Source organism: Dipodomys spectabilis, unplaced genomic scaffold (genome assembly GCF_019054845.1).
Source record: "Dipodomys spectabilis isolate Male_0828 unplaced genomic scaffold, ASM1905484v1 ptg000038l, whole genome shotgun sequence".
Lineage (NCBI taxonomy): Eukaryota > Metazoa > Chordata > Mammalia > Rodentia > Heteromyidae > Dipodomys > Dipodomys spectabilis.
Window position 1 is genome coordinate 1439452 of NW_024870715.1, and position 288358 is coordinate 1727809.

General features: G+C 36.2%; 2 protein-coding genes and 1 non-coding gene across 8 annotated transcripts; all 3 read right to left on the bottom strand.

The window, feature by feature from the left end:
• Window positions 1-7343: 7343 nt before the first annotated feature.
• Window positions 7344-105195, bottom strand: Scfd1 (sec1 family domain containing 1). Of its 4 annotated transcripts, none has more exons than XM_042677392.1 (25): window positions 105076-105195; window positions 99678-99748; window positions 95864-95952; window positions 88544-88634; window positions 87092-87214; window positions 85852-85939; window positions 81928-82017; window positions 77784-77839; window positions 76492-76577; window positions 73676-73775; window positions 62828-62967; window positions 60095-60185; window positions 59197-59270; window positions 58361-58442; window positions 48133-48229; window positions 40888-40958; window positions 39197-39276; window positions 33084-33146; window positions 31197-31272; window positions 23122-23175; window positions 20195-20247; window positions 17254-17287; window positions 16074-16139; window positions 12508-12576; window positions 7344-7550 (listed from the first exon to the last, which is right to left on the bottom strand). In XM_042677392.1, exons 1-25 carry the CDS (start codon window positions 105125-105127, stop codon window positions 7527-7529), a joined length of 1920 nt encoding a protein of 639 aa, XP_042533326.1. In that variant the 5' UTR covers window positions 105128-105195; the 3' UTR covers window positions 7344-7526. The 4 variants fall into 4 exon arrangements, 3 of the variants coding, with proteins under 3 accessions (XP_042533326.1, XP_042533325.1, XP_042533327.1); XM_042677391.1 differs by having other exon boundaries at window positions 95864-95973; window positions 105076-105171; XR_006147123.1 differs by lacking the exon at window positions 7344-7550 and adding an exon at window positions 15483-15547 and having other exon boundaries at window positions 95864-95973; window positions 105076-105171.
• LOC122106139 lies at window positions 53876-53978 on the bottom strand. Its single transcript, XR_006147125.1, has one exon. It is a non-coding gene; the product is annotated as a U6 spliceosomal RNA (small nuclear RNA).
• Window positions 105196-106686: 1491 nt separating the features above from the next.
• On the bottom strand, window positions 106687-150931 carry G2e3 (G2/M-phase specific E3 ubiquitin protein ligase). 3 transcript variants are annotated; one of them, XM_042677406.1, is made up of 16 exons: window positions 150804-150931; window positions 150404-150473; window positions 138573-138613; window positions 134961-135058; window positions 132525-132626; window positions 130592-130716; window positions 129488-129653; window positions 127719-127825; window positions 126935-127051; window positions 125290-125414; window positions 125062-125191; window positions 121204-121505; window positions 119198-119379; window positions 115711-115883; window positions 109973-110163; window positions 106687-109209 (listed from the first exon to the last, which is right to left on the bottom strand). In XM_042677406.1, exons 3-16 carry the CDS (start codon window positions 138607-138609, stop codon window positions 108953-108955), a joined length of 2112 nt encoding a protein of 703 aa, XP_042533340.1. In that variant the 5' UTR covers window positions 138610-138613; window positions 150404-150473; window positions 150804-150931; the 3' UTR covers window positions 106687-108952. The 3 variants fall into 3 exon arrangements, with proteins under 3 accessions (XP_042533340.1, XP_042533338.1, XP_042533339.1); XM_042677404.1 differs by having other exon boundaries at window positions 125062-125206; XM_042677405.1 differs by having other exon boundaries at window positions 125062-125206; window positions 150738-150931.
• Window positions 150932-288358: the final 137427 nt, after the last annotated feature.

Sequence of the window (288358 nt, forward strand, 5' to 3'; positions counted from 1 at the left end):
ATATGAGCTGTATTGACCTCTGGGTTGGCTGGGCCTATGTCTGCTTCTTTCCAGCGCCCATCCTTCTCTGATTTGCTGGTCCCCAAAGTACTTTCTGAATTAGTATGCTAATCAGTGTCTGATCCTGCTTTTTGGGAACCTGCCTGTGACAACGAGGTTGCAGATTTCTGTCATTGGTTTATTTTATTTTTTTCCTTTGGTTTAAAATTTGAGTAAGTTAAAAATTTGTTGAGATTTGAAGGTTTCAGAATGTGGTATGGTTTAGAGATGATTCTGAATGTACTGCAAAACAGTGGTCTATGCTGTGTTTGGTATGGCGTAAAGACATTGTCTTGGACATACAGGTAGGCCCAAGCAAGGCACTGGTGGCTCACGCCTGTAATCCTAGTTACTCAGGAGGCTGAGATCTGAGGATTGCGGTTCAGAGCTAGCCTGGACAATAAAAGTCTGAGACTCGTATCTCCAATTAACCACTAGAAAACTGAAAGTGGCTGGGGCTCATGTAAGAGAGTACTCACTTTGGGCTGAAGCACTCAGGGACAATGCCCAGGCCCAGAGTTCAAGCCCCACAGTACTCTTTCTCATACACACACACAGACACAGACACACACACACATAGAAACACACACACACAGACATACACACACAGAGGTAGGCCCAGAGTAACCACAAAAGCCCTTTAAATATGGAAGATAAAGGGAAAGACATGAGTGTCAGACTGATAGGATGTGAGGAACACTTGACTGGCCATCAGTGGTTTACCACATGGAAGGAACCATGAGCCCGTGGTTGTGGCAACTCATAGAAGCTGGAAAAGATGCCTCTAGTCTCTTGGAGACCCTCCAAGGAAATCCCACAGAAATGGGGTAATTTACAGCAACAGTAAGAAACTAGTAAACATTGCAGATTTTGTTGATTTGGGTCTGTGATCTTTCATGGCTCTACTTAGCAAATTTAATCTCTCCAAGCTTAAGCATAGGGAACAGGTTACAAGTATTTTCATGTCTTTTTCTGTTAACTATAGCATCTGCATTATTATTATTTTTTAAAACAGGTCAAAATCTTTGTATTTTTTCTTGATTTAGTTTTCTTGTAAATTTGAATTATATTACTGTTTAACGTTTTAGCAGGGTTTAATTTAGTGTTAAGGAGGGAAGAAAGGGAGGAAGAGAGGGGGAAGGAGAATGAGGGGGAAGGAGAGGAGGGAAGAGAGGAGAGAGAATCAGAAATATTTCCTGCTCTCATGCAGGAAATAAAAATTCTGGATTAGATTGCAAGTTTTATTGTGTTGGATTTTTGGTTTACATCTTACTATTGGGGGCCTTGAACTGTGTAGTCCTGGCTAGTCTCAAATTTAGGATTCTTCTGAGTCTGAGTGCTTAGATTATATAGATTACAGGTGTATGATACTAGATTCACCCCAATTCCTATATTCTTTTTTTTTTTGTTTTCAAATTCTTTATTGTGGTTAAGTGATTACATAATTTCACAGTATTGTGGGTTAGTGATGCTTAGTTAGTCACAAACACATTCTAACTTTCATGGGGCAAATTGTCTATCATGGTCTATAACATTTATAAGTTCTATGAGCTTTGACAATACAGTTATTTCTTCCACACAGGGTGATATATACATTTCTTTCCTTTTGCATAGCATCAGTTGTTCCCTCTTTCCCACTTGTTCCCTCCCTCCCATCGCTGCCATTGAGTTGCTTAGTTCATTTTGATCAGTGTCCAGTGCAGCTGATGGGTCCCGCTGTTGTATGTTTTTCCCTGATTTCCTCTTGTTCTGTCTCGTCCTCCTGGTTTCCCTCTGGTGTGCACATATATACCATAAATGTGATCAGCAGCATGGGGTTATTTAGTAGTGATTCGACCAGATGAGTGGAGGTCCTTTGTTTCTCAAGTCTTGTTAACTTTGTCATATCACCTTACATTTTTGGATTTAACATCCACTTATCAGGAAGACCATGTGCCATTTGTCTCTTTGCTCTTGGCTTAGCTCACTCAACATGATTTCTTCTAGTTCCATCCATTTCCCTGTGAATGCCATTATTTTGTCCTTTGTAATGGCTGCATAATATTCCATTGTGTATAGATACCGCAATTTTTGGATCCATTCATCTGTGGTGGGGCATCTGGGTTGTTTCCATATCCTAGCTATTGTGAACAGTGCTGCGATAAACATGGAGGTGCACGTGTCCTTGTTCCTGTTGTTCCTGTTGTTCAGGATAGATGCCTAGAAGTGGTATGGCTGGGTCATAGGGGAGGTCAATATTTAGCTTTGAGGACACTCTAGACTGCTTTCCAAAATGGTGGTATAAGTGTACATTCCCACCAGCAGTGTAATAGTGTTCCTCTTTCTCTGCATCCCCTCCAGCATTTGTCATTGGCTGACTTTAGGATGTGGGCCATTCTGACTGGAGTAAGGTGGTATCTCAGGGTTGTCTTTATTTGCATTTCCTTCACAACCAGCGATGGTGAACATTTCCTCATGTGTTTCTTTGCCATTTTTATCTCTTCTTCTGAGAAGTCTCTGTTTAGTTCCCTTGCCCATTTAGTAATTTGTTTGTTAGGTTTGGGAGGGATTAGTTTCTTGAGTTCCCTATATATACTGGATATTAATCCCTTGTCTGATATATTGCTGGTATTTTTTCCGTCAGTTGGTTGTCTTTCTAGCTTGGTTGCTATGACTTTAGCTGTGCAGAAACTTTTTATTTTATAGTAGTCCCATTTGTCCAGTCTCTCTCCAATTTGTTGTGACCCTGGGACTCTGTTCAGGAAGTTCCTGCCTGTGCCTACAAGTTCAAGTGTCTCTCCTACCCTATCCTGCAGTACTTTCCGAGATTTAGGTTTGATGTTAAGGTCTTTAATCCATTTTGAGTTCATGTTAGTGCATGGTGACAGGCTGGGGTCCACTTTTATTTTTCTGCATGTGGCCTCTCAGTTTTCCCAGCACCAGTAGTTGAAGAGGCTGGGTTTCTTCCATTGTACGTCTTTGGCTCTTTTGTCAAATATCAGCTGACTGTAGGCGTGTGATTTTATTTCTGGATCTTCTATTCCATTGGTCTTCGGGTCTGTTTCTGTGCCAGTACTAGGCTGCCTTTGTTATTATGGCTCTATAGTAGAGTTTGAAGTCTGGCATCGAGATCCCTCCCACGTTGTCTTTTATGCCTAGAATTGTTTTGGTTATTCTAGGTCTTTTGTTGTTCCATATGCATTTTTGGACTGTTTTCTGTATTTCAGAAATGTATATCATTGGGATTTTAATAGGAATTGCATTGACTTTGTATATTAATTTTGGCAGTATTGCCATTTCACTATATTGTCTGCCTATCCAAGAGCATGGAAGGTCTTTCCATTTCCTGGTTTGCTCTGTAATTTCTTTAAGTTTTTGTAGTTTTACTTAAATAGTTCTTTTACATCTTTGGTTAATTCCTAAATATTTTATTTTTTGGTGGGTTATTGTGAATGGGGTTGCTTCCTTTATTTCCCTTTCTGCTTGTATACTGTTGGTGTACAGGAAGGCGACTGATTTTTGTGGTTTGATTTTGTATCCTGCTACTTTGCCAAAGTGGTTTATAAGTTCTAAGAGTTTGGGGGTAGAGTTTTTGGGATCATGGAGGCACAGTATCATGTCATCTGCAAAAAGGGATAATTTAACTTCTTCCTTCCCTATGCAGATCCATTAATGTCTTTTTCTTAATGCTCTAAGGATTCCATTATTTTGGAGTGGAGGCAGTGGGCATCCTTGCCTTGTTCCTGATTTTAGGAGAACTGGTTGTAGTTTTTTCCCATTAAGTATAATATTGGTTATTGGTCTGTCATTTATGGCTTTTATCGTTTTGACCTTGGATCTGTTGATGTGTTGGATTACATTTATTGATTTATGTATGTTAAACCACTCTGGGATGAAGCCTACTTGGTCTTAGTGTTTGATTTTTTAAAATGTGTTTCTGGATTCTGTTAGCTAGAATGTTTCTTTGCCTGTTTGGGGATGAGTGTGATATTGGCATCTCTTTTTCTATTTCTCTGAAGAGCTTGAGGAGCATGGGTATTAGTTCTTCTGTAAGGGTCTTATAGAATTCCATTGTGAATCCATCTGGTCCTGAGCTTTTCCTTGTTGGAAGACTTCTGATTGCTTCCTGTATCTTGTTGTAAGATATTGGCTTATTTGACTTATTTCTTCTTTGTTCAGTTTGGGCAACTTGTATTTCTCTAAAAATGCATCCATTTGTGCTAGGTTTTCCATTCGGAAATTCTTCCTTTTCTTTCTTGTTTTTTCCCCACCTCCTGTTTTTCTCTGGGTGTTCGTCTTTTTGTTGTTGTTGGTCTCTTGGGGAAATTAAGCGTTGGAACTCAAACTCTTTGGTTGGAGAGAGCTGTGGTGTTTCCTTACTGTCCCGTCACATTTTGGTCCCCCCTCCAATTCTTATATTCTTGACCTCTTAACCCACATGGTTAAGTTGCCTGGAAACAATTTGGTTTTTTTTGGGCATTGCTAAAAGCCATGTTAGATGTTAAGCTATGTTAGATGAGTTTGGAGCCAGCCTGGGCTACATAGTGAAATCTTCTAAAACAAAAAAGTAGAATTTTTATACTCTAATTGGCCTGGGGTCCACATCCACATGACTTTTGTAGTCTATTCCTTGTTATTCTTCTAGATAGTTCTTTCCCCAGTCTTGAGTATCTTTCTTGTTTGCTGACAGGATAAGTCTTCCTCTGAGTGACAAAGAACACTCTGCTGAGCTCCAGGGTCTTGTTAACCTGAGTTCTGGTACTCAACCTGGAAGGGTGTGGCCATTTCTGTCCCCCTGGATTCCAGAACTGTTTCTTCAGCTAATGGAGGCTGATGGTCTTTCTCCATCTAGGTCCTCCTTTCTGGCACCATAGGCTAGGCCATCTTAGAAATCACCATGCTTATTGCTGGTCTGCAAGGCCTACAATCTTTGTTGTTGGTAATGGCATCTTAAGAACTAGGTTTCATATATTGTCCAGTTTTAGAATTTTTTTCTGATGGGAGGGTGAACCTGCTACCTAGACCCATCTTGGCTGAGTAGTAGTTTCTACTTACCTCTTTTACTGTATGCAGACATAGAGTAACATCCCTTGTTTATTCCTCGCATTGAGGTTTTCACTTTTCCCCCCTCCATCAGTTTTGGCAGAGCTTTGTTTTTTCACTTATCAGCTCAGGCTGATATAATAGACTTGATGCTTAAAGAATGGAGAGCTGCCCACATTTCTGATAAGCAGGGCTGACTTCTGGCTTTTCAGCTGTTCACCTTACTGGGTTCTTACATGGCCATTAAGTCCTGTAGGATTAGTACCTTACTCTAGGACCTCATTTAACCTTAATTATTTCCTCTAGTGGAGGTCGTTATGTTGTTCACTTGACTTGTGACAAGTTATAATTTATCCACTTGTCACTGATTCCGATTCAATTCTGGTCATTATTTCATTCTTATATTTTTATGTTGATTTTATAACTTCTCTAACTTCTTAATTATGGATGCTGTATCAGTTGCTCTATTAGTGTTTCTTAGTATGTTGAAATTCATGAGGCTAGGTACTTTAAAAATGAAAGGATTACTCAGCTCAGTTTTGGAGGAGGTTCAAGGGCATGGTGCTACTGTCAGCTTTGTTCTGATGAAGGAGTCCATCACATTGGCAGGGTGCGAGTGACCTGCAGTGATTCAGGGACTTGGCTCACTCCTTTCTAATAACCCTCTGGTGTAGACTAACCAGATTCCACAGAAAGTAATTCCTTCAAAGGAAGTGGCCCCAGTGACTTCCCAGTAGATGACACAACCTCCTAACACCACTGTGGAGAGCCAGCATCCCACACCTGAATCCTTTAGCACATAATTTCTGCCCCCCCCTTCTTTTGTATTGGTTATGGGGCTTGAACTCAGGGCCTGGGCTCTGACCCTGAGTTCTTTTTGCTTAAGGCTCATGCTCTACCACTTTAACCCATAGCTCCACTTCTTGTTTTTTTCTGGTGGTTAACTGGAGATCAGAGTCTCATGGACTTTCCTCTCCAGAGTGGCCTTGAACATGATCCTCAGGCTGGACTGATCTCAGCCTCCTAAGTGTGAGCCACCAGTACCCAACTTCAGCCTTTTTTTTAAACTGTGACTATGCCTTAAAATTCTTCTCTGGCTATAGCATTGGCTATTAGTATGCGGTATTTTATGGCTGTTTAAACTATTATTCATTTCAAAATAGTTCTCAAAATGATTTCACTTTTTCTAATGTTTTTGAATGGTGACAATTTTCCAATATAGGTTTTTGAATTGGAGGTCTTTTTATCAAAACCTTTTACATGGTGGTCTCAATATGCACAAAGTGATTTCAGTCTGACTTGCTGCTTCATGGCAAGATCAGATTTTAGGTATACTTCAGATTTTTGTATACTTCAATTGATTGTATATTTAGTAATTGTTGAGTGGTTATTGATATTATGACACTTCAGTGCTTCAACTACTTGTGTCTGACTTGAATTAATAATGAATGCTTGACTGATCAACATTCCTTTTGGTGATGTATGCCAGGAAGCTTGCAACCTAAATATGTTCAATGCCTATTTTCATTACTTAGAACTTTGCAGGAGTGAGGAACATCTGTGTCCCAGGCTGTATAAAGCCAAAAAAATCACTTAGTACAGGATAGGACAGATAAGACATAGATGCTTCTTGTTGGCTGCCTGTGCCTGTACTGAAAATTTTCCACGGCCTGTCAGGGGTAGTACATGATCCAAATGGCTCTTGGCAGAAAGTTTTCCCACCATGCTTTAGAGATGAATGCTGTAGATTTGTCCATTCCAAATCATGTTAGGGTTGCCCTATGAACATTATATACAGGGTGAATTTTATAACTAAAATGCAAATAAATATTTGTGTAAGAGGGAGAAGAGACAGAGATAATGAAGTGGTTTTTAAAGTCTACATCTAAAATTTGGAGGCCATGTGGCAAAACAAGGAACTGTGAGAAAGTAGCTTTACAATTAAAATGTATATATGGTAGGGGATTTGTAAACCAGTCAAGTAATATTTGAATATGAAGACAAACTTTTACCAGCTTCAATCATAACCTATTAATTATTAATACTTTAATTTGTTCACATAGGGCTTTCCAGAAGTACTTTCCCATTTGTCAAACATAAGTCAAGGCAAGGCATTGTAGTTAGTGCATGTCTGTAATTCCAGGTTGGGGGGAAGGGGAGATTAGTATAAAAAAAAAAGCATAAAACTTAGATAATAAAATAAATAAAACTAAAAAAGAGCCAGCCCTGGACTAAGGAAAAAAAAAGGTAGGGTGGTGGGGAGGGTGTAAAAATACCAAATGTTATTTCTGAAATGCTTTATTTTTAAAATCAGTATACATTATCTTAAGTATATAATTTCTTAAAAATGAACAAATAACTGAATTTCACTGTTAGATTGTTATGGACAAGGAAATATCTAGTTCTTTTGACTTTTTACATTGATCCATATTTCAAGATGATTATCACATTAAGGTTCTTCTGTGTTACTTTTGCCCAAGTTGGGATAGCTAAAACAAAACAAAACATAAAATTATTGCTTTCTTTTGTATATCATGAATGTAAACATTCAAATACATTTGTAAATACCCTAAGAACTTCAACAATTTAGATTTCCTGTTTATTCATTACATTTGTAGAATAATAATAAATTCTAATTTTACAACTGACACATTTTAAATGTTTACAAACACACACTACACATGTTTAATATCTGTAGCAATTTTACTGTGGACATAAATCCCCTAGTTTCTTTTTTCTAAAAGAAGGAAAAGCTTTCAATTTTGGAATGCTTGTTAAACTATTGGATCAATTTTCCCAGATATAATAATTGTAAACTTTAAACAAAAATGCAAAAAATCAACTATCCAAAGAGAGTGGTAATTGACAGCAGACTCTAGAGAAGGGGCAGCACTTGGCATTGGGATGGGCACTAGGTGGTTTGCTGGGTCTGTGGCTCTTAGTCTGAAGGCAGAGTGTAGTGGGTGTTACATTGGTCAGCTAGAACTCCAGTAGAAACCTTCCATCTTTCTTGTTTAGGGCAACTAAGGCTAGTAGAAAGTGAACATGGAAATCCTAGAAAGGAGCCAGAGAGTGAAGAAACTTTAAATTTAGACTTCTCCTAAATCTATGACAAAACCCCAGAATGAACAGGAGAGAGACTAGGAAATGTGAGCTGTGACCCAATAATCAGTAATACTGTTTGGGGAAATGGAATTCAGTCTCAAAAATAACATTCATAAAAGTGAGTGAATCTGAGAAGAAACAGGCAATGTGATTCATCCTCTGGAGGAAAGAACGTGGGTGGTAACTATAGGGGGAAGAGTTGTTAATGTTGTCAATAACAACTACCTTCAGTAAAGAATGCTCAGATAAGAAAATTCCAGAATTGGCAAATACAACATGTTTTACGTAGAAAAGAAATATGAGGAAAGACTTTATAAAAACTGAATATAGAGAAATATAAGATATATTCTAAGAAATGTACTGTTAGCTAAGCACACTTTGGTATTATGATTATGAAATTACCATAAGTGGTTTAGCCATTAAGGCTACAAACCTATACAACATGTAACTTTATTGAATACTGTAGGCAACTGGAGCATAATGGTTAAATATTTCTATGAATCTACACATTGTGAATGTGAAGGGTCAGAACACTGATGACTACACTGAATTTTAAAATGTATTATTAATGTTATTGCAAACAACTTTGTGCTTCATAAACTGGTAACCACAAATCTAAGGCAATGGGTTGCCTTAGAGACTTTTCAACTCTGATATAATCTGTTGTAAGCATCATGTGACAAATGACTATGTAAAAGGAGTCCTGAAAGAGGAAATAGACTAGCATAAAACATTCATAATGACTAAAAATCTGAAATTTGGTGAAAATATAAATACACAGGACTGGTGGTGTAGGTCAATGGTAGAGTGCTTTCCTACCACTGGCGAGGGCCTGACTTGATCCCAAGCACTGAAAACATAAACCACAAGCTTGAAAAACAGTACATTTAATGAATTGAAACGATTACTGACTCCCTCTCAAAAACACTGGTAGCCAGAAGACAAATATCTTTAAAGTATTGAGAAAAAAACCTGCCAATTCTTAAGAATAAAAGTGAAATACATTTTCATATAAAAGAAAATTTAAAAAACCTCATTATTACTTGTAAAAATGTTAAAATTTTTTTTTCAGGTAATCTTTGTGGGGAGACTATCACTGCTTCAATCTCACTGCTTGTTAGGGGTCTGTTTAAGTGGATTATGTCTTCTTGGTTCATATGCATCTATTGACTTTTTTTGTGTGTATGTGTGTACAGGTTCTATAGGGCCTGGGCACTGTTCCCTGAGCTATTGTGCTCAAGGCTAGCACTTGAGCCATAGTTCTACTTGTGTGTGTTTTTTTCAGTTAATTGGAGATAACCTCATGGACTTTCTTGCCCGGGCTGGCTTTGAACCATGATCTTCAGATCACATCCTTGAGTGGCCTGAGCCACCAGTGTCTGGCCTCAGTATAGGTTTTTAAGATAATTCTTTTGGGGTCTGGGAAGGTGGCCCAGTGGTAGGGTGCCTTGAATGCATGAGGCCCTGGATTGGATTCCTCAGCAACACATAGGCAGAAAAAGCCAGATGTGGTGCTGTGGCTCAAGTGGTAGAGCGCTAGCCTTGAGCTGAAGAGCTGAGGGACAGTGCCCAGGCCCAGAGTTCAGGCCCCACGACCGACAAAAACAAACAAACAAAAATAATACTTTTGTATAAAATCTTTTGGATTTCCTTGATAATTTTTGTAATGTTTCTTTTTTCATCACTGATTTCGTTTTGTATCTTTTCTCTTTTGGTCAAATTAGCTAGGAGTCTGGCAATTTTTTGAAAGAAGCAGCTTTTGGTTTCACTGATTTTTATTACCTTTCTGCATTTAGTGGTTTTGGGTTGTTAGTTTCTATTTTCTGTAAGTTTTAATTGTATTCTAAGGTTATTTACTTGAGTAGTTTCTGTTCTGTTTATGTAGGTGCTTAGAGTCTGAACTGTCCTTTCAACACTGCTTTGGCTAGACCCTGGAGGCTCTCTCATAGGATGTGCTTTCATTTTCTTTGGTTTGCAGGCACTTTTTTGATTTCTCCCTTTAAGTCTTTTTTTGTTGGTCATGGGGCTTGAACTCTGGGCCCAGGCGCTGTTCCTCAGCTCTTCAGCTTATGGCTTAGTGCTCTACCACTTGAGCCACAGCGCCACTTTGGTTTTCTGGTAGTTTATTGGAGATTAGATTCTCACGGACTTTGCTGCCTGGGCTGGCTTTGAACCGTGATCCTCAGATCTCAGTCTCCTGAGTAGCTAGGATTACAGGCGTGAGTCACTGGTGCCTGGCGTCCCTTTAGTTCTTGAGTGACCCAACTGCTGTTCAACAGTGTTTTGTGTTTGAGCATTTTTTGTAGTACCTTTGGAGTTCTAGTTTAATTCCATTGTAGTCAGAACACAGGGAGTTACTTCATTTAATTCTTAGGTGTCTTTTGGTGAGAATGGAGTGTTAACACTTTCTCCAAAATACATAATACTTTAGGCTATAAAGCAAGACAAAATACAAGAAAACTAAGAGTTTCTTGTATCTTATCAGATTACAATGGAATAAAATTAGATAGCAAGAGCAACTATAGAGACTACACAAGCATGGAGATTAAACAAAATTCACTTTTGCATTGCCAGTGTGTCACTGAAGAAATTCCTACAAGCAAATGAAAACAAAATGTAACCTGTAGGATACAGAAAAGGCATCAAGAGGGAAGTTTACAGCTATGAGGACCTGTATTAAAAGTTATAATGATAAGGGCAGAAAAATATACAAACTTATTCCAGTCTATTGGAATGAATCTAAAAGGAAACAGATTTAATACATATTTTAACAAAAGTGAACCAAGAGAAATATGAACAGGTATTATCGGTATTGAGCAATGAAGACTCTCTCAACAAAGAAGAGCCTCTGAATGGGTAAATTCATTGCCAAATTATATTCTATCGATAAAGAACTAACACCAAGGTACCTCAAACTATACCATAAAATAGAAAAGGAACACTTCCAATACTACTACTACTACTACTACTGGTTTCTAAGCCAGTAGTATTATTATTCTGATACTAAAACTAGATAAGGACACAACAACAACAAAAAAATGATTGACCAATTCCCTTGATAAATGATAAAAAAAATCCTCAATAAAATACATACAAGCTGAATTTAAGAACACATCAAAAGGATTATACATCCTGATCAAGTTTGTTTCATTTCAGGATGCAAGGATGGTTCATCATACTATGTAACTGAATAAATATAGTAAATAATTAGAAAAAAACAGTAATAAAAAAATCACATACAATCATTTCAACAGATTCAGAAAAAGCACTGGACAAAAATCAACATTCCTTCATTAAAAAAGTAAAATGCCCTGAAAAAATTAGGAAGAGAAGGGGCATGCATGATAGAGCTATATGTGACAAACCTATAGGTAACACTGAAGCCACTTTCTCTAAAATCAAGAGTGAGACAGAAGTGTCCTGTCTTCCATTCTTCAATACAGCACTTAAATTCCTAGCTGGAGCAATGAGACAAGAGAAAGAAAAGGGTACATATAGGAAAGGAAGAAATCACAGTATTCCTTTTTGTGGATGATAACCTATATTTAAAGGCTAAAAAAAAGACTACACCAGAAATTTCTTAGATCTGATAAGACTGTTAGCAAAGTAACAGGATATAAAATGTACACCCCCAAATCACTACCTTTTCTGTATACTAATAATGGATATAATGAGAAAATAATCAGGAACACTAACGCTAGGTATAAACAACTGAGGTGGTGAAGGAAAGACCTCTACCATAGAAACAGAAGATATTAGAAGATGCAAATACCACCTGCACTCATAGACTGGTAGACTTAGTAATCTGTAGATTCAATTTCATTTTCATCAAAATTCCAATGACATTTACAGAAGCAGAAAAATCAAACCTAAAATTCATATGGAAGCATAAAAGACTCTGAATAATCGAAGCAATTCAGCAAAAAGAACAATGTTACTATTGTTAATAGCTATTATCATTTATAACTCTGTTCTCACCTGAGCACATACTACTGACCAACAAAGTGAATTTTTCAGGGTCAATACATATATAGTTGGCAATGTCAGACAACTGAAATGCTGAATTCCAATTATGCCTAAATTAGTACCCTATTGTGATTTTAAATTTCGTGAATTTATCTTTTTATCAAAACTTGGCACACAAAAAAAGTTTCCTATCAGAATTTTCTTTATAGTTGCCCACCAAATTCTTCTATTTGGCTTTTGTTCAGATGAATAAATGTTTCTCTTTCTCTCTCAAAAGGTTAGTTATCAACCTTAGGGTATGTTAAGGGAAAGAAAAGCTATAAAAATAAATATATATATAAGATCTTATATATATTATGAAAAGGTGTACTTTACCTGTTTTATGAACTGTGTAGCATTGAAAAGTTCACTGCATCCATATAAGATGTGCTTGCCTTGCTTCCCCTATAAAACATCGGAGAGCAAATTGAGAAGCAAATGAGCAACAACAAATATTTTTAATGTATCCATGAAAAGGTATTAGCCTGCAAGGACCTTTTTTTGGTTATTCTTAAGGTCTTTGTGGGAGTGGATTTTAGTGTATACATGGTATCTTGAAATAAAAATAAAGAATGAGATGGGCATAAGAATACTTTTCTTACTGAACTAAAACAAAGAATCCTATGATTACCAGATCTCAAAGGACAATTACGTATACAATCTTAAAGCAACATACTTTCAATGTAGGATCTATGCTGAAGAAAATAATCTTTGTTTTGTTAGGCTGAAGGTAGGATGTAATCAGGAAGTATGGATTGTTATTTCAGTCTCACTTTGTGACACAGTATTTATATACTGATATGAATTTTATTTCTGCTTTTGTAAGAATACTGTAATACAAATAGTCATGACTTCTTCACTAGATAATTCAGGTTAAATCTTTGTTTTTGGAGACAAGGTCTTATTATGTAGCTAAGGTTCCAACTCTTGGTCTTCTTGCCTTGTTGGCTTTGAGTGCTGGGATTACAGGCATGTACCATGTACCACTATGCCTGGTCAGATAATTCTTTTTACGCTGAAATTCTTATGTGTAGTGTGAATTTCGAGGCAAATTAAGAATTCTTCTGTAAAATCCAAAATTGTATTCCATTAGGTAATTTGACAATTCATCAAGGCACATGGACAATTTCTCTGTGCTATATGAGGTTATGATAGAGAGAAAAGCAAGCATAAGGTAACGTTAGAGGAGTCCCACACTTTTGGACCTCAGTATCAGCAGTACAGGACACATTTTTAACGATAAACTGTTAAGATCACTTTAGACAAACTAAGTGGAGCTCCAGTTTGTTGATAGAGAGGTCTTTGACCCAATTATCTCTCTTGATCACTTGGTCAATCAGGCTACATGCCAGGTTCAACAGAAGAAACCAGTTGTGAAGGAACTCTTTCAATGTTTTATAGTTAATAAACAGTGCTGGCAAGGTAGTGCAGGTTGCCTCTGATCACTCAGACCCTAGCACAGATAAGATTTGTTTCATTCAAGTGTGACCAAATGTCAGCACCATGTTTCCTGATCTTCATCAGCACTCTTAGGTCATAGCATTTATACAACAGAAAAGAACATCAAAATACAAACCACTTAATGAGCATATGTATAATTTTAAACATTGTGTCTCATGAAATGCTCGTGTAAACTTGTTTCAGTCATATACTACTGTCCTGAGATCCTTTCTCCTCCTGACCCTGTTGAATTTGATGAAGTATACCAACACATTTATTAATGAAACAGTTTTTCTAAATCCATTCACTTGGTATAAGAAGATCTGTTGTGGTTTTAAGTCAAATTCTTTTTTTGTTTTTTGGGGTCCGGTCGTGGGGCCTGAACTCTGGGCCTGGGTGCTGTCCCTCAGTTCTTCAGCTCAAGGCTAGCATTACCACTTGAGCCACAGCGCCACTTCCGGCTTTTTTCTTTTTGCTTATGTGGTGCTGAGGAATCGAACCCAGGGCCTCATGCATGCAAGGCAAGCACTCTACCACTGAGCCACCTTCCCAGCCCTTAAGTCAAATTCTTAATACAACTGGTCATCAATATTAGCATTATTAAATGTCTGGATAAATCAGTTTGCAAGCTACTCTACTGTTGTAATACAGTTAAATTATGAATAATGGCAGGGGCACTGATGACTCTTATTCTAAACTGAAAAGGGAAAAAAATAAAGCCAATTAAAAATGGACAAAAATCTGGATAGATATTTCTCAAAACATGATTTACAAATGGACAATAACCCAATATGCTTGGGAAATGCAAAGGAAAACCACCAGTTAGATACCATTTCATATCTATCAGGATTGTAATAATCACAAACAGGTCTTGGCAAAGGAGAGAAAGTCAAACTGAGGAATGAAAAATCTGTGCAGGCTGCTTTTGAATAAGTTGTAATTTTTCAAATGGAGGATGCAGTTTTCTCCATATCAAGTGAAACATTTTGGCATACAAGCAAAAACTGATTTTGCTAGGAAATACTGCTACAAATCTAACAGACTTAAAAATGATCTTAACCTAAACTATAATGCAATTGTAGTTTGGTACAATAATGGCATTACTGGAAAGACGAATTTGAACAAATCCTACGACAATATGGTATGAGTAAGCAGTTATAAAGGATAAATTCAATTTCATATGTTTCATATGATATTAGTGACTGACCAGAGATAGAACTAAATTTATGTAAAAGCAGCCGTTACTATACTAAATCAACTTAATTTCTTTCACACAAGTCAACTTTCTGTTGTAAAGAGAGTTAAGAGCTGTCAAGCTTGGGCATGATAGAAACAGGTTTTCATAGAACTATCCAACAAACCAAAATGTTTTGTATTACACTTATATTCAGGCAATACATAGATAATATTCTTTTTAAAATAATTTTTAATTGAGATTAAGTGATTATATATAAATTTCACAGTATTGTGAGATAGTGATACTTAAAGTCACAAACACATTTTAACCTTCACAAGGCATATTGTCATTATCATGGTCTACAATGTTTGTGAATTCTATGAGCTTTAACAATATACCTATTTCTTCCACATTGGGTGATATGTACATTTCTTTCCTTTTGCTTAGTGTAAGCTGTTCCCTCTCCATAAGCTGTTCCTTTCCATAAATAATATTCTAATGTTTAACCTCATTTTTCTATTTTATAAGTATCAACCTTTCAGCATGTTTTACAGGTGGTTAATAACATTTAAAGCAGTAGGAGTAGGATTCACACTTAGAACCAGTCATGCTGCTAACCCTCAGACAAACCTGAATGAAAGTACTCTGTCAATATAATCCTGTACTAGAGTTGACCTAGCAGGAGGCAGTTTACCTTAGCTTGTCAGCACTGTTTATGGAGACGGTATGATCTTGGTTTCTGCAGCAGTCTAATTTTTACTATGGGACAGAAAAAATAGTAAAAAAACAAACAAACCAAAAACCCCCTATATTTCACAAGAATAGGGCCTTTTTGACATTGTGATACCTCACACATGTATGAGTAGATCACAATCCAAAGATGAAGCATAGTCTATGCAATTGAGAGTAATCCAGTGAGTTATACTTCCTACTTTTAGAATTCTGTGACTGTTGACCATGTTTATCTTTCCTCTACTTTTATTAAAGCCTTATATGACAAGGGAGTCAGCATTTAACTTTCTCTCTACATATAGGACTTTATAAGAGAAGGGGTCTTGCTATGTTGTTTAGCCATGTCCTGAATTACTGAGCTCAAGTGATCCTCCTACTTTAGCCTCCCAAGAAGCGAGGAATACAGGTGCATGCCTTCCTGCCTTCTTTATGTACAGGATTTTAAAACCACTTCTTAGAAAAGTAGCATTGTAAAGGTCAGGATAGTCACCAGAGAATGCTAGTGTTCTGGGGACAAAAGCCATCAAAGGATGAGAGTAAGGCAAAAGCATACCTTTATGTAGTCAACAAGATTCTGGTATTCTATGTAGTTGCCTCCTCCTACCACAAAAACAATTGCCTAAAAGGTAAGTTGAAAGAAATATTTAAAACACTGTTGTAACATTCAAGCAACATGGTTTTTAATGTGGAAACTATGCAGGAATTGAGGTAAAAAGTACTAGCTAGCCAAAGGTTACATTGATAAACTTTAATAGTAAAGGATAGATTTTTTTTTCAGGAACAAATTTGAAGAAAACAGTTTCATCCAGTTACACAACTTTCTTCAAAGGGTACTACACTATTAGGCAGGAAAATTTGGAAAACTTAGCACGTATTTCAAATGAAAACAGTCATAGTGTCCCAAATGTTTGGAACTCCCATGTTAGAGCTTGGCACATATAAAATTCTCATTGCAACCTGAGACTTCGGAGGTTTTCTTTCATATTTTTTCTTTTGGTGGCACTGAGGATTGAACTTTTGGCCTTGTGCTTGCTATGCAGGTACTCTACCACTTGAGCCACACCTCTAGTTCTTTTTGTGCTTTAGTTTGTTTTTTTTTACAAAAGGTTTTATATTTTTGCCTCCAGTCAAGCCTCAGATGGTTATCCTTATACCTTATAGCCTCTTAGAGGTAAGATTACCAATATGTACCACCTTATTTGTTGAGATCGGGTCTTCCTTTTTTTTTTTGGGATGGCTTTGAACTCCCCATATATGCTTCCCCAGTAGTTAAGATTATAGGCATGTGCCACTATGCCTAGTTTTTTTTTTTTTTTGGAGGGGTGGTGGTGACTTGAATTCAGGGCCTGGGTACTGTCCCTGAGCTTTTGTGCTCAATGCTAATGCTCTACCACTTGAGCAAAAGCTCCACTTAATTGGAGATAAAAGTCTGTTGGACTTTCTTGCTCAGACTGACTTCAAACTTCATCCATCTTCAGATCTCAGCCTCTTGAGTAGTTAGGATTATAGGTGTGAGCCACTGGTGCCTGGCTGTTAAGTCATTTTTAAACTTAAAAAGTACAAACAGCTGTATAAAGTGAAAAAAAAAAGTTTTTGAGGAAAAAAAAACAGGGTATACATAGGTTTATCAAAATTGTAAAAAAAAAAGCCATTGTTTATAACAAATATGTTCCTCAAGGCTATTTGATAACCTTATCTCTTCTAAGAGCAGAAAGTTTTTATAAGAAACTTACCTCTTGGAATGGATTTTTGTTCCTAGGAACCGAGCTGAAACAAAGAAAAATGGTACTGATTGATCATGGCTTTTAATATATGTAAAATAGATATAGGACACCTATATATTTCTGAGTACTGTTAAACATAGGTAGTTATAATTCTACCTCCTTCACGTACTTAGGAGGGCACTGGGTCTTTAATTTTTTAGAGGGAAGAGCCACAAGAGGTGAAATTCTCAATACTTAAAAGGGAATGTAACAACTTCTTAACTTTGAAATAAAGTTCTAGAAGATAGAGCTCCCATAAGGAGGGGTGAAAGTGTGGATGCAGATGAAGTAGGTTTTTATGGGGCTCCAGAGCCAAACTAGGCACCGTAGCTACTGTGTGGGAATTTGTTTGCCAAAAAACTAAATATACTTATGGTGAGAATAACTCAGGAAGAACAAACAGAAAATAGGAGGAAGGATCTGTATTTTGCTCTAACTTGTAATTTCTTTATTATAAGTTTATTTTGTGCCAATACTAGGGTTTCAAGGGGGTTGCTCTACCATTTGAGCCACAGCTCCAGGCTTTTTAGTTAACTGGTACCTGGAGATAGTAAAAGTCTCACGGACTTTTCTTTGTCGTAGCTTGCTTCAAGCTACGAAGTAGCTAAGATTACAGGCATGAGCTACTGGCCTAGGAGATTTTTTTTGTCAGTTATGGGCTTGAACTCAGGGCATGTGCATTGTCCCTAAGCTCTTTTTTGCCCAAGGCGGGTGCTCTATTACTTTGAGCCACAGCGTCACTTCTGTTGCTATGTTGCTAGTTAATTGGAGATAGAACCTCTTGGACTTTCCTGCCTGGGCTAGCTTTGAACCATGATCCTCAGATCTCAGCCTCCTGAATAGCTAGGAATGCAGGTGTGTGAGCCACTGGCTTCTAGGAGATCTTTAATAAAGACATTTTTCAGATTTATATTTGAGTGTTAAAATAGGCTGACTAGTGATTCTATAGTAAGTTTTGGAAATCTCAACTAAGAGGAAAAAGCTATTATAGCCTCTCTCAATTGTTCAGCAGCTGAACTCAGCTGTCATTGTTCCTCATCTCTAGCCTCTTCTCCAGAATATTTATCTGGGTCTCAGAAGTCTCTTTGAACTGCCTCCTAAGTGCTTAAGTTCCTCTCAGAGTGGAGATATGGATGAGGAGAGGTGAGACAGAAATGAGATGAGACAGTCTTACTAGCTATTAATAATGGATACTTGTGATGGGACAGCTCAGGAGAAGGTTCTGTTAAACATGAAAGTTAATTGTCTTACCAATGCTAATATTACTCCTTATTATTGAATGTTATATTCATGATTAAACATTTCTTGGTTTCTACCAAGCAAAACATAGCTACTTGTTAGCTAAATACAAGGAATATAAAAAAAATGTCAGCCAGAGAACTGTCAGTATGGAAGAGCTAAAGGTCCACTATTTTGAAATGTATAACTAGTGGATTTTAGTGTACTGACCGTGTTATGACCATCATTCTCTAATTTTAATGTTTTTATCATTCACAGAAGAAGTCCCTCTGCCCACTGGTCACTCAGCCTTTCTATAATCTACTCAAATCCTTTCTTGCCAAGGATGCTTCTTATACACTATTGTTCTAGTAAATTCAGAAGGGAGAGTAAACACTTTAAATTACTGAACAACTTAATAATCCAGTGACTATATTATGTATACTGACTCCCTTATGCAGATATGAAAGCTCTGGAGATGTCAAAGATAGAAAGTTCTAAAGATTTCAGATATCAGGCACAGGCATGAAACCAGCTAATAAGTTTCAGTGCCAGACATAATTATTCTCTTACTATATAGGCTATTTTCATATCATCATGAATTAAATCTTATAGTACCCATAATAAAGAATAATTTACCATCCCATGTCTAATCAGAAATTGGTAGTGTTTTAATAATAATGGTTCCCAATGACTTGAATTTTGTAGAGCAATTTTAAAACCTCCACAAAATTTCTCAAAAATCCACAATAAAGTTGCTTTCTTTTCATTTTGGTACCATAAACATATTTGTTAGAAAAATTAACTAATTTCCTTCTCACACACTTGGTTTATCATCACTTGATAAACAGACTATATTTGTGTGTATATATTTGGGAGGGAGAAATCAACAAAATACTATATATAATTAGTCATGATTATCTCTGCATAATGAGATTAGAATATATCTCATGGTCTGAACTTATAATAATAGCTTAGTTTTATGATATTAGGGATTAACCCAGGGCTTTGTGCATGGCAGGCAATTCTTCTACTTCTTAAGCCAAGCTGAAGACCAGGGTCTCCTTAACATTCAAGGCCAGTGCTGGCTTTGAACTCAATATCCTATTTTCATCTCTTGGGTAGCTGGAATTATAGGCATGTACCATCATGCCCAGTGCAGTGCTTCTCTATATAAAACAATATGAAGCTGGGAGCCTTTGGTTCATGTCTATACTTTTAGTGGCTCAGCAGGCTGAGATCTGAGGATGAAGTCACCCAAGCAGAGAAGTTCTTGAGACTTTTCTCCAATTAAATACCAAAATGGCATATTAAAAGTGTGGGCTTGGGGCTAGGAATATGGCTTAGGAGTAGAGTGCTGGTTTAGCATGCATGAAACCCTGGGTTTGATGCCTCAGTACAACATAAACAGAAAAAACTGGAAATGGTGCTGTAGCTTAAGTAGAGTACTAGCTTTTAGCAAAAGCAGCTCAGAGTCAGTGCCTAGGCCCTTAGTTCAAGCCCCAGGACAGGCAAAAAAAAAAAAAAAAAGTGTGGGCTTAAGTGGTAGAGGACCAGATGTGAGCAAAAAAGCTAGGCAAAAGTACAAGGCTTTAAGTTGAAGCCACTATCCCCTCCCTGCCAAACCAAACCAAACATTTCCAACTCTTGGAAGGAACCCAACAGTAAACCATATTAAGACAAAATTGCTTACCTGTCATTTCCCCGCAGCATTTTGGGATCAAAATATCTGTAGTCATCAGTTTCCTATTAAACAACAACAACAACTTTGGAATTTCTGTTCAGAAGATTACAGGCACAATACACTCTATTTTATGTGCTTTGTATGAAATTACTCATATAATTCCCACTCTGAGAGAAACTATTATTATCCCTGCTTTCAGATGGGCAAATTGAGATGAGAGGTTATGTAAATAAGGTTAACACACTTAGCTAGAACTCCAGGTTTTGAACTACCATCTTACACTTCTTCTCAAAAACGTATCTGTCTTATAAGCTTAAAATAGTTAATATATCAAAGTACGTTTGTCTTTAGAATTTTTTTTTTAAGTTTTGGTACCAGAAATGGGGTTTGAACTTCCAGGCTTCAAGGTCTTACTTGGCTTTTGTGCTCAAGGCTAGCACTTTGCTAGTTATTGGAGATAAGTGTCTTGGGTTTGTCTGTGGGTTGGCAATGAATCTAGATTCTCAGATCTCAGTTACCTAGTTGCTAATTATAAGTACCTGATTATAAGTCTGAGCCTCTATGCCTGGTTAGAATTTTATCTTTATGTGCCTGGGACTTTATTGAATATACAGCATATCTAACAAAGATTTAAATGTTCTGAAACTTTTGGAGGTAGATTTCAGAATTTAGAGTTCTAAAGATTTATGTAACACTACGTATCTACTATAAATGTGTTAGCACTTAGGATAAATAAAAACTAAAAAGTCTCAATCTGAGTCTAGATTTTACTAACTAATGAGTTAAATACAATCTATTTTCAAGCTTCAGAAATTGTGCATAATGGGCTAAATGGGCAACTTTGAAACAAAATGAGTTAGTAAGTACTTCTCCTACTGTATGACTGTATGAGGATACAATTACTTCCCAATGTCTGCTTTCCTCTCCTTCCATAACAAGATCAGCCAAAGAAACTCCCGGAGTATGGACAGACTCATCAAAAGTGATAAATGACACACATAACATACTACATGTGGAGGTAGTTTTCAGTCTGTACCCAGTGGTGTATGCTTTTTATCACTGCACTCTCAGTAAAACCAAATGTAGAGTTAGAATTCTTAAACACTTGGCTTAAAAAAACCAGCGGGGTGCAGTGGCTCACACCTGTAATCTTAGCTACTCAGGAGGCTGAGATCCAAGGAACAGGTTCAAAGCCAGACCGGGCAGGAAAAGTCCGTGAGACTCTCATCTCCAAGAAACCATTCAGAAAACCGGAAGTGGCATGGTGGCTCAAGCAGTAGAGCACTAGCCTTGAGCTGAAGAGCTGAGGGACAGTGCCCAGGCCCAGAGTTCATGCCCCAAGATAGACAATAAATAAATAAATAAATAAAAAAGCAGTACCAGGGAAATATTTTGAGTGAAGATGAAACTTATTTTTTGCCTTAATTTCAAATTGAACGTTTACTCCAATAATGTAATTTCAATTTACTCAGACAAATCAAACATTTAATAAATGTAAATGATAAGAATGTATCTAAAATTAGGTTATTGTATTTTGAAGCATTGAGATGATTCATTCAAGATTACCAGCCAGCTGGGCGCTGGTGGCTCACGATAGTAATCTTAGCTACTCTGGAGACTGAGAGCTGAGGATAGTGGTTCAAAGCCAGCCTGTGCAGGAATGTCTGTGAGACCCATATCTCCAACTAGCCACCAGAAAACAGGAAGTGACACTGTGGCTCAAGTAGTAGAGCACTCGCCTTGAGCTGAAGAGCTGAGGGACAGTGCCCAGGCCCAGAAAGTTCAAGCCCCATGACTGACAAAAAAAAAAAAAAAAAGATTACCAGCCAAGTCTATTTTGGTAACTCTAACAGTTTAGCATTCCAAAGTACTATATTCTCTAAGATCTTAGTACAAATAAATACTTCCTTAGAGCCTTTTCCTTCATGTATTTAAAGATGCAGTGACAAAATCTATTATTACTATATATTATATACCACCATATCTGTATTTATTTTTAAGTGAAAGAATCTAATCCTTGTTAGCTTATCATTATAGATAATTTCCTCATTCTTTTCAAAATAGCAATTGCAAGTTTTAGGGTTTTTTTTTTATTGCTGTATCTTGGTTTCCATGACTGAAATTTAAAATTTGTTTTTGTTAATTTTTCTTAAGTATTATTGGAATCATGTTAAAACAATTATCAGAAAAGTCTCATTAATCTGAAGATTCTGTTCTCATTGTCTTGCAAGTCTGGAATCCTAAGCTTCCCAGCCAAGTCTACAGAGGTTCTGTCAGCACAACTAGTGTTTTGATGAGGGTAGAATGATGCACGCTTTCATGATTCCAGACTCTTGTGATGCTAACCAGGTTTTGTACGCCAGTACCAGTGTAGTCCTTTTTTATGAACAGATTGTGATATTTACATAGCTTTCTTGAATTGCAAAAAGATAGTTTGAGAACCCATTCTTTACGTAAATGACAACAATATTTACCCATTTATTCAGCCAACAATTTCTCTCAAATTATTTCTTCAGTCCAAATTAAATAAGTGCCATCTGAACATATGCACTTTAAGCTGTACTATTCATTCCTCTCCTTCTCATTTAGTGTATTTAAATTGGTCAAGATCCTTGTATTATCACAGTGAATACTTACTAGTTCTTTTTCACTTACAGAAATGAGCTTATTAGATATATTTGACATTTAATGATACATATAGGATATATTCTAGTTTTAATCTGGATGAGAGCTGCTTAGAACAATTATAGCAGCTGAGAAAACTCAGTTCCCTCTCTGTGATAATAACTAAAAAATGTTCTTTGACAACATAAATTCTTTCTCTTATGTACTACTCTGTTAATGATTAGTATCAGCAGTCTGATTTTATTACTTTCATATTAATGAGATTGATATATTCAAGAAGTTATGTATAAGCTGTGTCAAACATTACTTACAGGGTTTGACTTCATCTCCATGAGATTGTCTAAAATCCGAGTAACAGGTAGATTCTGCAGCAGAGATAGGATTTTGTTAAACATTAGAATAACAAATCAAGAGTTTGTTTCTTACTAATAACAATATAATCATTCCACAATTACTTACTTTTTGATTAAACACATCCTAAGATGAGGTATTTGGTAAATGGTAAAGAGGTTAGATATGCAAATACTCTTAGCACTCAAGTTTCCATAGAAAAGTATACTCAATAAATAGTTTCTTATAAAGTATAAGTGTATTTAGGTTTTAGTAGAAATGCTTTGACTATTTACTGATGTTTACTTTCTAATGTCAGTAATTATAAGCTTTTGTTTTGATCAAATAAGAATCCATTGTATTTTTTTTCCATTTCCTTTCTGTTATTAGTTTTCTTACAGTCAGTTAACTTCATCGTTTGTGAAAAAGTGTAAGATTAAATTAATACAGGTTTCTCCATTTCTAATAAAGGCATATTTGTATATCTTGACAAATGGGACTATAGATACACAATTTTATTGTCTATTTGCATTTTGCCTAGGATAAATTCTGCATTTTCAATGTTGTACTGCATGTCCTATTATAGAACAAATTCCAATTTCATCATGCAATGAAACACTGGTGATGGCAAGAGGTGTTGCCTTCTTGATGTACTCATAGACCTTGTGATAAAAATACCACTTTTACATTTCAATCTGACAAGCATTGCCATTATTTTGAACGTAAGAACTCATGCAGCAGAAAAAATTTACTAAATGACTATTAGGGCTATTCAAAGCTCATTCCTAGTTGAAGAGTATTCTGCTCATTTTGAGCTGACACTACTTTGTGAATTGTACAGGATGTTCTGGAAAGAAGAGTTTGTATCTTGGAGACTACATCCAACAAAAGCAACATCAAATCTCATTACTCAAAACACTGTAGCTAACATATTACTATTTCACAAGGATTTTTATTTTCTTAGGTCATAAAGCATTTTATTGTTACTAAAATCAACTAGCACTAAGGAAAATACTGTTTTACCCAGACAGAAAATATGCATTTCCCTTCTCCTTCTTCTAGATTAGTAAATAAAAATCTTTAAAGATAGTCTAAAGCAAGCAAAATGAAAATTGAGGCATTTCATTATTCTCTGATATTTGTGTTGGCTAGGAACTTTTAAATAGAAACACAAACACTAAATATTCAAGCTAAATGTACTTCCTGAATACTATTTAGAATTAAAAATACGATGGTTCAAAATTAAATAAACTAAAATTTTACCAAGCTTTAAATTGGTATCTTAAGTTTTTTTGGTTGGGTGTGGGGCTTGAACTCTGGGCCTGGGCACTGTCCTTGTCTTCAGCTCAAGGTGAGCGTGCTACTGCTTGAGCCACAGGGCCAGTTCCGGTTTTCTAGTGGTTTATTGGAGATAAGAGTCTCACGGACTTTGCTGCCTGGGCCAGCTTTGAACCGAGATTCTCAGACCTTAGCCTCCTGAGTAGCTAGGATTACAGGTGTGAGCCACTGACGCCCAGCAGGTATCTTAAGTTTTGTGTCTAATAAGTTTGTTCATTTAAGAAGTTCAAACATTGAACTCCTCTAGGAAAGAATGGATTCAGATTAAAATCTCCAAGAATACCTTATCTAAAGGAAAAATTTATTCCACATATAAAAATAATAAATATGGATTAAGGGAACATTACAAATTTTTGTAAGATTGCACTAAATTTGACTATTTTAAATTCAGCCTTCTATACTTAATTCTGTTTAAGGGTCTGAAATTGCATTAGTTAGACCTATACCAAACAGAAAACTTCAAAAAAGAATTTACAAGAGGGCTGGGAAGGTGGCTCAGTGGTAGAGCGCTTGCCTTGCATGCTCGAGGCCCTGGGTTCGATTCCTTAGCACCACCTAAGCAAAAAGAAAAAAGCCGGAAGTGGCGCTGTGGCTCAAGTGGTAGAGCGCTAGCCTTGAGCTGAAGAGCTGAGGGACAGCGCCCAGGCCCAGAGTTCAGGCCCCACTACCGGACCCAAAAAAAAAAAAAAGAATTTACAAGAGTCCAAGTTGAGTCATACTTTTACTGTACTTGTGAAAATGAGATACAGTATTTTATAACATGTTTTCATTTATCATTAGGATTTCCCTAATGGCACAATTATGCCTTACAGTTCTTGCTACATTTGCCAATGATTATGCCAATGAATAACTTACTTGAGGTGTAGAGGCTAAAGGAAAAGTGTATCTTTAAAAGCATAAAACTATTTAACAAGACAACTGACACATTACTTAGCTGCTCTTTTCTAAATAAAGGTTTTAGTTTATAATTAAAATCTCAGTTTACATATCCAGAGTAGTTAACAAAGTTAATCAACATTTGCTGACTGACAAACCATTGTGGCACCACAGATTGCTGCAAATAAGAGAACATCCGAACAAAATTAATTCTTTTTGCTCATCAAAGTCTATTATTTTGTCTTCAAAAACAAACAAAGGAGGCAACAATGCTTGATAAGAAATGTACTCATTATCTTGCCCATGTTATTGTAACCCTTCTATACAGTATTTTCACAATAAAAAACACAAAAACAAAAACAAAAAACACAACAACAACAACAACCACATTCACAGGCTGGGAAGGTGGCTCAGTGGTAGAGTGCTTGCCTTGCATGCATGAGGCCCTGGGTTGGATTCCTCAGCACCACATAAACAGAAAAATCCTAAAGTGGCACTGTGGCTCAAGTGGTAGAGCGCTAGCCTTGAGCTGAAGAGCTGAGGGAAAGTGCCCAGGCCCAGAGTTTAGGCTCCAAGAACGACAAAAACAAAAAAACAAAAACAACAACAAAAACCACATTCACACACAAATTGTATACCTCAGTAAAAGAGATATAAATGAAATACAACCTAACAAAAAAATCTATTCATTGTTTTAAAATCTGCAAGCATGTCTTTGTCCAGAACTTGCTGTTTAAATGAGATGGAAAAATACCATTCTACTGGTAACTGAATCAATTGTGATCAGAAATCTATTTTAGATGTAGATTTGAGACTGAGTCCCACTCACACAAAAACTTTAAAGCAAGGATTGCTATTTTTAAAATTTTCAAATTTAAATAAGTGAACTAGAAATTGATGTGAAAATAAAAGTCTATTTCTGAAAACCCTAACTGGCTTTGACTTTAGTCATGTTTTAATTTTAGCCATTGGAAAAGTTTAAATATAAAAACAATATTAACTTTATCCCTGATTGCTTCAAAAACAAAATGCAAATAAAATATTCACAATAACTAAATAGATGATCTAATACATGGTCCTAGAACCAACCAAATAATTTTCCGCATTCTCTTAAGAGTTAGAAACCTGCTAACCTACATTGCCAACATATGTGGTAACTACTGCTAATTCTCCTTTGTGTCCTTGAGTTTCCATGATATTCTGACAATGATGCCAGAAGCTGTCCTGATGATCAGAACCTTGAAGACTGAAAAGCAGTAGATGGATCCCCTTGAGGGGAAGCTTGTATGGAAAGCTGTTTCTAGCCCGATAAAGAATCAGATGGGATATGTGGGACCTGGAAACATATTGATGACAAGGGATATCCATTGATGATAGACATGAAAGGGTGAACCACATACAGGTAGAGAGTAAGACAGATCCATCTCTCCAAAATTCTAAAATTATAACCAAAGGAAACTGACAGAGTGAAGCAAACACTCTTACACAACAGAGGAGAAAACCATAAAATATATAGTGAGTCTCCTCCCAACACTCAATCATACAGCACAGTAATGGCCAAAAACATAAATAAATCAAGAAAATAGGATTAAATAGATCCAATCAAACATATCCATCCCATTACCTGCCTGGATAATTAGCAACTCAAAGCAAATTTTATATCCTCTGCTTTCTGCTGCTTCCCATTATCACAGGGTATTTAAAAAAGTCTCAGTACAATATCATCATTAAACCATATAGGTACGGTATCCATAACACCCTGGTTTTCTTAAGGTTTCACAAATAAAAAATACATATATTTTGGGAATTCAATTTGATATTCTGATGTCTATTCTGTAAGCTAATTATGACATAACTCAAAAGCCAGTGTTAAAATTTACTATTGCATAAAATTCTTTTGTAATTTTCTTATCTAAATTATAATCTTAAAGGACATACATTGTGATTAGAGTTGGCTTTTTTATAATTTTTATTGAGATTAAATGATTACATAAATTTCACAGTATTGTGAGATAGTAATAGTTAAAAGTCATAAATATATTTTTAACCTTCATGAGGCAAATTGTCATTATTGTGGTCTATAAAGTTTGTGAATTCTATGAGCTTCGACAATACATAGCTTTTTCAAACTTTTAAAAATTTGTTGCCAATTCATTTTTAAAAGGAGTACATGAACACATGAGTAAAAGAAATTAAGACAAATTACGAAACTTTGCACTACAATATTCATCATCACATTTTTGTACAATTATCCCTACAGAAATGTATTTCCATTCTTTAAATATCTTTTAACTGGTTTTATGTCATAGTTGATACTTGTGATGTATAAAATTCATGCTGCCCAGAAAACACTGTATAAAAAGTTCTTTATAAGTGTCTTAGAGAACAGGAAATGGTTGTTTTTCTTTTTGTCTAACTTACTTACAGACTACAATCTAATAATAAGTAAAAGAAATTTTTTACAGATATAGGAGGTGTCCCCTCTTAGTTCTCAAACTATTCTAGGTGTCCCCACTGTAATGCCTCTAAGTTTTGGAGTATTAGGAAATTCAACCTTTAAATAATAGGAAATTCAACCTTTAAATAACTAGTTATAGAATAAGGACTCTTTATTGCAGAAAAATCTGATAATGATTATTAAGAATGACTAGACATATCCACACAATTTTATTCCATAATTCAGTGGTAGGAATTTATAATGTGGGTAGAAACTAAACGTAGATAAATACTTGCACAGAAAACCCAATATTTACAGCTTGAGTATAGGGCTGGGAAGGTGGCTCAGTGGAAGAGTGCTTGCCTTGCATGCATGAGGCTCTGGGTTCGATTCCTTGGCACCACATAAGCAGAAAAAGTTGGAAATGGCACTGTGGTTCAAGTGGTAGAGCGTTAGCCTTGAGCTGAAGAGCTGAGGGACAGCACCCAGGCCCAGAGTTCAGGCCCCATGACTGACCAAAACCAAAAAACCAAAAAAAAAACCCAACAAAACCCTGAAGTAAAGCTTGGGTGTACAACCTTCTATATTCTCTATTTTTAAACAACAAAAGAGATCATAGTGGATTTACTATTTTAAAATGTTTATTTTCGTGTTATAATTAAACCGAACCACTGTATGACGACATATATCTCCTCAAATTCTGAACCTTTATATTGTTTTAAAACACTAATGGTTCTCCTTTGATGGCAAAAATATTTTACAGGTAAGCTAGTAACAGATTATTTCAATCATTAACTTTTTGCTTAGGCTCACAAAGAAGCTCCTGATCTGTCTTCTGAGTAGCTGGGATTACAGGCATGAATCATTGCATCTAGACCCCAAATTTTGCTTTTAACCAGTGAGAAACTTCATATGTCAAAGCAGTACACTGTTTTTAATGTTAAGAAAACAAACATATTTAAGGTTATAATGGATTTGTTTTTATATTTTAGTAACATACAAATAAAAAATTGTTGTAGTATAATAAAATTAACAGACCAGTTTGGATGCCTCTTAAAAGTACCATTAGAGAATCAGAAAACTAATGTATATCAGTTAAAACAACAACAACAAAAAACAAAAAACAAGTCATCTAAGTATTCAACAGTAGCTCCTTATTGGGAAAAAGAGATAATGAAAATAAAATGTACCCCCAAGTACTTAGAAGAAATAATTCAGTCTGGAATTATCTGAAAGGAAGTTTTGGAAAATAATGTATCGTTTAATGAAAGCAAATGAGGATTTTTCATTGTTCTTTACTGACACGCCATGAAAAGTGTTATTACTTATTCAAAGAAAGAAACTGAATAAAAAATCCTACTTTGAAACTAGAAACCTACAGAAAAGCCAAGGATAGAGAAAACATTCCTTGTACTTAAATAGAAATGATGTTTATATAAAATTCCATAAAAAATGTATGATCAAAAAAGTGTGAAGAAGTTTAGAGAAATATTTTAATATTATTAAATACAGACTCAATATTCATACCTGGATACCTGACTCTTATCCCTCTCATTGTTACAAGTGGAGTATCTGTGTGAACTACTATAGTAGTAAAGACAAAATAAAAAAAACATGAGTAGGGAGGTTGGAGGGGAAAGATGCTAAGCATTGAAGGGTACTTTAATAGACCAATGTGTAGAGTATCATAAACCAATGTGTACAGTGAACTTGACTTATTCCCACACTATAGTTTTGACCAAGCATAGTCAAAAGAAATTTCCAAAAACAAAAATTTTTAAAGGTCCATGTGTGTATTACAATTGATAAAGCTGTTAACACAGTGTTATTGCCAGTGCTGTTTAAATCTTAGTGACCTACTAAGTTTCCCTATCCTTAATTTTGTGAACCTATAGTAAAGCAAGGTAAACATTAGGGCAATCCTCCCAAGAGCCAAGAAAAGTGTAAAGTGTAAAGTCTGTAGTGGACACTGGTGTTATGGGAAAAATGACTCAACCACTTGCAGTACATCTCCGAGCTCTATGCATCCTGAACATTCATGGATTTTTTTCGCTTTGAACCATGTATCCATGGACACCATGAGTCTACTGCATTTGAAAATTTTCATAATAAAAAACTTTTTTTTTTTTGGTGGTGCTAGGCTAAAGAATGAACCAATGGTCTTCCACATACTAGGCAAGCACTGTACCATTTGGATTACATATCAAGCCCTTTTGTTTTTGAGATAGGTTCTTGCTGTTATCTTTGCCTTCTAAGTAGCTGGGATTACACTCATGTACCTCTGGCAGCAAATCCATTCTGAAAAGAAAACAAATCAACTAACAATGAATAAAGCAATATATTTATACTTTAGAATTTTAAAAAACCCCCAGAGACAACAGAGATGATTCTATATGGGGGCTGGGAAGGTAGCTCAGTGGTAGAGTGCTTGTCTTCCATGCGTGAGGCCCAGGGTTCAATTCCTCAGCACCACATAAGCAGAAAAAACTGGAAGTGGTGTTGTAGTTCAAGTGGTACAGCGCTAGCAGAAAAAACTGGAAGTGGTGTTGTAGTTCAAGTGGTACAGCGCTAGCCTTGAGCTGAAGAGCTGAGGGACAGCGCCCAGGCCCAGAGTTCAGGCCCCATGACTGACAAACAAAAAAACAAAAAACAAAAAAACCCCAAAACAAAACAAAAAAAAATTCTATATGTAAAAGTAAAGATTTTTAAAACTTAAGAAAATGAGCTGGGCATGGTGGTGTACACCTCCAATCTCAGTCTTTTGGTGGCTAAGGCTAGAGGATTGAGTTCAAAGCTAATGGGTTACAAAGCCATGTGAGGTCAGTCTGGGTACACAGCAAAACTGTCAAAGAAGGAAATAATAAGAGGAGGAAAAAGAGGAGATATAGGAAGTGGAAGAACAGAGAAAGAGGAAGATGAAGGAGATGAAGAAGATGAGAAAGGAGAAGAGGGGAAAAAAAGTAGAGGAAGGAGAAAATCAAGCTTTTAAAAAATTAATCCCAAATAAACTACATAAAATACTTTTCCAATTTACTCAAGACCTAAGACTATATATTAAGTTTATTAGCTTACTATTTATTATCTTACTTGGTATATGTAAAATGATATTAATTATATGGCAGTTCATTATTCTAGACAAGTTAAGCTTTTTTCAGTTAGTGCTTTCACAAACCTAAAGTAAAAAAAAACAACCAACCAAAAAAACTCAAAACACCACTGATGTTCCAATGAATAAACAAGCTCTGAACTACACATGTAAAAATATTCTCATCTTCTCACATATTCCAATAAAGAACATCTTGATACTATTTTATTCCTAATATTTATTACTCAAATCAGTCTAGAAGTTGAACCTGTCAGTGTTTGTTTAAAAGCTATAGTGTATTTTCTAACAAGTGTACTTACTTGCTGCTTCAGTACCAGGTTCTTCACTCCTTCCATCACAAATTGTGATCCTGTATTCATGACTCGTGATAAGAGACTAGGGTAGGGTAAGAAAGGAGGACCACACTAAGTACAAATTACTTCTCCAGGTGATTACATAGAAAATATCTGCATGATTACATACCACATGTGATGCTCACTGCATCTGGCACCTGATTTTCACTAACGAGAAAGGGCCTTGCTAATTTCTGCCTCCATGAATATCATTACTGCCATTTTAGTCTATAATAAACTAGTTGTAAAACCCTAGTAGTTATTTAAAATATAATAACTCAGACCCTCAAAATAAACATGCATTTACTTTCATATTGATAGTTTTTAGTGATACTAGGGTTTGAACTCAGGGCCCACTGTTTGCATGGGAAGTGTTCTACCAGTTAAACCACAACACTCTAAACCTTCTTGTTTGTTTTCTAACAAGGTCTTGTTTTTTGCCTGAGGCTTGGATGAAGATCCTCTTACCTCCACTTCCCTTGTAGCTAGGACTATTGGTTGTGCTACCATACTCGGCCTTTTTTTTTTTTTTTTTTTTTGGTGCCAGTCCTGGGACTTGAACAGAGTGCCTATGAACATTCCTATTGAACGTTTTTTGCTCAAGGTTAGAGTTCTACTACTTGAGCCCAGCTCCATTCTGGATTTTTTTGGGTGGTAGTTAATTGGACTTAAGAGTCCCATAAATTATTTCTGCCTGAGCTGGCTTCAAACCACAATCCTTAGATCTCAGCCTCCTGGGTAGGTAAGATTATGGGCATGAACCGCTAGCAATCTGCTACCCAGCTTATTTTGGAGATAGCATCTCACTAACTTAAATCGGAGTTGGCATTAAACCCTGATCCTCCCATCTCCACCTTCTGAGTAGCTGGAATTATCATGCCAGGCCCTTAAACATTTTAATTCCTTAGCCTTAGGTATAGATTTTAAGTAAAATTAAAAATTCCTTGCATTTCCAATTGCTTTAATGGTGAAATAATAAAGAAAGCAATCAAGATATTGTACTTTAAAAACACACATAATGAAACTATGTATGTCTGCATATCAACTGTACTGTGTTCTTTATATGGTACCAGTTAGATCCAACCCTTTATTGTATACCATCCCCCCTAGTATATATAAAATCTATCACACAATATGTAACATAACAGTTAGTGGATTTTATATGATAAGAAAAATGAGTCAGAATTATTATCGTGTTCATTGTCTCTGTAGTAAGAAGCCATTTTTAGTCCTGAAAATTTCTTTGATTTCATTTGGGACCTACACCTGTCTAATAACTAGGCCTGAGTATTCAGCCTCAAGTCCACACAAGGTAAGGTTATCAACATTGATGTTAAAATACTGGTAATCTCCAAAAATTTTTGAAAATGAAAAATACAATGTCCTAAGGAAGAAGCAGCACATGAAACCAATGGTTAACCCCATGTTAAAGGTATTAGTTTATATTTTTAAAAGAGAATTTAGCTGGACAATGGTGGCTCACACCTGTATCCTTAGCTACTCAGGAGTCTAAGACCTGAGGACCCTGAGCCACCCTGGGCAGGAATGTCCATGAGACTCTTATCCCAATTAACTACTAGAAAACTGGAAGTGCAACTATGGCTCACAGTGGTAGAACACTAGCCTGGAGTGAAAAAGCTCAGGGACAGTGCCCATCCCCTGAGTTCAAGCTCCATGACTGACAGAAACAAACAAACAAAGAGTTTAAACCACACAAGGAAGCCAAAAGCATGTTGATATTTGTTATATATCATAATGAAAACATTCTGGCAAGTGTCAGGCATTGTATTTTAAGGCATGAAATACTAACGTTTGGAGTACAAAAATTCAATTAGTAGTAGTAGTAGTACTCACCCCATTGGTTTAGTTGTGGTGCTGCCATAGCTGGTGGGAGCTGAGGCCATCTTTGCAAAAGCCCTAAGAAATGAGACATATACTTAACAGTTGATAAAGTTACCAGTTAGTACTAACTTCTATTATGCAGACATTTTCTAAGAGAACTAGATTTCAATGAATACAACTATATTATAATTAGTACTGAAACACTGAGATTCTTTAAAAAACACAATGCAGAGCTGGGAATGTAACTCAGTGGTAAGAATGTTAGTCTAGGACCAACAGGCCCCCTGAGTTCCATCCTTAACACAGCAAAAACACATACAAATACAACACAAACTTCACACAATTTTTCTATTATCCAATTACTAACAAGAACTGAAACACTTGCTCACTTAATAATAATAATTAGGTTTACTTTGTAATTCTCCAGATTCCATACTCCCTTGTTCCTAGACATATAACTTTGCTTATGCCATCCTTCTTCAACAGAAATTGCACCTTTCTTTTTAAGACTTAGTTCCAATTTTTTTTTTTGTTGTTGTTGTTGTTGGTTATGGGACTTGAACTCTGGGCCTGGGCACAGTCCCTCAGCTCTTCAGCTCAAGGCTAGCGCTCTACCACCTGAGCCACAGTGCCACTTCCGGTTTTCTGGTGGTTTATTGGAAATAAAAGTTTCATGGACTTTCCTGCCTGGAGTGGCTTTGTACCATCATCCTCAGATCTCAGCCACCTGAGTAGCTAGGATGACAGGCGTGAGCCACCGGCGCCCAGCTCAAAAGTGAATTCTTAATCCTTACTTATAATTCTCTTACCCAATGATTTTCCCATTCATCTATATTCTAAACCACCTGCTTTTAAATTTATTTTTCTTTCCTTTAGCTTAGTGTCAGCTGTTCCCCCTTTCTCATCCCCATCACCAGCCTTGCGTTGCTTAGTTCACTTTCATCAATGTCCAGTGCAGCTGGTGGGCTCCTCTGCTATATTTTTTTCACCAACTTTCCACTGATTCTATGCTCTGCTCCACCTTCCCTCAGATGTGCACATGCATACACCATATATGAGGTAAAGAATATAGTCACCTAAAACCGGTAAGAAAAATTTACAAGATGTCCTTTATTCCTTGCCTTTGGGGTTCTTTTCAATCTGTATACTATTTTATGCACATATGAAGAGGTGCTTGGGTATTACAATTTGGTGTTATTCTTCCAAGACTGACTTCTTTTGGTTTCATTGTGTATGGCATCTTGAGTCCTGCTTACTTTGTCATATCTTGTTGTGTTTTGAATCTAACATCTGCATATCGGGGAGACCATGTGCCGTTTGTCTTTCTGATCTTGGCTTATCTTGCTCAACATGACTTGTTCCATCCATTTCCCTTCAAATGCCACTATTTTATCCTTTGGAATGGCTGTATAAAATTCCATTGTATATAGGTACCACAATTTTCGGATCTATTCATCTGTAGTGGGACCATCTGGGCTTTTAATTATGTAGTAATTTTCAATTCTTTGTAAATGTCTATACTCTCTCTAGCTGGTCTGTAAGATTTTTAAAGTTTGGGCAAAAAGCTCCTAGACATATCTTAAAAAGTATTTCTTCTCTATGAACAATCTTTTCACATTTTTTTACAGAATCTAGAAAACAGGAGTGCTCCCAGATTGTAATACTTTGAGGTAGCAAACTGTTAAGATGTCATATATTCTTCTAATCTTTGGATATATACATATGTAACAGCTATGATTTAAACATTAAAGTCAGCATAATTTTGTACATTTTTATAACATTTTATATCGATCACCATTACTTCATAATGATTCTTAGTTGTTTTCTAAATGAAACACACACACACACGCAAAAAAAGAAAAACAAAAACGAGGGTGAGGACCTAAAGAAAATGTTGAGAGTTGGAATAAAAGGAGTCACTACTATGTGGTGGTTCAAATGTTAAAATTGTTCAGTCAATCTTGAGAAAATCTATCAACAATAGGAAGACAATTCCCAAAGACAACACAAAAATTTCAATTTTGATCAGAGGAGGCAGCAAATCAACTCACTTGGTATTTCTGCCTTAACAAAAACTTTTTCACTACAACTCTATACAACAAAGAGGGGTAAGTTTTAAATAAGACATTTGTGTGGCTGACTTACACAAACAGCGAATGTTAACATTGGAGACTATAGATAGATTATGATAGGTACTTTGCAAATTAGAAAACTTTATAATATTGGTTTTCCAGATTAAAAAAAATGAACTATGAAAATGGAAAGATATATAGTAACATCTATCGATAGCCTCTGGATAGTGAGAATAGAAGTAAAAAAAAAATTTTCTTTGGTGACAAGATCTCCCAATGGAGCCCAGGCTGGCCTCAGATAAGTAATCCTCGTGTCTCAGTCTCCTGAATACTAAGATTATAGGTATGTGCCACTATTCCTGGCACAAGGTAATTTTTGCTTCTAACTTGGGGTTTTCTAAAATTTCTTCAATAAACTAGTAAGGCTCTTCTAACTGGAAATAAAGTTATAAGTAATATGTTATGTATCTTGTAGCAATGTAAAACAGTTCTCAGGATTTCCTTTTGCAGATGTTATATCCAGATACTAAGGATTTCTACATAAATCATAATATAAAACAAAGAACACTGCCATTAAGACAAATGTGTAATTTATATATTATAAAAATTGGAGGGGGGGCTGGGAAGTTGGTTTAGTGGTAGAGTGCTTGCCTCACATGCATGAGGCCTGGGGTTCGATTCCTCAGTACCACATAAGGAGAAAAAAACCGAAGTGGCGCTATGGCTCAAGTGGTAGAGCACTAGCCTTGAGCTGAAGAGCTGAGGGATGGCACCCAGGCCCAGAGTTCAGCCTCCACAACTGACAAAAATAAATAAAAAATAAAAATAAATGGGAGGATTTTCAATATTTCTGTCCTTTTTCTTTTTGACTAGGTCTTATTGTATAGCTTAAAATGGCCTAGAACTCATTATGTATTCCAGACTGGTCAAATTTCTAAGCCTCCTGCCTCAGCATGCACCAAAATGGGTGGCTTCCCTTTTAATTTTTATTATTTTTGGTGGTACTGGGGTTTGAACTGAGGGACTTGTGCTCACTAGCAGGTGTTCTGCTGAGCCACAACTGTGCAGCCCTTTTCTGCACTGACATGTTGAGATTCACTTTTGCCTACCTGGACCACAATCTTTCCTATTTTAGCTTCCTATAGATGGGAGGACAGGTTATGTACCACCTTCCTCCCGCCCCAATCCTGGGGCTTGAACTCTGGGCCTGGACGCAGTCCCTGGGCACCTTTTGTTCAAGGCTAGCTCTCTCTCTACCACTTAAGCCACAGTGCCACTTCCAGCTTTTTCTGTGATTAATTTGATAAGAGTCTCACAAACTTTGCTGCCTAGGCTGGCTTCGAACTATGACCCTCAGATCTCAAGCCTCCTGAATAGCTAGGATTGTAGGCATGAGCCACCGGGCTTAAATCAGCTTTTTGAAAGAGGCTTGAGAACTTCCTTTGCCTGAATTAGTGTAGAACCACAATCCTCCCAATCTCAATCTCTCACACAGCTAAAATGACAGACTTACAACACCTGGTTATGAAGGGGTTTGTGTTTATGCCCTAGCTGACCTTGACCTGCAATCTTCCCAGTCTTTGGGATTACAGGTATGAACCATTGGTCCCTGCCTTCAAGTTTTCTTTTTAAATAAAAGTTAGTTTGGTATACTAAATATAGATAATAATAAGCACTCACTAGAGAGTGTTTGGAGTATGCATAATATTTAAAAGCATAGTCAATTGAAATGTCTTAAAATCTGAGGTGAAAAATATTTCAAAATTAATGTTTGTTGTACAGAATTTGGAAAATAAAGAGACTCAAAAAAAAAAAAGATCTGCTATGTGGTGATCTACCACTATTAACATTCAAGTGTGTCATTTCAGTTATGAAATTAAATGTGTACATGTGTGTGCTCATATATACAGATGGATGCACAAGAAGGGATCAGACTATAGAAAATGACAGCTGACTTTTGGTTCAAATGTTATCTACCTAGATAGCATGGTTACTTAATCAAATTTAGGGATTGTTTCCAAATAAGTTAAGATCCTATCATTTAGTTTTTTTATCTTCTTTTTTTTTCTGCTGCTGAGTGGCTTTAATGTTTTTTAACACAACATCTAGGGAAGTTTAATATGGCTTAACATAATGTTGTCTTAGCATCATTTGATTTACTGTTAGTGCAGCACAAACAAATTCAGAGATATAAATTGAATGCCTATTTTATTATTAGAATTTGTAATTGTTGCTGGGAATTCATGGGAGACTGCTTCTAATACTCAATTTACAGATCTCAAAATCTACAGATATAAAATGTAGATTTGTATATAACCTAGCATATCCTCTCATTTACTTTAAATTATCTCTGAATTAGTTATAATAAATTCAAAGCTTTGTAAATAAGCTGTTAACTGTACTACTTAGGGAATAAAAAGAAAAAAATCTATATAGTGAGCAATTTTTTTCCTTAATATTTTCAATCTATGGATGCGGAACCCATGGATGCTGAAGGGTCAACAGTGTTTATCAAACTAATCAACAATTGTTGTAAATAATTATTTTTGTCCTACCAGAAGAATGTATCAATGTAATTAAGTCTTATATGATATAATTTTTAAGTCTTTTTTTTTTTGGGTCCAGTCGTGGGGCCTGAACTCTGGGCCTGGGCACTGTCCCTCAGCTCTTCAGCTCAAGGCTAGCGCTCTACCACTTGAGCCACAGCATCACTTCCAGCTTTTTTTCTTTTTGCTTATGTGGTGCTGAGGAATCGAACCCAGGGCCTCATGCATGCAAGGCAAGCGCTCTACCACTGAGCCACCTTCCCAGCTCCAATATACATAATTTCTGATAATACATATGCCACAATATATTTTTCTAAAGCAGAATTTTGCTATATAGCCCAATCTGACCTTGAATTTATGATCTTGCCTTAGTATACCAAGTGCTAGGATTATAGATGTGTGTAAGTACACATAGCTAAAATGACATATGATGGACTTTCAAGTTGTTTTCACAGCATTGATTTTTTTTTTTCCTTCAAGATTACTTTGGCTAGTCAAGGTCTTCCATATGAATTTTAGGACTAAATTTTCTATTTCTATAAAAAATACCAGTGAGATTTTACTAGGGGTTGACGTTTATACATAAGTTTGGATAAAATTTCATCACTATAATTATTTCTGAGTTTTATAAATCCAATTAAAGATATTTTTTATTAATTTTATTTTATTGTAAAGATGCTGTACACAGGGGATATAGTTTCATGAGTAAATTAATGAGTACATTTCTTGTCCAGAATTGTTACTTCCTCCTTTGTTGCTCTCCCACTATCCCTTCTCTCCCCCAAGGATAAATTCTTTAAATTCTTTTTTTTTTTTTGGGGTCCGGTCGTGGGGCCTGAACTCTGGGCCTGGGCGCTGTCCCTCAGCTCTTCAGCTCAAGGCTAGCACTCTATCACTTGAGCCACAGCGCCACTTCCGGCTTTTTTCTTTTTGCTTATGTGGTGCTGAAATCTAACCCAGGGCCTCAGGCATGCAAGGCAAGCGCTCTACCACTGAACCACCTTCCCAGCCCCAAGGATAAATTCTTAAGAGAGCTGAAATACTAAGTCAATGAGATTTAAATTTTCTTGTACAATCCAGAAAAATTGTGACTGTATTTGAAACAGTAGTTATGAACAAACTAACAAAACTAAATTTCCCATTTCCCTTGCACAATGTTTTCTAAATTTCTGTGTTATGCCAAACTGTTAATTTTTTTTTTACCGGTATTGGTGAAATTAACATTTCTTTTTAATGCTTTTGAACATCTGATTCAAAAGATTTCAGTTTGACTTTTTCATTTTATCAATGAAAAAATAAACATAAAGCCTATATAGAAAAAAAAGCCATCACTGTTTCATATGTAACTGTAAATTGTGCATACCGGAAATCATATAATCTGTAAACCTAGGTATCTAAATCTACCAGGTAAGTGTTCAATTTTATTAGTTCCCATGTTCTTGGGAACAAAACTTCAATTGTGTCTTTATTTTAAATGATAGGAATTAAAGAAGAAATTAAAACTTACTTCCACTGTTTGATATACTGCAAAGGATTAAGGTTGCATCCTGCATCTGTTAAAGCTTTTTTATATTGTTCCAAATCAGCCTGAAATAAGAAAAGAACTATATTGCAAAAAAAAATTCTTTCAAAAGACATATTTATTTGTAATCATGAGGTTAATCAGTTTTACTAAAAGCATGAGTTAAAGTTCTAGGCACTCAAGTAGGGTTGAATTTTATTGACAAGCTAAGGATCTGAGACAAAAATCATATATAAGAAAAATTACTTTTAAGAAATCACATAGAAAGCGAAATATTTCATCAACCTTCACTCTTAACCATTTTTTTTCTCTAATACTAAACAGTCTGCTTTTTGTTCAGCTTGATTACATGACAAACTCAGAGGACATATAGATTCAGGCTTCTATCTCATTTTTACTTTAAGTGCTCAGATTCATTAGCTGAATTGTTTTACACTTTTAAAACTTCTTCTCTTTTCCTTTTCTCTCCTGGAAAGTTTAACTGTGTTTCTCTAAGTCAAAGAACCTATCATCACAATAACTCCACTGTAAAAATAACCTTATTTTTTTTGGTGGTATTGGGATTTGAACTCAGGGTCTTGTGCTTAAACCATACTCCTTGACCTTTTTCCTTTTGGTTATTTCCTTAATAAGGTCTGATGTTTTTGCTTGGGGATAGCCTCAGACCATGTAGCCGGGATTATAATTATATACAACACACATGGCAATACCACCCCCATCCAGGAAAAGAAATTTAAGCTCATAGAGATTTTTATATTTTCTTTTTTAGGAATTATTAATCTAATAGCAGTCATAATTAGCTTCAAACATCTTAATGCCATTGAAGTTTAGAAATAATCCTTACCAAAAGTAAGTGAAAATAATATAACTAAAGAAATATTTAGTTTTAAAATCATGTTATTTTTTAGAAAACATTTTAATATTTTAAGTAGGTTATTAGAATCCTCTTTGATACAGGGAAACTCAAGACTGATTAGAGAGTATTTCTAGAAAGAAAAACCATACTTTCTTATTGAATTACAAGGAAAGAGTTGAGATGTATTCCTTTAGAAAAGAAGAGTAACCTAAAGCAAATACTGGGTTTAGTTTACTCTTCTAGCATGTCAAAGACGGTTGACCAACAGAGTCTAATAATTTATCAGATATTAAACCACAATAATTTCACCTCGGAGGTTTCTATACTTGTCGCTCATTTTAGGAAACTCCATTGAATTCATGTAAGAAAGAGTAATTCTTTCTAGCCCAGCAGGTCAGATACCGAAATCACCACTGTTCTTTACAGCAGAGCCATTATGAAATCTTTTCCATATGGAATGTTCATTTTAAAATAATCTTAAAATGTAGATCAACATTTAAAAAAGCCTAGCAAACCTGATTATCTTAGTTTAGAACACTTATGTTCCAGTAATAGGAATTTTGGCCACTTGAATTTAATTCATGTTCCAACAACTTACAAGGGGTCAGACATTTCCTTAGTGGATAGTTTCCCCTAGTGACAATAAATATTGCTATAAAACTCAGTAGTAAATAGAATCAGCCTTAGCAAATTGTTTTTCTTCTCAAGAAAGGAATGAAGTAGGTATGTAGTCATAGTGATTTTTTTAGTCTATTTTTGAAGTTCTGACTAGTATGTATAAAATAAGCAATCTCTTTTGTCACTAACACTATGGACATACCTCAGAAGGTACTTGCTGCGTGCTGATGTAATAGATGAGAAACAGCCTCATCTTATCTTCTGGAGTTCCTGCTACATAGGAGAAGACATAAAAAAAAAACTTTCATGATTATTGTTATTAGACATTATAGTCAACACAAGGCCCATTAAAATTCAAGACATATAAGCATGACAACAAAAATATGGTTCGTGCTGGGTGCTGGTGGCTCATGTCTGTAATCCTAGCTACTCAAGAGGCTGAGATCTAAGGACCATGGCTCAAAGCCAGCCCAGGCAGAAAAGTCCGTGATTCTTATCTCCAATAAACCACTAGAAAATGGGAAGTGGCACTGTGGCTCAAGTGGTAGAGTGCTTGCCTTGAACTGAAGAGCTGAGGGACAGCACCCAGGCCCAGAGTTTAAGTCCCACGACCGAAAGGTTTGTAATTCAACTGAGTTAAGGTAATAAATGCTATAATTACAACCATGTAAAACACAATCAGTGAAAAAGGTTAAATGTGCAATTGGAAGGGTGTGATTATAGACATCTTCATTCACTTTTCCAACTGTCTATAATGTTGAAATTTATCTCTAAGATAAACCTAAAAAATTATAAAGTTACAACAGGATACTTTTAAGGTGGTAACTATATAAGCCAACTGGTATAAAAATGGGACTGTCCTGGAAATCTAGTTGTATGGTTATCCTGGGTATGAGATAATATCTGCTATTTAAATAAACCAGCTAGCCAAACCTAATATCACATTTCCCCAATTCCTCTGAACATGCAATTCCTCTTTCTGAAAGATGTTAGTTTACTACAAGTCTTGGGAAACACACTTTTATCCTTGTATTACGGAGCAGAATATTTTTGACTCAAATTTTAAGACAAAACATCAGTCTCCAAAGAATTTTCTCACTGCAGTGGTGTATTAAACTATTCTCTCAAAGCCTAAATTGCCAGAGAAATTCTAACTCTTCTATTTCACATAGTAAACACCATAGGTTAAAAAGTGATTAGGCAGGGCTCAACAATACTATTCACTCTCCCTCTAAAGTATGTCTTTTAAAAAGTATGTATTTATGTTTAAATAATTTTTTTATTGTGAAAATACTGTATAGAGGGGTTACAATCACATGAGCAAGGTAATGAGTACATTTCTTATCAAGCAAGTGTGTCTTAACATTAATACAGTGAGACAAAAGGAGGATATTCTTAGGAGGATCACAAAGGTTCAATAGCTATGTGCATATGATTACATAAAATAATATTTACTGAGGGTTGGGAAGGTGGCTCAGTGTAGAGTGCTTGCCTTGCATGCATGAGGCCCTGGGTTTGATTCCTCAGCACCACATAAGCAGAAAAAGCCAGAAGTGGCACTGTGGCTCAAGCGGTAGAACAGCGCCCATGCCCAGAGTTCAGGCCCCATGACCGACCCCCCCCCCCAAAAAAAAAATATATATTGAAATGAACTCCAAGAAATGGAAACAAGAGGGATTTTTTTTTTTGTTGCTGTTTTTGTTTGCTGTACATTTTGTCTTGTTTGTTAAGTCTCTGGGAGGGTAAGGGACAACACAGAAAGAGGGAGGGGGGAAGGGCGAACTAATGTAGAGTGGTACTCACTAGACACTATGTTGAATATGAACTGTACAACTTGTGGGGGAGGGGACAGGAAGGAAAAACTCAGAGCATGGGAAGGGGTGACACTTCAAAAAGATAATCATTAGTTGACATGTTTACATAACTGTAACCCCTTTGTATATCACCTTTACAATAACAATAAAAATATATAAAACAGCAACAAAAAATGTGTCTTAATACTCTAGTTTCTCTTCAGATCGTATCTTTTACCTTTTACCAAAATGTGTCTTAAGATGTACAGACATAGAATCATTATATATATTTCATTATAGAATAATAACTTGGAATGGAGTGTTGTAGCACACAACTGTAATCCAAGCAACTAGGAGGCTAAGGCAGGAGGATTTTGAGTTTGAGCCTGAGCTACATAGTGTTTATCAGGCCAGCTCAAGACACATAGTGAGACCCGGTCTCAAAATACAGAAACAAAACAATACCCCCTACAAATATATTAATCACTGATTTTCATGCTTTGGAATCCAGATAGTCCATTTATTTTTATTCTGTGAATACAACAAAAAATTGATGACATAAGGGTCAGTGACAAGTTCTCCTAAGTTCTCAAGTTAATAAATGTTATATTCAGGACATTTTGAACATTAGGTTATGATACTCTAATAAGAATGCTGATATTTTTTTAGTAGGTAATTAGTCTTATTGGTACAAACTAATATTACTACCAGCTTTGTGTAGGTTGTGTTCCATCATCAATTCTATTTCTAAAACCTTTTGTGGCTGCTGCAGATAGATTTGTCACTCAGTGGTCAATTTGGGAACTGGTGGTCTAGCCCTTCACCTTTTTTTGAAATGCTGTGAGGATAATATTCATTAATGTGTTCTTCAGTGGTGAGCCTAGGATTTCATAAACAAGTTTATGGGATTGTTTTCTGAGCTCCATCCTTCTCTGTGATCTCCCTGGTACTTTGCCATTCCCTTGGCCTTCCCTAACGGGCACTCTGGCCAGAAAGCTTTGGCTTTTGTTATCCTGCTCCACTGCATACTTCCTGCAACTATGGCTCCAACTGTAAACAAGCAGCTAGAGGTCAAAGACAGTAAGGGAGAATGAGGTTGGCCCTACCATCAGGGAACCACAGCTCCTAAGATTTGACAGGAAGGTTCCTTTCAGAGTTCTTTGGGTCTCAGAGTCCCTAATGTTGCTTTTACTATTCTTTGCATCTAGCAAAACATTGTTTCATAGTAGACATTCATTTTCCTTTGAATACTTCTCACTCTTAATTGGAAACACATCCCCACAACTACAAGGAGGTTGTCTTTGGACATGTCTGTATATACTTCAAAATGTACGTTGACTAGACCCACCCAATTCATCACTCTCCCAAAAACCTAGGAATAGTAAGGGGTTGCTGGCACATGCCATCAATTCTTTTGCACTGAAAGTGATTTGTGGTCCTGAAGACTGTCCCCTCTGACAGTGTTTAGCAGTACCTAGTATACAGCAGGAAGTCTAAAAGATTCTGTACCCTCAGAGCAGTGATGGCTAGGACCTCCTGGTCAGCAGGCAGGACTAACAGTGCCCTTGCCCAGGGAGCAGAGAACTGTGTGGTTGTCTGCCAGGACCTTGTTAGTTTCTATCTCCACAGCAGATTCCACAGGAGGGAGAAAACACATTAAAACCAAGAGGATCCAGGGAAGTTAGAATGAACTTGTGACTTTGAAATTATGTAATCATTTAATCACAATCAAAAAAAAAAAAAAAAAAAAAAGAACCTCGGGGAAGGGAGGGAGGGAGGGGATGGTAGGGGGAAAACAATGGAGGGGGTAACAATGTTCAAGAGGAAGTGTACTCATAACCTCACTCATGTAACTGTAACCCTCTGTATAGTAGCTTTACAATAAAAAAATAAAAAAAAAAAAAAAAAAAAAAAAAAAAAAAAAAAAAAAAAAAACCAAGAGGAAACATTTTTATAATTGTTATAGATTTGTTTCTAATTGCCCTAGAATCTCTGTGTTATGGTTTAAGAGACATCAGTGCTGAAGAGGAACCAAATGTAATGATATAACCACAGGGAAGCCAAAGTAAAATTTTATAACTGTTTCTTTTATAACTGAAACTCTACAGGCTGTAACCTCTTAACTTTTTTTTTTCTTGAACACAACTCTAGTTTTTCTTTGTTTGATTTTTGGGGGGGTCCGGTTGTGGGCCTGAACTCTGGGCCTGCGTGCTGTCCCTTAGCTCTTCAGCTCAAGGCTAGCGCTCTACCACTTGAGCCACAGTGCCACTTCCGGCTTTTTTTCCCTGCTTATGTGGTGCTGAGGAATTGAATCCAGGGCCTCATGCATGCAAGGCAAGTGCTCTACCACTGAGCCACCTTCCCAGCCCCTAAACACTGGAGTTTTTAAAACATATTTAATTAGCAATTCACAAAATTTTCCCCATCCACTGAGAACTAGATGGTTTCACCAACAATATCATGAGGTGAAGACATGAATAAAGCTGTATGTCATAACATGTAGATAGCCCACATCAAAATAAAATACAAGGATGAGGCATTTGGAATGTAACATTTTTTTCCCATCATATTAATACCTTGATATGGCCAACTCAATATCTTGAGAAGATTCAAATTAAGTTGATGTTTGGCAAAATGATATTTGGAATTGTATTTAAGATAATATTGCTAATTTTTTTGTGCATTCAATATTTATTTGATGTCAAATATACACATTTAAGGCACTCTGTTTTATAAATATATTAAAAATTGTTTTGATATGAAAAATTTATACAGCTTTAGTAGCTTACACTTTTAATCTTATTTATGTAAGAACCTGAATATTGGGACTATTGTGGTTTGAGATCAGCCAGAACAGTAAAGTCTACATGACTCCATTTCAGTGGAGGAAGCGAAGTGTAGTGGTAGATGTCCCTCATCTCAATTATAACAGGAAGCCTTGAGATAGGCAGATCATGGTCAAAACACATGCCTAGGTAGAAGGGAGACCCTGTCTTAAAAGAAATCAGTGCCAAGAAAGGCTAGAGGCTCAGATAGTAGAGCACTTGCCTCGCAGGTTCAAGGCCCTGAGTTCTAACTCTATTACCACTAATAAAAAATTAATGAAAACTAGATATAGATACTAACATAATCCATAGATGGGGATTCCAAGCATATCATAACTGATAATTCTGGATCTTGAATATAGACCTAGCTTCTAAATCACAAATGTTTCTTCTACCTGACAGAATTAACTGAGAATGTTTCACATTATCTTGCTATCTCAATATATTCTCTAGTCCCACATTTTAGTAAGCTTCTTGTTTTTTACATTTATTATAAGTGTCATATATATAGTATATATGTATATATATAGTATATAAGTATATACTATAAGTATATAGTATATAAGTATATACTATATATATGCCATATATAGTTTTGAGACAAATATCTAGAAAAGAGTAATAAAAAGGAAAATAGAATACCTCATAATAACACTACTGTTTAAAAAAAAAAACCCCAAACCCTGTTAACAATCTTATGGATGAGATTGTTGGCACCTCACTTAGCAAACTGGAGACTTGTTAATAATCTATATTGCCTATGTATTGATAGGACTGCCTGTCTAAATGTCTCACTTTCTTTCCAACAAGAGAAAAAATTACCCATTAGGCCAATTGTTTATTTCTTCTACTAAGAATTTATGTTCACTGTTAAGACTGTACATTTCTGCCATATTGCCATTCAGACTTTTCTAGCTTTTTTGATTTGGCAAAATCAGTTGGAACCTCTTAAATTTAAAACTCTACTGTGATTGCTCTTTATTTTCAAGTCAGAGTAATCTGATATATTTTAGAGAAAAGTTTGAGTTATAGTTTGGAGGGCATTTTTTTCCCTGATAAACCTGAGAGTAAGTTGCTGGTCTGTCTTTCACACTCAAACATTAGACCCAAACCAGGATAATAGTGGTAATGTACTACAAGGTATATATATTATCATTTAACTGTCATATCCCACTTCAAGTTAATATCTTGTCTATAATTGAATCTAAAGTATCTTATGGCAAAATAATCAACTTCAGGGTTCATGTGTTGCATACAAATGTTATTCTTCTTTAATCTTCTAAACAAAATATTCCTCCATCTTTTCCTGACTTGTATGACTTGATTTTTTTTTTTTTTAAGATTAATGCTATTTCTTGTAGCATGGCCTTGTTATTTTAAAATATTGAGTCCATTTTATGGGGCTAGGGAAGGTGGCTCAGTGGTACAGTGTTTGGCTTGCATGCATGAGGCCCTGGGTTTGATTCCTCAGCACCACATAAGCAGAAAAAGCCGGAAGTGGCGCTGTGGCTCAAGTGGTAGAGTGCTAGTTTGAGCTGAAGAGCTGAGAGACAGCGTCCAGGCCCAGAGTTCAGGCCTGACCAAAAAAAAAAAAAAAAGGATCTATTTTATGTAGTATATTACACAATTAAGTTTCATCTGGTATTTCTTTGCTATTAGTGTCAGATTATACATTTTTTAGCAAAAAAAAACAAACACAAGTAATTGAAGCTACATTTTTTGCATGGAATTAAACTGGGTTATTTCACTATTTCAGTATATCTCTCTCATTACTCATGTTATTTGAGATTATCTTTTATTTATCAGGCTCTTCTAGTGTAAAGTTATTATTTTTCCCTTTGAGTGAACAAGTATTTTGTAGGAAAATGTTGGAATACAAAATGTCTCTCAAAGGCTTAGTTGCTGGGCTTTTGGAAAGTGATTGGATCCTGAGAGCTCTGATCTAAGGAACAGAATATTCCTTTGCTAGATTGAGAATATAATCGCACTAGTGGGAAGTGATTCAAAGTAGGAGATGGGATGTAGTTGGAGGAGGTAGGTAGGGTCATGTCCTGGAAAGATGCATCCTGTCCCCTGACCTTTCTCCTCTTTCTTCTTGCTTCCCACTGTGATGTTTAGCATTAAGACAAGCCCATTGCAATGGAACCACTCATCCATTCATGAACTAAAATTGAGTTAAAATCCTTTCTTCCTTTTTTTTTATGTACCATAAGAATGAAAAGTCTAGCATAGTGTTTTGCAACTTAAATATCCTGTAAAGTTTCAGATGCTTCAATTTTATTCACAACTCATAATAACAACTTAGAAATGATGGACTTACACACATATATCCTTTTTCATTTTGAGTTCTTATATCAAAATGCTTATACTTCTAAATTGTACCCTTTGGTACAATACACATTAAAAATCCCCCACAAAACAAAACAAAAAAACAATGATAAAGTAAAAAACAAGCTGTGTTGGGGAAGAGAGTACTAGTAGGAGTGTGGAGGCTAACCAAGAGGATGAACATGGTTGAAGTAGTTTGTAAGTATTAAAATAGCAAATGAAGGCTACTGAAATTGTTTTAAGTGGGGAAGAGGGAGAATAAGAGAATGATAAAGGGTGTATGCTTGAATGGGAAACATTATATGTACATGTGGATACCTTACCCTTGTATAATTAATGTATGCTAATAAAAATATAAAGAGAATAGTTCTTTTAATTGCTTTTGTTATGAGTATTTGATGATAGTAAAGAGTAATTCTGTTGAAATTTTGCTCAACTGAAAGTAATGAATAAAATGATCCTAAGTAAAACTTATATTACTCTCAAATTTATGGTACCTACCATCAGGGTCAGATATAATATCTAGAAGAGATTTATCCAGAGTAGTTTTGCTCATTATTTTCTCTTCATATTCAAAATATACATCCAGTTTTCTTGCCTGTTTCAAAATAAATATTAGATGAAGATACATTAATAAAAATATACTGAATCTCCTGCTTACAAGTTTCAACTTTTACAGTCAATTTTAAAAACAAATGTTCATTTCCTTGTGGAAGTTAAACATTTTTATTTTTGATCATACACTTAATGTAAAAGAAAAAAAGGAATGAACCAAGAGTCTATTTCATTTACCAGACCTGCACATGTAAAATTAACTTTGCATGTCCTACATATATTAGTAAAAATAATAGTCATATAACACTCAATTTTTGTATTGATGAGTAACTAGAACACATCTCATATACTCCATGCAAATTAAGAACAGGTGATCAAACTATGTTTGTTTTTTTTTTAGTGCATATCTAGATTTTTTACTTTCGTACAGAAATTAACGATGTTATTTTCAATGTTTAAAAAACAATTTTAATTTCTGAAATAAAACTGTTTTTCCTCTTATTTCTCCAATTCACTAAAGTTTTAGGTGACGGAAAAATTTTCTAAATGACATGATTTCTCATTGAAAGTTTTACTGATGAAAATGCTAAATAATTTATTAAGATGTTTCATTATCAAGTATTTACTAAATTATGCTTCAGATAATATTAAAGTGAAAATGTTTTTCTTTCTAATACAAAGATGTTAACTCAACTAGAAGTAGAAATCATTCCATAAATCTAGCAAATACCAACAAAGAACCAAAATAATAAACAGCTAGCATACATACATTATGCCAAAAATGACATAATAGTTAAGCAAGTTTGGAAGAGAAAGTAATGAATTTAAAGTTATGATTTGGGGACAGTAGTTTTTGTAGTTTCACAGATCACAGCATGACACTGTAGAACAGGGACATCTGGGTAGTAGAATAAGAAGTGGATAGAAATCACTGAAAGCCCTTTCATTGTCCTGCAGTGTAAGAGTAACTTAAGAGTTTAAAAGAGATGAAACGTTCAGTTGTTTAAAAACCAAACGTAATAGAAAAACTGAGATGTCCCATTTTCACTCATCTTTTCTCACCCAGTAGTATAGGTATTTTTTTGTTTTACTTTGATTACTTGTATAGCTTTTCAGTTTCTATGCAAATATAAACGAATAGATCCTTCCTCTCTTTCTGACACAAAGAGCAAAATACTCTTCTGCCCTTTCACTGACACCAGTGAACTCTTGATAAGAGTATAATAAGGAAAACATTTTTTTATTGTGAAAATACCATACAGAAGGGTTACAATTACATGGGCAAGGTAATGAGAACATTTCTTATCAAGCATTGTTGCCTCCTCCTTTGTTTCCCTTTCCCGTCCCTTCCCATCTCCCACCCCCTCCCCCCACCTAAGGAAAACATTTTCCTTATAAAATCTATGGCTTTTCAGTTTTTTGACTGCATGCTATAGGAATTACTTTTGGTACTTTATAAGCTTCTTTGAAAACTAAAATAGGTAACAGGTAAAATCCTAGGAATGACAATATTTAAAATGGACAAGTAAACCATAAGAGAGATTAGGTAGAAAAGCTCAAGGTAGTTGCTGCAGAAAAGGAAAGGAAAAGATGGATGTTTAGCAAGTAACAGCAGAAAGGATATGGGAAGCAAAGTGATGACAAGGCAAAGAAAACCCCCAGAAACTAAGATAGGCACAACATTCACGGAAATATTAGATTAGGAAAAGCCAATTTCTGGAAAGTGAAAGGAAGGAAAAAACAATGTAAAACTGGTATTGTCCTTCACAATCTGACTCATTAGCCTTTTCTCTTTTAGCATTATTTACTATGTTCCTTCCCTTATAGTCACATCAAATAAATTTTCACTGAGTATTGGACACGCTTTTTTCATTCAGACATAGGCTTATCTTATTCTCTTAGCCTTTTAAGAACATATCTCTTAGCTGGGCGCCTAATCCTAGGATTACTCAGGAGGCTGAGATCTGAGGATTGTGGTTCAAAGCCAGCCGTGGCAGGAAAGTCCCAGAGACTCTTATCTCCAATTAACTACCAGAAAACTGCAAGTGGTGCTTTGGCTCAAGTGGTAGAGTGCTTGCTTTGAGCTGAAGAGCTCAGGGGACAGTGCCCAGACGGTGTTCAAGCCCCACAACTGACAAAAAAAGAAAAAGATGAAAAAGAAAAAAAGAACATATTTCTCTTCTATTATCTGCCTAGGATTCTACTTATTCTTCAAGGTCCACTTTCTTTGCTGTTTCTCTGCTTTTACCTTTTTTGGATCTCATTCTTAGCTAGAACTCACTCCTCACTGTGTACCTTTTATACAGCTCTCCATAAAAATACAAAAAAATTATTGTCTTCTGTTTATATGTCATCTTCCTAAAATTGCAAGTTGCTTAAGGATATGTATTGCTTTTTAACCTCAGGGGTATAACATAGCACCTGGTTTCTAACAAGTACTTGTAATTTTGTTTTTTTTTTTCCCAGACCATTAATATTTTAAGGTGTCCTTAAACTTGGAATCCTACTGCCTAAGCTTCCTGAGTACTGGGACACTAAGCCATAAACCTTTTAAAGATTTAATATATAAAACTTAGTATGACACATGTCACAATAGGATTTAATGTCTATAACTACTTACATGAGTGAAAAATATGGTTCAATGATTTATGCACAGGCACACAGTTGATTCATTTCCTCCTCTTGATGTACATGTATACATGTGTTAACTTGTAAGGAGCAATGTACAGTACATAAAAGCAACTTAGTTTGGCTTGATTAGGATAGTACTTTTTTTTTTTTTTGAGGTGACTACAATATTCTAAGATTAGGTTGTAATTATGGTTGTCATTCTGAATATACTACAAACTACTGGAATTATTTACTTCATTGGAGTGTGTGTGTGTGTGTGTGTGTGTGTGTGTGTGTGTGTGTGTGTGTGTGTGTGTGTGTGTGTGTGTGTGTGTGTGTGTGTGTGTGTGTGTGTGTGTGTGTGTGTGTGTGTGTGTGTGTGTGTGTGTACAGGTATTTGAACAAAGAGCTTCCTAGGCAATAGCTTCACCATATCTCCAGTCTTTATTAGAGATTTTAAACAGGTGAACTATATGGTGCTGAACAAAGTTGTTAAAAGTGACTTAGCATTTTAGTTTGCTGATTATGAGGAAGCACTATCTGAAAAGGAAAATTAGTAGAGTTTCTAACCTGCATAGAGTGACTAGTGTCTGGTGTTTATGACATTTGGTGTAAGGCACTTAGTTATAGCTATGACTCCCAAATGCCATTAAACAGCAAATTCATGACCTCCTTTTTCAAACCAAATACTCTCTAGAAGCCTACAGAAAATATGTGCTAGCAACTAATGAAATATCTCTATATAACTTTAGAGTACTAGGGAACAGTGTTGAAAAACTACTTCCTAGCCAGGCACTGGTAGCTCATGCCTGCAATCCTAGCTATTCTGGTTCGAAGCCAGATCAAGCAGGAAAGTCTGCTTATCTCCAATTAACTACCAAAGAGCCAGAAATGGAGCCGTGTCTGAAGTAGTAGAGAGGTAGGTAACCTTGAGGAAAATAGTTCAGGGACAGTGCCCAGGCCCTAAGTTCAAGTCCTAGGACTGGCCCATGTGTGCTCTCTTTCTCTCTCTCTCTCTTTCTTTCACACACACACACAAACACACACAATCCAACAAAAAAAACACCCAATTTAATTTTTGTCATTTTCTCCAAATAAAACACAAGCTAATAATTACTAGTCTCCTTTTGAAGATGAAGAAACAAAGGAAAACACATTTATTAAGGTTACCAGAGGTGACCACAGCTAAGGTTCAAATCCAGGTTATACTCCAGTATACACCATATATAAAGAGTAGGGGAAATTATATTTCCCTCAAGAACAATTTATTACCTCCTTTGTCTATGCTTTATGAAAGTATATCTGTCAGTACATATTTTGCTTTTTGGTAATACATGTTTTCTTTTGTTTTTTTTTTGTATATGGCAAAAGAGATCTACAGGTCTTTCTCAAATTCTTGAGCTGAGGGAAAATGTTAAGGGAAGCAACTTTTATAATTCCAAAGACTGATTATTCTCATTGGGCTCAAGAGAACATAATTTGGATAAGAATTTCATTGAACACAGGCAACTTAAAAACCATAAAACAAAGTTAAGACAAGCAAGTATTTGGCAGCATCAATAAATGCTATAAAATTTAAAATATAATAAAAACATTACTGAAAAGCAAAGGCACTGTTCATGAAACGCAGGTTACATATACTGAACATAAACTTAGAGCCACTTTTTTTCAAGTATTCCTTTCTTTCTAAGGGATTTTCTGATAAAAAGAATTGTAGAATTTTTTCCCTAAGTTTCAGAGTCATCATTGGTTAGTGAAGCTGATTTTTCTCTTGTTTTCTAGCACACTGCATCAAGATTTATCTAAAATTAGTACTATGTATACCCTGAGAGTATGTTAGAAATAAAAATAAATTTAAAAAAGGTTATATAAGAGTGTCTGCTAAGGCCTTGAGTAAAAACCTAAGGACTAGGGAAAAAAAAGAGAAGTGGGTTGGAAAAAATCTAGTCAAATTATGCATGCCTTTCTGTATTTTTTCATGCATATTACATAAAACAATGGGAAAAGAATATCCAGTGATGATTTTGCATGTCTTTAATAATATAGTTAGCCTTAGTAACCTTACATTTACAATGAATACAAATTTTGTATCAAAAATACATTTGAGCCAGGCACTGGTGGCTCATACTTGTAACCCTAGCTACTGAGGAGGCTGAGATCTGAGGAGCATAGTTCCAAGACAACCTGGGTAAAAAAGCTTGTGAGACTCCAATTAACTATCGTAAATGGAGCTAAGATTTTTCCCTACTTCTATTTCTTTGTATTTTAAAATTAAATTCTTCTTCTTTTTTTTTTTTTTGCCAGTCCTGCGGCTTGAACTCAGGGTCTGATGCTGTCCCTGAGCACCTTTTACTCAAGGCTAGTGCTCTACCACTTGGGCCATAGCACCACTTTTGGCTTTCTGTGATTACTTGGAGATGAAAGTCTCACAGGTTTCCTGCCTGGGCTGGCACTGAACTGTGATCCTCAGATCTCAGCCTCTTCGAGTAGCTGGTATTATAAGCATGAGCCACTGGTGACCAGCTAATGAAAATTTCTAAGCCCTTAGTTATGTCAAAGGGATACTGGGGCTTGATCTTGGGGCTTCACACTCTTTGTTTTCTTTTTTTTTTCACACATGGCTAGTACTCTACTACTTGAGCCACATGTCCTGGTTCCATGAGTAACCATCCTTGTCCAATGAAAGAGCACTGGACTTAAAAACCCAAGTTCAAATTCAGATTGAGCAGATGGTCTTAAGCCAAGTATTCAGTGACTGAGATTCATTTCCCTTCTTGGATAGGGAAATATAAACTATATGACACAGAAATACACACAAAAGCATTTCTTCTCCTTTTACAAGAAGAATCACATTATGTACTCACATTTTTCAGCCAAGGGATTTTTTTTCTTCTTCTCTGAAGTACCCTTATACTACTACAGGTTGTTTGCGCTTTTTTTTTTTTTTTTTTTAAATTTGAAGACACTTCATGTAAGTTACAAAATACAAAACATTTCAAGGCCATGAAGGAAGTTTCAACAAATTTCAAAGGATGAAAAGCACACGGTACATTTTATGAGTAGAATGAACTTTTACACAAAAAACATGGAACACTTCATGAATCTGCGTATCATTCTTGCACAGGGGCCATGCTAATTTTCTATCATTCTAATTTTAGTATATGTACCACCAGAGTGAGCACAGTTGTTTGTTTTCTTACTGAGCTCTTTATTCCTTTCAACTTAATTGTTTTTGGATTATGAAAAATGATGCTTTACCTTCATACTAGTGATGGCAAAGAACTAGAGTCAGTTAGTTTCATTTTTTTTTTTTTTTAGTGATGTAAAAGTAGTCCATAAGTCAGGAAAAGAAGCTGAAGGATAGTCTATTCACTTAAGGGCTATGTTTTAAATCATAATTGAATAGAGAGAAACTCATAAATGATTAATCTTATGTAGGATGAGAAGCAGTAGAAGACAGTCATAGTTTGTTCAATGGGGACGTCTCGCTACAGATTATATTTTCCTTCTGTCATATGGAAATGTTATGAGACAGGTGCAAACAACCACCAAGTGGAAAAGCCTATGTGCATTAGAGAGGAAAGAGCTACTAAAGCAAAGGTTTAAAAATATAAATAGCTGAAAAAAATGAATATTCAACCATTTTCTCTTTAATTTATTTGATCAAAGTTAACCAGTTAAATCTTCAGAGTATCAATAAATTTAAGAATATTTGCCTAAGTTGTAGCAAATAGAAGTGTATTTTTTTTAACTTTCCACCAGAACATATATTGAAGGACTTTGAAACAAATTCTTTGTATCTTCCTTCAGAATATAATTTATAAAATGTAAGCAGCAATTATCTAAACATTCCCAAAGAAGAAATATGTACAACTGCAAAAAAGACAAATTTGAAGGGAAATGCTCAAAGAATATTCTATAATAAGACATGTTCCTGCTAATAAAAATTTACTTAGGGGCTGGGAAGGTGGCTCAGTGGTAGAGTGCTTGGTTTGCATGCCTGAGGCCCTGGGTTCGATTCCTCAGCACCACGTAAGAAAAAAGAAAAAAAGCCGGAAGTGGCGCTGTGGCTCAAGTGGTAGAGTGCTAGCCTTGAGCTGAATAGCTGAGGGACAGCGCCCAGGCCAGAGTTCAGGCCCCACGACCGGACCCAAAAAAAAAGTAAAAAAAAAATTACTTAGATTTATAAATGTTTATAAAGAAATATTAAAAAGATGAAACTAGCAAAGTATTATGGACAAGAACTACTTCATGTCAAAATTTATAGTCAGAGGTAGAGTATAATCATTATGCTACACATAGTGATAGTTCACATAATGATGGTAAGGGCAAGTATGGAACTCAGTGGTAGAGTACTTGCTTAGCTAGCAAGCACAAGGCTCTGGATTTGATTCCTAGCACAGCACAGCCTAGCAAAACAAAACTAAATGAACAATACCAAGAAAGACCTCACAAAACAAAACAAAGGTTCTTAAAGTAAATATGAAGTTGGAAATTTAATAATGAAAAGATTAAGAAAGAAATAAAAATAATGAAGTTTATGGGCTCAATCTAGCAAGAGAGGAGAAACTTAAAATATTAATTCTATCAGAATTTTTGTATCAAAGTAATTTCTGCATATATGGTTTACTAAGTATAACCACAATTTATATGTAAATATTTATACACTTTTTCTGTGATATAAAAAAAATTTTGGTATTGGGTCTCCTAGAACAGCCCAACTAGGAAAATTGTATTCTCCTATATGCATTATTTTCCTTCTGCAAAACAAATGTTCTTCATAGAAGTTTCTTTAAATCAGATCTTGTTAGGAATGTGTCTACTTTTAGTTATAGTAAATCACTGATTCATAAATGCCTAACATTTAGATAAAATTACTCACTATCTTGAATAATTTTTGGGTATAGGATGCACTACAGCCTAAGCTGAAACATTTTCATTAGACCAGGAGGTCTTCAAGCAGAATGCTTATTTCAAGCATGTGCATCTTGGGACATGATCTATCTTGGACAGATAGCTTAGCTTAATCTGAAACACTGACCTAAAATCACTGGTGTAAATGATAATGATAATTACCATAAAAACTTTAAAAAGAAATTGTACTTTATTAAGTACCATTTTAACCAACTGCTTTTTTTTTTTTTTTGCTGGTTCTGAGGTTTAAATTCAGGGGACTTTTTGCCTTTTCTGCTTAGGCTGGAGTACCACTTGAGCCACACCTCCATTCTGGCTTTTTGCTGGTTAATTGGAGGTAAGAGTCTCATAGATTGGTCTGCCTGAGTTGGCTTTAAATTGGAATCCTTAGCTACCAGCTTCCCAACTGCCTGCTTCTTGTGATTTAGGACTCAAGTCAAATATGACCACCTAGAGGCTGATGTGCTTCATCACTTAAGCACAAGCCTTTCAGCCACCTCTACAGCCTCAATTTACTTTTGTTATTCCTAGCACTTAAATGCTTGATATTCTGCCTTCTTTTACTGTCATTATTATATAAGCTCCAAGAGAACAGAGAATTTTGCAAACTATAACATCTTCAGGACAGGAGCACAATAGTCATTTTATAAACATGACTATTACTTTAAAGAAAATTTTCTCAAACCAAAGTTCTAGTTTCTAATTTATAAATAAAGATTACATTTATGGAAGGTAGGGTGTGTGTGTGTGTCTGTGTGTGAATTTTCTGCTCAAGGCCACTGGAACCACAGCTCCACTTCTGGCTTTATGGGTGTTAACTGGAGGTAAGAGTCTCAAGGATTCTACTGCTCTGGCTGGCTTTGAATGTAATCCTTACATCTGGCTTCAACATAATCTGTACGTGTCAGCCTCCTGACTAGCTATGATTACTGGTGTGAGACACTGGCGCTTGGCTAGAAGGAATGTTTTTTTTTTTTTAATAAAGTTATTTATAAAAGTAACACTGCATATTCCATACTTTCAATACTTAAATGTTTTGGGTCATCCCAACCAGTTTAGTATCAGGAGCTAAGCTTGGCATTTTTCTCATTTTATAGCTGTGAAAAGTCAGAATGTAAAATAAAAAAACAAAACTTTTAATGAAGAGAAAAGGGCAATCTGTCTCTCACATAAATCAAAGGAAATCCACAGAATAGACTTTTAAGCCTTCCTAAGACTATCTTTCTAGAATTAATTTGCAGTAAGTGCTAGGATTTGAACTTAGGTCATCTACTTGATTAGCTTGCTTTCTTGGCTGGCACACTCTAGCCTGTGAACCACACCTCCAGCTGGCTTGTTGGTGGTTAATTTAGAGACAGAGACTCATAGGCTTTTCTATTTAGGCTAGCTTTGAACTATTATTCTACTGATTTCAGCCTCCAGAGTAGTAATATTAAGATTTCAGACATTAGCCACTGGTGCCTAACTAGAAATTCACTTTTAGTTGTCTATTTGTACATAGTACCTAGGCAAAGAGCAAAACTCAAAAACTTCTGGGTTTGACCTCACAGAGTACTTATTGCATAATTTTATCTTAATATATGCCAGTAAGAGTCAAGATTTTTGGGGGCATGAATGTTTACTTTCTTATTGGATTCATGGTCTCAGTTAAACAGATGGGAAAAGCTTTTTGTCATTTGGTAAGAGTTATAACACAGGGAAGTGAACATATTAGCAGATACAGATTACAATTATAATTCTATTCTTATATGTACATGAGAAATATCAAGTATTAGCATCAATATGGGAAAAAAGACAAAAAATTATGTTGTCAGCTTGACAGAAATTATGCAGATTTAAATTTCATGCTGTTATCATTACCTATGTGTATTAGCTCCCATTTACTGCTCTATGGCTTTTTAAATACTTAAAATATAAAATATTTCTTCATATACCCAAGACATTGTTCACTTATTATTTTTATTGTGAAAATACTGTACAGAGGGGTTACAATTACATGGGCATGTTCACTTATTGAGACAAGCAGCAATTATACTTTTTTGGGGGGGGCCAGTCCTGGGGCTTGAATTTTGGGCCTGGGCTCTGTCCCTGAGCTTCTTTGACTCAAGGCTAACATTCTACCACTTGAGCCACAGTGCCACTTCCAGTTTTATTCTGAGTAATTTACTGGAGATAAGAGTCTCATGGACTTTTCTGCCTTGGCTAGCTTTGAACTGCGATCCTCAGATCTCAGCTTGAGCCACTCGTACCTGGCTTATACTCATCTTTTAAAAAGCAATTGTGAATGTATTATATCAATGGAAAGGATTTTTAAATCTAGAATACTGATAATGAAATACATGTCTATTTCTTAATAAAGTAAAATGTACAGGCAGTTTTTGACACAGTTCAACATAAAAGAAATATCATGGATCCAAGAGTATATATTAAAATAATTTTCTTGGTTAATCACTTATTTTTCCTGATACTTTTCTCATTTGTAAAGAAATGAACATGATACCTTTTCTTTCTATAATTATATTTTATGTCACAATGAAAGCTCAATGAGAACATGAAAGATGCGAGAACATGAAAGCATCTTAGAAAGTATAAAACCCTATATAAACACAAGTCACAAGTCAAAATGTGAGGGGGAAAAAGGTAAATTTACCTTTATATGCTCTAAAACAGCAGTGGCAACATTTGTGTGGAGATCAATAAGTCTTTTTTTTTCAAGGAGTTCTGGCAAAGAACTACAAATACCAAAAAATTGAAAATTAACCATAACATTTTCTAAGAAAATGATTATAATGACTTTAAATAAAACTCATGACTGTGTTTCCTCTGTGGGAACTCAGAAAACTGGAACAGTGATAAATTGACAAGTTATCAACTAAATTTACTTTCCAGGCTTGAGTACATATAGCTTATCTATCTATAGCTATTGAAAGTTAGCTCTACATCTCAAATCTAAACAGAAAACTGACCATGAAATTTAGATGACATTCATAATATTGAAAAACTGCTTTCTCTTCAATAAGACAAAAAAAAAACTTCTGGAAAATATTAAAATTAATAATTGCTTCCCTATTATTTTCCTAATTATCCCATCAGAAATTTGAAATGTTCTGCTGTATCTGCAAGGGGACTGAAATCACCTAGAAGATATTAGACAATTTAGTTCTTCAAGTTCAAACTGATTTTGTTATTACATTTATTTATTACTATTAAAAATACTAATTCCCTCACCCCCGCCTTCCCGCTTGGTGCAGTTCTGAGGCTTGGGCTGCTGTCCTGGAGCTTATCTGCTTAAGGCTAGTACTTTGGCTTTCTGGTGGTGAAGTGAAGATAAAGACACTCTAGGTTTTTTTTTCTCTGGGCTGACTGAACCACAATCCTCAGATCTCAGCCTTCTGAGTAGCTAGGATTACAGGTGTGAACTACCGGCACCTCCAAAATCTATCTTATCAACACTAAGACTTCAAGGAGAATATACTGTGTACTCACCTAACAGCTGATGTTAGCTTAGCAGTATTGTCTGAAAGCATACTTATGGCTCCTTCATCTTCCCCTTCTAGTCCCTAAAGGAAGAGAAAAAATAAGGCTTTAGCAACTACTCAAATTTTTAAAGCCCCCACACAAAAACAAAGGTAAGGTTAGTGATAAGATTACTGATAAGACAATTCATTAGAAAAACTATTCTCCTAAGGCAAAGAAGGTTCTGGACTGTAATCTCAGCTACTCAGCAGGCTGACATCTGAGGATCATTGTTCAAAGGCATACAGGGCAGGAATGTTTGTGAGACTCTTATCTTCAATTAACCACCAGAAAACTGGAAGTAGCACTGTGGCTCAAGTGGTAATATGCTTACTTTGAGCTGAAGAGCTCAGGGACAGTGCCCAGGTCCAAAGTTCAAGTACCATGACCCACCAAAAAAAAAAATCCACAAAAATTATTCTTCTCTAAGGGGAAAGCATACACACACACACCTGTGCATGCCCATGTGTGTGTGTGTATATGTGTGTGTGGGTGTGTGTGTGTTTGTATTTCTGTAGTCAGCTGGCATTAAAGATGAACTAGAGACTTGCAATGGACAGCTGAATTCTAAAGTTAAATCATAGTGGTAGAATGATCAGTACTGGAAAAAAGTATTTCTAAAATAAAGTCACCTGATTTTGTACAACATTAAATATATATTTGTATATTATATATTATATAAAATATATAAATATATATTTTAATCTTTTGACTAGGTTTTTGAAAAAGCCAACTTAAGTTGAGAAAAATTAGGTTAGTAAAACAATAATGAATGACCATGAACTTTTGAGATAAAAGAAAAGCAAACTTGTCCCTCAAGATGTCCTACTTCTTCCTTATAATACTTACAAAGCCAACAGAACCTTACCATAATACTTTTAAGTCGTTTGACCTCATCTTCTTGTGCTCTGTAAGATTCTAGTTCTTGCTGAACTGATTCTGCAACTTCTGGGAATGGACTAAAACAATATTTCACAAGAGGAACATAAATATAATATTAAAAGATTGATTTTTGTGTGTATATTGAAGTATATACATGGAATTTTTATTTTAAATGTGCTTATTTAGATTTGGATACATCTTATCAATAACATGAACAAAACCCATTCTGCATAAACACTGTAGCTTTAAAATAAATACTATAATTTTTATAAATCTGAGCAAACTAAAATTTTACTTTTCATTAAAGAGATCACATAGAATATGGTATATAACATGTGAACACTGTTATATATTACAGACTGTGGTAGACAATTTGCTCCAGGGAAGTTAGAATGAACTTGTGACTTTGAAATTATGTAATCATTTAATCACAATCAAAAAAAAAAAAAAAAAAAAAGAACCTCGGGGAAGGGAGGGAGGGAGGGGATGGTAGGGGGAAAACAATGGAGGGGGTAACAACGTTCAAGAGGAAGTGTACTCATAACCTCACTCATGTAACTGCAACCCTCTGTATAGTAGCTTTACAATAAAAAAAAATAAATAAATAAAAGTAATATGTATATGTGCATATAAAAAAAAAAAAAAAAGAGATCACATAGAACAAAAGAGATACACAGAACAAAAACTATTTAGTAAGTGAAAATTAAAGGAACAGAAGTCACGGTATAACAAATGTTAATTACTATCCAAAGTAACACATAGAGTAGAAAGGTCCATTCAATTACATTAACAATTTTTTTTTTGCTGGTCCTGGGCCTTGGACTCTGGGACTGGGGCCTGTTCCTGACTCCTTTTGCTAGCACTCTACCACTTAAGCCAGGGCACCACTTCCAACTCAGCACTTTTTAATATTCTCTCTGGCAAAAATAGCATTTTTGTGGGCTTAATGTCAAAATAATATCCTCTATTAGTAATGTCTTTCTTAAACCAGGTACCAATGGCTCACTCCTGTAATCCTAGGTATTCAGGAGGCTGAGTATTATGGTTTGAAGGCACCTGGGTAGAAAAATCTGTGGGCCTGATCTCTAACTACCAAAAAGCCAAAAGTGGAGCTGTGGCTCAAATGGTAGAGCACTAGCCTTGAGAAAGAAAGTCCTAAAGACAGTACCCAAGCCCTGGGTTCAAGTCACAGAACTGGCACACAGAAAAAGTCTATCTAATGAAGTATCATTTCTTCTACCTCCTCATTTTGGAGGGAAATGAAGGCTATAGAACTCTAAAGCAAAGGTATTACTTAAGATACACTGTAATTGTACTTAAAACTGCAATTGTCAGAAACAGAGACCAAGAAAGTGAAATTTTTCTCTGAAAAGGAAGTCAAATCTGTGTTACAGCAGTATGATTGTCTAGTTTTAAAAAAGGTTTTAAGTATAAAAATAGATATATAAAACACCCTAACATGGTGAACTGTCTATCCTTTTTAAATATAAATGTAAAATGAAATAAAAAGAATGAATATACCAAGAATACACTTCACTAACTTTATCAATAACATTCCTTAGTTGATGAAAAACACACACCTGTTTCTGGGAGAAATGAATTTTTGGTTTAGAATGACTTTAGCTATGATGGCCACTAAGTAAGTTTTATATGTAAATAAACCCATGAACTATCCTAAACTTTAAAGAGATATGGCTATACACAAGACATGGCGATACACACTTGCCTACAATAAACTACATTCCAAATTAAGGTTTTTACCCATTATTTATTTATTTTTTGGGTCGGTCGTGGGGCTTGAACTCTAGGCTTAGGCTCTATCCCTCAGCTCTTCAGCTCAAGGCTAGTGCTCTACTACTTGAGCCACAACACCACTTCCAGTTTTCTAGTGGTTTATTGGAGATAAGAATCTCAAGGACTTTCCTGCCCAGGCTGGCTTTGAACCACGATCCTCAGATCTCAGCCTCCTGAGTAGCTAGGATTACAGGTGTGAGCCACCGGTGCCCAGTGCCCGGTGCCCAGCTTCACCCATTATTTCTTATGTACTTTGAAAAGTTCTCTAGATCTCAGGCTTAGTTTCTCCATTCACAGGTATAACAGGATTTGTATGAAAGTAAACACAGAACAAAAAGCAGGATTTCCCTATCATAAAAGCTAAATGAAAGGCAGAGATAGTTTATAAAACCAGAGTCAGTGAAGGCAAAAAAAAAAAAAAAAAAAGAAAAACTATACCAGCCAGGCACCAGTGGTTCACGCCTATAATCCTAGCTATTTAGGAGGCTAAGATTTGAGGATTATGGCTTCTAGCCAGCCAGAGCAAGGAAAATCTGTGACTCTCTTATTTCCTATTAACCACAAAAGAGCCAGAAGTGGAGGTGTGGCTCAAGTGGTTTGGTGCTATCCTTGAGCAAAACGGAACAGGGACAGTGTCCAGGCCCTGAGTTCAAGCTCCAGGAGTGGCACATATACATACAATCTGTACAGTCTACAAAATTATGGGATGACCTTATTGAAGACAAGTATTCCTCTACAAATTAACAACAAATGAAACAGGAATTTGGAAGAAATGGAGCAATTAAGACACATACCGATGGACTAATTATTGGTACCATTGGTGAAAACTACCATGATCCTTTTTTATTCTTAAACTTAGTAGGTTAGACAACATTTGCATTTCCCTTTCAGGGGTAAATCTTTTACATACAGATATTTCTCTTACCTTCCTTTATGTTTCTGCCAAAATTTATCAACTGGAGTTAAGTCGTAAGACTTCTTATTTTTTCTCTTTGGTCTAGCGCCAGCTGGAGAGTTTTCTACTCCGGAAGATTCTTCTAAATTTACTCTGTTTAAATGGAAATCCTAGGAAAAATTTAATCCATTTAAAAAAACTGTTGCCTGAGTTAAGAGCTATACCAGTTTCTGCAACAAAGAAAAAAAATCTAGATTCTTGATGCCATTTCTAATATTTCCAAGGACAAAATGCAGATTTAAAGTTTAAAAGGCATCCTTCTAATAACTTGTTCTGTTCTTTTGTTTATGAATTTTAATAGGCACAGATATAATTAAAATGTCAGATTCTTATATAGTCTTTAGAAAAGTACTTATGATTTTATATATTTATATTTGCATATACATATCCTTTTGACTTCAAAATAAGATTACATACTTTGAACTTCCTTTTGTCATTCAATAATGAGAGCTCTTCTATATTTGCATATGTCCATTGTCCTCATGCTTATCATCCATGTTTTTCTAATTTATTTGACCAGAAAACTGTTGATGCCTGGTTGTTTCCAGTAAAACATATAATGTTAAAATATACTTTTTAAACTCTTGGAGAGTCTTAATATTCTGATGTGGTACTTGATTGATGGATTATGTTTTTTAAAAAAACTAAATTAGGGCTGGGAAGGTGGCTCAGTGGTAGAGCGCTTGCCTTGCATGCCTGAGGCCCTGGGTTCGATTCCTCAGCACCACATAAGCAAAACGAAAAAAGCCGGAAGTGGCACTGTGGCTCAAGTGGTAGAGTGCTAGCCTTGGGCTGAAGAGCTGAGGGACAGGGCCCAGGCCCAGAGTTCAGGCCCCACGACTGGACCAAAAACAAACAAACAAACAAAAAACTAAATTATAAGCTACAATAATATTCTCTTTCATATAAATCCTAAGAGCCAACCAGACTAGTATGTGCTAAACTTCTGTTATGATTATTTTAATCATGTTAACCTTGATCTTTCCCTTAACAAAAACCCCAAAACAATAGACAAAAATGAAAAGTATCTTTTCTATCCTCGATTTTTCTTTTTGCATTAGATCTGTGGCTTCCCTCAAGTAAAAGTAGCATTTTATGGGCCAGCTCTACTCAACAGTAGTAAGAAGATAAAACATGGCAATTGCAACACAAGTAAAAGAATGATAAGTAAGAAAGAAATTATATAGAGAAATTACCAAGCATAACTGCCAGAATCATTTTAGTTCTATTGTATTTATCTACACTTTAATGATTAGTCTATATCTTAGCAAGTATACTGAGTACAAGTTAATTTCCTGTAAATAAAGCAAAGTAATTAATACTGACTTTGCCATTTCTTTTTATGTGACATGCATTTTATTATTTATTTTCAATAAATGGACATTTTAAAGAAATTTTATTGTTAAGTAGTGTACAAAAAGGTTACAATTCCATAAGTCAGATTATGAGTACAATGCATCTTGACCAATGTCACCTTTTCCATTGGTCTTCTCCATTATTCCCCCTTCCCCTTCCATCCCTACCTTCAAGTTACCTATTTTAACTGTGAATACACTGTATAATAAAACTTGCCATTTCTAACACAAAAATCACAAAAGAAAATCCCTTGAAGCACAGATATAAACTGGCAGATTAAAGACTAGAAAGGGTTGCAAAAACAGAATGTGCTATATTTCAACCTGGTAATAATGATTGTCATTCCAAATGACTCCTCACTCTGTAACTGAAACCTTTTCAATTCCTCTCACTTTTCTCACCCTCACACTGAATCCCCATTTTGCATAACAAATCATCCATATAGAATAAAGGTAATAAAAATAGCACAATGGAAAAAGTACATTAAACAATATAAAAAGTACATCAGAGAAGACAACTAGCTTTCAAAAAACCATCTAAGAAATTAAAAAAATTACTGGAGTCAAATATCCTTTCACAGTTAAGCTTTATTAACTGGAATTCCTAGTGAAGTACTATTTCTATGGTGATGACACAGCTCATTTAAATAAAAGTAACTTGTTATCAAAATTGCTGCTTCAAAAATAGAAAAGCCTACTAATATTAAAGTGTTGATGGAACACTTAAAAGTACGTACAAAATGATAAAAGAATAAAGAAGAGTTCTGAGAAATAACAATAGCTGCAGGAACATTTTCATTGTTTGCCTAATAGCAAATAAGGAAAAGCAATTTCAGTCTTGAAAACTGGGAAATTAGAATATTCTGCAGTGTACTCAATCATATAAAAGCAATTGAATGTTTATGCACAAATAAAAATGTAATTAGTTTTAACATGGTAGAGTCTAATGTGTTTCCACCGATAGGTACCTTTTCTTGAATTAAAAGACTGGTCAGTGATGCCTCAAATCAACTAAATAAATCCCATTACTAGTGCTGAAAATATTGCGACTCCTTCAGCAGGACTTGTTCTTTCACAAGTTAAAGTAGATCAGAAGAGCCACAGACAACTATTAAAAAAAATCTTTTGGATAGCAAAAGACACATACTTATGTAAACCTAAAATTTTATATTCAGATGTGAAAAAAGTGAAGAAAAATTCATTTTGGCAAGAATTCACAACTCCTTTTACTCAAAATACTGTTACAGCACTCACTAAACAGCTACATGATTCAATAAACTCTGGAATGATGTCAACAACCAAAGTTTTCATACTGAAATGCCTATCTTACACCAAGAAAATCCTTTAACTTATACTACATTCATCACTAAGAGAGAAATACAGTAGAAGAGGGAAAAACATACAAAAGAAGGAACACATTTCTTTCATTTTCTTTGTCAATCATGGGACTTGCACACAGGGTCTGGGTGCTATGCTTGAGATTTCTTGCTCAAGACTAGCATTCTATCACTTATAGCCACAGCATCACTTCTGTTTTTTTGGTAGTTAATTGGAGATAAAGTCTCACATACTTTCTTGCCTGGGCTGGCATTGAACCACAATCCTCAGACCTCAGCCTCCTATGAAGCTAGGATTACAGGTGTGAGCCACCAGTGCCCAGCTCACATTTCTTAATAATGGAAGAACAAAAGGAAAGTACCCCCTGGCTTCACCACAAGTCTCTAGCTCCTCCTTTACCCTTTGGCAAAGAAATATGCCTTCAACCATTTGAAAGTAAGTGTCTCTGTATGTTCCCTTGCACATAACTTAAGAATGCTAATATTAAAAACAAACAAACAAGTGTGACCTTCCAGAGAAAACCTTTCTCTTAAGAGGTTAAGTAGTTTGGGAACTAGGATAGCATCCATGAAAAATGATAAAGCCAAAAAAAAAAAAGTATGATGTTTTATACTTTCTCTAGATTAGACAAATACATTTCCTGTGTTCAAAACTGTTTCCTTCAGATTTGAGATTTAAGAGTTTATCAATTTTTGCATTACTTTAATTGTACAAAATGGGTTTCACCATGATGAGCATACTCTTCTCTTTGTCTCTCTCTCTGTAATGCACATTGACCACATTTACCCCCTAAATGACTGTTAGGTTTTAGCATATTTTTCTGAGATCAACTGAAAGATAATGATCACTGTAGATAAATCAACATAGTAATTCCATAAGATTCCATTTCAATCTAATGGCAATACCTAAATAGTTTGTCTGATGTTTATAAAACTGAGCATTATCTGAATAATGAATTTTTCAAAGCTAACACTAATTTCTCTGAGACCTGGAAATTTTGGATACTAAGTTCCTAATTTAAAAAATGGTCTAAATTTGTTCCTACTGTTCTTGAATGCTTCAAAGCCAGCTTCAGGTCATCATCTGATTTAATGGGGATTATACACAAATAAAACAATTTTGAAGAAGTTCCTAGAAACTGAAATTGTATTTCTGTGAAATCAATTATAGGCAACTATTAAACAATCAGTTTCTATAACATAGATAACTATAGACCTCATTAAGAAAATTGTAGAAGCTTGGAAAGAACTACAAATTACTGTTTGTGCTACCTGTATTGTCAGTATAAACACCTACACATTAAGATGGTCTTCTAGCCAAAATTATATAAATGTGTATTTATAGTAATACTGCTCTCTCTTTTTTTTAACACTGTTCTCTTGAATGGCTAAAGAGACAGTAACATTCAGAATGATAGGGCTGTGTAGGTTTTAAGTTATTTTAAAATTTAAATTCAAATGATTTCTGCTATACATAGCCATGTTTCTTTGGCTTATTAAACCCATCCTGTCAAATAAGACTCAAGTATAATGGGATCAAAACATACTTGCTAGAATAAAGCAAGAGATACCAGTCCTAAACTGATGCTTTTAGATCGTGTTTAAAATTATTACCAATTTAACTTTACAATTTCATATGACCATGACTATAACAAAATAAAATCTTTTAACCTAGGAGGATGAAAAACACTATGGTATGCTACAGAGTATTCTAGTAGCAATAGTCCCTGAACTATGGACTTTAAGTACTATTTATCACTCTTAGGAACCACTGCTTTTGGAGAAATGGCTAAGACTAGGACTGGGAAAAAAGTGGACACAATGAACCAGGCGATTTTTAATTCCTGAAAGCAAGGAAGATATCAAGGATTAATGGGAATATGTAGGCCAGTATGACAGGCCAAAGATGATATAATTTGCATGTCAAAATAATTATAACTATTTGATAACATCTTTAATAAAATTCCATTAGTTTATTAAATAACTCAAAAAAATTAACTAATCTCACTGATTACCTTTGCAGATGGCTAGGGCATGAACTCATTCTGGAAGTTGTCAAATAAAGGAAGAGAATCAAGCATTTGTCCTAAGTAGTTGATAAGAGAATAAGCATGTTAGCTACAAAAGATGAAGGAATGGCAGTATTAGAAAGTCACCATTTGCCACCAGTTTTTTGTTTTTTTTTTGTCAGTCGTGGGGCTTGAACTCTGGGCCTGGGCGCTGTCCTTCAGCTCTTCAGCTCAAGGCGAGCACTCTACCACTTGAGCTACAGCGCCACTTCCTGCCACCAGTAATATAACTTAGAGGAAACACTAATACCACTAAAATCTTTAGAAAAAACTTGTGGGAAATTCTGAAATGATCATTCTTGATCAAATCCATCAATAACACTATAACAGAAATTATACACATTCTGATTTTATAAAAGAGAAACTACATAATGCTGCTGTTAAGTAGTTTTGACAAAGAATTGAATCAATTCTAAGGGAACTGAGAAGCATATTAAGTGGTACCAAAGGATATAATCTGTCAAATAAATCATAGAAAATTCTACAGAAAAATGATTTAATTTCTCTGAATAAAAAATTGCAATAAAGGGCAATGAAAGGAACATTGTAAAATGATAAGACTAAAGAGTTGTCAACCCATACAATGTACACAAATAAGCATTTGAGCAAACCAACTGTAAAGATGTGTCTCTGTAATAATTAAGATAGAAGAATATGGAACTGGTATTAGATATTGCCAAAGACTTATTATTTTTGCTGGGCATAAAAAGTAAAAACTCTTTTACAGACACATGAAATATTTATGTTGTAAGATAATATAATGCCAAGGAAGCTGGATGATGTGTATTGGGTTTTATTACAGAATTCCTTATGTGGTTTTCTGTGGTCCAGAGGATTGAGTCAAGGCCCTCCCATATTTAGGTAGGCCTTTTACCACTGAGCCATCCCCTAGGACCTTGATTTTACTTTTTTCTTTGAAATATTCCTACATAAGAAAAAAACCTTATAAAAACAGTAGAACCACAACTGTTTCCCCTTGCCACAGGGGATGTCCAATTATAGGATTTTATCATCCTGAATTGGAGTGATTTTTACAAGCAGAGCTCTCCCTTGACCATGCAAATTGGACAAGAATCTGAAAGGCTATGAAGAAATATTATTTTGTGCCACTAAGGTTTGAAGAGTTTAGATTGAACTGAACAATCCAACCTATTTTAGTTCAGAGTCTAAGGTACTTTATAAATGTCAGCATTTGAGAAGCTTGTTCATTGTTATTAAAGCAGAGATCCTTACAATCAGAGCTAGAAATCCATGCTATGCACACTCTGCTGGCAATATACAAACATTTTCTACCAGTCCTTGTGTGCCACTTTTAAGTCATAAGCAATTTATTCATTTTCTAAGCTAGTAAAGAATTGGGGCCAGTTTATTCCCAGTACTGGGGCTCGAACTTGGGGCCTTACACTCTCCCTGGGCTTTTTTGTTCATAGCTAGCACTCTACCTCTTGGGCCACATCTTTACGTCTAGATTTTTGTTTGTTAATAGGGGATAAGTCTCTTGGATTTGTCAGGTTGGCTCCAAACTTAGATCTCAGACTCCTGAGTAGCCAGATTATAGGTGTGAGACAGGACCAGCAAGAATTGGAGCCTTATAATTAAGAGCTGCATTGTTCAAAATTTGCTTAATTTGACAAGTAAGCACTTTGAATGTGTTTATCATGAATTGAGATGTGATATAATTATATAATATATATCAAATCGATAGGATTTATATATGAAAACAAAATTATAAAAATATATGATCTAAGCTGATTTAATGTTGAAATAGTAACATTTTAGATACATTTTAGGGGGTACACTAGTAAAATAATTTCTCCTTTTAACTCTTCACCTTTTTAGTGTGGTTACTAAAAAAAAAAAAATCTAAGATTCACAGAAATGGAAGAATAACGGGTGAACAAATGCAGCAGTAGTATTCACTAGACACTATGTTGAAAAAGAACTAATAACGTGTAAGTGGGGACAGGAAGTAGAAATTGGGAGAGCAAAAGGAAGGGGTGACATTGTCTAAAGAAATGTGCTCATTACCTCACGTAACCATAACCCTCCCCTTTGTACATCACCTTATAATAATAAAAAAAGAAAAAAAAATCTAAGATTACAATGACAACAGGCATTATATTTCTATTACAAATCATTGATATAGAATAATTGAACTTAGGCCAATGATGACAGAGAGAAGAGCAAATGAACATAAACAAAAATGATACAGTAGGAATGAGGATCTCAGTTGAGACCAGCCTGGGCTACACGGCAAATTCTAGTCCATCCTGGGATAATAGTGACACTGTCTCAAAACACCAAAAGACAATCAACAAAAGGATAGAATAACTTAAAACAGTTTAGGAAACATTTAATTGAAAAAGAAAATCTCTATAAAATGCTCTATTATCAATATAGAAACAAATGTTATAAAATTTTACTTTTTAAGTATCTAGGATATAGGGGAAAATGGTAGTACCAAAATTAGATAAATGAATTCATTTTCCTTTAAAAAAATTTGGCCCAAGATCAGCTAGAGCAACATATATGGGATATTCTGAATTCCATTAAAAATGAATGCAATCACACTTTTTGATTTTATTTAGTTTACATACCTCAATAGCAACTTTCCTATCTATAAGTATTGTTAAAATATTCATTAGTTTGGATGAAATAAGTTCATACTTTAATTAAATAAAAGTTTAATTAAATAAAAGTATATAATTAAAGTTTATTTAATTAAAGTTTATCCAAGAGGTTTTATATTGATAAGGATTAGAAGATCAAAAGAATATCAACCTTGGACTCAAGGTATCAACTTTGAATATGGCCTTTATTATATTGCAATCACATATCTTTAAGAAAATGGGTATGTAAAAATGCTGATAATATTTAAAACATTTTTTATTGGAAATAATTTCTTGTAGTATTCTAGAATGGTGAAGAAAGGGTACACTTTATTAAGATGCCTGTGTATATTAGTATAAATTTCAATTTAATATTTCATTAAGAGTCAGCAGCAAAATCTTAAAGAACTAAAAGATTTCTAGATTTGAAAGACAAAAAACAAACAAAAGGCAAGATTAACAGGAGAATTCTTTTCAGTTCAATCAAACTCATTCTGCCCACAACCAAGACATAATAAAAAGAAGTCATGACTTTGTTACTAATTTTGCTTCTCTTATTCCGACAAGGAAGGGACATTACAAAATGTATTTTTCTGTGTGTATGTGAGTGCATTTCTTGTCTTAAATGATAAGTAACCATCTTTTTGACGTACAGGGAAGGATAGTTGTTTCAAAGGTCTAATAAATAAGTAATCCAGATTTTCAGGCAAAGATGATTGACATTAAAAAAAAAAAAAAAAATCAAGCTACAATTTTAACATTTTCTACATAGAACTTTTACTCCATCTAGTGGATGCAAAGGGTAATACTAAGAATTTTAAAAGATTTGGAGATTCTTATAGGTAGCAAGTTTAAATTAGCAAGTGATGGTGTGGCTATAACTTTATGACAACTCAGTAATAGTATCTCACATCTAGAAACTTCATTAAAATGAACAGAATTATATATTGTAATTTGTGTGACTATAACCAGTTTCTCCAAAGACTGTCAACTCTTCATTATGTGAAGATTAAAACAAAAACAATCCTGTTAGTATTTAGTTTTACTATCTTTGATTTTATAAAGTTTAAACATCAAAGATTAGAAAATAAAAATTAGTGTCATAGTGTAAAAACTCATTCCTTATTATTCTCATTCATCCTCCAAGAGGACCAATACTACTTTTGATTGGTTTGGGGAGATCTCATATCCCAATTTTTCTTCTGACAATAAAGAACATATTTCTTTATACTAAACTTACCTGTACATTTATCTTATCTTCTAAACAAACAGGCCTCTTATTTTAATTTTCTCTATCCAAAGAAGTCAAGAAGGAATCTAGAACTCCAAGTTCAGGAGTTAGCAAAGATTTTAAGTCTCTGTTCTGAACAGTCTCCTCTACATTCATGCTAGTGGCAGTGAAGAGGTAATCCCTACATTGAATGCTTTTATAAGTCTCTTACAACATGGGCAAAATCTGCCCTACTTCTGTAGTTATTTGCTACAAATGAATGCCAAATGGCTACCCCTTGTATCCCTATGAGATGAATTTTTAAAAAATCTTTCACATATCTCATACTTTGGACTCTTATTTGACTTATTAGTCTACAAAAACTCTAGTTTTGACATGCATATCATCAAATGGATATGGCAAATTTCTATCTGGAATGTTCATTTCCAATATTCTACTTTTATCTCCATTAGATCTTTTTTCAAATGTGATTTTGTCTATCCTAAGAGTTCAATCATGTTTATTTTTTCCTACTTTATTCTCCTCAGTACTTTCTACCTTAACATTACATGTTTATTCATTTTCCTTCTCTCCTTCTAAAATGTTAAGTTTGTAAGTTTCAGGAAAACAAAGGTAGCATGGTTTGTTTGTTTCTTTGTACTTTCAATAATGGGGGTTGAACTCTGGGCACTATCACTTATGCCATGTCCCCAGTGCTCTTTGCTTCAGTTTACTGATAGGGTCTTGTCTTGTGCTTTTGTCCAGGCCAGTCTTACAACATGATCCTACTATCTCTGAGTAGTTGGATTATATGCATGAAGCACAATGCCAACCTTTCTTTTTCAGACAGGATCTTGTTTACTTTACCCACGTTAACCTCAAACTTCCATCTTATCTCTGCCTGCTGAGTAGCTGAGATTACAGGCACAAACTATCTTGTCTAGCCTGAAATGAGTCATTCTTAATCTCCTACTACATCTTTTAAAATCAGCTTCTGTGTTTTATTACTTAGGACTTAATTAGAGGTTCCTAATTCTTCTTGCCTTCTCTAGGACAGAAAAGTGTATAGAATTGCTAATTTCCATGAGTAATCCAGAATGTTTTATGTAAACATTTTAGATCTAATAACTTGTGTTCACAGGGATAAGTTCTTAACTGTTGCTTAAGTCTCGTATCCCTTTTATGAAATAGCAGGCAATCTTTGCAATAATGATGTTATTACATACTATAATCCATAGAGCCTCGGGCTAAGAGTTAGTAAATTAGAGGACTTGTTTTAAAGCCAATGACATGTCCTTAAACTTTTTACAAGTAAATGCAATATTTAGCTGACCATAAATGGATGAAAAAATACTTTTTTTTTTGTTTTAAACATAAAATTAGATATAGGGGATGGCTAAAGAAATCATATGATGTAATCACTAAACAAAATGAGGTACTGTTGGGAGAAAGAGTAGGGAGGGTGAAAAGGATTAATATGGTCCATGTTTGGCATGTATGAAAACAGTACAAAGACAGTTGTTGCTGGTGGATCACACTTATAGCTAGTAAGGAGGCTAAGATCTGAGTACCGTGATTTGAAGCTAACCCAGGCAAAGTTGAGAGAATCTTATTTCCAATTACCCAGCAAAAAGCTGGAACTTGCTGAATGGCTCAAGTGGTAGACTGCCAGCTATGAGAGAAAAAGCTGAAGATCTGAGTACAAGTCCTAGTACTAGCACAAGAAAAAGAAAGAAAATCAAATTGTTTTAATAAGGGAGAGTCACAGGAGAGTGAAGTTGATTGGAATACTCTGTAAGTGAGGAAATGTCATAACGAAACTGTTAGATACTATGCAACAACAAAAAAAAAGTAAAAAAAAACTTAAAAAGTGCTGTATCATTTTAAAAAATGAAGTTTGATTCTCAGATTAAAAAAATTATAGGTTCTCTTCTTAGGGAAAACACATTTTTAAAACTTAATATGAAAAAAAAATATACCTACTTGTTTTCTCTTGTTTCTTTTTTTCCCCCCATTATTGCCAACAATACCACTAACTTACTCTATAATTTAAAGGTCACAAATTTGGAATTTAAACTTCAGCATTTCACTAATCTCCAGCATTCACATCATTATTTTTTATTTATAGTTTTCAACCTCATCTTTCTCAACTTTATTTCAATAGCCATTTGTTTTAAACTAAGGAGACTACTAAATGTTACCATATTTCAGTAATAAATGCTGTAGTTAGCCTCTTACCAGTACATCATGCACCAATGCTTGATATGTCCAAGTATGGTGTAAAGGAGTTGCCAAATCTATGTTTCTGTCAACAAGGACTAATAATGGCCTTTGGAAGCTGTAAATACATTAAAAAATTATATGAATCTTTCTAGCAGGATATAAACCTCCTAAAACTTTCCAATATGTAATGCCATTTTGATATGAACAGTTTGATAGTGCTAAAACTGTTATACTTTGCCTTAAAATGGTTTAGAATATATTCAGTTAATCATAGTAATGATTTGGACTGCTTAAAACCTATGTATAAAGCTATGTTGTAATCTAATTTAGGGAATTTCTGTAAAGAGATCTACCCAGATTCTTTTACAAATAATTTTTGTAATTAAGTTGCTTCTCATATATCACATTTTGGGGGGAAAAGAAGGCAAAAGGAATAGTTATTCATATCCAGGGACAACAGAATACAATGGCAGTTTTATAAATTCCATATTATGACATTTTTCCTAAAGACACAAATCCAAAATGTCTACTTTAGAGAAGAATCTCAAAAATCCTACCCCATTATAATGTACAAAATAAACACATTATGTCATAGGGAACCTAGTTATATCACTATTCACTTAATAGACAAGGGAATATGACACTTGTGAACTGTTTAAGTCCATAGTACAATTTAGATGGGAAAGCAAACTGAGGGCACAAAAGTCATTAGAGGTTTCAAAGATTTTTCTGTAGAAATATTATTGTTATCAGGAGTATTTTTTGGCTTTCAAAAATCATTACTACTTGATTATACTAGCTATATATATTCTACTTTGCAAGATAACTAACCCTTTTAAATGAATTATACATTAATAGTAAAAGAGGGTTTCTTTGTGATAATTCCAAAGACCTGGACAATGTACTTTAAGCAAGTTCATATCATCCCTCCTGCACTTATGGGCACAGGTCTGTAAACTTTTCTAATTTTATTGACTTTCGGATAAGAAGCCAGGGAAATATCACTGCCTACTATCATTTAGTACTCAAGAGTATGTAGAAAGTATATCTCCAGAAAGGTTTTTATAAACCTTGGCATGACTAACATTAGAGGCTGGATAATTCCTTATTAGATGGGTTCCTCTGGTGTACTGCAGTAGGTTTAGCACTGCAGGATGTTCTTAAGTAGACTAGATTCGAGTAGCATACTCAGTTTTGACAGCCAAACAAGTCTTTAAACTTTACCAAATGTTCATGAACAAAAATTGTCCTTGTTGAGAATCAGTAGCCTATGGCTGGAATTAAGTAAATTTAACAAGAGTCCAATAAGTTGATTAAAATAATTTAAAAATGCATCCAAGAAATTGAGACAATTGTGATAAGTGTTTAAAATTATTCAAGTAAGTTTTTAACTTCTAAAGCCCATATTGTAACATTTTAATTAGGAAGTTATTAAGGCATGACAATGTTCGATTAATTTTAGAAAGTTAGGTGAGAATTTGATATGTTGCTCTGCTCTACTTACTGCTCTACATATTGCATACTTAACACCAACAAAGAAATCAGAGAACAGCTTACAATAATGTGAGAATTAAGGTGGCCAACCAATGTTAATGTGAATTACAAATTAATATGTAAGTATGTGATTCATCAAAACTGGCTTGAAATAATGTATATGGACAGTTAAAGAAATTTTTGGTAGAGGAAAGCTATTTCTCTGGATAACATTTTGCTCCCATAGCTTTATTAGTTCAACTAAGAAATTTCCAAAATTTTCTCTTCTTTAAACAATTCTTATATATTTGAGTTGGTTTTAATGTATTTCTTGTCAACATTCTTCATTATGATTAATAATAAAAATTATAAATAATAGCTGGGCACTGGTGGCTCACGCCTGTAATCCTAGCTATTCAGGAAGCTGAGATCTGAGGATCGTGGTTCAAAGCCAGCCCGGGCAGGAAAGTCCGTGAGACTCTTTATCTCCAATAAACCACCAGAAAACCAGAAGTAGCACTGTGGCTCAAGTGGTAGAGCGCTCGCCTTGAGCTGAAGAGCTGAGGGAGAGTACCCAGACCCCCATGACCGACCAAAAAAAGGAAAAGAAAAAATTATAAATATACTAATTATAAATTATAAATATAAATAAAAAATACTGTGGTGTTTTTAGCACTTCATTTAATAAAAATTGAGTAGTGAAAAACTCTGGAATTACCTAGTCATGTTAGAAATAATAGCAATCACCTCAATGATTTGCAAGTTTAATGATTTACTATTTCATTGTGAAAATGGATATTTAGAAATAAAGTCAGAGGGGCTGGGAAGGTGGCTCAGTGGTAGAGCGCTTGCTTTGCATGCATGAGGCCCTGGGTTCAATTCCTCAGCACCACATAAGCAAAAAGAAAAAAACCGGAAGTAGCACTGTGGCTCAAGTGGTAGAGCGCTAGCCTTGAGCTGAAGAGCTGAGGGACAGTGCCCAGGCCCAGAGTTCAGGCCCCATGACCAGACCCTCCCCACCCCCCAAAAAAAGAAATAAAGTCAGAACCAAATCCAAGTATGCAAATTTTTCCCGTTTTTGTGTTAAGAAGAGGTTTAATGATAACTGAAATGGCTTTTGACCTTCAAAGCTATATAAACAGAAAAATTTATCCTATAGATGCTAAGATCTTACAGAAATTTTTACCAAGATAAACCAAATAATCCTCCGTTTGTATTTCAGGGACAATTTGGATCAAAATTCTGATTAAGTTATGAAAAAGAAATTCTTAGAATAAGGATAGTCTAGCACCCAAGAAAAACAATGAAAACTCTACATTTTTATTTTCAAATGCTGTTTAAGTACATTAACAGAATACCTGAATTGGCCCGCTCCAAGTGTGTCACCTGTAAAAAGACTGTTTCTTGCATCTCTTAGATTTTCACGAAGTTTCTTATCTAGTTTCTGAAAAATCAAATTTTAGATGAACTCTTAACACTTTCGTATGTCACATAGTTAAATGCGTTGTGCTCTTAGTTTCATAATCTATAGACTAAAAATTTCTTAACAAGTCAGTGATTCTAAAAACAAAATATTTTAACTTTTTCACTATTTCAGTACTACAACTTGCACTTGAAAGAGATGACTGACTTTTTTTTTTTTTTGGGGGGGGGGGGGGTCGGTCGTGGTGCTTGAACTCTGGACCTGAACGCTGTTCCTCAGCTCTTCAGCTCAAGGCTAGCGCTCTACCACTTGAGCTACTGTGCCACTTCCAGTTTTCTGGTGGATTATTGAAGATAAGAGTTTCACGGACTTTCCTGCCTGGACTGGCTTTGAACTGCGATCCTCAGATCTCAGTCTCCTGAGTAGCTAGGATTACAGGCGTGAGCCACTGGCACCAGGCATCCACCGTCATTTTTTCTGTGCTTCAAGCCTGTTTTCACTCTTAAGGACTTTTTACTGAGGCTACCAAACCCAAAAGTGTCCGTGAATTTTTCGGTTTTCTATACCATTTACCTACTTTCTTTTTTAGTTATTCTCATGATTTTTTAATTTAGATATTTAAAAGAAATTTAATTTCATTACCAAATTTAGTTCCTTTTAGAATATTTACTGAGTATTTAACTATAACATATTGGATACTTTTAAAATGCAGTTATTTTAAAAGTAGTTATATGCTTGATAAAAACAATTTTGAGGGAACATAAATGTACAAACAAAATAGGGGTGAATTAGAGTTAAGTAATTTTACTCCAACTAACAGTGATCACTGTTTTTTTGTTTTGTCAATACCAGGGCTTGAACTTTGGGCTTTGTGCCTTGCTTGGCTTACTTATGGATGGTACTCTACCACTTGAGCCAAACCTCCAGTCTTCTTTTTTTTTTCTGTTTAATTGGAGATGGAGTCTCTCAGAATTTCTATCCAGACTAATTCTGAACTTGGATCCTTACATCTCAGCCTTTTGAGTAGCTAAGACTACAATCATGAGCCACTGGCACCCAACCAACAGTGATTACTTTTTAATCTTTAGTGAAATCCCAATGTAATAAAGTATTTGCCACTGGTACTCAAAATACATCTCATAGCAATTAGATAATATTATCTTGAGGTACATATGAGAAAACAACTCATACAGTTCTTATAGTCAAGTGATAATTGCATAAACTCACCACTGCCACCATTTCAGCAGCTGTTCCTCTTGAACATCGAATGATAGGAACAGCACCTGTTTTAAATGTTAGCAATTATCTTAGCTGTTAATTAAAATGAAAACTTAAGTTATAATAGATCTATACAATTTGGGCTACAAACATAAATAATTTAAAATCTGGAGTAAAAACAGGTTCTTGTATTTAATAAAGAAAGCAGAAATCAGAAGATATTTTACTTATATGATTTTATTTCTTTTTTTTTTTATTGTGAAAATACCGTACAGAGGGGTTACAATTACATGGGCAATGATTTTGTTTCTTTTTTTCCTTTTCTTTTTTTTTGGGGTCCTGTCGTGGGGCCTGAACTCTGGGCCTGGGTGCTGTCCCTCAGCTCTTCAGTTCAAGGCTAGCACTCTACCACTTGAGCCACAGCGCCACTTCCGGCTTTTTTCTTTTTGCTTATGTGGTGCTGAAATCGAACCCAGGGCCTCAGGCATGCAAGGCAAGCGCTCTACCACTGAACCACCTTCCCAGCCCCTGATTTTGTTTCTTGTGGCATCAGTTTAGGAGTTTTAATTTGTCCTAAAGTCACTGAAGAAAAATTATTAAACATGTATGTATGTTTAAAATATATTAAATGTTCCTTTTTTTTTCCCCAGGGCTGAGGACCGAACCCAGGGCCTTGCACACGCCGGGCGGGTGCCCTTCCGCTGGGCTAAACCCCCTGCCCCTAAATGCTCTTTCTTTACAACCCTCAATACACAAAACAAACTATTTTTTATATGTTTTATATGTTTTTATATGTGGAATTAAACAATATAAATTCAAATCCTGCAAATAAGGCTTAAAGCTATCATTCAACTCTTTAAAAAGTTTATATGACTATCCAGTCAAAACCAGTAAGATTGTATACTATCTTGGAATATCCTATCATGAAACAGGTACCAGAGTAAAACAGAAACCCAGAGTTCTTTCAAATTAGATGGTGTGCACGCGTGAGCGCACTACTCCTAGGATTTAAGACACAGGGTTTGAGCACTGTCTTAGCTTTTTCACTCAATACTGTCACTATACCACTTGAACCACAGCTCCATTCTGGATTTTTTTTGGGTGGTTAACTGGATCTCATGGATTTTTCTGCCCAGGGTAGCTTCAAATCAAGATGTTTAGACTTTAGTCTCTTGAGTAGCTAGGATTATAGGCATGAGACACCAGTGCCTAGCAAGAACTATTTTTATATGGAGCTAATTGATCAATGTGTCCAAGTTTTTAAAGCAGACTTCTTAAATCGGCATTTTGACTTTATTTGTAGGCAGTTTCAAATACTAAGTTTAGTATTTACCCTTAAGAATTCATTTTAATTTATCTTAAAACAAAGAGCTTAACAAATTTGGGGACTGGCATTTCTTATTTTACAAATCAGCAATAAAGGACTGTAATCTTATAGACAATAATAGGAAGTATTCTTGTAATTTGAAATGTTCCAATTCACTATCAAATCAACTCACTGTACATCGTAACTCCTTTCTTTTTTTTTTTTTTTTTTGGGTCCGGTTGTGGGGCCTGAACTCTGGGCTTGGGCGCTGTCCCTCAGCTCTTCAGCTCAAGGCTAACGCTCTACCCCTTGAGCCACAGTGCCACTTCCGGCTTTTTTTTATGTGGTGCTGAGGAATCGAACCCAGGGTCTCAGGCAAGTGCTCTCCCACTGAGCCACCTTCCCAGCCCAGTAACTCCTTTCTTTTATCACTGGAGTATATGTTACCAAAAGCTAAAATTCTAAAGTAATAGAGCCTAATTGCACTGAAAACCTCCTGACACAAACTGAGAAAATTGTAATTTTCAACTGCTGAAACGGTTGCAGTTCTATTCTACAGGAAAGCTTATTTTGATAAATAAAAAAGTAAAAATGTGAAATACTAGCAATTTTTTTTAAAAAAAACTATGCTTTCTTATGCCCTCCTACCTCAAAGAAATCCCTGTTAGGAATTAGGAAACAAATTCCTTCAGGTTTTCTATCTAATCCAGTAGTGTAAGAATAAGTGTATGGGTATATGTGTAAGTATGTTTGTATAAAGATGAAAAATAGGATATTACCTGTACTGTTTTGAAAACTGCTTATTTAGTAATGTACTGTGAACATCTGAAAATGGCAGTAATTGCCTTTTTTTTGAGGGGGTGCCGGGGGAGAGATCACTCTGAAAGTGTTTTTAACACTTCTATGGTCTCTTCATGTCTTTTCCAATCTACCCTTATTTGAAAGCAGTTATCAGCAAAAAACAATCATGTTCTCAATCACCCTAGGAACAGGCAAAATGTTGGAGATTATATAAAATGGCAAAATAGATAATTAATGACAACAGGACTAAAGATGTATCTCAGTGATAGAGCACTGCCTAATGTGTGAGGTGTTAGGTTCAAACCCCAGCAAGACAAATATTAGCAAGCAGAAAAACCAAACTCATTGGAAGCTACTGAGAGTACAGATGCAGAAACTGGATGGAGGTAAAACACTTGGAAGAAGGGAATTTTAAAAAATGAGATACATGTACGATAAGCTTCTCTCCTAAGGGTAATTTCCACTTTACAGGACACATAGGACAAGTAATACACAGAGAACAAGAGATATACTGAGGTAAAAACTCAAAGATCTGAATTCACAATTGGATAGTAAAGGGGGAAAAAAAATCCAGGAAAGGAAGGAACCCTAGAATTTACATACAAATTTTTAAATATTTGTCTAAGTACTATATGATGCATATCTGTTCTTCAATTTTCTCATTTGTAAAAGAGTTTATCAATCTACTGTAATGATTATTTAAACTCAGGGCCTCATGCTAACACTTGAGCCAAGCCTTTAGCCCAGGTTTTTAATATTTAGTTTTGGTGATGGAGTCTCACAAACTTTTCTTGCCCAAATTAGATTTGAACTTCAATTGTCCAGACCTCTGACTCCTTAAGTAGCTTGGAATATGGGCATGAACCACTAGTGCCCTGCTTAATCAAAGCTCTTAATAAATCTATTAGAATAGTTGCAATTTTGGTAATTTTAGATGATCTAAGAGAACATTTAAATTTTTAGGGTAGTTTAATATATTATGTAAGTTCAGTGTTTTGCTTGTCTTACAGTTATCAGGCACATCTCTATTTAAATTTTTTTTTTTTTTTTTTTGGTGCCAGTACTCTGGTTTGAACTCAGGGATCAGGTGTTATCCCTTAGTTTTTTTTGGTCAAGGCTGAAGCTCTACCACTTAAGCCACAGCTCTGTTTTCAGATTTTTGATGGTTAAGTGGAGATAAAGAATCTTTAGGGTTTTTCTGCCTATGCTGGCTATGAACAACAATCCTCAGATCTGTCTCATGAATTGCTAGTATTACAGGCATGAACCACTGGTGCCTGATTACTTGAGAAGTTTTATTATGAAATATTTAAAGAAAACTAGGATTCACATAAGATGAAGCTGTCATAAAATTATTGAAGCAATATATTAGAAACTTATAACTAGCCAGAACATTTAGTACTCAACAAAACCTTAACTCAAAACCCACTACTGGGAGTTCACAGTTCAAAGCCAGCCTAGAGGCAGCAAAGTCCAACAGAAAACTAGAAATGGAGCTGTGGCTTAAGTGGTTGTTTATTCGCCTTGAGCACAAAAGCTCAGGGACAACCTTCAGTACCTGAGTTCAGCCCCAAAACTGACAAAAAAATTCCTCCAAACAAAAAACCTACTGGGGCTGGGAAGGTGGCTTAGTGGTAGAGAGCTTGCCTTGCATGCATGAGGCCCTGGGTTCGATTCCTCAGCACCACATAAGCAGAAAAAAAAAAAAAGCCAGAAATGACACGGTGGCTCAAGTGGTAGAATGCTAGACTTGAGCTGAAGAGCTGAGGGACAGCGCCCAGGCCCTGAGTTCAGGCCCCATGACCGGACCCAAAAAAAAAACAACAAAAAACAAAAACCTACTGATTGCTTATTCAAGAGGAATAACCCATTAAGTTATTCGAACATTTATATTTTTATATAATCTAGAATGTATACTTTATTCCAACTGTGGAGAGCAGAGATTCCAATACATGAAAAGGATCACATTAAAGTCTGACAGATTAAAGAGAGTTACTAAGTGACTCATTTAGTTGAAAAAATAGCCAGAGAAATTTGAGAACTTACCCAATGTAACAAAAAAGCAGAAGAGGCTGTCAACAATAGTGTCCATAACTGTTTCCATTTCTGTGTCTGTAATATCTGGCCTATTTATGGCTAAAGTGACATAAGAAGAAATACAGTGACTAAAATTTATCTTTAAACTTATAATTTGTTAAACTAGTTTGTAACATAAAACCAGTTTGATAACACTTATAAATATTCCAGTGAACATTTTTGCTATAAACTTTTTCTTTGTGCAGATCTTGGGACTTGAACTCAGGGCCTAGGTGCTGTCCCTAAGCTTTTGTGCTCAAGGCTAGCGCTCTACCCTTAGTTGAACCACAGTTCCACTTATGGCATCTTTGGTGCTTAACTGGAGGTAAGAGTCTGCTTAACTGGTAGACTTTCTTGCCTGGCCTGGCTTTGAACCATGATCTCAGATCTCAGCCTCCTGAGCAGTTAGGCTTACAGGCATGAGCCACTGGCTTTTCTTACAACATTTAAAAAGTGAACAAGTATATATTTACTACCTTTTCACCATCAATATAAAAAAAGCCATGCATATATACAAAACACTACCTCAGTATCAAAATAGCAATAATAATAATAATAACTCTACCAAACAAATCAGGAACTTTCTGTCAAAGCAAATAGGAGAATAAATACTAAATTCTATAATTTTATTCATAAACACTAGATGGCCTCAAGAAACTATTGTATTCATAAACTTTGGATGGCCTCAGGAAACTATTATTCCCATTAACCAACTTCTGTCCAGAAAGACAATAAAACAAACATCACCTATCAATTCCTTTGTATTCTGTTATTTGAATACTTTTTCTGGCTTACATAGATCATAAACTTTTGTAGATAAAAGAATTACCTTGGGAACATGGTGGAACTAAAGTTTCTCTGAACGCTTTTAAGAGATAAAGGATTCTTAGCTTTTTACTATTGGTAACTAAGAAATATTCATTCTGTCAAGCACCTCTAGGGGGTTCAAGTACCACATTCCTTGGAGCTACATTAAAAGAAATACTGCTGTTAAGATTGTCCTTAACAGTCAAAGACCTTGTGATACTCATAAGACACTATGTTGGAAATGAACTTTACAACTTGGGGGTGGAGGGTGGGAAGGATCAGGGGAGGGAAAGCAGGAGAAAATGAAGGAGAGGGTAACAATGTTCAACAAGAATTGTACTCATTTCCTTACTCATGTAACTGTAACCCCTCTGTACATCACCTTTACAGTAAAAAAAAAAAAGACCTTGATTATTTACCTTTGTCTCTCAAGATATCTAGGCCCATATCTGATAAAGTAGACAACAATGAAACACTACAATATTTCATTTCCTAATACCTTGAATGTTGAAAACAAACAAAAATTTGATATAATTTGTGATTAGCTAAGAGGAAAGCAGAATCCAATTGGATAAGTCAAAGAATCTTAAAAGTGTGTAATTCACCCAGAGGATAACCAAGAATTTGATCAGGCAATACAGAATCCAGATGAAGAAAATATGCTAAGACTAAAGTGTTACAGACCAACATCTACCTAAATCAGATCAAACAAGTGGCATCTACGATTTCAGAGAATATGAATTCCATTATATTCTATCAATCAGTTAGCATAGGGAAAGCAGATAGTATATAGCCCTTCAGTCCTCCACCCCAAACCCCATGCCTATGATAACAGTGGCAAACTGTCCATCAGCAATGTCAATCAAATTTAGGAAAACACAAGGCTCTGAGATAATAGTCTCAGTTTCACTAAGATATCTGTTTCCTTTACTGGGTAAAAGAAGTTTAGAAAAAGATGAGATACAAACAAATCAATGGTGTTATATGTTTAGAAATATTTATTGAAGGTTTTGGTTAAGCACTTAAAATGCTTATGAGAATTTGCCATAAAATTACATAGTGGGAAAGAGCACAGTCTTTGGATAGAAACTACCTGCCTTCAGTAAACCTAAAGTGTCCCTGTCACATCCTGATTGAACAGTAAAGGTGCTTATTTAACAGCTCTGCCTTTTCCTCCTCTGGGAAATGGAAATTATATAATAATAGTAGCTATTTCATTAAGTTATTCTGAGGAGTAACAATTGTATATTGTAATGTATTTAAAACACTGAATGCAGAGTGAGTATTACTAGTCTCATGAAGACCTGGACAATTAGACATTTGATTGCACTTTAAAATTAAAAATTTCAGACTTGTGATCTTCCTAAAGTTGACAGATAAACTAAAATATAATTAAATTTGTAAGTATTTGAATGTTTGTTGAACTTTAGATTCATAAGTTATTTTTTAAAAAAATCATTAAAATATTGGGCAAGTTTTGATAGGTTTTTAAACTTGTCTATTTTGTGAAATATTTAAAAAACTTTAATACAGTGAACTTATAAATGTGATATAAAATGTTTACAGGAATTTTAACCAACTAAGTTTTAAAGAAAAATTGTTTTGTTTTTATTTTTAGCAGGTTTATAACTATAGCACTTAAAAGTTTACCCTAAAGCCTCAAGGAAAACTAGGTTTTATACATGTAACTTAAAGCTGCTAATGTAAAACTTGATTTAATTGTAAACCATTCTCTGTGAATACTACTACCATCCAAAATCTCTTAACAATATTTTAGGAAATATTTAAACTCTTTTAGGGATTTTAATTTCAACAAGAAAATATGCTATAGATTTTAATGAAACCAAAAGTGTTATGTTGTATTTTCTCAGAAAGCTTACGGTTTAAACAGGCCAGTGTTTAATAAGGATGGTAGAGTATCTTATTCTTGTCTCATGACAAAATACAACACAATCAACTTTATCCTGCATTAAAAGACAATAAACCTTTGGAATTAGTGGATATAGGGTTCTCAGGGGATCAAAACTGAGGAAGAACTATGGAAATATCACAAACGCTCAGGATATATATAGTATTTTAAAATGACTCAGATTTACCTAAATCATGTTTAGTAGGTCTGAGCATTAACTTGAAACTGCATGGAGTAAACCAGATTACTGTCATAAAAATTACTGTAGTACATATGAATATCGCTCAATAAAAATTACATTTTATTTCATTATCTTTTATCTTAAATACTGTGAATGCTTGATTAATTTTTCACCAAGTACCACCCAACATCCACTGAAGATATGCCACCTTTCAACAAATCTGAAGTTTTCATTTTCTTATGTATATTAAGTATATTATGTGCACATTTTGGCTTGGGAGATTTATCTTTATGCTTACCTGCTTTGTGGGAGAAAGACTTGAGCAGGAAAACACTCAATATATCATACAATGATTTGAACACAACTATCAATGATGTGAGAATGACTGAGAGGTTCTTTACCTCAAATGAGATATGGAGTTAGCATGCAAAAGTTTTGATTAAAAAAATTATTACTTTTCTGACTATGGTCTAAACCCATGTGAGAAAAATCTATGATGGTGGTTACCAGCAGCTCATGTAAGTAATCCTAGCTACTCAGGAGGCTGAGATCTGAGGAATGCAGTTCAAAGCCAGCCTAAGCAGGAAAGTCCATGAGACTCTTACCTTAATAAACTACTTAGAAAAAGTCAAAAGTGGTGCTTTGGCTCAAGTGGTAGAGTGCTAGCCGTGGGCAAAAAATAACTCAGAGACAACACTTAGGTCCTGAGTTCAAGCCCCGAGATGGGCACCAAAAACAAAACAAAACAAAAATCTATGAATGTTGCTATGTGGCTACATAAGAGATCAGAAAACTGACACAGAGTTAAGAAAACAAGTTTATGTATGACAGAATTTAGTCTTGGAATTATTTCCCTACATGCTGTAGAACTCTTTTAAGATCTACTGTTCCAAACAAATCTGGTTTTGCGTATACTAGACATACTCATTATATTTTACTTATAGTATACCATACATTTATGTTAACAATGAAATGCAGAATTTGTATTTTTACATACCACGATATGAAATGAGCTCCTTATTTTGATTACATAGTACAAACATGTCATCTTCCAAAGTAATAAAATTGAGATACTGATCAAAAACCTAGAAAGAATACAAATTTTCACAATAGTTAAAATTAAAAATTTACTAAAATTTTAGTTTGATATAATCTACTAATGGCCAAAATTGGAAAAATTACAAGTAGATTCAATAAGTAAAAGCTGTATTAATTAGTTTGTCTAACTGGGTAACTATGAAGAATTAAGAATATTAGAAAACAAACAAAACTAAAATATAAAAAATGAGCTTTTGAGTGGTAACTATTAAGTAGGAGAATAACATTTTCAGAAAACAAAATTCAAGTAAATATATATTCACTGTAATGTCTTTAAGAAAGTCATGGTATTGTTTTTATACAATAGTTCTTTTAATAAACTTAGTGGGGGAACGTTCTATCGATTCTTTTTTTTTTGGGTCCGGTCGTGGGGCCTGAACTCTGGGCCTAGGCTCTGTCCCTCAGCTCTTCAGCTCAAGGCTAGCACTCTACCACTTGAGCCACAGCGTCACTTCCGGCCTTTTTCTTTTTGCTTATGTGGTGCTGAGGAATCGAACCCAGGGCCTCAGGCATGCAAGGCAAGCACTCTACCACTTGAGCCAACTTCCCAACCCCCTGTTCTATCAATTCTTTGGAAGTGCAAATAAAGGGAAAGAGTTAAAATCTACTTGAAATAAATATAATTAAACAAAATGCAAATTTATTTTCATTTTATATGAAATATATGTAAACGGGAAAAATATGAAAGAAACTTCAAAAACCAGTCAGAAGTAGCAGTAGATTGTAAGAATAAAAACAACGTAAACAGATTCTGTCTTTCAGGTCTTCTGTAGTCCTCTAGAATTTTCATTTATGTATTCACAAAATTCAAAAAGCACAGAAAACTAAAGGCTACCAGGAGTAGGTTTTATAAACTGATATTTAGCTGAAATTCAAACCGATTAAAATGTTACTATGATACAGGATTGTTAGATCATTGTATAGTACACAGCAAAACCTCTTTGTACTCTCTAAGGAACAGAGTTGGAAATTATATGTAGCTTATAGTCATTACAGATAAAACCATGGTCAATACTTTAAGTACAATTTATAAGAATAAAATTATCAAACTATTTCTGAATTGAGCCACAAAGATTATATCACAGCCTAAAACAAAAACTGACTTTAACAAAATATCTTCCATCATCTACATGACTTACCTTGGCTACTTGTGTTACTGCACTAGCTGCTAATGCTGCATTTGCAATATCTTCCAGTTTACTTCTTGAAATAGCAGAAATAAAATTTAGATAATATGATTCGTAGAGCTGATTTCGAAGGTCCTAAAAGCACAATGAATACTTCATTCTTATAGGACAGTATAAAGAATGACTGTAAATAAAAATTATTTACTACTAATTGTAAGGCTTTGTATATATGTGAGATTCAAATTCAAAATGCAGACCAGGTGCTGGTGGCTCATGCCTGTAATCCTAGCTACTCAGGAGGCTGAGATCTGAGAATCACAGTTCAAAGCCAGCGTGGGCAGCGTGAGACTCTTTTCTAGTGGTTATAATAACCACTAGAAAACGGGAAGTGGCGCTGTGGCTCAAGTGGTAGAGTGCTCAACTTGAGCTGAAGAGCGCAGGGACAGCGCCCAAGCCCAGAATTCAAGACCCATGACCGACAAAAAAAAAAAAAAAAAAAGAAAAAAATCAAAAGGCAGGCTATATAACTGACAATTTAAAAAAAGTCTCCTAAGAAAATATACTTATGCACTAGCAATCTGGTTACTGAAATGTATCTTATTATGAACTTACATATTCAACAAAATGCTACTACTAGATACCACAGAGCACAAAACTGCTTTGAAGTAGCCTGTATGTGGTAGCACATGTCTAGTATGCCAAGACTGAGAAGGCTGAGGGAGAAGGACTGTGAGATTTGTGGGCATCTTGGGGTATAGTTGGACCCTACCTTAATGGAAAGAAAAATAAGAAAGAGCCAGAAGAATTACTAATAATCTAACATAATTAAGGGCTCATTAGTATAGGCAGACACTATTTCTAGTGCTTTAGTAATGATAATAAAAACAAATACCTCTTTACCGTACATAGATGTGTTATAATGAGTTACTAATTCTCAAAGTATTTCTTCTCACTCAAAAGTAGTGAAATTTAAATATTCAATTAAAAAAATAAAATTTTGTCATTTATTAAATGACAGGCCTCGATATCTAGAAAACTGTCCTCAAATCTGTCATCAACTATATATATGACTAAATATATATATATATATATATATGAATATATATATGTATATATATATATGACTAAATCCATAGTTATATATACTCCTATATGAGAAAGGCAGCTGAGCAGGGCTGTGATTCCACAAAGACAGGGAGATTGGTTATGTACAAGGACTGAAAAAACAAAAAGGGCTGGGAGCACATACTTCTCTAGAAAAAACAAAAACAAAACTTTTGATGTATTTAAAATTCAAAAATAGTCTGAAAAAGTGGGAAGCTGTGTAAAGGAATTTCAGATCCTCTACAATGGACATTTTTTTAACTTTGTCTCAGTATGCAAATAGATATTTTGACAAGTTTGTCTCAATATTAAAATAGTCAGATAATTTCAAGAGTCAGGTAAAGTAAGAATCTGTTTTACCTGACACATTCTATCAATGTTTTCTTCAGTTGGCATCACGAAGTACACTGCAGGAACATCTGGAATAGGATCTCGATCAGAGTGCAAAAGCCTAGGAAACATAAAGAACATAAAACTTACTTTTTCTTTAGTTAATTAATGATAGCTTAAAAAGTTTCTCTACAGTTAATTCATCAGCTCAAGGACAGTGACCACTGCTCTAACAGCTCTTGCTACTCTTTTTGTTTGTTTTGATAGTACTGGGGATTGAGCTTACAAAGCCATAACCTCAGTTCTTTTGCTTTTAATTTGTTTTCTATACAGGGTCTCTTGCTTATTGCTTTTAATCTATTAGTTAACCCAGTTTTTTTTTTTTTAAATACTGTTTAACTCTGTAGGTACAGAGTATTTATTGGTTAGATCCTAATTCCTCTTTATTTTTATTTGTTCTGTTTCAGTTACTTATTTTGATTAATTCCTAGGATAAATTCTCCTACCACTACTCTCTTCAATGAAAACTAAAGTACATAAAAAAAAAAATCCCTTTGCTGGGCAGTGGTGGTTCATGTCTGTAATTCTATCTACTCAGGAGGCTGAGATCTGAGGATTGCAGTTCAAAGCCAGCCTGGGAAGGAAAGTCCATGAGACTCATCTCCAATTAACCACCAGAAAACTGGAAGTGGTACTTTGGCTCAAGTGGTAGATTGCTAGCCTTTAGCTGAAGAGCTGAGGGACAGCGCCCAGGTCTATAGTTCAAGCCCCATGACCAACAGAGAAAAAAAAAATCCCTGTATTCCCCCCTCCTTTTAAAAAAAAAATATTGAGTGGAGAAGTGGAAGAATGTGAAGCTTTCCTAAAAGGGAAAAGGGTAAGCTGGAGGAGTCTTTTGAAGCGATAGAAAATTTAACCACATATGAAATGAAGCATTATTTTTCTTCTTTTTTTATGAGACGATGGTGATACTAGGATCTCAGGTCTCAACGTTTGCTAGGCAGTGACTCTATACTTGAGCCATACTCTCAGCCTAAGTATGTTTTCCAAACCAATTTCCTTAAAACTTAAAGACTTAACCCATTTTTTTGATGTTTGTTTTCTATATATGGTGCAGGGCTATGTGCATGCTAAGCATACTTTACACTGAACTTTCCATCCACAATCTAATTCTTATTTGTTGCTTCTTAAGAGATAGATACAATTCTCACACACCATATATGAGATAATACTAAATCATAGTATCTCTTTATTCTTTCTGGTAAGATTTTAATAAGTTTGTATCAGTAAATAAGATAAATATTCTATTTCTAGAACATCCTCTTTTCTAGTCTTTCTTTAATCAAGAAAAGAGGCACATACTGCTGGCAGATTTACATTTCATAATTTTCTTCTGTCTACTAACAATGAGAAGCATAATGATATGGCTGCTGTATTTGATCCTTTTTTGTGCTGGCTGTCCAAATGCCAAAAGGACTACAATTACCATTTCATATTCTGGAAACCTGTGGTTACTGTTCCCAATATATCTGCCTAAACTGACTACATGAAGCTGCAGAGCTTCTGCATGGCAAACGACATAGCTAGGAAGAGCAATAGAAAGATCTTCACCAGCCATACAACGAACAAAGGTCTCATATCTAAAATATACTTAGGACTCAAAAAATTAAATCCCCCAAAAATAAATCCTCAAAGAAATGACTGCCCCACTAATCAGTGGGTTACAGACTTCAAGAGAAACTTCTCTGAAGAGGAAATAAGAATGGCCAATAGACATATGAAGAAATGCTCAACCTCCCTAGCCATAAAAGAAATGCAAATCAAAACAACATTGAGATTCCACCTCACCCCAGTTAGAATGGCTATAATCAAGAACTCTAATAACAACAGATGCTGGAGGGGATGTGGACAGGAGGGAACCCTACTGCATTGTTGGTGGGAGTGTAAACTTGTTCAACCACTTTGGAAAGTAGTATGGAGGTTCCTCAAAAGACTCCACATAGAGCTCCCTATAACCCAGCAATCCCACTTTTGGGCATTTACCCAAATGATCACAAACAAGAACACACTAAGGCTACCAGCACAACTATGTTTATTGCAGCATTATTTACCATAGCTAAGAAATAATGTCCCTCAGTAGATGAGTGGATCAAGAAAATGTGGTATATATACACAATGGAATTCTATGCCTCCATCAGAAAGAATGACTGCTCCATTTGTTATGAAATGGAAAGACTTGGAAAAAATTATATTAAGTGAAGTAAGCCAGGCCCAAAGAAAATAATTAGTACATGTGTAGGACAAGCAGAAAAGGCCAAAAGCCATATACATATGATCATATAGGATGATGTTAAGCGAAATGAACCCCAAGTTAGGGACACAAATGTCTTTTTTTTTTCATTCTATTATTTCTAACATAATTATAATGTACCATGTGATTTTTTTGTTGCTTTGTATGTTCCTCCCCCATGGTATAACCCCTATTTTCACTGTATTTGATGTCAGTGCCCTGCATCTTGTACACACACTTCTCTAATTTGAGGAGGGGAAGGGAAAAAACAAAATTCTTAAATAAGGATACAGGTTGACCCATTGTAACAATGAGATGTACAAAACACTATGTTGAAAATGAACTTTAGTAATACTGCCAAAATTAATATACAAATTCAATGCAATGCCTATTAAAATCCCAATGACGTACATCACTGAAATACAGAAAACAGTCCAAAAATTCATATGGAACAACAAAAGACCTAGAATAGCCAAAACAATTCTAGGGAATAAAGACAACATGGGAGGGATATCCATGCCGAACTTCAAACTGTACTATAGAGCTATAATAACAAAGACAGCCTGGTACTGGCACAAAAACAGACCCAAAGACCAATGGAATAGAAGATCCAGAAATAAATCCACAGGCCTACAGCCAGCTGATATTTGACAAAGGAGCCAAAAACATACAATGGAAGAAACACAGCCTCTTCAACCACTGGTGCTGGGAAAACTGGGCAGCCACATGCAGAAAAATAAAAGTGGACCCCAGCCTATCACCATGCACCAACATCAACTCAAAATGGATTGAAGACCTTAACATTAAACCTGAATCTCTGAAACTACTGCAGGACAGAGTAGGAGAGACACTTGAACTAATAGGCACAGGAAGGAACTTCCTGAACAGAGTCCCAGGGTCACAACAAATTGGAGAGAGACTCGACAAATGAGACTACCTTAAAATAAAAAGCTTCTGCACAGCTAAAGTTATTGCAACCAAGCTAGAAAAACAGCCAACTAATTGGGAAAAAGTATTTACCAGCAATATATCAGACAAGGGGTTAACATCCTGTATATACAGGGAACTCAAGAAACTAATCCCTCCCAAACCTAACAAACCAATTACTAAATGGGCAAGGGAACTAAAAAGAGACTTCTCAGATGAAGAAATAAAAATGGCAAAGAAACACAGGAGGAAATGTTTACCATCCCTTGTTGTGAAGGAAATGCAAATAAAGACAACCCTGAAATACCACCTTACCCCAGTCAGAATGTCCCACATCCACAAGTCAGCCAACGACAAATGCTGGAGGGGATGCGGAGAAAGAGGAACCCTGTTACACTGCTGGTGGGAATGTACACTTATACAACCACTTTAGAAAGCAGTCTGGAGGGTCCTCAGAAAGCTAAATATTGGCCTCCCTTATGACCCAGTCATACCACTTCTAGCCATCTACCCTGAACAACAGGAACCAATATACAAGCACACATGCACCTTCATGTTTATTGCAGCACTGTTCACAATAGCCAGGATATGGAAAAAACCCAGATGCCCCAGTACAGATGAATGGATCCAAAAATTATGGTATCTATACACAATGGAATATTATGCAGCCATTAGAAATGACAAAATAATGGCATTTGCAGGACAATGGATGGAGCTAGAAGAAATCATGTTGAGCGAGGTAAGCCAAGAGCAAAGAGACAAACAGTACATGGTCTCCCTGATAAGTGAATATTAAATCCAAAATGTTAGGTGATACGACAAAATTAACAGGACTTAAGCAACAAAGAACTAAACTTCTCTGAAGAAGAAAGAAGGATGCCCAATAGACACTTGAAGAAATGCTCAACATCCCTAGCCATAAAAGAAATGCAAATCAAAACAACATTGAGATACCACCTCACTCCAGTTAGAATGGCAAAAATCAAGAACTCTAACAACAACAGATGATGGAGGGGATGTGGACAGAAGGGAACCTTACTTCATTGTTGGTGGGAATGTAAACTTGTTCAACCACTTTGGAAAGCAGTATGGAGGTTCCTCAAAAGACTTCACACAGAGCTCCCCTATGACCCAGCAATCCCACTTTTGGGCATTTACCCAAATGTTTACAAACCAGACCACACTAAAGCTACCAGCACAACTATGTTTATTGCAGCCTTATTTACCATAGCTAAGATATGGAACCAACCCAGATGCCCCTCAGCAGATGAATGGATCAAGAAAATGTGGTATATATACACAATGGAATTCTATGCCTCCATCAGAAAGAATGACATTGACCCATTTGTTAGGAAATGGAAAGACTTGGAAAAAATTATATTAAGTGAAGTAAGCCAGGCCCAAAGAAACATAGGTCGCATGGTTTCCCTTATTTGTAATATCTAGTATATGTATGAGTCAAGTGGAAAAGGTCAGATAATGTGATGTTAAGAAAATGAACCCTTAGATATATATTTTAATGTCTTTTTTCTTTCATGCATGTGTTTCTAACGCATTTATAAGATTACTTCTTTGTTGCTTTGTATGTCCCTCCCCCACAGTATAACCCCTGCTTTCACTATATTTGATGTCAGTATAACTTGTGGAGGGATGGGGAAAAACAAGTCAATTAAGGATACAGGTGGGCCTGTTGCAACAAGGAGAAGTACAAGTTGTCATGTCTAAAATGAGCTTTACAACGTCGGTGGGGGGGGGGGGGGGGGAAGGATTGGGATTGGGAGGAGGGAGGCTGGGAAGGGATGTGAAGGGTAAACAAAGGAGGAGGCTGCAATGCTTGGTAAGAAATGTATGCATTATCCTGCCCATGTAATTGTAACCCCTCTGTACAGTATGTTCACAAATAAAATAAAATTAAATTAAAAAAAAAAAAAAAAGAAACAAAGAACTTCCACTCATCTGGTCTAACCACTACTAAATAACCCCATGCTGCTGATCACATGTATGGTGTATATGTGTACATCATTATATGTTATAGACCGTGATAGACAATTTGCTCCAGGAAAGTTAGAATGAGTTTGTGACTTTAAATGAGCATCATTATCCCACAATACTGTGAAATTTGGAAATTATGTAATCACTTAATCACAATAAAAAAAAAAACAACACCAGAAAACTAGAAGTGGTGCTATAGCTCAAGTGGTAAGAGCATGAGCCTTGAGCTGAATTGCTCAGGGACAGCTCCCAGGCCTAGAGCTCAAGCCCCACGACTGACCAAAAAAAAAAAAAAAAAGAGAGATCTTTCATGCGATTGTTTCTAACATATTTATAAGATTATATCTTTGTTGCTTTGTATGTCTCTTCCCCATGGTATAACCCCTGCTTTCACTATATATGATGTTGGTATATGTGGAGCGGAAGGGAAAAAACAAATCGTTAAAACAGGGATACAGGAGGACCCATTGCAACAATGAGTTGTTATGTCGAAAAACGAACTTTACAACTTTGGTGAGGGGACGGGAGGGGGGGGGAGGATATGAAGGGATGGGAAGGGGAAACAAAGGAGGAGGCTACAATGCTTGATAAGAAATGTGCTCATTATCTTACCCATGTAATTGTAACCCATCTGTACAGTATTTTCACAATAAAAAAAATTATTAAAAAGAAAATGAACTTTAGAACTTCGGCGGAGGTGAGGGGGAGTGTTGGGGGGAAGCTGTGGAGGTGAGAGGGAAGAGATGGTAGGAGAAAAACAAAGGAGGAGGCAACAATGCTCAATAGGAAATGTACTCCTTACCTTGTTCAAGTAACTGTAACCTGTGTACAGCATTTTTACAATAAAAAACATACAAAAAACAAAACAAAATCTGCCTAATCTAGCCTGAAGAACCCAAAGCAACTGATGTACTATTTTCTACAAACAGGGAGAATATGCGCCCAGGCAAGGATCACAGGAATTCACAACTGTAGCTGTGCAACCTTTCTCTGCTCTGGTGACAACTTCCGTGTACTTCCAAAATGGCCATCTATACTGTTACTCTTAGGGAAGTACTGAATTTGGCTTCATTCCTATTAGTTACTGAGCCATTATGCCTCAGTAGAATAGCACAGTAATGGTCAAGCAGTCTGGCACATTTTAGGTATTATCTAGTTGTCTACTTGTGGGACAATCACTTAAACTTTCTAAACATCTGTCTGTACATTAGTAAAACAATTAAGTACTTAAAAGTGCCAAAGGTAAACCATGTACATTGATTATTAATTTCCAAAGACAGAATATTGAACTAAACTTCTGTTTAGTTTGTAAGAATTAACAGGTTACAAGCCAGATGCTGGTGGCTCACACTTATAATCTTAGCTACTCAGTGGGCTGAGATTTGAAGATTTTCCTGCCAGCCCTGGCAGGAAAGCCTGTGAAACTCTCAGCTCCAATTAGTTATCCAAAAAGCTGAAAGCAGAGCTATGGCTCAAGTGGTAGAGTGCAAGTCTTCAGCAGAAAAAGCTCAAGGACAATGCCCAGAAATAAAAAAAAAAAAGGAAAAACCTGTTAAACAGCATATTTCATCAAATCTAGGGTAGTTACCAATTTTAGGGTATATATTTTATGTATTATTAAGAAGAATGCTGTCCACTACAGCATGCAATCAAATATAATAGAGGTCCTAATCATAGAAGTACAAAAAAAGTGAAAAGTGTATTTAGAATTGATGCAGCTGGGGCTCAGGGAATAGCTAAGTGGTAAGGTGCTTACTTAGTGTGAGGCCCTGTGTTCAATCCTAAGCATCACAAAACAAATAAATAGTATTTATAAAAAAGTAGAACCTATTACAAACACTTTTAGAGAGGGAAGACAGCGTAAGAGTATCAGATCTTTAACCTTACATACAGGGTCAACTAAGTCTTTGTGAAAAAGATAATCTAAGACAGAGTCTCAGTGTAAGGACTAATTTTTAACCTCAGAAATCAGGACTGAATAAAAGAAGATATAGGGGAAAAATTGTTTACACCATATACTGTAAACCAAGACTAGATTTCCCTTCAAATGTTCCTTAGCAATTTGATTCAGGGTAGTAAAAATAATTCTTTCAAAATGTTTTTGAAAATAAATGTTATTAATAGAAATTCTTTAAACTCACAGATGCAGAGTGATTCCCATGTCTCTCAGTTCTTTCACAGATAGCAGAGGAGAAATTATATCTTGGCCAAATCTGTCATAAATGAGTACCTTAGGGGGAAAAAAAGTTTTTTGAACATCATTAGTGTAGAACTGATCAAATCCATATTAAAAATGTTGAAGTATATTTATCCTTGATTCAATTCAATATTTTCCATTAGTATTCACCAAAATATCCATCCATGTAGTAATATATTGTTTTTTTGGTAATACTGGGGCTCAAATACAAGGTCTAGCACTTGCTGGGCAAGGTCTAATAGTTAAGCCATGCACTCATCCTTGTACTTTACTTTTCAGATGGGGTCTTGCAATTTTGCCTGGGACAGCTAGGATTATAGGCATGTATCAACACACCTGGCTTACTTTGTTCAGATGGGGATCTCACTAACTTTTTGCTTGGGCTAGCCTTGAACTGTGATTTTCCTGATCTCTGCCTTCTAAGTAACTGGGGAGACAGATTTATGTCACCACTGTACCTGGTTATTTCAGTAATATATTTGTAAAATCGTAACTTGTCAGACTAAAACAAGTCAATAACAACATAAATTTGTATTTTTTACTTTGAATTACTGAGGTTAGAACTGAAGTTCTCATGCTTAACAGGCAGATGCTCTACCACTGGACCTGTATCTGCAGCCCTTCTTACTTTGGCTATTATTTTTGAGAAAGAATGTGACAGATTTTGCTTGGGCCTGACCTGATATTCTCCTATTTATGCTTTCTGAGTTGCTGGCATGACAAATACATGCCACCATACTCAGTTTCTTGGCTGAGATGGGGTTTCATTAACTTTTTTTTTTTGCCTAGGCTGGCTTCAAACTCTGATACTTCCTGTCTTTTTACCTCTTGAGTAGTTGGGATTACAGGAGCCAGCATGGCCACCACATATATGAACTTCTTATAAAACAAGTTTTCTAAATAAAAAAAAAAAGACTATGAAATCTTTATCTTAAGGTTTTTTGTTTGTTAGTCATGGGGCTTGAACTCAGGGCTTAGGCACTGTCCCTGAGCTTTTGTGCTCAAGGCAACCACTTTGAGCCACAGCTCTACTTCTGGTTTGGGGGTTGTTAATTTGAGATACGCCTCATGGATTTTCCTGCCCAGGCTGTGTCTGAACCAGGATTCTCAGATCTCAGAGTCCTGAGTTGAACATACAGGAAACTCCTACCTCCCCTATTGTTCTTTTTGTTCTAGTTCACATATATCCTTTTTAAAAACAGAAACAATATAAAAATTGGTAGCCTTAGACTGGGCTACCAGTGGCTCATACTTTACTCAGGAAGCTGAGATCTGAGGCTCTTGGGATGAAGCCAGCTCAGGCAGGAAAGTCTGTGAGAATCTAATATCCACCTACTGAAAAAGCCTAAAGTGGAGCTGTGGCTCAACTGGTAGAGACAGGAATAATAACTTTAACTGGGCTTTGAACTCAAAATTCATTTGAATTAAGCAAATAAAAGATCTTCAACTGCTAATTTTTCACAACTACTCTAATAATGCTTTATGGAGAAAGAAATTTCATGAGGATGAAATCTATTACAAAAATACATTTTCCTTAATGCCACAATTTCCTCTAGAGAAGCTAAAAATCTTCCTTGTAGCTATAAGAATTAGATGTTGTATCTCTCTCAAAATGCTTCTCTCTGTGTATATATAGTAGTCTTCACCCTATACCTCCAGATTCACTTTCATTTTTAATTTTAATTTTTTACTGTTATTGTAAAGATGATATATAGAGCAGTTTTATAAGTCAGGAAATGAGTATTCTTTTTTGGACAATGTTACCTCTCCTCTTGCTCTCTCCCAGTTCAGTTTCATTTACCCATGGTTAAAAAATATTAAAAAAATATAAAAATATGTTATATATAAAAATATATAACATATATATAAAAATATTAGAAAACAATCCTTAAGTTTGAGGCTATGTATTGCTCTAAGTAGCATGATGAAATCTCACATACTCAATTTCATCTTCTCAAAAACCTTCTCACAGTTCTGGCCCATACTACCCAGAACATGAACTGTCTGGTTGTCTATTATATCCATTCTGTATATACAACTGTCTGCCTTGGTTATCAGATCTGTTGTCACAGTGTCATGGTGAGTGTTTTTGAGTAACCCTAATTTTACTTAATAATGCCTCCCAAATGCAAAAATAATGATGCTGGCAGTTTAATTATATCATATTGATAAAACTATTCTATTCATTAGTAATATTCATCTCTTTCTATGCCTAATTTACAAATTAAACTACATCTTAGGCATACATATATGTGAAAAAAACAGTAACTTTGAGTGACTAGTTCTAGGACACTCTACAGATTTCAAACTCCTTGAATATGCAAATTACTTGAATAAAACTGCATAGTATTTCCACATGACCTATACCACCCTCCTATATACTTTAACTGCTATACAAATAGTTGTACTATTTTGTTTAGGGAATCATGAAATCAATGCCTGTAAATGTTCTGTACAGAAACAATTATGGTTGATGAATCTATACATGGGAATTCACAGATATGGAGGGCTGATTGTACAGGGTTTGGTACTACGTGCAGTGTCAGATATTCACTAGAGTGGGGTTTTATCATCCCCAACAGATAACAGGTATGGACACTGTAGCTCTATCATTCATCTTGTAAAACTGTAAAAGTGACAGGTAGGGAAAATATTGGGCACAAATGGGCACCCAAGAAATTCTCAAGCTATTTAACTCAAAAGCTCAATTTAGGCCTTAGAAATACAATGAATAAGTACAGTTTTGCAAGTTACCCATCCCACCCCCCAAACACACACAAAGGCAGGAAGACCTAGGGGATACTGTAGTTTAAACTATGAATTCAATAAAGATCACTTTAACTACCTTGAGAATTGATCCAAAGCAGTTGTAAGAATTCATAAAAGCTTCAACACAGCCTGAATTCTCACCAAGATGGCTTGTTTATAATTCTTCTCAAAAGATAATAGAAAGATTGTAAACTAATCTACAATATTATTGTCTCTTTGAAGAAAAAGATACTATTTCAACAAAAAGTTTAACATAAAGAAGCATATACTTCAGGTATTTTATATGCTATTCATCATTTCTTCAAGGAGAAAGATTGCTTTCTGATCCAACAAGCAGTTTTACTGATCATTTATTGTCTCAAAAATTGGTTAACAATAATTATGGTTTACTGATTATTTTCCAGTTTGTGGATCAAGATGGATCAGTTCCTCTCAATTTGTGTAAGTATGAGAAAACTTGTAGGATCCAAAATCTGGACTTGCAAAGCTAGGAAATGAAACATCAAGTTGGGTTAAGACTTACTTAAGAGACTAGAAAAGTCTCTTAATTTAAGATAAGCTGGAGCTCACTATCACTATTTTCTATGGTATTTCCTAAAAATGTTTATCAAAATAACTCAAAATAAGATGTTACTTTAAATAAAAATATTTGAATAATATGAATTAAGGGGGCTGGGAAGGTGGCTCTGTGGTAGAGTGCTTGCCTTGCATGCATGAGGCCCTGGGTTCGATTCTTCAGCACCAAATAAGCAGAAAAAAAAAAGCTGGAAGTGGTGCTATGGATCAAGTGGTAGAGCGCTAGCCTTGAGCTGAAGAGCTGAGGGACAGCGCCCAGGCCCAGAGTTCAGGCCCATGACTGGACCCCAAAAATAAATAAATAAATAAATAATGAATTAAATATTTATAAGGGGTTATTCAGTATTAATAAGAAATTCCCTGTACAGAAGCTAGAAAAAGGAAATTATTTCCCATGAAAATAAAGCTCTTACCTTCCAAACTGGTTCTCCTGTGCTGTTCTTAACATGAGGCACATTAAAATTCAACATACGCTTCAAAGCCACTGAAAATGACAAAGTTTTGTAAAATATTACTACTGTTTTTCAAGATTTCTTTTTTGTCCTATATTTATCATTTATTGTCTAAAAACAAAATGCACCAATCAATCTAGCAAAACTAACTGAATGTCTGAATGTGGAGTACAGAAATGGAGAGACAAGTGGTGAACAAATGAAGCAGTGGTACTCACTAGATATTATGTTGAAAATGAAAATGGGCAGGACAGGAGGGAAAACCTGGGAGAGAGGGAAGGAAAGGGTGATATTGTCCATAAAGAAATGTACTCATGGGCTGGGAAGGTAGCTCAGTGGTAGAGGGCTTGCCTTGCACGCATGAGGCCCTGGGTTCGATTCCTTTGCACCATATAAGCAGAAAAAAAAAAGCCGGAAGTGGTGCTATGGCTCAAGCAGTAGAGCGCTACCCTTGAGCTGAAGAGCTGAGGGACAGTGCCCAGGCCCAGAGTTCAGGCCCCATGACCAGACCCCCCCTCAAAAAAAGAAATGTACTCATTACCTGATTTATGAAAGTGTAACTCATCTGTATACAACATTTATCATAACAATAAAAATAAAAAATGACAGGGTGTATAAAACTAGGGATCTGACTTTACAAGATGATCTCATCATAAGATGACATTTTTCATAAATAGAATAGCAATGTGTCCTCACTGTGAAAAATGTTCAGAAATATGCTGGATGTTTTTTTGTTATTTATTCCCTGACAAGACCATACTATAATTTATGTAGACAGAAATTTATTCAGTCATGATCATACTATAGTCTAATAAATGATGCTGTTGTCTTTTTATTACTTGGCTGACAGCATAGATCAAGATTAGTTTTCCTAAAATCAAAATAATGTGAGGTATACCCAACTGGTACAAACATAAGACCTCCATATAGGTCTGTTTTACAGTTCCACAAGTGAACATTTTACAATTGATTTATTCCATCAGATTCACTGAAAAACGATGCTATTTAAAATGTTGTGCTCCTATGGAAAATATGAAAAATTTCCATAGAGGCAGTATATAACTCATAACTCCAGCTAAGGAAATATATAGTTTCAAAAATCATAGCACATTTCCATTTTAGTGTTTTATTATTGCTCAATTTTTCATTCATCATACTAGGCTCAAAATTTTCTAAGAAAATGAGAACTTCATACTACATTTCTATGTGAAACCGAGATGACTAAACATTCAAGAATATGTTTGAGTTACATGATTTAGTGTTTTTGTTTTTGCCAGTCCTGGGGCTTGAGCTCAGGGGCTGGGGTACTATCCTTGAGCTTCTTTTGCTCAAGGCTCACACTCTACCACTTGAGTCACAGCGCCAACTCTGGCTTTTTCTGTTTATGTGGTACTGAGGAATTGAACCCAGGGCTTCATGCATGTTAGGCAAGCATTCTACCACTAAGCCACATTCCTAGTTCATGATTTACTTTTTTAAAGACTGGCAACCTAAAAGCCTACTGGGTAGGTTTATGAAACCATTTGGATCTTAAGACAGAATCATGCACATTTCAAGTATATAATTCTAAAATAATACAAATATCAACTTATAATGTATCCACTCATTAGAAAAGCCTATTAAATACTTGTATTTTGAAGCAGCTACCTGATCCTATAATACTGCTATCACTGAAGATATAGAATGTCAGAAATATATGGTTATCCCTTGGTATCTCCAGAATGGCTTCAGAACCCCAATCCCCCGTGGATACCAAAATCCTTAGATGCCCATCCCTCCTACAAAATGGTGCAGAAATATAGCCTACACAAATCCTCTCATGACTAGATTACTTTTTATAGCAAAAACAATGTAAATGTCATGTAATGTTATTGTTGTTATACTGTATTGGTTACAAAAAAAAAAACCTGGAAAAGTCTTTAGTAGACACATTTTCTATTTTGCAGGTACTAGTGTTGAACTCAAGAGCCTCATGTTGAGTGATCTTGCTTGCTCATGGCTGATGCTTTATCACTTGAACCAAACCTCCAGGCCATCTTTTTGCTACCTTTTTTGGTGCCAGTGCTGGGGCTTGAACTCAGGGCCTGGATGCTGTCCCTGAGTTTTTTGCTCTACCACTTGCACCACTGTGTTGCTTCCAACTTTTTGGTAGTTAGTTAGAGATAAGTCTTATGGACTTTCCTGCTGTAGGTGACTTTGAACCATGATCCTCACACCTTAGCCTTCTGAGTAGCTAGGATTACAGGCATGAACCACCAGCACATGGAGATGAAGTACCTCAGACTTTTCTGCCTGTGCTGGCTTCAAACTGTGATCTTCTAAGTCTCAGTGTCCAGGGTAGGTAGGATTATAGGCATGAGTCCCCATTACTTGGCTCTTACAATATTTTTGATTTATGGCTGGTTGGAGCCATGAGTACACAACCCATAAACAGAGGCTAACTGCATTTGTATATCTATGTGTATATATTAACTTAATTTGTAAAATGTTAGCATCTAATGTCCATCCAACATAATATATTAACAAGAGCATATGACTACCTCAAAGACTCAGATAGTATATTATATAAAATATAAACAAAAGGAAAATTTAGTACTTAAAACTGAAATACAAGAGGCACACAGGTGGTTCCAGGATTCATACTTAGTGTGCTTTTAGTAAAACTCTTCCTGCCAAACCCAGGCAATAATATCACTACTCTGGCATTTGTGCCCCCGAAGAGAGAAAATCTGTCTCATGGGAGACCACTCGATTCTCAGGTGTTTAGTATTCTTCATGGTTAGGCCTTAGTTAATTAAAAGAAGCCAATCCCAGCAGATAAATTCACATTTGTATTCTCAGCCCAATACAGGAGACGTGGTCCAACTGAGCCATCACTAGCTAACTTGTTCGGATCTTTTGATACTACTATAGGTGTGCTATTGAAGAATATGGCCTATGTTCAAAGTATATAAGAATGTAATTCTACTATCATGAACCCTTCAAGGTCAAGTCACTGCTTTTAACTGAAATTATAGTTTTCTTTTATTGGTTCTAAACATACTATCCATAGTCAAAGCTTGGGTAAGGTAATTTCACAGTTAACTCAGAATATTTTCTTCCCTTCGTAAATGTTGTCATTGATTTTTATTATCCACTCATTCACTCAATCAATGCTTGGTGAATGCTTACCAAGTGTCTGGCACTGTTGTAGGAATTAGGGATCTAGCACTGAAAAAAACAAAAGGAATGAAATATCACCTTGCTTCAATGAATTTTCGTTCTAACTAAGGCAGTTAACAAAATAAAAACACGTGGTATATGAAAACATGACAACTGAAATGAAGAAAAATGTGACTAGGAGGAAGAAAAGGTGATGATGCATAATTTTAAATGGAAATCAGAGAAATCTCCTAAAGAACATTTGAATAAAAGCTGAAAGAAATGACTGATGTGAGGGAGTAAGCCTTGCAGTTACCTTTGAAAGAGGATTCCAGAAAGAAGAGAAAAATAGATTCTGAGGTTGGAGAATCCCTGGCATATCCAAATAAAGTGAGAATAACAGGGACTACAAAGATGTAAGGTGAGATTATCTAATAATAATGTGAAATCTTGACATATTAAGATCTATTTCTATAGGGGGAAAACCTCTAATGTTAGGTTTTAATGTTCTACAAAGTTTCTGCATCTTTTACTCTAATACAAATTTAACCCTGAAAAGCTCCTTTTACACTGATACACCAGCATTCAGTAAGTAAAAATGAGCTAATTCATTTTGCTTTATTAAGCTATTGTAAGTGTACTGCTATCACAAGAGGGGTCTATATTTGTTTACAAATAAAAGGAATGTCAAGCAGTCTCCCCAAATCTTATGTAGGTTTTCCTCTTATTTATTTTCCCTTGGCTTTATGTGACAGTGTTTTACTAAATTATCTATTAACAAATGCAGAACATGGGGTGTCCATGGCTCATGCTTGTAATCCTAGCTACTCAGGAGGCTGAGACCTGAGGTTCCCAGTTCAAAAGCAGCCTGGGTAGGGAGGACAGTCTTATCTCCAATTGACCAATGAAAAGCCAGAAACAACTGTAGCTCAAGTGGTAGAAATCCAGCCTTGAGTGAAAAAACAAGCTAAGGCAGGTTCTGCCTTCAAGCCTCAGTACAGGTGTGAGAGAAAGGAAGAGAAAGAGAGAGGGGGGGAGGGAGGGAGGGAGGAAGAGAGGAAGAAAGGAAGAGAGGAAGAGAGAAAGAGAGAAAGAGAGAAAAAGAGAAAGAAAGAAAGAAAGAAAGAAAGAAAGAAAGAAAGAAAGAAAGAAAGAAAGAAAGAAAGAAAGAAAGAAAGAAAGAAAGAAAGAAAGAAAGAAAAGAAAAAGAATTCATTGTTTTGGATATCATTCCTAGATTGATGTCTTACCTTTTTTCTTTTTGAAATAAAGGAATTGATATAAGCCAAATTCTTTGTAGGTCACACTAACTACTTTTTTTATGCAAAAGAGGATAATTTCAGGAGACAAAATTTCAAAGTATAAACATTTTTTTTGGATGTCTTGTGTCTATTATCTCCTGAGAATAACCTCGCAATCTTCAAGACCAGCATAGTTACCAGGTATAACCTATTAGTTTGTAGTTGATATGTATACAATTAATTGTCGTCACTTGTTCACAAATAAGGTAACATTTTAAAAAGATGAGAAAAAAAGTACAACTGTGTCTTTGCTACATTTCTCTCACAAATGCAAGCTAAATAAGAGTGTTCAACCGAAGATAAAACTTTTACACTACTGTAAAAACAAATCTGTCACATGAAACGGGTAAGCTATTACGTGTTGCTATTCTCCAATCCGTTCCGGCAGGCTAAAGAATAAATTTTTTGCTAGGCATTTTCCTTCAAGTTTCCCCCCCAAATTATAGTCTAAGGGAGAGAGGCAGCACAACATAAGCCGCTTTGTGAAAAAGTTAATGAAAAACAAAACAAATTCGGGAGAGGTAAACCATGCACACAATCTGCGACTACAGAGCAAAGAAAATACCAGCTGCCAGCCCTGGCCTTGAAGGCTTCCCGAGGCCCTGTGTGGCTCGGTAGCAAGCAGTGCGCCGAAGCCCAGTAATGAGGGGTAACGGTAGCAAGCAGTGTGGGTCGGAAGCAAGCGGCCCAGCAGTTAGTAGTGGTTGGGAAGCAAGCGGTGTAACCAAGGACACTTCCACTTCAAGCGAGAGGCCGTGTCCCTACAAACTCAGAGAGGGGTTCTTGATGTTCTAGGGGACCAGATTAAACTCCGAAAAGTCAGTCTCCTAACAGCACAGCACCACGATAGAAAGCATCAAGCCGAGGGAAGAGAAGTCGCAGCTCGGGCACTGAACTGCTAAGAAATAAACCAGTACCTGTCTGCCTCTCTCGAATGCTGGCTGCGGCCGCCATCTTGCCCCTCACCATGCAGCGCCAGGCTGGCGACGGGAGCCCGAAGATGACGTGGCCGACCTTCCCGCCCCGGAAGCAGAGCCCGAAGGGGCGGGGTCACGAGCCCAGCGGCTGGCCCGGCCCCGCCCCGCCCCGTTTCCCCCGCTGGGCGGGCGCTCCATTTACCGGGTTTTCCCACGCTAAACTGAGGCTTGGGACCAAGCATGATGTAGCAGTGAGAAACTGGGGCGAGACTCCTCCGTTAGCGGGGTCAGTTATAGCGCTCCTAAGTGGTTCAGTCCTAAGGATGTCAGCTTCCTCGTGTTTCCCCGGGCGGCATGAGTTTTTATTTACGTGTACAAATGAAAATGTCAGAATTAAACCCTTTAATGTAGGTTAATAAAAGGGGTAAGGCAGATACAAACGTGTGCACACACACCTATTAAAAAAGATCATCTTTTTCGTTATTGTCCATATGTTCATTTTCCTTCATGCGTCTCAGAAATATAAGGAGCTGTGCCACTCCTGGTGAGAATGTACATTAGTGCATACATGATGGAAAATGCAGACATTACAAAAAATTTAAATGGAAGTACCAAAAATATTAATCATGCGAAATCCTAATTCTAAGATTATTACAAGTAATTCACAGTATTTTGTATAAAAATTCACGAAGTCTTCATGCTTTTTAATTGAATCTTTTGAAAGATGGAAAAACTGGACTGGCATATAAATTGTCACCTAGCATATCGCTTGGTATACATACATTGGGGAAGTTACAGGAATATGTTTGAAAATTGAGAAAGGGTCCAAATCAGAATTTCAAAGTTGGGCCTCTTTGCAAGGAATCCAAATTTTCCCAAACTACAGGTATAATATACTGTCAAGAAGTGTTATCATTTTAAGTAGTCTATGCTTTATTGTAGCATAAACACAAAGACTTAAAAGTAAAAAGTAAAACACTATACATAGAATCACTATATAACCATGTTCTGGTCAGTTTCTCAGAAGTGAAAGCTAAAGGCAGTATTACTGAGAAAACAACTACAATACTTCCCTTAGCATTTTAGCATTGTGTGCAGAAGTCCCAGTAGCTTCTGTTTAATTGCAAGGAAAATTTATAAATACATAGAAGTCAAAGTGTATTCTTATGCTAGTGATCAATACTTTTTACTTGTGTTTTTTACTTATCCCCAATAAATGTGTTCCTTCACAATATAGAAATAAAATTACAAAGTATAAAATCATAAGCTACTTCACAATAAAATAATTTCAAGTTAAATACTAAAACAATGTGATTTGGTACAAGAATAGTACTCTATAAAAGACTATAAGGGAATTGGGAATGTGGCTTAGTGGTAGAGTGCTTGCCTAGCATGCATGAAGCCTTGGGTTCAGTTCCTCAGTACCACATAAACAAAAAAAGCCACAAGTGGTGCTGGCTCAAGTGGCTTGAGAAAAATCAGCTCAGGGACAGTGTCCAGGCCCTGAGTTCAAACCCCAGGACTAGCAAATAAATAAATAAATTCCATTTAAAAAGGCCTTAAGTTTTCATATTGAGAACAGTTAAAAACTGAAAACAATGCATACATAGCTAAAAATCTTAACAGTAGATATTTATTCAATTATTTTCCTCAATACTGAGAACAAGAATACAAGTGTAAGATGCATAGCATTCAGACAACTGAAATCTTAAGAAATACATATAAAATTTATTAAAATTTATAGCATAATTATTTTAAAAATTCATTGAGTTGTACTATAAAATGGATAAAGAAAATCTAAAATACAGGCAACTTGACACAGAAACACTGCAGAAAATAAGCAATGGATTTCTCCAATATGCCCTTGCTATAAAGATCAAATTAAAGATGATACTAATAGAACTTTAAAACAGAAAAGTTTGAAATATGAGTATTTGATTCACTTTAGGAGCCAGACATTATAAATTAATACTTATACTTTCTTTACCACTAGGTTGCTGAAATAGTTTTTGTGGTTAACCAAGCATATTGCTTCCCACATCCACTGCAAACCCAATAAAGTATGCAAGCACTGTATTACCTTTAATTACTAGTATAGGATAAATTTAAACTATAACCAAGAAACAACTTTAATTAGGTTTTTAGGATTGTTTTGATTTAATGTGTTAAAATTTTAGAAAAATTAGGTAGGTCATGAAATTAAATGTCCAATTTTCCAATACATTTTTGACAATGCAACAATTTTGCAAGACAAATACATGCCTTAATATTGCTCAATGCTTCAAGTTAAAGTAAAAATTTGACAGGCCTAATATAACTTAAAAAGTAACAGAAAATTACACTAATATTTGTATTTCAGTTTTCCTTTGGTGTTAAATTATCTACATCAAATCAAGCTCCTTATTGTTCATTAAATACATCGATAAGAATGTTTCTTGGAGAGGATGTGTATGAGCAATTACTAACTCCTGCTTTATTTATCGAGAAAAATATGGTTAAAACATACTAACTCCCTTAAAGGTTTATATATCATAATGGTTACTTTAGTAGAAAACTGAGGGTTTTTACCGCATTTATATCTAGTAACAGGTCAAGGACATTAGATACTCTTAATGTTTTATTCTGTCAGAGTGCAAATATGGGATCAATGACTGTTACTGTTTATCTTCACATTATTTTATTACATGATTTCTTGTTACTATCAGTAGCACTAATATATTTAAAAACAAAACATTGCCAGGCAATGGTGGTGTACACTTATAATACCAGTATTAGGGAGGTGGAGACAGGAGGATTTTGAGTTTGAGGCTGTCCAGGGCTACATAGTCAGAAACAAACAAGCCAAGCCAAACAAACACCTTAAAGAAAATGTAAGAGTTTATAGAATAATACATAGAAACACTTATCTGTGTAATGAAATTAAAGGGGTTTTCCCATTCTATTAGTATTTATTTTACATACTGTTGACACAAAAAGAGCTACCTTCCAAGACCAAAGAAGGTAACTCTATAATGCTATGGAATCAACTTATCTGTCATATATCGGTCTTGATAATAATAAATATCAGATAGCAAAGTCTTTCACAACAATCCAGAGACTTCATTCAGATACTTAAAATGATCATGGATTAGACATATTACATAACACATATAGGATGTGGGGGGAAATCCTGATTAAAACTGAGGCTTTAATGAAAATACACTTTTAAAAGGTATTTTTCAATCACACTGTAAGCACTTCAGAAGTTTTCTAGCCTATAGAATTTCCATAGATTCCAGAACTACTTGTGCAATTCTGCTTTTTATATAATACTTTGCATTAGGCATAGTGTAATTGCAGTATTAGTCATTTTAATATAAATTAGAATTCTAAAAATATGTTTGCAATTAATCTAGTGCATCCTAGAAAAGTATACACATAATGCATACCCTGGAATATATGCCTCTGATCTATATGACAAAATTTAGCCAACTACAATTTCTATTTAATGCTTTAAAATAAGGAATAATTTGAAACCTGCATAAAATAAGAAAAATCTTGGCCTCAATTATGTAATCCTAATTTTAAAAAATAGTGAGTATATACCATGCAACTATACCTGAATAAAGTCTGTACAACCATTTTAAAAGTATTTATATTGATACCTATGAAGCATGTGGATTAATAGAAAAATACCACAAATTCTGAGAATGACTTAACTAGACAAAAGAATGACTTAATTAAACTATTGGTTTGATTGGCCAAAACAATTTTTAATGTTAATATCATAAATTTTATTGGGCCAGAGGCGCTGATGAATTTGTTCAATAGGATGATTAATAGAAACAAAAAACAATAGCAGCTTATAAAGAAGCCTCCCTTTGTTCCAAGAAACATTCTAATGTTCAACGTAGTGAGAATATTCTTCCTTTTCTAGTTTTATAGTGTTTCTTATGGTGAAGTCCATACTTTCTTCAAACTCTTTATATGTTTTGGTGATTGGAAGAACTAAACAGTTATTACACTTGTTTCCAACAGGAAAATCTGTATGTAGATACTCAATTGAAGGAGTGGGTTTGAATCCAGAAGGTGGAACAGAATTGCAACCAGTTGCAAAAATAAGAATGTCTTCCATTGTTGTTGCAGATTTACCTTCTGAAAAGTTTACAGGTGAAAGAAAAAAAGAAAAATAAATCTATGTTACATATTGCTATTATCACAGGCTTCAACATTCATCTCAGGTAAAACTAAAACACTAAGTACACTAAGTAACAATAACAGGCCAACAGTTCATTTAATAAATGAAGCTGGGCTGTAGTTAGGACTCAAGTGGTAGAATATCTGCTTAGTAAGCACAAAGCGCTGTGAGTTCAAACCCCATTTCTCCTTTACTCCCCAAAAGAATTTAAGTAGAAGGAATTAAAATCATTTAGTCCAACCGTTCACTATACATTTGACCTCCTCAATAGCATTACTAGTTACTAGTTTAACAAATGCAAAGACAAAATTAAAATAAAACTTCAACTAAAAGTTAAAAACTTTCTCTTGACTACAAATGCAATAACTTACATTGTTAATGCTGGGTAAATAAATATCATTGGCATAACCCTAGTCAATGATAAAGAAAAAATAAAGAGCAATATAGATTAGTTTTAACACTGATATATGCTCTAGCATCCATATATTTAAAATGTTAAAAAATGCCTTTCATTTCAGATTGTCTAGAAAAATCAAAGTGCAAAATATAATTTACTCAGTAATTTTTTCTCCTCACTTCAAATTCAGCCCTTAAATGTGTTTTTGAATAAATTTCCTCTGTAGATAGCAAATTTAAAACCTATTAATAGCAGGAGGCAAAACAAATATATATACTAAAACAAATATTCTGAGATAGTTAAATGAAACTATATCTACATACCCTCAATATTCTGTAAATAATTCTTCCAATACCCCGAAGTTTGTACATCAGGCAATGTGTGCATTTCAAAAAGATCACTAAGGACTTTTGCAGAAAGAGTCTCAGGTTTATGACAAAGGATGTCATAAAATGCTTCTGGGTAAGTCTGAATTTTTTCCAAAACACCAAGAGTTTTCAGACCCTGCTTAAAACTTGAGGAAAAAAAACCCAAAAAACAAAACAAAACAAACAATGAGCCAACATTCAAACCTGTGTATTTGGTATTAACATTATTAGAGAATTGACATTTGCAGCTAACATACTTAGAATTGTGTAAAACATTTGGCAAAAAAATTAAAAAATTCTCATTCAGATGAGAAAAAACCATGGATATGCTATGTATGAATGCTTTCAAGTTCAGAGCAAGTATTCATATAAAATGAGTAATTTATGTGGCTATGTTTGGAATTATGGTTGTGAAATTTTTTTTTTTTTTTTTTTTTTTGCCAGTCATGGGCCTTGAACTCTGGGCCTGGGTGCTGTCCCTCAGCTCTTCAGCTCAAGGCTAGCACTCTACCACTTGAGCCACAGCACCACTTCTGGCTTTTTTCTGCTTATGTGGTGCTGAGGAATCGAACCCAGGGCCTCATGCATGCAAGGCAAGCAGTCTACCACTGAGCCACCTTCCCAGCCCCCGTGAAATTTTTTTTTGTGTCAGTTGTGGGGCTTGAACTCTGGGCCTGGGCACTGTCGCTCAGCTCTTCAGCTCTCAAGGCTAGTGCTCTATCATAGCAACACTTGCGGCTTTTTCTGTTTATATGGTGCTGAGGAATCAAACTCAGGGCCTCATACATGTGAGGCAAGCACTGTACCACTGAGCCACCTTCCCAGCCCTGTTAACTATTTTATTAAGAGAAAAAAGTAACTATCTTAAGCATCTTGTACTTCAAAGCTATTAATTTTGAAAGAACTTACACAGAAATTCAAAAGCAAAGGGATGATATAAATCTTAATCACATAGCAATTTGAGATTCAGGGCTGGATACATACATCAAGTGATAGGTACCTGCCTAGCATGCACATGAATTCAAACCCTACTACCACCAAAAAAATTTTTTTGTACTTAGGTATTGCTTTAAAAAATTAGCAAAGAAAAAAAAGGAGGAAAATTTAAATAAATGAACTATCTTCTTTTTCTTTTTTTGTGTGCAAGTATTGGGGCTTAAAGTCAGGGATTTGCACTCTTGCTAGGCTTTTTTTTTGTTGAAGGTTTAAGCTCCAGACCTTGAACCACAACTCTACTTCCAGCTTTTTCCTGGTTGATTGGAGATAAGACTCTCAGACTTCTCTGACCTGGCAGACACATTACTTAAATCTCAAGTCTCCTGAATAACTGGAATTATAGGTATGAGTAGACAGCACCTGGTTTAACTCCTTATGCATGCAAAAATTTTACTTTCTTTTATAACATTATTGGTATTTTGCACATGGGCCTTGAGCTTAAGAGTAAACACAACACTTGAGTGAGGCTATTTTGCTTTTATTATTTTATGAATAGGTTCTTGCCTTTATGCTTGGCTTGGATTGTCATCCTCTTATTTACCATACCATATGCATTATCTCCCCCTCTAGTCTTTTTTTATTGGTTTGAGATATGGGTCTCACAAACTTTTGCCTGGACTAGCCTCAAATTGCAATGCTTCCATCTCTGCCTTCCAAATGTGTAGGATTACAGGTATGCATCACTATATGTGGCTTTTAGAATTATTAGCATAAACTGTACAAGGGGGCTTCAGTATGGTATTTAGAACTTCCATATAATCTGGTCAAATTCACCTCATTTATATTACTCCTATGGTTTTCCTAAAAGATCCAATAATACATTAGGAAAGCTTAAGCAGCAGCCAGACACTGATGTCTCACACTTGTAATCCTAGCAGCTCTAGAGGCTGAGATCTAAGGATCAAGTTTTAAAGCTAGCCTGGGCAGGAAAGTCCACAAGACTCTTTTCTCTAATTAACAACTAAAAAGCTGTGGCTCAAATGGTAGAGTGCTAGCCTTGAGCATAAAAGTTCAGGAACAGTGCCCAGGCCCTGAGTTCAAGCCCAAAATCAGCATTAAAAAAAAACCCAAAACATGTTTAACAAAAGAAATACAGTATTTTAAAATGTACACTCATTAATAGTCAAGGAATAGGATGTATCATTTTTTCGGATCAGATTGACTTTCTATAGAGTCCCTAGTCTCCTAAAATAATCTGCTGTATCAATTTATTTCCTCTTTTTATTGACTCCTGCCCAATATAATCCAAAGAGGTGGGTATGATTTAAATGTTTTTGAGCAACCTCAAAATTATGTTGAAACCCAAATCCAAGTACGATAGTATTGAGAAGTGTGTTCTTTTAAGAAATTCTACAGATACACACTATACTACCAAATATTGAGACAAGGGTAACAAAAATGGCTTATAACTAAATCTGAAAATCATCATTAAATTGTCCTTCTTGCTCCTTAGCAAATCTTGTATATTTTCATTTCCAGAAATCTATCTGCTCATGTACATTTGTTCCTTTGCTACAATCCCTGGAAACTATGGTTTCCATGCTGTAGCCACAGAGATGTGCCAGAAATAAAACCTGATACTGCTATTCATCCAAATGGAGACCCTCGATAACTGATTCTTTAGAAATTGTAAACCAAAATTTGTTATTTGATTACAATTAAGGGTAAAAGATCTTGAGATGAAGTAAGATTACAGGAGCTGGTCCAAACTGCAATACAAAGAGACAAGGCAATGTTGATACAAAAGCCAGAGACCAGAAGAATGAATCCATAAGGTAGTTGGCCTCATACCAGAAGAGACTAAGAGTGAACTCCCTCCTTAATTATGAAGAACAAGTACTCTAACACCTTGATTTTGAACTTCTAATGTCCAAAACTGAAAGAGAATAAATTTTTATTGTTTTAAGCCATTCAGTTTGTGATAGGTTTTTTTATGGCAGCCAGGAAACAAATTCCAAAGAACAGACCCTGTTTATGAAACAAAGTCCAAGCTTCTTAACATGGTTTCCAACACTTGCACTTCTCACTATACTTTTACCTTTCACATTCTGCTTACTTGTTAAGTAAATTTCTGTCAAAATTGTCTGCCTATTAAAAACTTAAGATCTATAATCCTAGCTACTCAGGAGACTGAAATCTGAGAACTGTAGTTCCAAGCCAGGCCAGGCAAGAAAGTCTATAAGACAGCTCCAATTAGGAGATTGTGGCTCAAGTAGTACAGCACTACCCTTGAGCAAATAAGCTCAAGAATAGCACACAAGCCTTGAGCTCAAGCCCTATGACTAGCGCTTACACACTGACACACTCATACCCCTCAAAATAGCAATGAGTGAATTCCATCTTACCATTTACCTAACAAAATACAAATACACATTATCTGCACATGCACGCATGCACACACACACACGCGCGCACGCGTGCGCGCGCACACACACACACACACACAAAGTAGAAAAGACTGCCATTCTTACTATTCATGTAACAAAACACAAGTATATACACACATACTTATCTGCTGCCTTAGCAGCAGGAGAAACCATTCAAAATGCCCAACATTACTTTATAAAGGGATAGAAGGTGGGTGTGATAGGGATGAAAACTATCATCAAGCTAAGTACTTTCAATGTTTTTCCTTTGGAACTATGTAATACTTTGTATAATTTTAAAACAAGTTTTAATAAAGTTTTTGCTTTCAATATGTTTTGACTTTGGAACCACGTAATACTTAGTATAATTTTAAAACAAGTTTTAATAAAAAAATCACTAAACTAAAAAAAGTATGTACTGAATTTATAGTACAACTACTCATGGGCTGGGAAGGTGGCTCAGTGGTAGAGTGCTTGCCTTGCATGCCTGAGGCCCTGGGTTCGATTCCTCAGGACCATATAAGCAAAAAGAAAAAAGCCGGAAGTGGCGCTGTGGCTCAAGCGGTAGAGCGCTAGCCTTGAGCTGAAGAGCTGAGGGACAGCCCACAGGCCCAGAGTTCAGGCCCCATGACCAGACCCCCCCAAAAAAAATTAATACTCAGATAATTACTATTCCAATTTGACTTAATAGCACAATATAATACAAATATAGACAAAAAAGAAATACAATTTAAGTTTCAGTAATGGTGGTTGTGGTCTCAAGTGCTCCTCAGTTAAAACTTCAGTACCACCACTATCACCACACAAAAAAAAAGAAGAAAAAAAAGTGGGCTGAATCAAACAAGTAATTATTACTTATACTCTAATTCCCCACTGTCCTTGAGAACTAGGATTCTCAATAATATATGATAAAAGAAAAAAAGTAAAAATCAGACAGTATTGAATGTGAATGACAGGTATTTGTGTAAGTTCCTGTTTCATCTTAAAAAGTATAACAAAAGCAAACAGCAACAAAAACCTGTGGTATCTAGTTTTAATCTACAAGAAAGACTGGCAAAAATAAGCATCTATAGAATCAGGGCTATGGTTTTTAATACAATTTTCCATTAAAAGTTCCTCAAGCTAGAATTATAAAATAAGTATAAAACATTTTGTGTTACATCATATAGCAAAAAAGCTATCAAAGATATTAAAAGAACTCAAAGGAATCATAGAGGAGGCTTACACTAGAGTCAAAATTAAGGGAACAGAAATTTAAACCAGGATAATAATAGTAATAGTTTAAATACCTATTGAATAGATCTAAATCTATGGGGTAATACTGATTTTTTTCTTTTTCCTTTTCTTCCTTCCTTCCTCTGCGCCTCCTTTCCCCATCCTTCTTTTCTTTATTAATTTCTCAATTCGTTTCTTTCGTCCTTGTTCTAGGGCTTTGCCACTGTCCCTGAGTTCCTTTTGCTTAGGGCTACTGCTCTACAACTTGAAGCACAGAACCACTTCCAACTTTTTGGTTGGTTTTATTGGAGATAAGAGTCTCATAAACTTTACTACTACCTGGGCTGGCTTCCAACTACAAATCCTCACCCAGTCTCCTGAGTAGCTATGAGCTAATGAGTGCCATGTTTGATACCTAACTGTTTTGAGATGATATCTTATCTGGTTTTGAAATAAAACTGGAGTCTACAAGGAAAGTACAGGTGAATAAGATGAAAAAGCTCAGCCACATATGGGTATTAGATCTAAGTCTTAGGCTATGGTTTGCTATTTTCCATTATTAATGGAAAAAAAAAAAAGGAAAAGCTAGGGGCATGTGGTTCAAGTGATACAGCAATTGACTAGCAAACCTAAGTCCCCGAGTTCAAACACCTCAGTACAAAAAAGGGGCATTTAAAAGAGACTATGTAAGTTGTAAACTTCTTTTACAAGTATTCCAACAAAAAATTGGAGACTAGTATTATAAAACTAAAGAAGAGTGAAAATCAGAACTATCTTGTTTATCAAAGAATGGATCTATGTTACCCAGCAGATAATGTATACAATAAATAGGTACTAAATAAATGGAAATGGAACAGTTAGCTCATTTGTAAGAGTTCTTAAAATCATTTTTACGTAGAAAAATATAAAATGAAACTATTTCATCTATCTAAGGATTCTGTTTCTGTAGCTCTGTACAGAATGACCAAAATAATAATCATCCTTGAGAGGTTCACGTTAAAGTAATTTAAAATAGCATTTCAACTTTTTCTAACAACATTTACATTTATTACCAAGTAAATCCCCTACATCATAAGATAATTAAACACTTTAAGTATGTAAAAGTAAACAGCTTACCTTTCAAAGGGTATTTGGACTCTCTTAATTACTTGGTAGACAAGTACATCTTTTGCCAACATATATTTATCATTTAATGTTGTTACATGTCTTAGACATCCAATAACATCTAGGTAGTTATAGCATTCATTTATTACTGAGTTTAAGTCAGTTATATCTGCTGCAGTATTTATCTATAACAGAAAATATACATACTTTTTTACTCGTGAATGATCTTTAAATATCAAAGGACGTATTATCTTATATTTACTTTTGGAAAGTATCAGGGTAGGGTCAAAGTCTACCAGGAAATATTTTCTAGAATAAATCTAGTTCAACAAATATTCTGTAATATTCAGTCAAAGATGTTACTTGTACATTATGTCAAACTAACGGTCTGACATTGTTGAATAGATATTGCCTTATACCCTTAAATTGCCTTATACACTTAAAACACAACAAACATTTCCAGTAACTAAATTTAGCCTTATCACTAAAATCTGTCCAAAACAATGAGTTAAAACAGGGTCAGTCTTTCCTGATCTCTACTTTCTTATGTAAAAGCAAAGTTGAAAACAAAATTCTGAGTGATTACACAATTTGTTTTATGATTTGTATCTTTAAAAAATGGGTTATTTAAGTAGAGGAATAGAATATCTTAGGCTGTCAATCACTTGGCATATGTTGTAATAAACTGTGCCACTTAAGTGTGAAAACAGAGACTAAACAAATGTAGTTGTGTTGAAATGAAATTATTTACAAAAACAGCAAGTGAACTCAGATAGCCTACAGGCCAAAACTTGCCAATCTTTACTACAAATAACCTATTTTAGAGGGGAAAAAAAAATCACGCATTTTGTTGCTGGTGGTGGTGGTTGTGGGGGCTAAACTCTAGGCATGGGTGCTGTTCCTCAGCTCTTCAGCTCAAGGCTAGCGTCGTCCTACCACTTGAGCCACAGTGCCACTTCCAGCTTTTTTCTCCTTATGTGGTGCAAGCACTCTACTACTGAGCCACTTTCCCAGCCCAACATCTGACATTTTTGAGCCACTACCTATGGTTATTTGTGAAACAGCCTAAACTCTATAAACCCAACTATCATTTAAATCTATTCTTTAATTCTTGTGTAGCTAGCTTACATTTACTAGCGTGTACATTCCAAGAAGACAGTGGTAGAGTGCTAGCTTTGACAGAAAACAAAACAACACAAAAACCCTCCTTCTTAGACCCTGAGTTCAAGCCCAAGGGCTGGCACGAAATACAAAAAACAAAAAAAAAAATCAAAGCAAAAAAGAACTAGGGACATTGGTCAAGTTAAAATACATTTTTTTCTTTTGTTAAAAGGAAAAACTCTAAGGGTCAATTTAAGTCATGATTTTAGCCTGGGTATGGTGGCACATACTTGTAATCCCAGCAAAGGGAGGATGAATGAGTTTTATATTGGCCAAGATTATACAGTGAAACTTTATATAATGTCAGTCTACGAAGAAATTATAATTTTAAAATGAACAATCTTAGTCCAAATGAAAACCACAATCTCACTTCTAAACCTATGCTTTTAGCCATGAAACTATATTGCTTATTGTTGAGACAATGGAAAGAATATACTTAAGTATGAAGGAAGTTAAGAAATGTTAAATAGCTTCCATTGCCTCAGACAGCTTCTAAATAATGACGGCAATATCATCTCTTAAGGTGACATGACAAATGCATTTGAGTATTGCATAGAGCCAACTGTAAATGCTCAATCAACAGTAACTACTTTTATGCAAGAACATTGACATTCATCTCCCCACTTGTTTCCAAACTGTCTTTATCTCTCCCTTATATTCTAACTCGTGAGCCCAGTATTTATTATTCTTCAGACACACTACCTAGAAGAAAGTACAAGTCATCATTTTTCTAGCATGCAATGAGGAATGTTTCATATTGTCTCTGGCAATGTATCAAATAATCTAGTCTTGGCCTTTTTCGCCACAAATGTTAAGTGTCAAGTCACATTATGTATTAGCTTTAGCAACATTAAATGTGGCATGCTGATCTATCCAGCTGATAATTACTTTTTTTTAAAGACTGGTTTTGGGACTGAAGAGGGCAGACTGATCAAGAGGGTGAGTATAACTGCAATATAGTGTAAACGTGTGGGAATTCAACAGTGAAATGCCCATTGTAAAACTAATCTAAACTTATAAAAGCTTAATAAAGGAATGTGAAAATGTAGCAAGTAAATGCCCTCTAAAAGGAGAATGATATGCCAAGACACCAGTGGCTAAAGCCTGTAATCCTAAGCTGCTCAGGAGGCTGAGATCTGAGAACTGCAGTTCAAAGCCAGCCTGGGCAGGAAATGTGAGACTCTTATCTGCAATTAACCACCAGAAAAACCAGAAGTGAAGCTCAAGTAGTAGAGCACTAGCCTTGAGCACAAAGAGGCTCAGGGACCATGGCCCAGGCCCTGAGGTCAAGCCAAGGATGAGCACATACACACAAAAAAAGAGAGAATGGTGTATTAATCAGTATGAATTGAAGGGATTAAAAAAATGGTCTGGCTATGAGTATCAAGTCCCATGTCAACAAAACCAGTTAATCTGTTTATTTTGCTTATCTGATGTTTTATTTTTTCAATTTTTTTTTTTGGTTAGTCATGGGGCTTGAAGTCTGGGCTTGGGACCTGTCCCTGCACTCTTCAGCTCAAGGCGAGCGCTCTACTGCTTGAGCCAAAGTGCCACTTCTGGTTTTTTAGTGTTTTTTTTTGGAGGTAAGAGTCTCACAGACTTTCCTGCCCCGGCTGGCTTTGAACAGTGATTCTCAGATCTCAGCCTCCTGAGTTTCTAGGATTACAGGCTTGAGTCACCAGTGCCTGGCAATGTGGTTTTCTTGTTTTTTTGTATGGTCGTGGGGGCTGAACTCTGGGCCTGGGCGCTGTCCCTCAACTCTTCAGCTCAAGACTAGCAGCGCCCTATCACTTGAGCCACAGCGCCACTTCTGGCTTTTCTTCTGCTTATGTGATGCTGAGGAATCGAACCCAGGGCTTCATGCAAATGAGGCAAGTACTCTACCACCAAGCCAACTTCCTAGGCCTGTTTTTGTTTTGTGTGTTTGTGTTTTGTATGTGCTGGTCCTGTGCCTGAGCACTGTCCCCGAGCTTTTTTAATTTTGCTCAAGGCTAGCACTCCACCATTTAAACCACAGCTCCACTTCTGATTTTTTTTGGTTGTTAACTGGAGATGAGTGTTACAGACTTTCCTGCACAGGGTGGTTTCAAACCTCTATCTTCAGATCTCAGCCCCCAAATAGGTAGGATTACAGGCAATAGCTACCAGCATGTGGCACCAATGTGTTTTTAATCATGTTTCGAATACAGCTTGTAAACATAAATACGTTTAAACATAAAAGGTAAAATTATGTTGACAACACCTATTTCAGAGTGGTACTGTTTATTGCTGAAAGTCAGTCATATAAATGATACATTTAAATGTAGTCAACATTTTAATGAATAGCTATGTTTCTTACCCTGATTATAATTTGTGCCACATCGAAGTCTGAAACATCTTCCAAAACTGGTTCGGTATTTTCTGGTCCATAAACAAGGCAATTAAATAAGGTCTTAGAAAAGAAACCCGGTGAAGGACCACCATGAACCAAAGAAATGGCAAGGATTTTGCCAGCTTCATAGTAAAGATTCTCTTCCAAAGCTGCAAATATAGATGAAAATACATTTATGAAACTTCAATTATTTAAAATGAAAAATTTCTAATAGTAATGCAATAACAGTAATGTATTATGGAGAAAATGTAATACAGAAAATCTTTGGGATAAATTAAGCATCTATAATCTTAGTATAATAACCTTAAAGTTTTTAATGTGTTTGTTTGTATATAAAAATATAGTTTTATCTCTGCCATTTTTCACATATACTTCAATTTTTTACAGTGCTCAAAATTACTCAAATCTTCAGTTAGTGAATACTTAAAGACTAATTTAGAAATGTATTTTAATGCAAATCACTTCCCAATTACTAGCTAACTTAGTTAAATGGCATTTTCAACTGTAGTAGATATGTTACTATATCTGTCATGTCACAGAGCAGTATCTATTTATGTACTTTTGTTTATATATTTGTTTTGATGATGATAGTTTCCTAGATATGGTATTAGTAGGTCAAAGGATACAAACATTTCTAAAATTCTAGACTTATACCATTCAATTACCTTCTAAATAAGGCAGTTTTACTCCCAATAGCATGTTATAATTACCCTCACAACTTTAATATTCTTAAACTATATTTAAAATGTTTTGTCAACTTTTATGGATGAAAAAAGACAGTTCATTAACTGTTCAAAACCACTTATTAATTACACAATGTTTTAACTTATTAAAATTTTCTTTAAAAATAACCATTACATTTTGCACAACCAGAAATCTTGACTATCTAAATAAATATATAAATATATAATATATATTGAAGCAGATGTTTATAAATTTGAATTCAGATTTTATGTCTAAATTTATGCAGTCTCTACTGTGTCAAAGGTGACTTAACATTACCAATCATTTGAAAGTTTTTCTTAAAAGGCAATTTAGAACTAAAGTTGTGCCTATAAATATTGTAAAAATGATACTGGATGGATGCTGATGGCTCATGCCTATAATCCTAGCTACTCAAGAAACTGAGATCTGAGAATTCCAGTTCAAACCCAGCCCAGGAGATAAGTCTGAGACTCTTATCGCCAATTAGCCAGCCAAAAGTGAGAATGCTGAGCTGTAGCTCAAGTGTTGGGTGTACTGGCCTTTACTGAAACAGCCAAATGAGAGCATGAGACCCTGTGTTCAAGCCCCAGTATGGGCACCAAAAAAAAAAAAAAAGGTACTGGTGAACATGTTCTAGAGAAAAAACAAAAACAAAAAAAAAGGAATTTGAATTGATTAAACAAGCTTGTTTTTTTTTTAACTTTTTCAAATTTTCTGTTATAGAAATGGTGATCTGAGAATCTCCTACAAATTCTAGAAGTAGCAACTCTGTGTTGAAGTGCTTATTTTAATCAAAGTAAATACTTACCAATAGTTACATCAGAAAAGTATGGACATAATTGTTACAGAGCATGTTAGGGAATACATTAAAATGTTACATGTGGCACAGACACCCGTTTTAATCTAAAACCATTGTAAATACACGAAGTACAAATCCAAATACATGAACAAAAAGAGTACAAATCATCATCCATTCCATATAGCTTGCTCTGTTCAAATGAAATTTAAGTGAATATAATTTAAGCAAATGTTTACTTAACTGTGAAATTATTTCAAGCATATTGACATAAGTTATTTAATGTTTTATCATAAAACATTTTGGAAAATATCATTTCTTATCCCTCTTTCCTTTGATTGTCAGTTATTTATTAACAGCGTAAATTATATATTTAGCACAGTTAATATTAATCCTAACAAGCTATTTTTGTTTCTATACATGCCATGTATGCTATACATGCTTCAGTATGTACAATTAAAAAAATAATTACCTTGAGAATTTAGAGACAAGTTCTTTGACAAAGACCCTTCAAACAATGATGAGTTTGCCAGGTGGTGCATTAAGAGACTCAGAAATTCTTGCTTTGATCCAAGGCATTCTTTTCCAAAACCATCATTTTCATTAACATAGGATACTTCAATTGTGTATGAAGGATTAAAGTTTTTGAATTCATCTATGGCACTATTCCAGATATTGGCTTTGTTGATATATAATTTTTCAGTTTTTTTTTTAATTTGAAATCCTAACTCTATCAATATTGTTGAAATATCCCTTCTAAACTTGCTTCCTTGCCTATAAAACATGAATTTAAATATAGAGTGCATTATTTTAAAGTACTTAATGAGAAACAGCAATTATTACAGACAAGAGAAAAATAATCAAAAAGAAATTCCTTCCCAACTCTTACCTAAAAAGAATGGCTGTTACTGGGACAAAAACAGATTCATTTAATTATCTATGTCTTTATCTTCTTGGTGGTACTGAGGTTGAAAATCAGGGCCTATACTCAAGTCATATGTCCATTCCTTTTGACTCTGGTTCTTTCTGAAATAGGTTTGCCTGGGCTGGCAAATTTATACTTTCTGTTGTAGCTGAGATGACAAGTACATACCACCACAGCCAGGGTTGTCCAACTTTTTGATTAAGCTAGACTTGAAAGCTGCACTTCCTGATTTCATAGCCTCCTAATCAGCAAACACTGCAGTTGTGAACAACTATGCACTTCAAATAATTTTTTTTTTTGGTTGGTCGTGGGGCTTGAACCCTCACCTCTTCAGCTTTTAAGGTAAGCGCTCTACCACTTGAGCCACAGCATCTCTTCTGGTTTTATGGTGCTTAACTGGAGATAAGAGTCTCATGGATTTCTGCCCAGGCTGGCTTTGAACCATGATCCTCAGATCTCAGCCTCCTGAGAAAAGGATTACAGGTGTGAGGCACCATCACCTAGCCCAGCTAATTCTTTTAAGGGTTAGGAACAAGAGCTGAAGTTGAAGTTAAACTTGCTAATATTTTTTGTGGGGCAATTATCTGCCTTTTTTTTTTAAGTGCACATTAGTTATATAGGGAGGGATTTCATTATTACATCTTACATTTCCATACATTTTATAGTGTATTCCAGTCACTCTCAACTCCTCCATCACTTTCTCTTCCCCCATTTCCCTTATTTTGAATTCCTCACAACTGTCTATATAATAGAATAATTGACAAGAATACTGGTGGATGATTATCTCAAACTTGATCAACTTAGTAGATTCAAATTTAAATCATAAACTCCAGTTCTCACTTTTTGACCAGTAGTTAGCTGCATTAATAACGTATTTTTAATCAAACTTATGACTAAAAGTATGCTAATCCTTTATGTAATACCTTCCAGTCTCGACTAGTAATTTTCAAAGTGTGATTCAAGACCACCAGCAGCAGCATCTCCTTGGAACTGGTTAGAAATGGAAATTGCTAAGCCTTACTTACAGCACATCTACACAATTAGAATGTTTGTCTTAACAATCCAGGTGGTTTGTATGGACTAGCACAATCACTTTCTACATTCAAGTTCTTCATGTTGGAATAAATGTAGCCAGCGTAAACAAATGTTTCTCATTCTAAAACATTACAATGCCCTATTGTGGTCTGGACTATGATTTTTCTGACTAGCTCATTAGACTGAGTTGAAGAAAAATCAAAGTTCCATGTTATTATAACAGGTTATTTATTTTTGTGCCAGTATTGGGGCTTGTACTCTTAACTCTGGGTATCATGTTTTTGCTTGGCATTTTTATTCATAGCTGGAGTTCTACTACCTGAATTGTGACTCGAGTTCCAGCTTTTAGCTGGTTAACTGACATGTATCTTTGCATTTGTCTGCTTATAGCCTGGTTTCAAACTGTGATTCTCAGATATCACACTTTTTTTGTTATTAAAAGGAATTTAATAACCTAAATTAAAAATCCTTAGCAGCAATTCCATCACTGGCCTTGGTGACTGGAGCAACTCTATGAGATGGAGTCCCTTTGGGATGTGATCAAACCCAGTCTGGGACACAAACGACCACATGGCAAGGAGCTACCTGGAAGTTATTTCAATACAAAGATATCACACTTCTAAGAAGCTAGAATAACAGGTATGAGCTGCCAGATTCGGTGCTTTTCTAGAGAAGAATATGACTGTAAGTTAAACCAGGAACAAAGAGTCAAGCTTCCCTGATACATCATCTTCATATTTAGAAAAATATGAATGCTTTTATTATTTATTTATTGTGATAGTTTGAATTCAGGACCTCATGCCTGCTAAAAAGGTGTTTTACAGTTTTAGTTTTCTAACAAATAATAACATTAGGAGCTTTCAAGGTACATTAAAAAATGTGACATGTTGAAACAGCAGTTCTTCAGTTTTTGACAAGTACTTAATATTCTACCTGTCTACAAAGTGAATTATCAAATATTTTCACAAATTTTTTTTTTACATTTTCTAAGTTTTTAAACTTGAAACTACTTTTCACAGGCAAGTACTTCATCATACTTAATTACTATTATTTCCCTTTGTTCCTAGTAGGTAATGTGCTATTCATAATTCTTTTGAAAGTGACATAAACCTCATATCATTATCTACAACTGAACAGTTTACAGAATGATTTTAAAAATTATTTTGCTATATATGGAAACAGGAATTGGTGTAATAATATAAAGTAATACCAGCCTGAGGAAAGTTTTGAGAACCTTAGCTCCATCAACTACCAAAAAGAAAGAAGTAGCTATAGCTCAAGTGGTAGAGCATCAGTCTTGACTAAAAAAGCTAAGGAAGAGTACCCAGGCCCTAGCACAAAAAAAAAAGGGGGGGCAGAGAAGAGCTTGACAATTAGACTTCTGACACTGACAGAGATTTTTAACCAAATGGATTATACTTCAAAAAAATAAACCATCTTTATGTTAAATAGAACTCCTTTCTTCTCATAAAAGGAAATGGTATTCTTGATATTTTAATCTTCTTAGTCTATAATCAAATAATACTGTACAAACTTTTCCAGAATACTACTAATTATCTGGAAAGTGATTTATAGTCTGGTGCTGGTGGCTCACACCTAAAACCTTAACTAGTGATGTCTAAGAATGGGGCAAACAAATCTGACTCATCTAGAATTAACCAGCAAAAAGCTGGAAGTGTACTGGCGGCTCATGCCTGTAATCATAGCTACTCAGAAGGCTAAAATCTGAGGATTGTGGTTCTAAAGCCATCCGAGGCAGTAAATTCCATGAATTTCCCATTGTCAATCACCAAAAAAAAAAAAAAAGTGTGGTTTATATAATATGTATTAGAAGTGGAGTAGTGGGTTTTGTGGTAGAGCACTACTAGCCTTGAGCTTTTTAAAAAACTCAGGGACAATTTCTAGGCCCTGAGTTCAAGCCCTTTTATTCGAAAAAATAAACAAGTTGGAAATAGAGATGTGGCTCAATGATAGAGCACTAGCCTTGAGTAAAAAAGCTAAAGGAAAACTTGAGGGCCTAAATTCAAGCCACCAACTCAGTGCTGCCACAAGGAGGGAAAAAAAAAAGGAAAAAAGTGATCTATAATACATAAAATACTTTATTTTACATTACAATTTAGTCTATATAAGGAAAACTGATTTTACATCCTCTTCATACATGCAATCTGATCTGATACTTTTGCAATTTCTAGTATCTCACTTATTATTTGTCTCTTTAGGCTAGATATATTGACTTCGTGATCAAATGATGGATCCTATGGTTTGAGAAACACTCAGCTATTATATTATTAACTAATAGCCTATGTATGGCTTTTCCTGTCACTTTATTCAAATGGACTTTATATTTTTTCTTAAATTCAGGATACACACCTCAATAGATCTTCATGCTGAGGTCCAGATGACAGCTTTTGTAACTTAGGTGATGACTCTTCTAACAAACAGTCAGTAATTGCCACTTTATTAGATTTGGGTGCTGCATGTTTTTTTGCCTTTTGGAAACCTACAGATTTAAATCCTAATATTAGCTAATTAGAAGTGCAAGTAAAAGCATTAACAAATTTGAATGAAATGATTTTATTTAAAATTACAAACTATTACCTGAATTGTAGATAATACTTCTACATTCCAAACATTCCCAGTTTTGTTCCCATGATCGTAGTGAGGAACAGGCTAAATGTGTTCCACTAGAACCACAACACTGACAGCGTTTTATTTCCCATTTGCTGAGGATATAAAGAAAAGTATACGCTGATGTTTTGATTTTAATGTAATCTACTTCTATCCACAATCACTGCCAAAGATCCTACCCTCTGCCACATATCTTTTTACTAAAAGAGGGAAAACATATTAGATATGACACTGTATTATGTTCTCTAGTTTACTACCGCTCTTAAATATCTCTTTTTAAAATGTATACTCATATCAACATACACATGTATACATACACAAAGGATATAACACATTTGAAAGGCTTAAAATTAAGGAGAAAAATAATTTTTTTCATTTGGAGATAACTATATTCACAGAGAGACTACTGTGTCTGTGTCCACTATCAACAAAACATTCAGTTAATTTCAGATAAGGAGTAAGGAGTATTTCTGGCAGAGAGCTTGCTCTGCCACATCAGGTACTATGTAGCACGACAACGAATCTTCATATTTGGCCCACATTCATATTATCCCTACTCTATGTTTCCCCAGTGTGACTCGTGATATGTGGGAGGGTCATAATCTTATTTGCCAGAAGGCAATCATTTACAAGCCAAAAAAAGGTCTCTGACTTGAAAAAATTGTATTAAGTGAAGTAAGCCAAGCCCAAAGAAACATAGGTCCTATGGTTTGTTTCCCTTACTTGCAATAGCTAGTATATATCTGGGACAAGTAGAAAGATAAGATGATGTTAAGTGAAATGAACCTCAAGATAGGGACACAAGTGGTTTTTTCTTGCTTGCTATTGTTTCTAACATATTTATAAGGTACCATGTGATTTTTTTTTTGTTGCTTTGTATGTTCTACCCCCACGGTATAACCCGTTTTCACTGAATTTGATGTTGGTATAATTTGGGGAGGGGAAGGGAAAAAACAAAATGTTTAAATAGGGAAACAGGTTGATCCATTGTACAATGAGATGTACAAGACACTGTTGAACAACGAACTTTACAATTTGGTCAGGGGAGGGGAGGGAATGTAGTTGCAAAAGTGGGAGGGATGGTAGGAGAAAAACAAAGGAGGCAACAATGCTTGATAAGAAATGTACTGATTACCTTGCTCATGTAACTGTAACCCCTCTGTGTTCAGTATTTTCACAATAAAAAACTTATTTAAAAAAATAACTAATAAACACCCTGGTATCAGACTGATAGCTTCCAAAATTGTGAGAAAATAAATTTTCTGTTGTTTAATCACCTAGTATGTCTGTATTTTATTATGCAACCCTAATGAGTTAATTTTTGGTTTGTAATCACATATACAGGTCCTTTTCAATTTAGAATAGCCATATTTAGACTCAATAGCCACATCTAGCTAGTAGCTACCATATAGACCACTTGTAGCTCCGAGAAATAAGTAACTATATTGAGTGCAAAATTCTCTTTAAATAAGCATAAGTATTTAACAAATATACAACTGAAATTAAAACTTTAAACATCCTAATAGAAAGACTGTTTCATTAACTACAAAATCTATTTTGTCAGCTAAAAGTTTAAATAAGAAACCACTAAATATGATTCAACTTTCTAAAATACCTATCAGGTTCATTATATTCTCGTCCTTCTTTGCAACGACATCTTCGAACATCACAACGCTCATGATGCTGAAGAAGATCTTGATAAGCATTTTCCTCTAATTCCCAGGAAGCATCTCTATAAATTAAAACAATATACAAAATCAAAATATACTTTGAGATGTTCCATGAAAAGGATTGGTAATTTACGAAGGACAAAATTTGTCATTTTAAAGCTATTTTCTTCAATGTGTAAATCTATGGCATCATTTTAATCTCCAGTTAATTAGCCTTACAGTTAATTTTCAAATTCAAAGGTCAAGCAGAATTTTTCTAAACTTACAATTGTTCTATTATTTCACTTCCCCTCCCCCCACCCCCCACCCCCCAAAACAAGGTGTCACTATGTAGTCTGGGCTGATCTTGAACTTGAGATCCTGTTACCTTACTCTGCTGGGAATACAGTTTTACACTACTATGCCTGGGCCCAATTTTTAATTTCAGCTCTACTATTACTACTTCTGAATTCCTCATCTTAAACATCAGATCATTTAGAAAATTTATAAATACCATTTTAAAGACTATGTTGAAATCAACCCAAGTTGAACAAAGATGGTACTAGGAAAGAATAAATCAACTAATAAAACATTTACATTTATGCTCTCTAAAAAACCTGACTCTCTGGGAAGAATCTTCCTATTTCCCCATTTGAAACAGCTACCTTCCCACAATTACTTATAATCAGACATTAAATCCAACATTAGAAATACCTTGCTGCTTTTGTCAAAAAGCTAAATGATACTCACTTTTCAGGAATATGAATTCCCATTTTCAACATCTCTTTCTGAAAAATCTCACTATTATTACATATTGTACACCTAAAGAAAAATATTCCAGCATTTATTGCTTGAACCTACAGAGGAAAAATGAAGAAGTCTTTTATCAGGTTATGAATTATGTAACAGGACATGTACTATTTTTACTTAAGATGAAGATATCTTATATGCCAGTGATTCTTATTCCCACTACTAAAACCTAAAGGGCTTCTTCTTTTTTTTTTTTGGGTCCGGTCGTGGGGCCTAAACTCTGGGCCTGGGCGCTGTCCCTCAGCTCTTCAGCTCAAGGCTAGCACTCTACCACTTGAGCCACAGCACCACTTCCGGCTTTTTCTCCTTATGTGGTGCTGAGGAATCAAACCAAAGGCCTCATGCATGCGAGGCAAGCACTCTACCACTAAACCAACTTCCCAGCCCCCGATCCAATTTTTATAATATATAAATTACACATTTGTCTTAATGGCAGTGTTCTTTGTTTTATATTATGATTTATGTAGAAATCCTGGATATAACATCTGCAAAAGGAAATCCTGAACTGTTTTACATTGCTACAAGATACATAACATATTATTTATAACATTAGTTTTTATTTCCAGTTAGAAGAGACTTACTAGTTTATTGAAGAAATTTTAGAAAACCCCAAGTTAGAAGCAAAAATTACCTTGTGCCAGGAATAGTGGCACATACCTATACCACTTGGAGCTCCACTTCTTTTTCAGTGGTTAATTGGAGATAAGAGTCTCATGGGGACTTTTCTGATTGGACTGGCTTTGAACCATGATACTCAGATCTCAGTCTCCTGAGTAGTTAGGAATACAGGTGTGAGCCACAGGCCTCAGGCTATCTTTGACATTATTAATATTGTGACAATTATAAAGTATCAGGATTTTTCATATCCAAGGACTAATGGTGTTTAATGCTTGTTGATTTGCATTGTAGGCATAGAACCCAGCACTTCACAAACACTAGAGAAACCTCATCTAGCTAATATTCCTAGCCTCAATTTTGTGTTTCATAATATTTTATTTATTTGAAAACTAGTCATTTAAGCTTGACATTAAAAGTTACTTTAAAAGAAGAAATAGCTTTAAGTCAGTAACAGAACCACATCCCTGTAAAGGAGTTATTGTGTAGCCACAGCCTAGGCTGGCCTTAAACTTGTGAACCTCCGGCATCTGCTTCCCTAGTACTAGGATTATAGACATATACTAACATGCTCTCCTTGGTAGTCTAAAAATAAAATAAATCAACAATGGCCTCTTAATGGTTAGTTTGCTACCAATTTTATCATTTCCTGGGTTCCTAGCTTAAATGTAAGTGGAATTTAGGATTTTTTTAAGTCACTGTGGAATACAAAATCCTTAGAATAAAAGCAAATTTGTATAAATTTACATATATATATTAAAATTTTTATCTTAGAAGTGGAGATGTGGCTCAAATGGTAGAGTACCAGCCATGAGTGGAAAAAACTGATTGATAATACAAGGCCTGGAGATCAAGCCCCGGTATGTTAAAAAAAAAAAAAAAAAAGACAACAGCACACAAAAAAAAGTTGCCTTTCAACTATTTATTAAAATGTTAATTATACAACTGAATGGGTTAAGTGTTTTATTTGAAATAAGGTACAAATTGACATAAAAGTTAAAAATAGAACTAGAATACACACACCAATTCTGATTTAAAACTCAAATCAGCAAGCAACACATTTTGTAAGTAAAAGCTTATAAAACATATCTTACCTGTAAACAGTCTCTATGAAACCATGCATTTTTACAACAAGGACTTTGTAATACACTGTAAGTAGGTATAGGCTCAATGTATTCCAAACAAATGGTGCATGGTAAGGAGTCTCTATAATTATTAGATGTAGTTATCTGAATAGGTCGATGACTCCAACAAAATGACCTAAGAATACAAGTTATTTAAGAATAATATGTAATGGAGTACAAAACATTATTAGGCTACATATTACAACTCACAATAGTAAGGAGAAAAGTCATTAATCTAAAGTAAGACTAGAGACTTGGCACTACAAATAATGTTTACAATCTGTAAGAAAGAAAAGCTAGACCCCCAAAATATAAACTTTAGTAGTTCAGACTTACCTCATACAGAATTTTGTTAACATTGGTAATATTGTTAGCAATATGTACTCTTGTATTCAACATCCGAGTACATACTACTCTACTTGTACATACTACTCTACTTGACATTATGTAAAATTGAGGCTGAAATTTACACAAAGGTTTTAATCACATAATGAAATACAAATTAAAAACCTATTAAAAACCTAACCCACTTTGTTCCCATTTGTTTTTTCCAAATTGTTTTTTTGTTCTTAAATGTAAGTCTAATGATAGGTCTAAATATGAAGAAGTCTAATGACAGGTCTAAATATGAAGACTTGAAATAAAACACTCATAATACCAAAATGGCAAAATTTCTAAAATCTTGAAGTTGTACTCTGAAAGCAAATATTTCCAGGGGAATTCCAGGGTATAATATTTATTCTTTTTGGACTAAATCAAATAGTGTGGGGGAAGGAGGGAGAATGAGTTAATTCTAAACAGTGACTTAATCTAGAATTTAAAAGCTCAACACCATATCCTAGAGATGAAAGGTGAAGGTAAGTATTATTAGTCCCATCTAGACACTGAAATTCTCAATATTTAGCATGCAGAGGAAAATATATTAAACAATATAATTTACTATGGAGAGTCTTTACGTAAGTAAAAATGTATAAGTTCGGTATAGATTAAAAAGAGTAACTTCGAAATATGTTTGAGATATCTATTTTCCACTATTTTTTAACATTCATGTTTTATATTTAATAAGTAACTCACGCAAAATTGCCAGTAAATTGGAAAATACATTCTCGCTCAAGTCCACATGGTAAATGGTAACTTCGTTTACACCGCGGTGCCACACATCCAATTGAAGCGCCACTTTTCCTGCAGACACTGCATTTCTAGAAGATACATGGAAAGAGCCACAATATAAAATTTTTATTATATAATCAAGGTTATTAATAAATATTCCTTTTGGGCAGGCTAAAAATTATTCTCATCACTAACAGGTGTGATAGTAAAGAAATGTACTGAAAATGTAAAATGCAACAAGGAAGCTTTTCCTTCTCACCTGCTAAAATACTTTAAAATGAAGGGTTTATAAACATAACAGCTATACATGACAGTTGTACTGAAATCTCAACAGAAAGCATGAATCACAGGAAAACAATAATAAAACTTATTGGGTAAAAAAAAAAATTAACAATTTAGCTCAGATTACCTAGTTAACCTAACCAAAATGAAAAAGTCTTAAGACAGCTGTAGTACGTTTACTGCTGGTCTCCAAAAGAATGCATCAAGTTCTAACTTCTCGCATCTGTCAATTCAACTTATATGGAAATAGTTTATCTGCAAATAAAATTAAGGATTCTCAAGAGATGAGCCTGTAATAAAGGTGTCCTAATTCTATGACTGATGTGTTTCATAAAATCTCAGAAAATATGTCAGACGTAAGCAGAGATTGAAGTTATGTTGCTACAAACAAGCAATTAGCAGAAGGAATGCAAGAGGGAGAACAAATTCTCCCTCAGAATCTCTAGAAGGGATCAACCTTTTGTAATGTTGCATTATAACTCTGGTCTTCAAAAATTAAGAATATATTTCTTTAATTTTGTTAGGGAAATCTTAGGAAACAAATGCTGGATCATTGCCACAACTTATAGCAGTGGTTATAAAGAAAGACTATTGATAATTAGAATACACAGATGTATCTGAAATGTCTTGGTATACTTAAGTTGGCCTTAATGGGTATTAATTTAGGAACTACAATCTTATTTTTTAACTCCTCAAAACATAGGAAATCCTTTTGCTAATCTAAGATCTGCCCAGTGAACTGACACAAGGAATTCTATTTTAATAAAAGGGGTGGGGAGGAGGAGTGGCAGGCAAGATTCCTTTTCAGAAGTTTCACAACATACTTAAGTCAGGATTCAAATACTTTAAGAAATTGGGTAATTTTAAACTGTAAGGGAGGTCCAAAGATCACCCTTAATCACAAGGTTATCATTAAAGATTGAGTTTTTATTTTATCTTTGAGAAGTTGCACAAAGGAGTTGTCATTTAACAAAGCAGTTTATGAATAGAATGTGTTTTGATCAATGTCACCTTTTTCAACATTCTCACTCATTCCTCCCAATTCCTCCCCCCATCTCACTATTCTTAATTTTGAAGGATAAACATTGAATTCCTGACTGTATTCTTCTCTTCATTCCTCTACCCTTCTCCCTCCCCTCAAATACCTGTTTGGTGGGGCTTATTTTGTTAAACTTTGCCTTTTTAAGGAATTACACTATTTGAATTCTCCCTTGATCTACCATATTTCAGTTAATACATTGTATGTGCTTACATACTACCCAATGAATTTACTTATATGTTTCTAAGTTAATTCTGGTTTCCACATATGAGGAAAACAATGCAATCTTTGTTTCTTCAAGATTAAAGGTTTGTAGATCAGCAGAGTAGAACTATGGGTCACAATTCTGATGTAAGAGTGAATAACATGATGGAAATTGAAGAAGATAAGGAGGTGCAGTTAAACTCTCACTTTCAAAACCACAAGGTTTTACTGCAACTTACCATTAATATCTGATACAAATATGCACTGCAACATAAAACTGAAGTCACAATTTCCAGTAGAGAAACTGATGAGTTTTCTCAAGTATTGACAATATTTGTAGTATTTAATATAGTGAACAAAAAAATTACTTGCCAGTTTAGAAGCTCTATGCACTTCCTTTTTGATATCTTCTATTAGAAAACCATAAAGTCCTTCTTCTTCTTTACCTCTCTGCCAAATTCCACTTGACATTAACTGTGAATACATTCTCAATTAGAAAATTAACCCAAACTAGCATGGAGAGGGAGAAGGAGAAGGAGAAGGAGAGGGAGAGAGGTAGACAAAGAGAGCGAGGGAGGTGGACAGGGAAAGAATGAGAGAGAATATGTGGAATATATATATATATGTACTCAATAATTTCAATAAAAATAGACATCAAATGACTCAAATTTCAAACATCTATTATAAAAAAAATTTTTGTAAAGAAGCTATCACACTTTGAAAGACATTTTATGTTTAAATTAACAATCTGTATGTCCCAACTGATTCCAAAAGTATTCCAGGAAGAAAGAGCAGAAAAAGAAAAAAAAGAAGGGAGGGAGGGAAGGAAGAAAGGGAATGGAGTGAGGGAGGGAAGAAAGAAAAACAGTCATTTTTAACTTCATAGTTTACATAAACGATGGAAGCGTAAATCAAGAAAAGTGTAGAATATGAATAAAAAATCTTGGCTTGCAAACTAAGACTGTATATTTAACCTTCTAGAATCTTATGCAGGATGATTTAAACACTAAAGCTTTAACAGATTGTCTCTATTTACAGACTTTATGAAGACCTATATAGTCTTTCTTTGCATATTTCATAGTAGTGATCATGTAGATAATGGACAAGTAATAAAGTGAGTAGGAGAATGACCCTATTATCTACTATTTCATCTCTAGCATCCTAGAGTTCATGAGAACACAGATTCAGTTCATCAGATTCTATTTGTCTATTTGAATCTTAAACATGTCAAATCTGTGATCAATATATTTTCTGAAGTATTATACTAATTTATTAGTAAGACAGAATATAGAGGAATTTTGGCATGTTCAACGAATAGTTCATTTTTTTTTAATTCAATAGCTGGGTGCTTGTAGATCAGATGATGCCTGCAAACCTAGCTATTCAAAAGGCTGAGATCTGAGGATTAGTTAGAAGCCCATGCAAGAAGTGGAAAGCGTGGCTCAAGGAGTAGAACACTAGCCTTGAATGAAAAAAACTAAGGAACAAGAAGCCAGGTCCTGAGTTCAAATCCCAGTTCCAGCACAAAACAAAAACAAAAATATCCACTTCAATTGACTGAGTTGTAATTAGAGAAATTTTCATTAATGTCCTGAAATACAGTTGATACATATTACTTATGAATTAAATGAAAAATATCCTAATAGTTCTAGCTCCACTGCATAAAAAGCAAATGCTCTCAAAGAAAGTAAATTTATTTCATTTTCTACTGTACAATATAAAAGATTCCAGAGCTTACAAACATATTAAAATGCAGGTTCATGTTCCTTTAAGGCATGACACAAAATGATTAGGTTCTGTCTTTAACTCATAGATTATCTGAGACACAACACAGCATCTTTAGTGAACCACCAAGAAATATATTTAGTGAATACTGAAGAATCTTAAAATGAATAATAGCAGGTTTAAAAATATGTTCTACAAATTTACTGATAGTCTGATTCCATCTGGTGTGTACCTCTTTCCTCAACTGTTTTTGGGAAAGCCAGATGACATATTGTGAGTAGTTTTCTTGAGAAGCCTAGGAGGCAAGGGCCTGAGATTTCTTGCCAACACACAGGAGGAACTGTAGCCAAAAGCACATGAGTAGTAGTAGATCCTACAGCTGGGATACCTTCAGATAAGATCTAGCTGATATCCTGAACTATGATCCTCTTGATTTACACTACTTGGGTATCTGTGATTACAGGTGTAATCCACCACTCTGACATCCCCTGGCTGACATCTTGATTATAAGCTCATGAATAAGTAGATCTATTTAGCTAATAACAAATTCTTCAGCCTAGGAATGATTATAATGGCGCATTAATTCATTCATTTCTGAGTTAATAAAATGTAAAGTTGGTACAGGGAAGAGAAAACAAATGAGAGATTAATTCTCATTCTTTTGCTTTCTTTTCAGTGATCTATACTACTTCCTTTTCAAGTAATATTAATTACCTTTAGCCAGAACTTTTCCTTCCAAGTACTCTGTAAAATGAAAATACAATTCTTCTATTTCCTGAACCTTTAAACAAGTATTTTCTGTAATTTAGCAATATAAACAGAAGAAATAAGAAAGTGGTAAAAACAACATATCTTATATAGACCTAACAAATCCTTTATTCCACTAAGACATATTGGTACTGATGACAAGTCATTTACACGTACATGTACAAGTCTTTTGCATATACAGGTAATTTCAGAAGCTTAAAATTTGATATACAAAAAAAATCACAGTTTTATAGGTATGTTAAATTATTCTCAAAAAGTTGTCTGACTAATTTCTCTTAAGCATACCAACTTTTTAGAATTGTAAGTTATACTCACCAAACAATGGTAATGTACAGTGAGATTCCATTTCTCATTTGTTTTCTTCTCTCCATATTTATAAGGACAGTCATCAGTTTTTCGACAGAAAACACAAGCTAATAGTGAAAAAGTAAACATAAATACTTAAATAAAATACTTAAAAATTTTAAATGAGCAACTGAAGCTTCTTTGACTTGATATGTTAAATGCTTTGAAAGCAAATCACATTTCACTGTCATTGGCAATACCTACTTCTAAAACATAATAAATATAACGACATTTCTCATGGATTCCAGCACGTAATTAAAAGGGCAATCTAAGGATAACATCACTGAACATGATATATTAGGGAATTGCAAAGCTCCATTCTTCCACTGCTGATGAAATTGCAAAAAGAAAAACCATCAGGATCCACTTTTAGATGCTCTGGAGTACAATAAACTTTCAAAATTAGAATAATAAGCTGCTCAAAATCTTGATGAAGGCATTTTAATTTACTCTCTTACTATAAACATTTCTAGCTTGGGCCTAGGTCCTTGAGTGATCCATGTAAATTTTATAGGCTTGCTGGACCAAGACGGAATAATACAGACCTTTGTCCCAAGGAAAAGCAATTATTTTGAGCTATGTGGCAGTGTTCTGAGTGATGGGGCCTTAGCCCTATGATCAAGAGGATCATAGTTCAGGATATCAGCTAGATCTTATCTGAAGGTATCCCAGCTGTAGGATCTACTACTACTCATGTGCTTTTGGCTACAGTTCCTCCTGTGTGTTGGCAAGAAACCTCAGGCCCTTGCCTCCTAGGCTTCTCAGGAAGACTACTCACAATATGTCATCTGGCTTTCCCAAAAACAGTTGAGGAAAGAGGTACACACCAGATGGAATCAGTATATGCTTGCTATTCTTTTGCCAGCCTTAGAACTTTCTCAGGGCTAACAAACTAGTAGCAAAAGCCTAGGACAAATGATGTCAGACAGCTGCAAGCAGCAGAGACCAAAAAGAAAAGGATGGGAAAAGCTGAGACCTAGGGGAATAAAAGTTCTGAAAAGTAGCAGTATATACAAAGAGAGCCTAGAGTGCTGAATGCTCAAAAAGACCAGAAGCTTTAAACTTTTTTTTTTTTTAAATTTTATTTGAGAACATACTGTACAGAGGGGTTACAATTACATGGGCAGGATAATGCATACATTTCTTACCAAGCATTGCAGCCTCCTTCTTTGTTTACCCTTCGCCTCCCTTCCCACCCTCCCCCCTCCCCCCCACCCAATCAAACCCCCCCTCTCCCCCCCCCCCACTCCGACATTGTAAAGCTGGTTTTGACATGACATTTTGTACAGAAGCTTTAAACTTTTACCTCTGCTAGTTTTTAGGCTCATACAACCTATATTGAAAAAGAAAGATCTCAAAATAATATGGGACTCTAGATAAGGAATCCACTAGATTTTTTCTATTTTTTTTTCTTTTTGTCGGTCGTGGGGCCTGAACTCTGGGTTTGGGCGCTGTCCCTGTGCTCTTCAGCTCAACGCGAGTGCTCTACCACTTGAGCCACAGCACCACTTCTGGTTTTCTAGTGGTTTATTGGAGATAAGAGTTTCACAGATGTTCCAGCCCAGGCTGGCTTTGAACCACAATCCTCAGATCTCAGCCTCCTGAATAGCTAGGATTACAGGCGTGAGCCACCTGCGCCCAGCTAGGAATCTACTAGTTTTGAAGCATGGAGCTTTAAAAATAAGCAGACAACTTCTGTATTTTTATTTGGCTATCTTTTAAAATTGTATTTTTATCTTTAAGTAGTTGTACAAAGGGATTACCATTCAATGTATCAGTTTATAGGTATATTGCATCATGATCACCGTATTTAAAATTTTTTTGTCTTTAAAACTCAATGAAAGAAAATGGGTACTGGTAATCCTTGTAATCCTAGCTATTCAAGAGGCTGAGCTATAAGGATCATGGTTTAAAGACAGCTCAGGCAGGAAAGTCTGTGAGACTTATTTCCAATTAACCACCAAAAAGCCAGAAATGGAGCTGTGGCTTACATGGTAGCATGCTAGCCTTGAGCACAAAAAGTCAGGGACAGAGCTCAGGTCCAGAGTTCAAGATTCAGAACTGGCACAAACAAAATCAAAACCAAAATTAAAAAAAAAACACCCCAGTAACGGAAGTTGAAGTGTAGAGTTTTCAAGCTAGCCCTGAAGTGGCTCAAAAGCTAAGAAGAGCATAAGATCCTGAGTTCAAGACCAAGTACTGGCACAAAAATTTAAAATAACAAAACACAGAAAAAAATTCAGTAAAGTTGTTCTGAAGTCATTATTTTTACCTCCTACTTTACCAAATGATATTGGTTTTATTATGATAATGAACTTTTTTTCTATTTTTTTCATTTATTTATTGTTATTATAAAGGTGATGATGTACAGAGGGACTATGGCTAATAATGAAACATTCTTAAGCATATTCATGTAAGTAAAAGATGAAATTACTTGGATAAATTTGTAGGGTTGAATTTGTATTTCTCAAATATATGTAACATATATATATATGTATATATATAAAATTTTGAAAGCATTAGAATAGCTGATACAAAATAAGTAATCCTAGAGGAGATTTTAGGAGCAAAGTTCATCATCCAAAGTAAGACAGTCAACAGACATGGTCTAAAAGCAACAGTGTATGTAAAATTTAAAGTATATTATTATTTTATTTTTTGTTGGTCATGGGGCTTCAACTCAGGGCCCAGGAATTGTCTTTGAGTAATTTTTGCTCAAGGCTAGCATACTACCACTTTAAGGCACAGTGTCGCTTCCAGTTTTCTGACGGTCACTTGGAGAAAAAGAGTCTCACAGACTTTCCTACCCTGGCTGGCTTTGAACTTTGTTCCTCAAGTCTCAGTCTCCTAAATAGCTAGGATTACAGGTGTGAGCCACCAGCACCCAGCTTAAGTATATTATTTATAGAGAAGATCAACAAAAACTGAAAAATTGAACAATTTAGATGACTCATCTTTCATGATAACAAGTCAGTAGTAGCTTTTTAAAGCAAATGAAGAAAACATTAAAAACAAAGGCCAAAAGAAACGTATCTTTGGAGAGACTTGTGTTCCTAGAAGTTTTCCTTTCCTTTTTAACTTGGTTAAATTATTGTTAAACTTATTGTATAACCATTTAATTTTGTTACACTGTTTTAAAAATAGATTTCTTAAGATTACAGACATGAGATCTGAGGACTGCCATCCCAGGCAGGAAAGTCTGTGATTCTCTTATTTCCAATAAACCATCAGAAACCGAAGTGGTGCTGTGGCTCAAATGGTAGAATGCTTGCCTTGAGCTGAAGAGCCGAGGGACAGCACCCAGGCTGAGTTAAAGCCCCAGAACTGACAAAAAATAAATAAAAAAATTAAATACATAGACCTGCTTTATTCAGATACAAACCATATCTGTTATACATACAGAATACAAACAAAATTGGGCAGAGCCCTCTCATAAAGAGTTGTTTATGGAAATGAATACACACAATAGCATATTTCAGTACATGTATATGTGAACTGTGCATGTGTAAGAAAATTCATTCTTATTAGCTGGCAACATTCTAAAAAGATTATCATGAAAATAGTTTAAATATAGTTACTTACCTAGGTTCTGTGAGTCTCCAGGTTTATTTTCATTCATTTTACTAGGAAAAATAAGAAGCAGGCAGTGCATGATTAATAATGTTAACAATTTCATAGTTAGTACAGTACTTCATTTCTTACCTCAGCTTTCACATGTTAAGACCAGTAGTTCTCAACAAGAGTTTGAGGACATTTTTTAGAACTGGAGGGAATGTTTAAATATTAAAACATTTAAAATGACTATTGAAAGAGCTAGATTTGCAGGATACTTTGCTATGTGCAGTAAATCCTATACAACAAAAAACTGTCTAGATTTTCAAATTTCCAGCTAGACATTCAAGTAGTGCTTAAAATAAAAACAAAAGGGACTTATAGTTATCCTAACATAGAATCTAAGCTTATGTTACATATAATCAAGTCTTTTTTCCCCTTGATTTGTTAAGACAAAATTTGTATCCCAGAACTACAACTCCTATGTCAAAGAACTCTATTTACTTTCTGCTCAAAATTTTACCAACATGTAACATTTCCTAACTAAGACACATCAGTAGTAATGTCATTTATATTTCTATACAACAATTCTTTTATTAATCTATACAAGTTAAATCATTACTGTTATATTTCTCCTAAAAGATCAAAAACAGGAAGATACAATACTAACACCAAAGTTTCACTTTACCAAAGGTTGAGTCAAAGTCTACTCAAACTCATAGAAATCAAGTGGAATGCTACTAGTTTAATGTAACAATTTTTTTACAGCTGCAAAACAATCTAAGAACAAGTGGGTGGGATGATGCATGGTGAATTCAGAGTGTTTGGGACACTGAGAGAGTTTTCAAGCCAGCAAATCCAGGTCAGCATGAGTTATATAAACTCTGCGCAAAATAAAAAATAACCTATCCCAGTTCACAGAGCTTCTATGTGAGAATGAACTAGCCCATAAGTGATAACTTCACATAGAAATAGAAGTGCACAAACATAAACAAACAAACCCAACAGTATACTGTATTAAAAGCTAAACTGAAGATTGCCAGGAAACCTTAAGATACTGAACCTAACACATTATTTTATGAATACTGATTAACCCAATTAAACTCACATTTTCTTATACGAATATGCTTTTCCTACTGACTTTAAGTAGTTTGTTCTAAATATGTATTCTTCTCACATTTTTGTGCTTTCATAAAAAGTTATATTCTAGGGGCTGGGAATGTGGCTTAGTTGTAGAGTGCTAGCCTAGCATGCATGAAGCCCTGGGTTCGATTCCTCAGTACCACACAGACAGAAAAAGACAAGTGGCACTGTGGCTCAAGTGGGTAGAGTGCTAGCCTGAAGCACAGAGAGGGCCAAGGATAGAGCCCAGGTCCTGAGTTCAAGTCCCAGGAACAGCAAAAAAAAAAAGAAAAGATGATTTTCATTTCAAACTAATCTCAAACAGCAGCAGTAAACAGTGAAAAAAAGGACCATTTGCACATATGTTTAGATGGATTTTATAGTTTAAGGTGTTTTCCTTCAAGTATGGTTTTTCTTTTGGTGGGGGCTGTAACTAGGGCTTGAACTCAGGCCCTAGCACTTCTTTTGCTCAATTCTAGCATAGCACTCTACCACTTGAGCCACAGTACCACTTCTGGCTTTTTCTAAGTAGTTTGTATTGGAGTTAAAGTTTCCTGCCTGAGCTGGCTTTGAACCATGATCCTCAGATCTCAGCCTCCTGAGTAGCTAGGATTACAGACATGAGCCATTGGTTCCCAGGTCAAATATGATTTTTTAAGATTTCTTTGGGAGAATAAAGAAAACACTGGTTTTTAGGTATGTATTTCAGTAACAGTCTTAAAAATAAGGTCAAACTAATTGTTCTCTTCCTCAAGGGAAGGAAATCACTGTCAAGAGATAGTCTGATTCTACCTCATTATTTAACTCTAGTTGATCAGTTAGTATGCTCAGAGTTTGATGTTCCTTTTAGAAGAGGGAGCCTGATGGCCCACTTCCATAATTGTGAATGTGGTGAGGGACTAGGATTTGGTTTCACCAAAAAAAAGTCTATGGCAGAAGTGACAGTACATGACTAGTTCATAAAAGACTTTGTGACATCCTTCTTTACTATGTCACAAGCTACCCTCTGGAGAAAATAACACATTGCCATATTACAAAGACCTTTAAGATGCTTCATGTGGAGCCCACTTGGTAAAAAAAGAGATCTTTTACCCTCAGCCATAACAATGAGATACTTTAGAAACAGATCCTTGAGGTCTAATCAACTATTCATTTGACTAAACCTGGACTGCAGAGTTGTAGGAAACACAGTTAAGCTGCTTCCAAAATCCTGACCCACAAGTTAAGTTTATTTAAACCAGAAGAATTTGTTAAACAGAGATAGATAACAAAAACAAGAAAGAAATTTTCTCTCGTTTCTCCAGACATCTACCATTTGAATAAACTCCAGGTCTTACTCACTGGTCACTTATGAAAGCTCCTAATCCTACTGATAATAGCAAAATTGAAATGGGATTATAAATACACAGAAGACCAGCTGGAATCTCCTTTTTTTTTCTTGTCCTGAGGCTTAAAGTAAGGGCCTGAAGGTCCTTGAACTTGGAGGGGGGGGGCAGCTTTAGTGTTAAGAAGAGTCTTTCCTGCCTGGGCTGACTTTAAACTGTGATCCTCAGATCTCAGCCTCCTGAGTAGCCAGGATTATAGGCATGAGCCATTGGTACTGGGCTTGAAAAGCACATATATCTTAAAAAGGGAAATTACTTGATTTTTTTTAATCTACAATTTAAAAAATATTTTCAAGGGGGGCTGGGAAGGTGGCTCAGTGGTAGAGCGCTTGCCTTGCATGCCTGAGGCCCTGGGTTTGATTCCTCAGCACCACATAAGAAAAAAGCTGGAAGTGGCGCTGTGGCTCAAGTGGTAGAGTGCTAGCCTTGAGCTGAAGAGCTGAGGGACAGCGCCCAGGCCCAGAGTTCAGGCCCCACGACCGGACCAAAAAAAAAAAAAATATATATATATATATATATATATTTTCAAGGGATTATCTAAATCACCAATTAGAAAAGCCAAATCCATTCTGTGCAAAGCACATTGATGTACTCTAAAAATTCCTTTTCTTGTTTTTAAATTAAGTTTTTTATTGTCAAAATATAAAGGGATTACAGTTACATGAGCAAGGTAATGAGTACATTTTTTTATCCAGCATTGTTGCTTCCTCCTCCTTTGCTTTTCCCCTACTATCCCTTCCCTCCCACCTCCTCAGCTACCCCTCCACCTCCCCACCCCCCACCTAAATTGTAAAGTTCATTTTTCAACAAAGCATCTAGTACATCTCATTGTTGCAATGGGTCAATCTGTATCCCTATTTAAACAATTTGTTTTTCCCCTTCCCCTCCCCAAATTATACCAACATCAAATACAGTGAAAACAGGGCTTATACCATGGGTGAGTAAATTTCTTTTCTTTATAACTCAGATGTTATTTGAAAGTCCAGTATAAATTATTCTGAATGTTACTTTTATATGTCCGATACATATGAAAGAGTAAATATATATATATATATATATATATATATATATATATATATATTTTTTTTTTTTTTGGTCGGTCATGGGGCTTGAACTCTGGGCCTGGGCGCTGTCCCTCAGCTCTTCAGCTCAAGGCGAGTGCTCTACCACTTGAGCTACAGCGCCACTTCCGGTTTTTCTGGTGGTTTATTGGAGATAGGAGTCTCACGGTCTTTCCTGCCCAGGCTGGCTTTGAACCACGATCCTCAGATGTCAGCCTCCTGAGTAGCTAGGATTACAGGCGTGAGCCACCAGCGCCCGGCTTGAAAGCGTAAATATATTTTTATGACTTAGCATTGCACAATAAAGCCATGGTGAGTTATAGTAGTTATTAAAAGTACTTGCTTTCTCTCTCTAGTAGAAATTGACAAGCTGATTCTAAAATATACATTAAAATGTAAGGGCCCAATAATAGCAAAAATGGTTCTTAAAAGGACAAAGTTGGACATCTTAGACTGTGATTTCATGACTTTCTACAGAACTAAATCAATCAAGACAACAAGATATGTGAACAAGAACAGACTATAATATAAAGGTCAGACACAAGCTCAAATACTTGCTTTTAAACAAAGGTACCATGGTTAATTCAACTGTGAAAATGATAAGTCAATTCAGCAAATCATATCAAGATATAGGGATATTAGTTTGAGGAAAACACTAGTAAATATAAAATGGGCACAAATTTGCAACAACAACATAGTAAGACGTAGTATACTTTTTATTTATTACTAATGCTAAATGGCCTGGAATCAAACTAGATTGTTAGAAGTTTGAAATAGTAAATATAATTCCTAACTACTAAGAACGTAAGTAAAAAAACATATAAAATGCCTGGAGGTGTGACTTATGAATATAGTCCTTACTCTTACTCTTGGTAGGATCACAGTTTGAGACTAGCCTAGAAAAAAATTTCTAAGACCTCCCCACCCACTCCTTTCTCAACCAATAATTTGGTACACTGATATGCACATGTTATCTTACCTATAAGGGAAACAGAGATGAAGGTGTAAAGTTCTATGCCAGTCTGAACTAAAAAGTTCACAACCGGAGTTGGGAATATGGCTTAATGGTAGAGTGCTTCCCTAACATGCATGAAGCCCTGGGCTCGATTCTCAGTAACACATAAACAGAAAAAGACAGAAGTGGCACTATGGCTCAAATGGTAGAGTGCTAGCCTTGAACAAAAGAAGCTCAGGGACAGTGCCCAGGCCCTGAGGTCAAACCCCAAGTCTGGCCATAAATAAATAAATAAATAAATAAATTCTCAAGACTCAATCTTAATGGAAGGAACTGAGTGTGATGCTGGACACTTGTCATTCTAGTTATAGTGGGAAGTATAAAATAGGAAGATATTGGCTCAAGTGTACCTCCCCCAGGCAAAAAGTGATACTACATCTAAAATTAAAATGGTACAAAAAGGGCTAGAGTTGAAAGTGTGGCTCAGCAATATAAGCAAGTACAAATAATACACTATGAAAGTACCAACTAAATAAAGCAAAAGAGGGTATAAAATAAGACATAGAAGAAATCAAGATTAAGCGAACAATAATCTTTCCTTATCAGTAACTACTTACTACAGGATATAACATGAACTTAAAATACAAGTCATTCCATGTTTTTGTATTAGCGCCAGAGACACAAGTACGTTAAAAGAAAAAGGATGGAATAAAGTGTTACATACTGTAACCAAAAGCGAACTTAGGTGACTAAATTAGTTTGAGCTAAAGTAGACAATAACTCAAAGATTGTTATAAGACCCAAAGAAAGGTATTAAAAATTGATTAAAGATCAATTCATCAAGAAGTTATGGCTATAGACACATATTCCTATCTAACTAGAACTCTAAAATATTTAGCAAAAAATTGCTGAAATAGTTTTAGATCTAATGGATATAAAGAGTACTCAATCTATCCAGTATCCAATAGTAGCAGATTATAACATACTCCTTTCAAATACACGTGGAACATTCTCTATGGATAGACCATACTAAAACCTGAATTCAAGTCTCAATGAGATTGGAATCAGTTATCTTCTTCAACCATAATGGAATGATAATAGAAATCACTAAATAAAGAAGAACTAGAATATATGGAGATTAAACAATATTATCTTAGAAAAAAGGAATAAAAAACATCATAAGGGGAATTAGCCTATATTAAAATAGAAGGCTTTAAAACTTAACTTTATAATGAACCAGAAAAAAGAACAAAGCCCAAAACTAATACAGGAAAATAACACAGATTAGAGATACAAAGCATCAATGAAATTGTTATATACTCAACAAAGACAAAAGACAAGCAAATATTTTCTAACTCATTTTATAATGCCAGCAATATCCTGGTAACATTACCAGAAAAAAACATAACAGAAAACTACATACTAATTATTCCTCATAGATAACAGATGCAAAATTGTAAACCATTATTAATTACAAATTTAATTACTACCATGACAGAATAAGATTTGTCTCAAGTATGCAAAGGTAGTTCAACATCTCAAGATTTTAAACAAAGTAATATACCCTATTACCAGAATAAAGAAAAAAGGTCACATACTTATCTCAATTTTCTGGTGATGTAGGAAGGCAGCTGACAAAAATCTTACTTGCTTTCATGATTAAAGAAAAATTTCAACAACTTAGCTAAGAATAGATCCTGTTTATTCTCAGCAAGATAAAGCGTGAAAAAAGCTAACATCATACTCAAAGTTAAATGTTTCTACCTAAAGAACTGAAACAAAATAATGGTATCAATTCTTACCACTATTTATTCAACATACTGAAAATTTTAGAATTAGGCAAGAAAATAAAATGCACACAAATTGAGTGGTAATTATTCAAAGTAATTATTCACAGAAGCATTGATCTTATGTGTAGAAAAATCCTGAAGAATTTATAAAATACAAAACTGAAAAACTGTTAGTAGCTAATAAGTGAATATTGCAAAATTATAGGATATAAGATAAACACAAAAAACTGTGTTATATTTCTACCTGACATCAACTCACAATCTACCGTTTACAATAGTACAGTAATGAAGTTAACCAAAGAAGTGCAAAATTTGAGTAGTGAAAACTACAAAACAGTACTGAAAGAAAATCCTAATGGGCTAATGTTTAAAGTTAATATGGCATTATGAAGAACCATACTTGTCAGAACTATCTCTAAGACAATGTCAAAGTTCACAAATTTACACTAATCAAACTGGTGTGGTACTGGCCTAACGATAGATATATAAAGGAATAGGTGAGTCTAGAAATAGACCTACACATTTGTGGTCCACTGATTTTTAATAAGGAATACAAGACCAAAGGGGAAATGTACAACCTCCAACAAATGGGATGATAAAATGGGCACATAAAAAAATTAAGCCGGACACAGGTAGTTCACACCTGTATTCCTACCAACTCAAGATACAGAGATCAAGAGTAAAGTTTGAAGTCAGCCTGGGAAGGAGAGTCAGTGAGACTTTTATCTCAAATTAACCATGAAAAAACCAAAATGAGCTGTGGCTCCAGTGGTAGAACAATAGCTGTGAGCACAGGGATTAAAAAAAAGCTCAGGGATAGCACCCAGTCCTTGAGTTCATGCTCCAAGTGAGTACAATAGCAACAAAAAAGAAATGAAGTTCGCCGGGCACTGGTGGCTCACGCTTGTAATCCTAGCTACTCAGGAGGCTGAGATTTGATGATCGCTGGTCAAAGCCAGTCGGGCAGGGAAGTCCATGAAACTCATCTCCAATAAACCACCGGATAACCGGAAGTGGCGCTGTAGCTCAATGGTAGAGTGCTAGCTAGCCTTGAGCTGATAAGCTGAGGGACAGCGCTCAGGCCCAGAGTTCAAGCCCCACAACCGACCAAAAAAAAAAAAAAAAGAAATGAAGTTAGGGACCCTAATGTCATATAAAAAAATTAACTCAAAGTAGATGAAAGGTAAAAAGTCCAATATAAAACTGATAGATATGACAACAAAAGCTTAAGCAGAGCTAAACTCCAGGAGTCTGATATCTAAAGATCCTCTTTCAAAGCCAGCTTGGGCAGTTAAATCCAAGATTCTCTCCAATTAACCAACAAGTAAAAAGCCAAAAGTGGAGAAAGTGAGTAAACATTTCTCCAAAGAAAAATTCAAATGGCAAACAAGAACATGAAAACATCACCGGAACATACAAACCAAAACCATAACAATATACCAATTTATGTCCATTAGGGTAAGCTACAATATTAACAATGAAAACAATGGGCAAGTATTCAATCCTCATTACTGGAAAAAAAAAAACTGTATTGGGGATATGGAAAAACTGGAGTACACATACATTGCGATACAAATGGCTAAGTGATTGTGGAATAAAGTATGGCAGTTTCTCGATGTTTTAAACATTTCAGAACTACCATATTAAGCTGGGTGCTGGTGGTTCATGCCTGTAATCCTAGCTACTCAGGAGGCTGAGATCTGAGGATCATGGTTCAAAGCAAAGCCAGCCCAGACAGGAAAGTGCATGAGACTCTTATCTCCAATAAACCACCAGAAAACCGGAAGTGGCACTGTAGCTCTGTATTTTTCTTGGTAGTATTAGGTTTGCCCTCAGGACCTTATACTTGCAAGGCAGATACTCTCCTACTTGAGTGATGTCTCTTGCCATATTTGGACTTTTGCCCCCACCATTTCTTTGTATTTGTAGCAATAAAGCTGAGTTACACAAATTTACATTGAAGCTTGAATTTCAAAGTTAAGTATTCCAACTTCAAAAATCAAGAGGAAGCAGGCGCTGGTGGCTCACGCCTGTAATCCTAGCTACTCAGGAGGCTGAGATCTGAGGATTGTTGTTCAAAGCCAGCCTGGGCTGGAGAGACGGTGAGACTCTTATCTCCAATAAACCACCAGAAAACTGGAAGTGGCACTGTAGCTCAAGTGGTAGAGCGCTCGCCTTGAGCTGAAGAGCTGAGGGACAGCGCCCAGGCCCAGAGTTCAAGCCCCACGACCGACAAAAAAAAAAAAAAAAAAATCAAGAGGAAATCATGTTAACAGTCTAGATTCCAATATCTATCTCATCTCTCTATTTAGATACAGATGTATCTATTTATATATACATATATCTGAACCTAATACTTTCATTTTTTCTGAAATAGTTACCAATAGAAACACACTAATACTATATACTTTACAGACTAACCCACTGGTCTTTACAATGATGACACTACATTATTGGGCAGGTTTTTTTGTAAAAAAGAATGGAGATTTAATAGTTGAAAGTTAAAAGACAGATTTTTTTAATTCTCTAACACTGTTTAAGTAGACAACATATATCACTCATTTTTAAAAAATAAAACAGCTTCATAAGGAAATCAAATATAAACATTCTTGGCTGTACACGAATTTGAAGTAAGGGTTTCTCACTTGCTAAGTAGAACTTCTAATCACTTTAACCACATCTCCAGTTACAAAATGTTTTCAAGTTACTAAATTTACTAAAGTTACTCCATTTTCTCATCTTATCATGGTATAATAAAAATGGTTATAAGAATTAAGAAAATATATATAAAGCATTTGGAATTTCATGAATATAAACAAATACTGCTCATGATTTCTTTCTCACTTGAAATATCTTCTGAGCTTATGATTTCATACTTACTTTTCCATACTCATAAAACTTAAAAGCCACATATTGCTTGGAAACAGAATCAAGAAACAATACTATGAAGAAGTTGGTAAAGAAAGAAAAAGTTGAGATTTGAATTACATATTATAGACAGTAGGAAGCTATTCAGAGATTTTTTTGGAGCAACACTTAGAAGGAGACTGCAGAGAGTCAAGAAGTACTGTAGTACATTTCAAAAAGGTAGGAAATGCAAATCAGAACAACACTGAGAACCATCCCCTATATCAGAATGGCAATAATTAAGAAAGCAAATGCTGGCCAGGATCCAGGGTAACAAGAACTCTATACACTGTTGTTAGAAATGTAAATTAATGTAGCCACTATGAAAATCAGAACTACCATATGATCTTGCTATAACTCTTGGGATATAATCAAGGAATTTGTCATCATACAATAGATATCTGATCACTCATGTTTATGTATAGCATCTCTATTCAAAGAAACCCAACATATTTGCCTAAGTACTCAAAAACTGATGAGCAATGAAAATATGGTGTGTATATACATATATATATATATATATATGTATATACACACACACACAAACAGCCATCAAGAATAATGAAATTATGCTGTCTGAAGGAAAATAGGTAAAAAGGGAGTTCATCATGTTAAGAAAAATAAGCCAGACTATGAAAGACAAGTGCAGCATCTAGACCTTAACAAAACAATAACAACAAAAAGACATAAAGGTAAAATGGGAGTTGTTTGGGAGTAGTTAACAGCTAGATGAAAGAGGGTAAACGGAAAGGATAAAGAGAGGGTCAATCATGATTTAGATACTTTATATGAATTTATGGAAATAGAATAAAACCTATCAAAGTTGTTTTAAAAGAGGAGAAAGGGGCAAGAAAATGTGAAAGAGTGAATTTGATCAAAATATATTATGGGCCTGTATTAGAAATATAATGAAATCCCTTTGTATAACTAATAGACACTAAAAATAATAAATGGCACATTTTTTAGTTAAATCTATTAATCAAACACTTTATTGATATTGAAACTTTCTTGTCCTATTTTTATCTGAAAATTTTATCTACAGCAGACAATTTATGATCTGTACAGTTTAGCAACTCTGTAATATATCATTTACTATGTACTATATATTACTCTAAGGTTTGAAAATATATTAGCTCATTTAATTCTCACAATAATCCTACAAGAAGGCATCATCTCCATTATACAGTTGAGATAACTGGCGTACAATGAGAGGTCAAATAGCTTTCTCAAAGTCTCATCACTGACTGTCAGATAATGGAACTGGGATTCAAACCATGGCAATCTGTTTTCAACTCTATCATTTAAACAACTATATTAGAACATTCTTATAGGGAAGACTAAGGCAGTGTTTTAAAAACTCTGAAACTCTTGCCTTTCTGTTAAATACGCAAATTATTCAACACAAGCCTCTACCCTACTGATTCAGAACCTCTAAGTTCAGAAATCAGAATTTACCAACCTTTAAAGTAGTATACATACACAATCAAATATGAAACTCATTGATATGACTAGACAAAGGAAATAAAATCCATAATGACAGTCCAGGCAGGGAAAAGCAAATTCGGGTGTAGAAGTCAATCAAAAAAACAATTATTTGCAGGTGGTATATTTGAAATGAACATAATGCTTGTTTGCAATCCTTGGGAAGGGACAGCCAGTGTCTCAGTTGCAGTCTTATGAAAAGTATTTCAATGATCCTAAATATTTCCTCTTTAAATCTTTTCTTCCTGAAAAGTTTATTAGCAGGAATTGAGGGAAGGAAGAACTGCCAGTACTACATGAAGGAATGTTTTTATTCTGAATATCAAGTGCTACTTAAAAAAGGATGTCCATATAATTACACTGTACTCTTAAATGTTAAAACCTTAAAATAAAGCAATACCAAACTAGTCTCACAAGTTTTCCATTAAGAGACAAAACTACTAAACTTGTACTAAACATGGTTTAACATTTACTCTTCAAAAAGAAATGACTTTTTATTTTGTGGTCGGGGGGGGGGGGGGAATGTAGTTCATCACGAAAAACGATGTGGAAAAAAAAAAAAAGAAGGGAAGGAGGGGGAAGGAAAAAGAAAAGGAAAAGAGAAGAGAAATCGAGAAAAATTTCAAGCTGGAAATCCACCCAGAGACCGAGAAAACAGAAAAAAAAAAGAAACGAGGATGGGACGAACAAGAAGAAAATCCAAACAGCACCCTCGGGCCTTAGAATTCTTCCAAAGGACTCTCTCAACAACCTATGAGCTGGCGATGAATAGAGGGAGGAAAAGGGGCAGGGACAACGCTGGAACCCAACCTTCTCCCTATTGTTAGCAGCTGCGACCCCGTGGAACACGGCTGTTACTGTAGCCAGTGCAAATGAGTAAGTCTCCCTTTTATTTTTCAGTAGAGGGGAGGTTTTTTGTTTTGTTTTGTTTTAAAAAGAGGGAAAAAAAAAGATCAGCCGTGAAAGGAATATATCCGGTTTTTCACATACAAAGGGGGCTCGGGTTTCAGTTTAAATGCCCTGGCCAGGCATTTCCAAAGGCTGTCATGTAGGGAGAATGAATCGGCCCGGGCACCCCTCTTTCGGCGGGATGGAGGGGAGGAGGGGGGGCCCTTGCATTCGCCGGCTGACACCGTCCCTCCCTCCGCGACGTCCATACCTGCGACGACGATTGCTCGAGAGTCAACGGGGCTGTAGACATCAGCATCCGAGCCGAGGGAACGGAAGCACTACAGGGTGAGAACGACACAGGCACGAGTCAATCTCGGGGTGGGGTGGGGTGGGGTGGGGTGGGGTGGGGGGTGGGCCGCCAGGCCTCCGACTTCTCACCACTCAGGCTCAACCGCCACACCGGGGGGGGGGGGGGCGGGCTACCCCAGCGCTCCAGCCCACTTCCCGGCCTCAGCCCCCCGCGCCCCTCGTCTCCACACCGGACACCCCCCTCCCCCTTCCCGTCCCTAGCTAGGCGCTCCGGAGCCCCTGGCCCCCGCTACCCATTCCGTCCGGCCGTCCAGCCCGCTACGCCTCCTCTATCCGTTGGGCCCGTTCCTCTCTCTGACCTGCGCCGTTGCCTCGCGCGCGCGCGCGCCGAGCCTCAGGTTGCGAAGCGGCCGCGTCACACGCGTCACGCGCGGCTGGCGCTGTCCGGTCGCAGGACCACCGGCAGCAGCCTGCTCCACCAACGGCCCGGACAATTCAAATCTCTCGCTTCCGCTCGCTACTCGGAAGTGGCGGGCGGGCCCCGCCCCGACTGGGGTGGCGAGGGGGGCGGGGCCCGACGGGGTAGGGGAGGGAGGGAGGGAGGGACGCGGGGCGGGGCCGCCCGCATGCGCCTCCCCGTCTTGCTCGGGGAGAGGTGCGGCGCGCTGTCCTGCGTCTTTGGCTGCGATTTCCTTTTCTTCCGTGTGTATCTATTTCAGATCCAGCGGACTCCTCCATTTGCTTTCACCCTCGGATGTTACTTTCTGAATAGATAGGTCTTTTGCCACGCAGGGCTGGTGTCCCTCGGGTTATCTCCGTGGATGGCCCCGTCCCTCCCCGGGTGGGCTTGCGGCGCGCTCCGCGGGCAGCTCGCCGCTTCGCCCCCGCGAGGTCCGTGGAGAGTCCGGCTCCTTTCCGAAGTAGATCGGAGGGCCGATCTCCCCACCTCCCACCCCCGGCGAGCAGGGAGGAGGCCCGGAAGGGATTCCTCTTAACTTTCAGCTCTGAGTAAACAACCTGGCGCCTTGGCTGAGAAAAACAACCCACCTGGAATGTTACACTGTTTTTGCCAGGCCTTCCTTGGTCCTGCCTGGGAATTCACACTTTTAACCCCTTTTCCCTCTGTGTGAGGGGGAGATAAAAGCCTGAGTGCACCCAACAGTCACCCCGCTCCCAGGTGACCACTCCGAGCCCCAGGTAACACGCTTGAGAATAAATGTTGGAGACAGCCCTCCCTCCCCAACGGAAGATCTTTTGGCCAGATTTCTTTTTAATCAAAGAGCACGATATATTTTTGGTCCAAGCCTCTGAAGGGAATGCACCTGGGAGATTTAAGAAACTAAAGAAACTAAACCTAAAAGAAAGATTGACCCTGCTTTGATTTTTTTAGGGAGGAAGGAGACAGAAGAGGTAGAAACTTAACTCTTAATTTTTACTTCTGGAATTGACAGTGACACAGATAATACCTCTAATGGCATTCATTTATCCAAACGGATCTGTTAATAGCTCTCTGTTAGCCTCTGTCAAAAACAGAACTGGAAAGACTTGCTAGATTTCTAGGAATATCTGATACAATGAAGATAAAAAAGTATTAATGTACTTTGTTTTTCCACAGTAGAAAACAGATAATCTGTGTTCACCCATAAGGAAATGGTTAAGTTATCGTATTTGGGGATCTAATATGCTAACATTGCTGGCCCCAAAGAAATGAAAATCAAGTTGACATGACACTCCGATTTTCTCACGTTTACAAAAATCCTTTTAAAGTAAGTGTGTACATACAGCATACAAAGTTTCAGAATCTGTGGTTGGCAAATAGCCATGGTAACATAGAACTTTTATGTCATAACCATTTGATATAAAATACTTTAGTTTTGAATTTTGTTTTTAAGGGAAGATGGTTAGAAATTGAATGCATTCTGGATACAGAATCGGGTTTCAGAAATGCATAAATGTAGCATTTGGTAGGCTATGTCCATTTACCAGTCCAATGAATTTCTTTCTTCACAAGTATTCTTCACAGGTATTCTTAAGTTGGTTAAAAGAAAAAAATCCGAAGTTGAAGTGGGGTGCTGGTAGCTCACAATAGTGGCTCAGCTACTCAGTAGACTGAGATCCGGAGGTCATGGTTCAAAGCCAGTCCAGGCAAAAAAAATTTGTGAGACTCATCCAATTAGCCATCAGAAAACTAGAACTGTGGCTCAAAGTGGTAGAACACTAGCCTTGAGTGAAAAAGCTAAGGGATAGTGCCCAGACCCTGAGTTCAAGCCTCATAATTAAAATTCTAAGTTGACATGAAACCACAAGTTGAATATTCTCAAATTTCATTTGCAAAGACCCCCCAAAGATAAAAAATCATATATGGTTAAAAAAGGATATATATGATACCGTATGAAATTACATAAATAAAATTGCCTAAAATCATATATTTGTATATAAATATACAACATAATAGGTAATTTGAAAAAATATATTCTGAGTTCCCTTAGCCCTTTCTTAGGAATCTTGACTTCACCCAATGCCGGCCAAGTCTTCAGTCAGATCAATGAGTTCATTTCTCATCATTCTCATCTACAGTGGAGATCATTATAAGATCATGCCAGATTGTATAAATTGTATAAATTGCCTAGAGCTGGTGTTTATTAAGTAGCATGCCCAGTAAATCACCATATAAGACTATTCCTTTTTCTAATAGACTACATGTAGGTGCTTTGGAATACAATCCATAAACAATAGTACAGCATTTCATGGACAAAAAAAGATCCAATAAACATTAACTGACAAAACGAAGAAGAGTGAGAAAACACAGACTTACAAACTTCTTAAAATATTCATCCCCAGAATATTTAATGCATGCTTTGCACTGGCATTCCAATAGCTGATATTTTTCAAGTGAAACACAATTATGTTAGTATTTCATTTAATAAAAGCTACAAAATCTGAATTAAAAAAAAAGCAAAAGAGTTTATTACAGTTCCAATAACCCCTCAGTAATCTAAGAAATAAGTCCGCAGAAAATCTGAATTACTACTAATGGAATTTTTTTCTTCCTTGTTTTCTTGTTCCTATTTACTTCATTTGTAGCCAAAAATAAGACTAAAATTCTCTTGGGACCAGAGTCTACAAAAAAATAACTAATATGACTGCTTTGGAACAAGACTTCCTTCAATCTACTTTTCTCACCACTAAACAAAAACTGATAAAAATAATAAAATATTGTTACTGAGCCAGGTACTGGTGGCACATGCTTATAATCCTAGCTATTCAGGAGGCTGAGTAGTGGTTCAAAGTAGTTTAAAGCCAGCAAGGGCAGATAAATGCTTGAGACTCTTATCTCTAATAAACTTACTCAGAAAAAGCTGGAAGTGTTGCTGTGGCTCAAGTGTTAGGATGTTAGTCTTGAGAAAAAGAATCCAAGGAACAGTGCCTAGACCCTGAGTTCAAGCCCCAGGACAGGCACAAAAAAGTAAGTAAAAATTAAGCAAAGAATAAAGTGCCTAAAAACAAATATTAAACTAAGATAAGAGGTCTTAATATTTTTAAAAATTTAATTGGAGGACTGAGAAGGTGGCTCAGTGGTAGAGGGCTTGCCTTGAGCTGAAGAGCTGAGGGACAGCGCCCAGGCCCAGAGTTCATGCCCCACGACCAATCCTCCCCAAAAAAATTTAATTGGAGATTATACTACTATTCTAGTGTGCATATAAAAGAATAATATGTGAGAATTATTAGGACATTTTAGAAAAATAAAAGGATTAGCACAGTCTGGGTAAATTTGTCTTACTCAAATAGTAAAATTTACTAGAAAGTTTTACTAGGAAGTTATTAAACAGACTAATCGTTATTTGTATGGAAAAAACAAAGTTTGGCATGCATCTTACATCATATATCAAAATTCTTTTTAAAGTATTATTAAGAAGTTGTTCGAAGACATTACAATTCTGCTGGGTGCCTGTGGCTCACACCTGTAATCCTTGCTACTCAGGTGACTGAGATCTGACAATCACAGTTCAAAGCCAGCCGGGGCAAGAAAGTCCATGGGACTCATTTCTCTAGTTATCCACCAAAAACCTGGAAGTGGAGCTGTGGCTCAAGTGTTAGAGCATTAGCAAAAAAAAAAAAAAAAATCCTTGGGGACAGTGCTCAGGTCTTGAGTTCAAGCCTCAGAACCAGCACACATACATACAAAGAGGTTACGATTCCATAATCAAGATTTGCCTCCCAGATTTTTTTGACTCTCATTATTTTCACATGAAGCAAAAATTTGGCCTATATTATGGTGGCTCCTGGTAATTCTCTTTTCCCCCAATTAATAATTTTTTAAAGACAGGGTAACTTTGAACTGGCCATTCTCCTGCCTCAGTCTCTTGAGTGCTGGCATTCCAAGTGTACACCACCACAAACCTATTTTCCCTACTTGATAAATTTTTATCATCCCTTACTCTTGATCTTGTCTTTGCTGGCATTTTTATATTGTTTGTGTTAATATCTCCTCCTCTTTTTCTTTCTCACCTTCTCTATGTTTATTCTTCTTCTCTGTTGTGACCAAGGTCTTCTATAATATTCAGAAATATTATGATATTTGGGAGCACACATAATATCCCTATTTATGGCATAAATGATACAGAGCTTTCACCCTATGATTTCAAAATAAATTAGTTCATATTACTAATTACCTTTTGTAAGTGATAACATATAAAATAAATAGAAGGACCTTGTGAATGTGTGACCTTCAGATTAAAATGTGTTTGTCAAGCATCTACTCTGATGCCAGCAGTACTAATAAATTTCAAAATGGAGTTGTAGTAATGTGTTCAGTAAAATGTTTCCAGAACTTCAATCAAACTACATTTTAGGAAACATTTGTTGTCTGTTACCAAACATAATTCTCTTGCTTATTGTTTCAGTCACTAGAATGTTTTGATTTGAAATCGCAAAGTAACTGTGGTTAGGTGTCTCTTAAGTAAAACACACCACCTCCTGGCAGCAGGAAGTAGCAACTAAAACACAGAAATTCAGATCTCTTGTTTTGGTGTTCTTTGGATAATAAGTAGGTATATTAACAGCAGTGATTTGGAATGACACTGTTCCTGCTGAGTAACTCTACAGTTTTAACAAGAAGGGCTCAAGGTTTGCAGTAAGCCTGTATGAGACATGGTATTCTAATGCAGGTCATACCTGTGTTTGTTTATGTTAACATTATCCTGGTTCAGGTTGGTGTTTCAAACAAATTGTTGTCAGAGTTGCTTCTTTTAATATATATCTTTGGTCCTGAAGCACTCACACTGAAATCAGAGCCTCTTTACAGTTAAGTGTAACTGCAGATGCTGAAACAACATTGCTGATGCCACCTTGGGTGGGGGGGCGGGTAGGAGGATGGGATGGGAAGGGTACACAAAGGAGGAGGCTACAATGCTTGATAAGAAATGTACTCATTATCTTGCCCATGTAATTGTAACCCCTCTGTACAGTATTTTCACAATTAAAAAAATAACAAAGGAGGAGGCAACAATGCTTGATAAGAAATGTACTCATTACCTTGCTTATGTAACTGTAACCCCTCTGTACAGTATTTTCACAATAAAAACTTATTTAAAAAAAAGAAAAAAAATGTATATACAAGACGCAGGACACCAGAATCAGATACAGTGAAAACAGATTATACCGTGGGGGAAGAACATACAAAAGAAACAAAAGAATCACATAGTGCATTATAAGTATGTTAAAAACAATAGCAAGCAAGAAAAAACCACTTGTGTCCCTGTCTTGGGGTTCATTTCCCTTAACATCATCTTATAGGGTCATACGTATATAGCTTTTGACCTTTTTTGCTTGTCCTAGACATGTACTAGTTATTGCAGATAAGGGAAACCATGGGACCTATGTTTTGTTGGGCCTGGCTTAATTCACTTAATACAATTTTTTCCAAGTCTTTCTTTCCTAACAAATGGGGAGATATCATTCTTTTTGATGGAGGCATAGAATTCCATTGCATATATATACCACATTTTCTTGATCCATTCATCTACTCAGGGGCATCTGAGTAGGTTCCATATCTTAGTTACGGTGAATAATGCTGTGATAAACATTGTTGTGCTAGTAGCTTTGGTATGACCTTGTTTGTGATCATTTGGGTAAATGCCCAAATTTGAGATTCCTGGGTCATAGGGGAGCTCTATGTGGAGTCTTTTGAGGAACCTCCATACTACTTTCCAAAGTGGTTGAACAAGTTTACACTCCCACCAACAATGCAGTAGGGTTCCCTTTTGACCACATCTCCTCCAGCATCTGTTGTTATTAGAGTTCTTGATTATAGCCATTCTAAATGGGGTGAGGTGGAATCTCAATGTTATTTTGATTTGCATTTCTTTTATGGCTAGAGAAGATGAGCAATTCTTCATGTGTCTAATGGCCATTCTTATTTCCTCTTCAGAGAAGTCTCTCTTGAAGTCTTTAGCCCGCTTATTAATCAAGCAGTTGTTTCTTTGAGGATTAGTTGTTGGGGGGTTTAATTTTTTGAGTTCTAAGAATATTTTTGATATGAGACCCTTGTCCGTTTTGTGGCTAGTGAAGATCTTCTCCCAGTCCGTGGCTGGCAATCAAATTCTTTTCAGTTTACTTTACTTGGGTATTTTTATTTTTTTACTCCCTTCCCCTCACCCCCTGCCATTAATTGCTAAATGACTCAATTATCCTAAGCCCAATTCACCTGTATATGTTCATGGGGGGTAGAAAAAACATCAAATTCTTATAAGAGTCCAGGCCACAAAATTATCTAACCTTGGGGCTGGGAAGGTGGCTCAGTGGTAGAGCGCTTGCCTTGCATGCATGAGGCCCTGGGTTCGATTCCCCAGCACCACATAAGCAAAAAGAAAAAAAAAGCCAGAAGTGGCGCTGTGGCTCAAGTGGTAGAGCGCTAGCCTTGAGCTGAAGAGCTGAGGGACAGAGCCTAGGCCCAGAGTTCAGGCCCCACAACCGGACCCAAAAAAACAAAAAACAAAATTATCTAACCTTTAGGACTCCTTCCCCTTTCCTCCTTTTTACTCAGACTGAGGATTGAACTCAAGGATTTCTGTTTGCTTGAGCCCCTCCATCAACTCTTTTAGTATTGGTTATTATACAGACAGGGTCTTGCTTTATGCCCTGATTGATTTAGACTGCTATCCTTCAGTCGATGCATCTTGGCATCACTGTGGATATATGTGCATACCACCATGTCCAGTTATTGGTTGAAATGCAGTGCTGCAAATTTTTTGCCCCAGGTGGTCTCAAACATTAATCTCAAGTAGCTAGGATCCCTCTTCCTTCCAAGCAGCTCAGCTTACAGGCTTAGGCCATCACTCTTAGACTTTAGGTTATTCTTTAGGAAAAAAATTCTTCAATGAGACTCAATACAATATTCTGAGCTTGGACTGTAAAGCTAAAAACATTTAATCACTAGCTCTTATTACTTTCAAGCAAAATATGAACCATCTGAACTTCAGTACTCATTTGTAACCTGCAAAAAATAATAACTTTCACTGGATGCTGGTAGTTTATACTTGTAATCCTAGCTATTTGTAAGTCTGAGATCTGAGGATTGCCGTATGAAGCCAATCTGAGCAGGAAAGTCTGTGAGACTCATATCTAGTTAACCACCAATTTGTGGAACACCAACCTGAGTGAAAAGCTAAGGGATACTAGGCCCTGATCAAGACATATGCATACACAAAACAAAAATAATTACTACATTATAGGCTTCATGTGGACATTACATGAGAGAGAATTTGCATGTTAATTACAATTAGAGAATATGGAAAAATATATGGACTAGACTACTAACATGTGGGTACCTGTCAGTTCATATAACTTTCATTCCCTTTGAGGTATCCTGAGAATGAGTCAAATTTCTGAGTGTCTTTTCTAAAAACTTTCCATAAATGTCAAGGTTTTATAATGTGTTTCAGCTGTTAAGAATGTTTGGGTTGGGGCTGGGAAGTTGGCTCAGTGGTAGAGCGCTTGCCTTGCATGCCTGAGGCCCTGGGTTCGATTCCTGAGCACCACATAAGAAAAAAGCTGGAAGTGGCGCTGTGGCTCAAGTAGTAGAGCACTAGCCTTGAGCGAAAGAACTGAGGGACAGCGCTCAGGCCCAGAGTTCAGGCCCCACAACTGGACCCCCCCCCCAAAAAAAAAAGAATGCTTGGGTTTTGTGTGTTATACTAAGATTATTTGTTTAATCATTTCATGGCTATGCAGGCAGCATTACACAACCAAGTATCTGAATGTTACCTCACCAAAAAATGCTGATAGAAGGATTGTGCTCAGAATTTGAGGTTCACTTTTCATCAGGAATCAAGAATACCAAAATTAAGCCAACAACAGACCAAATATAATTTCCAATTATAAGCTACCACTTCTCTGTTTTCTTTCTCCACAGTTTTAGGATTATTAAAGATTTCAGAGATGTCTGCAGACATATAAGCACGAAATTCTTTCCTTAAAACAACATATGTTACTATTTGAAAGGCCAATATTACATCTACGTGTTTCTATCTGAAACACTGCCAGTCCAATTTTATGAACATCCTGGGCAAGGAGTTCAATAGCCCAGATGGCATTGTCTAACACTTCTGATATTCTTTGAAACATAACATGGAAAATCCTCCAATATTTCTGGTCCTTCTGTAAAGCATATATTGAAGAGAATGTATGAGAACCAAAAGCAGCCCAAAATACTCTGTGCATAGACAGGGCTTGGATCTCAAATAGAGCTCCAATTTCAAGTTAAGTTATCTAAAGATTTCCTTGCAAGAGGTAGAACTTATTTTCCAAAACACACCCTAGGTAATGTCTAGCACCGTATTGACCAAGGTGACAAATCCCTACCCAGCTTTTAAATAGTATCCAGTAGGCTTTTATACCACAAATTCAATCCTAGTCATTGAATAGCAGCACCTAATGATCTGTTTTCTGATAAAATACTCCTCAGGAGTTGTCAAACAGTGTAATAACGTTTTGGTCTCATTCATGATCCAACACCAAGCAATGTAATTTGTAGATCCAAAGAAAGAGAAATAATTTTTCTGTCTTGTAAGATCTATAGCAGTGAGACAGCCTCAAAACACTGCAAATATCTGGTTATAAAACTACCTTTTATGAGCTAGGCACTAGTGACTTGTGCCTGCAATCCTAGGTACTTAAGGCTGAGATAATACGATCATGGTTTCAAGCCAGCTTGGGTAGAAAAGTCTGTGAGACTCTTTTCAATTAAACAACAAAAGTGAAGCAAGTAGTATGGCTCAAGTGGTAGATGCGGGCTATGAGCAAGCAAGTTGTAAGCAAGAGCAAGAGGCTCTGAGTGAAAACCCTGGTTTGCAAAAGAAAGCAACAACATGCCTAAACCAAAACAACAACACCCCCAAACAAACAAACAAAAAGTGATCCCTTGTATTAGGACTTGGGTATTATTTAAGTAAAGATAGACAATTCCATTTCTGTCATAGGGGTGATATGATAGGGTGTTTTAGGGTGTTTTTAGCAAATCATATTGCTTTCGATGTAATGGCAAATGGCAGTTGGTAAATGGTAATGATTCATTGAATGATTGAGCCCAGTTTTCTAAGAAACGAACTAATACATCTCAAGAAACTGGTGACTAGAAAGATTTGTGTGTCTCTCAAAATAAAATGTATACAAACTCGAGAACAGGATGGATGCTTCAGCAATTTATGAGATTGCAGTCAGGTATTGGCTTCATACCAATACATGATTTGAAGTGTAAAATTCAAATTAAAGGCAAAGGCTTTGAATAAAAATGTGAAATATTTCAGTAGGAGAGGTTGAGCTGAGGAGTGGTTTGAATGACAGAGCACTAGCAGAACATGCAAAGCAAGAGCAAAGTCCTGAGTTCAAACCCTGGTACTGGCAAAAAATAAAAAAGTTTTAAAAATTAAAAAAAAATTGAGGAAGAAGTAAAAATGTATTTTTAAATAGTATGATTGCCAATGTCCAGATTCTGAATCTACAAACAAGAAACTAGAGCTGACAGGTAAGTTTAACAAGGTTTCTAGATAGATTAATAAAGTAATTTCAATTTCTAGATAGTATATATTTATGTTTCTATATACTAGAATAGATACTAGATATACAACTTGAAATTTCAGTTTGTAAAATATAATAGAAACAAAACTATGGAATGTGACAGTCATTTGCAAAAATTATACACTGAAAATTATAAAACGTTACTGAGAAATAAACGTTGAAAGAGGTGACATTGATCAAGATATGTCGGATTTGTAAATTGCTTTTTTAAATTGCAACTCTTTTGTACAACTATTAAACATAATAATTTTTTCAAAAGCTAAATAAATGGAGGTATATACCATGTTCATAGATGGAAGACTTAATGCTAATTTTGCTCAACAGTTTCAATGAGATCTCAAAGCCTCAAGAATATTTTTATAGTCAAGATTATTCTAAAATGTATATGGAAAATGGACAAGAAGAGATATAAAGGATGTACAAAACAAATGATAGAAGCAAGTTCTACCATATTAATGATTGCTTTAGATATAAGTGGCTTAAACTCCAGTCAGAAAATGGAGATTGACAGAATAGAATAAAAAAATAACAACAAAGAAATAAGTCTGGGGTATGTCTGAATTGGTAAATGGCTTGCTTAATTAACATGTGTGAGGCAGGGGCTGGGAATGTGACTTAGTGGTAGAATGCTTGCCTAGCATGCATTGAGTTCGCTTGGTTTTGATTCCTCAGTACCACATAAACATAAAAAGCTGGACGTGGTGCTATGGCTCAAGTGGTAGAGCACTAGCCTTGAGCAAAAGAAGCTCAAGGACAGTGCCCTGGCCCTGAATTCAAGCCCCAGTACTAGAAAAAACAAAGTAAACAAAATAAGAATAGGAACAAAAAGAATGAGGAAAATTCACAAGACGTTTTAAGTGACATAGGGAAGAATCTGTCCAAAGTCCAAAGGATGTGAAGAGTCTGTGAAGAGACCTAAACTTTTCAATCCTGAGGACCAGCTTGTGAAACACATTTTGCGGTGGTGGTGGTGGTGGTGGTGGCGTCTACATCTGTTGTTTCCTCTAGGAACTTGCTCACTAATATAATATTATAATAATCTTGACAAGGACAAACATGACATAGAGCATAGTTCACCCCACCATGGGTAAAAGTTATACAAATTTTACCAGATAAGAAAGGATTTCTAGAACTAGTTTGTAACTACCAAGAAACAACATACTTTTGACATTTGAGAGCTCCTCCTAAAATATTCAGAGCATGACCAATGCAATGTTTTACCTCACTGTTATGATGATGAGAGCTACCCTTTCTATACCAACTAGAGGCTTCAATAGAGGCTGTTGTCTCTAGTCTTGGGACAGGCTAATGAGGAAGCTTTTATTAGTTTTAGACATGGGCCTGAAAGATCATCTTATGCTATTTTGCTTTAAAAAATCACCAAAACACAATCGTTTATCCTTACTGTAGTAAGAGAGAATTTTACCTTGACAGATTACAGATTTTTGAAATATCTGAAAGTAAAGTGGACAAAGAAAAAGTATTTATGAAGTGTTGGGGAATGGTTTAAGGTAATTCTTACAATAAGGAGTTTTGAGTAGAATTGGATAAAGATTATAACACTTTATTATAATACCTTGCTGATGAGTGCAGAAAAGTAAGGATTTTGAAGCAAATTTCCCAAGTCCTTAAGAGTAAGCAAGCATACAATAGTATTTATTGAAATGGTTAAAAGAAATTGACATTTAGATGAGTTTTTCAGGGAATTCCTGAGATAAACAAAAATTTTTGGTAGTATGAATATCAGCATATACATCAATGGAGTAAAATTTAGAGTCCAAAATACAGTTAGATTTATAACCATCTAATTTAAAACGTCTTCATTTCTTTCACAGAGCATGAAAATTAGCCACTTGATATGATTCAGGGGTGTTTAGTGCATTTATCTGTACAATCATTACCTCTGTCTAGATCTAAGGTATTTTCACCTCAAAAGAAAACTTCATACCCACCAAGCATTTCCTTCAATTCATGCATTTTTTTAATCCTCTGGAAACCACAAGGAAACCTTTTGTCAGTTTTCCTATTGTAATACTTTATATAAATACTTTATATACATACCACATGTGACCTTTACTATTTGCCTTCCTGCACTTAGCATCTTTTTGAAGTTCATCCTCATTGTATCACATGTAAGCACTTCCCCTCTCTTTAAATCACAAATACTGTTCTATTACATGGAAAAGATTGTATTTTGTTCATTGTTTGGTGATGGACAGTTGGAACTGTTCTTACCTTTTGGGTGTTATGAATGGTATTGCCATGAACAATATACATGTACAAATTCCTGTTTGAATACTTGTGTTAGTCAGCTTTCTATTACTGTGATAAACTACCCAAGAGAATACACTTAAAAGGAGGAAAGTTTTATTTTGACTCATGCTTCCAGAGGTTTTGTTTCATGGTCATTTGACCCTATTGCTGCGGGCCTGAGATATCAATGTGTGACACACAGATCATCTATTGATTTTATAGCAGGAAGGAAAGGTAGAAACAGGAAGGGGCTGGTGTCCTGGTACACTGCTCCAGGGGCTAATCTCATGACCTAACTTCCTTCTACTAGTATATTGTATATATATATATATATATATATATATATATATATATATATATATATATATATATACATATGAGTAGAATTGTTTTATTATATGGCAATCACGTTTAGCATATTGAGAAACTGCCAGGCTGCCATGGTGGTTGCCACATTTGCTTTCTTAGGAGTAACACATGTCAGTTCTTCCTTACAGTCATTTCTGTTTTCTTTCCCTATTTCTTTTTGATTTTCAAGTGATAGCTATCCCATCGATAAGAAATGATATTTCATTGTGGTTTGGATTTGCATTTCCCTAATGACTGATCATATCTAGCATCTCTTCAGGTCTATGCTATCACAGCTACCTTGATCAAAAAAGTATCTTACAAACTTTTTGGTCAGGTCAGATCCAAACCACAATCATTCTACACCCATCCTCCCAAGTAGGTAGAATTGAAGATACGAGCCTCTGCACTCAGCTTTATTTTGTAAGTATTTTTCCCATTCATTATTATTTCCCATTTCTTTTTCAAGCTGGGTTTTGAATCCACAGCCTTGCATACTACTCCAGTACTTTAACACTGAGATATATTCATTGCTACGTACTTCATGGCATAAAACTTTCAAATTTTGACACCTGATTACAAGTGAACCACTGTACTCATCCTTTAAATAAATTTTAGTATCACTATTCTATTTTCATATGTGCATATAAAGTAGTTTAATCACATGCGTCCCCTCCCCCCTCCCCTCCGTCTCCCTTTTCCTACTAGCTTCTATTCCTCAACAATGGTCCCTTTCTACAATTGTGTCATTCTTTTTCTCTATTTTCTTTAGGTCTAGATTCTGAATATAGAAGAGATCATGTAATATTTGACTTTCTCAGTGTGGCTTATTGTGATATGATGATTTCTAGTCCATCTATTTTCTTACAAATGTTACAATTTCATTCTTTTTTATGGCTGAGTATGTGTATAAAATCACATTTTCTTTTATCTTTCATTAATTGATGGATATACCCAGAATGATCTAGGCTGATTTCATGGTTTGGCTATTGTTAATATTGCTGCCATAAACATTGGTGTCTGGGTGTCTCTACTGCATGCTGACTTACAATCCTTTGGATATGTGCCCAGGAATGATTCAGCAGGATGATATAGTAATCCTATTTTCAGTTCTTTCTGTGATGAATCTTCTATCTGATTTCCATAGTAGCCAGACTAATTTATATTGACATCAACAGTATATAAGGATTCCTTTGTTTAGAAATTTTTTTTTATGCTGAAGATGTTGAACCATTCATCATGTATGTATTGGCCATTTTTATTTGTTCTTGTGAGAATGTTCCAATTCATTTGGTGTTTATTAATTCGATTGCCATTTCTTTTTCTTTAATCTTTGTGTATTCTGAATATTACTCCTTTATCTAATGAACAGATAGCACAAATTTCTTCTTCTATATGTTTTCTTCTGAAGGCATAATCATTTTGATAATTTGTGCCAGCACCATTGGATATCCTTTGTTAAAACAATTAATTTGAACTCTTGCCATGCACTACACTAAAAAGCAAATTCAAACTGCATTATATGTATATCTAATCATGGAGTGAACCCTTTAATACTCTTAGAAGAAAGCATAGGAATAATTTATAGTGACCCTAGGTTAGGTAATATTTTTTTTTACATTCAGCAACAAAAGAATGATAAAAGAAAAATTAGATAAGGTTGACTTAATTAATATTGCAAGCATCTGTCCTTCAAAGGACACAACTAAAAACAAATCTACAGACAGGAAGAGAATAATTTTAAATTATATAATTTGTTAAAGGGCTTATATCTGTAATATACTATGTAAAAACTTCTCTCCACAGAGAAGGAAAACGTTTTTCATTCTACCTTCCTAGATTCTGTAGCTAGGAATCCTTTTTTTTTTTTTTTTTGTTCGTCATTTTGTGGGGCCTGGGTGCTGTCGCTCAACTCTTCAGCTCAAGGCTAGCATTCTACCACTTGAGCCACAGCTCCACTTCCGGCTTTTGCTGCTTATGTGGTGCTGAGGAATCGAACCCAGGGCCTCATGCATGCAAGGCATGCACTCTACCACTGAGCCACTTTCCCAGCCTGCTAGAAATCCTTTAATGTGAAGACGACAGATTAACAAGAGAAAAACGAAAGTTTATGAACATATACATTGCATATATATATATGGACAATGGACATCAGGTGAATTTTTTAAAGGAATGATTAAAACTGAACTGATATAGCATGTTTTAACAACCAACATTTCAGGGATATTTGACAGGTTGTAAGAGGGTATGCATATAGGGAAACTAATGCTAGTTTTAGCGGGTTTGACATGTAGATTCTATTAGAGCCATCTCATGGCTGTTAAGTGTCTAGAACTCCTTCATTTTAGGACTGTCTTTTCTGGTAGAGAAAGAAGGAGGCCATGTCCTGCTTTTAGTCAAATAGGAATAGAAAGATAGAGAGCAGTTCTTATATATGTTTCTTGTCCCTTCAACCCAGAATAATCTTTGTGCCAAAGTGCTGTACATTGGGTTGGCACATTTTGTTACCCTTCATAAATCAATGATAAAAATGTCTTTTCATAACTCAGTTAGGTTTGCTAGCGCACTAGACTGAGGTGGGAGGATTACTTGAGTTTAGAGCTACCCTATTGCTCCCCCAAAAGAAAATAACTCCACTAAAAAGTAGACAAAGAATTTGAATGAATATTTCTTAAAAAAAGATACATAAATGGTTACCAGACATAAGACAGAATTATGTAGTATCATTGGCAGTAGGGAAATGTGAATCACAATCACAAAAGATACTATAAGAAAGATACTGTAAGAAAGATATATATATATATATATATATATATATATATATGATATATATGTATATAAACAAAGATCCTAATACTACATGAGCTGGTCTGGAACGTAGTCTCCTACATAACTTAGGATGACATACTCATGCCACTCTATCAAGTTATGAGTTGAGATTGTATCATACTAACTTTTCTGCTTGGTCTGGATTCAGATTGTAACCTTCTTGTACTCAACCTCCCAAATAGCTAGGGTCACATGCATGAGCCACTGGTGTCTGGCTCATGCCCAGTGTTCAGTTTTGTTTGTTTTTTTTTTTACCTTGTTTTACATTCTGTATAGTAATCTTCTGGCTGATGAATAGGTGACAAACTTTTCCAATTCTGTAATTAGTCTCTTCATTCCAGTAATTGTTTTCTTTGATGTACAGAAGCTTGTTACTTTAATTCCCTCCCCACTTTTGTCCCCAGCACTGTTTAACACTCAGACCTAGTGTTTGCTAGGGAAGTGCTCAACTGGTTCAGCTGCATCCTTAGCCCTCTTTGCTTTAGCCATTTTCTGAGTGGAATCTTGTGTTTATGCTGGTCTGGTCTTGACTATGATCCTCCTATTTATATTCTTCACATTCTGTAATGACATGTGCTCAGCATTATATCCAGCTTTACTGTGTGAGATGGGGAATCTCATGAACTTTTGTATAAATTGGCTTTGAACGGTGATTCTTCCAATCTCTAACTCCCTAGAAGCTAAGATTATAGATGTGAACCATGCCCAGTTTCATTTGTCTTCCTTCCTTCCTTCCTTCCTTACTTCCATCTGTCCCTAATTTGCTTTTCTGTTTGTGTGTGTGTGTGTGTGTGTGTGTGTGTGTGTATGTGTGTGGGATTTTTCAATTGTCCTGTTTCTTTTTTTCTTGATTCCTAATGATTTTCTTCTTTTTTTCCTCCTTTTCATTTTGGTAGCATTGGTACTTGAACTTGGAGTCTTTTAATTGTTAGGTAGGTACTCTACAATGTAAGCCACACCCATAGACCTTCTTTTGATCTTTTTTTTTTTGTGTGATTTTTGCTATCTTCTTGAACTTTGTAACTTTTTCTCTGATTGACACTATTCTTTTTATTATACTTGGGAAAATTAAAACTATCATATCAGGATCCAATGCAAGTTCTATTACTTTCAGATTTCAGGCAGTTCTCTTAAGAATCACATAATAGGATCAGTTTTCTTAAGAATCACATACTAGGATCCTGAAAGAATAGAAACCCATTATTGAAATAAAGACAAATAGACAAAAAGAGACTAAACTTGATGTAGATAAACTGAATCTCTTTCAAGGATCTTTCTCCTCAGGACATTTACTCTTACTTGATCTATTATTGAGTATCCAATTTAATGCATTGCCTAGACACCTTCTTTCTTCCTCTTCCTTACCCCCCCCCCCCCCCACGCTGTCTCTCAGCTCTTCAGCTCAAGGCTAGCATACTACCACTTGAGTCACGGGGCCACTTCCGGTTTTCTGAGTGGTTTATTGGAGATAGGAGTCTCACAGACTTTCCTGCCCTGCCTGGCTTTGAACTGCCATCCTCAGATCTCAGCCTCCTGAGTAGCTAGGATTACAGGCATGAGCCACCAGTGCCTGGCGACACCTCTTCATAAACAGAATACCATTAAATCTTTCCATATTGAAGAATAAGATAGTCCAATAAGGAAGATCCTACTCTAAGGTGATACAGAAAGAAAAGCCCTGGTGGTTTCAGAGGGAGTCAGAATAGTATGTCAGTCTCTCCTGATTATAATTTGTTTAGCAAATATTTATACCAAGCATTCCAGACTCTAACTGTTATGACTTTATGACAGTGAAATTTTAGATAAACAATACATTGTAGAAAACGATAATTTGGTAGCTTTTGCAGTAAATATTCATGGAAATTTTTGTTTATAATCTTGAATTAAAGTTTTGCTGTGCTTATTCAAGTAAATTAATGTCAATAGCCCTTGTCAGTGTTTTTTTACACCAAAATATAGCTCTCTAAAAACTATTACATATTCTCCTGAATAAATTCCATACTCATTCATTTGTCTTTTGTAAACAGTTAAGTCAGCAGGAAGGGAGTCTTTGCCAGCATTTATTCAGGTTCCCTCCTGCTCTCCTTCTTGTGTCTTCAATCAACCCTTGGTAACATTGTGTTCCTAGAGAGATGTAAATAAAAATTTTCTTTTTGAAAGAAATTACAGACTTATTTCAATGAAAATCCTCATTGGAAGCCATGTGTAGTAACAAATTTCCTCACATTCCAAATTTTAAAAAATTTAGGCAGTTTATTGTAGATAGCTAATATATTGGCTCTTCTTGAACAATTTATAATCAAATATATGCCATTTTTTTCTATTTTTACTATATCATGCTAACATTTATTTTAAGCATAAATTTATTCAACAGCAAAATTAGCTAAATATTAGAATACAAGGGTACATAAAATGCCAGCTTAGTATAGAGAACATGACAGATTTTTCTTCTACTTTCTTCCTGATTTCTTCAAGACGTCCTTTTCTTTTTCTTTTCTTTTACAAGAAGTCTTTTTCTTGAAGTTTAGTTTCTTACCGATTTTTTTCTCTCTCTTCACCATGAGGCAGATGAAATAAGAACTATACAGAAAATGTGCCTCAGGATTACCTATTGAAGAGACAAAGAAGGGAATATTTCATTCTCAAATTCTTGTTCTCCCCTTTCTCAGGAATTCTACCTTGATCACTGGAAAAAAGTGCATCTATGTTATACCTTCTTACAACATGTTCGAGCAAGAGCTCTGAAATAAAACCGTAGGTTAGTGAGATGAGCTTCAAAGGATGCCCAACATAATCTGTTTCTAGACTAGGTTGAGAACCACACTCACATCTCACTAGAGAGTGTGGAGAAAATGCCTCATATAACTAAGAATATGTGTTTAAAATTATCCATTTAGCATATAACTCTGGCAAAATCTAGAAAGAAGGAGTAGCCATGGCATAATGAGAGTAGAATATTTGTGATTCTGGACTTTCACTGTCTCTCAATCTACCTAACAGAAAAGACTACATTAAACCATCCCATGAACTCAAACATTTCCAACATTTTAAAGGTTGGAAATAAAGGAAAACTTTAAAAATGAAAATATAATTATTAATACATAGGATAGTGTGATAAATACTGTAACACATCTCAGAAATAAATCAATTGAAGGTTTATTTTGCCTCACAGTTTTTTTGGAGGTTTCAGTCTGGCCCCCAACACAGCATGGCAGGGATAATTTGTCAGAGCAAAAAGCAAAAAGGAGGGAGGGGCTCAAGGGCTTGCCCTCAGTGACTAGAAGACCTTCTATGAGGCTCCACCTCCTATATTCTACTATTTCCCTATAGCTTCACAGACTTCACATCCTTCAACACATGGGGCTTTGGACAACACTTACCCAAACCATTGTAATGCTCATGACCGAGTTTCTGTCAATGTAGCAAAGAAAAAATACTCTATACAAATAATAAATTATACATATTCTTAAATTAAAAGTAAAATAATGCCAAGTGTTAATGGCTATCTGTAATTCAGACTGCTTGAAAGAGGTGGAGATTGAGAGGATCATGGTTCAAGACCAGGCCAGTAAGAAATTTAGGAAATCTCAGTTCAATCAAGAGCTGGGCTTGAGAGTGCATACTTGCTATCTAAACCATAGAGGGAAGTGTAAACACAATCGTGTTCCAGGCTAGTCCCAGAAAAAAGTGAAATGCAGCTACTTAAGGATAATAAAATAAATAAAGTAAAAAATACAATAAGGAGCGGGAAGGTGGCTCAGAGGCAAAGTGCTTGCCTTGCATGTATGAGGCCCCGGGTTTGATTCTTCAGCACCTCATAAACAGAAAAAACGGGAAGTGGTTCTGTGGCTCAAGTGGTAGAGTGCTAGCCTCGAGCTGCAGAGCTGAGAGACAGCGCCCAGGCCCAGAGTTCAGGCCCCTTGATTGACAAAGAATAAAATAAAATAAAGTAAGCAAAATACTATCTAAAAAATGGCCACAGCAAAAAGGACTGGAATTATGGGTCAACAGATAGAATGCCTGTCTATAAAGTGCAAAGCCCAGAGTTTAAATTCTACTTACACACACACACACACCTCCCCCACTTATATTAATATAAGCATTTATGTTTATATATTTACCTCATAAATGTATTTTCATATCTCCATTTTAGCTGTATCATCTTCAATTGTTTAACAATCCTTTAACTTTTTCTAAGTCTAATTTCTTACAAATGGGGAAATGACATTGTTTCTGATGGAAGCATTGTGTATATATACCACATTTTCTTGATCTTTTCGTCCACTGAGGGAATCTGGGTTGATTTCATATCTTAGCTATGGTAAACAATGCTGCAATGAACATGGTTGTGCTTGTGGCTTTAGTGGGGCCTGGTTTGTGGTTATTTGGATAAATGCCCAGGAGTGGGATTGCTGGGTCATAGGGAAGCTCTCTGTTTAGTCTTTTGAGGAATCTCCATACTGCTTTCCAGAACAAGTTTATATTCCCACTGACAGCATAGTAGAATTCCATTTTGGTCACATCCCCATCAGCATCAGTTATTGTCAGTTTTCTCTATAATGGCTATCTAACTGGAATGAGGTGGAATAATAAGCGAAGTAAGCCAGACCCAAAGGAACATAAGCTTCATGGTTTCCCTCATTTGTAATAATTAGAATGTGCCTATAAATCTACAAGTAAACTCAAAGGATAGTAAAAGATAAATAATATACTTAGACATGATTAATTAAGCAACATTCTAAATTCACACAGTGAGAACAAAGGAGGATATTCTTAGGAGAGGATCACTAGGGGTCAGTAGCTATGTGCATATGATCCTATAAAATGCTGCTTATTGAAACAAACTTCAAGCAATGGAAAGAAGAGGTGTTTTATTAAAATTGTACTGTTTGCAGTCTTTTTTCTTCTTTCTTTGCTTTTTTCTTAGTTTATTCTCTTTTGCAGCTGTTCTATACCCTTTGTCTTATATATAAGCTTATCTGATTTGAGGAGAGGAAAGGTAAGCACAGAATTGGTGGGACAAAGGGTGAACCAATTCAGCAGTGATACTCACTAGACACTATGTGGGAAATGAACTACAAAACTTGGCAGGGAGGGAAGCCAGGAGGAGGAAAAACGGAGGAGGTGATACTGTTCCAAAGGAAAGGCACTTAGTACGAGACATGTAACTGTAACCCCTCTTCACATCATCTTTACAATAGAACTTAAAAAATTAAAAATCCTTTAATTGAATCTAGTTCTTTAATATCTAAGCCATTATCTTTCTTAAATACATTTTGCTAATAGATTTATGAGGTATAATTGATCTGCAATTGAACTTCGCATATTAGGCATACATCTGTGAACCCATCATTACAATCACAACATGAACATAAATATCATTCCAAATCCTTCAGTAATCCATTTCTTCTATTTCTATGTTTAATTATCCGCAGTCCTCAAGTCCACAACTGACTTGCTTCTGGTTAGTATATATTTATTTACTTTTTCTGGAACTTTATGAGTGAAATCATAAGGTATGTACTCTGTTTTTTTTAATTAGGGATAATTATTTGGAGAGACATCAACATTGCTTGTGTCTTCTGTTTTACTGAATTTTTTAAATAGTCTTTAGCGACTATTTGTCTAATCTTTCACTTTTATCTTTTACTGGTGCCTTTGGCTTTCTAATTTGTCCATGTTTCCTTAAAGTCACATACCTGAAAGTTCTTTTCTTTCTTTGTTCTGTTTTGTATATTTTTTATTGTAAAAATACTGTACAGAGGGGTTACAGTTTCATGAGTAAGGTAATGAGTACATTTCCTATGGAGCATTGTTATCTCTCCTTTGTTTTTCCCCTTTCCTCCTCACCTCCTCAACTCCTTCCTCCTCACCCCAAAGTTGTAAAGTTCATTTTCAACATAGTGTCTTGTACATCTTATTGTTATAATGGGTCAACCTGTATCCTTGTTTCAGGATTTTGTTATTTCCCTTTCCCTCCCCAAATTATAAAAATGTATATACAAGATGCAAGGCACCAACATCAAGTACAGTGAAAACAGGGGTTATACTGTGGGGGAAGAACATACAAAAGAAACAAAAAATCACATAATACATTATAAAACATTATAAAAACAATAGCAAGAAAGAAAAATTCACTTGTGTCCCTGTATTGGTGTTCATTTCACATAATATCATCTTATGTGGTCATATGTACATAGCTTTTTGAACTTTTTTGCTTGTCCTAGACATGTACTAGTTATTGCAGATAAGGGAAACCATGGGACCTATGTTTTGTTGGGCGTGGCTTACTTCACTTAATATAATTCTTTCCATTTCCTAACAAATGGGATGATGTCATTCTTTCTGATGGAGGCATATAATTTCATTGTGTGTGTATATATACATATTATGTGATATATATATATATATATATATATATGTAGTATATATATATATATTTTTTTCTTGATCCATTCATCTACTGAGGGGCATCTGAGTTGGTTCCATATTTTAGCTATGGTAAATAATGCTACAATAAACATAGTTTTACTGATAGCTTTCGTATGGCCTTGTTTGTGATCACTTGGGTAAATGCCCAAAAGTGGGATTGCTGGGTCATAAGGAGCTCTATGTGGAGTCTTTTGAGGAACCTCCACACTACTTTAAAGTGGTTGAACAAGTTTACACTCCCACCAACAATGCAGTAGGATTCCCTTCTGTCCACATTCCCTCCAGCATCTGTTGTTACTAAATTTCTTATTATAGCCATTCTAAGTGGGGTGAGGTAGAATCTCAATGTTGTTTTGATTTGCATTTCTTTTGTGGCTAGAGAAGTTGAACATTTCTTCATGTGTCTATTGACCGTTCTTACTTCTTCTGCAGAGAAGTTTCTCTTTAGGTCTTCAGCCTACTTATTTATTGGGCAGTTGTTTGAGTATTTGTTGTTGGGGGATTTAATTTTTGAGTTCTAAGCATGTTTTAGATATGAGATCCTTGTCCGTTGTATGGCTAGTGAAGATCTTCTCTCAATCAGTGGGTTCTCTATTGATCTTGCTAGTTAAGTCCTTTGCCATGCAGAACCTCTGCAGTTTCATGAAATCCCACTTGTCCAACTTTTCTTTGATTTGTTGCGTTTCTGGGTCTTTACTAAGAATATTTCAGCCTGTGCCAAAGAGCCCTAGTGTTTCTCCTATTCCTTCCTGTAATGTTTTCAGGATATCTGCTTTGACTTGGAGGTCTTCGATTCATTTGGAGTTGATTCTGGTGCAGGGTGATATATATGGATCTAGCTAGTTTTCTACAGGTGATTAACCAATTTTGCCAGCACCATTTACTAAAGAGGCTGTCTTTCTTTCATTCTATTTTTTTTAGCTCCCTTATTGAAGATTAGGTGGCTATAGCTCTGTGGGTTCATTTCTGGGTCTTCAGTTCTATTCCATTGGTCCTGAGGTCTATTCTTGTGCCAGTACCAAGCTGTTTTGATTACTATGGCTTTGTAGTAGAGTTTGAAATTTGGTAATGATATTCCTCCAGCACTGTTCTTTCTGCTAAGGATTCTTGTTGTTATTCGGGGTCTTTTATTGTTCCATATGAATTTTTGGATTGCCTCTTCTATTTCCTTGAAGAATGAGGTTGGAATATTGATAGGTATCGCTTTCAATTTGTAGATATCCTTTGGAAGTATTGCCATTTTCACGATGTTAATCCAATTCAGGAACATGGGAGGGTTTTCCACTTCCTAAGCTCTGCTTTAATTTCCTTTTCCAGGTTTTAAAAGTTTTCATTGTATATATCCTTCACTTCTTTAGTTAACTCCTAGGTATTTTATTTTTTGTGCGACTATTATAAAAGGAGTTGCTTTCCTGGGGCTGGGAAGGTGGCTCAGTGGTAGAGGGCTTGCCTTGCATGCCTGAGGCCCTGGGTTTGATTCCTCAGCACCACATAAGCAAAAAGAAAAAAGCTGGAAGTGGTGCTGTGGCTCAAGTTGTAGAGTGCTAGCCTTGAGCTGAAGAGCTGAGGGACAGGGCCCAGGCCCAGAGTTCAGGCCCCACAACTGGACCCCCCAAAAAAAAGAAAAAAAGAAAAAAAAGGGAGTTGCTTTCCTAATTTCAGCCGCGGTCTTCTCATTGTTGCCATACAGAAAAGCCATTAAAATTTGAAGGTTAATTGTATACCTTGCTACTTTTCCAAAGTTTCGAATCAGCTCAAGTAATTTGGGAGTGGAGTCCATGGGATTCTTTAAATACAAGATCATGTCATCTGCTAAGATGACGAGTTTTACTTCATCTTTCCCTATTTGGATCCCCTTTATGTTTGCATCTTTTCTTATTGCTGTAGCTAGGCATTCCACTACTAAATTGAAAAGAACTGGAGAAAGTGGACATCCTTGTCTCGTTCCTGAGTTTAGAGGAAATGGCTTAAGCTTTGCACCATTAAGTATAATGCTGGCTGTAGGTTTGTCATAGACAGCCTTTATTATATTGGGGAATGTTTCATGGATTCCTAGTTTTTCCAGAGCCTTCATCATAAAGGGATGTTGGGGGGCTGGGAAGGTGGCTCAGTGGTAGAGCGCTTGCCTTGCATGCCTGAGGCCCTGGGTTCAATTCCTCAGCACCACATAAGCAGAAAAGAAAAGCCGGAAGTGGGGCTGTGGCTCAAGTGGTAGAGCGCTAGCCTTGAGCTGAAGAGCTGAGGGACAGAGCTCAGGCCCAGAGTTCAGGCCCCACGACCGGACCCAAAAAAAAAAAAAAAAAGGGATGTTGGATCTTGTCAAATGCTTTTTCTGCATCTATTGAGAGAACCATGTAGTTCTTATCCTTGCTCTTGTTGATGTGATGAATTATATTAGATTTGCATATATTGTACCAGCTTTGCATCCCTGAAATGAATCCTGTTTGATCATGGTGTATGATTTTTTTTTATGAGTTGTTGAAGTCGATTGGCCAAAATTTTGATGAGAAGTTTTGCATCGATGTTCATCAAAGAAATGGGTCTATAGTTCTCTTTCTTTGATGAGTTCCTGTCTGGTTTTGGGATGAGGGTTATGATGGCTTCATAGAAAGAGTTTGGTAGTGAACTTTCACTTTTAATTTCATTGAAAAGTTGAAGGAGTATTGGTGTGAGTTCTGCTTTGAAGGCCTTGAAGAATTCAGCTGTGAATCCATCCGGTCTTGTACTTTTCTTGGGTTGGAAGTCTCTTATTGCTGTTTCTATTTCAATGCTTGATATGGGTTAAGTTGGTTTAAATCATCTTGGTTTAGTTTCAGCATGTTGATATTTGCTAGGAAATTGTCCATTTCTCCCAGATTCTCAAATTTATTAGCATAAAATTTTGAGAAGTATTCCCTTATAATGTTCTGAATCTTGTTTCTGTGGTGATGTTTTCATTCTCATGTCTGAGTTTATTTTGGTGTGTTCTGTTCTCTTTCTGATAAGAACTGCTAAGGGTCTGTCAATTTTGTTAATTTTTTCAAAGAACCAAATCTTTTTTTGTTGATACTTTCTACTTTTTTTTGATTCTAATTCATTTAATTCTGATTTAATTTTAACTATTTGTTTCCATCTATTGGATTGGGGTTTAACTTGTTGCTCTTTATTTTCTTTTGATTAAATTTATTTATTTATTTATTTATTTTATTGTGTGAATACTGTACAGAGGAGTTACAATTACATGGGAAAGATAACCAGTACATTTCTTTTTTTTTTTTTATTTGTGAACATACTGTACAGAGGGGTTACAATTACATGGGCAGGATAATGCATACATTTCTTACCAAGCATTGCAGCCTCCTCCTTTGTTTACCCTTCACATCCCTTCCCAGCCTACCCCGGCCCCCCCCCCCCCCCCTCGCACCGACATTGTAAAGCTCGTTTTTCGACATGACAACTTGTACTTCTCATTGTTGCAACAGGTCCGCCTGTATCCTTAAACGATGACTTGTTTTTCCCCATCTTCTCCACAAGTTATACTGACATCAAATATAGTGAAAGCAGGGGTTATACTGTGGGGGAAGGACATACAAAGCAACAAAGAAATAATCTTGTAAATGCGTTAGAAACACATGCATGAAAGAAAAAAACATTAAAATACATATCTAAGGGTTCATTTTCCTAACATCACATTATCTGACCTTTTCTGCTTGACGCATACATATACTAGATATTGCAAATAAGGGAAACCATGGGACCTATGTTTCTTTGGGCCTGGCTTACTTCACTTAATATAATTTTTTCTAAGTCTTTCCATTTCCTAACAAATGGGCAATGTCATTCTTTCTGATGGAGGCATAGAATTCCATTGTGTATATATACCACATTTTCTTGATCCATTCATCTACTGAGGGGCATCTGGGTTGGTTCCATATCTTAGCTATGGTAAATAATGCTGCAATAAACATAGTTGTGCTGGTAGCTTTAGTGTGGTCTTGTTTGTAAACATTTGGGTAAATGCCCAAAAGTGGGATTGCTGAGTCATAGGGGAGTTCTATGTGGAGTCTTTTGAGGAACCTCCATATTGCTTTCCAAAGTGGTTGAACAAGTTTACATTCCCACCAACAATGAAGTAAGGTTCCCTTCTGTCCACATCCCCTCCAGCATCTGTTGTTGTTAGAGTTCTTGATTTTTGCCATTCTAACTGGAGTGAGGTGGTATCTCAATGTTGTTTTGATTTGCATTTCTTTTATGGCTAGGGATGTTGAGCATTTCTTCATGTGTCTATTGGCCATCCTTCTTTCTTCTTCAGAGAAGTTTCTCTTTAAGTCTTTCACCCACTTGTTTATTGGGCAGTTGTTTCTTTGAGGATTTGTTGTTGGGGGATTTAATTTTTTGAGTTCCAAGTATATTTTAGATATGAAACCCTTGTCCGTTGTATGGCTAGTAAAGATCTTCTCCCAATCCGTGGGCTTTCTATTGATCTTGCTAGCTATGTCCTTTGCCTTGCAGAAGCTCTGCAACTTTATGCAATCCCATTTGTCCAACCTTTCTTTGATTTGTTGTGTTTCCGGGTCTCTATTCAGAAAATTTCGGCCTGAGCCAAGGAGACCTAGGGTTTCTCCTATTCCATCTTGTAATGTTTTCAGAGTGTCTGCTTTGACTTCGAGGTCTTTGATCCATTTGGAGTTGATTCTGGTGCAGGGTGATATATAAGGATTTAGTTTTAGTTTTCTACAAGTAGTTAACCAATTTTGCCAGCACCATTTACTGAAGAGGCTGTCTTTGTTCCATTCTATTGTTTTAGCTCCCTTATCGAAGATTAGATGGCTATAGGAACAGTACATTTCTTATCAAGCATTGTTGCCTCCTCTTTGTTTCCCCTTCCCATCCCTTCCCATACTCCCCCCCCCCCCCCACTTCCCCCAACCGGATCCTCCTTGTTGCTCTTTTTTTTTTTTATTGTGAAAATACTGTACAGAGGGGTTACAATTACATGGGCAAGATAATGAGTACATTTCTTATCGAGCATTGTAGCCTCCTCCTTTGTTTCCCCTTCCCATCCATTCCTATCCTCCTCCCCCCCCCCCCCCCCCCCCCCCCCCGCATCCCCCACCTAATCCTCCCCGTTGTTGCTCTTTTTCAAGGAACTTCAGGTGTCTCATTAAGTTGTTGGTTTCAGATCTCTCCAATTTGTTGATGTAGGAACTCAGAGCTATAAACTTGCCTCTGAGTACTGCCTTTGCTGTGTCCCAGAAGAGCTGGTAATTTGTGTGCTCATTTTTGTTGAATATCATGAACATTTGCATTTCCTTTCTAATTTCTTCTATGACCCATTGGTGAACAGTGTTGTTCAGCCTCCATGTGTTACAGGACTTTCTTTGGTGGCTTTGTGTTGAGTTCTAATTTTATTCTCTTGTGGTCTGAGAGAATGCAGGGCATAATTTCAATGTTTCTGAATTTGTAAAAATTTGTTTTGTGACCTAAAATGTGGTCTATTATGGAGAATATTCCCTGTGCTGCTGAGAAGAATGTGTATTCTGATGCTGCTGGGTGAAATATTCGGTAGATGTCTGTTAAGTCTAGTTGATCTATGCAGTTGTTTAGGTCTGAGATTTCTCTGTTGAGTTTTTGCCAGGTTGATCTATCCAAAGGGTATAGTGCTATGTTAAAAGTCCCCAACAATTAATGTCTTTGGATCTATGTGAGATTTGAGGGAAAGTGGTGATTCTTGGATAAATTTGGGTGCTCTGTTGTTTGGTGAATAGATATTTAGAATTGTACTATCCTCCTGAAGGAGAGATCTCTTAATTCATATGTAGGGACCTCCTTTATCTCTTCTCACTAATATTAATTTGAAGTCTATTTTATCTGACATTTGGATTGCAACTCCTGCCTGTTTATGGGGGCCGTTTGCTTGGTAGCTTTTATTCCAGCCTTTCAGAATATGTTTGTTTTTGTGGGCAAGGTGTGCTTTGTTTTGTTTTGAGACTCCATCTCTCTCTAGTCAGAGTGCTATTATGAAGAAAATAAACAATAAAAATACAATGATGATGTATGGAAAAAGAAGCCTTTATACACTTATTCCCATTCACTAGGGAAACCAGTATGAAGGTTCCTTGAAAAAATAAAGTCAAAACTACAATATGATCAGCTATGCCACTCTTGGGCACATACCCAGAGGAGTGCAAATTGTCATACAGTAGGATACCAGCATACATATGTTTACAGCAGCTTTATCCCCGTAGCTGAGCTGTGTAATTAGCCTAGGTGAACATTAAACAATGAACTGATAAAAAATGTGGTATATGTACATGCAATGGAGTATGATTCAACCATAAAGAGGAATGAAATGATAGTATTTGCAGGAAAATGGATGGAACATTTATGTGAAACAAAATACCCCAAACTGAGAAACTCAAATATAACATGTTTCCTTTCATATGTGAAAACTAGTCTTTAAAATATGAAAAACAGGAATGTAAAATAGGTTCTGTTCGTGGGTAACAGTTGGAAGAGAAAAGGCGAAAAGAGAGGTTATGTTAGATCAACCTAGTAAAAGTATTCTATTCACATGTATGAAAATAGAGCAACAGAACCAGCTGACTTTGTTTTGAGAAGTATGGATGGGTTTGATGGAGTACCTTGTGTGTGTATGGAAATATCACAATGAAAACTCTTTACAATTAATATATTCTAATAAAAATGGTGTGTGGGAGAAACAGATGAAAATGAGGGAGGGGATAACGCTGTTAAGAAAGAAATGTACTGGTCTGGGTATGTGGCTTAGTGGTAGAGTGCTTGCCTAGCATGCATGAAGTTCTGGGTTCCATTCCTCAGTACCACATAAACAGAAAAAAACAAAGAAGTGATGCTTTGGCTCAAGTGGTAGAGTGCTAGCCTTGAGTAAAAGAAGCTTAGGGATAGTACCCAGGCCCCGAGTTCAAGCCCCAGGATTGGCAAAAAAAAAAGAAAAAACAGAAATGTACTCATAACTTTATCTGTATAACTATTCCCTCTCTGTACATCACCTTTACAATAAATTAAAAAATAAAATAAAAAATGGTAAAAGTTTGTACTTTTTTAATAAGATGGTGTATATCTTTCCATATGTATATATTCCTTGGTGATATATGTGTTTACACTTTCACCCACTTTTATTCAGTTATTTTATGATTGAATTTTGAGTTTTTCACTTATTCTAGAGTGAAGATCTTTAGTAGATTTATGATGTTTACTTTGCCAAACACCCTAATACTCCGATGTTTTAATTAGGTTTTGGTACCAGGGTAATGTTAGCTTCTTGAAAATGAGAGAAGACTATTCTAATATTCTGTTTACAAGTACTTGGCACTTAATTTTCTATCAATGTTTGTTGGAATTCACCAGTGATATTGAGTATAATTTTAATATTGATTTAATTTGTAAAATAAATCCGGGCTATTTAGGTTTTCTAAGTTGTAGTAGTTTGTATTTTTCAAAGCATTGTTCATTTTATCTAATTTGCCAATTTTCTTTCTTTCTTTTTTTGGGGGGTCTTGTCTTGGGCCTGAACTCTTGGCCTCAGCTCTTCAGCTCAAGGCTAGCGCTCTACCACTTGAGCCACAGCACCACTTCCAGCTTTTTTTCTTTTTGCTTATGTGGTGCTGAGGAATTGAACCCAGGCCTCATGCATGCAAGGCAAGTGCTCTACCACTGAGCTACCTTCCCAGCCCAGTTACTTATATTTCTATTCATAACTGTGGAATCTTTAGTGATCTCATCCAGATATATTTTTGATATTAGTAATATGTGAATTCTTTTTTATTTGTTGATCTTCCCAGATGTTTATCCATTTTATTAATTTCCTCACAGAACCATTTTAATTACATTGATTTTCTCTTGCTTTTGTTCCTAATTAATTTCGCTCTTTATTATTTCTTTGCTTACTTTATATTTCTTTAATCAAGATTTTAAGTTTCTTAGGATAGAAACTGAGGCCACTAGAGAATATTACTCTTATCTACTTCAATTGTGTGGTTTTCTCTGTATATACCATTTTGTAACTTTCTAAAATTGTTATGTGTATTTTTATTTCTATTCAACTGAATTTCCTAATTACTTTTTTGATTTATCTTTGACAATGGGTTACTAAGAACTATGCTATTTAATTTTCACATACTTGGGGATTTTCTAGAAATATTTTTCAGATTTTCTAATGTAAATATATCATGGTCACAGAATATATTTTTAAATCATGCTTTAAATCATTGAAAATATATTGAGAGTTGTTTCATGGCCTAAAATTTGGATTGTCTTGGTAAATGTTTAATGTGCACTTGTGAAAAAACTTTATTCTACTGTTTTCTTGTTGATTAATTAGATTAGGTCAAATTAGTTGTTCAAGCTGATCACAGCTTTACAATTTTTTTGTCTACACATCAAGTATTGACAGGAAATCTCTGACTGCAACTATGGTTCTGTTCTTCTTTGCTCTTCTAATAGGTTTTTCAAAATCCATTTTGTTATTTTGAACACAGATGTGAGTAAGTTGAAGGCCATCCTGAGACAGAAATGTGTTTGGCAAGCTGTAGGAACAGGAAGGATATCAACTGGTTGAATGTAGAACAAATGTGGGAGACTTAAAGGAAGTAAAGTGTAGTGGGGAGGATAGATTATATAGGTCTTTTGGCCATGGAAATGATTGGAATTTAGTTTTGTGTAAAATGTAAAGCCATTGAAGGACTTCAGGCAAGAAGAGAACATTTTCTGACTCATGTTTTAAACATGGCACTTTGGCTGCTGTATAGAGAATAAAGTACGTGGGGGTCAATAAAAAATCAGAGACTCATAAAAAGATAAATAAGGAAAAAAAGCTTTTGACCAACTCTACACATTATGTGCCTACTAATATAACACAAGTGTAAGTTTAAGGAGCAACTTAATGTATGCTATTTTAGAGGTTTGTGGTTCTTCAAAATGGCTTTTGTATCTATTTAATAATGCATCTGAGGAGGTGCTGTTGGCATTTGTTTTCTGATTTATTTTAGTGTTGTTTCTGTCATTTATTGCTATACAATAAGTATCCCCAAACTTTAGTGGCTTAAAATAATGGCAACATTTGTTTTGCTCACAAATCTGTCGTTTTGGCAGAGTTGCCACTTCAACTCTTCTGGCTGCACTTGGCATGTACTGAGGGGGCTTCAACACTCTGAAGACTGGGTTACTCACATCTGGCAGGTGTTACTGGCTGTCATCTGGGTCCTCAGCTGAGTCTGTGGCCAGCGCACAGAGGCACATATGACCTTTCTGTATAGCTCCCTGGCTTCCTCATTGCATGATGGCTAGTTTCTAAAAGCCCAGCATTCCAATGGTGGCTGGGTTCCAAGAACAAGTGGAGTGGGAGCAATATCAGCTTTTCTAACCCAGGTTGGAAGACAATGCAGCATCCTTTCTGCTTCCTTGTACTTACTAAGGGTTGCTACATATTCAAACTCATGTTTGTAGCCTAAGCAAGAAAAGATATAGCTGAAAATTCTGAAGTCTTCAATAGAAAGACCCATAGTGCATCCATATTTCTCTGATGACTAGTATGATTCTGGTAACATTGTAGACATTGAGTAAATGTTGGGTAAATTGAGAATTCTACTGAGAGATGTCATATTTTGTTACACATAAAGAATTAAGGAAACAGAGGAGAGAGAAGCCTATGATAAAAGGGCCATGATAGGCTTCAAAGATGTGATACTTACAATTGGTCTTGATATATGTCTGTATGAAAATATAAGAATGAAACCTGGGAAGGGTGGGATGAGAATGAGGAATAGAAGTAAATTTGATTGAAGTATATTATATGCAAGTATGGACACACTATGTTAAATCCATCTTATACAATTAATAAACACCAATAGAAACAGGTCTTGTATGTTTGCAAGTTCAAAGTCAGGGGCATCAGAAATATCATATGCCATGGCCAGAGAAGAGAGAAAATGGTTGATTAAAATAGCAAGTTCAATGACTGTGGGTAAAATGTGTCCTTGACTGAGTAGTACTCAATAAATACTGCTGATTAAATTAATGAATGAAGTTGGGTAATCAGACTAGAAAGGTGAAATTTATATTCCACTATATTAGAATATACCTACCCACAGGGTTGAAGCATGTGACATTTTTGTCCCAGAAAATGCTGTAATTAGAGGTGAATTTAAGAGAAGTAAACCTCTTGCTAAAATGATAAAAGTGAATTGAGAGAGAGAAAGGTTGAAATTTATGAGGCCCTACCAATTTGGAAGCCATTGTAAGAGCTTTCCAAAGAAAAACTGTGGAAATAGAGAAAGATAACAGAAGCCGGGCACCAGTGGCTCACGCCTGTAATCCTAGATACTCAGGAGGCTGAAATCTGAGGATCACAATTCAAAGCCAGCCCAGGCAGGATAGACCATAAAACTCCTATCTCCAGTAAACCATCAGAAATCTGGAAGTGGCGCTGTAGCTCAAGTGGTAGAGTGCTCGCCTTGAGCTGAAGAGCTGAGAGACAGTGCCCAGGTCCACCCCACGACTGACCAAAAAAAAAAAAAAAGATATCAGACACAAACAATAGTTTTGATGATAAAATCGACAGATTTGAATTTCAAATTATTGAGGGTAAAAGTGAAGGAGAGGAAGTATACTTCTTAGTTTTCTAGCTGGCTGACAAGATAAATGTAGAAGAAAGGATATATTTCTGTATAAATTTTGTGTGTATGTGTGACACAATTATGTTCAGTTTTGTGTGTTGTCTTTATGTGAGATATCAAAGGGGAAATGACTGGTTGCCAATTGGAAAGATGTAGAGTCCTAGTTTTTCTAAGACCCACAGACTGGGTCATATAATATTAAAATAGGATTGGACTTCATCCAAAGAGCTTCATTTTCTTTCTCTTAGTTCAATGATATTTCTGCACTGTTTCATGTGTTTTAAAAATGGTAGTGATGCCGGGCGCTGGTGGCTCACGCCTGTAATCCTAGCTACTCAGGAGGCTGAGATCTGAGGATCGCGGTTCAAAGCCAGCCCGGGCAGGAGAGACCGTGAGACTCTTATCTCCAATAAACCACCAGAAAACCGGAAGTGGCGCTGTAGCTCAAGTGGTAGAGTGCTCGCCTTGAGCTGAAGAGCTGAGGGACAGCGCCCAGGCCCAGAGTTCAAGCCCCACGGCCCACCAAAAAAAAAAAAAAAAAAAAAAAATGGTAGTGATCACATATCTATCTCTATTTTCTATTTCCCTATAACATGAACTGGTCCTCTGGATGGCAATTACTCTTGAACCAGCTCTTGCTTCTGTTTTACCTCTTGACTTTTTAACACCTTCTTGTGGGTCTCCAGTTCCTGTGAGAACACTGGTATGACAACTTCAAACTGTCTGAAAGTGGTATGGCTTTTCTTTTACCCTGATCCAGGAGGCACTGCCATGATGAAATAAGAAAAATTTCTGCTTAGCCCCTGGGTGGTATCCATGAAGATGTGTCTTTCAGATATGTCTTCAGGAGAAGACTTAGTTGATTGACAGCCTCTAGTGCTGCATCTTTAGACCCACAATGGCATTTATATTAAGGCCATGCCTCCAAAAATCTTCTTGTAGTGAATGACTGATCATGGTATGGGCTCTAGAACTTGGCCTTTTCTTCCCACCATGAGGTTAATGGCACTGTTTACTCAGTAACACTCATTTGACTTGACCAAGGCTTTCTCAAGGCTCTATCCATTTACTTCTGCTATTTCTCCTTTTATTATTCAGTTTTTTCTAATTTCTTACATGTCTAATCCTGTTTGCATATTTGATTTTCTTAATGCTTCAAATCACAGAAGTTGTACTGAGAATGGAATTGTGGGACTGGTTTACTTGCCATTGAATGTCAAAAGAGCCCTTTCTAAGTGGAATATTGGGCATGGGTAGCTCTTAATTCAAGGTGGTAACCTGATTACTGAAGATTTTGCTGAAAGGGCAAAGACCTTGCATCTAAGATGACCATACCAGAGGAATAACTGGTTGTTTTCAAGGAGACATCTAAGAAGAAATAGAAAAAGAAATTAGAGAATTGAATGGGAACAGAAGGTACAAAATTTATCATAGAAACTATAGGGAAGAGTAAATTCCAAGGAATGGATTGATTAAAAACCGTGTTTCATAGCTGTTAAATAACAGAAGCAGTGAAAATCAGTCAGCAGTAGTTTAGACATATATTTTCTATCACTTATCAGACATTCATTATGTACCAGGTAACTTGGAAACACTATACAATTACTGACTGGGTCCTCACAAGAATTATATGATGCACACATGCATTATTATGTTTCTCATCTTACAGATGAAGAGATTTAAGAGAACAGAGGTTAGGAATAAGACATTACATGTATGATCTGGCTGCTGCAAGTTTCCAAGACCAAATGCAGTCAGAAGAGCAGGATAGAAGCTAAATTGCAATGACTTAAATTGACAAACAAAATGACCAGTTTAGTCTACTCTTTCAATAAATTGACAATGAAGAGATGTGAAGACTGAAAGAAATCTCAAAATTTGGGATGCTTTTCTGGGCTTTTTATTTTGTGCCCCTCCCCTCCTCCTGCCATTGACATCTGATAAATCCATACTTCACTTCAGAAGAAGCATGTTTGTTATGGAAAAAATGTATATTTAGCATTGTTAAAATTTAAACAGTAGCCACATCCAAGTGTTTGTATGTAGTAGTAGTTGGATATATGAGTCTAGTGCTCATATCGGGAGCTTTTTAAAGAAAAACTTGGAATTCAAACAAGACCAAAGAAGAAATCTTATGGGACATGTACATATAAAGGTTTGGAAGCCAGGCACTATGGCTCATGTCTATAACTCTAACTACTCAGGAGGCTGAGATCTGAGGATCATAGTTCAAAGCCAGTCCACGCAGGAAAGCCTGTGAGACTCTATGACCAGCAGCAGCAACAACAATGAAAACTTTGGAAACTGGATGATTCTGCGACAGCAATAAGAAAAAGAGTGGAAGCAGCCAATCTGTGAGGATAGTGTTACATATTCCAGTTGAGGATTTAATGTATAGAAGTTCAAGAAGATGAGAAAGGACCCATGGTGATTGCTAGTGGGTTTTTTGTTTGTTTGTTTGTTTTGGCTGCTGTTATTTGTTTTAGTATGCCATTCTTTTCCAACTAGATACATAGAAACTTGGATTTGTCAGCTCCTTAGAAGGCTTACCTTCAAGGATATGTACCTTACTTTGGCTATTGTGAGAGGATGTGATATATAGCAGTTCTGGTGGAAGCCTTGCAGAGTTGAGATTTTCCGTATCTGTACTCCTGCTATTTCACATAGTGAGGCTCCATCAACCTAAGTCCTTTAGTAAATATGAAATCTAGCTAATCTCACTCTCTAATCTATTAATGCATACCCTGAAAAGGAAAAAATACTTTATTCAGAGACACTAAAATTACTAGTATTATTTTATTTTATTGTAAAGATGATGTCCAGAGAGGTTGCAGTTAATGAGTAAGGCAATCAGTACATTACTTGTCGATCATTGTTACCCCTTCCCTTCCTTGTTGTCCCATTATCCTTTCCCTCCCCCACTTCCCCTACTCCACCCCACTCCACATTGGTTCCATAAAGTTCATTTCCAATATACTGTACTTGATTTTGGTACCCTGCATCTTATATATGCATATGTCTAATCTGGAGAGAGGAAAGGGGAATAACAAAACACTGAAACAAGGACACAGGATGACCCATTGCAGCAAGGATACCCACAGGACAGTATTTTTTTGTTAACTGAAGAATTAAGAAGCCAATTTTAGAAGTATGAATAGTGTGGTAGTAGAATCTTGTTTATTAAACAATTGATAAGATACCCTTCCCCACATATAACCCCTGCTTTCACTGTATTTGATGTCGGTATAATTTGTGGAGGGGAAGGGGGAAAAACAAATCGTTTAAATAGGGATACAGGTGGACCCATTGCAACAATGAGATGTACAAGTCGTTATGTTGAAAACGAACTTTACAACTTTGGTGGGGGGGGGGAGGATTGGGGGGGGCGGAGGGGAGGATGGGAAGGGATTGGAAGGGGAAACAAAGGAGGAGGCTACAATGCTTGATAAGAAATGTTCTCATTATCTTGCCCATGTAATTGTAACCCCTCTGTACAGTATTTTAAAAAAAACAAACAAACAAACCAATTGATAAGATAGGTGTTAGTGGCTCACGCCTATGATCCTAGCTACTCTGGAGGCTAAAATCCAGAGTTTGAGGAAGCCTGGAGAAAAGTCTTTCAAGCTCCATTTTCAAAAGAAGGTGTAGCTCAAGAGGTAGAGTGCCAACTGTGAGTGAAAAAGCTGAGCAAGAGCGTAAGCTCTGAGTTTAAGCCCCAGTACCAGCATACACATACACTGAGTTAACAAAAAATAAGCTTGGTATTAAAGGAAAGTAATAATAATAACAAAGAAACTTTATATAATTTGAAGTGAAGTTATGATCACAGGATTAATAAAAATATTGAGGTAATGTAAGAGCTACTGGAGATCTGAAAATGCGGCTACCCCTTGGTTAAAGCTAGTTTCTTTTTGTTTTTGTTTTTTTTTTGACGGTTGTGGGGGCTGAACTCTGGGTCTGGGCGCTGTCCCTCAGCTCTTCAGCTCAAGGTTAGCACTCTACCACTAGAGCCACAGCGCCACTTCCGGCTTTTTCTGTTTATGTGGTGCTGAGGAATCAAACCCAGGGCCTCATGCATGTGAGGCAAGAACTACCACTGAGCCAACTTCGCAGCCCCTCTTTTTTTTTTTTTTTTAAAGATATGTCATTGTCTTTGTTTGGCAATATGGTACATGAGATTTATTTATAATAAAGAACACAAAATAATATGAAATGAAATATATATTATACTTCTTTTTTATATCATACTTCTTTAAGTGTACAGATACATGTATGAATGGCAATGAAGGCATCCATTCCAGGCTGAAAAACAGCAAGACTATATAAATTAAAAACAAACCAAAAACCTCTTGTTATGAATATCAGACATTTGCCAATCCTTAATGGCCTAGTGGATTTTTTTTTTTTTATTGAGCATTATGTGTGGAGAACAGGAAGAAAAGCAACCGCTTAAGCAAGGTATGATGTTGGATAGGAACTTGTAAAAGCTGGATCAGGTAGACATGATATCTTCAAGAAATAATGATTAGGTAACACTCTTTGAAGCAGAATGAGAACGTAAGAAGACTCACTGGTGTCAGTAATGGTTTTAAGTACAAGGAAAATACTAGTCTCAGCTGAGTATTACTAGCCTTAAAGCAATCCTTAGATTGAGAGCAAGAATAGCTACTATCTGTGTGGTCCTCTCAAAAAATCCAGATTGGTAGTTTGCATAGATGCTTTTTAAAGAAAATTCAACTCGTTCTCAAAAACTCACCTTAAATTCAGTCCTCAAACACTCAATCTCAGATACAAAGTTCCAATAAGCATATGAAAATTGCATAAAAAATTTATAGCATAACAAGATATATTTCAAGAATGAAAGTCACACTTTGAAATAGGAACAAAGGGAGGCCATGCATTCATATACAAAGTTTCAACACAATAGTTTGACATTATATATAAATGACATAACAAGAAAAGCGGGAATTAGAGATGATTTTATAATAACGTAAGCTAAGTTTTCTTGAATTGATATGTTAAGATATTTACACTCTGATTTTCATGAAAAGAAATAGCATAGATGGTAATGATAAGCACAAGTTAGGAAATTCCTCACTGTTCAAAAATGTTAGGAAAATATACCCTCTAGGAGTAGTTCTGCTCTCTGCGGTGAGGGAGTTACAAAATCATTTAATAACATTTCCTTTCTTTTGAAAGTGAGTTACAGTTTTATATTTGCAGAAGTTTTGACATGGAAAGCTTTTTTTTTTTTTTGGGTCCGGTCATGGGGCCTGAACTCTGGGCCTGGGCACTGTCCCTCAGCTCTTCAGCTCAAGGCTAGCGCTCTACCACTTGAGCCACAGCATCACTTCTGGCTTTTTTCTTTTTGCTTATGTGGGCCTGAGGAATCGAACCCAGGGCCTTAGGCATGCAAGGCAAGTGCTCTACCACTGAGCCACCTTCCCAGCCCCGACATGGAAAGCTTTAAAAAGAATACCCTTGAGACTGGCATAACTAATTAATAAAATGCTCTTTGCAAACAAAACAAATTCAGAAGAATTCATTTCACAATTATAGTACTGAGATAAACATTTGCATCAAAGCAATTTGATTTAAGATGTTGCATCAAATAACAAGCTGAACACTTCACACTGTATTTATAGACCTTCCAAAAGACTAAATTATGCATAATTTACTGTAAGTTTGAGCTTGCCACTCATTATGTAGTGTTAACAGCAAATACTTTCTGTGGGACACATACAAATATCAAAATAAAATTGTAGATTTGGGTGACTATGTCTTTTCAGGGTAAGAATCTCATCCATTATTTTCCTGTTTTCTACAAGATAAGAATTAAAGCACTCTTGATCATGTTATTAAATTATGACAAATTAAAATATTTTTACCATAATTCCTTTTAGTATTTCTTCCCACAAAGACTTTTTTTTATACTAATTTGACAAATACTCTAGTAATCTTACAAGCATAAGGCTTTTCTTATTTTTCTTTCTTTAATGGGTCTATTTTTTCAGGTGTCTTCTGGGGTTTCTGTTGAGAAGAACCACGCATGTTCAGATTTTGTTTTATTTTTATTTATTTATTTTTCTATTTTTGCCAGTCCTGGAGCTTGAATTCAGGGGCACTATCCCTGAGCCTCTCTGTGCTCTACCACTTAAGCCGTAGCATCACTTCTGGCTTTTTCTGTTTATATGGTACTGAAGAATGGAACCCAGGGCTTCATGCATGCTAGGCAAGCACTCTGCCACTGAGCCATATTCCCAGCCCTCAGATTTTATTATGAACTTATGGATGTATTAGATCTTTACAGCCCATCACTCTAGCAGTACAATTGAGAAAACTGATGAGCTATATTTTTTAAACTTTTGGGACAAATGTGGGAGTGAGGGGCTTTCTCTACTAGGTCAAACAAGTTTGGGAAATGCTCTCTTGAGTAGATTTATCTACCTTTCACTTCTCGGGTGGTGTGTGTGTGTGTGTGTGTGTGTGTGTGTGTGTGTACTGCAGCTTGTACCCAGGGCCTTATATACTTGTTTTGCTTTTACACTCAAGACTGGTACTCTACCAGTTGAGCCATATCTCTACTGGTTTTCTGCTGGCTAATTGGAGATAACAGTCTCACAGACTCTTCTTGGACTGACTTCAAACCGCAATGTTCAGGTCCTCAGATCTCAGATCTCTCCTGAGTAGTTAAGATTATAAATGTGAGCTACCAGTCTTACTAATTTCTCAGTTTTTCATCTGTGAATATTTATTTTTAAGTACCAAGAGGAAACTATATAATGAAGTGTTCCTACGACGTTTTTGTTCAGAGAATAAGTCGGTATGGGCTATTAGTGGGGATCATAGCATGCTACCCATAAAGATGACACATTAGCATTTGAGAAAACAACAGAATTGATCCCTTTCACCTTCTGTATCTCTTCTCCCATGAAGCAGATCAAACATGTTTACTGCAGAGGTGCCTTCCCTCTATCAAAAGGAAGAGAAAGAAAGAAAGGAAGAAAGAAAACAAGAAAAAAGAAAGAGAGAAAGAAAGAAAGAAAGAACATTAGTCTCTCAGACATATAAACACCAAGAAGAATCTGAACAAACAGGTCTTGTTATATTTCCTTTAGACTATTACCTTTGGATCAGCCTGCTTTGTTTAATCTTACTTGTATGGAACTGTCTAGTCTTCATCAAACCTAAGCATAAAAATTCATGAGTTTTTTCTGGTTTTTAAGTGTCCTGGTATCACATGAGATTTGCATTCATGTACTTTTCTTTTGTTAATCTTTTTTCATGTTGTTGTTATCTTCAGCTAGGATAAGATTACTTCTCTCCTCTAATACCAATTAACATCTCCCAATAATTTCGTAGGGATATAGTTTGGGAAGAACCAGGCTGTGAAAAGAGACTTGATTGGTTCCTATTAGTTCACACATTGGAGCTTTGGAGGAATGCCTCATAGCAATAAGCAAGGCTGAGGGCTCAGTGCTTACATCCCTTAAGTATTTTGGAAGGATAGAGACTAGGGCAGGTATGGATATGATGGAAATAGGGAAAAAAAGGGAGAAGGAAGGTAAGGCTATACAACAAAATACAGACTTTCAAAAATCTTGCATTGTGACCAAATATTTTTCAGCTTTGATTCATCAGAGTTCTTGATTAAAATCAAAGCCATATTACCTATCAACATGGTGACTATATTTGTTTCCTAATACGTTTAAAATTTTTAAACCTAAAATGTTAGGACCATAACACATTTGATTTTTATAAGAATGACTAATCATCTACCCCACACAAAATATGCACAGAATTGTTCAGAAAAAAGAATCTACACAGTTTTGAGCCTAGCATACCATCCTCAACAAATGGCAACTTCTATCATTACTATTCTCATTATGAAGTCTGAATCTCAAATATAAACAGAAACAAAAGCGGCATCAATGTTGAGGAAAAAATAATCATTGAATCTCAAATTAGGGATGCTTATGAAGAATATTTGCAGGAATCATGTATGTGGACCCTTAACTTATTATGGAGTTAATTTTATACTTAAAACATTTTAGGTGAAAGTATTAAGTGCTCATAAAGGGAAGGAGCAGGGTAAATATAATTATAGCAGCAGATATCTCTGCATAAACATATGTTGGAGAAATTTATAGGCCCAAATATGAATAAGAAGTTCTCTGCTTATACAAAACTATTCTATATATCAACACCAGACCAATATGTCAGTCTGATCCTCAACATCTTTTGTATTTTTTTGTTAACATAGTATGCCATTTACAGATATTGCCTTAACTATGGAAAAGATTTACCCATTATTTCTCTCTCTCTCTTTCTACCCCCCTCCTCTTTCCCTTTCTTCCCCCGCTCCGAGGGCCTGGGCACTGTTGCTGAGCTTCTTTTGCTCAAGTCTAGCACTCTACCACTTGAACCACAGCGCACTTCCGGCTTTTTCTGTTTATGTGGTGCTGAGGAATTGAAGCCAGTGCTTCATGCATGCTAAGCAAGCAGTCTACCACTAAGCCCATTCTCAGCCTCTTTCCATCTCTTTAGAGACCATTTCAGCATCATATATTCTCTGAAGCATTTTTCCATGAATGCTGACCATCAAAAGGCATACTTCTCTTGGAATTGTCTTGTAATACCTGTTGTAAGGGAAGGCATGTAGTATTTTTTTCCTTACCCATCGTAAAAGTCATGGCTGACATTTCTATAACAACAAACAAGTGTACAAGAGAAAGACATGATGCATTTATTTAATGATAAATGTTCCATCTCATAGAACCTTTCAGCTATAAAGACCCAAAGAAATGAGAAAACTTCATTTTTGTGCTTGATTTAATGTAAGTGGACAATTGACAGTTGTGCAGAAGTATGATTGGGCAAGAGATATGATCTGATTATAATAAATGGGAGGAATTTAGAAAAGCCTATTTGTTCAGTTTTTTCTTTGTTCTTTTTGAAGGTACTGGTATTCGAATCCAGGGCTTCATGCTTTGTAGGTAGATTCTTTACCACTTGAACCACTTTACCAGCCTTCTTTTCCTTTATTTATTTTTCAGATTGGGTCTTGAGTTTTTGTCTGGCTGGCCTTGGATCACAATCTTGCCCAGAGGGATGATGCATGTACATCATTTCATTTGTTGACACGGCACCTCATTAATAATTTGCCCTGGCTGGCCTCAGACCAAGATTTTCCCAGTCATTATGCCTGGCCTGTTCAAATTATTCTTGGTTACACATTATTATGTTATTTCCCTCTGGTTAGGGTTTAGAGCAAAATGTCTGTCATATGAAGGTCTGCAAGAGAGGACGGAGAGGTTTCTCTTTGTGGCTTTCTCTATTTCCTTCAGATTAAAAGCCTCAGGATGCCAATGTACTATAGTTTTAGGCATTTTGTTCAGAGCCTTGGCATGACCTTTGTCACTCATTTGGTAATTAATATGCATTTTTTAAATCTCTTATACATATATGTTAAGTCTCTATCTGGACTGTAAACTTTAAAATGACAGGAATAATTTTTTATATTTTGGCTTAGAGGTGAACTGTTGTGGGTCATAATGACATATTTCTTCATGTTATAATGAGGTCTTTCAGAACTCTAACAAAACTTAACTTAGCTGAATTTCTCACATAAGTGCTACTTCCTACTGAGCATGGATTTAAAAACAAACTTTAAAAAATTTAATTAGTATTACAGAATTTAGGAGACTCACAACCACTAGATGGAGGTAGTGATTTTAGTCTGAGAGACTTCAACGTTTTTCATTTGAAGGATCACAAATGCTTGATTAGGCCTCAGAAGGTTTGGTTAGCAATTGAACAAATTATCAATATCTTCATCATTTTATAAAAGGTGTTATTTATCTTCCTTTCCAAATTCCTATCCATAAAAAGGCAAAGCAAGACGAAAACAGACTAGCAAATGATTTCACTATACCTTTAGAATCAGAAAAAAACTTTCGTGTGATATCATTGCACATTAGCATAATTGGTATCTTTTTATAATGAAACAAGATCCATGTGGTGATATTTTACAGACTCTTCCAGATTGTCTTTTGCACTGAGTGAATTTATTGCTGGTATCTATTGCTCTTGTTCCATAATTTCAATGTGACTGCATTTCAGACAGAAGTCAGACACTCGGGCTTTTGTTGACTTTTATTTTGAGAAACCCTGTTTTGTGTTCCTTCAAAAGGGTAAATCTGAAACTGAGAAAAATGAAAATTACGTAGCTATGAATATCATCCTTTTTCTAAATGAAAGGCAGAAATTCATTGCAACTGGCTAGAAAGAGAAACCTTTCACCTTTCTTTCTGTTCTTCCTTATTCTTGGGTAAATGTTGTTACTTTTCTATAATGAAAGCAGAAATGTTAGAATTATCATAAATGAGCTTTGCACATGCTGTTATTTCATCTTCTGTAAGAAATTTCAATCATATTCTTAATGTTTCTGTTTCCAAGCCAACTGTTTAATGCTCAAGGCTTTATTTCAGACTGCAGCTCAAACTATTCATTTATGCTAACAGTAGAGCTTGAACAATACTGTAAATTAAAGAAAATGTAATTTGGGGATTTGTCTTATAATTTACCATTTTCAAAAAGCACTCTCTAGAGAAATTAATAGCTTAAATATTACTGGAATAATGAGGATCAAGTTGGAAGAAAATATAGCTTGAAAGTCTATTACTAAAAATGATGGAAATAGGCATTTTTGTACTGCTATCTGAGCAAACATAATACCATACCATTTATCTCTAATTATCCCTAAGAAAAAAGAACAAGAAGCACTGAAAAAAACAAAGAGTAACGATTTAAATGGATGTTATTCTCCTGCTTTCCCCCTTACCTACTATTTCTGTTATTATAAATATTAACAAAAATCAGCAAATAGAACGAGAGAGTAAAAACAGAAGGCTGATAAATTCTTTGGGTCAACAAAGAACTTCTATGCAGTACATCAGAAAATCTTGGGCTTATTATTCTGGGAAAATATCCTCACAGATAATCCAAATGTTCATTTTCAAATCCATTCATGTTCAGTGAAGTGTGTGATTTTTCTATTCAACTTAAAAGAAAGCCAGATTGAGAATTTATCTAAATTCAGCTAATTATATTTGGTCAAGCATTGTCCTTGGCACAAATATTCTCCAGATCCAAAATTTTAGTAATTTTAATAAACTATGGCTCTAGGGGTTATTGGCTGTAAAAAGTAGAGTTTTTAATTAGCCCATGATGCAGTACTGTGACTAGACCTTTATATTTTGTGTCATGTCTTTCTGTCCAAATAAGTAGTTAGGTTTATTCAACAAATGGATCCTACAGAGGTAAAACAGGGACAAACAATATGGACCACTTCAGTGAGATTAATTTGTCTCAGAATTAGTTCAGCTTTTGAAAGTTTAGAGCTTCGTTTCTGAATGGTGGGTTGCTTCTGACAGCCGTTTGCATTGTATGACTTATGGCACAGTCATCATTTGGGCTGGATAGCTTCACCATCACCTAATTAATTGTGAAATTATGCCACAAGGAATCGACACATTGTCCTGATGTGTTCATACCTGTGATCTTGCAGCTAGGATGCCTCCCTTACCACTGCCTTCCCCAACGTGTGAGAAAAATTTCTCTCCTTCAGAAATGCAGGGATATGAGGCAGAAAAGACACAGTCAGAATTTTGACACCTCCTCTTGTCAGACTGGATGATTCACTAAGCTTGGGAGGCTGTATGCCCTGTATCAATACAATTACATAATCATTACCTGTAAGTTAAATCACTTCACACACCCACTGGCAAAAATGGAACAATAAGGCTATTTTTATGATTTTCCCTTTCAAAGTAATTATATATAGTTGAGAAATTAAACTACATTCAAACTAATGTAACTTCAAACATTGCCTTTTCCCTTCTGAAACTTTCTTGTTCTTACCTTGTGCTATCTTGAAATTTAAAAAAAAAGTGAAGAGAAACAAAAATTAATTATAGCAGAAGGATAAATTGGAAGTTTCAATTATTCAGAAGACATTTTTAGAAAAAAAGCAAGTTGTAGCAATTGTATACTGCCTAACAGATATATTAGGTCCTTAAGAAACACTCACTAAAAAAGTCAATATGAAAATTTCTCTCAAAATTACTTGAAAAAGACCCTTACTTCCAAGAATATAAAGTGTATTTGAAGGATCACTTTTCTACAATAAATATGAGCATCTGTAAAATGCCCATGTATCAAGAAAAATGGGGATTACTTTTAAAATTTCGAATTAGTTATCTTTGAAAATTTGTGTGCCCAACTTCTGGGCATTGAAAGGATTTAGTGATAGAAAAGGAAGCCATGTAACCTTAAAGGGCATGGGTTTGAATCCAACACAGGTTGCCACAGAAAGTTGATACCGTTTGACAACTGCTTTGTGAAATGAGCTGGTCTCAGTCCAGTGGACAGATGTCCAGATCACAAAATGCTCTAATTGGCAATCTTAGCAGAGTAGCCAAGAATTGAATAGGCTTGGAATCTGAACCCTCTTCTCACTTCCTAGAGGGACAGCAGAGAGGTGCACTCTGAAAGAAAGGTTAGAATTGCTGGTGGCAATTGTATATGCATTTGATGGATAAACAGACGACATTGTGTTTCAAAGCTGTCAGTCTAATTTTTCAATATATTTAAGTACTTTTAATAAAACTTTTCAAGTGGGTGCAAATGGTTATTACTTTTGCCGTAAATGTATCGGCACAAAGTGTCATAATGCTAAAGAAAAACCAGAGCAGAGTGGTAAACACAGATTTTTATTCCAGAATTATTGAAGAGAGAGGGTGGGGGGAAAAGATGTCAGAATAGAAGTGGGCTCAATTTGGAGAGGGCTTCTAGCCAAGAAACAAAGTTGGAGGTTAGCAGCTGGAAAAATTTTTGGGAGGCAACACTGGGAAAAGAAGAAAGAGGAGAAGGTGAAGGCAAGGACCTCAAGGAAGAAAGAACAATTTGTTCAGATAACCAGAGGGGGTGAGATATCTAAAGTGAGGAATTTTCAGTAAACTGACTTAGTAAGATATTTTTCCCTATGACTGGGCCATACAAAGACTGACATGAAAGTCCAAGTGTTGAGGCCTAACTTGGAAGAGCTTTCAGAGAAGGCTGACTGAAGTTTAGTCAAAGAGAAAGACCTGGGGCTGGGAAGGTGGCTCAGTGGTAGAGTGCTTGCCTTGCATGCCTGAGGCCCTGGGTTCGATTCTTCAGCCCCACATAAGCAAAAAGAAAAAAGCCCGAAGTGGCGCTGTGGCTCAAGTGGTAGAGTGCTAGCCTTGAGCTGAAGAGCTGAGGGACAGCACCCAGGCCCAGAGTTCAGGCCCCACTACCGGACCCCCCCCAAAAAAAAAACAAAAGAGAAAGACCTTGTGAAAGACATGAGTATATTTCTTATAAAATATGAACTGTTGCCAGTAGCTTGTTTCTCACACTTACAATCCCAGGTACTTAGGAAGATGAGATCTGAGGATTGTGGTTCAAAGCCGTCCTGGGCAGAAATATATATGAATCATGGTCTTTTTTTCCTGTCGGTCATGGGGCTTGAACTCTGGGCCTGGGCGCTGTCCCTCAGCTCTTCAGCTCAAGGTGAACGCTCTACCACTTGAGCCACCGCACCACTTCCCAGAAATATATATGAGACTCAGTTAATTTCCAAATAACTAACAAAAGGCTAGAAATAGAGGTGTGGCTTAAGTGGTAGAGTACCAGGCTTGAGTAGAAGCAAGAGGCTCTTGAGTTCAAGCTCCAGAACTAACACTCCATCCTCCCCCTGTCCCCACAAAAAGAATTTAAAAAGAACTATTGTTGGACTTAAAAACTATGACTAGTCATTTGGAAATATCATGCATATGATGAAAACTGGCAAGTAAAATTCAGTAAATACTTAAAATATTTTGCCTATGGTTCTAAATGAGCCCAATCTGCTTTGTCTTTTCTGTGTGATACAGAGATTCTACTCCCCAAACCTGAGAACTCAGATGGACTGAACCATTAGGTATGCCCTTCTAGAACTAGTGCCATCGCAGGCTTGATAAGTATCTTTATGTAGAAAACAGCAATTGAGTCTTATCTCATATGATTTAAGCAGTTTTGAAAAAAAAAAGCTACTGTTCCTTTGTACCTAAAATTCTAGGTCTGAAGCATTATCCTTTAGCTTTGGTTTTGACTTTTTTTTTGGGTTGTTTGCAAACCATGGTCCATAGAAAACTACTAGTTCTGTAAGTGGTCTGCCAAAAACTAATAGCAAACAAACAAGTGGACAAAGGAAAATCATTCCTCTAACCCCTGTAAAACCAGTAAAAAAAAAAACACACATATTAGAAATGTGAGTGTGTGTGTGTGTGTGTGTGTGTGTGTGTGTGTGTGTATGTAGGGTAAGAGATTTCATGGTCATACAAATTTGAGAAATGTTAAATGATGTTAAATTGATTGATTTATGCAAAAGTTACAGAGCTTTTTGCACACAAATGTGTCTTTTGATTATGTGTTTTAAGAAATTAGTGATCCAAGGGAAACAGGTTAATAAATGTTCTTCTTAGCTGGGCAGGCATTGGTAGCTCGTGCTTTTAAACACAGCTACTCATGAGGCTGACATCTGAGGATTGTGGTTTGAAGCCAGCCCAAGGAGGAAAGTCTGTGACACTCTTAGCTCCAATTAAGCACCAAAAAAGCCAGAAGTGGAGCTATGACTCAGTTGGTATAACATTAGCCTAGTGTGAAAATATTAAGGGACAGTACCTAAGCCCTGAGTTTTGGCACACACACACACACACACACACACACACACACACACACACACACACGTGGGCATGCAAACACAAGATTTTCAGAGGAAAGGAGGAATGCAAGCAGAATTTGTTACTTGAAAATACCTTCGTTATTGGCTGTGATTATAATCATACTATCATTTGAACAAAATTATATTGTGAAAAGCTGAATTAATTGAAAGACTCATTTTCGATTAGACACATAAAATGAGTGCTTTTTCACCACCAACAGTGACTAGGTTTACAGAGTAAAGTGAGCCTACAGAACACTATTAGAACATCATATAGGAGACATTGTTTTCTCATAATTTTGCTGAAATCAAAACATTTTTTAAAAATAGTAACCTTCCTCAGAATGGAAAATGGTTCTTGAGAAGTTGAGTAGATTTCTTTGTAGTATGTGAAACTATTCTCAGTAAATCTTGGGGATTGTACAATACCTGCTATCAGTTCTTTCAAATATTACTTAGATGAGTAAGTGGGGTTCAAGTTTATCCATGTCCTTTCTTGTTCAGTATGCAATGTTCCTCTTTTGAGATTGTCCTAACAGGCCAGGCAGTAAACAAATTCTGGAGCTAAACAGATGTAGACTATCAAATGTCACTTCCAACATGAAAGCTACATGAGACAATTAAAGTCAAACCAGGTACTGGCTCTATTGACAGGATTGATATGACTTACTAGATACGCAAAGCTAAGGCCAGGGCTTCTCAACAATGGTTATATATTAGAATCTTACAGTACTGGGGTTTACACTTAGAACTTGGGCTTACTAGGGAGGTTCTCCACTAATTAAGCCTTGTCACCAATCATTTTTTGTTCTTGTTAGTGTTTTGAATAAATTCTTGCTCCTTTGTCTGGATCCATCTGGACTATGATTCTTTTACCTACATCTCTGGTGTAACTTGGATTATAGCTGTATGCTACCATGTCTAGTCCCCAATTCTTCGATTGTTACTGGTGGTCACATGATCTCTCCAGTCACTTAAAATATAAAACTTCAGATTTCTCCAAGAAGATTCAAACACTTTTCTTATGAATTTTTTCTCTTATTTTGAACACCATTTATGCTCATTTAAATTTGTTGTCATTTTTCAGCTCTGCCTTTCCTTATAGATTGCAAACCTTTGGGGAAATTTGGATGAGATTTTATTTATTCTAGTACCCCTGTCTGTGCCTTGAACATAATAAACACAAATGTAACATTTGCTGAATAAATGAAAACACTTTAATGGAATCCTCCTTGAACAAACCCTTTCAGGATCTGTGGAAAAGTAAACTTTGCCATAAAGAATATAAAGCACTGCAGATTTTTTATGACAAAATATACTGAAACTATAACAGCAAAATAGAGAATATAATATAACCTTTTCCTATAGATACATATAATGGAAGGACAAAAATGAGGGTATGTATGTGTGTATGTGTGTGTGTGTGTGTGTGTGTGTGTGCATGCATGTGTGCCAGTACTGGGGCTTGAACTCAGGATTCAGGGCTTGGTCATTGTCCCTTAGCTGTTTTGCTCAAGGCTAGTGCTCTATCACTTGAGTTGCAGTTCCACTGGCAGCTTTTTGGTGGTTAATTGAAGATAGGACCCTTAAGGACTTCCTGCCTTGGCTGGCTACAAACCAATACCCTCAGATCTCAGCCTCCTAAGTAACTAAGCCACTGGTGTCTGGCTTTAATTTGGTGTTTTTTTTTAAACCAGAGGAATAAAAACAACTTGAATGAGAAAACAAGAAAATATCTTTGTTATTGGCTGTGATTATAATCATACTATCATTTGAACAAAATTATATTGTGAAAAGCTGAATTAATTGAAAGACTCATTTTCGATTAGACACATAAAATGAGTGATTTTTCACCATCAACAGTGACTAGGTTTACAGAGTAAAGTGAGCCTACAGAACACTGTTAGAACATCATATAGGAGACATAAAGGTAAAATTAAAGGCTTTGAGCCCAGAAAATCAAGACTTGTAATGATTATACATCAGAGCTCACAAAACATCTCACAGTAAAAATCCTTGAAAAAAGCCAGATGAAATAATGTGAACCCCAGAAAGCAGAATGTGACTGTATATTAGATTCAGAATACATATATTTAGAATATATAAAGCAGAAAATGGTTATGTATCATAGAACATATATTTATTAGTATCTAAATGTATATACATATATATATATGTACAAGGACATGCATATATACTTATGTAATGGAATCAGGTCTTAGAAATTACAGAGTGGCTTAAAGAATAGCTTATTACAGGTACCACTTATATACAAACAAAACACATTTATACCTCCACCTGCCCCTCAACTGCTTATTTGAAATTAGCATAGATCAGCAAAACTTTGGGCATCTGTCCTGAAGTACAGGAAGTGCACCAGTGAGCGGTGTGAGTATTTGCCCCTTTCCTTGCCAGGGCTGCAGAGTTTTCAGCAGGCTCCGAGTAACAGAAGGTTGCAATGTTACTGGCTAGAGGCAAAAGGGAACAGAGTTCGAGACTGGTAGAAAAACTGGAAAATGTTGGGAAAAAATCCTTTGAGAGAAGGTGCAGCACAGGGGATAACCCCCAACACTTGAATATAAAGTCCACTGTAATCGCTGATTGACCACTACACTGGAAGGGCCCAAGAGAAACTTTTTTGGCATGATGAAATCAACCATGAAGGAAGAAAGAATTTGACAGAAAGTTTAGTTATTGTACGCTATAAGGGAGATAGAATTTGGATTTTTTTTTTTTGAAGGATGGTGGAGAAAAGAAAGACCCTATGCTTAGGACTGTGCTGCTGCTGCGGCTGCTACTGCCTCCTCCTCCTCCTCCTCCTCCTCCTCCTCCTCCTCCTCTTTCTCCTCTTCCTCCTCCTCCTCCTTGTCTTCCCCTCCTCCACCTCCTCCTCCTCCTTCTCCTCCTCCTCCTTCTCCTCCTCCTCCTAGTCTTCTTCTTTGCAATAGGGCTATTTTCTATTATAAGTTAGTGTGACAGCCTTTATAATATTCTTGACAGTCCTTTATATTTAAAGGTATGTTATTTTGTGCAAATGTCTGTGTCTGAATTCTTCTATCTAAGATCAGAGATTGATATCTTTCGTTTATTAAATAAATGTGACATTCAGGTAATATATTAAAAGACATATGTATGCATATATATAAATAGAAGCTTTAATCAATTCAAAAATAACCCAAAACAGAATGCAAACATTTGATGGATCTTGACTTTTGATCCAATCTGCTAGTCTTCTTTTGATTGGAAAATTAAGTCCATTAATGTTTAGGGTTATTATAGAGAGATATGTCATGTTTCCTGCCATTTTCTTTTTAAAATATATTTTTATTGTAAAGATACTGTGCAGAGGGGTTACAGTTACATGAGTAAGGTAATGAGTACATTTTTTATCGAACATTGTAACCCCCTTTTGTTTTTCCCCTACCATCCCTTCCCTCCTCACCTCCCTAACTCCTCCCTCCCAGCCCCCAAGTTGTAAAGTTCATTTTTTAACATAGTGTCTTGTACATCTCATTGGTACAATGGGCCAACCTGTATCCTTTTGTTATTTCCCCTCCCTTTCCCAAATTAGAAAAATGTATATATAAGATACAGGGCACAGGAATAAAATACATGAAAACTGGGGTTATACCATGGGGGAGGAGCATACAAAAGAAACAAAAGAAATCACAGTACATTATAAGTACATTTAAAACAACAGCAACAAATATTAAAACCTCTCTGTCCCTACCTTGGGGCTCATTTCACTTAGCATCATCTTATATGGTCATATGTACATAGCTTTTGACCTTTTCTACTTGTCCTAGACATATACTAGTTATTGCAAATAAGGGAAACCATGGGATCTATGTTTCTTTGAGCCTGGACCTGCTATTTTCTTGTTTTCTCTTCCTGTGTTTACTAAATTGATCTTCTATTGATTTTTGTCTGCTGTGTTTCTTTGATTTTGATTGCCTTCAGGTTGTATTCCTCTCTTTAGAAATTTTTGTAATGTTGGTTTAGTGATCATGAATTCTTTTAATGTTTGTTTTCCATGCAAGGTCTTGGCTTCACCATCTAATGTAAATGATAACTTTGCTGGGTATGGGTTGGCAGTTGATCTTCAGTGCTTGGATTATACCGTTCCAGGCTCTCCTTGCATTGAAGGTTTGTGTGGGGAGGTCTGCAGTGATTCTGATTTTCTTTCTATTGTAATATAGCTCCTTCTTTAATTTTGTGGCATTTAAAATCAGTTCCTTGCTATTCACATTTACTATGATGTGACTAGAAATGTTTCTTCTTGGATCCACTCTATTGAGGGTTCTATGTGCTTCTGTTAAGCAGATGAGATTTTCTCTCTTAAGAGTAAGTTCTCTGCTATTATTTTACTGAATAGGCTTTCGATGCCTTTACTATTAAATTCTCTCCCCTTGTCAATCCCATTTATGTGTAGATTTTATTTCTTAGCTGAGTATTCCAATTCCTGGACTTCTCTTTGGTAGGTCCTGAGTGTTTTTTTCCCATAGTTCCAGCTCCTCTGTTTTATCTTCAACTTCTGAAGTTCTATTTTCCCCTTTCACTTATTCTGTTACCTATGGATTCCACTGTGGTTTGCATTGTGCAAATTGAACCTTTTATGGTTTCAAGATCAGTTCTCAAAGTGTCTTCGTATCTTTCTGGGAGTCTTGGATTTTCTTTGTCATTTCTTCTTTGTGTTCTTGAAGTTGTTTTTGCATCTCCATTTTTATTGACCAATTCTGTCATTTCTTTAATGGTTCTTTTGTCATCCATGTCTTCCTCATTCTCATTGGAGTCCTTTCCTGGATTGTTGTTGGCTATTGGCTTTGGTTTGTTGTCTTGATTGCTCACAAATCTTGTAATCTTTCATTGTGATTTGGGCATTTGGGTTCAGAGATTGTCAGGGCCATGGCACCAGCTTGGCCTGTTTGAGCCTGACAAGCGGCAGCCCTTGCTTGGCTTGGACTAGTTCACAATTGGTAGACTAGCCTACACTGGGTCCCCAGGCCTGTGCACATGCTCGGCCCTGATCTAGTTGGAGGAAGCTTGGTCGGGTATATAGTATTGGAGGAAGCTTGGTCGGGTATACAGTAGGGCCTGGGAAAGTCAGATATAGGTCTTGGAGATGGACATGCACTGGGCGCCACTCCTGCCACTGGACCATTGGGCTGCCCGCCCTCTGCCCCCGCCCCCCACCAGGACACTCCTGCTGCTCCACTGCTGGGTCACTCTGGCTGTTGGGTCCCTTCCACCGCTGGACCACTTCTGTCACCTAGCTGCTAGGCTGCTCCAGCCGCTGGGCTGCTCCCACTGCTTGGCTGCTGGGGCACTTTCACAGTTCTGCCGCGTTGGCTGTAGATTGTATGTTGACCAGTGGCACCGTGGGTCTGGGTGTTGTGGAGGGTTGCCCCTGTCGTCTGTCTCTCTCTGTCAGGTCCGGGTCCAGTGTTGTGGGAGTTTTCAGCATCAGAATGCTGCACTCCATTGGTAGGTTCGAGAGGGCAAGGCTCTGCCAGAGCAGGATGGCGGAGATGGGGGAGAGCTTTTCACATTTTTCTGTCCTTATGTGTAGAATTTACGAGGGTTTTTTTTTTTTCCAGTTCTTATGACTCTCTGCTTGTTTATATATTTTTTGTTGTTGATCTTCTGGGGAGAAGTGCATGTTAGGAACCCAAATCTCTGGTTAGAGAGAGCTGCCGCAATTCCTTATTGTTTGGCTGCCATCTTACTTTCCTTTTGAATTTGGATTTTGAGATCAAATTATTTATCTGCTAGAACAAAAATGAGCATTTTCAGAGTGATATAGTTCAGACAGTATTATTAGTTGCTGGTGGCTCACTTCTGTAATTCTAGCTACTCAGGAAGCTGAGGTTTGAGGATTAGGGTTCAAAGTAGCACATGCAGCAACCTGTGTGTGACTCTAGTTTCCAATTGACCAGCAAGATAATTGGAAATATGTCAAGTGACATAATGCCAACCTTGAGAAAAAAAAAAGCAAGAAAGAACAAGAGACCTTCATATCAAGCCCCATAATGCCATAAAAAGGTAGACAGAGGCAATGGAATAATCATCTGTAAATTAAGAGAGGATGAATAGAAGTTGATTAATTTGAAGGACAAGAGTAGCAAAAGCTGGAGGAAAAAGAATGGTTTCAGAGATCCATGTGATTAGTATAAGAGTTCTCCATATATGAGTAAATGGATCTCCAGAAGTGAGGAGAGAGAATGGAGAAGAAGACAAAAATCAGTTTGAAACATAATGTTTGAAAACAGTTTATAAGAAATAATACCCAAATGTAGCCCAACAGAGAAATCAATACTTAATCACTTCACACTCAAACTCTTAAAGAGAAAATCCCAAAAGTAGTGAGAGAAGAACATTATACACAGGGAAATAACAGTAAGGCTGCTCTTTTTCATTGCTAGAGATCAAACTCAAGGCTTTGTGCATGCTAGGCAAATTCTCTGCCATTGAGTTCCACCCTAGCCTGTGGTAAGCATTCTAACTCCACTGATTTCCCATTTGAACCAATTAAAGTCTGTGACTAATGGAACATCTGTAAAACACTTTAAAAAAAACTAAGCCAAGAATTAAAAATTCAGAGACAATCCATCAAAAGTAAACCTAAAATAGACAATTGAGGATAAAATTCAATTTGTTGCCACAGATTGTAGTACAGAAATGCAGAAGAAAGCTTTTTAGGTTGATGGGAAATGACAATTAAAATTTGTATTCATAGGAATAAATGAAAAATAAAAAAATTAGGAATTTCATAAAGACTTACTTCAGTTATTGTCAAAGTCTATAGAGGAGTTGTGGGGTGTACCTAAATGGTAGAGCACTGCTTAGAGTGCATGTTTCTAGTGTGGCCCTGCACTATAAAAGACCACAGACACACACACACACACATTTTAAAATATATTTATTGTAAAAATATTATACAGAGGGGTTACAGTTACATGAGTAGGGTAATGAGTACATTTCGTAGTGAGCATTGTTACCTCCTTTGTTTTCCCCCTACCATCACTTACCTCCCCACCTCCCCAACTCCTCCCACCCCCACCCTGACATTGTAAAGTTCATCTTCAACATAGTGTCCTGCACATCTTGTAGTCACATTGGGTCAGGGTCAGCCTGCATCCTCATTTAAGCATTCCCCAATATCCCTTCCCCTCCCCAAATTACAAAAATGTATATACAAGATGCAGAACACCGGCATCAAATCCAGTGAGAACAGGGGTTACACTGTGGGAGAAGAACATACAAAAGAATGACATAGTGCATTGTAACATTAAAAACACTAGCAAGAAAAAAAAAACACTTGTTTCCCTGTCTTGGGGTACATTTTGTTTAACATTATCTCATGTGGTCATATGTACATAGCCTTTGACCCTCTCTGCTTGTCCTAAACATGTACTAGTCATTGCAAACAAGGGGAACCATGGGACCTATGTTTCTTTTAGCCTGGCTTACTTCACTTAATATAATTTTTTTCAAGTTTTTCCATTTCCTAACAAATGAGGCATGTCATGCTTTCTGATGGAGGCATAGAATTCCATTATATATATCTATATCTATATATATATCTAAATATATATATATTTCTTGATCCATTCATCTACTCAGGAGCATTGGGATTAATTCCATATCTTAGCTATGGTAAATAATGCTGCAATAAACATGGTTGTGCTGGTAGCTTTGTTATGACCTTGTTTGTGATTGTTTGGGTAAATGCCCAAAAGTGGGATTGCTGGGTCATAAGGGAGCTCTATGTGCAGTCTTTTGAGGAACCTCCATACTGCTTTCCAAAGTGGTTGAACAAGTTTACACTCCCACCAACAATGCAGTAGGGCTCCCTTTTGGCCACATCCCCTCAGCATCTGTTACTAGATTTCTTGATTATAGCCATTCTAACTGGGGTGAGGTGGAATCTCAACGTTGTCTTGATTTGCATTTCTTTTTTTAAAATAAGTTTTTTATGGTGAAAATACTGTACAGAGGGGTTACAATTACATGAGCAAGGTAATGAGTACATTTCTTTTTTTTTGGTCTGTCATGGGGCTTGAACTCTGGGCTTGGGCTCTATCCCTGCGCTCTTCAGCTCAAGGTAAGTGCTCTACCGCTTGAGCCACAGCACCACTTCCATTGAGTACATTTTTAAAAAAAAAATTGTTTTTTTTTTTGGTCTGGTCGTGGGGCCTGAACTCTGGGCCTGGGCGCTGTCCCTCAGCTCTTCAGCTCAAGGCTAGTGCTCTATCACTTGAGCCACAGTGCCACTTCCAGCTTTTTTTCTTTTTTTTCTGCTTATGTGGTGCTGAGGAATCAAATCCAGGGCCTCATGCATGCAAGGTAAGCGCTCTACCACTGACCCACCTTCCCAGCCCTAAAAATATTGTTTTAAATAATTTTTTTTATTGTGAAAATACCGTACAGAGGGGTTACAATTACATGAGCAAGGTAATGAGTACATTTCTTATCAAGCATTGTTGCCTGCTTTGTTTCCCCTTAACATCCCTGCCCTCCCATCTCCTCCCCCTACCAAAGTTGTTCATTTTCAGCATAATGCTTGTACATCTCATTGTTGCAATGGGTCCACCTATAACCTTATTTAAACAATTTTTTTCCCATTCCTTCCACAAATTATACCAATGAGTACATTTCTTATCAAGCATTATTGCTTCCTTACTTGTTTTACCCCTCCCATTCCTGCTCCCATCTACAGACTACACTCCCCCCACCACCCCCAAAGTTGTAAAGTTCGTTTTTCGACATAGTGTCTTATACATCTCTTTCTTGCAATAGGTCCACCTGTATCCCTGTTTAAACAATTTGTTTTTTCCCTTCCCCTCCCCAAATTATACCAACATCAAATACAGTGAAAACAGGTGTTATACTGTGGGGGGAGGGATATACAAAGCAACAAAAAAAATCACCTTGTAAGTATGTTAGAAACAATAGCAAGAAAGAAAAAAAAACACTTGTGTCCTTATGTTGGGGTTCATTTTTGATTTTCATTTATGGCTAGAGAAGTTGAGCGTTTCTTCATGTGTCTATTGGCCATTCTTATTTCCTCTTCAGAGTCTCTCTCTTTAAGTCTTTAGCCATTTTTTAATTGGGCAGTTGTTTCTTTGAGGATTTGCTATGGGGGATTTAGTTTTTTGAGTTCTAAGTATATTTTAGATATGAGACCCTTGTCCGTTGTATGCCTAGTGAAGATCTTCTCCTAGTCCATGGGCTTTCTATTGATCTTGCTAGCTATGTCCTTTGCTTTGCAGAAGCTCTGCAGTTTCATGCAATCCCATTTGTCCAACTTTTCTTTCATTTCTTGTGTTTCTGGGTCTCTATTAAGAAAATTTTACTCCCCCCAAATTTTATCTTAACTTTTCCAAGGAAAATTATTAAGCAGTAATTACTTAGTACTAAAACTAGTATTGCTCTCTGAACTAATGGCCTTTTATAATATTAGTAAAATAGCATAGTATATCATGAGTCATATTTTAATGAAGTTGTGTAATATTGACTATATATAGATTGTAGAAAGTTAAAAATACATGTCATAAGACCAACTCCTAGAAATAGATAGATACAGTTAAAAAAAACCCAACAACAATAGAAGAATCTATGCTCTGGTGGCTCATGACTATATTCCTAGCTATTCACAAGGCTGAGATCTGAGCATTGTGGTTTGAAACCAGCCTGGGCAGGAAAGTATGTGACTTCTTATTGCCAATAAACTACTCAGGAAAAACTTGAAGTGGTGTTGTGGCTCAAGTGGTGGAGAGCTAACCTTGAACACAAAGAAGCTCTGGGAGAGTTCAAGGGCCTTCAGTTCAAGCCCCAGGACTGGCAAACACACACACACACACACACACACACACACACACACACACACACACACACATCCCAGTAGAAAATTATCCAACATTCTGACCCCAAAAGAGGATGGAACAGAAGTAATCAAGAAGTAGAACCAATGAAAACAATGAAGTAAATTTAACAAAAAAACAAAATTGTAGTTTAAAATCCAAACATATGAATAATCATGCTAAATTTGGTTGGATTTAGGTCATTCATTAAATATATTATTAAACTTAATACTGAAGTTAAAAAGCAGAGTTTACTAGACTGAAAAAAATTCAGACCCAATTCTATTCTGTCTATAAGAGATACACTTTAGAAAAGAATACACACTGGGCAAAAATAAGTATAAAATATATCTTCTATAAAAATAGTGTTTAATGATATATTATACAACAATGAAAATGAACCAATTAGTATTATGTGCAAACTGTATTGACCGTCTTCACAAATACTATTGAGTGAAAAGATGATGAAAAAATGCTTTTAAGAGAATCTGCTTACAGATGCTATAGAGAATTAGTTTCTTGAAGCATTGAAAGAGTAGTTTACTATACACAAAGCAAGTAGAAAATCCAAAGGAACTCAGGATTCAGTGCAAGGCTATTTATTTCTAATTTTGGTAAAACTCAGTCCCCCAGGAATTCAGTGAATGGCTTACCAGCAATGGAAACATTAAATTGCTTGCTGGTTGGGAGGCCAGCTCTGAGATGGGATGAGCTATATTGCTCTCAGTTCTTTGGCTCTCAGCAAACAATGCCATAGAAAGATGAAAGAATTTTCCCATTCCTTACATAGGAAGACGTTTTTCTAGTTTTACTGAGGCCTAAACCAGAAATGGTAAGGTTGTTTTAGTTGTATTTGCAAATTGAATTATATATAAGTGCTGTGAACAGTAGACTATATTACAGTTAGTCACCTTCTTCTCTGGTTACTTTTAAGAGATGGGATGGTTATTTTGAGGGGTTTTGATTGTTTTCCTGTAGTTAAAAGGCAAATTATATGATATTTTCTTGGTTACTTTTAGACTTTTGTACCTATGTATATTTATTTTATTTTTTTAAAGAATCATATTCACCACCTTGAGTTGAAGAGCTGAGGGACAACGCCCAGGCCCAGAGTTCAAGCCCCACGACCGACAACAAAAAAAAAAAAAAAAAAAAAAAAAAAAATCATATTCACTGAAAACAATATGGAAGGAAACAATGTTTGCTCTTCAGACTTACCAAGTCTGATTACAATTATTTTTCTCATCATGGTATTGTCAGGAATAAGAGTAGTGCTGAAGATTCATCATTATTGTTGATAACAATTGTTGATTCTTCATTGTAAAGCATTGATCAAAGCCATTGGAAACTGTTTAAGTTGTCCAGCTTTAAATATGCTAAATGTAGAAGCTTTCCAATTGAATCTCAAGCAAAAAATATGCCAAAAAAGTAATGATAAGAAGAATCTTGTATAATTTTCATGAGTCTAATTAAATAGGAATTTATGAGGTACTTATTTTTTTCAATGTGTGGTTGCATTTTTATAAACTATGAGACATTAAGGAGATGTGCAATACTGGCTTTGAAGAAGGTCAAAGTATAGCTTGGGGGCTGTCATGCAAATGCCAAACTCCATCATTATTATTTACTCAAACCCCAACAATAGAAGTTCATAATATTTTATTAAGCATGCCTAGTTGTCTAACTTCTGAGATCTCTGAAAAAAAGCAGGTTGCTGGGTTGTCTGCCATAGTCACATGATAATTAGTGCACTTGAAAGTATTTTTACATGACAAAATAACCAGTCAATTCAGGGGAAAAAATCCAGTTATATTGCACAATAAAAATGTTACTTAAATTGGTTGTTTTGTGAAATTCAAAGAAAACAATCAGTTATTTTAATAAAATGTTTGTTAGAGCTTGTTAGAGTACATAATTGCTTTTTCTGATTCTGTACTGGCTGTTTGGTATAATGAGTAGAGTGAACCACAGGATCCTGAAAATACTGCCATTGTGGTAGAGAAGACAGAAAAATAGACCTGCCATCCTGTGTGGGTAACTACAAATAAGTAGCTTATGAATGTGATGAGCAAAACCTATTAGAAATGACCTAAACAGGAGGAGGTATCAATGGCTAGGCTTTACTTCTGTATTATTTTAGTTTGGGGAAGATGTAATGTTAGAGAAATTGTATGATGAAAAAAACCCAGTTTCTGCAGAGCTAACTTGTTACTTGGAAAGAAAAGATCAATTTTTATCTTTTGATTTATCTTTTTCAAAAGGGTCATTTAGTTGCTTTCTTTGGATGCATGAGTTATTCAAACTCTTCTTTTCCCCTGAATCTTTATTATAAGTTTTGTGTGGTTGGTGTAGTAATTAAGAACACTTAGTCTTTTAAATTGGCAAAAGAATAGAAAATACGTTTCATAAAGGAACCAGAGGCACAAAAGGAAAAATAATTTTCATAAGAAAATAAAACATCATTTATAGAACAAATTTGATCTATCTTGAACGGAACCTCTAATAGTCTGTATTGAATTGTGAGGTTCTCTGATTTTGACAATTTGAGTACAAAGAAGCCACCTTAGATGAATAAATTTAAAAGACAGAAGGTTCTATGCAATAATCCAGCTCTGTTCCTCTTTGAGGAGATGTGGATAAACCAGAAGAGCAGAAATGCTCGTCTCACTGAAGATATTATTCTTTGCTTTCCCTCCTTTTTTTCTACTCTGGTAACTCTGAATAACCACCTTTGTAAGTTCTGGGTTTTTCTTTTATTCCCTCTTGATCTATTCCTGCTTGTTAAAATCAGTACTGGGTAAAATAAGCAAAAGATTGGTTCTAGGGGAGAAAAGAAGAACCAGATCAATCAACAAACCTGTAGGACTTACTCTCAAATCCAGAAAGTTGCCTAACACTTTAGAAAATAAACAAAATACTTAGCCGGTAGCAGGATATTTTTTCCTGTGGTAGCACATCAGCAACAACTAGATCTAAAGTGAAATTACCCACTAACAGTAAGAAAGTACTTTTGATAAAACACTCAAGAGGGTTTTGGGGGTACTGCTTCTATAGCATTTCAAATTGAAGGTATCAGTTTCAATATATATTTGCAGAAATGATTTTGGTGGCTTATTGTGTAGGTGTGCTGCAGATGTAAAGATAGATTAACCTGTAGATTTATAGATATATAATTATACTTGGACGTGATCAATTAAACAGCACTCTAAGCATCCCTCAGTGTGAACAAAGGATGATATTCTTAGGAGAGGATCACAATGGCTTAATAGCATGTGCATACGACCATATAAAATGATGCTTATTAAGATGAACTCCAAGAAATGGAATCAAGAGGGTTTTTTGATTGTACTATTTGCAGTTAGTTAATTCTTTTTTCCCCTTTGGTTTATTCCCTGTTGTCACTGTTTTTGATTTTTGTACCCTTTGTCTTGTATATAAGTTTATCTGATTTGGGGAGGAGAAGGGGAATCACAGCAATGGTGGGACAAAGGGTGAGCCAATGCAACAGTGACACTCACTAGACACTATGTTGGAAAGCAACTTTACAACCTGGGGGAGAAAGGAGTCGGGGTGGGGGGAGTAGGAGAAAATGAGGGAAGAACTAACACTGTTCAAAAAGAAATGTACTAATTTCCTGACTTATGTAACTGTAACCCCTCTGTACATCACCTTTACAATAAAATTTAAATTAAAAAAATTTAAGTTCCTTCTGAGTTCAACCAATTAGTTTTTATAGGGAGAACTTAAGGTTATTTAAAAGGAAAGTCTGCTTTTTTGATGTTCAGTGCAGGTGATATTTATTAATAAGTAGACCGTGCATAAAGAATATGTTTGTATGCATGCAAAGTGGTATTTTATTGAAAAACTCAAGGTAGGTTGTCATGGAGATTAAAAGCCTTGAAGTGCTATTCACTGATGCTAGTTATGGTTGCTGGGCACTAGGATATTAGGTTCTGGCACCCTGAATCTTTCATTGTTGTAAAAATAATTACACTTTTATCTTCACTGCAAGGGCTATTCAAGTAGGATAAATAAATACAGACACATGAACAAATCTACCTTAAAGGTAAATATAGCGACCCTATGGCCCATCCTGCTGCAAAATTATGTAGCTGCAGTTACCATACCATCAAAATGCTTGATTTTCATTGCAGGACTATTGAAGCTGTTTATAAGATGAAATTACAAAATGTACAAAATCTGCACTTACATTAAAAAGCAAAAGAAAAATGAAAGCTATTGACCAATAGTGTGGTCACTGGAAAATAGAGAGGGTTCCTTTAGAAGCAGAGGAAATAAATGAAAAGCTTGTGATATGTTTTGCTAGCATTTTTCTGGAAATACTGTATTTATATGAGATTTACAGCCTCAGTCTGAGTTCTGTATAAAGCCGAAGTGATTTTTTTTTTTTGGTGTTCTTTTCAATGATTAGGTGAAATGATCTTGACAAGTTTACCCCAGTGAGAAACTACGTATTTTCTGTATAAAGAGAACATTTATGTTTGGCAGAACCAGTATGGACAGTTTCTTAACCAATAAATCAATAGTGAGAGTTGGAATATAGTAAACTATATAACATATACAAAGTAACATGGGGATTTTCAGCAGTAAGTAATGTGGTTTTCAGCACTATCTTAAGTGATGATTAACTAGAATTACATATATTTATATTTAAACTGACACCATAGAATTCTTTTAAGACTTGACAGATATGTGGAATATTTAAATGTAGTAATTGCAGTTGCTAAACCTCCTGGGATTAACCTGCTGGAGAGATAGTGACATCTTACACTGAAAAAAAATGTTTGATTCTGTGGGAGGAAAAAGAATCTAAAAATGAAGTACTTCCATATATGTTTCATATAATTCTTTGGAAAAGAAGTTTATTATAACTAATGAGTTGGTAATATTCTGTAATAATCTACCATGTAAAACAATTACATGATTTACACAAATGTAGGTAGGTAATTCAGGCTTTTCAGCACTGAGTTTTAGGTTTCATAATAATATAATACAGTTCATAAAAAGTAAAGCAGAATGAGGAGTAGATCAGCAGTGCCTTGATGATAAATGGGTGGAGTCTTGGATTTTGGTTGAAAGGTGGGCTCCATATTAATTTATCGCCCAGTAATGGGGTGTGATGTAACAGTACGTCTCAGAATGTTGTAGGACATATTTGTTAAGTGTCTTTGTGCTTCAAGCATACTTTTTGCTGAATTTAATTCAAGGAGTGGAAACATTAATAAAAGGAGACAATGTTGACATGCTTTCAACCGAGTAAATTATTTAAAAAAAAAATCAACTCATTGTGTTGCAAATTGTCTGTAGAGAGAGATGTACTAATCATGGAAACTGATTGTTACTTCTGATATTTTGAACTTTGGGGGGCAGTTCTTGGAGTTGCACCAATATAAAATAATCAGATAGCCCAAACTTACACAAACTTCAGAGTAAATTTTGAATGACATGCTAAGACACCAATCCCTGTGTGTGAAAGGGGAAAAGATGGGGCTGGGAAGGTGGCTCAGTGGTAGAGTGCTTGTCTTGCATGCATGAGGCCCTGGGTTCGATTCCTCAGCACCACATAAGCAGAAAAAAAAAAGCCGGAAGTGGCGCTGTAGCTCAAGTGGTAGAGGGCTAGCCTTGAGCTGAAGAGCTGAGGGACAGCGCCCAGGTCCAGAGTTCAGGCCCACGACCAGACCCTACCCCCCCAAAAAGGGGAAGAAAATAGCAGAAGAGGGAGAAAGATGGAGAAGGCAGCAATTCTCTATTTAGGTGGACCTACACCTCTGTGACCTTGCCAATGTTAAATTGCATCTCAAAAGTTTTCAATTGCTTCTCAAATTGACAAACACATCTGAAGTATATCTGTGATAGTAGGACATTCTGATTTTACATTACAGTGGATTTAGGTAGCTATTTAGTAGTGCAAATTGTGCACTTGTACACCAGACAGAAACTATTAAATTGACAACTAGCAAATTAATCTTAACTCTCTACTAACTACATGCATGGTTTAAAGCAATTCATACATTCCATTTGTGAAACCAGTCAATGACAATTTGTTTAGTGTGACTGTTACTACTATTGGAGATAGGAATATATTTCCCATTTAACAGCAGAGGATTGGCTTTTCCAGTCTCCATGTTCCTGGAGGCCCTCACTATAGGTCTAGTGGATCACTTCTTAAGAAAAAGCAATGTTGCCTCATGTCACTTACAGTTGAGTGGAAGGAGGCTTGCACTGACTGTATTATTAAAAGTTGGAGAAGTTTTAGAAAAGGGAAATCCAAGATATACTGAGAGAATGTATCTATTTGAAAGATTTACTTCTACTCAATGACTCCAACTTAGTTTTATAGCCAATCTCATTCTCTTGCAGAGGTGTAGACCTATGCTCCCAATTACATGCTTGTAGTTTCAGTGGGAATGAAACTGCTATCTCTAACTAAAGTTCACATCCAAACTCGTCATTTCCCCAGCCATATATCTACCATCTCCCTTTCTCCTTTCTTTTTCCACCTCCTTTCTCCTTCCTCCCTTTCTCTCCTTCTCTTCTTTCTCTTTCCCCCCTCCTTCCCTCTCTTCTTCCTTTCCTCTCTCCTATTGAAGTGGTATTGAAGTTTGAAACTTATGCTTGATGTACAAGCATTCTATCATTTAGGGCATGCCCTAGCTCTGTTTGCTTTAGTCCTTTTCTCTCAGATAGAATCTAACAATATTTTTCTGGCTTGGTCTTGGACTGTAATCCTCTTATATATTCTTCCTGTGTAGCAGGTATCACACCAAACTGGTTGAGATGAGGTCTTGCCGACTTTTTTTTTTTTTTTTTTTGCCAAGAATATCCTCAAACAGCAATCCTCCCAATCTCTGCCTCTCAAATAACTGGGACTACAGGAATGTATCACCACACCTAACCTCCAAATATCTCTTTCTAAATTTCCTACTTATGCTAGAGTTCCTGTCCTTTTTCCAAGCACACTGAACTGATAACACATATTTTACTCATTCTTTTATCACCAGGCATTGAGTTTTCAAGTAAATTAAGCATCATCATCCGAACACTAAATTCTCATTTATTCAACACATATTTGAGTGCTTGTAAGAGATTCTGGCCTAAGCTAGGGTTATAGTAGTGCGCAAAATAGCCATTGTCTTGTTTACACAGAGATAATGGGGTTTATTGATAAGATATTAAGTGAATAGTCTTCTACATGTTATATATACATTGTAAGTGCTATGAATAGAACATGTAGGAAGCAATGGGATTCTAGGCAAGAGGAAGAGGTCTTGGTACATTTTGAGAGCAAGGGGAGGAGTCTTGTCTGAGATAAGGGGTAAGTAGAAATTAGAGGAAGAGTGTGAGAAAAAGCATTCCAAGTAGATACGCATCTATTTCTAGAGAATGTGAAGCTTTTAAAGCTGAAGCAAAAGCAGAAGTCAGTGTTTGAGATATTATCAGCCATTGTTAAGATTTTTTTTCAAGTGGAATGGAAAGCCATTGAAGCATTTTTAATAAGGCAGTGGAGTTAGAGATTTATTTGAAATACATAAAGAAAATAGGTTAACCTGTATCCCTATTTAAACATTTTATTTTTCCCTTCTCCTCCCCAAATTATACCAAAATCAAATATAGTGAAAATAGGGGTTATACTGTGGGAGAGGGACATATAAAGCAACAAAAAAAATTACATGATACCTTATAAATATGTTAGAAACAATAGCAAGAAAGAAAAAACCACTTGTGTCCCTATCTTGGGGTTCATTTTGCTTAACTTCATCTTATCTGGTCATATGTATATAGCTTTTGACCTTTTCTACTTGTCCCAGACATATACTAGTTATTGCAAATAAGGGAAACCATGGGACCTATGTTTCTTTGGGTCTGGCTTAATTCACTTAATGTAATTTTTTCCAAGTCTTTCCATTTCCTAATAAATGGGGCAATGTCATTCTTTCTGATGGAGGCATAGAATTCCATTGTGTATATATACCACATTTTCTTGATCCATTCATCTACTGAGGGGCATCTGGGTTGGTTCCATATCTTAGCTATGGTGAATAATGCTGTATAAACATAGTTGTGCTGGTAGCTTTAGTATGGCTTTGTTTGTGATCATCTGGGTAAATGCCCCAAAGTGGGATTGCTGGGTCATAGAGGAGCTCTATGTGCAGTCTTTTGAGGAACTCCATACTACTTTCCAAAAGTGGTTGAACAAGTTTACACTCCCACCAACAATGCAGTAGGGCTGCCTTTTGGCCACATCCCCTCCAGCATCTGTTGTTATTAGAGTTCTTGATTATAGCCATTCTAACTGGGATGGGGTGGAATCTCAATCTTGTTTTGATTTGCATTTCTTTCATGGCTAAAGAGGTTGAGCATTTCTTCATGTGTCTATTGGCCATTCTTATTTCCTCTTCAGAGAAGTTTCTCTTTAAGTCTTTAGCCCACTTATTTATCAGGCAGTTTTTTCTTTGAGGATTTGTTGTGATGTAGAAGACACTATGTTGAAAAACAAACTTTACAATTTAGGGGGGGGAAGGGTATGGGGGGGAAGGGAGTGTAGTTGTGGAGGTGGGAGGGAAGGGATGGTAGGGGAAAAACAAAGGAGGAGGCAACAATGCTTGATAAGAAATGTACTCATTACCTTGCTCATGTAATTGTAACCCCTCTGTACAGTATGTTCACAATAAAAAAACTTATTAAAGAAAGAAAGTAGGATGAATAGATTGGAGAAAGATTCTGAGGAAGAAGAGATACTGTATTTCTTTCTGTCCAGGGAAACTAAGTAGATGGAAGAGCCTTTGGGTGAGACAGGGAATGCAGGCTTGGAAGGCAGGATAATTTAAGCTCAAGGAAGTGACTGTCCAAATGGACATGACTTTGCTGTCAGAAAGAGCACACGCTTAACAGTGGTAAGATATGCCTAAGACACAGCAGAGTAGAATTTGATGTAATGTAGCACTTAGTTGTTGACTCAGAAAATTTCATGGAAAAGTGACATTAGAGAAGGCTGCAATTGAATGATAGGTTAAAAATTTTTAATATTAAAATATATTCTAAAAATCTTATAAGTAAACCCAACAAGCATTTTTACCAGCTTTGACCATATAAGATAAGACTCCTTTCCAAGAGAATGATAGAATTTGACAAATGCTTTTTGGTTGTCTACCTTTGAGAATAGAAGGGATGAATTAGGTCAAAGTATTTTATATTCAAGTTATAGCATCACAATGAATCACTTCATACAGTTGCTCTATGCTAATAAAAATAAAAAAGGATACACAAGATGTTCTAAAATTTTGAAGTTGGTATCTAATTACTAGTGGAAGGTAATAGATACCCTCCTCAAATGCTAGTGTCCATAGATTTTTGGGGGGTGGGGTGGGTGGGCAGAGTGTCAATTCTTTGGAATTTCTTTTCTGTAGGGACAGAACATTGGCTGCCAATATTCTGGGTGCCAAATGAGAGAATGAAGCTTGGCCTTACCATTTGGTAGAAGAACATATAGTCAATTATAGCACCTCTGCCCTTAGCAGATGTGCTAAGACCAGATGTCTTAGGTGACCCTTCCCAGAGTAAATTTGGCCATTGTAGGAAGGATGAGCTCCCTTGCTAGTTGAAAAAAGGAGTCTGGAAAACTCATTGCTATTTATGGTTTCTTGTAGTAGTCTCTAGTCTATGGCCTTATCCTGCGCTATTCCAAAATTGCATGTGCTTCTAATTCCTAAGCCTTTCAGAGGATTTGAGGGGAGTGTTAGAACAAGCCTCCTTCAATGTCTTACTTCTCCAGGCTCAAGTTTATATTTTCTTTGGGCAGCCACATCAGTACTATTATCCATGTACCACCTTCTAAACTTTTATCTGTGGTACTTGCAATTCTTTTTGTCTTGGCAGGCTAGCTTTCTTCAGTGTCATTCAGCAGTGAGTCAAAATAAGCTTGAATTTAATCTGTCAGGTATAATAGTTATGCAGATTCTAAAATGTGCTTAACTGTAATGATCATAAGTATTGGAAAATGCTAATATAATAAAGTACATAATTCAATGCCTTCCATAATCTTGTAATTCTTGTAAAAATACACTACATAAAATCAGACAGTATTTTGAACTTCAATTATTTTACAATTGTTTTAGTGCATTAGTGCCTTATGTCCACTTGCATCAGATCATCATTAGATTAATGAAAGCATATTTACATAAAATGTTCCTAGGGAATGGATTTACCGTGCTTTAGAAAGCATATGTAGAGCCATGATGAGGAACAAAAGGTACATGGGTAGAAACAGCACATTTCATTAACCATAGCTTGCAAATCATCTGATTAAAAAATAATGAACTTGAGAACTTAAGTTGGTACTATAGGTTTAAGGTAAACCACTCTGAACATGAGGATGGTACTTAGAGTACTAATATATAGGCAGTTGGATAGTGTAAGAATGACTGTCAAGATTCTAAATTAACTATTTGTTTTCTTTTGTGCTCTCCTTTGGGTTTGTCTTTCTTCTTCTCATAGTTTTATTTTTTACCAAATATTGTGTTTAAACTATAGATCATATTTCTTTTTATCTTTAGAAATAAGCCTTTTGTGAAAGAGAATAAACTGAGACTGTCATAAAATTTCCCTTCTCTCTATTTTACAGATACAAGATACCATTAATAAAGGTAAATCCATTGGTCCATCCTACCAAGGCCTCGTGCACTCCTTTGTATTACACAGTCTACCAATTGAACTACATCCCAAGCTCTTCATCCATTTTTTGAGTATCTATTCTGCTTAGAATATTAGAAAGCACCTGCAACAGTAATCAAAAGGAAATACAGTCCATATTGTCAGGTTGCTTTTAATCAAGGAGATGGAACAAACACACACACACACACAATTAATTGAAACTTCTAATCAAATAAACAGAGAGATGTCCAGAAGAAAAGAAAACAGTTCGATTGGCATGTGTGTGATGAGTTTTGCCTGCATTATAAGGGCAGGGAAAAATTCCTGAAAGAAATGACAGTTTTGCTGGGACCTTAAAAATGGCAATTCAGCTAAGCTAGGGCCAGTGTGTTGGTAAAAACAGTATTTACAGTGCAGGAAAAGGGTACATAAAATTTAGGGGTGGAAAGGTCAGTATGGCTTAGGATTTAAGAAGACCATGACTGGGATGAAAAAGTGAAAAAGATCAGATCATAGACTATTTGGAGGCCTGTAATATTAGGAGTAGAATGTGGAGTAATAAATGTAAAAGGAACATTTTCCTCAAATAGTGGAGCAGTTGTGTTTTATCACAGATAGTTTTAACTAGGTTAAGTTGACAAAAGAGTGACTGCCACCTCAGAACATGAGATCTCTCTTTCTCTCGCTGTTTCAGTTTCTGTCTCTGTCTTTGTCTCTATCTCCTTTCTCTCTATGCTTGTACTAATTAAATTGAGGATCTTTCCTCCTTACTAGCTTTTATTGGTCATGGATGGTATTTAGGTACTGGAGATGGAGTTGCAGATTTTTTCTTCCCAGCTGGCTTCAATTTTAGCTTGAGTTACAGACAGGAACTGCCTTTCCTTCCTTCCTTCCTTCCTTCCTTCCTTCCTTCCTTCCTTCCTTCCTTCCTTCCTTCCTTCCTTCCCTTCTTCCCTTCCCTCCCTTCCCTCCCTCCCTCCCTCCCTCCCTCCCTCCTTTCCTTCCTTCCTTCCTTTTTTTCTTCCTTCCTTCCTTCCTTCCTTCCTTCCTTTCTTCCTCCTTCCCTTCCTCCCTTCTTCTTTCCCTCCCTCCCTCCTTCCTTTCCTTCCTTCCTTCCTTCCTTCCTTCCTTCCTTCCTTCCTTCCTTCCTTCCTTCCTTCCTTCCTTCCTTCCTTCCTTCCTTCCTTCCTTCCTTCTTCCCTCTATCTTTCCCTCCCTTCCTTCCTTTTTTTTCCTGATCTGATCATTTATTAGTTACTCTTAAAGATTTTTATGTTTGACTGGACTCAGAAACAAAGACTCTCAGAGAGGATAACCTTTGTCTTTGGTGACCTGCTTGTTCCTGGCATTTCTCTTTGACTTCCTTCATCCTTCAACCAAAAAGTTTAGTACATTCTGTGGCCTATTCCTTATGTATCTATTGGATGGTAATGGGGTTTGAACTCAGGACTTAGTACATGCTTAGGAGGGCATTCTAATATTGAGCCATTCTGCCAGTTCTTTTTGCATTTTTTTGTGTGCCAGTCCTGGGGCTTGATCAAAGCTAGCACTACACTACTTAAAGCCACATCTGTTTTTTTGGTGGTTAATCAGAAGTAAGAGTGTCATGGACTTTCCTGCCCAGGCTGGCTTTGAACTGTGATCTTTAGATCTCAGTCTCTTGAGGAGTTAGGATTGTGTTTGTGACCAGCATCTGGTCTGCATCTATCATTTTTGATGGAGCATCTTGCTTTATGCCAGGACCTATTTATGCTATCTTATTTATGTTGTCTCTTCTGTGATTCCTCTAGATAATGGGTGAACAGGTGCTTACTACTGTGTAAGCCATTGATTGGGGTGGAGTCTCATGAACTTTTTGCTCCTGCTGGCATTGAGCAGAGATCTCTAAATCTCTGTGTTCCAAATAGCTAAATTATAAGCTTGAGCTATTGTGCTCTATTTTTGTTTTTCTTAGTATTGTTTTGTCTGAGCAATGCACCTAAAATTTTTGCTGCTAGGTGCGTGTTGTAACAAGATGTTCAGTTCTGGTTTTAGTGAAAAGCCCTTTCCTTCTGAGACTCATTTGTTTTAACCATATAAAGACCATGGGCTCATTTTATCCAATCCCAGAGTGCTAGTTTTTAATGCTTAATTAGTACAAACACCATCAGTCTCCCTTTTTAGCACTTAAACAGTTCTGAGTCTTCTCCACACACAGTGGACTACTTGTGAAGTTTTTCACTAAAAGGTGTTCCCTTGTTTAGCAAAGAAATATTTAGCTCTTAATTTGTTTAGTGTAAATAATTGTTTTATTTTTGACAAAAAAGTATGAAGACATGGGTCATATCACATTTTAATCAGGAAAAGGATTTTCTGATTAAAGTTTGGATAATGCATTGAAAAGTAAATCAATGGTTCTCAGGAAAAAAGTATGCTTAACGCAGTAGCCAGAACCAGAGACTGTAATAGTTTCTTTTGGGATGGTGACGGGGATAGTAGTAGACATATTTGAGAGAAATCCAAGAAGCCAAGCCATAGGACTTGAGGATGGATTAGGTATGGGGTAAAGTATCAGGGATGACATCTAGGTTTGTAGAGATATTGACGTCATCCACTTATATAGGAAATCTCAAAAGAAGCCTAGAGTGGATAGTGAAGAGCAAAGATTAGGTGTCTGATGTTTTCTTGTTGATTATCTTCCCAATTATTTTTATAGGAATCAAAAACTTCAAAAGAAAGAGCCCAGAACAGAACTAGTTTTTTAATTTTTTTATTTTTTTGAGACCAAGACTCAAACTGATGCTTTAGCTTACTGGCTGACACCATACCTCCAACCCTCAAATTAAGTTTTTAACGCATATTTTATTCCAAAATTATTAGAGGCTAGAATTTCTTATAAAACACTCTTGATTTGCTCTCTATCTCTGTAGACTTTTTCTAGACATTATAATTTTCCATTGGTATTACTTATAGTCATTTCAAATCAGATTTTTTGAGGAAGTTATGTATAAAGGTGTTAGGGATTTTCTATGACCATTTGTGCAGAATTGAGGGCACACTGAAAGTGTAATTCAAAAATAAACCTGGTATGTTGCAATGTAAATTTTGTTTGGATGAATGTGCTTGTAGAAATCAAATATAGGGAAATAGTATCTGTTGCTCATTGAGCATTGATTTTTAGTGGCCACAGGATTAAATAAAAATCTGTGATCAATGGACTGTTAAAATAAAATGGTCTTTCTTATTTCCAAGATAGGCAAAAACACCGATTCCTTTCTGAAAATAAAGATTTCTTCGATTACACAGGCAATATTATATATGTACATATGATTTAATGGTACAGTGTAATAGAGCATTTATAGATTTTTGGAGTGCTAGGTTGTTTTATTTTCCATCTAAATTTTCTTAATGGTTAAGTCCTATTACTCAGGTAACCCATGGTATATTATAAGATATTGGTATGTTTATCTTTACATTTCAAGAAAACTTTGACAAGTAACATCTCCTTAAGGAAAATGGAAATGTTTATTTTTATACATTGTCCCCTTTAAGACTGCAAAGTACTGTTTTTATGCTACTTGTAGAGCTTTTATCATTGCAATTATTTATATACTCATTTATTTGCTTTTCTGTAGTAATTACTTGGGCTGATTCATGACTAAAGAGCTCTGCCATCCCATCTTAAAATAATTTTGCTTATCATCTAAAATTATTACTACTATACTATTCATCTTTTTGGGGAGGGGTTGAGTTTTTAAAATATAATTTTTATTGTTATTATTAAGGTGTTATACAGAGGGTTTACCATTTCATAAGTCAGATGATGAATACATTTTGTTTTGGAAAATGTCACCCTTTTTTTCACTTTACCCAATTTCCTTCTCCCATCCCTGCCTACAAGTTACATAGTTCATTGTCCACAGAGTGTCTGAGTACCATGACTGCATTTGTTCACCCTTCCTCCCTCCATTTCTGTCTGTTTCCCCCCTTCAAAAGACAACAATAACAACCAAACAAATAAAAAGCTCAAAAGCTGGGCTGGAAAGGTGGCTCAGTGGTAGAGTGCTTGCCTTGCATGCATGAGGCCCTGGGTTTGATTCCTCAGCACCACATATGAAGAAAAAGCTGGAAGTGGTGCTGTGGCTCAAGTACTAGAGTGCTAACTTGACTTGAGCTAAAGAAGCTCAGGGGACAGTGCCCAGGCTCAGAGTTCAGGCCCACGACTGGACCCCCCCCCCACCCAAAAAAAAAAGCTCAAAAGCAAAAACAAAGGACATTCCAGCACTGGTGGCTCACGCCTTTAATCCTAATTAGGCAGGAGAGTGAGATCTGAGGATCACGGTTCAAAGCCAGCCCGTGAGACTCATCGCCAATTAACCACCAGAAAACCAGAAGTGGCACTGTGGCTCAAGTGGTAGAACACTCTCCTTGAGCTGAAGAGCTGAGGGACAGCACCCAGGCCCAGAGTTCAAGCCCCACAAATGACAAAAAAAAAACCCCCAAAAAACAACAACAACAAAATCAAAAACCAAAAACCAAAAGACATCTTCACCTCCACTACTACCACCACCACCACCAAAACCTTCCAGGTTTCTATTGTAGGCCACTTGGCAAACATGTTGATTCAATTCTACTAGCATCTTTGTTTATTAATAAGAACATTTCTATTCTAGCTTTAAATTGAATTATAACCAAACTTTAAGGTACATTTGAATGTTGGCTCTTTCAGAATACGTCCAAAGTAATATTTTAAGAAAGTGCTGCTAAATATATGGCTTATTGACTAAACCAGACTAAGGTCTGATTTAAAATAGATCCTTTAGTATGGAGGTTTTCGCTAGAAGACTGGGCAAAATGATAATAGCATAACATAGATTAGAAGATGCAGTGAGGTCAAGGTTTCAAAGTGAGTCTTGGAGAATAAACAGTAATTTGAGGAATTTGGTTTATCTATTTACTGTCTTGGAAGGAAATGTTTATTCTAATGGGGAAAAGTTGAGTCATGTACTGTTTGAATTACATCATTTGCAACTTTCTCTTTCTCTGTAATCATTTCCTGGAGTAAGAGTTGAATTAATGCAAACAGTAAGCTGTGGATATCTATTGCTCCAGTTCTGGAGTTCTTTGTTCCTCTATTCCATTTTTTTTTCCTCTTTCACTCTTGGGGCTTCAACTTGGGTCTTGGGCACTGGCCCTGAGCTCTTTTGCTCAAGGCTAGTGTTCTACCAATTTGAGCCACAGCGCCACTTTGGCTTTTCTGGTGGTTAATTGGAGATAAGAGTTTCATGGATTTTCCTGCCCAGGCTGACTTTGAACCATGATTCTCATTATCTCAGCCTCCTGAGTAGCCAGGATTACAGGCATGAACCACCAGAGGCCTGGCTCTCTGTGCTTATTTTCACCATGAGCAGAGAAATAGAATATTAGCATCTAATATCACTGTGGCTGCAAATAAACTTTCTAGGTGTGGCTGATTTTTCTTTTAGCAGTATGAGTTTCTGTGTTTTTTGTTGGATGATCCTTTGTTGGATTCTTTGATAGAATGATTGCTACAGCGTTTAAGACTGGGGTTCATACATCTGATTAGATCATTAAGGAACCCTAGTTAAGAACCATGGGCTCCATGTAGTCCACATTGTAAGGAAAATGGTTCCTTTAAAAGGGCCCTTTTCCCATCTATCCCCTTGCCAGAAGCAACAAGGGATTTTTCTCCAATATTTATCAGTGGACTTGATGAAACTTTAGGAGATTAATGTCACTGAATTGTAGATGTTCCACTCACAGGATGAGCTTTTAATTCATTGAATTGTCCACACTAAGCCTCAAGCCATTTACCATTCACAGTTTAGGTTCCCCTACCCCAACACTGGTTTTTACAGAGGTTCCTGGTGATGAGTTTCTGTGGTGGTAACTCATAACTGTTTGTATTTTCCTAGTTGTCTTTCCAGTCTTAGGAAGCAGTTTTTCTTGTTTCTTAATCTCCTTTACAGGTTATAGAAGAGTTAGTTGATTCCTTAGGTGGCTGAGTTTTTCACTCGAGATGAAATGGTGATTTCCAAGCTCCTTACGTGAAGGACTGGAAGCTTTGGTTAAATGTATTTTTACATAAAATACCATTTTTGGTGGGAGCAAATCTCCAGAAAACCTTTTATAAACTCCTTGGAATTATTAAATTTAGGGTACTTAGGTTATCCTTACAGTCTTTCTGTTTTACTTTTTTCACCCAATTTTTTAACATTTAAAGCTCTTACAGATATATGAATTACTTACTATGGATAGAGGAAGTTTAGAGTTTATGTTCCAGAAATTATACTAAATTCTACTGCCAAGTTTTTCATATCTTAGCTAGGCTAGTTCTCCACTTGATATAGTATAAGTACTTACAATAAGTCTTGAGCCATTTTCCTGATCTTGGAATTTAATTTTAAGAAGTAATTGAATTACCAGCTGTCTAGAAAAGAAGGAAAATATTCAGCAAGGAAAGAAAGACCAAAGTATTCAGGAACATAGGTGAGAAAAGAATAGTAGGATAAAGGTCATATACTTCAAGTTGAGATGTGAGGTTCTTTGTAGAGAGCTTGTTTTAATTTCTTTTTTCTTTTACTTTAGCCAAGAAATCTTTTAATAAAGTAATTATGTTGTCACATTTTCTCATACCAATAAAAATCATGTGGACTTTGGCACTTGTTTTGTTGTTCTATGATGCCTTTTTTTTTGTCTGTAGTGGGGCTCGAGCTCAGGGCCTGGGTGTTATCCCTGAGTTCTTTTGCTCAAGGTTAACACTCTACCACTTTGAGCCACAGCTCCACTTCCAATTTTCTGGTACTTAAATGGAGATAAGAGTCTCATGAGGACTTTTTTTGACCAGATGGCTTCAAATTGCAATTCTCAGATCTCAACCTCCTGAGTAGCTAAGAATTTAGGCATGAGCCACTGGTACCTGGCTATGATGCCTGTAGAATGAGCAATTTTGTTCATATAATGCTCAAGACCATGGTAAATTCTTTATTGTAAGATTATGGTCCTTTGAATAAACTAATACTGAGAAGTTAAATAAATACCTAGGAGAAGGAGAACAATTCAGAGACAAGGGAGACAGCGTAAACTGAGACTAACCCAGGAGCATCTGTGAGTATTCAGAATGTAACTAGTAAGGTTTCCAAGAAAGATATAACTCTTGTAAATTTTACCAGATAAAGAATTCATAAAAGAAAAGCAAAGAAGCCAGTTGCAGGTGGCTCATGCCTATAATCCTAGCTACTCAGGAGGCTGAGATCTGAGGATCACAGTTCAAAGCCAGCCTGGGCAGGCAAGTCCATAAGACTCTTAATCTCCAGTAAGCCACCAGAATACTGGAAGTGGTGCTGTGGCTCAAGTGGTAGAATGCAAGCCTTGAGCTGAAGAGCTCAGGGACAATGCCCAGGTCCCGAGTTCAAACTCCACGACTGACAAAAAAAAAAAAAAGAAAAGAAAAGCAAAACCTGGGTGTCAGGCTTATTTTTTTGGTGGGGCAAATCTCCAGAAAACCCCCAATATCTACTGCTTTTATAAACTTTATAAAACTCTACTGCTTTTATCAACTCTTTTATAACCTGTCACTCTACTCTGGAGGCTGAGATAGGATCATGGTTCCAGGCCATCCTAGGCTTCCACCCCTCACAAATAAAAACAAACAAACAAATTACCTTACTCATGCAATTGTAACCCCTCTGTACAGTATTTTTACAATAAAATCATAAAAAAAATCCCCCCCCAAATCCATCAAACCAACTTTATCATACTCCTTGAGTAATGCAGTGGGAAGTGTAAATAGGAAGATCGTAGTTCATGCCTGAGCAGGAAGTGCGATCCTATCTAAAAATTAACCAGTACACAAAAGGCAAGAAGCAGTAGTAGAACCCCCAGGGGGTGAGGTCCTGAGGTTAAACACTACTGCAAGGAAGAAAAAAAAGAATTATTCAAAAATGGTTTCATCTTCTAGAAGTCAAAGCAAACTCACTATTTGGGTACACTTAAAAGAAAAGAAACTGAAATTGAAACTCAAACCCAAAATGGTGTTTTTACTGTGTCACCATCATCATGAAGATGTCTGAGGAAGAGGTTCAAGGCCTTGACAAACACTGCTTTGTTGTTGAAGGTTTAAGCCAGTGCAGCGATTACATGTCTTTGGTAGAAATGTTAAGATTGTTCAATACTTGTTCCCTGAAAATACAAATGAAACCATTGACAAAACCAGAGGGTTTAATGTAGGTTTTATCACTTGATTGGGACTGGACAAAATTTATGATATGATGGATTTAAAGAAGAGTGTTTTAGAACACTATTTAGAGCAAATTTGAAGACCACGTAATTGAGGAGCTTCATTAAGCCATCTATTGTTTGAGGAAAGATATTTCCTCTAGAAATTTTCAACATCTCTGGCCATAAAGGAAATGCAAATCAAAACAACATTGATATTCCATCTCACCCCCCCCCCCCCATAAGATGAAGAATTTGAACAATAACAAATGTTGGTGAAAATGTGGGGGGAAAAAGGAACCCTATTACATTGTTGGTAGGAGTGGTTATTCTGGAAGGTGGTTTGGAGATTCCTCAAAAAACTAAATATAGAACTACCTTATGATCCAGCAATACCACTCTTGGGCCTGTACCCAGATCATTACAAATCAGGATATATTAAAGATACTTGCACATCCGTGTTCATTGCTGCATTACTCACTACAGAAACATCCCAGATTCCCTACAATGGATGAAATGAGCAAGAAAATGTGGTACATATACACATGGAACTTTGTTCATCCTTTAGAAAGAATAGTATGTCATTTGCAGGGAAATAGATGGACCTAGAACAAATCATGTTACGTGAAGTAAGCCAAGCTCAGAGAGACAAACAGTTAATGTTTTCTCTCATATGTGGAAACTAGATCTAAAATACAGCCATGTATGATAATATGTACAGAGTTCTATGCATTTACACACAAACTGACTAAAGGTGGGTAGTCTTAGGGGAGAAATCCAACTCTCTGAACAACTAATGTACTGTTTATCAAAATGAACACCAGGAAGTGGAAACATGTTTTGGGGAATGAGCAAAAGGGAGACACAGGATGGAGAAATGGAGGAATAGAGAGCAAATGTAGTCATTATATTCAATGTACATTATATAAAATGAAGGAAAAAAAATGAAGTATGTAATTTGAGAGTAGAGACAAGAGAGGAAAAATGAGGGAGGATGAAGGAAGGGGTGACATTGACTAAGAAGCATTGCACTTATTACCTGACTTATAGAATTGTAACCCCTTTGTACAGCTACCTATTACTAACAACAAAATGCAAAAAAAAGAGATATATTTCCTCTAATTAGAGCACATTGAGTAGTCTGGTAGTTAGATAATGGAATTTTGAGATAGCCCTGCCACAAGCAATAGTTATTGCAATTTTTAACCTTCACAGGTAAGATTTTTATGTAATAACAAATTTATGTTAGCACAGTTAAGTAGAAACATTGTGTTATAATTAGCAGATTGTAAAGATGGTGTTAATTGTACATACTTACCCTCATAATCCAACACACACATACCAGTACTTAATCCCTCCCTCCAACAAGCACATACGGGTACTTACCTCCCTGACACAACACATACATATTGGGTTGTTTTTTTCTTTCTTTTGAAACTTTGGAAATTTAGGTTCGGGAGCCATATGAAATGTTGCATCAGTTTGCAAAGTTCTTTCTGTTTGCGGTGACACTTTTCCGTTTAGTTGACTTAGAATTTGCTTTATTCTGTTGTCAGTTGGGATTTATTTTGTAAAATGAAATTAAAATGCCAACAGAGAATTTAAAGTGCATAATGGCCTCTAGAAATGAGAACATTTAGGCACAATCAACATAATTTTTTCCATTTTAAGTCATGGTCAAAATTGGAAAGAAAAATTTGAAAGTATGATGTCTTTTCTTCCCTCCCAGCAGGCGCTATTAAATATAGAAAGCCTAAAATTTTAGAAAGTCTATGTTAACGTAATTTAAATAAAATATTCTGCTAAGATCATTTTAAAAAATAGAAATCTAGGGTAATCTTAGCACTATATTTTCATTGTACATTTTTAAATATATTCTTTTTGCCACATTCAAAAATCAGTTAAAAAATTGAAGAGCAGACTTATTTTTTGCTTCCAGATGATTTATTGAAAATAACATGTTTTGATTTTAAAAGCAAAGAAATTCCTGTTCTAACATTTTAGAAAATTTAGAAAAGTACAAATAAGAGATAGGAAATTTATATTTAAAAATCCCTACTACTTTCTAGAGACAAATTTAACAGCTTAAAACAACAGCACACATTTGTAGCTTCTGCAAATTAGACTTCCTAACATTATAGCTTCTTCTTGCCTTCAGGGTCTTAACAGGCTCTAAGCAAAGCATTGGGTGAGTTGTATTCTCACCTGAAGGTGTGGCTAGGGAAAACTTCTTTGTAAGCATGCTCAGATGATTGGCAGAACCCTTTGCTCTATAACTGACCTTTGGTTGAAGAGCCCTTTATCCCCTAAAACTCTCTGGTGGGGGACAGGGCTTTCCCCCCACTCCCCAACCCTCCCCTGCCCTCCTTAGAGTCTGCCCAAAATTCCTTGTGAAAATTCCTTGAATTTTCAGAGTTTACAGGATGTTTTTCAATTTAATTTACTAATGTGGAGTCTTACAATAATAGAAGTGGCATTGTATCTATTGCTTTCATCATATCTTTTGGTTAGAATTAGTTTAAGAGTCTGTTCTCTTTTCATTCAAAGCTAGGGAATTGCACAAAGCGCCATTCATTGAGGGTTAATTTAAGGTGCCCATCTCAGTCATGTTACTTTTTTTTTTTTGTGTAGGTCATGGGGCTTGAACTCTGGGCCTGGGCACTGTCCCTCAGCTCTTCAACTCAAGGTGAGAGCTCTACAACTTGAGCCACAGTGCCACTTCCGGTTTTCTGGTGGTTTATTGGAGATTAGCATCTCACGGACTTTCCTGCCATGCTGGCTTTGAACTTCAGTCTTCAGTGCTCAGCTTCCTGAGTGGCTAGGATTACAGGCATGAGCCACCTGCACCAGGCCCATGTTATTTTTTAAGTGGAACTTCCCATATTTTTTTTCTGTGATTGCGTACAAACAGCATGTTACAAATATTGTATAAACTGATTTTTAAGTTTTGTCAACATTCAGGAAGATTTTTTTTTTTTGGATGATGCTGGAGTTTGAACTTAGGACCTTGCACTTGCTCATGTTGTTTGCTGGTATTCTACCACTTGAGCCACAACACAAGCCCTACTTTCTGCTTGTTTATTTTGGAGAAGGAGTCTAGTAAACTTTTCTGCCTGGATTAGATATGAACCATGATCCTCAACTTCCTAGGAGCTAGGATAAGCATGAGTCATCAGCATCCAGTTAAGAATCTATTTTTAAGTAGAGATAATATATACATGCCGAGTACATGTATATATATAGTATATATAGTACATCTATATGCATATATACTGTATTTTAATAGTTGTATAATAAAGTAACATAATAGTAGTAAAATGTAAAAAATACTGTATCAAACTGAAATATCCAGAAAGATGACATATAAATTTTCATTTTAAAGCTTTCCTTCCTATAAATTAAGAGTATTTCTAATACTTTTGATGGAACTGGGATTTGAACTCAGGGCCTCAAGATTCCTAGGGGGGCACTCTCCTTAAGCTATCACCTAGCCCCTCCCCGCTTTTTTTGTACGTCATGGGGTTTAAACTTTGGGCTTAGGCGCTGTCCCTCAGCTCTTCAGGTCAAGATTAGTGCTCTACCACTTGAGCCACAGTGCCACTTCTGGCTTTTTCTGTTTATGTGGTGCTGAGGAATTGAACCCAGGGCCTCATGCATGTTAGGCAAGCACTTTACCACTGAGCCACCTTCCCAGCCCACCTAGCCCTTTTTATACTCCATTTTTTTGAGAAGGTTTTGAGTTTTTGCCCAAGGCAGGCCTTGTCAGGGATGCTAACTTTTGTTTAACTTGGGGTAGCTTTGATTCACAATCCTCTTGATTATTTCCTCTTGAGTAGCTAGGGCTAAATAATTTCTAATTCTTAATGATTGTACATAATTCCTTTACAAAAATACTGTATAGAAATCTATGGATATTAAAAGAAACAACTCTTCAGGGTAGACCTAGGTCATAGGCTTTGAATTTGTGATCTCAATCGATACCTGGGGATAGCAGGGCCAATTTAAGCTGTTCTTTTCTGTCCAACATTTTTTTTTTTTGGTTGTGGGACTTGAATTCAGGGCCTGCGTGCTGTCCCTGAGTTTTTTTTTTTTTTAGCTCAAGGCTAATTATCACTTTGAGTCACAGCTCCACTTCCAGATTTTGAGTGGTTAATTGGAGGTAAGAGTCTCATGGACATTCCTGTCCAGTCTGGCTTTGAACTATGATTCTCAGATCTCAGTGTTCTGAATAGCTAGCTAGGATTATAGGCATGAGCCACCAGTGCCTGGCTAGTATATAGTTTTAATTTTCTTTCTTTTCCTTATAATGAACAGGATGTTTTCTGTTGTTTTATCCTCTATTTATGTACAATTATTCTTTTAAGATTACTTATTTATTTGATATTTTTTCTGTTGGGCTATAGTTACTTTTTTAAAAAAAGAAAATATACATTAGAAGATATTAATGGTTGTTTGTTTGCTTTGGGTAAATAGTGTTTCAAAAATCTTGAGAATATACACTGTATCTTGACGATACAGTGAATACTAGCACCTTATACCATTGCCCACTGAAACACTAAAAAGTACAAAAGTTCACAACATATTGTAAGGAAAATTCATCAAGAATCTGCTCTGTTATCCTAGAGGTACCAGACATACCATATGCTGTGTCTGGGAGTTACCATGGCAACTACTTTTAAAATTTAAGACAGGATAAATTGTTTCTTAAAATCTCCATAACTTAGTGAGTCAATTAAGATCTTGTCACAGCACTATATTCCTTTTGATACCTGGTAATGTCTATTGCTTGTGGCTATCTTGCATGTATGGTGTCTGGGTCAGAAAAGAATATGTTTATTTCTGACTGTTGAAGATCCTGGAGAAGCAACTGTTCATTTTTTTTCTGTAAGTCAGTGAATCACTGTAAAGAAGATACAGGGGCATATTTGAGCATATAAGTGTAAAATGGAGAGAAATTTTTAGTTCAGCTCTTAAATAAGGAAGCTACAGTAGGCAGACATAGACTCTTGATGTCTGCAGGGCTGGTATTAAAACGTACTCTTCATACCTTCTTCATACCTCTTCATGCCTTACCATGCTATACTAGGTTCCCAATTTAGTCATTTTTTAAAATTTTGATTCCATTTTATTTTTTATTTGTATAGTTTTTTTTTTGTGCCAGTCCTGGGGCTTGAACTCAGGGCCTAGACACTGTCCCTGAGCTTTTTTTTGCTCAAGGCTAGTGCTTTACCACTTGAGCCATAGCTTCTCTGTTGGATCTTGAAATTCCTTCCCAAGCTGGCTTTCGGCCTCTGATACTCAGATCTCAGCCTTATGACTACAATGATTATAGGCATGACCTACCAGCACCTGGCTTATTTGTATACTTTTGAATTATCTTTAATTCAAAGTTTTGCACAATAGGGTTTAAAAGTACAACATATCTTGATCCATGACAGTCTTTCCATTGTTCTCCCCCATTTCTCCCAACCACTTTTTTCCTTTTGAGATGGGAACTTGTTGTATTGCTTAAGTTGGCTACCTCACGTTTCTGATCTCAAATGATTCTCCTGCCTCAGCCTTCTGAATAGCTGAGATTATAGTCATGTGCCACTGCCGCTGGTTACTTTTGGAAAAATCAGATTTTATTTTTTAGACAAAGTAGTATGTATCTACCCACCAATGTCTCCAAAGTAAACTAAAAATTTTATAGTAAAATGATCAGTTTCTGAGCCTTTTAGCCCTCCTTCAAAACTTAATTTATCAAAATTTGGAATTTGTCAAAAAATGGAAGTTATTTTTATACTTTCCTCTTTTCCCTTTATTTTTTTCTTATAAATTCAAAATATACATATAATACTGTTTAGTTATTTCCATGACCAAATTTTTGAAATCATAATCTTATAAATATTGTTGACTGATGAAATTGATAGATTCCTTTCCCATAAAGACTTCTGTAGTTGTCTTTTCATTTTATATACTCATTGGCACCATTTTTGCTCAGATACCACATTAAAAAATAGTCATACACAGTTCCAAACATCATGATGGTATAAGCTCCTGAATAAGCTCACATCAGAAGACATCCCTCCGGAGGCCTGTCCTCCTCTTCCTTTAGTCCCAACCAGTTGCATTCAGGTTAGTGTATATCTGGTAACCTCCATTTCCCTTATTTGTTTTCCTGTTTTGGAATCTTTGCTGTCTGAAGTCCATGTTTTCCTTTTTCTCTGTCATGTTGCTGAGACATACCATCCAGTATCTTCCTACAAAACTGTGTGAGAGAGAAATGATCCTCAAATTTTTGCATATCTCAAATGGCTTTGGTCTATTGCTTAGTAGATTGGCTAGGTATGCAATTATAGGTTGAAAATAATTTCTGGCGGAGTGCCATGGGTCAAGCCTGTAACTGTAGCTAACTTGGGAGGGTGGAGATCAGTAGATCATAATTCAGAGCCAATCTGGGCAAAAGGAAGTTGATAGAACTCCATCTCACACAATGGCTGGGCATGGTGGCCTCATCCTGCTATCCTAGTAACATAGGGAAGTATAAGTAGGGAGACTGGATCTACCCTAAAATGACTATTTTAGAAACTGGCTGGAGGCAAGGCTTAAGGAGTACAGTGCCTGCCTGGTAAGCATGAAGTTCTGAGTTCAAATCCCCAGTGATACTGAAAAACAATTTTCTGTTCATAACTTAAAGGCATTACCTTATTTTTTTCTTCTAGCATCATAAGCTACTGAACAGTATTCTCTATACTAGTGGTTTGAAACTTCTCAGTAATTAGCCTTTGGAGAGCTCTTTGCTACTTATGTTGGGTCCTTTTCTCTAAAGATTTATGTTTTTCAAATCTGAAAATGTTTATGATGTATCTTTGAGATTATCTCCCTTTGCTTTTCTGTTTCTTCTTAAATGCGTTATGAGAAATTTGTTTTGATTTTTCTGACACCACTATAAAAATTATGAAATTTGGCTTAGGTCCAGAGAAATACTCCTCTGAATATAATCTGACTCCCCCTTACCTTACCTCTTATTCATAGTGGTTGTACAATCTTACTTTGTTTCTTTGGAGATATTAATTATAATTTTATAAAGAATTTATTTTCTTTGGCCACATACTATATGCATTTCTCTCTTTCTCTCACACAATAGATAAATGTGTATTTTTGATATAGCTGATGGAAAAATTTTGAGCAGAGTATTTACAACAGGTGCACATATGTATAGGTGTATATATTCCAAATATGTTTTTGAAAATAAAATAAAATAATAAAGCAGTTTGAATTTGCATAGTCTATCTTGTTTAGTATTATGACAGAAAATATCAAACTATGTTCAAGAAAGTTCTAAACAAACTAAGTTACTAAGTGGTAGTTGTCAATATTTTATTTATTATTTCCCAGGCAATGTATGCAGACAAAACTTTTGAAGTGTTTAGAGGATTCTATAAACCTTGGCAGAATCATTAAAGAATGAAAAATTATAGCATTAGAAAATACTAAAGCTACCAGCACAACTATGTTTACTGCAGCATTATATACCATAGCTAAGATAGGAACCAACCCAATTGCCTCTCAGTAGATGAATGGATCAAGAAAATGTGGCATATATATATATATATATATATATCTACATACATATATATATGTATACATATATATATGTGTATACACACACATACACACACACACAATGGAATTCTATGCCTCTATCAGAAAGAATGACATCGCCCCATTTGTTAGGAAATGGAAAGACTTGGAAAAAATTATATTAAGTGAAGTAAGCCAGGCCCAAAGAAACATAGGTCCCATGGTTTTCCTTATTTGCAATAACTAGTATATGTCTAGGACAAGCAGAAGTGGTCAAAAGTTATGTACATTTGACCATATAAGGTGATGCTAAGCAAAATGAACCCCAAAACAGGGACATAAGAGGTTTTATCTTTGTCGCTGTTCTTAATGTACTTATAATGTACTACGTGATTTTTTTTTGTTTCTTTTATATGTTCTTCCCCCATGGTATAACTCGTTTTCACTGTATTTGATTCCAGTGCCCTGCATCTTGTATATACACTTCACTTTTCTAATTTGGGGAGGGGAGGGGAAAAACAAAATGCTTAAATAGGGATGCAGGTTGACCCATTGTAACAATGAGATTTCAAGACACTATGTTGAAAATGAACTTTACAACTTTGGTGGTGTGGGAGGGGGGGCAGTGTAGTTGGGGAGGTGGGGAGGGAAGGGATGGTAGGGGAAAAACAAAGGAGGAGGCAACAATGCTTGATAAGAAATGTACTCATTTAACTGCAACCCCTCTGTACAGTATTTTTACAATAAAAATATATAAAAAGAGAAACTGCTTATTAGTTTTCTATTAGCTTGCAATGGTCCTCTCTGTCCACTATCTATTCTCTTTTATATTCATTCTCCAGTCTCCTTCTGAAGTTCTTGTTAAGAGTCTGTGTTAGAACTTTTACTGCTTCTTCCCTTCCTCTCTCATTTGCCAAGGTAATTTCCTGGCCAAACTTCCTCTCTAACATTTAATAAAGTCTAATGAAAAGACAAGAAGTAACCATTTACTTGTCTTCATATAATTGAATATGGAAGGAATGATTTCATATAGGTTTCATTATAATAAAATGTCAGAGTATTCTTTTATTTTTGGTCCGGTCGTGGGGCCTGAACTCTGGGCCTGGGCGCTGTCCCTCAGCTCTTCAGCTCAAGGCTAGCACTCTACCACTTGAGCCACAGAACCACTTCTGGCTTTTTTTCTTTTTGTGAGGATTCTGAACCCAGGGCCTCATGCATGCAAAGCAAGCGCTCTATCACTGAGCCACCTTACCAGCAGAGTATTATTAAATACAAAAAGATTTGCCTGTAACAAGCCTGGGAAATTAATAGTCTATGTATGCCATCTTGGCTTACATAACAGGTCCCTATGTATAAAACAAATGAACCCACTAGTTTTTACCACTTTCTTTTTATTTGAACCATGTGAAAAAATTTGCATCCTTTCCAACCACAACTGATTACTATAGTCTACCACTTCTCACTTTTTCTAGCAAGCACCTTTATGGCTCCTCTCTTAAACATTTCTCACATAGGCTTTCTGAATTATTTGGTTCCATTGAATGGATTAAAAAAGGCAGCAGAGGAGGGGACAACAAAGTTAAGAGGCTGGGTTTTTACAGACAGTTAAATGGAAGCTAGCTTCAGTAGAACATTTCAGTAGAATTGAAATATTTAGAGACACCGAGTCTGTACTGGATCCAGGAAAATCTTGAGAAGAACATATTTACAGTAGATTATGAGAAGATTTGTGTTTTTCAGAGCAAGCAAATCTCAGGCTATTGGATCATAAAATAGTGAGTTGGGTTATTTTAAGCAAATGTTTTCACCTTCTCCATGCACTCTGCAATTGTCATTTGTCAAATGGAGTAATGTCTACCTTAGCACAGTGTTGGGAAGATTGCAATTAGCTAATGGATTTGCAAGTACTCTAGCAAGTTAAAAAGGTTCTCCAAAAGGAAGGCATATAACATTCTCTTCAAGGGCTCTGGAAGGTACTAATGGGTGGGAGGGGAGTTTGCTCACCACCTTAGGCCAAGATCAGTGTCAGTTTTCTGCAGAGATCACTGGGTATGGTTGGTGAGGTAATGTGAAATTGCACAGGTCTCAACCTGCATCCAGAGCCATGAACTCTTATAGGTCAGTTGCTTTCTTCACTTTGTATTTTCTTGGTTTCATGATCATCTGTAGATACAGTTCTTGTTCTTGGAAAAGGTGTGCAAATATGTGGAAGTTACCATTATTAGGTTAGTCTGTGTTTTGAACTACCACTTCCTGTTCCTCTAGCTTTTTACCACATTTGTTTGAAAGGATGTTTTGCCTATAAAATTAGACCTATGAAAATGTCTTTAGTGTAGTCTGGAATGCTCAGGCTCAGCAATCACAGAAAAGTATTGTAATAAGATACTTTGGGCAGTCTGTGACACAAACAAACAAAAATCCTTGCCTGGGACAGGTCATTATGTGATCAGAGATCATTGAGGACCCAGGGCTCTTTCCCCTATTTTGCTACCTTCACCACTGGCTTCTAATGCAGGCTATTTTCAAAATAAAACAAAAGAACAATGCTCTGCCCACCCCTCCTCCCCCAGAAGTTGGCAGTAAAGAGACAGAGCAGTTCTTTTTTCTTTGTCTTTTATTATTTTTTAAAATTATCTTTAAGTAGTTGTATAAAGGAGGTGCCATTTAACAAGCCAGAGTGATTAGATATTACTTGGAGGAAGGAGAGAGATTTGGTCATTATCAAAGGTGATCAGATAATGTGGGTGGGGTATATTGGCTAGATGGTTTAGTAGGGATCTTGCTACAACTGAACTCTGTAAGAATTGAAACAAAAGCCCAAGGTTGAGCCTCAGAGAGCAGAAGACTTAGAGATGCCCAACTAAAATTTAGACAAAGAGAGAATTTTACATATTCCTTCCTGTCGTGAACCTCCCTTTTTATGGTACTAGAGATTGAGTGAGAACTTCTCACTTGCTAGGCAAATGTTTTATCATTTGAGCTATATCCCTGTCCTTCTGCTTTTAGCTTCAGAAGGAGTCTCATAGTAACTTTCCCTGGGTTGGCCTAGAACTGTGATCTTCCTGCCTTCATCTCCCAAGCAGATGGGAATAGAGATGTGAGCCACCATAACTCAGCTTCTTTTCTTTTCTTTTGTGAAAATATCATACAAAGGGTTACATTTACATGGGCAAGGTAATGAGTTCCTGCCCCCCCCCCCCCCCCCCCCCCCCCGGCAAAAGTTGTAAAGTTTGTTTTTTGACATAACATCTTGTACATCTCATTGTTGCAATGGGTCCACCTGTATCCCTATTTAAACAATTTGTTTTTTCCCTTCCCCTCCACAAATTATACCAACATCAAATACAGTGAAAACAGGGGTTATACCATGGGGGAGGGACATACAAGGCAACAAAGAAATCATCTTATAAATATGTTAGAAACAATCGCAAGAAAGAAAAAAACATTTGAATCCTTATCTTGGGGCTCATTTCGCCTAACATCAACTTATCTGACCTATTCTGCTTGTTCAGCTTCTTTCCACGATACAATCTGTCCTGTTAAATTTAACAAGGCTGGCCTTGAAATATGATCTACCTACCTCCACCTCCTGAGTAGCTGGGACAGAAATGTACACTATTATACTTCCACTCACACAATTACTGCAACAACTCAACTCCCTATTCAGATCTCTAGGGGAGAGTGAGATTCTATCTTTTCCTTGAGAATTTCTCTTTAATAGATGAAAAACGTGTCCATATTGACTTCTCTCATGTCTCAATGGCTGGCTTGGGTAGTCATGTGCCCATTCTAAACTAATAGCTGAGATGAGAAAGGGATTACAAAAAGATTGAATTAGAGGTCATCTTGCTAAGTGAATCAAAATGACCACCACTAGAAGCATATTTTTTTTGCTTAAGTTGGAACTAGAAATCTTGTAAAATAACAAAATTCAAAATTCTGGCAATTAATTGTTACATCAATGCAAATACAAATTCAGATATAACACAATTTGCAGTTGGCTTTTTGTAGCCCCATTCTTAAATTGTGTGAGTTAAATTCTGACCTTTGAGGCAGGAGAAGGGATGTAATATATAGAGAGGAACAATATTGGATGGAGGTATCTAGTAAGTTCATCTCAAGATTCTTATTCTGAGTATTCTATCCAATCTCTTTTAAATCAGGTTTGTGAAATATGTACCAACATCTCAGCATATTCCAGAATATTCTTGGAATCATTGCTACTCTCCTTTCAATTCTAGCTAGGGACAGATCTCAAAATGATCTCTGTTGCAACTTAAGAGATGGCTAGAAAATAACAACCAATTAATGACAAAATATATCTAGGACCAAGATGATGTTTCAATGCATAGCCAGATTGCCAGGAACTTCTGGCTGGCAGAATCCATACTTTCACATCAGAGTGAAAATAAAATCTCCAAAATGGGGAAAGTATTTGCATGCATACATTTGAAAAGGGGTTGACATATGGAATAGATAAGAAATTTCAAAAGTTCAATAACAAAAAAAGGGAGAACATATAAAAACCAAAACCAAAAATCCTCAAAATAACCTGATTAAATAGACAATAGATCTAAATGGACATTTCTCAAAAAAATATATAAAAATTTCCAGTAGGCTCATGAAAAATATTTTATATCACTAAGCAACAGGGACATATAAATTGAAATACAATGAAATATTACATTAGCTCAAGAAGAACAGCTATTTTGTTGACTCATCTTGGTTGTTAACTAGACTAGATTAGAAGATGCCTAGGAAATTGGCAAAGTATACTTCTTGGTGAGTCTATGAGGAAGTCTCTGGTGTGCCTGTGAACTGAGAGCCTAACACCTACCCTAAATGTGTGTTGCATCATCCAATAGGCTGATGATGGAATAAAAAGCTGTTTTGAAATTGAGCAAGATGTATTCTTAAAATTCATTCTTTTAAAATGGCTTTTGCTATTGTAGGTCTTTTGCATTCTTCTTATAAATTTTAGGATTACCTTGTAAATTTCTACAAAAATGATCATAGGTATCTCAATAAGAATTTCATCAAACTGTAGAATAATTTGGAGAAAATAGCTATCTTAACAATATTGAGACTTCTAATTCTTGGATGTGGGATAGAACTTGATTTAAGATCTTCAGTTTCTCTCAGTCTTGCTTTGTAGTTTTCAGACTCCAAATCCTTTACTTCTTTTGTTAAATTTATTTCTAAACACTTTATTTGTATTGACTTTTATTAAGAAAGGAATGATTTCTTAATGTCACTTTTGGATTTTCATTGCTAATACATAGAAGTAAAACAGATTTGTCTTATAGCCTAGGATCTTATTAAATTTATTTATTAGTTTTAGGATTTTTTTAGATTCATGAGCAAAATTTTAGATTCATTCATGAGTAATGGTAGTTTTCTTTCTTTTCTTTTCAATCTTTTTTCCTGTAGTTCTGTTTCTTCGCTTGCCTGGACAGGTCCTCCTTATAATAGTATCGAGTAACAATGGTGAGTGTGGATATCTTGCCTGTCTCGTAATTGTGGGGATGAACTGTTCAGTCTTTTATCATTATGTTTGATGTTAGCTGTAAGTTTCTTACAGATGCTGTTTGTTGAGATGAGCAAGTTCATTTCCATTTCTAACTTTTGGGGTGTTTTCCTTTAGATGTCATGATAAAAACTGTGACAGGGTCAAATATTTATTTATTTTTTAAATACCCTTTTTATTTTATTGTGAAGGTGCTGTACAGAGAGTTATAGCTATATAAGTCAGATAAAAAGTATAATTCTTTTTTTTTTTTTTTTTTGCTGGTGGAGGAGCTTGAACTCTGGGCCTGGGCACTGTTTTGAGCTCTTCAGCTCAAGGTTAGCACTCCACCACTTGAGCCATAGCACCCACTTCCAGCTTTTTCTGTGTATGTGGTGCTGAGCAATCGAACCCAGGGCCTCATGCATGCAAGGCAAGCACTCTACCACTGAGCCACCTTCCCAGCCCAAGAGTACAATTCTTTTTAAACAATGTGACATTGTTTTCTTACTCTCTCCCAGTTTTTCCCTCCTGTTCCCACCCACAAGTTGTATAGTTCATTTTCAATATATATCTAGTGAGTATTACTGCTGCATTTTTTTACCCTTTGTCCCACCATTTCTGTGCCCCCTTACCGTCCCAAAGACAGATAAACAAACAAGCAAAAAGAAAAGAAAACAAACAGCAACAAAAACCCCACTCTTGTTTCCATTTCCTGGAGTTCATTGGATAAATATTATTTTATATGATCAGATGCACATAGCTATTTTACCTTGCTAACCCTCTCCTAAGCATATCTTTATTTGGTCTCATTCTGTGTGAATGCCTAGTGACCTGTATAATTTATCATGTCCCACTGTATTTTTTTTCCTTTTATCATCTAGTGTGTTTACTTGTAGGCTTGTAGGCACATTCTAGTTACCACAAATGAGGGGAACCAGCAACCTACATTTCTTTGGGTCTGGCTTACTTCAGTTAATATATTTTTTCCAAGTCTTTCCATTTCCTTATGTCTGGTACAATATCATTCTTTCTGATGGATGGGTAGAATTCCATTGTGTATATATACCACATTTTCTTGAAACTGTTCAGCCACTCTGGAAAGCAGTATGGAGGCTCCTCAGAGGATTAAACATAGAGCTTTTTATGTTAACAGGAATGAAGAGGGCTGTGTGAAAATACGATTGGACAAAGAGCTAAGTTACCTAATGGTAATAAACTAGATGGGGAGTGGTGGTGGTGAAGTGTGGCTTGCTTGTTCAGTTTGTTTTTAATGTCTTGTGTGACTCTCCAGAAGGCAATGAAGGTCTCCTGACCTAAATAGAGGAAGTTCAGAGAATTCTTTTTTGGTCTACTCAGTAAAAGACACTCTTGTTTCTGCTGTTTATTCAAATGCCAAATTATAGTAATTTGGGAAGGTACGTCCTGCTCTCACTGGGACTTGAACTCAGGGTCTCTCACTCTCAATCCTCATTTTTGCTCACAGCTGACATTTGGGCCACACCTCCACTTCCATCATTTTGATGGTTAAGTGGGGAAAAGTCTCTCAAATGTGTCTGCTGGGGCTGGTTTCAAACTGAGATCCTCAGATCTCAGCTATGATCACAGGCATGAGTTACCACTGCCTGACTCTGATATTTTTCTTGATAACCCAAATTAATAGCACTTTCTCTCACCTTCAAAGTGCAGTTCATTGGAATCTAAAGTGAATAACTAGATCATTATTAATGAGTTACTGTGTATTTCTCAGTACAGTAAGGACAGTAATGTGATCTGATTTTGCAGATGACTCTGCTGTTTTATGTTGCAACAATTGGGAACCATTGGCGGCACTCAGCCCACTAAGAGGAGTTCATAAGAATGAAGTTCTTGACTAAGCATCAGGGGCTCACACTTGTAATCCTATCTATTCAGGAGGATGAGATCTAAGGATCATTGTTTGAAGCCAGCCTGGGGAAGGAAAGTCTGTGAGACTCTTATCTCCAACTAACTACCAAAAGGCAGAAGTAGAGCTGTGTCTCAAATAGTAGAGCATTAGCCTTGAGTGAAAAAGCCAAGGGACAGTTCCCAGACCCTGAGTTCAAGTCCTAGTATGGGCACAAGCGCGCACACACTCACAAGAAATAACATAGATCTTATAAAAAATAAAACAATCAACAGAAATGTACTTTTGCAAATGACCTCTTTGAGGTCATTTGATATCCTCATTAGTAACGTGATTTTGCTCAGGATCTTGTGATTTTTTTTCAGGCATGGAAGAGCAATCTCTTTAGTTGAGCTGCATGCTTATCATACATTAAAGAACTGATGTTCACAGTATAGCTGATAGCTGGTGGAAATGAAATAATCTGTATTGACACATTTGGAAGTTTCACATCTTTTTCCACTTAACATGCTAACGTGATAATTGCTAGACTGATGATTTTTCCAGTGACACATCTCCTTTTGTCAATATTTAGACCTGTGTATAGAAAGCTTATCTAACACACCTGGCTAATTTTCACTCCATTTAAAAATAAATGGAACATGTTTAGCTTGCTGGGTTAGGACAAAAAAGGGAGAGATTACATAAATAATATTCTCAAAAACACTTTTATGATAATAAGAAACTATAAAAAATAATTTTCTTCATTAAATATATTTGATCAGATATAAAAATCTTGAGCTGATGTGTATGTGAAGGTAATATTAAGGATTTTGAAGATTTTTGTTCACTCTTTTGCTTGAGTTTTTCTTTGGGAAGCAGAAGGTTCTGTTGTACATAACGATTACACTGGTAGCCATTACTTGTAACCCTCAGGTCTTTGTGGAATGGATAGTGCTAAGAACCTCAAATACTCATTTCAAAAAGCTGAGGTCAGTGATCTCAGTTTTCTGATTGGTTTTCTCATCAACATGATTTTGGAGGTTTTCATGTTTCTCTTGCTCCCTCTTTTTTCCATTTCCCCAAAATATAATTGCCCTTTAAATGTTAGCCTACCTTTGTTTTGAATATAGAGTCACACTAACAATAACTGGATTAGTCTCAAAATACCTCAATTACTAGGTTCCCAAAGAATACTTCAAAAGTGTGGGAATAAAGCTTATTTCCTGGAAAGACTTGGAAGAAATTATATTAAGTGAAGTAAGCCAGGCCCAAAGAAGCATAGGTCCCATGGTTTCCTTTATTTGCAATAAACAGTATATGTCTAGGACAACCAGAAAATGTCAAAAGCTATGTACATATGAACATATAAAATGATGCTAAGTGAAATGAACCCTAAGATAGGGACACAAGTGGTTTTTTCTTTCTTGCTGTTGTTTTAAATGTATTTATAATGTACTATGTGATGTTTTTTTGTTTCTTTTGTAAGTTCTTCTCCCATGGTATAACCCCTATTTACACTGTATTTGATTCCAGTGCCCTGCATCTTGTATATACATTTTTCTAATTTAGGGAGGAGAAAGAAGGGATATAACAAAATGCTGAAATAAGGATATAGGTTGACCCATTGTAACAATGAGATGTGCGAGACACTATGTTGAAAACGAACTTTACAACTTTGGGGGTGGGGAGAGAGGAATTGGGGAGTTGGGGAGGGGAGGGATGGTGGGGAAAAACAAAGGAGGAGGTAACAATGCTCCATAGGAAATGTACTTGTTACCTTACTCAGGTAACTATAACCTCTCTGTACAGTATTTTTACAGTAAGAATGTATACAAAAGAGCTTATTTCCCTTTATTTTTTCTAAAGCGCACAACATGCCTGCTTCTAATTTGCTGTCCTGTTGTACTAGAGTTCACTGTCTTTGTCATACTGTTTTGGATTACTATCTTTTCTCTCTCTCTCTTTGGCCTTCTTTCTGAAAAAGGCAACAAAAGGAACAGAACTGAAGCTACCATGTAAACCATAGGCAAAGTGAGAATCCCTAGTCCTTGAACTATGGGTTTTAAGTGTGACCTGAGGAACTTTAAATGAAGATTCCTGGGCCCTCAAGAAATATACATTTTTAGTGCATCAGAGGTGGTTCTGGGACAGACAATTGTATTGCTGTAGATCCTGAGATGACACTGAAAAGCCTTGCCAGATAAGATTTTAGACATTTTGAAGCTATATAATAAGTTTATATGGTTCAAAAATAATACTAATCTGACACTTGACTCAAGTCTCACGACTCCACTATGGACTACAGGTTTAGCTTCAGGGAGGAGAGAAGAGAAAGAAGACTGGAGAAGACAAATGACATTTGTAGCAGAGTTAAAAAAAGTCAGTCTGGTCAACAGAGAGTCTTTTGCAAGAAGGAAACCTAGGTTTACTAGAAGAGGATTGTCCTAGCACCCTAACCTTGCTCAGTCATTGTCTGGGAAATCTGTGCAAGTTGGCCTTGGCACAAACATGATATTAGGTATACAGGGAGATACATAAGTCAACTGAGTTAAATCAAGGGGGTGGTAATTCCATTGTGCACCAGAGGTGGGTGACACAGTTTTGGCTGTTATATGTTGTTAGTTTCTTGAGTCTTTTCAAAGTCTCTTTTTTAGCTCATTTAGGCAAATGCAATGATAGTCTCTATTTTCTTTCTTTTTGCACAATGTAGGATTTTATTATTTTTTGTTGCCTTTTTTACTTGCTTTTTTGTCTAAACCTCAAGAGTGCTTTCTGTGTCATTACATATTTGACTTCCTTATTTTTTTTTCTTTGCAGTTGCCTGGTGTTCTATTGCTTGGCTGTGAGGGTTGTTTATATTTTAAATCAATCTTGCTATGAATAGTTGTTTCCAGTCTAAACAGTGGTGTTGTGGTAAAACTTGTACAGATGCCATTTTGCACTTATCTGCAGGAAAGATCCCGGAAAAGAATGGCAAGGTTTAGAGGACAAAAGTTATTGTGATATGTAATGTCATTACCCGCTTTGAGCACAAACCCCAATATACGGCATATGTACATATTTTCAACGTATATGAAAGTATCTGGTTTTCCACAGTGTTGCCAACTGAAAGATGTCAAATATCTTTATTTTTTTTTGCCAATAAGAACTTAAGAATGATAGCCAGTGTAGTTTGTTTCTAATTTATCTTTTTACAAAGAGTGAGTTTGAACATAGATCAAACGTAGATATAGGAGTCATTTGAAGCTGGGTTGAGGCAAGGAGATAAACAGTTTAGAGTCCAGCCTGGCCTAAAAAGTGAGACCCTGTCACAAACAAACAAACATTTGATTTTACTTTTTTTGTGAGCTGGCTATTTTCTACTTGGCATGTGTGTGTGTGTGTGTGTGTGTGTGTGTGTGTGTGCGTGCGCGCGCGCGTGCACATATATACACACACATATATTTGTCCATTGTGGGGCTTGCTCTGAGCCTGGGTGCTATCCTTGAGCTCTTTGGCTAAAGGCTAGTACTCTACCATTTTGAGCCTCAGTGCCACGTCTGGTTTTCTGGTGGTTTATTGGAGACATGAGTCTAATGAATTTTCCTGCTCAGGCTGGCTTTGAAATGTGATCCTCAGATCTCAGCCTCCTGAGTGGCTAGGATTACAGGTGTGAGCCACCGGTGCCTGGCCCTATTTTTCGATTGGATTGTCTTTCTGTTACTACAAAAAGTATATGTTGTATTGAAAAAATGTAAGGGTTACTAGCTGTTTATGCTGTAAGATAGTATGTCTCCATCATCCAGGTTTCTTGGTTCCTTCTACTGTATGATAAAAGAGGGCAACACATAACACTACAATATACATACACATGACAACATGTGCTTATACTTGCCAATTAATTTGGGAAGAAACTTCAGGATTTACAGTCATGTTTAGCAAGGCCTTCCATATCAAGGATATAAAGGAACTCCTTAGGTTTTCTTCTAGTATGATTTTTGTCATTTATGGTGAAGTCTCAAATCTCTTCAATTTAAAGTGTAAAGTAGGAATCCATTGCAATTTTCTTCTCATTAATTACCTGACTTCACTCATTTGATAAGCCCATTTTTAAACCACAGTCTTGAAGTGTCACTTTGTAGAATTTTTAAACTTTTGAAATTCCTTTATGTATCAGTGAAATGATTAAACTTGACTGGCTTGAGAGCTGCTTAGGAAATTAGTAAGGCACACTTCTGGGTGTGTCTTCGAGCATCTCTCCAGAGCATATGGAATAGCAATTGAGGAAGGAAGATCTATGATTGTGGGTGGTACCATCCAATAAGCTAGAAGCTGGGATATGGGGGAAAATCGGTAAGGTTGCCAAGATGTACCAGTTTGCTTTTTGAGTGTGTGTATCTACTGCTGCTGCCATCACCGTGCTCATCAGATTCCAGTCTCAGCCTTTCCAAGTGGTCTCCCAGCAGTGACTCTTCACAGAGCTTCTAGGCCTTCATCCTGGGTCCTCCAAATCTAGCTTGTTGGACTGAGCACCTATTGTTTCCCTATCTCTCCAGCTAATATAAAGCCATTAGAAGACTTTCCAGCCTCTGATAGTGTAAGTCAATGTAACTGAATCTCATATAAACAGATATCTCCTATAGGTTCTTTCCTTTCTGATTAATAAAATACGGGTCTAATTCTATTAGTTCCATCTACATATCTATTTATTCATATCCTGGTATTATAACTTTTAATCTGATGCTTGTTTTTATTTTTTCAAGGCCTCATTTTTTTTCTAGGAAGGATTTCTACTTCTGAGCCATGCTTCCAGCCTTCACCCCACTCCCTGGTTGTTTTTGAGACAGGGTCTCATTTTTCCTTAAAACTGTGCTTAGATCAAAATCCTGTTTTACACTTCCTGTTTTTCCTGGAATGACAGGTATGTGCCATCATATACAAGTTCTTCAATTGAGATGGAGTTTCACAGACCTTTTTGGCCAAGTCTGTCCTGGAACTGTGATTCTACCAATATCAGCTTGTTATGTAGCTGGGATAACAGGAACATAACACCATGCCTAGCTATAGGTTGAAAAGGGTCTCACATGAATGCCCCAGCTGTCCTTCAACTAGGACCCTCCTGATCTCAGTCTCCTAGTAGCTAGGATTACAAGCATGAGCCATCAGTGCTCAGTTTTATTTTGAAGTTTTATTTTTTATTTTAACGTTTTCAGAGATACCTGCACATTATGTTTATTGAGGCTATAGTCATAATAGCTAAGCAATAGAACTAGCTTAGGTGCCTTGTCTATTGGTGAGTGGACACTTAAAAATTGATGATATATATTTATTTATATACATATGCACACACATACATATATATTGGGTTGTCTTTTTGCATAAGAGTCTCTTGGACTTTTTTTACTCAGACTAGCTGATATCCTCAGATATCAGCTTCCTGAGTAGCTAGAATTACAGACATGAGCCACCAGCACCAGCACCTGGCCTTTGATAGCTTTTGAAATGTAGTACTAATATGATTTGCTAGTAAGTCCAAGGGAGTTGATGAAAACTTACAACTATTGAACCAAAGATTGGACTTTGGAATTCTCCAATGTTAAAGAGGTCATTTCTTGATATAACCAAATAATCTATGTGTCATTGCTATTAACTGATATTTGATCTCCTTATCAATAGCAAAACAGAGCTGAGAATTCTGTACTATCCATTACTCACTAAAAGTTAAATAAAACATATGGTAAAATCAAATCTTTCTGTAATTTCAATAAGTGTATTTGTAAGTAAGAGATGAACAAATTCCTTTCAAAAATATTTTGGAATTTTATAATAACTAAAAACATTAATATTGCTCATGGTGAAAACTGTGTCCCACGCCTAATTTTATGTCACGTTGTACTAAACATTTGCGGCTCATCAGAGACATACAGAGGATGTGCTTTATGCACTTTGACCTTCAGAACTCATTGTCTTAATGTAACAAAGGTCCACAGATGCAATTACAGCATTCTACCTTCTCTGATATTCGATAGCCTTTGCAAAAAAGAACTCGTAGTTAACAAAACCTCTATTATTTGCACTATATAATTATGCTGAAGGCATGCATGTCTTTTTGTGGGGGAGGAAAAGGTGAGTATGTGCGGTGTATATACAGCTCCTTATCTGGTCATGTTAAACCGTGTTGAAGGAGAGCCAAATATGCTCTGGAGAGTGCACACAGACCTTAAAAGCACTTTAACAGCTAGTAGGGGGATTTTTTTTTTGTCCCCAAAGACTGGTGTTCTCAGAAGTTAATCAATATATGGTGGCATGGTAGCCTGAAGGTCTTCTAGCTCTCCTAAGCACTAGTATAGAGTTTGCATACTACAGGTTTGTGTACTTTTTCTGCTTAAAGAATTAAAATCATCTATCATCTAAAAACTTTATATATAAGAAGCTTTATTTTTAAAATTCAAATAATGGAAACAAAATGAATAAAAATGAAAAAGATAACAATGGGAAGGAGGCATTTTTTACTCATATACTTTAGAATCATGATCAAGAGAATTGTCATATTAACATTCATAATGAAGACAGCAGTCTACTACTGTATAGCCATATGTATTGTAAGCAGATACTAAGCAAATTTTAGAACTAAATTCCTAACTGATTTGACAATTATAAGCTCAATGTCTATGGTTACTATTCATCAATTTAACCTGGGTTATAAATGGAAATATACTCTTCTTCATATATGTATATTGAAATTTTATTTTATTTGGGGATATGGCTTATAAGAAAATAATAAAAATTAAATGAGGTCATAGGATGGTATCCTGTGTTAGTTTCTTTTGTATAGCTGTGACCAAAATATATGAGAGAGACTAACCTCAAGGAGGAAGGATGTATTTTGCTCTTGCTTTCAGTGGGTTCAATCTGTAGTTGTTTGGCCCAGTGCTAAAGTGTTCTGCCCACAACCTCCATGGTAGAAGAGTTTTTTCCTGTAGGTGGACAAGAAGTAGAGAAAAATGGAAGTACCTTTAAAGGCACACTCTCAGTGAACTACTTCCTCCAGCTGCTTCCTAAAGTAGGGAGGTTTTGAGAAGTTTTAGAACCAACCATAATAGTACTTCCAGCTGGAAATCAAACATTCACTATAGGAGCCTGCAGGGGACTTTTCCTATTCAAACTATAACAAATCTTAATCTAATTGGAATATTGTCATTATAAGAAAAGGAAGAGATATCCGGGAACTCCTTTCCATTCATCTATCTGTCCTTACTTCTTTCTTTCCCCCATCTCTCCTTTTTGCTTCTTCCTCTCCTCTCTTTTTCTTCACAGAGAAGCAGCCATGCTATGGCACTGTGAGGAGAGAGCCATCTACCAGCCAGAAAGAAGCCTCATCAGAAACCAACCCAGATCCAGTGTCTAGAATGGGAGAAAATAAATTTCTGTTAATTCCTCTCATTTGTAGAATCCTATTATGATGGTCCAAACAAAATAATACACTTGTTTTACTTTTCTTTGCCACACTCAATTACCTCATGATTTATTAATGTGTGTATGAGAGAGTGTGTATGTGTGGCTGTGTTTGTTGTATATATAGGTTAAATTATTATCTCTGACCCCCATAATTACACTGGCCATATACCCAATTGAACTATTTTCTTTCCTCTTCTAATCTTACCTCCCTTATCAGGTTGCATGGTCTTTGAGGGCAAGAAACTTGCCACTACAGCTTGCCTTAGAAGTAGACTCTGAGAAAGGTGTCACATGCAGAGAATACCAGCAGAGTAATAGGAAAATGGCTGAAGGAAGGAAAGGTGTCAATGTAGAATGTGACATTAAGTTAGGTACTCCTCTGGGCAAGTGGAGCTTAATTCTCTGGAAAGGTATGAATAATGCCCCCTGAGGAGTGTAGGAGGTGGGGATGGTGTTCATCAATATCTGAGAGTCATTGGCCTTCCACAGTTTCTTGAAAATTCCTCAGAGGTGCTAATGAGGGCAGGTGAATCTACTGCTAGAATGTAGGTGAGGGCCTTAGCGTGTCTGCTACAGGCCTTGTTCTATCTGTGTATGTGTTACCAACTGCTTAACAAGTTTATTAACACAGTATGAAATATCAGGTCTCTCCTGCCTTTCAAATGGGAAACCCAACTCTATTATTTGTCTATGGCTGTAGAGAAATGGAGCTTTGTTAATAAGAGAAGTGAACACAGACCCTAGAGAGTCCTTCCTCCTTGGATTTAAAACCACTTTGCATGATATTTGTATCCACATAGCCAAAACATATCCTAGTTTTTGACAGCTATCCCTGGGAGAGGTGGGGTCTTCAGGTTGATTGGAGAAGCCGATCTGCAAGTTGATAGCCATGGTGTCACACCTCCTGGCCACAGTGTCCCTGGCTTGACCCCCCAATTAGGCATTGATGTTTGCTCTTAAGCTCAGTACTGGCACTTTTTCAACCCTGGATGTTATTCAATACCAGGTTAAAAGGAGAAAAAAAAAAGCCTCCACCTCCTTTTATTTACTTTTTTCTTGGATGAAGCTTTTGAACAATGTTAATCTATAGATTCTCCTCCTCCATAATTACACTTGCTAGCAGAGTAGGAGCCAAACAATTAAATTCCCCATAGGTGTTGGGTGTAATAATTCCTCATGAATCAGAAGATTAAGCATGGCAAGAACAAACGGAACAAGATCGTCTGAGCTCTGTTTTCCCTGCAGAACAGCAAATAGTCGCAAAGCAAAAAGCAGTTCTCTTTAATTACCACCGTATGAGGCAGAGGGCTAAAAGCAGGCTCATTTGGTAATGTTTTCTGTGTGGTTCCAGTATGTACACACAGTGTAGGCCTTTAAGCATTGTCTAATAGACAATATTATATACTAGGTTATTGCTAACATTCACTTTATGTGGCGATCCAATGGGTACACCCAAGATGCTGGCTGGCAAGCTGTGTATACACTGAACCGAAAGGACAGTTTTGTTTGTTCAGGTCAGGCCAACACTATTTATACTTAAACACATTCTTCACGACTTATAACATGCCATACTAGGTGACAGCCTGTGAGCTGGACAGGCTACAGTCCTGGGCAGTGATCTCAGGCAGTGGTACAAGCTGTAGCTTGTAGGGAGCATCACCAAGTTGACACATTTTCTTTCTCTCTTTACTCAGGAAATCAGCAACCCTGCTGATCTGGAAGCCTTTGGGGATAGGAACTCTTGCATCAGGCCATCAAAAAAGCTTGTGTAAGAAAACGAGTTGCAGAGCCGGAGTTTTTGATCCCCTCTTTTCACTCCCCAAATTAGACCAACGATGTGTTTACTGAAATTGGTCAAACAGTTTAATTAGCATTGCATGTTTATTACTTTTTAAATCAAGGTTTCAAACAGAACAAGGCAACAAGCCAGGTCAGTAATGACTCTTTTCCACCTACTCTTAAGCTAAGTACTTGCTGAGATTCTTATTGGTTTCCTGGGATGTCTCATCATGGCTATACTTTCACTTATCATCAAGGTTACTAGGCCCTGCTCATATGGGCATACTAATTGGCAGTAGCGACATATGTATTTATGTAAATTTATAGATATATCTAGGTACCATAAAACATGCATTTTTTTTTAAGCGAGAAGAGTTGAGTGGTTTCCCAATAAATTTGTGAGGTGATGAGTGAGAGCAATCTATGGGGGAAAGTGATTCACAGGATCCACTGACTCATGATAGAAAAGCCCATCAATTAGCCTTCCTACTTTTAGAAAATTCACCTGAGGTAGAATAAATAAGACTTTTTTACAAGTTGTTTTTGAAAAAGCACTCAAAGTAGCTAATTACTTAGGCTCCCACAACATGTTGAGGTGTTTAGAAGAAATGTCAAAGGTCAGGCAAATGGATTTTATTTTATTTCATCCAAAATACCACTCTACTTTTAGTTGCAAATAGAGCTAACTTAGGCAGTGTTAAAGAAATTATGCAAATCCTAATTGCAAACAGTTTTCCTTTTAGCTTTTTTACATTTCGACTAACTGTACTAATTATTTGAAAACCTTTTAAAATCCCACACTTAATAAAAGGAAATTTTATGCAAACAATGAAAAGAAAATTTCAAAGCAGCCAGTGAGGGTGTGCTGCTTTGTTTCCCTTTATAGAAAAACTGGAGAGGACTTTATTTCTCTCCTGGCCACACCCTCTGAATCATGACCTACTGTAGTCTTTGCTCTATAAAGAGTAGTTTAGGAATCAACATTTGTAGATTCCACATGTGAGTAAAAACACTCAAAAAGGCAGATATAAACTGTGTAGAAAAATCACACGGTAGCACATAAGTGTGAACCACACTTTAATTTTAATAAAAATTAAAAAATAAGGCTGAGTGCTGGTGGCTCCTATCTATAATCTTAGCTACTCAGGAAGTTGAGATCTGAGGAGTGAGGTTCAAAGCTATGTCTAAGGAAGAAGTCCTTGAGACTTTTACCTCCAATTAATTAGCAAAAAGCCAGAAGTGGAAGTTTGGCTCAAGTGGTTGAGTGCCAGCTTTGAACAAAGAAGCCAAGCGAGTTCTAGCCCTAGTTCTCTCTCTCTCTCTCTCTCTCTCTCACACACACACACACACACATGCACACACACACACATACACACATGCACACACACATACATACAGAGCAAAGCCAGTGAAGATTTGCTCCTGCCTGACTGAGGTACAGGCTGTGAAGGACAAAGAGTCTCATCCAAGTGACTTACTTGCCCAGCATCACAAGTATACTAGGCAAAGTAACATAATGGTTAAGTAGAATTAGAGACTTCAGCCTTGGAGATCTTGCAACCGGAGCATACTTCTGCATCTGGCTGTGTGATCTCACATTTCTAGGCCCTGGTTTCCTTAACTCTCATGATTACCTCACATGATTACATGGTTGTTTGGAAGATTTGGCATGTTTGTACATAAGAAGAGAAGCCCTTCTAACAGTGCCTTGCATGAAGCAAGTGCTTTGTGCACATTATTATATCACTTTGTTTTTCAGTACTGGCATTTGAATTCAGGGCCTTGTACTGTTTTGGTTTACTTGCTCAGCTGGTGTACCATCCCCTGAGTTATGCCTCCAGCCTATCTTTTTAATTGGCTATTTTGGAGATGGAATCTTGCTTTGAACCATGCTCCTCCAGATATCAGCCTCCTGAGTAGCTAGGATTATAAGGGTGAGTCATTGGTACCTGGCTCAAGGACTATGATTTTTAATGTGAACAAATGGAAGGTATTTACCCGTGCCCCTGGTTGGAGCTGCTTTCTGGGAGTGAGTAGCATCTGGGTTTGTAGTGTGATCTACCAAGTGGTAGTATGGCCATTTGAATTCTCCCCAGTGGAACTGAAAGGCCCGAGCATGTGCTCTAAGAGTATGATAGATCAGAATGTGGACTGAGATTCTGCCACTGGTGGGTGTTCTGACCTTGAGACAAGTTGGTTAAACTTTGTAAACCTCTATTATCTTCATCTGTGAAATGAGGATAATGATAAGGCCGGCTTCAGCAATTCAGGTGCAGTTTCAATAATCTTTTGGAGATTAAATGAGATTAGGCACAAGAAGCATTCAGCATTAGCACTTGGCATAGAGTGTCAGATAATGGGAACAGGATTTGTCAACCTGAGTACTGTTGACATTTTGGATTGGATAACTCCTTGTGGTTGGGACAGTTCTGTACACTGTAAGATGTTTAATAACACCATGACCTCTCTCTTTCAATACGATGAACATCCCCAAACCACTATGGCCAGACATTGCCAATGATCCCCTGGTTGCAGGGGAGATTTTGCCCCAGATTGAGAATCGATGATATATCATGCATCAGGTCAAGGGAGAGAAAGTATATTCAGAAACAGCAATGTACACATGTGATTTTCCTCTCTGACAAAGCCAGCCTGAAGTCACTGAGAAGAGGAAGAGGGAGGAATGAAGTCAAAGGAGGCAATTAAGGTGTCTAGTTTCTCTTAAGGGGCTGGAGGTTCTTTAGAGCTCTGTAGTTGGGCGTTGTGGGTCACTTCTGCGCTCTAGTCTTCCCACTAGCTTTTGTATCAATTAATGGAGATTCCCCAGTCTTTCCTTCCTTGGTCACAGAAAGCACCCCTATTGCAAGGACTGCAAAGGAATGTCCTCTTTTATGTCAACTAACAAAGTAAACTCCAGGAATGACTCGAAGGGAGTCAGGAGCATACTTCAAACTGTCTCTATGACTTTGGTCTAGTTTGTTCTTATTCATGATGCTAGGTAAATGGTCTAGGTAAAAATTTATATCCTAATGGGCCTTTCAAGATATTCCAATTTGAACATCAAAGGTGAGTTAAGGTTAAACTGTTAGAAAATAGAAACATGGCATTACATATATGTTCAACAGATATGTATTGAAAATGTGCTGTGTTCTACTAGAGACTGTTGGGGTAGCTTGAGATACATCAGAAAATGAAATGGGCAAAATTCTTCTACTTCTTGGAAATCACCTTTTTAGGCTAGCTATAGCCCAATTAAACAAAAATGTGCCTATGGGTTAAGGTTGACTTTGAATCCTACCAATTCTCTCTCTCTCTCTTTTTTTTTAATCTGTGTTACCGGTCTTCTTTCTCCTTCAGACTTCTTGCCCTTAATATATTGTACCATGGAACAGAAATGCAATAGAGGAGTTGAATACAGTTTTTTATTATATATATATATATATATGTATATATATATATATACTGTATATATATATATATACATACATATATATATATATATATATATATATATATATATATATGGCTTTGAGCTAAAAGAGCTTAGGGACAGAACCCAGGCTCTGAGTTTAAGGCCCACAACTGTCAAAAAAATGTGTGTGTGTGTTTGTGTGTGTGTGTGTGTGTGTGTGTGTCTGTACTGGGGTTTGAACTCAGGTCCTCATACTCACTTGGACTTTTTCTCTCAAGGTTGGCTCTCTTATTACACTTGAGCTACACCTCCACTTCTGGCTTTTTGGTGATTAATTGGAGACAGAGTCTCGAAAATTTATCTGACTGGGTCGATTTTGAACTTAATCCTCAGAACTCATCAGCGTGAATAGCTAGGATGAGCTACTAGTGCTGGGCTTAAATATAATTCTTAATCTTCTTTCTGTCAACTGCAGGCTCTCAAGGCAGGAAAGAGTCAGTCTATGTTGATGCAAAAGGGAGTTTGGTCCCCTATGATCCAGGTGATTATGCTCTCAGCCAAGGTGCTTGAATTTGTGACTGTCCTCATCTCAGTTTTGAGGATTACAATACTTTCTACCTTTATTACACAGTCCAGATGGAAGAGCCTACCATTGGATTGTTTCTCACCTCATTTTCCGGTGCTGTAGCCACACCACGGTTACATAATAGAAATTTCACAGAGCAAAACACAATCTTGTCTAACAGGCCAAATTCTGGGGAGAGGATTCTAGACAGGCTGATACATCAGTCTCTAAAGAATAGTACATATTTTTGTAACGAATAGTCCATTATTTTTTTATGAAAATCTTGCCTAGCAGCAGTGAATGTAAGGGAAACTGAATTTAAAAAGAGAAAGACAATTATGTATCAAGGCATAATGACATCATGGGACTTCTATCTGTGAAAACAATTTTTGGGGAGTCATCATTGGTATGGCAAGCAATTAAGGATTGCAGTTGAATAGGAAACTTAAGAGAGGACAAATATTTGGACCATAGGATTAGAGGTAGGAAGAAATGAGAGACAAAATAGGTGTTGATTTTATGTGGCTTTCCAATGTCTGGGCATCTATTTTTATGACAATGTTTACCTACCACAGTTTATCATCTACTAAGGATAGAAATTTCCCTTTGAAACTCATTTAAATCAGTAAAATTAAAAGACACTCATGAAGTTTTTCTCTTTCCCTTTAAGTGGACACAATAAACATCAAACAGGTTACTAGTTGACTTGGAAAGACTTGTACTATATGTAACTAACTTATAGTCCTCTACGTCTGTTTAAAATATTCCTTGTTCTCACAGTCTTCATTCTAGCAACTAACCACATGATGGCATCCAGTCATTGAATGGCGGTCCACAAACAGGCAGTGTGTGGAGTTATGCTATTTTCTACATTAAAAAATATCTTTCTGCAAAGCAAGTTTAGACATTCTATAAAGGAGACAAATGTACATTTTTTTCTTCTGAGATTTTTTTTCACCTGTGACTCATCTCATCCTTTTGCTTTCTTGATCTTTAAGATTAGTCAGGCTTTACTTACCTCTTTGCAAACAAAACTAAGTGGTCCAGTCAGATGATAGGCCCTTGTGAGTAGAGGTGGATAAAGGGTTATTCCTGCCCCCACCCCCCCAACCATGAGGAGAGGGCAAGTCAGATGTTTCAAGCTAAATAGAAATTTGCTGCAGTAATTACCCTTTATCATTAATGACAGGCTATTGCCATAGCAACTGGCTGCCACCTGTCTCTCACATACCAGCTTGGTCTGATCTGAAACAAAATAAGAGCACACTGCAAAGTCGATTGTGGAGCTATAACTCTGAGGGAGGAAGGAAACTATGTTGATATGAAGAGTTTAGCTAGGGGCATGTGTGGCTCATCATGCAGTATTCAATAACAACAGATATTCCATTCGAATATTTGAGATACGTATATATATATATATATGTATATATATATATATGCAGATGAAGAAGGCTGATGTAGGGTAATGGTTAAAGGTACAGGTCTGGAGTCAGAAGAGAGCAGGATTTGAACTCAAGATTCTCTGCTTACTGGCTGAGTGACCCTGGACAAATGGCTTAACCTCCCCAATCATCAGAGGCTCAAACCCCTAGGCAGTTGAAAGGATTAACCTGGGTAATGTTTGTGAAGCACTTAGCCCAAGATTAGCATGCTACCAGTGGTAGCTGAAAGCTTTAGCTGGCTGGCAGGAACAGGCATGGCGCAGGTGGCAGGGGAACAGCACACGGAGATGTGGATTTAGCAAATGACATCACTACTCAGGGAATTCAAGTCTCCAAATTACATGCTATACAAAGCTCTCTACTACATTCTGTGTATGAAGATATATGTATAAAGGCCCAGCGGTTACAGCCTTGGAGTGATACAATTTTGATCTCTACCTTTAAAGAAATGTATCCTTGTACCAGAGTTCAGCAGGTCATTTACTCTTTCTAATGACATCCCATATAGACCAATCTCAGTGACAGCTGAAATTAGTTTTCCTTTTGGGCCTCTTTGATTATGTCTCTACCCTCTTTAGCACTCCTCGTACCCCCTGAGTCTTGGCACTGTGCAAAGGCCAATTAAAGATGTTAACCGTTCTGTGCCTACGACAGTACAGACATTTATTTTTGTCATTAAGGAAGTGAGGACCTGATGAATTTTCATTTTCTTTGCCAAAGAAAGCTTTCAATAATTAGAGCACTTTTATAAGGTGTGGAGTCCCTATTCCCACTGTCTGTGCCATTCAGTTACAAATACTTAGTTAAATATAAGGGTTAGTTCAATCCTAAACTATATTGCCAATGTGAACTCTACAATTCATGCACATTTCCCTTTAATTGCATGAGCGATACTGTGGATACTAGTCTAGTTCCCAGGTCATCCTTGGAACACCCTCTCTGCCACTCAGCGCATTTGAATATCGTGATTTGTCTCCTACTTGTTGGCCATTGACACTTCAGTATTTTATTTAAATTCAGTGTGTTGAGGTTCAGACCTCACCATCTCCTTCTTGAATGTTATGATATTCTATTAACTGGTCTCTGCCACATACATTCTGCTCTGCAGTCAGCTGATTGGATAAAATGCTAATGTAATCATTTAACTGTTCTTAGAAAAGAATTTTCAATGGATTTTTTCTAGCCATTATGATAAGACTTATTTCTGTGTCTGCCCCTCTCCCACGGATCCCAACTTGCCCCATACCATTCCATGTTTGTTGGTTTTATCCAATCTCTCTTCTTAGAAAACACCTTTTATTCTTATTCATCCTTCCAAGTCCTGCACAGCTGTCATCTACTGTTTGAAGCTTTTCCATTTCTTTTCCTCTAAAGCTCTTAACTCTGTCCTTTATTACAGTTCTAGATACTGATTACAAGTCTTTCATTTAAAAAGAATTTTATTTTTTCTTATTAGACTACTTGAGTCTAAAGTAAGGTCTAGGTTTGTCATTTATCACATCCTTAGGGTTTGATTATATAGCAAATTCTTAATAAAATTTTGGTGTCATATAAATGTAAAAATTAAATGTCATTAAATTTAAAAATACATTTAACATTTTTTGGATAGTCTGCATGTACATGCACGTATGTGTGTGTGTGTGTGTGTGTGTGTGTGTGTGTGTGTGTGTGTGTGTGTGAAGTACTGGGGTTTGACCTCACAGCATCAAGCTCTCTTTAGCATTTTTTGCTCACGGGGGGGGGGGGGGTGCTCTACCGGTTGAGCCATGCTTCTAGCTGACTTTCTGCAAGTTAATTGGAGATAAGAGTCTTGAAGATTTGTCTGCCTGGGCTGGCTTCAAACAGGGATTCTCAGATCTCAGCTTCCTACTCAGGATTATACTCGAATCCTATTTAGGATTATAGGCATGAGCCACTGGTGCCTGGCTTAGCATGATATTTAAAAATGTTCTAATAACAGATTTCACTGGAATCCTGTTTTTGTATCATTTTTGGATTGTCATGTAAAATTCACAAAATTATAGACACAGCATCCTACTATAGAAAATAAGTAATATCTTTCTCTGCTTCTTAGAATTAAATTTTTCTATAGTTTTTTTCCTATTGTACTGGTGATTGACCTCATATTACTGGGCTTTCTTGCTTGGCTGATGCTCTACCTCGTGAGCCAGGCTATCAGCCTGGCATTTTGCTGGTTATTTTAAGGATTAGGTCCTGTTAACTTGACTGCCTGGATTGACTTCAAACTGTCATCCTCCAGATTTCATCCCTCAGAGTAGCTAGGATTACATATGTGAGCCATGGGTATCAAGTAAGAATTAAAATTTTCTGATACCAGCCTTATACTTGCTCAGCTTTCTTGCCACATCTTGCCAGTATGACTCTGTGGGGTGTGTGTGTGTGTGTGTGTGTGTGTGTGTGTGTGTGTGTGTGTGTGTGTGTGTGTGTGTGTACTGGGGCTTGTACTCAGGGCCTGTGTGCTGTCCCTGAGCTTTTTTGCTAAGGCTAGTTCGCTACCACTTGAGCCACAGATCCACTTCTGGCTTTTGTTTTGGTAGTTAATTGGAGATAAGAGTCTCATGGACTTTCTTGCCCTGGCTGGCTTTGGACTGTAATCATCAAATCTCAGCCTCTTGAGTAGCTAGGATTACATTTTTTTTCTGGTTAAGTTGAGAAAAGTCTCACGGACTTTTCTTTCCTAGGCAGGCTTCAAACCAAGATCCTTTAAGTGTCAACCTCTAGAGTAGCTAGGATTACAGGTTCATGTCTGGAGCCTGCTGTCAGAATTATACTTTTTATACTTGATAACATGTTCCTCCAAAGCTCACATTAGGTTAAAAATTCACTAATAAAACTATATATTGATATTATCCAAATTTAGTAAAACAGCCCCCAACAACACACAAATGTATAAAATCCTGAAAAAGAAGACACACAACATCAATGGTATTGACTTATGGGAGGAAGGATTATGGATATTTTTTTCTTGTATGTTTCTGCTAGTCCAGGTTCTTATGAAGATCATGTGTTTTATAATTAAAGCAATCATTTTCCTGGTCACTGATAGGTATACTGTTACTTATCTGAATGCTCATATTTGTTGCTTAGGAAAGACAGCAAATGCATGTCGTCTTAGATTACTGGATTTCTCTCCCTGAACTGTTCTGTTTTGCTGTGGCATACGTGCTTTTCTGGCGATGGTAGGCTGCAAGGTATTCATTCCACTAGATGTCGCCAAATGACTTGCAATAATGGCTCAGATACTCTGCATATTCAAACCGTTAAAAAATATTTTTAACACCATTATTCTGTATTCTTGGGTGTCACACAAAGCACTTAAGATCTGAAGAAATGGTAAGAAAAAACATATTACATAAGGTTCCATCCCTTATGTAACAAGTGAGGGTTTATATGATTCCTTTGATTTTATATAATTTATATTTTATTAGCTTTTTAATATGAACATGAGGAGAAAATTGATATCAGGGGCCTTGTTTAAAATTATCATTATTTCCAGCTTTCCTTTTATATAACACATGCAGCAAAAGAAGGTTAGAACCCTGGAACTCATTTCTGAAGCTAATTCAGCTTCCATTGCTGACTACCTGAGCTTTTGGTTAATGAACGGAACTAGTTTAGAGTCATAATGATATTTTAATTTATTACAAAACCCATTGCAATTTGTTCCATGTTTCAAAAAACAAAATATGTAACTTTTTCTTGAGGAATGAAATAAGGTATCTCTTTTCTTACCAAAGGGCTACTAAAAGCCACATTTCTTTAAATATATAAACTGTATGTTCAAATCAATCATTTTTCTGATTGGCTCAGTTCATGACTAAAGCAAGGGATTTGAGCAAGCTTGTTTCCAATCATTTTGGTTGCAAATGAAAATGATTGGCCAATCAAAAGGCATTTAAATTAGAGAGTGAGCTCTTGGAAATAGGTCTGTGGTCTGTAAACATTATGGCTCTCTCTTTTTTTTCAAGATACAATATGTTATTTTTCTGAAGCTTCACCATTGGACAAGAAAGCATAACACAATAGCCTATAAGCAAAATTTTAACTAAAATTTCTCACCCCTCCATTTGTTTCAGTTGTTACCCTTTTTAAAATAGCACTGCTATTATTATTCCACATTGTTAAGGGTTTCTGATCACTGTCTGATTTAAAATTTCCCCTCTCCCCTTTAATGGCAATTGTTCAACTTTCTTAATGTAAATATTCGATAACGATCACGAGAACATTAGTGATAGCCAACAGTTTACTTAGAAGAGAATAGCTACTCTTAATGTAAAAAGTATAAAAAAATAGAGAAAAAGGAAAACCAAATCAGTACCATTCCACCATCACATGTAGCCCAGGGAATTCCTGAAATGTTTTTTTAAAGAGAAGAAGATAGCTGATATTTATCATCACATTTCATATATATTATCAGTGCCAAGTAAATAAATCTACATCTCATCAGGGCTATTAGTTTCCATTAATAGGAGAATACTAGGGTTGGCATAGCAAAGGTTATCTTCATTTTGTGCAGAAACTGTGAGTGGTAAGCACTATGAATAAGCATCATGGAAGGCAGAATAAACCTCAGGATTATAGGATTCTAGTGACTGCATCAGTTACATCCTGCACTTGTATGGTTTGTACCTTAAACACCATCTCTCTGATTACACATGTACAGTTCCATCATACAAAGAAGTCAAATCTGTGTTAGATCTTGCAATTGCAATTCTAGGTATCCCCTTCAAATTTCTTTCCTTGAACCTTTCATATGAAATATTCATTGGAGTCCCTCTGATAGGGTGACAATCCTCAACCCTAAAGTGGAGAGGCCAGTTTTGGACGTCTCTCTCCAGATACCCAGATTTGCTTCTGTATAGTACTTACAAAATGAATAGCTTCCATCAGCTACATACAAGGCCTGATAAGCCCACCCCCTTGACACATTTTAAAATGTTATTCTTCAATGCCTTCCTCTTTTCTGTGTCCACTAACTCCTCTAGTGTAGATCTAAAGCAACAGTACATTTTACTGTATGTTATTTTCATATTCTGTCTCCTTGCTACTTCTGATAACTGAGGGTAGAGACAGGTGTTTTTTTTTTTTTTTTTTTTACCGGTAAGCTCTCATCCATGAAATTGCTCTAGTTCCTCAGAGTCTGAGCCTGTAACTTTGTATCTAGGGTGGGCTAATTTCTTTAAAGGGATCTATGGCAATTTTTAGTTTTAAAGCGCTGTCTTAATGAAGACTTCAGGGCAAACGCTGAGAGTGGTTAGGTTTTAGAAATGCAAGGTATGGGTAAACATACAATTTGGTTAAAAAAAGAAGTCCAGCACTAAATTTGATATTGTTGTGTGTTTTGGGAGTCAGCCATGAAAATTTGCTTGGCTCACTGCTGAAGGATATTCAAACACATTTCTCACCGACATGGCATCATCTGTAGTGTGGACAGAGCCTTCATGCTGATGAATGCCGCATGAGGGCTGTTGGAGCCAGTAGGCACTCCTGATGATTAACTATAAAAATGCTTTTGACTCTGGTTGCTGACAGGAATGACAATGCTTTGGCCAGACTGGCCTCCTTCTGGACACCAAAGGATATTCCAGTCTTGGTTATGCCATCTGGTTTCCATACAAGCCAGGAAAGAGGAGAAGAGTCTGTTAAAGAGGCAGCAATAGACTAATTCTTGTGGTTGTTCAATCTCTGCAATCAATAAAAAGAAATTCACTCAGTCAGGAGAACAAAGCAACCGTTCTGGAATTCTAATTTCCAGGATAAGAGAGGGGGCGGGGTAGGTTTTCACTTGTGCTAGTCCTGGGGTTAAACTCAGGGTCTTGTAATCTCACTTGACTTTTTCACTTGAGGCTGGTGTTCTACCACTTGAGTTACACCTGGACTTTTGGCTTTTCTTGCTGATTAGTCAGAGACAAGAGTCTTATGGACTTTTCTGCCTGGGTTGGCTTTGAACCAGGATCCTCAGATATCAGTCTCTGGAGTAGCTAGGGTAATGGGACAGTGGCTGGCTGAGAAAGGTGATTTGAGCATCTTCCTACAGGCGGGGGCACTGACTGTGTAGAGTCACAAACAAGCTTTTTGTGGGTGAGCTTGTTCTGTAGAGCTTGGAAGTCATACCCACATGTGTTTATAGAAATTATTTCCATCTGAGCAAACCTACATTTATTCAACTGGCATAAGAATACTTAATCCTGTGAATAGTGAAAACAAAAGCCCCAAAACAAACCTTAGCAACAGTAATATCCCTTATCTGAAATGCTTGGGACCAGAAATATTTAGATTTTTAAAAATCTTGAAAAACTTGCATATTATTGGTAGTAATGAGACACTTGAGGATGGTACTCAAATCTAAACATAAAATGTGTTTATGTTTCATATAAAATCTATATACAATGGCTGAAGGTAAATGTCTGTGATATTTTTGGAGTATTTGTGATGAGTTTTTTTTTTTTTGGTAGTGTTAGAGTTTTTTTGTTTTTTTTTTTTTTTGCTTGATCATGGGGCTTGAACACTGGGCTTGGGTGCTGTCCCTGTGCTCTTCAGCTCAAGGCGAGCGCTCTACCGCTTGAGCCACAGCGTCACTTCCGGTTTTCTAGTGGTTTATTGGACGGTTTTCTAGTGGTTTATTGGAGATAAGAGTCTCACAGAGTTTCCTGCCTGGTCTGGCTTTGAACCGAGATCCTCAGATCTCAGCCTCCGGAGTAGCTAGGATTATAGGCGTGATCCACTGGCGCTTGGCTAAAGGTTTAAGCTCGGGGTTTTACACTTGGTAGACAAGTGCTTTGTCACATACTCTCAGACTTTTTTGCTTATTTATTGTATCTTTTTCTTTTTGTTTTGCCTAGACTAGCCTCAGACCTCAGACCTTGAGTCTCCTATCTATGCCTCCTGAGTAGCTGGGATTACAGGCATGAACCACACTGTGCCTCGATAGTATGCCTGTGTTTTGACAGCAACCCGTCATATGAGCTCAGGTGTGGAATTTTCACTTCAGATGTCATGTTGATCCTCAATAAGTTTGGATTTTGGAATATTTCTGGTTTTGTGTTTTTCATATTAGGGATGCCCAATCTAGGACAAACTTTCTGTGAAGTTTTATAATTTCCCAAAGACATACAACTAAGAGTCTTTCCTTAGATCCTCACAAAAATTCTACCTAGTAGGATGAACAAGCAATATTTTCAGGCCTGAAATTTATATACATGGAAACAAACTCAAGGAGACCAAAGAAAGTATTCAAGGTCATAGCAGGTAGCTGAGGACAGAAGGGAGGTGGGAGAGCACAGAAACACTCTGCTGCTGGTGACATGTCATGAATGCCAGAGTACTTTCTACTACATCATCTTCTCCTGACAATATTCCCATGTTTCAAGGAAAATCAGAGTTATTCCAGGAATAGAACTTGAAGAATAAAATATAACTTGCCTTAATTTTACATAGAAATTATCTTAACCTGGAGACTCCAAAGCCATGCATTATTTGTTGTCACTAGTAAAAAAAAATCAGTGAACTTGAACTGTGTAGGTGGTGTAGTGTAGATTAGTGTTAAATTGAATGGGAATTCCAATTTTAGTGTAGAGTTGGTTAAATAGGGCTTGGGACAAATTCCAATATCTTTTTGATTTGACTCTTTTCCCTGTTTTGTCTGTTAAATCTTTAGTGATCTTACCTCTATGCAAACCGAATGGTACTGTCATAAGCAGGAAGAGAATAATGATAAAGGTAAGCTGAGCTAAGCCAAATATTTTTCTTCATTGAGCTATTTAGCTAATATCCAATTACTTTTCATCCTGGGTTATAAGTCTCTGAATATTATTATAAATTCAAGCAGTACAACAAAAACACTAGAAGCACAGCCAGTAGTAAGGAAAACTGAAATACATTGTCCTAATTTGTTGGAATCCTAAACAATTTTTTAAAAAATTTATTTATTTTTATTTATTTTTACTTGGTTGAGGAGCTTGAACTCTTGGCCTGGGCGCTGTCCCTCAGCTCTTCTGCTCAAGGCTAGTGCTCTACCTCTTGAGCCACAGCGCCATGTCTGGCTTTTTCTGCGTATGTGATGCTCAGGAATTGAACCCAGGGCCTCATCCATGTGAGGCAAGCACTCTACCACTGAGCCACCTTCCCAGCCCCAAAATATTTTTAAAAACTAAATTTAGCTGGGTATGGTAGCTCATAACTTTAATCCCAGCTTCCTGAGAGGTATAGGTGGGAAGATCATAGTCCAAGATCAGCCCTAGGCAAAAATGTGAGAGCTCCTCTGAAAAACAGCTACACACAAAGGGCTGGTATGTCATACCTGCCTAGCAAGTGTGAAGCCTTAACTTCAAATCCCAGTACAACACCACCAACAACACCAACAAGCAATAACGGGCAAAAACATTTTACTTTTCTTCATTCATAGCTGAAAATTCGATGACAAAAAGATTGAAAACAGAAAAGCATGCAAATTCATTTAATGTAAGATTATTTCTTTAGATCCCAAACTGATGAATCAAAGAAACGGGAATCTGTGTATTGTCAGACACAATCATGCAGAAGTATAGCTGGAGGGAAATAGGTTTGATTTAGTGGTAATAAAATAGGGGCAATGTAGCAAACAGAGCCTATTGTCCAGATACCTTTTTGTGACTGTTTCAGGATCTCCATCTTCTCTGAATGGGTGGAGGATCCGCTGCCCTCCCACCCCCCCAATGTCAGAAGAATGAAAGTCTTCTGTTCAATTTGGGGAAGACCAGTTAGCTTTCATGCCTGGTTCAGGGAAGTAGAGCTAGAAAGGAATGCTTATTTCTTTGCTCTGTTTCAGGGCAGAGATAGGTGGAAGAGGGTCAGAGATTGTCCTGCGTCTACTCTTTTCTCAAGATGCCACAGATACCACATTTGGGGTGCCTTGACCACTATCACCACACAGGTAACCAAAGTTTTCCAAATCCTTCTACAGTGTTGTTGAGAATAAATTTATATGGACATACCACCATGTATAATATACACAGAATTATCTATTAAGCACACGTTTTTTGTTTATTTTATTTAAGTAAGGCAATAAGTACATTTCTTATAAAGTTGTTACACCTTCTCTCATTTTCTCCTACTTTCCTTCCCTCCAACACCCCCAAAGTGTACAGGTCATTTCCAACATATTGTCTTGTGTATGTTGCTGTTACATAGGTTCCCCCCTTGTTCTTTTTTTTATTGTGAAAATACCATACAGAGGAGTTACAGTTACATGGGCAAGGTAATGAGTACATTTCTTATCAAGCATTGTTGCCTCCTCCTTTGTTTCCCCTTCCCATCCCTTCCCATATCCCTTTCCTTGTTCTTTGTCTCACCATTCTGTTGTTTCCCTTCCCTTCCTTAATTCAAATAAACGTATATACAATACCAGGGTACCAAAATCAAATACAGTGACAACAGGGGATACATCATAAGGGAAAAGACATACAAAAGAAACAAAACATCACATAATTCATTAAAAAAAACAACAAAGAGCTTTTGTGTCCATGTCTTGGAGTTCATTTTGCTTAGCATCATCTTATATGGTCATATGTACCTAGCTATTGAGCTATTCTGCTCATCTGCTAAGATTATCCTAGACATATACTAATTATTGCAAATAAAGGAAACTATGGGACCTATGTTTCATTGGGCGTGGCTTACTTCAATTAATATGATTTTTTCCAAGTCTTTCCATTTCCTAACAAATGGGATGGTGCCATTTTTTCTGATGGAAGCATAGAATTCATATCTTAGCTATGTTGAATAATGCTGTGATAAACATAGTTGTGTTGGTAGCTTTAGTATGATCTTCTTTGTGATCATTTGGATAAATGCCAAAAGTGGGGTTGCTGGGTCATAGAGGAGCTCTATGTGGAGTCTTTTGAGGAACCTCCATAATGCTTTCCAAAGTGGTTGTTTGGTTAGGACAAAAAAATGTACTCATTATCTTGCCCATGTAATTGTAACCCCTCTGTACAGTATGTTCACAAAAAAGAAAAAAAAAAGAATCAAGTCCCTGAATTTTTTTGACTAGCCATTTTAAAAGGGTCTTTTAAGCATGTTGGAAAGTCCTAACATGGTTTAACTGTCACTCCTTTCCCAAGGGGCAGGAAGTGAGGATGGTACACTTGTCTCCTGGCTGGATTACTTGGACAGAGTCAGGAAATCTGGTAAGTCACAGATGCCCCAGGTTGGTCTCCCTCATACTTCATTGGTCTGACCATTGCAGTATAGTCAGCAGACCTGTTTCCATGAAGGATTTTCGGTAGCACTTGATTTCTTAATTTGCAGAACTTGGTTAATTGCTGGACTCTTCCCTCACTATGCAATCTTAGCTTGGGTTCTGAGCTGTGGTTTCTTGAATATGCCACAGTATTTCTAGTTCTGATGGCGTGGTGGTGCTGTTCTGTCCTTCCTTAACAGTCTACTCAGTCTCTTAGCCTGTATTTCAAATTCTCCCCATTTTTCAGTGAAAGACTTTTCTGTCAGTTATGCCTTAGTTGGAATTTTTGGCTGGAGTTCTACTTATATTGCTTGTAAGACCTTGGGAAGACTATCTTTTGTCAGTCAATACACGGGAATAATGATAGTTAACTATTGAGATGTTTTGTAGAGCACATATAATTAATTTTTATAAAGTGTTCAGTTTTATAATTGATGTAGATTAAGTATTGTGCAGCTACTTTAATTTCAAAGCCAAGTTTAAACTCTAACTATTCCTCCAGACTTTCCCTGGAGATCTGGGCTCATAGAGTCCCCCTACTTTGTATTGAAGAGAATTTTTAATAAATTAAAATTTGACAAATAAATGACAATAAATAAAATTTAGCAAAATTGTCCAGTATCCTCCAGAGTTGTTACATATGTGCCATTTTTGCTTCCTGATCAGGTTGTAAATTAATTGATGTTATGAATCAAAATTTACATTTTCAGTGTATACTCCATAATAAATATGTTGGTGTATAATCATGTTTTCAACAATGTTTTTGCTGGTTATTTAAAAGTAAGGCATAGAAATACATTAACAAACAATTGTTTTCATACATGGATGAACGCTTATGCATTGCGGGGTAAGGAGGGGTTCAGGAGAGTTCTGAGGAGAACAGAGGAAAATGGACTGAGTACTTGTTTTTTTTTGGGTCCGGTCATGGGGCCTGAACTCTGGGTCTGGGCGCTGTCCCTCAGCTCTTCAGCTCAAGGGTAGCACTCTACCACTTGAGCCACAGTGCCACTTCCGGCTTTTTTCTTTTATCTTATGTGGTGCTGAGGAATTGAACCCAGGGCCTCAGGCATGCAAGGCAAGCGCTCTACCACTGAGCCACCTTCCCAGCCCTGGACTGAGCACTTGTATGATGTAGTATACACTTTGATAAGTCATCTAATAAAATTGTCCCAACAACACTACCCTTATTGCATATAAGGGGAGAGAGAGAGAGAGAGAGAGAAAGAGAGAGAGAGAGAGAGAGAGAGAGAGAGAGAGAGAGAGAGAGAGAGAGAGAGAGAGAAAGTGATGAATGATAGCATGCCTGTTTTGTTTTCCTAAGGCATAGAGTATTTGGATAATTGGAAATCATTTTGAGAAGAGCTGGATATTTTATTTTATATCTTATTTGATTTTAGCTTTGAAAGTTTGAATTTGACCTCCTAGTCTCAGTTACAAGAGTTGTAGATGTCCTTGAGTTTCCCTGCTGGCACTGAAGGATTTTCAGAGGGTTTACCTTTTTCAAACCTTCACCTATGTGTGTGTTTTTAAATCTTTTGTTCTTATTTTTACTTAAAATTATATTACAGAAAATGCTTTAGAATTACATGTACTTTTGTAAGTAGGAATTATTTTTGAAATAATAATTAAAATTGTTTGAAAAAATAGAATTTCTTTCCTTTACTTTTTAGCTAGTCCTGGGGCTTGAACTCAGGGTCTGAACACTGTCCTGAGCCTCTTGGTGCTCAAAGCTAGCACTCTATCACTTGAGCTACAGTGCCACTTCTGGCCTTTTCTGAGTAGTTTATTGGTGGTAAGAGTCTCAGAGACTTTCTTACCCTGGCTGGCTTCTAACTTTAATCCTCAAATCTCAGCCTCCCGAGTAGCTAGGATTACAGGCGTGAGCCACTACTACCCAGCTATATAGTTCATTCATTTTCACCATAGTGTACAGTGAGTACCACTGCTGCATTTGTGTGTTCATTTTGAGTCACACTAAAATATCACAGGAATTTTTAGATCAAACAAAATGAGAGCTAGTGGTCATATAGGTTCTATATTTTATCAAATCCATTTGGCCATTATGGTAGGATGAAATATAGCTATGTGTGGGCAGGCATTGTTCATCTTTTACTCCGTCTATTCTTCTCTCCAAACAAACAGAAAGCCTAGCTAGCATTATATCCATGCATAAGGTTTTTGAGTTTGTTTTGATTAGCCATTCCTTTTTTATTTTTTATTTTTTTTTGCTAAGAGCCCTTTATTACTAGTTTGATATTTCTAATTTATTTATTGTAAAGGCACTGTACAAAGGGGTTACAGTTACATAGGTTAATCAGTACATTTCTTGTTGAACACTGTTACCCACTTCCTCCTGTTTCTCCCACTATCCCTTCTCCCTCACTCCCCCCACTCTTGAAGTTTTGTAAGGTTCATTTCCAACATAGTATCTTGTGAGTATCATTGTTGCATTGGATCCTCCTTTGTCCCTTTTGTTAATATAAGCATTTTGTTATTAATAATCATTTTGTTATTCCCCTTCCATTGCCCAAATCAGATAAACATATATACAAGACACAGGTTACCAGAGTCAAAGACAGTGATTGTCAGGGATGAACAAAAAGGAAAAAGAAAAATGGAATACAATAAAAAAAAAGAACTTGATACAGTACATTGGTGACAGCAAGGTCAATAACCAAAAAAAAAGACCTGTTGTTTCCATGTCTTGGAGTTCATTTTGATTAGCATCATTTTATATGGTCATGTGTACATAGCTATTGAGCTATTGTGATCCTCTGGAGGACTATGCTAAGCATATGTTAATTATTACAAATGAGGGAAACCATGGAGCCTATGTTTCTTTGGGCCTGGCTTACTTCACTCAATATAATTTTCTCCAAGTCTTTCCATTTCCTTACGAATGGAGCGATGTCATTCTTTCTGATGGAGGCATAGAATTCCATTGTGTATATATACCACATTTTCTTGATTCATTCATCTATTGAGGGGCATCTGGGTTGGTTCCATAGCCATTCCTTTTTAAACGCACTCTAGAGTGCTGGAGGGCTGGAGAAAAGACTTACAGGTTCTCAAGAACCAGTGCCTTCTCAAAAGGAATTCATGCATGTTGTGTATCAGAATGGCGGTGATTACAAAAGCACAGCAAACCTCAAATACCTGGGCTCTTCTCAAGACTTCCGGAACTAGAATCCTTGCAAGGAAAAGGAAACCACATTTACAAATAAGCTTCCCATGTGTGAGACAACTGACTTTGACTATGTAGCACATTTGATTTTATTTACCCACAAGGGTCTCCAGAGCGAATGCGAACAGGGCCTTTATCAAAACTCTGAGAACATGGTGCTCTTTAACAAAATTGATGTGCTTATTTATGTCAAAAGGAAAAATGGAAGGAAACAAGTGGTTGGTCATCTGTTGTGTGCCCTTGTGGCAGGTGCCCAGAGAATAAAGATGAAATAAGATCTTTGAATTCCTTTTGGGCACTTTTCAGGTGAGTTCCAGACATCAAATAGTTCACAGATAGTTGTCATGTATGTGACACTGCCATTGAAACATATCCACTGGGGGTAATTAGATAATACTCATTAGATATCTTAAAAATGAATATGGGCACAGTAATTTATCTTGAGGAAATACGTTTTGTTAACTGGTTTAGAATATACAAACACTGATTTACTAAGATTTTACATCTACTTTCTTATTGGATCACCTCAGAAAATACTAGGATTTAAGTAAAATTATCTTTTTTAAGAGATAGAGAATCTAAAGCTTTGAGATGATCAATGATTTGTCTCACATTATACCATTAGAAAGCAACAGAGCTAGTATCCAAACTTCAGTCTGAAGAAGCAATTAAAAGATTTTTTTTCTTAACCACAAAGCTTTCCTTTTCAAAGAGTGGAACTGTGTGATTGTCATCACAGAGCAGCATTTTAGGGTAAAAATAGAAAATATCCCCAAAGTCCAGCATCAGGGGATTGAGTTTACAAATTATTCTGTAGTCACACGATAGAATAATAGAAAAATAAAACAATAGCTAACAGAACACTCTAAATAGCTATAAAATTATATGTGTGATAAGTGGCATGTGCTAAGCAGAAATTAAGACAAGATATAAGCTATTTTTAATTAGCCCACCACATGAAATACAGTTTTCATATAGTCAGATGAGAATAGAATTATGAAGTTGTAAGACTCGTTGTTTGGTGATGGTTACAACAAGTCCTTGTGGTTCACTTTATCACAAGACTGCTTGGTTGCTGGGGCTCTATCTGTGTTCACTGAAGGTCCTGAAAACGCATGGTGGCCTCTGGTGGTATAGAGAGGAAATCTGACTGCAGAGTTGCAAGATTCACCAAGACCCCTACTTTGTAGGATGACTCTGATCATATAGGATCACCTATATGATCAGATGAAGAATGGGAAAGCCCAAGAAATCCTTGCTGGTCACTTTGATGATGTGCACGTGAGCTACTTCTACAGACATGAACTGACTGGGTCAGCAGACATCTTTTCTGACTGTCTTCTGCATGTAGTTTTGACATAAATGATAGAGAAAATACCATCTTCTCCACTGGACCAGGAAGAAGATGTTAACATTTTGAAACACAAACTACTGTACTTTCCTGCTTCCTTGCCTTGTAAGGTGAAATGGAAGCCTGAGGCAATTACAATATGCTCTCTGTTTGTTGGAATATGACTACATAGAGTTTTGATTTGTGCATGTCTATGTGCACAGGCCATATCAGCAATGATATAATAAATGATGGCTGGTCAGCAGATTTGCTCAGGACTGTGATTTTTCCTTTAGTGGTAAGACTAAGTAAGATAAATGGGGCTCAACTCATCTTTATGAGGTGGAACATTATTCTGTTTATTAAACTGAATTACTCATTTTAAATTCCATTGACAAATCCAGAAACTTTGTGTTAGTACTAAATCAGCCAGACTATTAAATTTAGTTTTTTAATTCTGTAACCATTCATGAGAATTGAAATTTTATTATCCTAGCCAAATTCATTGTTTTAACCACAATCTTTTGTGTATGTCTGTGCGCCAGTACTGGGGTTTGAATTCAGTACCTTGGTGCTATCCCTTAGCTTTTTTGCTCAAGGCTTGTACTCTACCACGTGAGCCACTTCTCCATTCTTTTTTTTTATTTTTTTATTTTTTGCAGGTTAATTGGAGATGAGAGTCATAGATTTTCCTGCCTAGGCTTTGAGTTAAGATTCTCAGATCTCAGCCCTCCGAGTAGTTAAGATTACAGGCATGAGTCATTGGTAACCAGCAATCTATTTTTAAGAAATAGAAGAGGATTATGAAATTACTTATATCTCAGAATTACTCATACCCAGCAATTCTACAAGAGAATGCCCTCACTTCTTATTTTCCTTCACTTATTTTCCTTCTCTATCAACATATACATGTGAATATACATAAACACATGCTTTTCCTTGTTTTCAAGAGATAAATGTTAATAAGGACATACAGCGTTTTCTGCTCTAATTGTAAACTGTAAGAGCAATGAACTTTCTGTGACTTAAGTAAAGCACTTCATTATCCAAGGCACATTATCATCTGGAAAGAGTCACTGTGTTTCAACTGTGCTTAACTGTATTTAAAATGAAATACAACATATTTACATTTTTTCTCCTCATTTATTATGAAGTTTACACTTTAAAATTTTTAAATAGAAAAACGCTTTCCAGAACTGGGATTTGTATGTGTTCCTTTGACTTAGCGGCAAGAATCAATCAGATCATGTTAAGGTGCACAATAAGGCTCTTTTTGAAGCCTATTATTAAATATACATAAGAATAGACTTTTTTTGTGTGTTCAGAAATAAAGAGAAAGAAAGTGTTCTGTGTTTTTGAAGATTGAAATCCTTCAAAGCTTTCTTTCCCCCTGAGGGTGAGAAAACAAAAGGCTATTGTAAACTGAGGTGTTCAAACAGCCATGGCAGCAGCAAAGTAATTAATTGCTCATTCATGAAAGAAAAAAGTATAAATGAGAGGCAGAAAGTTAACCCCTCAAAATAAAGTATGAGGCTAACAAAACAGCCATCAGCTGCTGTGTTTTTAAACATGAAGGGCATCTTTGTGTTTTGTGTTGAGGATTACAGCAATAGTTGATGTCACTCTACCTGTTTTTGAATAAAAGACATATGCATGCATTTGAAGATTTAATTATTTTGTCTATTAGGGGAAGAACTTACTGTTTGTGGTAGTATATTTTGAAAGGCAAGGTAAGGAATATCCTAAAGCTAGTTTCCAACACTTTTAATACATTATACTTACATTAATTTGTGATTAGATTTTCTAATTAAAATACACATGCACACCCATATCTCTAGTGGAAGCAATTATTAAGTTTCCAGGGGTTTGTGAAGAAGTGCAAGAAATTGAAGACTAGGTAGGATTTTTCTCTAAAACAGTCAAATTAAGTGATCAATCCTATTCAGAAAGGGTTTCCAATCTATTTTATGCCCCAGGGATTCTTGCTCCAACCAAGAGCTGTGGCTGGTAGCTACTATGTCTACATTTACAACAGCTTGAGCTATGTCATCTCACAGGGTTTAGGGAAATTACTTCCAGCACAAAGCAAATAATTCCCTCTCTCTAGTCCTCAAGAATTGCAGGAAACTGTAATTTCTCATTATCAAACCTTCTGCTCTGTGCCATCCTGCTGTACCTTCAAACCACGAATCTTGTTCACAATCACCTTTCCATCTTAAGCACAGGTGTATATGTATTTTGATGTGACAAAATCACACCTAGTTGTTAGCGGTATAACATCTTCCTAAGGTGATGGGAGAAATCTGAAGCAATTTGAAGGGTAGGTAAAAAGTACTCAACGTTTTATTATTAAAACCTTGACTGATTTTACCTACAAAGATTCACACATTTAAGTCAGTTGGAAAATCAAGTATCCATTTGACTTTTATCCAAAAATATTTGTTCACTTTACCCAAAAGAGTGTAAGGCATTGCTTTCCAAATTTTTATCTCCTAAATTAATTTGAATGCAGAGATCTTCCTTGGATTGCATTGATTAAATCTCTTGAGCTACCAATAATAAGAAAACATACACAAGGATTTTGGAGGAATAATACTAATAACGACAATGAATAAGAACAATTCTTTCCAAGGATAAATGCAATTCCCAATATATGGCTACTTTTTAAAAAATTTTATTTGTAAATTTCTGTTTAAAATTCAGAAGTCATCTTTCTCAGAAAATGTGCTAAATACTTATTTGGTTTCTTGGCTAGCATGTAAGAGATATTTCTAATAGAGAAAGTAATCATTATTTTAAATCATATTTTTACTGGACAATGTATTGAAGTGCTTTCATACAATGTCATTATTACTATCTAATTTCAGAACTTTTAAAAATAATTCTCCAACACAAAATCTCATTCCTGTTAATGCTCACTCCACTTTTTCCTCCCATCTCCTGTAAACCATGAATCTACCTTCTTTCTCTATGAAGTTTGCTATTCTGGGAATTTCCTATGTTAATATAATTATTTACTATATCTCTTGTGACTTGCTTCTGGCCCTTGGCATAATATTTATAAGGTTTTCTCATGTTGTAGTAAGCATCAGGCTTCAATACGTTTTTTGGAGTGAATAACATTCCATTGCATGGATATACCACATTTGTGGTATATCCATAATGTATATTATTTACTTGATGGGTATTTGGATTGTTTCCATCTTTTGACTATAAAAAAATATTGCTTTCATGAACATGTGTGCACAAGTCTTTGTGTAGTTTTATTTCTTTGGAGTACGTATGCCAAATTATGGAATCCCTAGATTTTATATTCATAGGGACTTATGTTTTTAGTTGTTTGAAGGCTGAAAAAATGTTTTTGATGGTGCATATACTAGTTTACACTTCCACAGCAATGTAAGATGGTTCTCATTTTCAATGTCCTTGTCAACACTTATTATTACTTGCTGTTTTGATTATAGTTATTCTAGTGGATATAAATGTTATCTCAATATTTTAAATTTCTTTAATGCTTAATGATATTGAGCATCTTATGGTTATTTATATATCATTTAGGAAAATGTCTATTGAAAATCCCCTCTCAAGTTTAACTGGGCTATTTATCTTTTGAGTTGAATATATATGCATATGTATTATAGAGAACTGAATATATATATATAGATATATATTTGAGATATCTATACTTACGTATTTATCTATATTAATTAGCCCTTATCAGATAGATAATTTTCAAATGTTTTTTTCTCCCATTCTGGGTTTTGTCATTTATTTTCTTTTTTCTCCCTTTTTTGACTTTTTAATTTATAGGTACATTAAGTAAGGTAAGTACATTTATATTTCTTGTCAAATTGTCTTTTGAAGTTCACATTTCTTCACCTTCTAAGGCTTTCTAGATCTGCACCCAATTTACCTTCCAGGTTTATCTTTCGTAGGCTCTCAGCCTATTCCAACTACATGTATCCATATTTTATTTGAAAATTTTCCCTAATTGAAAATTCTGTCTCCTCTTACAAACATTCCTTGACAATCTTAGCCCATGTAGGCCCTCCTTTGTATCTATTTCCTAGAGTTGCTACCTAAAATTTGGCTCGTATCACAAAAACATAAAGTATTATTCCTAATCAATTTTCCAGCATACATTTTTACTCCACTAAAGGTAGATTGCTTGCTTTGTATATTTACAGGCATGGAGGGGTGGGAGGGAGAAAGGAAGGGAGGGGAAGGAGAGAGGGAAGGGAGGGAGAGGCAGAGAATGAAGGAGGGAGGTGGGAGTAAGAAAGAGATTTTTACTTTATTTAAATTTGTTTGGGGCAAAGATTTTTAGTTTACCTTTAAAACAATGACACATGATTGGCATTAAATCACTTCTCTCACACATTCATATTTATTGCTATTAAATTAATATTCAATGTCTAGCAAGCTTCCTGTCTTCCTTCAGTAAAAATAAACATTTGCTGGTTATAAGCTCTGAATGTGAGTCTCGAAGACTATCAGTAAGAAAATTGACTCCCCTAATTTTAATTCCCATAATGGATGCATGCGACTTATTATTATTAATCTTATAATTATATTTATTCTTATATGTAAGATAATTAGAGAAACATCAGAAAACATAGTTAGTTCGAATATTATAATTGTCTTTTCAAAATCAATGTGATAGAAGCCACTCACTAACATGGAAGTGGCAAAATCTCTCTGCATGCATAGCAGTTCCCAGAAGACAGAAAGAAGGGAGTCAACATTGATACTAGATGGCAGTTCTGGAGGAGCAGGTGGCCTACTCTGACAGTGTACAATGTGACTGGGATATGTCAGTAATAATGGCACCTAACCCATGGGCAAATTCAGAAGAGGGAATAAGGATTGAAATCTGAGAAAGTATCTAGGTAATGCACTCCCTTTCATATTTCTTTAACTGGAAAGCTATACTTTCACACTATATGTTGACACTACAGATAAGTGAAATAACATTATCTTGTCCCTCTTCCTTAAAAAAACATTGTATATGTTTATATTGATGACCCCAGAAAAAGAAATGGGAAATATATCTCTAATTTCCCTCTTCCCCATCTCCGGTAAATCAAGTAAGGGGGGATTCGTATCTCTCGGAAGGTCATGTTGAAGCCAAATGAACTCATGGCCAAGTGGCAAGTATAGGAAGGGATTTGTTAAGCTTGGGTCTGGAGTGCCTCGCTCACCCATAACCTTGCCCCATCAAAGAGGTAAAATAAAACTTTCCTGGGCTAGGAAAGAGTGAATGAGGCATAAGCGAGAAATCCACTGAAAATGGCACCTCCAAAGCATGCCCGCTCCGCAAGCAGACACCTGCTTATGTCCCAAGAATGTCTTCATTGCCAAATAAGTCATATGACTCATCACACATTTAACTGTGTGATTCCAAAATATCTGAGAGCTAAAGTCAGTTGCCACAGCCCCTTAGCTCGTTGTGACACCACGGTATTGAGCAAATCACCGAACTGCTTATGAAGTGATCTTCCCATTCCCTGGTGATGGTTTTCAATGGGTAGGCTAGAAATGCTAAGGCTAGAGAAAAAGATGCTAAATCAATTATATGAGTAGTGAGTTTTAGATACATCTTCTCAAAAACAGCTTACTTCCCTGCTGTATCTCATGGCATTAGTAAGAATAAAAGATAAATATGTGATGATAAAGGAGTAATAAAAGACAACTGTATATTTATCAGGAAATTAGTTGTGATGATTAGTTTATCTTCTCAGTCATAATATGAAGAATGCATTCAGTATTGCTTATAAAAGTACCATCAAAGCTGAATGAGTTAAATTTCTCTAAGGCAATTTTCAACACTAAGAAAAGCGATGCCTTTTCAAATTAATGACTATTTCATGGATGCTCTAGAGATATTCAACATCTCTAATTCTCTTTGGCCCAAGAGTGAAGAGATAAGTAGTAATCATGCCTTCAAGGTAGAATTCATAATCAAATCCTTAATTAAACTCAATATGGAAAGTCCTTAATAAATATCAAAATCTGACTATCAGATTTGCTGGCAAATATTTAATGCTGTGTTCGGTATCTGCTATTTGAAGATCACTGTGGAAAAAAATGAAGCTGCTCCTCTTATTTATTGCTACACTATGACTATCAATGTCATATTTAAATGAAACAGTAGCCTATATGTTAATTCTTATATGTTAATAATATACTTTCATATTATCCTATTTTAACTTTACACATACTTAACACTTTCCAGAGAAATTTCCATTGCTTTTGCTGTTTTAACATTTATATTCATAAAATAGTAAGTGAATATGTATGGCTGATTTTTTTCTTTTCAAGGAGCTTCTAATCAACTCTCTTTGATTTGTTCAGATCAAAAATTTTATTGTCTCTCTGGACTTGTCTTTTTTTCACACCCCGCAAATCTCACCAAATTCTGTGAGTTCTACCTCCAAGACAGAGTTCCATCAATCCTTACCTCTCCTGCTGCTTCCACTAGAGTTCTTGCCTGGATTACTATCCTAGTCTAGCTGGTCTCTTTTCTGTACCCCTCCCATTCATTATGCAGCCATTCCACCCAACCTAAACACAGCTCAACCCAGTTAAATCTTCTAGAAGCTTCCCAGGTTACACTGGAGAGAAAAGTTCTTTATAATGGCCGAAAAGTTTCTTTATGATATAGACACCCCTCTTTCCCCTCCCTTCATGATTATTTTCTGTTTCTGTCCTGTGCCTTGTCTTTATTCCTTTTTTTCCTCCTGAAGCAGCTCTGACTTCCTGGTGTTTCTGGAACATGAAGACATTCTCTAAAGTTTGGCTTTCTCTTCTGCACTGGATGATTGATCCTCTTCTAAATATTTTCCTGGCTACAGCTTTCACTCTTACAGGTCTTCCCTTCAAACTCTTGTTCTCTATGGTACCTTCATCCAAGCTAACACGTTATTTCTGGCCTTAGTACTGTGCATATTCTTTATATTCTTTTATATAACATTTGTTACCACTTAACAGATCATAGCATGCACCTTGCCTGTTATGTCTCTACTACAAGGTGCTGTTAGGGCAGGAAATTTTGCCTGTGTTTTTCTTGTGGTGTTGTCAGTACTGAGATCTGCTCAGCAAATGTTTGTTGAATAAATGACTAAACTCTTATGTGGATTTACCTGGATAAGATCCATAAGATTATTTAGGTTCTAGAAGAGTATCTGTTGCATTTAAATTTTTCTGAGGTAAATAAGATGAGTGAGGGGAAAGCTGTTTTTATCCTTGGAAGGCAGTTCTTGAAATTTCTCAGGAAATCATGTCTTCCTTCCTGTACCTAGCAAATGCAGGTTATAGAAAGAGATGGAGTTTCAGATATGCCATAATATGTGAAAAGAATCCATTATAAACATCTTTATTGTGTTGTAGATCACTTGAGTTTGGGCACTATGTTTGCAAATTAGAATAGATTGAATAAACAGGCAGAATAGACTCACACTTATGAAAGTAGTTCCAAAAATTCAGACATCTGAATTTGTACTAGGGGTCTGAGGTGAGAATTTGGGCAAGATATTAAATTTATTTGTCTCAATTTTTTACCTGGAAAATAGGAAATAATACATACTATCAGGCCATTGCAAGGTAAATGCATTAACTCATGTAAATTAAGTAATGCACTGCTTGAATGCAATTAAATGCTTATTAAGTTGGAATTACTGGTTCTATTATCTATCTATCTATCTGTCTATCTATCTCTATCTATCTATCTATCTATCTATCTATCTATCTATCTATCTATCTATCTATCTATCTATCTATCTATCTATCTATCTATCTATCTCATCTCTGTCTGTCTATGTCAGTACTGGGGCTTGAAGTCAGGGCCTGGGCTTTGTCCTTTAGCTTTTTTATTTTGTTTTTGCTTAAGGCTGGCGCTCTACTACTTAAGTTACAGCTCCATTTTTGGTGATTAATCAAAGATAAGTCTCACAAACTTTTCTGCCCAGAGTGGCTTTGAACCGGGATATTCAGATCTCAACTTCCTGAGTAGCTAGGATTACAAGGCATGAATCCCTGGAACCTGGCTCATGTCTATTATTTTGACTGTTAGCATCACTCAGACAGATATACTATCAGGAAAAACAAGGAGATGGTCCCTAGAAACAGGTCAGAGAAGATACTGTGCTGGAAATAGATCTCTGGAGCTAAAGGCAGAAACATAATGGGTGGTGGGGCTGGTGGGTCTTTTGGTGAGGAGTCTCACAGTAGAATGTTTAGGAACCACATTGGGCTTTCTAACAGTCAACACAGGCTGTGAAGGGAGAAATACAATGAGGAATGCATTCTGAAAGCTCCTTTTCCTATAGGACAGTATTGGGATTTGAACTCAGCCTTGTGTTGCTAAGAAAGAGTTGTACCAGATGAGCCATGCTCTCAGCCTTCCCCTTTTGTTCTTTGTTTTAAAATAGGGTCTTGATTTTATGCTGGGGCATTCTATCTGTGATTCTCCTATTTATGCTTCAGGCAGAGCTGGGATGACAAGCAAGTGCCTAGATTGTTTTCAATTGAGATGCTGTCTTGTGAACTTTTGACTGGGCTGCCTTTGGCTTGGAATCTCCACCTTCTGAGTAGCCGTGATTACAGATGACAGTCATTTCACCCAGTTCCAGAAGCCCCTATCTTGATACTTCTTGAATTTCTGATGTTCTCATAGAACAAGGGAGTGAATCTTCCCATTCAAAACACAGAGAAGCCAGCTGCTGGGGGCTCACGCCTATAATCCTAGCTACTTTGGAGGCTGAGATCTGAGGATCAAGGTTCAAATCCAGCTAGGGAAGGAAAGTCTGTGAAACTCTTATCTCCAATTAGCCCCCAAAAGCCAGAAGTAGAGCCATGACTCAAGTGGTAAGGTGCCAGCCTTGAGTGAAAAAAAGTTAAAGGGACAGTCCCCAGGGTAAATTCAAGTCCCAGTTATGATCTGTCTGTCTGTCTGTCTGTTTGTCTCTTATACACATACACAGAGAACAGAATTTGAACAAAGGCAGAAGATAGAGTCAGATGAAATGCAAAAATCCTAGCAGCCATTTGATGTTTCTGAATATCTTGGTGTCTAGCATTGTGTAGGTAAAATATCCAGCTGCTTTTCTAAATTTTCCATTTTCCATCCAGATGTTTCCATTCCTTATTGTACATGGATATATTTAATAATATTTATAGTTTAATTAGGCATTTATGAAAGCAATTATGAAGTTTGATTGGATATTCATAGTTTTGAAACTATAAAGAATAGCATAAAATGTTTGTACTGCTATAATAAATTTCTATTTTTATTTTGCAAAGATGTACTTGATTTTTCAATAGCACAAAAGACTTAAAAATTCAGTGTTGTAACAAATTGACACATCTGCTCTTGTACAGAACTTTAGGATGCTGGTGCTAGAATGGTCTAAGACCAGCCTGGACAGAATAGAATACCAGTGATGAGTAGAGGATATATAACATTTGTGTTGAGTTGAAATCTGCCGTCCTGAAGGGTTGTTTTTTTCAAATGTTTTTGTACTGGAGTTTGAACTCAGTGCCTTGCACTTGCTAGGCAAGAACTATATCACTTGAATTACTCCATTAGCCTTTTATGCATTGGTTATTTTTGAGACCAAGTCTTGCTTTGTGTCTAGGCTGACCTGGACTTTGGCACTCCGATTTTTGTGCCCCTGTTCCCTGCATTGCTGAGATGATGGGCATCACACCACCACTCCCAGCCACTGGTTGAGATGGAGTCTCAAAATTATTTTATTTTATTTACTTTTATCTGAGCTGGTATGGAACTGTGAGCTGATCTCTACCTTCCTAGCAGTGAAGATTACAGGCTCAAACCATTGTGCCCAGTCTGAAGTTTCTATTAATTATCTTTTAGTTTTTTTTTTTTTGTGGTGGTGGTGGTGATGGCTACTCAGAATCCATCTTTATTCCTTTCCCCAAGGCCGATCCTAAACAGAACTCTCATGTCTCTCTTAACTTCTTCATTATTCTGTCTTTCTGTTTCCTTCTTCCATCATTATTCATTTGACTTAGTAATGAAGCTCTTATCTGATAAGGATCTCCAATATATACAGTTCACTTCTGCATCTTCCTCTTCCCTTCTTTCCTCTCCTCTCCCCTCCCCTCCCCTCCCTTCCTCTTCCCTTCCATTTCCTTTCCTTTCCTTCCCTTCCCTTTCTTTAGCAACGTCAGGGTTTTGAACTCAGGACCTCATACTTTTTAGGTAGATGCTTCACCATTTGAGCCATGCATTCAATCTCTTTTGCCTTTTAGTTATTTTCAGATAAGGTCTCAATGCTTTTGCCCAGTACTGAATGTGGACTGTGATTCTCTTACATATGACTCTTGAGTAGCTGAGATTACCGATACACATCAGTACACCAGGCTGGATTTTAATTTTGTTTGTCACTGATAAAACTAATAACGAAATATAATGTTTTCTTAGAGTCTGATCAGGACAGAAGACAGTGGGATTATTACATATTCTATTTTAGATACCAGTAATAGGCCCACAGTCCAAGTATTTGATTTTGAAATTGAATTTCATTGTTGATTTCTATTATCTGATGATGAGTGATTTGACAAAATAATAATATCTATTTAATGACAATGGTCAGTGTGTGTGTGTGTGTGTGTGTGTGTGTGCAGCAAGATTCATATCCTCATCTCTTCAGATCTTTTTTACTCCTCAATGTAGCATTCTTTCTTCTCAGATGTGGGTGTGAGGGTATGAAGGACGAGACCTTTCTAGGTTTTATGGCATACTTTCAGGGAAAGTGTTTTAGATTTTGTGATCCAACTACAGGAAGGGGAATTCTAGTTTCTGTTCCTTACTATGGGGTGAGATACAGAAGGGCATGAGGTCAATAGACCTTGCTTTTGAGATCTTTAAATCTCCTTTAGAGGTAGGCCAGTGGTCTGTGCTTGGAGACACATCTTTTAGCCGATACCAGTAAGGAGACAGTGGAGTGATTCTTTGAATGTAATCTTGGGAGAGGAGGAGGGTGTGGTGTGGTGACAGATCTGTGTTTATTCCACGTCTGTGTAGAATCTTTGGGAATAAACAGGTTATGTTGTAGAGTTTATAATTTGAACACCTTAAGGGTTTCATTTATTGCTAAGAATTAGCATCTAATTAATTTGTTAAAATGTTTCAACAACAGCAAACAAAGTAGGTAAAGGGGGGAAAAGCAAAAAAAAAAAAAAAAAAAACAACCCACGATTGGTTGTTGCCATGTGCAAGAAGTGAAGTTGAATTGGGCCTTGATTAATTGATTAAGGATGGTTCCTGTGGTGAATAATTATGTTCAATAACTGTCAATATAATTTGCAATCAATTATCACTTATAAAACCAGCCTATAGTAAACTTAGTTTTAACATGCATCCTAATGCAACTGCTGGATTAAAAAGCTCTACTTTCTATTTCTTTCATAATGTCCTTTATTCAGTAAATCAAAATTGAAGGCTCTTGCTTTGTATTCACACAGTATCTTCCTTCTACTTTCAGAAATTATCTTAAAACTGGTGTTTGTTTCTTTTTCTATTAAGTCCATTATGATTAGTGATCAGAAGTCAGAAGTCATCCAGCTCACAGCAGACTAAATTTTTTCATGGTTCTGCACTCTCCTGTAGAGGTATTGCATTTCATATCTTTGCTGTGGCCTTGTGTGCCCTTTAACTTGGGGGCTTTGTCACGTGACTTGCTTTGGCCAATGGGTTGTTGGCAGCCATGCTTCAGCTCTCTTGAAATGTGCTGAAGTAGATTGCTTTCTTGCACATCACTGTGGGAAGAGCTTCCCTAGGTAGCTGCTGTCTTTTCAGTCTGGATCTCAGGACAAACATGCAGGATTTCCAGGATGGACATACAAGGAGTAGATGTGAAGCCAACCAGCATTCTGATGTCATGTCCATTCACAGCTATAGCCAGAAATAAAGTTGCATACTGAGCTTAGATGAGCTGAATCTTAGCTGGCAGGCAAAACTCTGAACACAAGAACAACCTGAGCATATCATTGAGTTTGATGATTTGAGGGGACTTTTTAAAATGAATTAATAGGTTATAGCACAAATCTTTTCTTTTTTTTGGGGGGGGGGCCCGGTTGTGGGGCTTGAACTCTGAGCCTGGGCGCTGTCCCTCAGCTATTCAGCTCCAGGCTACCGCTCTACCACTTGAGCCACAATGCCACTTCTGGCTTTTTTCTTTTTGCTTATGTGGTGCTGAGGAATCGAACCCAGGGCCTTATGCATGCAAGGCAAGCTCTCTACCACTGAGCCACCTTCCCAGCTCTAAATCTTTTCTTATCAACTACTCTGTCAGTTTTTCTTTATTTTATTATTATTGTTATTGTTTATTTTTTGGTGGTACCAGGGATTGAACTCAAGGTCTCACACTCAGTAGACAGGTACCTGACTGCTTGAGCCATCTTCCAGTCCTCATGTATGATTTAAGTAGGAAACTTGCATGTCATTTGGGTTAAATTTAGTAATAGCCAAAATAGTAAACTGAAAGCAAAATAAGATAAAGTGGTAGTTAATTAAGAACTAAACTATAGTGTTTTCAATTATTGTAGGAAGTTTGAGGAAAGACTTAGTAGGACCAGAGTAGTCAGAAGGTTTCTGGGTATGAGGCGTTTTGTCTGAAGGAGGTGTGATTTTAGGGAGTGGACAGGAACAGAGTGGTTGTCCCAGGACACTTCCATTTTGGGTAAGTGGTAACTTGAATGATGGGGACCAACCAGTAGTCATAGAAAATAGATTGAGATGTGAAGGAAAGATGGCAGGGCATTTAGGGCACTAGGTAGGATTGGAGTGAAAGTCAGAAGAAACCAAAGGCTTTTGAATGGACAAGTGATCTGATGAGAAAGGTTAGCACCAAGACAGGAATAACCAAAGAGCAAGAATAAAATAAAGTGAACTACTTTCCTATAGCCAGATTTTTCATTTATTTAGGTACTCGAAGGTACCTTGCAGATAGGAGGGCTAGACAAGCTCCTTGAACACGTGTGTGGAACAAGGAGGGAAGATTTTAGAATGCATACATTTTACCAGGATGATAAGACACTGGATGACCGATATCACTTTGTAATTGTATTACAGACATTGTAGTATGTGAATCTGATAAGCAGACTAGGGGACCTAAACCAGCCCAGGCCTCTGTGAAAGGTCAACCTCCCTTGGAAATATGGGAGGGATAAAGCTACTTCTCTTGTCTCTTAGATAATATGAAATCAGTGCACGACAGAAAAGTAATGGCTCTTAGGGATGGGTGTGTTTCCAGCAAAGTTTTGCAACTGTGTGACCATGGGCAGCAGTTTGCTTCTATGGCATGGTCTACATGGCTTTATTGAATCAAATGCAAGCATCAACCCTGAAACATACACAGCTAGTTTAATTGGGCACATAGGTGGCTGGCACTTAGTGAAAGTCACATGGTGATTTAAAAAAAAAAGGACACCAAGACTTGTGCACTAAGCACCAGAAATCTTTGCTCTGCTCATTCTTTAGGAACCTGGAATTGGAAATAGGGTGCTGGCACCAGGCATCTGTACCACAAAAGTTTCTGTCCTATTCACCTTTTTTAGGAACCTAGAAAAGGAAATGGGTATCCTAGAAGAGACAAATCTCTGTATGAAAAGAAATAGTATTGCATTGAAAAATTCAAATAATAGGACAAACATATGTACATACTTGACTCTTTACACTTATGTACTTCTTGGTGAACTGTTATTTTAAATGGAAATTCTTTCTATCAAACATGGAGAACAAAAAGCAAAATGTTTCAATTCTCAATAAATAACTTACAGACTAAGAAGAGACCAGGCTCTCTCATAGTAGTTTCAGGAAAGTCCACTCAAGGTAGGGAAAATGGGATTTATTTTATCTGGGACCTTGATTTCCATCACAGATGCTCTGCATTCCTATTTTATATTTTGTGGTACTGAGGTTTGATCTCAGGGCCTCACACTTGCTGAGCTGGCTAGTTTGATTGGTATTCTACTGCTTGAGCCATGCCTCCAGCTTGGTTTTTTGCTGGTTATTTTAGATCCACAAATGTCTTTGTGGATCTCAGTCTCCTGAATAGCTAGGATTACAGGCCTGAGTTACTAGTGCCTGGCTAGCTTTTCTTTTTTTAAAAAGATTTAGTCTCATATATGTGTAGGATTACTTTTAAATAAAGGGTTATATGATTTAACCAGGGGCAAATAGTTTCTCAGTCCAGATATCCTCCTCAGCCACTATCAGCTGGAACAACTCAATTGAATTTATTCTGAAATCAAACCTGATTTTATTTATGGTGCTACAAATAATACAAAGCAGAATATATTATTTTAGCAGTGCAAGAAAATATGATCATGATATTCAAATAATCACTAAATATACTCATATAACCATTCAAGTGAGAGAAAAACTGACTCCAGAGGAAAAGCAGCTGTGCCAGCTGCATAAATAACAGGCCTCAAGATCTTTTGAGTAACTGCAGGATGAAGTCACTCTGCAAAAAGCAAACGGTACATAGTTGTCTTCTATTTGTTATACATAGCAAGGACTCAGGGATCAACCAGAAATGTCATCATTTAAACCTTTGTGACAGGGTTTGAGGAATAAAATAGCACAATCCTGGACATTGAGGAGGTGCTAGATATGAATTATTGCATTAGCTCTCTAGATTAATTATTTCTCCAAAACTCATCAAGATATTATGGGACTGTTAGTTTCCCCACAGATTGACTAGTATTACTGTGTTAAAATGACCATTTTGGAGCCTCAGGAATTAAAAAGCCCAATTGGATCCTCAGTTCAACCTAGGTCTGCACCTACCACCAAGAAAGTTTGAATGTTGTTATAAGAATAAGGATTATGGGCTGGGAAGGTGGCTCAGTGGTATAGCACTTGCTTTTCATGCATGAGGCCTGGGTTCGATTCCTCAGCACCACATAAGCAGAAAAAAAAGCCAGAAGTGGCCCTGTGGCTCAAGTGGTAGAGCTGAAGAGCTGAGGGACAGTTCCCAGGCCCAGAGTTCAGGCCCATGACCGGACCCAAAAAAAGAAAGAATAGGAATTATGAGAAATCATTTGGTAGATCCAAGAATCCATTTGAGGAGCAACTGGAGAATGTTGGACATAGATTCTAGGATCATGCAGTGGGACATAAACAATGCTGTGTGTTTTCAGGACCAAAGACCATTTTGACCTTTGTTTCTGAGAAGCAGATGAAGGGAACGGTAAGATCATAACGATAAGATCTTGATGTTCTCGCTTGTCTTAGGGGAAAAAAGGCCAATTAGAGGAGGTACAGCCTTTCTCATCAGCTGGGTTCACCCATGGCGTGAGGCTGTACAAAGGAGAAATTAGAGAAATTGTCCGAGCTTGTGTTGCATGCAGATATCTGGGTTTGTGTGAATGAACACTATAGCTAGTGGTGAATGGTGGCAGAACAGTCTGGAATAATTTGAACTTTTGATAAGCAACTCCAGTACAATGTTTGAAAAGCTGTAAAAAAAGGCTTCCTTACAATTCACAATTGAAGATGGAGACTTTTATAATTCTGCTCCAAAGTGTTCCATTTTAAACATCTTATAGGTAAATAGAAGGAAACGACAAGTATTTAAATCGGATTTGTTCTCAAACCTGTTTCAACTAGAGCAATTGCTACAGTAAAATTTCCCTTAATGTCTTTGTTTAACTGCCATTGGTTAAAAAAACTCTTAAATCTGAAGCTATTTCTAAAATTGAAGATTGAACATAATTGATATTAAGTACCATTAAGCTTATTATTGGTCTTGTAAAGATATTTCTATGTTCTCTGGGATGGATATCATCTCAGGGAAGAGAAAGTTCATTTCTTTTATGGTTCCTCTATTCGAGACTATTCACCAACTATGCAATACAATGTGTTGGAAAATGAGGAAGAAGCTTCCTCATTTTTCTGGAGGTGTGTGACACATGTGTATGGTCACAAATAGCACATCGTGTCAGTATAATTTGTGGAGGAGATGGGGAAAAACAAGTCGTTTAAGGATACAGGTGGACCCATTGCAACAATGAGAAGTACAAGTTGTCATGTCGAAAATGAACTTTACAACTTTGGTGCCGGGCGGCGGGGGGGGGGGGGGGGGGGGGGGGGGGGGGGGGGGGGGGGGGGATTGGGTGGGAGGGCGGGGGGAGGCTGGGAAGGGATGTGAAGGGGAAACAAAGGAGGAGGCTGCAATGTTTGATAAGAGATGTACTCATTTTCTTGCCCATGTAATTGTAACCCCTCTGTACAGTCTGTTCACAAAAAATAAAAATTAAAAAAAATAAAAAAAAACAAATAGCACATTGTGGTAGTTGCTGTTGTGCATATGCAATGTAAGGGGTTAGAAACAAAAGTACAAAGCTCATAATTCTGTAGTCCTAGTAGAAGAGAAGGGAAAGTAATAAGAGAAGGTCAGAGAAATTAACAAAGAAGGGCATTTCCCTTGGGCTCTAATTGATGAATAGGAGTTTTCATACTCATTTCAAGCAAACAAGGGCAGGGAAGAAATTCCAGATAGTGGAAAGAATGTTGTGCAGAGGGATGAGGGTCATAAAATTCAAAGACTGGTAGAGAAACTCGTGCATACAGATATAGCCTAATAAATGGAAAGAGGCTTGTCAGAAGCCTGGGAAATTCAACTAAGCAGACTATGCACCCATAATTATTTGTCTACTGTTAATATTGTGCTAAAATGTACTTTTAGTCAAAATCTTAGACTTATGGGATAAGCTCTCCTTTCACTGTCTCTATAAATGATTTCATTCCCTTTCTTCTATAAAAGGAAAAGAAAGACTTTGAAAGAAGAATACCAATACACTTTCCCCCAACAACATTCATTTGTATTTGATTTTCTAAAAGAAGCAGACATTCAGAGTATGGATCTGTACAAATGTGTGTGATTTTACTGAAATATATATATTTCTACAGAAGCATATCATTTCTATCAGATCCTTCCTACTCTACAATAAAAGTCCTTAAAATGAGTGACAAGCCAATGCTATAGTATTATCTCCACTAGGGATTCATAGATGTTGTTTGTCAGTGTTTGAATAGTGAATTTTTTTTTCTTGCATGGGAACAAGCAAATTGCGGGCTCTTAACAAAAAGCATTTCAGAGAATTCTTTTGATGATGATGGATTTTATCTATGTGTATGAGGTTATGTAGGGTAAGTTCTAAAGTCCAAAAACATAATAAAATTTTATGTGGTATGAAATAAAAAAATTATTTATTAACCTAGGTCCTCTAGTCTGTAGTTTCAAACTGGTCTGATTAGACAATTTTTTAAAATAATAGATAAAATGAGATGCTTAAAAATAATTGATTCTATTTAAGTCAGATTTACTTTGGCAGATCCCTTTGTCACTGTGGGTAGCTGTTTTAGATGTGTACTTATAGGTATTTTCTAATATTTCTATCAGAAGGCAGTTTTGTGAATCATGGTTGGTAATGGGACCATG

Coding starts and splice junctions, on each gene's coding strand:
- G2e3 (XM_042677404.1), bottom strand. CDS start 138,609: ATGAATGAAAATAAACCTGGAGACTCACAGAACCTAG. Junction 125,415..126,934: donor GAATATAATGAACCTGATAG/GTATTTTAGAAA, acceptor TTATATCCTCAG/CAAATGGGAAATAAAACGCT. Junction 110,164..115,710: donor GTCCAAATACCCTTTGAAAG/GTAAGCTGTTTA, acceptor TTTTTCCTCAAG/TTTTAAGCAGGGTCTGAAAA.
- Scfd1 (XM_042677391.1), bottom strand. CDS start 105,127: ATGGTGAGGGGCAAGATGGCGGCCGCAGCCAGCATTCGAGAGAGGCAG. Junction 62,968..73,675: donor CATTGGTGCATGATGTACTG/GTAAGAGGCTAA, acceptor AATTTTTCCTAG/GATTTCCATTTAAACAGAGT. Junction 58,443..59,196: donor AAGCTAACATCAGCTGTTAG/GTGAGTACACAG, acceptor TGGTATTTGTAG/TTCTTTGCCAGAACTCCTTG.